The 266,061-nt window shown below is 36.6% G+C and overlaps 2 protein-coding genes and 1 long non-coding RNA gene across 8 annotated transcripts; 2 read left to right on the forward strand and 1 right to left on the reverse strand.

Annotated features, from left to right (window-relative positions):
* The first annotated feature begins 46,278 nt into the window (after positions 1 to 46,278).
* LOC149778569 (uncharacterized) lies at positions 46,279 to 127,984 on the forward strand. The gene is made up of 5 exons (XM_089938504.1): positions 46,279 to 46,369; positions 48,873 to 49,145; positions 114,915 to 114,983; positions 117,021 to 117,120; positions 126,672 to 127,984. Exons 2-5 carry the CDS (start codon positions 48,983 to 48,985, stop codon positions 126,961 to 126,963), a joined length of 624 nt encoding a protein of 207 aa, XP_089794630.1. The 5' UTR covers positions 46,279 to 46,369; positions 48,873 to 48,982; the 3' UTR covers positions 126,964 to 127,984.
* LOC149778570 (uncharacterized) lies at positions 64,996 to 90,130 on the reverse strand. 6 transcript variants are annotated; one of them, XR_016415527.1, is made up of 9 exons: positions 89,595 to 90,124; positions 88,976 to 89,097; positions 84,941 to 85,055; positions 68,003 to 68,128; positions 67,568 to 67,684; positions 66,519 to 66,715; positions 65,861 to 66,018; positions 65,559 to 65,665; positions 64,996 to 65,106 (listed from the first exon to the last, which is right to left on the reverse strand). It is a non-coding gene; the product is annotated as an uncharacterized LOC149778570 (long non-coding RNA). The 6 variants fall into 6 exon arrangements; XR_016415525.1 differs by having other exon boundaries at positions 67,568 to 67,657; positions 89,595 to 90,123; XR_016415530.1 differs by having other exon boundaries at positions 66,553 to 66,715; positions 67,568 to 67,657; positions 89,595 to 90,122.
* Positions 127,985 to 210,402: 82,418 nt separating the features above from the next.
* On the forward strand, positions 210,403 to 223,044 carry LOC149778571 (uncharacterized). The gene is made up of 4 exons (XM_089938505.1): positions 210,403 to 210,587; positions 212,081 to 212,149; positions 216,094 to 216,190; positions 222,677 to 223,044. The coding sequence occupies exons 1-4, from the start codon at positions 210,425 to 210,427 to the stop codon at positions 222,918 to 222,920; spliced, it is 573 nt and encodes a 190-aa protein (XP_089794631.1). The 5' UTR covers positions 210,403 to 210,424; the 3' UTR covers positions 222,921 to 223,044.
* Positions 223,045 to 266,061: the final 43,017 nt, after the last annotated feature.

The following is a 266,061-nucleotide window of genomic DNA, read 5'->3' on the forward strand; positions in this document are numbered from 1 at the left end:
TGTAATACTCTATAGTAAATCAAATTATCATATTGACGAATCTATTCAACGTCTTTTTTTAATTGCAACATTCCAGGATGGCCGATGCGTAGAAAATTCTCATCAGGAAGCTGACTGTAGAGCAACTCCGCATTGTGTCAACTGCGTAAAAGAGCACCACGCAAATTCCAAGGATTGCGATACCTGGAAACAGGAGAAGGAAATTCAGAGGATAAAGTACACAAATAATATTCCCTATCCAGAAGCCAGAAAACTTGTACAGGCAAAAACAGCCCATCCTTCTCCACTGTAGTGAAGAGCAATCCTAAAACAACGAAGGACGCTCAAACACAAACAGAAGCACCCGATTCAACAACAAGCTCAAACACCCTTCATTACCAATCGCAGAGAAACACGGCAACTACACAAACTACTTTCAGCAATACCCAACCACCGAAATCACCAAAAAAAAAAAGAAAAAATCTCGCGGAAACAGACAACAAAGGGGGTCAGATGACCCCATCAAACTATATAACAGGTTTGGAGACATTGAGAGAATGGATGCAGAAGAATCTGCTCTATGCGCTCAAGGTAGTTCCAGACCTAACAACAAAAAATTAACCCCCGTACTTCCTCCAGAGAAATAACCAAACAAATTCCCTCTGCGAAAGGTCTAACCTAGCTCCACAATCTTTAATTTAAATTTATAATGAAAAACACTATCATACAATGGACTTGTCGAGGACTTAAAGCAAATTGCAATGATATTCTCTTGCTTTTAAACGAACATGATCCTGAGGTACTATGCCTTCAGGAAACATTCTTGAAAGATACGGACAATATCACATTTAAAAATCACTCCCTGTTTAACACCTGCTCTCCAAATGTTGATAGGGCATCAGGAGGAGTTTCTGTTATTGTGAACAACAGAGCTCCTCATAGGTTCATTCATTTAAATACCAATTTACAAGCCATTGCTGTAAGCGTCACTCTATATCGACTGATTACATTTTGCTCTATTTATTTACCACCAAACACTAACCTAGTACCAAACGAACTGGACAATCTTGTTCAACAACTTCCCGCACCCTTTGTTTTACTCGGGGATTTTAATGCCTATAACATCTTATGGGGATCAAATCATATAAGTCACAGAGGTCACAAAGTTGAAGACTTTATTTCTAGACACGATCTGTGTCTACATAATACCAAAACACCTACATATTTACACCCAGGCACGGGTATATACACGAGCATCGATTTGACAATTTGTTCTCCTTCACTGCTTTTGGACTATGAATGGAAGGTCGCTGACGACCTTTACAGCAGCGATCACTTCCCAGTCTCCCTTGTAAATCTTAACTCTACAGTCGATGAAGTAATTCCACAGTGGAATTTAAAGAAGGCCGACTGGGCCAAGTTTGAAACACTCTGTAAAACTAGGCTGAATGAGGATACAGTATTCAATGTTGACGACACCATTCAGCATTTTACATCTATTTTAATAGAGATTGCAGAAGAATCCGTTCCCAAGTCCTCGCCATATTGTAAAAGAACCCAAAAACCTTGGGTCACTAAGGAATGTAAGGAAGCCATTAAACTACGCCGAGAAGCATTAAGGAAATTTAATAATCATCCGACGCCCGAAAACTTAAATATATATCGCATTGCCCGGGCCAAAGCTCGCCGCATAATCAAAGAAAGTAAAAGAGCATCATGGAAGAAGTATGTTTCTTCTTTAAACTCTCGTTCCTCTGTTAAGAAAGTTTGGGACGCTATACGCAAAATAAACGGAAAGAGAAAGCAAAACCCTCTCCGACATCTGACACTGAACAATAACAACTTTAGTTCAAAACGTGACATTGCAAATATTCTTGCTGACATTTTCTCAAAAAATTCCTCATCATCTAATTATTCAGAAGCCTTCCGAAAACTTAAAACTCAAAAAGAAAAGTCACGTTTAAAATTCACATCCAACAACTCGGAAAGTTATAATCAATTGTTCTCACTATCGGAGCTTAGGGAAGCTTTAGATAAGGCCCATGATACATCCGCTGGGCCTGACGAAATACATTACCAGTTTTTGAAACACCTTCCAGAATCATCATTAACATCTCTTTTGAAACTCTTCAATGATTTATGGATTACTGGTAATGTACCAAAAATCTGGAAAGAAGCAACTGTAATACCAGTCCCTAAACCCGGTAATGATAGCGAAGACCCCAACAGCTATCGACCAATTGCACTCACAAGCTGTATGTGCAAAACAATGGAACGAATGATCAATTCTCGGCTTGTCTGGTATTTGGAAACTAACAATTTAATATCTCCTTTCCAAAGTGGCTTTCGATATGGCCGGAGCACCAATGATCATCTGGTTAGACTGGAAACATTTATTCGCGATGCATTTATTAAGAAAGAACATTTAGTAGCGGTTTTCTTTGATTTAGAAAAGGCCTATGACACGACATGGAAGTACGGGATACTAAATGACTTGAACTATCTAGGTCTAAAAGGCCGTCTGCCCTATTTCATATCCAACTTTATCTCCGACAGAGAAATCAAAGTACGAGTGGGCTCTACCCTCTCAGATCTGCACGAGCAAGAGATGGGTGTGCCCCAGGGCAGTATTTTATCTGTGACGCTCTTTAACATCAAAATTAATAGCATCACCAAGTGTTTGACTCCTGGTGTGGATTGCTCGTTATACGTTGATGATTTTCTAATATGTTATCGGTCAAAGCACATGCATACAATTGAAAGACAACTGCAGCAAAATATAAACAAAATTCAAAATTGGGCCAATGCAAACGGTTTCAAATTCTCGAAATCAAAAACGGTATGCATGCATTTATGTCAGTTACGAAAACATTACGAACATCCGAACCTCACGCTGGATGGAACACCTATTCCAGTTGTTGAGGAAACAAAATTTTTAGGTATAATCTTTGACAGAAAACTGACCTTTATTCCACACCTAAAGAACTTAAAAGCTAAATGCTTAAAAGCACTTAACCTACTTAAAGTAGTAGCGCACACTGACTGGGGTGCTGATAGAAAAGTCATCCTAAATTTATACAGAACGTTTATTCGCTCCAAACTAGACTATGGTTGCGTTGTGTATGGTTCAGCCCGAAAGTCATATCTTAAAATGCTTGATCCAATTCATCATCAGGGAATAAGACTGGCTCTGGGAGCATTTAAAACATCCCCGTGTGAAAGCCTTCTAGCTGAGGCGAATGAACCACCGTTATCGCATCGCAGAGAAATGCTTTCTGCACAGTATGCTCTCAAATTAAAATCAAACCCTCTGAATCCTGCTTTTTCGGCTGTTTTTCAACCCAAATATAAAAATTTATATGAAAATAAACCAAACGCCATACCTTCCTTTGGCATTAGAATATCATCCAGCCTTGAGACTACAAATATAGATCTTTCTAAAATTCAGAAAACGTCCATCTCCGAAACACCACCCTGGCTAATTAAACAACCAAAAGTTCTTTTTACGCTACACGATGGGAAAAAATCCGAAACAAACCCTTCTGTCTTCCACAACTCTTACCATGAACTCCTCACCGAATTTAAAAACTATACCATAATTTATACTGATGGATCAAAGGATGAGGAAAAGGCTGCTGCAGCCTTTGCTTGTGGAAATCACACAACGCAAGTTCGCTTACCAAATGGAGCATCAATTTTTACAGCCGAAATCAGAGCAATAGACCTTGCTCTGCAACATATAGAAAAGAAACACATTTTAAACAGTATCATCTTTTCCGACTCTCTATCAGTACTCCAGTCACTACACAATAGAAAACTGGAGAACCCATTATTAAAAAACATACTCTTCAAAAATACCGAGCAGAGTGTCTCCCACAAAATAATATACTGTTGGTTACCTAGCCACATTGGCATTAAAGGTAACGAAAAAGCAGATCGCGCTGCTAAAATGGCACTTACTCAAGAACCATCTGATTTTAAAATACCATATACTGATTTTAAACCTTGTATCAGAAAGTTCTTTCGTCAGAAGTGGCAGGCATCATGGAATGATGCCGTGAAGAACAAACTTCATACAATCAAGCCAACTCTAGGAGAATGGACTCCTTCCTACAGAACCATTCGTAGGGAGGAGATAGTCATCGCAAGAATCCGAATTGGTCATACTTATATCACCCACACCCACATACTAAAAGGTGAAGACCCACCAGAGTGCGTTTCTTGCAATGAACCATTCACTGTCAAGCACTTTATGATAGAGTGCTTTGACCTACAACCAACGCGCGATCGTTATTACATTGTGCATGATATGAAAGAAGTTTTGATACCATAAACATCACTCGTATTATAGAGTTCCTGAAAGCAGTAAATATTTACTCAAAACGCTAACTTTTTTGCTATCACCTTGTGTAGTTTTATGCAATATATATACCGTCCCTTTTTAATACGTTTTCATCCTTTTTCATTAACATACAACATTTACATCCCCCGTTGATCCGGAAGCTTTATTTTGCACCGTTACCATCATACCGTTTTAATTTCAACTATTTGTGTTTTAATATCGCTGGTCGATATGAGACGTAGCATAATATTTAAAAGATTATACATATAGCATTTTGTTTGGCGCTAAATAGCCTTACAGTGCTGATACGCCGTTAAAACTAAAATCAATCAATCTATCAATCAAAACATACATTTGCTATAATGGTAGTATCCCTAAAACTCATAATAAAAGTGGCAATTGCATTAAACGCGGGCATCAATTTGCGGTATATGCAGTTACTAGCGTTGAAAGCCAAGTATTACGAATTACGGCTACGTTAATAAAACATTATCAGTATAATACTAATGGCATAAATTAAGGTATCGATACAAATTCATGTATGGATCGTATACAGCATTTACTCGCATGCTAACATTTTATTATAGTGAACTAGGTCAGAAAAAGAGATATAAACATTAAAAATAGAAATACGACCAATACATTTACAAATTTGCACACATAAACATTGAATCATTTGTTACTAGCTCTGCCACAACACTGGAATACAGCGAGAGGAAATGACAAACGTATAACAACATGCGAATAATGTAGCCATGTTTAACTGTTAAATAACAAAACAATTACAGTCGCATTACACGTCCACATGTACATATCTGCTATTTTCCTAGTTGTTTATGCGCCCAACACCGATACAAATGGCAATAAATGTACTACTTTGCATCATACGTCTTATATGTCTTTATTTTATAAGTTAATACCGGATCTTCCCCCTGCGGGTCCGGGGTTGTAGAATTTGAGAGCATACTGTGCGGAAAGCATTTCTCTTCGATGTGATAACGGTGGTTCGTTCGCTTCAGCTAGAAGGCTTTCACACGGGGATGTTTTAAATGCTCCCAGAGCCAGTCTTATTCCTTGATGATGAATTGGATCAAGCATTTTAAGATATAACTTTCGGTCTAAACCATACACAACGCAACCATAGTCTAGTTTGGAGCGAATAAACGTTCTATATAAATTGAGTATGACTTTTCTATCAACACCCCAGTCAGTGTGCGCTACTACTTTAAGTAGGTCACGTGCTTTTAAGCATTTGGCTTTCAAGTTTTTTCGGTGTGGAATAAAAGTTTGTTTTCTGTCAAAGATAATGCCCAAAATTTTTGTTTCCTGAACAACTGGAATAGGTTTTCCGTCCAGAGTGAGTTTAGGTTCATTTGGTGTCGTCGTAATTGACAGAAATGCATTCATACCGTTTTTGATTTCGAGAATTTGAATCCGTTCGTACTAGCCCAAATTTCAATCTTGTTGATATTTTGCTGTAGTTGTCTTTCAATTGTATGTATGTGCTTTGACCTATAACATATGAGAAAATCTTCAACATATAGTGAGCAATCCACACCAGGAATCAATCACTTGGGGATGTTATTAATTTTGATATTGAAAAGTGTCACAGATAAAATACTGCCCTGGGGCACATCTATCTCTTGCTCGTGCAGATCTGACAGAGTAGAGCCCACTCGTACCTTGAATTCTCTGTCTGAGAGGAAGTTGGATATGAAAGAGGGCAGACGGCCTTTTAGACCTAGATCGTGCAGGTCTTTTAGTATCCCGTACTTCCATGTTGTGGCATAGGCCTTTTCTAAATCAAAGAAAACCGATACTAAATGTTCTTTCTTGATAAATGCATCGCGAATGAATGTTTCTAGTCTAACCAGATGATCGTTGGTGCTCCGTCCATAACGAAAGCCACTTTGGAAACGAGATATTAAATTGTTAGTGTCCAGGTACCATACAAGCCGAGAATTGATCATTCGTTCCATTGTTTTGCACATGCAGCTTGTGAGTGCAATAGGTCGATAGTTGGTAGGATCTTCGCTATCTTTACCTGGTTTGGGAACTGGTATTACTGTTGCTTCTTTCCATATCTTAGGTAGATTACCAGTAATCCATAATTCATTGAAGAGTTTCAAAAGAGATGTTAAAGATGATTCTGGAAGATGTTTTAAAAACTGGTAATGTATTTTGTCAGGCCCAGCGGATGTATCATGGGCCTTGTCTAAAGCCTCCAAAAGTTCTAATAGTGAAAACAATTGGTTTTAACTTTCCGAGTTGTTGGATGTGAATTTTAAACGTGACTTTCCTTTCGGAGTTTTCAATTTTTGAAAGGCTTCGTAATAATTAGATGATGAGGAATTTTTAGAGAATGTATCAGCAAGAACATTTGCTATGTCACGTTTTGAGCTCAAATTGTTATTGTTCAGTTTCAGATGTCGGAAATAATTGTTTTTTCTCTTTCCATTTATTTTGTGGATCGTGTCCCAAACTTTCCTAATTGAGGAACGAGAGTTTACAGAGGAAACATATATCTTCCCTGATGCTCTTTTACTTTCTTTGATTGTGCGGCGAGCTTTGGCCCGGAAAATACGATATTTACTTAAATTCTCGGGCGTGGGATGATTGTTATATTTTTTCAAGGCTTCTCGGCGTTGTCGTATGGCTTCCTCACATTCCTTAGTGAACCAAGGTTTTAGGGTTCTTTTACAGTTTGTTGAGGACTTGGGGATAGATTCTTCTGCAATGTCGGTTAAAATAGATGTAAAATGCTGAATGGGGTCGTTAACATTAAAAACTGTATCCTCATTCAGCCTAGTTTTACAGAGTGTTTCAAACTTGGCCCAGTCGGCCTTTTTTAAATTCCATTGTGGAATTACTTCATCAATTGTAGAGTTAAGATTTACAAGGGAGATTGGGAAGTGATCGCTGCTGTGAAGGTCATCAGCGACCTTCCATTCATAGTCCAAAAGCAGCGAAGGAGAACAAATTGTCAGATCGATGCATGTGTATGTACCCGTGCCTGGGTGTAAATATGTTAGTATCTTGGTGTTATATAGACACAGATCGTGTCTAGAAATAAAGTCTTCAATTTTGTGACCTCTGTCACTTATATGATTTGATCCCCATAAAATGTTATGGACATTAAAATCCCCGAGTAAAATAAATGGCGCAGGAAGCTGTTGAATATGGGTGTCTAATTCGTTTGGAACTAGGTTAATGTTGGTGGTAAGTAAATAGAGCAAAATGTAATCACTCGATGAAGAGTAACGCTTACAGCAATGGCTTGTAAATTTGTGTTTAAAGGGATGACGCTATGAGGAGTTCTGTTGTTCACAATAACAGAGACTCCTCTTGAGGCCCTGTCAACATTCTGTGAGTAAGTGTTAAACAGGGAGTAGTTTTTAAGTGTGATGTTCTCCGTATCTTTCAAAAATGTTTCCTGAAGACGTACTACTGCAGGATCATGATCGTTTAATAGCAGAAGAATATCACTGTAATTTGCTTTAAGTCCTCGACAGTTCCATTGTATGATGGTGTTCTTCATTATCCTTTTAAATTAATGATTGTGGAGCTAGGTTAGACTTTTCGCGGAGGCAATCTGGTTATTTCTCTGGAGGAAGTACGGGGGTGAATTTTTTGTTGTTAGGTCTGGAGCTACCTTGAGCGCATGGAGCAGATTCTTCCGCGTCCATGCTCTCAATGTCTCCAAACCTGTTCTAGAGTTTTATGGGGTCATCTGACCCCCTTTTTTTGCCTGTTTCCATAAGATTTGTTTTTGTGTTTTTGGTGATTTCGGTGGTTGGGTATTTTTGAAAGTAGTCTGTATAGATGCCGTGTTTTTCTGTGCTTTGTTATGGGGGTATTAGGGCTTGGTGTTGAATCGGGTAGAACTGTCCGTGTTTGAGCGTCCTCCGTTGTTTTGGGATTGTTCTTCACTACAGTGGAGAAGGATGAACCATGATGGGCTGTTATGGCCTGTACAAGTTTTCTGGCTTCTGGATAGGTAATATTAGTTGTGTATTTTACCCTCTGAATTAACTTCTCCTGTTTCCAAGTATCACAATCCTTGGAACTGGCGTGGTGTTCCTTTCCACAGTTGACACAATGCGGAGTTGCTCTACAATCAGATTCCTGATGAGAATGGTTTTTGTATCGGCCATATATTTGGCTTTTTAAGCAGCGGTCTTTGAGATGGCCGTATTTTTGACACTTATAGTATCGTAGGGGGTTTGGACTGTATATCTCAACCTTTACTTGCAAGAAGCCAACTATGACCACTTTGGGTACTGTTGGCTTCTTGAAGGTGAGTACAATGGTGTTGGGGTTCTGCAGGTTGTTACTACGTTTAATACGTATTCTACGTTACTGCAGTGACACCTTCGTTTTTCATTCTTTCAATGATATCGGAGCCGCTGACTCCAGCCAAGTCGCGACAACGAATTTCGCCTTTGGATATATTGAGTGTGGTGTGAGCGAATGAGGTCACTGGAATATCGAAGAAAGTTTTCATTTTCTCGATATTTTCTGTCTGACCTCGTCGCTCACACTCCACCAGAAGGCCACCCGATTTCATTTGTTTGACGCTCTTTGGTGTACCAATCGATCCTGTGATTGTTTTCTCGATCACAAACGGAGAGAGTGAGGAAAGCGGTTTTGTGGCATCTTTGGACTGTATGACCATGAAGCGTGGAAATGACTCCATACTACATGGTTCGTCATCAGAGTCAGATAAAGTTTTGGATCGTTTATTTTGATATTTTTTAGAAATATCCATGTTGGCTAAAATAAATGCATCACACGTGCTCCCGCCCACCGTGGAGCCCATTAGGGGACACTTTTCAAGTGCCAGAGATACACTGATGCCATACTCAGTTGATAAAATTACCTTTGATTGACCCGTGAAATCGCCAGTTTCTAGGGTCGGTAAAATTACCTCCCGATTAACCCGTTAAGCCACCGCCTTCTAGGAAGTCTTCTAAGACGTGGGAAAGGGAAAGATAAAGGAACAGACTATAGGGGTAACAGTATAAAGAGAGATACAAGGTGAAAGATAAAAGTGAGAGTAAATAAAGACTTCCTAGGGCTCGGCGTAACCAGCCGATTTGTCGGGACCGGGCCCATCCCGACCACCCGTCTAAGAGAAGTAGAGGCCAAAGTAGTGTATTGCATGGAAAGCCTCTGCTCAACTACCAGGATCTTTTCCTCCCCCGACACGGGACGCGACCCACGGCAAACAGGTTGCCTCTACTTAGTCGCCTTTTACGACACATAGCGAAGCACGTCGGGCCAATTGTACAACCCCGGACCCGCAAGGAGGGGGGGGGGCCTCTGTGTTGCCATAGCAATCCTGCTATCTAGTTCATTAGCAGATCGAAGGCTTCTTGGAAGGCAGATAGAGAGATTTCTTTCGGAAATCTAGACACATAAATGTCCGTGAATTTTTAAAAAAATTAATTTTGTGATTGGGGATGGGGCTGTTACCTTGACTGCCCTCTCACATAATACGATGTTGCCTTTTGGGAGCAGAATCATCTCCTTCTTGGGGCATATTACGAGAATTCCCCGTACTAAATTAGACAGGGTGTCCATATTTTGTGCACTAATGACTCTCCGTAGGGAGGAGGTAGTCATTGCAAGAATCCGAATTGGTCATACTTATATCACCCACTCCAATCTACTAAAAGGTGAAGACCCACCAGACTGCATTTCTTGCAATGAACCATTCACTGTTAAGCACTTTATGATAGAGTGTTTCGACATGCAACCTACGCGCGATCGTTATTACATAGTGCATGACATGAAAGAACGTTTTGATACTATAAACATCACTCGTAAGCAGTAAATATTTACTCTAAACTCTAACTTTTATGCTGTCACCTTGTGCAGTTTTATGCAATATATATACCGTCCCTTTTTAATACCTTTTCATCCTTTTTCATTAACATACAACATTTACATCCCCCGTTGATCGGGAAGCTTTATTTTTCACCGTTACCATCTTACCGTTTTAATTTCAGCTATTTGTGTTTTAATATCGCTGGTCGATATGAGACTTATAATATTTAAAAGATTATACATATAACATTTTGTTTGGCGCTAAATAGTCTTACAGTGCTGATGCGCCGTTAAAAATAAAATCAATCAATCAATCAATCTAATGACTCTCAGCCAGTGCTATTATTATCTCCATAGTGGACGGTATATCTTGCGCTGAGATTTCAGATTAATCTATTTTTTGCGCCCAAGGGTCGCGATAAGCTTTGAAAAGTCGGCACTGTTCTATCTCTTCCTTATCGGTTTTAAATTATTGCTTTAATAAAGCTTCACCATTGATGTTGTTGGTTATGTTTGATGCCATTTTCTAATTGGTTTTATAGCTCTTAAAAGGGATTTGGTAAAAAAAAAATGGGTGAAAAAACACGGCTACAGCTGGTTGTTAAAATGTTGTGTTGTGTGTAATAAAAATATTTGTTGTAAGCGTGTTTGCAGATAGTAGAGAAAATACCTCTCCTTTGATGTAGAGTTGTTTCTTGTGGTCTTCTGTTGCATAAGCTGCTATTCCTAAAATGGTGGGAAGTTGCTCCCACTTGCTTGCTAAGGCGGCATTTTACTGTCCTATACTATTGCCCCATTGATAGACATCACTATGAACTACCTTACTGCAGATATCGTGGAGACTGACTAAAATTGATAAAGATGCCTTAAAAAGATAAACACACCCACACCCACACAAACACACCAATTTTCACGCATCCTCCAAACCCTTTCAATTTCTAGAGCCATATATTTTAATCAATCGTTTTATGATGAAATATTATATCCTGGATGAATGATTATACAATCCAAAATAGTTTTTTCTTATTTTCAACTTCAGAAACTTCAATGAAGTTCATAACATTATTTTTAGAACGGTCGCTAGTCACAACCAATCAAAGTAACAAACGTATGTAAGTTCAACAAATATTTGTTATTGGGCACACAAGCAGTGTATGATTGATTTCAGAGATAGATCAGATTAAATTTTTTTAAATAATATCCTAGTTTCTCTGTTGAAAATACTCTGGTATTATTATTATTATTATTATTATTATTATTATTATTATTATTATTAAATAAAATTTGGAAATCACATGATCTATCATAACAGTTATATAATATATCTTAATTTGATATTCACAGCAACAAAATTCCAGTAAGGCTTTGTTTCACATTGATAATATCTGCAGTTGAGTCAAATTGCATTGCAGATGAAAAGTCTTAGGGGACACACTGGCTGGGAACAAAGTGGCTGATTTGTTCCAGAACAATACTCTGATATCATACATTTACCTTAAATATACCAATATTAAATAATAGAAACCAGAAAGAGTCAACAGTTACAACCATGTTTTAAAACAAAATTCATTCCACCGATTATTATGCTACAGTAATACTCTACTGACCTTTGGGCTGGTACAGTGGGAGTTAAATAACTTCCCCATGGATACAGGGAGGTAGACACAATGCCAAGACTAGGGTGGTATGTCACATTATTTCATCATTTCATTAGTACAAAATCTTGTGAAGTTTTTGTTTGTACTGAAATAGTTAATTGTTCGAAATATATGAAAATGATAAAGAACTAGGTTGTTTCCTTAAATAAGTGACTGAACCTGAAACGTGAAGAATAGAAGAAGGAGCACATGCTGCACTAAGAGGGACTCTGAACTTGAAAAACGAGTTTTAATAAAGAAAAGATGTAAAAATGGCACTGGTAAAGTCAATATCAAGCTCTGTTTAAATTATCAGTCATAAATAGAAAATTATTAACAGAAGAAAAATGCAATCAGGAAATTTTACCAGTTGTAAAAAACAAGTATCAACATATCTTGAGAATTAATTTCAAAAGATATTGAATCAAATTAAAAAAGAAACAAAATTCTAATGATTTGGTAAAACCTAATTGTTTTATTTGTCAGACTGTGTTCTTACTAATGCAATTAAAAGTCATATTTCTTCAGCTGCCATGTATGAAGGCACAAGTTAAAAATAAAGCTTAAAAGCAGATCTTCATTTTGAGACTATTCAGTGCAAGGCCATGAGAGTAAAGTGTATCTAAGAGTAAAGCGCTTTGCCCAAGACCCACAGAAGCGAACTTGTTCAATAACAAGAGGATTTAAACCAACAACCCATGCATTCCTAGTCTACACTCTAACCACCCAGCCAGTACCCAAAGTAATGGGACATGTTAATCCTGTCTATAGTTAGTGCAAAATGAGCTTAAACTAGCATTTTTATGTTCTTTTTGAAAACCATCAACCATTTTGGAAACGAAAAAGTTAAAACTTTTGAGTTTTAATAAATAAAAAATATAATGACAAGTGTAAGAAAACTTATCCATAATTTGAACATGTTCATTCTGCAAAATAATGACCTAGTGTCATAAATAACTGTCACAGCCTTAACATTTGTTCGCATTGAGTCACTCAGAAAGATTTTATTTTTGAAATACCTATCATTATTATTTTTGAAAGGAAACAATGATACATACCATGAACAAATTATATTTCGCCAATTCTCTTTTTTAACAATCAGTAGGTCCAATTGAAAATCGGTAACAACTATTCTGTACCAACTATTCTGACGAGCAAATTAAATTCCTGCCATAATCGGTATTAAATTTGCTACTCAACATGTGTTAACTATGTGACACATCTGATAATTCCATCTGCAACACCAGTTAGAATAGTGTAGAGTATTACATAGTTTTACATGGATTATGTTCAGAAGTGGTTCTTGGTTATTGTAATTTGGTTAAATGCACATGAAACATGTACGTTTGGGATATATTTCATAAATAAATCAGCATCCTCTTGTTTTTGCTTATTTAGAAAAGTATTAGGATGTATATCTAATAAATAGGCAATTTTACTTTAATGGTAAATTTTCAATCACCCTAAGGAGAAACTTGATATTTAACTTATTTTGAAAAATTTCTTTTAAAAAAAAATTGTTTGATAAGATAATGGTAAGACCTATAATCAGTGAGAATAAAATCTTCTTCCCTAAGTTAACATTCAGTCTTCTTTCTCTGATCATTTGCACTTTTTAGGAAATAAGTTATGAAGGATGCAAAAGAGTTCTGAAGTTCACTAAATAGTACATTAGCTGGGTTGTGTGTATTCACAATGCCAGTTAGGTATTGGGAAAAAAATGTTGTACATATTTCTAATCTTTTATTTATAAGTAAACAATTTTGTTATAATACCATCATGATTTTTTCCAATTTCGTTCTTTTAACATTCTGACCAAATCAGGTCCAAAACCAAAATTATTATGCATATTAGAAAAGCTTTAGGAATACCAGGTTGATTTTTTTTGTTGTTGTAAATTTACCTATGAACGAGTTTCCTATGTTCTGTTGATGTTGCTCTGTAATATATATTTTTGGCAAACACAAATATACAATTGTGTCACATTAATAAATAGACGGCAGTGCACTGCGTCAAAATGGACACATAATACACCAAGTTGCCTAAAACTGGACATTCTGGTTGAAAGCATACCAAGAAGAGCAAGAGGGAATATATCATTATTTTTTTTATCTATACTTCTCTAAAATAAAAATGTTTCTAAGATAATGAGAGGTATCATTAAAAAATAAGTATATTTCTGAAATTATGCATAGAGGTGATTTAAGTACTTAATGCGTCAAAACCGCGGAATCTAGGATAAAGTCAACAGCTTCAGAATAAACGTAACGTTTTGCTTTTGTTAATTTTTGTCAATTACAGTTATTGGTGGATTAAAAAAAAATGCCGTGGCATATAATATGGACATAAGTGAACGCATAAACTTATGAAATTGGGAATAAATTAAGTGGTAGCAATTGTATTTCTAATGATAACCACAATCCTCTTATTATTCTCGCAAACTCGAGACCCGTAATAGCTATTTGAAAATAGCCATCACAACCCACTCAATATAGAAATTAATATTGTTCAATACTTTTCAGAGATATAATAATAAATATTATACATGTATATCGGTTGTAAGAAAATTACAACCCCATAGTCAACCACCCACCCATCACCACACAAATAATGGCAGACTGTTAGAAACGTATTACTTCCTCGTGAATCTAATTAAGGTTGCGAGTAACGTTAGCAACCAATGTGAGGTAACTCGGCTTATGGTATTCAATTCAATTCAGTACTGAAAAGATCGTAAATAACAAGAAAAAACGACAATCACTCGTCTTGACGATAAATGTTTGTCAACTATTTAACATTCAGCAGAGGTCATATGCATTTTTTGATCTATATTTGTGCCAAGAGTGCAGAAAAAGATTACGTGCTTCGTGGGCAGATTTCCATCTGCCCACGAAGCTTTCATCTGCCCACGGAGGACAACAAAACAGCCAACAACTAATCTTTAATAATACTATATATATATATATATATATATATATATATATATATATATATATATATATATATATATATATATATATATATATATATATGGGTGGGTGAGTGTGATATATATATATATATATATATGTATATATATATATATGTATATATATATATATATATATATATATATATATATATATATATATATATATATATATATATCTATATATGGGTGGGTGAGTGTGATATATATATATATATATATATATATGTATATATATATATATGTATATATATATATATATATATATATATATATATATATATATATATATATATATATATATATATATATATATATGGGTGGGTGAGTGTGAGAGATAGAAAGTGGGGAGAGGTTCTGATGTAACTTGCTCTAAGATAAAATTTGTTTGACTTACCCTCTCCATTATGCATCATTTACAGAGACCTTTGAAAATGCCACTAAAACGATACAAAAAAGCGTAACGCTACCTTTGTTAAAAAGTACCATGCGGTTAAGCACGTGCTTTCGCTCCGCTAGTTCAAATGTACTCTAAATGCTGTATAGTATAGGATGGACCTAGAAACGTTCTACTCACGTGGTTGGTCAAATGTTTGACAAGAAAGATATTTAATTATTTCCATACTTACATCGTTTTGTCTCTTTGTCTTTCTGTTTAATCTGTTTATTGAATCTGTTTAAGACGATCTTTAGTTAAGTTAGAAAACGGTCAACTAGCACGTTAAGTTAACTTTTATTTCATCTACTGCTGATGTATCTACACAATTGTAGGCGTCGTTTGTTATGAGTAGGCAAAAATAAAACGTTTGATAAGGTGTAGGGATACGTCTGGGGTGTCAGCAGAGAACAAAACATGAATGTGGGTTTGCACATTTTATATACTCCCACCTTGTGTAGACGTAAGAAGAAACCTAATTCGAATGTGGGTGTGTGACACTGCACTATCGCCGTTTACGGTCTAAAAGACTGCGTGGTATAGTAGGCACATGAAAAAGTATGTTAAAAAGTGTCAAATCTGGTAGGTTGCTTATTGAATGTGAGTGCATAGCACATAATAAAATATCAAGAGAATTCACACGTTCCGGGGTATATCAGTCATTCTTTCGCTCACTTCCACTAATTTCCTCCAAAGCAGTGATTCGCTGTCGCCACTTTGCGGGAAGCATTGACATTAAAACTATCAGAATCATGAAGAACGAAGTTGTCATAGCAGTCCGTCGAATCTGTATCAACTTTGATGAAATTTCCAATACACAAACGCCACCGTACTTATCTTTGCAACAGCAACACTACCCAAACTATTAAAAGTTACATTTTTGCAGGTCAAAGTTGAAGTAAATATGTTAGCAAATCCACTTCAATGTTCAAGGGTCAGACGTATGGTAGCCACAAAGACAGATGTGAGACAGATGCGGCGACGTTTGGTATCGGGAACCCGAGTGTAATGCCACCCCCACTTTGTATAAACTATGGCAAAGATCACCATACCGACTCTAACGGAAATTCAAAGGGTCAAACACAGTCCTAATATTTGCTTTCCCGAAGCTGGACATATAGTAGATTCTGAAACCTCCTTACACAGTTCAAGCTTATCAACTATAGTAAAGACGAACCCGAAGATAACGTGTACACAGTCAAACATCTCTACCTGATGCAACAATACCTTTAAATACCCCACATTATTCGTCTAAGGAAAAAACATGCAGACAACATTCAATAATGCCCCAACAACAAAATCACCAAACAACAGAAACGTAACCCTAACCAGCATCTCCGGACCTAGAAAATATTCAACTCCTTACTTCCTTCTAATAAACAGGCATATAAAAGATTTCCCATGCGTAAGTACTAACGTAATTCCTACACCATCTCTACTTTTACTTCATAATGAAGAACACCATTGTGCAATTGAATTGTTCAGAACTTAACACAAGCACCAATGATATTCTTTTGCTTTTAAGTGAACATGATCCCGCAATGCTGTGTTGGCAGGAAACCATTTCAAAATATATAGGTAACATCAAACTTAAAAATTATTCGTATATATATCCACTCAAACATGTGAACAGAGCCTCCGGAGGAGCTTCCATTGTTGTGAACAATACTGCTCCTCGCAATACCAATCCTTTAAAAACATTACAAGCCATTGCTCTAAGCGTTACTCGTCGAGTGATTACAATTTTTTCAATTTGAATACCGCTGAACACCAACTACCATCCTATTGTTTCGACGAACTGTATGTGCAAAACGACGCATTGAATGATGAAATCAAGGCTGTTTGATATTTGTATACTAACATTGTAATATCTAATAATAGAGCTGCTTCCAATATGGCAATAGTGCCAATGATGATCTGGCTAGATTTAAAACTTTCATTTGCAATGTTTTTATCAAGAAATAAAACTTTGTCGCTGTATTTTTCAATTTGTAAAGTACCATGATACAACATATACGTAGGTAATAATGAATTTATTATACGATCTGGGTCAACAAGGTTGTGTGCCCACTTCTATAATGATCTTTCTTCTAAACAGGAAATTCAAGGTATGAGTGTCCTCCACTATCACTCTCTTTCTGTCTGATATGTACGAGCAAGACACGAGTGTGCCCCACAAAGGTATATCTGCTACTCGTTTTAACATCAAAATTAATTACAGTACCAAGTGTTGGGCTCCTTTTCTGGATAACACTCAATATATTGATGGCTGCATAATATGTTATCGATCGAAACACATACAATCGGTTCAGAGACAATTCCAACAAAATATAAACAATATTAAATATTGGGCCACTAAAAATGGCATCAAAATATGAAAATGAAAGAGAGTTATGCATGCATTTCTTTCAGCTACGGAACAACATGACGATCCTAAACTCTCGCTGTATGGGAGCAGTTGTTGAGGAGCAAACATTTTAGAGATTGTCTTTGACAGAAAACTCGTCATCATTACACATAAAGAAACTGAAAGCAAAATGCTTGAAAGCTCTTCGTGAATTGAAAGTAGTAACGCACAACTACTGGCCTTTTGATTGAAAAGCCATTCTTCATATATAAAGGATCTTTATTACATCCAATCTGAGCTAGAACTGTGATTTTCATGGTGCAGCGAGAAATCATGCTTATTGCTTGACCCAATTCACTATCAAGAATTACGGCCCGCTTTAGGAGCAGCTAGGATATCCACAGGTGAAAGCCTTTTGGCTGAAGCGAATGAACTACGAGTTTCTCATCGCAGATGAACATTATCTGTACAGTATGTCCTATAATTAAGATCCATCCCTCTGAACTCAGATTCTGCACCTGTTTTGCAGCCCAAATACATCATTGTACCAAATAAACTAAATGCATCTGCAACTTTTGGCATTAAAATATCTCCTAACCTAAACATTAAAAAATTGACCTTTAAAACATCCAAAGGTATTTTCTCTTTTCTTTCTAGAACATATTTCTGGCTTCTTAAACAAACCAGAGCAGTTTTTACGTTACACGAAGGAAATCAATATGAGACAAAAGCTTCTGTACGAAATTAAGAACTACACAAAAATTTACACTGACGGCTCAAAGGATGAGTAAAAGGATGCTGCTGCTTTCCTTAGTAAAAATCACACACTAAAAGTGAGTTTGCCGAAATCAGGGCAACAGACATTGCCCTGAAATATTTTGAAATCATTTATATCATATATCTTAGACTCTATCATTTTCACCAATTTTCTATCAATACGTCAGTCACTACATAGTAGGAAGCTGGAAAATACTTTTCTGACTCAATTTCTGATCAAACATACCGAGTTGTTTACCTCTCACAAGATTGTATACTGTTGGCTACCCAATGACGTCGGTATTAAAGGTAATAAAAAAACATATCGCGCTACTAACGTAGCCATAGCTCTATACCCAACTAATTTTAAGATAAAATGCAAAATATCCTTATTGGGTAAGTGGCAGGTATCGTGAAATGCTGCTATCAATAGCAAGCTCATGTGATCAAACAACCTTTGCCAAATGGTCTCCATCCGTAGTAATTGCAATAATTCGCCATACATCAACCACTGCTACAAAATAATGAATGAAGACCCAACTGAGTTCGTCTAGTGCAATGAACCCTGTTTCAATCGCAAACCACCCATCGATCGTTACTACAGTTTTCTGCCCATGAAGGAACTTTTTGATACGGAAAATAAATATTTTAAATTTCTTGAAGGAAGTATGCATTAATTCAAAAATATAGAGTCTGTCCAATCATTTTTCCTATGAGCATTTGAAACATTTGTACTGTTTGTACTGTTAATTACCCTAATTAATATACCCTTTTTTGTCTAATCATCTTTAATAAACCCCATTTACACTCCCGTCGATCGGGAACATTATTTATTATCACCATATAATATTTGTATTTTTCTTTACTGCTATCGCTCTTTGGAAATTAATCTTTTTTCATACTCTTTTATTACTTAACCCTTTGGTGGCGCTATATATCCTTACCATGCTCATGCGACGTTAAATACACAATCAATAAAACTGGAGAAATAAAACCTGATTTATTAAGTGGCAGGCGTCTTGGCACAACGCGTTCCATGTGATCAAACCTACCTAAGGCACATGGCCTCCTTCCTCAAAATCATTATTAGGAACTAGGCGCTGATCGCAAGAATTAGAATTCGTCATACTTTTATTGACTGCCCCTATATATTGAAGGGTGATGACCCACCTGGGTTGTGGTGCTATATAGCCTTACAATGTTGATGGGATAAAAAAATACACAATCATTCAATTAATAAACCTTGTATAAAAATCCTTATTAACATAGTGCAGACATCTACAAACGATGATACGAATAACAAGTTCGATGTGATCAAACCTACCTAAAATAAACGCCATACTTCCTAAAGAACCATCTATAGGGACGAGACAGTGATCTCAAGAATTAGAAATCGTCATAGTTCTTATAGTCCACCTACTATGAATTAACGGTTTAAGACCCAGCTGGGTGCGTGTCTCGTAATTAACTCTTCACAATGAAGGACTTTCCGATAAATTGTTTCGATCTCCAATATACACTCGATCGTTGCTGCAATGTTCAGCACAAAAGAACTTTTGAATACAGCCAGTGTGTCGTGTATTTTAATTTTCTTGATGGAAAGGAAAATGGTAACCAACATTTAAACATCTAATCACTTTAATTTATCTTTATTTATCTAATTACCCTTTATACAAACCATTTGTATCACCCGCTGATCGGAAATGTTCATGTATGTTCATAGCATCGACGTTGTGTTTTTACAATTGTATCGCTTCTTGGTAATAAACCATTTTCATACATATCATTTTATTATATAAACATTTTAGTGACGCAATATAGCCTTATATTGAGATGCGCCTTACATTCCACAATATATCGATCCGCCTTCTTTACTCTCTTCAGTCTGTTCTGCTCTGCTTGCTTACAAGACGTTTTACACCGATTAAAATTATTAACATTCTTCCAAGTCAAATATTTGCAATGTTAATATGTGTGGCATACTAATGTTATTAGAAACTAAGTATTTTTTTATCTATATAATTATTTGTGCCGATAATTTAGACAGTGGGGATTTTTTGAGTGGTGTGGGTGTCATTTTTCATTTTGAAGTATAGATGAAACTATATATTCATTTGACTAACGCTAGTATACTTCTGGTATCTAGTGTCATATATAACTGGGAAAATATTTTAAGCGTTTTCGATGCTAGTCGTTCAGGATTCCCGGGATGCGTCCTCCTTGATAATACAAGTGCGGATTCCAGTACTAACATCGCCAAAATCGCTTTCACATGCATTAGATAAGAATAAATTATTTGATAACCAGCATCATCACAATCACATTTTGAAATATCTATCGTCGAATGTGTTTTATCATACTTAATTACTGATATGTTTTTTTTCTCAGTATTTTGATACTTGTATTAATGATACCACGAATAGAAGCGATATGAAGAACTGTAGTCCCCAATATGAAATTCACCAGCTAACTAGCCCCTTAACATCCCCGACATTACATAATTTAGACACTCGCCATCGGTAAAGAAAATGGATTGAGTCCCTCAAGCATATGTGTGAGTGGCTCGTCCTTATATTTATACCTCTCCAGACAACAAAGTAATTTGGATCTTACGCCTAGCCCAAAAGGATCTACAAAATTGCGCAATGATCACGCCGCACAGATTTGCTAATTTACCTGAGCAAGAATCAAATGAACGCATTATTTTACGAATACACAGTTCGTCACGTTTTTCCTATCCATAAACGTAAATAAATAAATGATATGTTTATTACATGCCAATATAATCTTACATGTTTTAACTAGAGTTCGATAAAGCTGCTCAATCCGTCTTTCCGTATCTCACACTTCGATTCGAATACCTTAAGTTTCTTATGACGTTTACACAAGGAGGGGGTATATAAAAAGTGCAAAACCACCTTTGACCATTGTTTTTCAACCCAAATACAAAACTTTATACGAAAATAAAACAAACGCCATACCTTCCTTTGGAATTAGAATATCATCCAGCCTTGACACTACAAATATAGATCTTTCTAAAATTCAGAAAACGTCCATCTCCGAAACACAACCCTGGCTACTTAAACAACCAAAAGTACTTTTTTCGCCATACGATGGAAAAAATTCCAAACAAACCCTTCCGTCTTCCACAATTGTTATCAAAAACTTCTCACCGAATATAAAAACTAAACAAGAATTTATACCGACGGCTCAAAGGATGAGGAAAAGGCTGCTGCAGCCTTCGTTTATGGAAATTACACAACGCAAGCTCGCTTACCAAATGGAACATCAATTTTTTCAGCCGAAATCAGAGCAATAGACCTTGCTTTGCAACATAAAGCAAGCAAACGTATTTTAAACAGTATCATCTTCTCCGACTCACTGTCAGTTCTTCAGTCACTAGACAATAGAAAACTGGAGAATCCATTATTGAAAAACATACTCGTCAAAAATACCGAGATGAGTGTCTCCCACGATTGGTATTAAAGGTAACGAAAAAGCTGATCGCGCTGCTAAAATGGCCCTTACTCTAGAACCATCTGATTTTAAAATACCGTTTACTGATTTTAAACCAAGTATCAGAAAGTCCTTACGGCAGAAGTGGCAGGCATCAGGGAATGATGTTGTAAGTAACAAACTTCATGCAATCAAGCCAACTCTAGGAGAATGGACTACTTCCTACAGAACCATTCGTAGGGAGGAGATAGTCATTGCAAGAATCCGAATTGGTCATACTTATATCACCCACTCCCACATACTAAAAGGTGGAGACCCACCAGAGTGCGTTTCTTGCAATGAACTATTCACTGTCAAGCACTTTATGATAGAGTGTTTTGACCTGCAACCTACGCACAATCGTTATTACATTGTGCATGACATGAAAGAACTTCTGATACTACAAACATCACTCGTATTATAGAGTTCCTGAAAGCCGTAAATATTTACTCTAAACTCTGACTTTTATGCTGTCACCTTGTGCAGTTTTATGCAATACATATACCGTCCCATTTTAATACATTTTCATCTTTTTTATTAACATAGAACATTTACATCTCCCGTTGATCGGGAAGCTTTATTTTGTACCGTTACCATCTTACCGTTTTTAATTTCAACCATTTTTTCTTTTATATCGCTGGTCGATATAGGACCTTTTATCATTTTTTAAAAGATTATACAAATAACATTTTGCTAAATAGCCAAAAGTGCTGATGCGCCGTTAAAAAAATAGAATTAATCAATCAATTTGGATTTTACGCCTAGCCCAAAAGGATCTACAAAATCGCGCAATGATCACGCCGCACAGTCGCTAATTTACCTGAGCAAAAATCAAATGAACGCATTATTTTGCGAATACACAGTTCGTCACGTTTTTCCTATCCATAAACGTAAATAAATAAATGATATGTTTATTACATGCCAGTATAATCTTACATATTTTAACTAGAGTTCGATAAAGCTGCTCAATCCGTCTTTCGGTATCTCACACTTAGATTCGAATTACTTAAGTTTCTTATGACGTTTACACAAGGAGGGGGTATATAAAAAGTGCAAACTTAAAATCGTCTTCAAAAAGTTTCGACAGATGTAGTGGTAAAATTAGTCCATGTCATGGAATGCCAGTTGCTAGACTGGATGATGTAAGACATGAATACAGCATTTTCTTAGCATCGTAATGCATCATCAACGCAGCTTATTTCACCTGTTGTCCAGGTTTGGTTAAAATATCTTGAAATGCTTGAAAGTTAAACAAGGAAGGACAATGTTACTGGCACACAAACGCGTGGGAATAAATATACCGCTTCCCCACTATCATATGCAGGAGAAATATTAACAAACCCCAAACAAAAAGGTACGGAGACGGAAATATCTACATTCCCTTGTAAATATCTTGTACTAGACAAAACGACATATAACAAGTTTGATTAATACGACTTTCGTATTTATAAATCGTACAGACAAGTGAAATACATCATGGGTTTGCTCTAGATATGAAAAAAGAAATAGTGGCCGGATGATAAACAGATAAACGCACGAGACGATTGAAACTATTAATACTGAAAATTTGTGTATTGTTAAAGGAACGATACGACGCTGATAATTTTATATGTATGAACATTTCATAAACGAAACGGTTATGTGAAATTGGACTTGAACCCTGAAACAGAATTGTAGATAATTTATTGATGGAATGACAAAGAGACAAAACATTATAAGAATGAAAATGATCAGATATCTTCCTTTTCAAATGGTTTAACCAACAGAAAGTCAGCAGAGAGTTTCTATTTCGGTCCTATACCGTGCTAAAGTTTAGGGTAGATTTGAACCAGCGGAGCAAGAGAAAGTTCTTAAGCATATGCTGATGTTTAACAGAGATAGCGTTACGCTCTTTCTTTGTGTCGTTTTAGTGGCATTATCAAAGGTCCCTGTAAATTATGCAGACTGGAGAGGGTAATTCAAAATAATTCATCTTAGAGCAAGTTATATCAGAACCTCTCTCTCTCTCTCTCTCATGTAAACACACCCACACTCACACATGCCTTATATAAACACTTTAACTATTCCGAATCGTATTATATCAAATGAAATCTACAACAAAACTAGCAGCAGAAAGGGTGAACAGACCACCTGCTGGAAGGTTCATTTTGGAAATATAAAGTTTCCTACGAAAACATGAAAGCAAAAGGTCAATAACGTCAAACCGAAGCCTCTAACTAAAACCGAGAGTTCCTCTAAATGGTTTAGTTTATTTTCTTACTTTATCTTTGTCGTTTGTGTTTTCAAAATTTTGTTTACCCACCGTGACACTTATTTGTGGTCGCACCCTCACTGCTGCTATAAATGTGTAAGCAATCAAATGATTATTATAGCAATCTCTCAACCAAAGATTTTGTCAAGACTTATACGAAATTGTGATCGAGGATCGTGAAACTTTATTGTTATATATACGTGCGGAGTAGATTGTGCTTTTGAAAATAAGTTTTTTTAACTTAATCACGTTCATATCCCCATTACACCAAGTATGATAAATGTTTTACAGAGTATGTGTATCGGCTCCATTAAACACTACTGAAATATTATAATTATATCTATCACTTTAGGTTTTTGTGTATATCGCTGAGTAACCTAAATCACGTCTGTTTTTTATGTCTACTTCGAGCAAATATCAGACCTGGATTTGATTGTTTGTCCAGCATTACGTCGTCATATACCATGATATTATGAACAAATTAATCGAGGTCATCTACAAATGGAGCTTCAACAATATCTGTGATAAAATCAATAATATCATTATCATCTTCGTCCAACAATTTTGCATTTTCATTAAAATCTTTAAGCACATTGTAGCATCTCTGATCATCTACGGTTGCTGCCACTAACTATAATTTATCCCAAAATTGAGTCATCTCTTTATCAAATTAAGTAATAATTGCGTTTTACCAGACCCATACGGGCCTATTATTATCATTCTGATGGCATTCGGTAATGCTGAAATATGTTTTACTGGTTCTTGCTTTCGTGTCGCTGAGAAATCAATGACGTCCATGTTAAACAAATATAATAAATACTCTGGATTTATATTGTGTTAGATGTAGAGTATCCATTCCTACAAGTGGATTAACAACAATAAAAACAAAAAATAACAAGTGTGCACTTACAGGAAAATGTAAAATGTGGTACAAATACATTTAAATTTATTTCTTCTCGTATGAAAACAGGTGGGGATATCTCTGCTTCATTAGGAAAACTACCAGGTACTCCATCATCTAAATACCCAGGAGAAAAACATCTTCATGGATATAATTATTGCGGTCCTGGAACCCGACCTGATATCAGATTTGACGAGCCAGACCAAACAAGACCTGGAGAGTATCCAATAAAGGTTATTGATCAAGCATGTCATGTTCATGATGTCGCGTATAAAAATCCAGATCTTCAACAACGACATATTGCAGATTTGAAGTTGATTTACTCGTTAAATTCCATAACAAATAAATCTTTTAGATCATCATTAGCTATTTGGATGATAAGAACTGCGATGAAAGGTAAACGTGTGCTAGTGGCTGGTAATTAAAATTATGGAATCGATTTATTATAGCCCAATAGGATTTTGGAGGGGCAGAGCTGCGATTAGTAAACTTGCTGATGCAGCAAATGTTACACGTTCTGCTGTTGCAAAATGGTTAGCACGACAGGCAATATGGCAAATTTTAATTACCACCACCTCAAAAACATTCAGCATGCACATTTTGATGTCAGCACTCCTAATGAAGTTCATCAAGCATATATTTTGTTTTTACCACATGATATTATTAAAACACGTAGACGTCACTCACGTACATACAAATACGGGTTGACTGTCTTTGACGTTGCAAGTAGCTATAAGAAAGCAGTGCCATTATCAGCTGAAACAGGAAATGAAGTTTTTTTCTGCTTTTGAACGAATGTATCAACGAGGCCCTTGCGATGACCACAGTTATTATAGGTTGATCCTGGCAAGGAATTTCTTAGTGCAGTATCATCTTTGATGCAAAAAACATAATGTCAAAATTAACCGAGGACATACCGCAGTTCTTCGTGATCATGCAATTGTTGAACGATTTAATCGAACACATGCTGAACGGTTATTTGGATATCAATATGCGAAGGAAATAATTCAGAAATATATGAGATCTCGCGAATGGGTTGCAAGATTACCAAGTATGATAGATGCGTTAAATAATGAAATAACGACATGGCTTTTCAAAACAACTAGTACTAGGTAGTTTGACTGTAAGATATTTATATGAACCTTGTAAACTTGAATGTGGTTAAAAAACAAAGAGCGACTGATCCTATTTGGTGTATTACGACACATAACATTTCTAGCGCGGTAAGATCCAAGGGTAGACCTACAGAGTAGAAACAACTGCTCCTCAACGTGGATTTGAACGTGAAGAATTATAATAAGTAATTCATGAAGACACACAATTACCACCGCATTCATTTCTGTAAGCTAGCACCTCGACGTCGATTACATTCAAGACAGGTCAGCATTATATTTCCGCTAGTATGACCTAGATTAATATTGATTCTGTTTATGGTAAATTATCTAGGATTATTATTTGAATACTGCCACAACATTACTGTGTTACAGCTCGCACAATAAGTATTCAGTCATTGTTTCAATGTCATGATACATTTTACATCGAGATCAAAGTCGCGCTTTGTTCGTCACACTGTTTATAACTAATTTTTTCTTACTATTCCATCGCTAGTTTCATGAATTTGATTATTATTTTCTGCGAAGTCTATGACAATTCTCCGCAATGAGATATTCTCCTGACTCGAGACACTGCGAGATAAACTAAATTTGACCATTCGATACGATCATCGACGATCCAAACATATGTATCAAAGATGGTTAATTATTGTGACGAATGAATTGTCATTGCGTATCCTAGCGTCCATGGAGTTTTGACCATAGTTAACGCGGTCTCAACAACACTGACAAGAACTAACACAATATAATTTAATACAAGATATTGTTTTTCTGACGATCCTGGTACATCAACGTCGATAGCCTGTCCTCGCGTATCTGCGGGTCGATAACACAATTGTAAGGGTAGATTTTAAAAAATTTTAAAAGTGTACCACGAACTATCTTTCTACTTGCAACTATCAAACCATTTGGTCTCCATACATTGCAAAAGTTGCTAAGAAGAGTTTCTAAAATTATTTCACGCATTGTTTCACATTGAACTTTATTCGGTTGTAGTCTGATTAATTTCTTAAACTCTCTCAATTCTGGATCAATTGCTTTATAATCATCAGTTATTTCTCCATAATAATGTACAAAATTCCTCAGCCATTTACTGGAGACAATCCAACAAAAAAGGCGGTGGTTGACTATGATCGCCATCAAGAAATATGTGTAACGTTTCTAATGAAACTGCATATTTCATCTCAAATAATATTCCTTAGAATGTATTTCTCCTATTCGTTCAGAAGTCCATTTATCTCCCGTCCATCGAAAGAATTTGTGATAAGTGCATGATTTACTATTTCTTTCTCTCATTTCTCTTGCAAGTCTGTGTGTAGGTGTAAATACAATGAATTCCGCGGCCCCGACTTGCATGGTTTCACCAATATAATGCACAGTAGCCATGCAAAGTAGATGAAACAAATACTGGTTCGAAATTTAATTATATCTTGGATATGATTTAACTGTGATCTTTTGTTTAATCAGTGCATACATATATTGCGATATCAATTTGCTTAGGATGTACGCTACCTGCACCAAATTGGGGTTAATGGCTGAATTATTGAACTGTGAATTCTGCAATCACTTTCAGGACACCGATATTATTTGTAACTGATGCCATAGCATGTTTTCATCCATCCTGAATGGTGGTTGGGAACGTCTCATTGTAAAAGAGATAAATTGAAAAGTAGTACCTGAGTAATTAGGCAAACAATTACCGGAATATGTTGTGACATTAAAATTTATAGAAGGCCTTTGTAAAAGCGTGTTATTAAGATTGCTTGACAATAATTGTACTTAAATTCAGCTAGTCAAAGAAACGTCTTGCATGTATTTTCGATTGTTGAGTTATATCCCTTACACCAGTTCGATGCCAACATATTCCAAGTGCACTAATGTGATGGTTACCAATATGTAACTATATTATAATTATCATTATTTTTATCATCATCATCAAACAACTACATTTTAATATTAACAATCACCTCAACAACTGAAAAAGTCATTAAAAGCAAAATTAACTTTATGGTAATCGGCATTAACAGTATAAAAAATATTCGAATAGCTCAGTCTATTGGCATTTACTTCATGCGTAGTGAAGCAGAGACAGTACAATAAGCTACCAAGGTTATAAAAGTACAAAAATGAAGGGCGAGGGTGTCATTTATGACCAGATGGCTTTTATATACATGTGAGATGCATTGGTGTCCAAATTAAAATTAGTTATATGATTATGACCGGGATACTAAGTTCTCCCATTGGCAAATCAACTGTCAACTGTCAAGAACGTGAACTTTCTATGGGTTTTGACGTTGGGCCCACTAAATGCATCTGTATCCATTTATGTCTCTGATCAAGTTAGCTCAATTCCATTTAGTTTCATTTGGCTTTATTGTTGTTCATTTGGTTCTCCATCTAGACACAAGTCTCAATTTAGGTTCCTTGTAGTCTTTTGTGTGCATTTTTGTCTCTACCTGAATCCATTATGATTCTTATATACTAATGTTTTTTTATCCCATCGCCCATTTCCACCAAAACTGGTATTCCAACCAAGATATTCTAACATCTGATGTCAAGTCCCCAGCAAACGAGATGAGAAAAGATAAACAACTCCCTTGCTGAACCTCTGCTGTCTGATATCACAAACGAACAAGCGTGTACGGCATGAATACATGAAAAAGACGGCTGATTTATTTCGTCTACTTTCCATTGTTCGTCTTCGCATCAACAAATATACTCTCAGAAATGGTATTATTTTGCGAGAAAGTGTGATCCACTTATTGTTGACGATCAGTTGACACAATTGTAACATTGTCAACGTTTTTACTTATTTGAAGCCCTTTAAAATGTGTTATCAGTATTTCTTCTTTGTCATCAAACTTCAGTTGAAACAATCAATGCGAAGACGTGCAGTACCTTTGACACTTAAAGGTTATGTCTCTTCTAAACATACATTTGCTATCATGTTAGTATCCCTAAAAAGCCATGATAAAAGTGGCAATCTCATTAAATGCGGGAAACAATTTCCAATATATGCAGCTATAAGCGTTAAAAAGCCACCAACTACGAATTACGGCTACGTTAATACAACATTGCCAGTATAATCCTAACGGCATGAATTAAGGAATCGATACAAATTCATGTATGGATCGTATACAGCATTTACTCGCATGCTAACATTTCATTATAGTGAACAGGGTCATAAAAAGAGATATAAACATTAAAAATAGTAATACGACCAATAAAATTATAAATCTTTACACAAAAACCTTGAATCATTTGTTACTAGCTCTGCCACAACACTGGAATACAGCGAGAGGAAATGACAAACGTATAACAACGTCCGAGTAATGTATACCAATTACAATCGCATTACACGACCACATGTACATATCTGCTATTTTCCTAGTTGTTTATGCGCCCAACACCGATACAGATGGCAATAAGTGTACTACTTTGCATTATACGTCTTACATGTCTTTATTTTATAAATTAATAATTGATCTACAATCATATTCGTATTCTAAAATACCATGACTGATTGATTGATTGATTGATTGATTGATTTTTAACGGCGCATCGGCACTGTTAGGCTATTTAGCGCCAAACAAAGTGTTATTTCTATAATCTTTTAAAACTTATAAAAGGTCCTATATCGACCAGCGATATAAAAGAACAAATGGTAGAAATTAAAAAACGGTAAGATGATAACGGTGCAAAATAAAGCTTCCCGATCAACGGGAGATGTAAAAATGATGAATAGGTATTAAAATGGGACGGCATAAAACTGAGAGTTTAGACCATGACAATAAATCTACAATCATATTTGTATTCTAAAATACCATGACAATAAATCCTTACTTTGCATGTATATATTGAATAAGCAGATATCTTCCTTGTTAAATTTTTTATTTAACATCAAGAGAGCTGAGAGTTTCAGTTTCCGCCCTTTTCCGTGTTGACAGTAGAATACATTTGGCTAGTCGAGATGCAGGCACGTTTTTAAGTTTATGTTGCGGTTTAACAGGGATGGAAACAATTGTTTTCTTTATTCGTTCGGTCCTTAGTGTGGCATTGTCACAAGTCTTTGTAACAAATGCAGAATGGAGAGGGTAAGTAAATGGAGAGGGTAAGTAAACAATGTATCTGTGAGAAAGTAATCGTTTTACCCTCCCTTCTCTCACACAACATAAAGACACTATCACGTGTCTGAATTATTCAATTTCACAGAAAATATGCAACTAACAGGAGTTGAAGGATTAATTATAATCGTGGTTGGAAGATAAAAATAAAAGCAATTTCAGAATGTCTAACATATCACCTTCATAAAACTAAATTTCATTCAAAGTTATTACTTAGCCACAACGTGCTTGAAAAAGGAGTGAAAGACAACTTAGCCATTGCTGATCATCAAGAATAATAATAATAATAAAAATGTTTTTGTTGTATGGTTTAACGCTCTTTTTCAGCACACGATACATGGCGGCCAGTATTAATGGTGGAGGAAGAACCCGGGAAAACCCCGGAAAGAACCACCAACCTACGAGAAGCTACTTGCAAGCTTTCTGACATACCCACATTGGCTGAATCAGAGACTCCAACCCACGCAGACAGAGGTGAAATGGCAGTGATCCGAAACGGAGAGCAAATAATAATAATAATAACAATCTAATATTTAGCATACACTATATTATTATTAATTACTGTTATTATTATTAATATTGACAACATTATTGATGTTGATGCTCTTTTAAAAGAAGATAAGATTTAGTATTGCGCTTTTTAAGACAAACAGTCGACGAGAGTTATGCCTCCTGAGTAAAATAATTTTGATTTAAAGTTCTCAAAGAGACAAAATATAAAAGGCACGAAAATCAAATACAAAGGGGAAAATGGTAATATTCTTAAAATATAAAGTCAGATATTGATATAAACCGTACTCTTTTCTAAACATAGAAGACCTATTACGGGTGACCGTCAAAGCGGGATGCATCGCAGAGCAAATATAATGTATACATGCATCAATGGTCACTTGTGATAGACTAAAGAGAGAATCGAATGTATTCAACATTCCAAAGACAAAAACGTAACTAGAAATAGTGGAGAGGAGAGAGATATATGAAAGCAGTAAATGATAATTGTATTTATCTAGTATTAAGAAGAAAATACCTCGATTTCAATATCTTTCAAGTCCCGTTAAAAGTAAAATATTCCCTGCATAGCTTTCCTCACATCTTTTTAAGCTACGAAATGTTTTGTTGAGACTTTACAACAATTTGTCTGGAATAATAGGACATATCCTTTTCTTCGTTAGTTTTGTTTCCATACCTGATTTCTATCGTTTGCATTATTTAACTCATTGCACCAAAATTGTAATCTGTAGTCTTAGCGTACGTGTGTGCATTTATGTACCCATCTTCAGTAGCATTATATTCAAATATGTCATAATAAAGTAATCACAGATCGGGTTAGAATAAACTACCGATGCATTGTTTAATGAAGAGCTGGGACTATCATATCTGCAGTTGGATATGCCTAAGGTAATAGATATGAACATACTTGGTAATGAACTCTCGCAGTTGGGCCACATCTACCCGCGTGGTTTCGGGTGGGTATGAAAGGAAACTTGCCAATAGTTTCGAGTGAATCAATGATTCTCACCAGGTGTTTTAAGGTTCTTCCTCCATCAGGTATACTGGTCACTTTTTATAGCCTACATTAGTCAACCACGAGGATAAATCACACTGTATAGCGAGTACTATCACACGAGTTGTTTTGTTGTTTCTCTTTCGAATTTGCTGATGGAAAAGTGTCGTTACTGATATTTCAACGTCCCAGTGTGTTACGTTCATCATTCGTCCAGACAGACCCATCTATAGTAAAGTTCTTCAATCGACACTGTTTATAATAGTATTACAAAGCTGAAAGAATTCGGTTGTAGAGCTTGATTCTTGAATACATTGGACAAGTATATTGCTAGTTCACTTATAGGTAGGAGATTGCGATTGAACTTAAAGCGGCTGCATTATTATTTTCTGATAGGTCCATTTTCATTGACATGCTTTCGTATTAAAACGGTCTAGTACATGGCTTCACGATTTACTTTTGTATTTGTCTTCCAGAGGTAGAGAATTTATAATTTTATTCAGGGGCTTCATTCCTGGAAATAGTACGGATTGTGTGGCTATGCCATTCTTACGTTCATGCGTACGTACTGTCAGAAATTTATCTCCTAATTTGATTAGAACCGGTCTCAAGATGTGCTAAATGATATTTCTATCTTTAACCATCCCTTGGGCATATAACTTGGGAGGGTGAGGGTTATATTTTCATTATATATTCTACAAACATGCACAGTAATTAATTGCGGTTGGCTTGTCGAAGTACTGGTCTTTGGCTGTTCAAAACAGCGACCGAAATTCTTGAAAAAAGTTGCATGAGATATTTTTGGTAACTGTAATATCTACTTTTTTGCAATAATTACAGTAAAAAATGTTGCACTGCTACTTAATTGAGTATCAGATAGTGATATTGTTAATAAATTGTTGACATAAACGTATACAATTCTATATTATATCTTCAAACTTTAAACATTAATTTCGGGTTTATGAAGCAAATAAGCTTCAAAGCGTACATTTAAGCGTATATGTCCCCTGTTTTACAGAAGAGATTTAATATAATCACAATTTTTCCCCTTTTCTTCACCGATCCTGCCTTTGTCACTTTTACAATTTTTTCAATGACGTGCCTTGGCAGTTCTCTTTGACGTTGATAGTATTTGTTTGATTAATTATGCGTTATTTTACACTTTGGTATATATTATGTAATTCTTCCCTCAATTTTCAAACGTTTCGTTATGTGAGTTTTTTCCTGTATTTTATAGTTTCCTGAAGTATTTGCTTCAAATATTGTATGTATGTTCGCATGTATGTATGTATGTATGTATGTATGTATGCATGCATGTATGTAGTTATGTATGTATGTATGCATGTATGTAAGGATGGATAGATGGATGTAGATTTGCATGTATGCATATGTATGTATATAGGTAGGTAGGTTGGTTGGTAGGGATCATTATGTGTATGTATGTACTAATGATGTATTGTCACAAGGAGAGGCTCCAATCTCTTAGTTGTTCTTCTTTTCGATCTGTGTTGTTGGGTAATCAAGAGTTGCGCTGGATTGTAGCAATTAATATGTGACAGTCACCATCGCCGCACCCTTGCTTGTGTGTATTAATGTGTGGTATTGCTGAATATAAAAGAGCAACGAATTCCATAGATACTTTCCTGTCTGTAACTATATGATTTTTTCAACTTTACTACCCACTGGTTTGCGGTTGTTCTAGTTGTATCCATAATTCAGATCAATCAATAGGTCTTGCGAGTGTGTTTTCATGATTTTAGGTTTTCATGTTTATGTGTGAGAACATGTGTGTATTACTACTCGTACACAAAGCATCACCTCGCTCGGCATTTATAGTTGTAATTGTACCTATGAATTATCCGAAGAAATAACAAGCTATCCTTTGTTTTATGCATTTGTAAAAGTGGCTTTGTTTGGTAATATGAATATGTGTTTGTGTGTTTATTTGTTTGTTAATTAGGATTTTTGCTTGTTTATCCATAAGAAGCTGCGAACGACCCTCGCCTATTTCACTTCATACTATGTTTTTGTGTATGCTGGTTTCTTTATTTAGTGTGAGATTAAGGCCATGTCAGCTTGAAATGTTTAGCTTTGCGTTTAGTTTTTACTATATTTTAATACAATATTATGACATTTGCTCTTGGATAAATTCCATGTTAGATTCAGAAAGGTAGGATTGCATTTAGACTTGGCGATATCTTTAATATAACATGTCGGCTTATTTTATTTAGTTGCTTTGTTTGGGCATTTGTCTACAACCTTTTGTCTAAGCCGTTGTTATAAATATTATCAATATTTATCTAATTAAATACCCTTCTCTAATATTAATATATTGTCATAATGCCTTTATAATGCTAAACTGCGCTTGTCCCCAAACATTCATATTTTTCAAATGCCGAAATCGTATGCCTCTCAGGCAAAAGTGCCACTAAATATCTCAAACGTTCTACTCCAGCATGACATGTATTTGCTAGAGCGTTTGGATGGTAAGGTTATAATTGTGATACTGCCAGTCTAAATCAGCTGAAGTGGGAAATGACAGGTATAAACTCTGTTTCAGCTAGAAGACTGATATCTAGAGATACGAGAAAGAATGGTCTGTAAATGTGCATAAACTTGTAGAATTTTCATTAATCCCCTGGTGATAGCGATCTTTCAAATATATACGATGCATATAAATTTTTTATTAGGTTCGTGAAGTTTATTTTAAAGCTATCACTACGTTGCTCAAGACAGTGACCAAAAAACCCCTCTAACTTGATATAAAATATGTATTACTGAAATAAAAGCTATCAAAATCTAATTATATTCATTGATTAAAGCCTACCTAGATATTTCTTTGTAAACTTTTAAGATGTATGTAAATGTTCGATCAAGCTCTATATCATTTTTGTCCCATCGTACAGGTTACAGTAACATCTGATTCTTTTGGCATGTGTTTTATGGCGCAGATACATGAATATGTTATTGAACGTTGCGGCAATTTGAGTAATGTGCTTTGTTCAAAGATGAATTTAGGTAGCCATATTGTATTGATCCAATGGTAGGATTTGAAACTACACTATTTGATTAATAGTCCGGCATACCTGAGCCACATCCACTGCTTTCCTCCATTATCAGCCTCTTATAACACACTGACGTATTCTACATCCCCCTGTCTGCAGGGGTTTAATTGTATGGTATATGTATCTATTTCGTATGATTACATTTGTCAAAACAAATTGAAAAGCCAAATCTCATCATTCTTGAATCTCATGATATTGTTTAATATTATATACAATCAATGATAACAAATGACAAAGCAACAGGAAGCAAACTAAAACTAAATAAAGTGCTTATACAGAATGGTACCAAACAATGGGTTTTTCACTCTAGTCAAAGATATTCATTTATTCTTCTGCCTTGTAATCACCCCACATCACTTCAAAGATCTTCCGTAGGATAGCGGAAATATTATATTTCCGAGCATATAAATGCAGTCATTAATACTAACAATTAAAATGTAATCGCGTTGTGAACTTATCACACTTTATCAATATCTAACACAGTTTTCAACCTTTAACCTTCAAAAAGACCAGATAAGAATTATCAAAAAATATTTGTGCAATTGTTTTATGGTATTATTACAAAATTGATAAATGAATCATCTCTCTATGTCTCTCTCTCTCTCTCTCTCTCTCTCTCTCTCTCTCTCTCTCTCTCTATATATATATATATATATATATATATATATATATATATATATATATATATATATATATATATATATATATATATATATATATATATATATAGTTTCTATGAAAGAGGCAATCCCTCGGCGTCAACTGGATGCCCTATTGCAAACGATTAAACGATTTTATGGACTCGGAATTCCATAACTATTGCTGTGAAAGTGTTGTTGATTAATAACTGACCAACCTGACTGTATCTATATAATTTTCTATCCTTCAATTCATCCACCCATCCATCCAGTAATGGGGACAAAGAAATGGGGTTAGGAAACCAATATTCGATGTCAATTTCACACAAATGAAATGCATCCGAGTAAACCACGTTCTTATAATTACATTTTCAATATCTAGACAGAACGAAAAAGCATACAGTATAGAACGCTCACAATATGGCATATTGTTGGTTATCGAAGCAATTTCGGTATTAAAACTAAGGAAAAAGCAGACCGCTCTGTTGAAATAATCTCTGAAAGTATTTGCTTTTAAAATACTAAACACTGATTTTAAACCTTGTATCAAACAATCCGTATTTAATAAGTGTCAGGAATCGTGGAATGATAATACCAATAACAAGCTTCATACGATCAAACCTACCTTCGGCGAATGGCCTCCTTTCCGCAGGTCGCAGGGAAGAGGTGGTCGTTGCAAGAACTATAATTGATTATAACTAAGATCAGCATGAGTGCGTTTCTTACAATGAACCCTTCACCGTGAATTACTTTATTCGGATCTCAAACCAAAACGCGATAGTTATTATAATGCTTAGCACATGAAATATCATTCTGAGACGGTACACATGAAATATCATTCTGAGACGGTAAATGTGAGTAGTATTTTACATTTCTTGAAGAAATTCCACATTTATTCTTAAATATAACTTACGTGCAACCCTATTTGTTGAGTATTTTAATCAACATTTGTATTCTTACTCACCCTAATAATGTTTTGTTTTAATTACGTTTATACGCTCCATTTTCACCTCTTGACCGCGAACCTTCACATATTCTCATTTAATTATGCTTAATAGTTTATCATCTAATTTTTCGTTTCGTTATATATCCTTACAGTACTTGTGAGTCATACAATCCTCAATAAATCAATCATACAATAATGGAGTTCTTATTAATAGGTAACTGTTGTTGAGTTTGTATGTTCGGACAAGTCCCTGCTGTAACGAAGCTGTCGTAGAACATAGTTCAAGCTCGTGTTATATTATAAGAAATAAGACACCCTAAACTTTGAGGATTTGCTTTCTTGTTAATCTATCGCACAAATTTTAACAAAATTCAGAAATTTTAAGCTGAGATGTAAGTTTGTAATTTTTAGTTTGAGTTCAGTTTTGAGCTTGGACACTTTGGTGACTGATTTAGAGATGAATAAAATACACAATCAGTAAACAAAGCACAACTGCATATATGTACATAGTTCACATTATAATTGACTTTTAAGTTACTGCCGATGATCTTCATTTCTCTCAAGAATGTATTAATATTCTACAATCTCTGTTTTTAATATCACGCTTCCCTTACTGAAATAATATTCATATCAGATATTAATGCCATATATAAGGTATTGTCCTATTCTTATGGTTCATTGTACAAAAGCTAATTGATGACAAACGTTATAGATAAAAACAACTTAGTTGCCCTAAACAATATAAACCTGAACATCTCTTGATCTTATTCTTGCTGGTAAAAGTGTGCTATAATAGGTAAATGACTGCGAGGTCATTACATTTTTTATAATTTGACAAGTTTATAAGTATATACACCTACATAGGTGGAAATGAGGAACGAAAATTAATAAGTACAATTCAGAACAATCAGCATCCGAGGATCAAATCATTCAGTTATCCAACATAATAGTTCAAAGAAACTGGAGGAATACAACTCAATTCCCCATTCGCTGGCTGATTTGAGTTCATCTAAGTGACTTCTGGACACAAATATGACATTGTTCTCGAACATTTCAACAGTTGCATAATTATGGAAATCGCTGAGAAACAGCGTCTGGATTTTTTCTCCCATAATTTCAAACAACAATTCGTTTCACGAACCTAATATAAAGAGAACAAAGTGAATTATGAAGAAAAAATATTTTAAATGATCTTACAGATTGATTGATTGATTTGTTTATTTATTTTTTAACGGCACATCAGCACTGTTATGCTATTTAACGCCAAAGAAAATGTTATTTGTATAATCTTTTAAAAAAATTATAAAAGGTCCTATATCGACCAGCGATATAACAGAAGAAATGGTTGAAATTAAAAAGATGGTAACGGTGCAAAATAAAGCTTCCCGATCAACGGCCGATGTTGTTGTGGGGTTTAACAACATTTTGCAGCACATGATAGGCTATGTATGGCGGCCAGTATTAATGGTGGAGGAAGAACCCGGGAAAGCCCCGGGAAGAACGTTAATGAAAAAAAGATGAAAAGGTATTAAAATAGGACGGTATATATATTGCATAAAACTTAACAAGGTGATAGCATACAAGTGAGAGTTTAGAGTAAATATTTACTGCTTTCAGGAACTCTATAATACGAGTGATGTTTATAGTATCAAAAAGTTCTTTCATGTCATGCACAATGTAACAAGGACCGCGGATAGGTTGCAGGTCAAAGCACTCTATCATAGAGTAATTGACAGTGAATGGTTCATTCCAAGAAACGCACTCTGGTGGATCTTCACCTTTTAGTATGTGGGTGTGGGTGATATAAGTATGACCAATTCGGATTCTTGCAATGACTATCTCCTCCCTACGAATGGTTCTGTAGGAAGGAGTCCATTCTCCTAGAGTTGGCTTGATTGCATGAAGTTTGTTATTTACATCATCATTCCATGATGCTTGCCACTTCTGACGTAAGGACTTTCTGATACTAGGTTTAAAATCAGCTTTTTCGTTACCGTTAATGCCAATATGCTTAGGTAACCAACAGTATATTATATCGTGGGAGACACACATCTCGGTATTTTTGAAGAGTATGTTTTTCAATAATGGATTCTCCAGTTTTCTATTGTGTAGTGACTGAAATACTGATAGTGAGTCGGAGAAGATGATACTGTTTAAAATACGTTTGCTTGCTATATGTTGCAGGACAAGGTCTATTGCAATGATTTCGGCTGAAAAAATTGATGTTCCATTTGGTAAGCGAACTTGCGTTGTGTGATTTCCACAAACGAAGGCTACAGCAGCCTTTTCCTCATCCTTTGAGCCGTCGGTATAAATTCTTGTGTAGTTTTTATATTCGATGAGAAGTTCTTGATAACAGTTGTGGAAGATGGAAGGGATTGTCTCAGATTTTTTCCATGGTGTAGCCTAAAAAGTAATTTTGGTTGTTTAAGTAGCCAGGGTGGTGTTTCGGAGACGTTTTCTGAATTGTAGAAAGATCAATTTTTGAACTGTCAAGGCTGGATCACATTCTAATTCCAAAGGAAGGTATGGCGTTTGGTTTGTTTTCGTATAAGGTTTTGTATTTGGGTTGAAAAACAGCCGAAAAAGCAGGATTCTGAGGGTTTGATTTTAATTTGAGAGCATAGTGTGCGAAAATCATTTCTCTAAGGTGCGATAATGGTGGTTCGTTCGCATCGGCTAGTAGGCTTTCACAAGGGGCTGTTTTGAATGCTCCCAGAGCCAGTCTTATTCCCTGATGATGAATTGGATCAAGTATTTTCAAATATGATTTTCTGGCTGAACCATCCACAACGCAACCATAGTCCAGTTTGGACCGTATAAACGTTCTATATAAACTGAGTATGACTTTTCTATCAGCACCCCAGTCAGTGTGCGCTACTACTTTAAGTAGGTCAATTGCTTTTAAGTATTTAGCTTTCAAGTTCTTTAGGTGTGGAATAAAAGTAAGTTTTCTGTCAAAGATAATACCTAAAAACTTCGTTTCCTCAACAACTGGAATAGGTGTTCCGTCCAGCGTGAGGTGAGGTTCATCGTGATGTCTTCGTAACTGACAGAAATGCATGCATACTGTTTTAGACTTCGAGAATTTAAAACCGTTTGCACTGGCCCAATTTTGAATCTTGTTTATATTTTGCTGAAGTTGTCGTTCAATTGTATGCATGTGCTTCGATCGATAACATATGAGAAAATCATCGACATATAGCGAGCAATCCACAACAGGAGTCAAACACTTGGGGATGCTATTAATTTTGATATTGAAAAGTGTCACAGATAAAATACTGTCCTGGGGCACACCCATCTCTTGCTCGTGCAGATCTGAGAGAGTAGAGCCCACTCGTACCTTGAATTCTCTGTCTGAGAGAAAGCTGGATATGAAAGAGGGCAGACGGCTTTTAGACCTAGATCGTGCAGGTCATTTAGTATCCCGTACTTCCATGTCGTGTCATAGGCCTTTTCTAAATCAAAGAAAACCGCTACTAAATGTTCTTTCTTCATAAATGCATCGCGAATGAATGTTTCTAGTCTAACCATATGATCGTTGGTGCTACGGCCATATCGAAAGCCACTTTGCAAAGGATATATTAAATTATTGGTTTCCAGGTACCAGACAAGCCGAGAACTGATCAGTCGTTCCATTGTTTTGCGCACACAACTTGTAAGTGCAACTGGTCGATATCTGTTAGGATCTGCGCTATCTTTACCGGGTTTGGGAACTGGTATTACTGTTGCCTCTTTCCAGATTTTAGGTACATCACCGGTAATCCATAAATCATTGAAGAGTTTCAAAAGAGATGTTAATGATGATTGTGGAAGGTGTTTCAAAAACTGTAATGTATTTCGTCAGGCCCAGCGGATGTATCATGGGCCTTATCTAAAGCCTCCCTAAGCTCCGATAGTGAGAACAATTGATTATAACTTTCCGAGTTGTTGGATGTGAATTTTGAAAGTGACTTTTCTTTTCGAGTTTTAAGTTTTCGGAAGACTTCTGAATAAATAGATGATGATGAATTTTTTGAGAAACTGTCATGAAGAGTATTTGCAATGTCACGTTTTGAACTAAGATTGTTATTGTGTAGTGTCACATGTCGGAGACGGTTTTGTTTTCTCTTTCCGTTTATTTTGTCTATAGTGTCCCAAACGTTCTTAACAGAGGAACGATAGTTTAAAGTGGAAACATATTTCTTCCATGATGCTCTTTTACTTTCTTTGATTGTGCGGCGAGCTTTGGCCCGGACAATGCGATATATATTTAAGTTTTCGGGCGTCGGATGATTATTAATTTTTTTTAATGCTTCTCGGCGTAGTCTAATGGCTTCCTTACATTCTTTAGTGATCCAGGGATTTGGGGTTCTTTTACAATACGGCGAGGACTTGGGAATGGATTCTTCTGCAATCTCTATTAAAATAGATGTAAAATGCTGAATAGGGTCATTTACATTGAAAACTGTATCTGCATTCAGGCTAGTTTTACGGAGTGTTTCAAATTTAGTCGAGTCGTCCTTCTTTATATTCCACTGTGGAATTACGTCATCTATTGTAGAATTAATATTTTCAAGGAATATTGGAAAGTGATCACTGCTGTGAAGGTCATCATCGACCTTCTATTCGTAGTCCAAAAGCAGCGAAGAAGAACAAATTGTCAAATCGATGCACGTGTATGTACCCGTGCCTGGGTGTAAATATGTTGGTGTTTTGGTGTTATATAGACACAGATCGTGTCTAGAAATCAGGTCTTCAACTTTGTGACCTCTGTCACTTATATGATTTGATCCCCATAAAATGTTATGGGCATTAAAATCCCCGAATAAAACAAATGGCGCGGGAAGCTGTTGAACAAGGTCGTCTAATTCGTTTGGTACTTGGTTAGTGTTTGGTGGTAAGTAAATAGAGCAAAATGTAATCACTCGATGAAGAGTGACGCTTACAGCAATGACTTGTAAATTTTTGTTTAAGTGATGACGCTATGAGGGGCTCTGTTGTTTACAATAACAGAGACTCCTCCTGAGGCCCTGTCAATATTTTGAGAGTAGTTGTTAAACGGGGAGTAGTTTTTAAGTGTGATGTTATCCGTATTTTTTAAAAATGTTTCCTGAAGACATAGTACAGCAGGATCATGTTCGTTTAAAAGCAGAAGAATATCATGGTAGTTGGCTTTAAGTCCACTACAGTTCCATTGTAAGATGGTGTTCTTCATTACAACTTTATATTAAAGATTCTGGAGCTAGATTATACCTTTCGCGGAGGCAATCTGTTTGGTTATTTCTCTGGAGGAAGTACGGGGGTGTATTTTTTGTTGCTAGGTCTGGAGCCAACTTGAGGACATGGAGCAGATTCTTCAGCATCCATGTCCTCCAAGGTTCCAAACCTATTGTGCAGCTTTATGGGGTGATCAGACCCCTTTTGCTGCCTATTTGTTTGCAACTTTTTCTTACTGTTTGGTGATCTTGGTGGTGCAGTATTGTTGAATATTGGTTGCGTCGATGTTGAGTTTTTCTGGGGTTTGTAGTGCGGGATGTTCGAGTCGGAATGGGATTCAGGTGGGTTTGTTTGAGTTTGTGCGTCTTTCGTTGCTTTTTAGCTGCTCTTCACTACAGTTGAGAAGGATGGGCCGGGGAGTGATCTAGCTTGAACAAGCTTCCTGGCCTCTGGATAAAGAATGTTGGATGTGTATTTAACCCTTTGGATTTCCTTCTCCTGTTTCCATGTATCGCAATCGTTTGAATTATTATGGTGTTCGTTTCCGCAGTTTACGCAATGTGGACTCGCTTTACACTCGGACTCACGGTGAGAGGGGTCTCCACATCGGCCACATATTTGGCTTCTGGAACAGCGGTCTTCATGATGACCGTATTTTTGACTTTTGTAGCATCGGAGGGGATTGGGTATGTATATCTCAACCTTAGCTTGTAGGAAGCCAGCTTTGACAACTTTAGGTACCGTTGGTTTGTTAAAGGTGAGTATAATGGTGTTGGTGTCCTGCAGATTGTTGTTTCGTTTGATACGAATTCTACGGACTGCAGTGACACCTTCAATTTTCATGCCCTCTACGATTTCTTTGTCGCTGACTCCAGCTAGGTCAGGGCAACGAATGACACCTTTTGATGAATTAAGTGATGTGTGTGCGAAACAAGTTACTGGAATGTCATGAAATATCTTAATTTTTTGGATGTTCTCAGTATGTGCTTTACGTTCGCACTCCACAAGCAGACCACCTGATTTGAGCTTTTTAACGCTTTTGGGTTTGCAGACTAATCCAAGTAGAGTCTTTTCGACTATATGCGGCTTGGGATTTCGTTTCGTCTTTTGCTTGGATGACCATGAAGCGAAGAAAGAATTCCACTCAACACGGTTCATCATCTGAATCAGTTCCAGTTTTGGTTCGTTTGTTTTGATTTGTTTGATTTTTCATCTTGGTTTAGTTAAAATTCAGCACCCGTGTTCCCCACCCACCAAGAAGCCCAACAAGGGGACACTTTTCAAGTGCCAGGGATACACAGATGCCATACTCAGTTGATAAAATTACCTTTGGTTGACCCTGAAGTCGCCAAATTCTAAAGTCGGTAAAATTACCCCCCGATTGACCCGTTAAGCCACCGCCTTCTAGGAAGTCTTCTAAGACTTGGAAAAGGGAAAGATAAAGGAATGTAATATAGGGGCAAATGTGGTATCAAGAGAGACACAATGAGACAGATAAAGAAGGTGAGAGAGTAAATAAAGACTTCCAAGGGCTCGGCGTGACCAGCCGATTTGTCCGAACCGGCCCCATCCTGACCACCCGTCTAGGAGAAGTAGAGGCCAAAGTATTGTATTGCATGGAAAGCCTCTGCTGAACTACCAGGTTCCTTTCCTCCCCCGACACGGGACGCAACCCACGGCAAATAGGTTGCCTCTACTTAGTCGCCTTTTACGACACGTAGCGAGGCACGTCGGGCCAATTCTACAACCCCGGACCCGCAGTGGGGTAAGGTTAATAGAACTGAGGATATATTGTATTTGTTTTACAATGTACATGATATAACATATTCTTCGCATAATACATATCATTAAAATCATTATGACTGAAAGTGAATGCAATTTCTGTTTGCAAACTAATACTTCCACTGCTACGACTACCACTAATATTTTTAATACAACTAATAATAATAATAATAATAATAATAATAATAATAATAATAACAATAATAATAATACTGGGCTCAATTGTTTACACATCTAACACCTTTCCAAGGTTAATGTGCTTTTCGAAAATACTGACACGTCATGGTTGAACTTCGTTTCGTAAAAGAAGCAAATTTCGAGTAAAGTGTACCAACGGTACATTACTCATTTAGATTTAGGGTACATTTCTAAAGATTTGATCCATTTTGCCACCATGGTTTGTCAAATGTGATGGTTTGATGCTTTCTATTAAACATTTCATTTCGCAAATGTGCATGCACACTCTATGTTTAAAAGACGATCTTTTAATTACCGCACGTATGTGCTGAGCATAGTATTATGAATTTCCGGGAAACAATATAAATTTGTGTCAGGTTTTCACAGCTAAGTGCCACAATTTTGAGACGTGAGCTCTGCTGCCAAGGACGGTGGAAAATTGAGAAGAAATTATGCAAATCATGGATGGAAAATATTGTATAGTCTACATTTTCTAGATGCGGAATGAAGTTAGTCAACGATTCCTGGTTCCTTGGATCATGACCTCAACACGAAACTATATAAAATAGCTTGAGTTTGGTTTCAGTTCGTTTCTCTACAATTTGCAAGAATCAGACGAAAACAGCCATTGCTTATTTAAAGGTTCTACGACAGCGTAATGAACCCTTAAGGCCTTGATTATCTATCACGACGACTTTTTCATGAAAGAAATTTTAGTTTATGCACCAAAGTCAAACGTTTAGTTATTAGTACAAATATGTAGTCCACGAGAGAAAAACGCGGTCGAGAATTCAAAAGCTCATTTATGTAATGGAAATGTTTTCGTGAAGGCTGCTCATAACACGATGAATTGAGAAATGTTTGTTTGGACGTTGGACAAAATACCCTTTTATCTGACATCAATGCTCGATCCTGTGGCGAAACAGACTCATCTCTTTCAACAATGAGTATTGTGTTCCCGATGACTAAATCCTTAGCCATGTTTCTTAACGCAGTCTCCGTATCCCAGAAATCCTGTGATCGTAGTAACAGCATGGAAATGATCTTTCTGATAGTAAATGTATATGTACTTTTAATCTGTTACATTAGGTACCCGTAACACGAGTTTTCTGCAAACATGTTATGAGTAATATTTAAGTGTATAACATGGCGCCAGCGCGTTTCAAAGATTTTCCATTTGTAAAATTCTAAGCATGGTCTCTGTGGAAATACCAGTTTGGTCAAAAGAAGTAGCTTATTTCCGTTGTTTGGCTCTTTCAGATCCTCTAATGCTTTCCAACGAACATTGCTTTGCTACTGTACCGTTTTGGTCTGTGCATAAGACAACATGATCGCACGAAATCAACACATCTGGTCTTCATCATCGTCAATCTGGAAATTATTAGTTTTGGTACGGCGCAGTTGATGTACCAATAAAACTTTGCATCACCCTCGTCCTCTTGGAATTAAACATGCCTCACGTGAATAATACCTTGAATTGGTAAATGTAACAAAGCAAACATAAATCTAGGCAATAATATTTTCACTCCTCGTCCTAGGATGCAAAAAAGCACTTCATAATAGTAGGTCTGGCATAATCATAACCAAACGGACAACTAAAATTGAATTGTTTTCTGACTTGATCTTATGGAAGATTTTAACATTACGTTTCCAGTTCTGGGTTAGAGAACATCCAGCATACTAACCTTAGGATGTAATCAAAATTTTCGTTGTCCCACAAGTGTCATTTCTATAATGACGGCTTATGGTTAATTTGCATTGTTCCAATAATCCTCACACATTCGCAGGAAATATATTCGATACCAAACACTCTTCATGTTCCAATATTAACATTTCGCTTCATGTCAAATTACCATAGACCCAAACAACAATTTATGTTTTTTCATATATAGGATTCCCTTAGACCTTAAAGAGTTGCACTAAACTATTGTTTTAAAGTACTTTATGCAATTTTGTTATTTCAGAACCGTTTGCAAAGTTAAAGGAGTTACCTACTTGTCAGAACGTTACTGTGCCATTGATACCTTTATTGGGTAAGTATTGTGTTGTATGACTTCAAATATAGTTATCCGAGGAAGTATAAATATGGCGCCAATTATGTATATTACTGTAAGATAATGATTTCGTGTAAGATTTTAAAGATCAAACATAAACCATTTGAATGTGTGTATCCTTTATTGCATATTGTAAATGTTACTCCATGCAAGTTATAAATGCTTATAGTAAACTTGAAAGATTACGTTTGTAACTTTGTCTTGCCACTTATTTTTCTGTTACTATTGCCGAAACACAAGTCAGAGATACGGGTAGCAAATCCTTATCGTACAAATGAAATGGAAGTATCCAGCAAGTATCATTCTACCAACTGTAAATGATTTTTCTTCTCGAAAAGTATTTAGTGGATACTGATAAATAAACGTGAATCTATATAGGATAACATTTACGTTTTCACACCACGTACATGTTGCATAAAATGTAATCTGATGCGCATAAATTCGAAGTCAATCGCGCTAAAGTCCATTTATCCTGACTACACTTAAATAAAGTCATGCAGAGTATAAAGTATCATCAGCATATGAATGCTAATCTTTACAAGATTCTATTCCTATGGGTTTTTTTGTAGAAAAGATTATATATATGCGCATGCATGTCTGTATATGTGTCTCTTTGTAAGTATGTGTGTAATCATGCTTTTCATAAACATTTTTCACAGGAAGATCGACTTGTTCTTCAAACTTAATGATACGACTTATAAATGTATCACTTTATATATTTTTTCAAAGGTGCACATTATACAAAACGAGACTGAGAAAAAATGATTTTTATTACGAAACATGCTGTGAAGGATGGAACCACAATGGCAACCAGATTTGTAATATCCGTAAGTGAATTTGATTTTCTAAGTCACTAGATGTCTGATTTAAGGGCTAATAAATTATAAATTATTTTTCAAGCTAACCGATCCAGAAAATATGATTTAGTGCCAAGATTAGGATAGTACTTTTCATGTTTTCTAATCTGTCAATACTTTTGAACTTGAATTTCCTTCCAATTTGTGATAGAATTTATATTTATAATATCGAGAACTGTTAAAATATATTGGTTTTGTTCTTGTTGTTAATGAAACAGGAATTACATTTTTGTCTGTATCTAAGTTGCATTAAGTGATACGTTTATGAGAATATCCAAAAGGAGGAACATGTATAGCGCCAGGAAAAAAAAGTAGAGGGGGCCAGGCATTGTTACTGTTGTTCTTGCTTTTGTTGTAGGATTTTGACGCCATTTTTCAGCACTTGATAGGCTATACATGGCGGCCAGTATTAATGATCGAGGAAGAACCCGGGAAAAACCCGGGAAGAACCACCGACCCACGAGAAGCTAATGGCAAGATTTCTCGCATATCCACATCGACCGAATCCGAGACTCGAGCCAACGCAGACAGAGGTGAGATGGCAGTGATCCGTAACGGAGAGCGCTTTAGACCACTCGGCCACTTGGGGCTCCTCCAAGCATTGCAAGGCCTAGCTTGATTGTACAACGAATAGGTTAAAAGCCAACTTTAAAAATCTAAAGTTCATTCCCATTTCGAATGTACATCATTATCTAATGTTCATACTATTGTCATAGTGCCATATATATATATATATATATATATATATATATATATATATATATATATATATATATATATATATATATATATATATATATACATCCGTTAAAGATAAATGGAATGTATTTGTTGGTGTAAAGCAATTTGATATATCAATAGCATTGGTATATCAAATCGTGATCCGTCCATTGCGGATTAATACGTAAATATAAAGATTCTTTCAACATTAGTTTTTTCTCAACAGTAAGCTATCACTTTCATAATCAGTAGAGTTGTAATATAATCACGACCAAAATATTAATAATCTCCGTTTTATAAATTAATCTCTGCTCCCCCCCCCAACCCATATATAAGAAAATAAATACTGGGAAGAATGAAGATGGAGAGAAAAAAGATAACTGAAATTGCACCAAATAACTGAAAAGAAACTAGACTTTGTAACGGTTAGATGTAAACGTTCCATGGGATTTTAACACAGTGTTCAAAATAGCAATGATACAAATTTGCAGTAGCCTGTCCTGACTTATATGGTACATTTATTTGTATGTAGGAATAAATATACTTTAATATATTTAAAGCTCTGATTGTCTTTCTTTCTACACGTTTTATGAAACCTATTGAAATTGATATAAACACATATCATTTAATATTAAATGTGTGCAGGTCGATATACCCTCCTACAAACGTTCTCTATCACTGTTATGGTTGGTAAGGCAGCAGACTGGCAATGAATGAGTGCCTTTACGGTACATCTCTCCAATCACACAACCACATCTCTCTCTCTCTCTCTCTCTCTCTCTCTCTCTCTCTTTCTATGTGGACCTGCATAGAAGAGATCAGCTAAAATCTGTTAGAAAACGAGGTTGTGGATTTTTGCCTTTGTGTTTCTGGATTTATGAATGACAAGAAAATGTACTCACACGAAGGGACGGAAAGTGGAAAATAAAAAACAATCGATTGGCTAGTAGCAATGCTAATTAAGTCATAATAATGCCTTAGATGAATTTCAAAGATATCTAAATGTTTCATTTACTTCTTGCATGTTCCCCGGTTTGCTTAATTGATATTCTCAACTCATTTAAACATTCTAGCCGGTATGTGAAAGCCAACGTGCTCAATGTTGAAGTATTTAACCGTGCTATGTTCGTGGTGCTCTACGTTCTTCATTCAAACCAACTTTGTTATTTAAATCATGAGTGAATATTCTTATTTAATCAGTATCAATGAAAACATAAGTTCAAAAACTTTAAGAAGCAACTTAATAATTTGCAAGGAGATTGCGATTATTCACAAAAGGTTAAGCACTACCTTTTGTAGCGGACACATTGGAAAGTGTCAAGAGGTCATTCATTCCGTCAATACACAGTTGTTTGTAGTCAATATTTACTCCGCTAGAAATCCAACTATGTGATTTCGACTGATATAAATATTATATGGGTATAGTATGTATGCTGTATCATTGATATACCAATTGTATACATTTTCATTAAAAGTGAACTCAGCAAGCCTCGATTCGTTATAATGAACAAATTTTACATGTCGTGGTATATATATATATATATATATATATATATATATATATATATATATATATATATATATATATATATATATATATATATATATATATATATATATATGTATATATATATATATATGTATATAGATATATATGTATATATATATATATATATATATATATATATATATATATATATGCTAGTCAAATTTTTCATATGTACATTCCTGGCTGATGTCTTGTGTTCTTTAGATGGCCCAAACAACATTATCTTCAGCCCAAATGAACCAGTCATTCCTGAATTTGGCTCCTTAAACATCACGTGCATACCTGATTGCAATATATCCTGCTCATTTCAATGGATGAAAATCGGTGTACAAGATATTCTAGAAAAGCTGGTATCGGACTTAACCACATTGCAAATTGTAAACGCTACCAGAAAGGACGCCGGGAATTACTCATGCAGGGCAACTAATCAAGACACCAATAAAACTGTGGTTAAAAGCATCGCACTGAATGTTATCTGTGAGTCTCCAGTTACGATCTTTTCATCTCTATATATACTTTTGTATTCAAAGTATTACTTCATGTCAATATATGCTTCCATTTCGTCGGCATCAGGAAACCGGAATCTAATCAACATGTTCGTACCGCGCCACTGCAATATATTGTAGGCACTGTCAAAAATAATTTCACGCAGGAAATAGATTCATTCCAAGTTAATATCTCAATGTTTGGCAACTGTGAAAATCCTAAGAGATATACCGGTGAAAATGCATTAATTTATACCATATCAAGGTAGACGTACGGTAATGAACTTTATAAAACACATATTTCATGTTTTTTTATAATATTTTTTCTTAATATATGTTTAAGCTATTATCAATGTCCACCCTTTGAATGTAATTTATTTTTCTGAAAGACACCTATATACTTTTGCAACCTTGGAAGAACACCTTGTAAATCACTATTAGAACCATAGTCCATGCATCAATAATTAATTTAATTAGTCACTGTACTTTACGTTTACCTTACTTCACAAGGCAAACATTCAGATTACTAACGAATTTAAAAATTTAAAAAAAATGACAACATATAAATGGAGCGTTTGGTAATAGAAAAGCCAATTACTTGTATAAACGTATCCATTTTCTAACCAAACGGTCTAGAGTATATCCTATATACAGGTAAATGCGAGTATCTGGAATAGCTAGAGCCATATTGTAGCTTGTTTCCTGTAACATATATTCTAAAATAGTGTAATAACGATTCGGATCTCATTTCCAACTGCTATAATATGGGACTTAGAAAACTTCTATTCAGTTGTGATAATATGTTTTTTGTTTCATCTTCAAAACTTTGGTGGTATTGATTTTGAACCTAGATATTAATGTTTGTCTCTTCTTGTTTGACCCCCTGCGGGTCCGGGGTTGTAGAATTGGCCCGACGTGCCTCGCTACGTGTCGTAAAAGGCGACTAAGTAGAGGCAACCTGTTTGCCGTGGGTTGCGTCCCGTGTCGGGGGAGGAAAGGATCCTGAGCAGAGGCTTTCCATGCAATACACTACTTTGGCATCTACTTCTCTTAGACGGATGGTCGGGATGGGCCCGGTTCCGACAAATCGGCTGGTCACGCCGAGCCCCGGGAAGCCTTTAGTTACTCTCTCACCTTCTTTATTTTTCTCCGTGTATCTCTCGATACCACCGTTGCCCCTATAGTCTATTCCTTTATCTTTCCCTTTCCCAAGTCTTAGAAGACTTCCTTGAAGGCGGTGGCTTACGGGGTCAATAAGGGGTTAATTTTACCGACCTTAGAAATTGGTGACTTCAGGGTCACTCAAAGGTAATTTTATCAACTGAGTATGGCATCTGTGTATCCCTGGCACTTGAAAAGTGTCCCCTTGTTGGGCTCCTTGGTGGGTGGGGAGCACGAGTGCTGAATTTTTATTCAAGCCATCATGGATAATAACAAAAGAAATCCAAAATAAACGTACCAAATCTGGATCAGAGTCGGATGATGAGCCATGTAGCGTGGAATCTTTTCCTCGCTTCATGGTAATCCAATCGAAAGACGAGTCTAAACCACTTGCTGCACTATCGCCATTTATAGTCGAAAAGACTATACTTGGATTAGTCGGCAAGGCGAAAAGTGTCAAAAAACTAAAATCAGGCGGCCTACTTGTAGAGTGTGAGCGCAAAGCACATACTGAAAATATCCAAAAAAATTAAGACCTTTCACGATATTCCAGTAACCTGGGGGAACCACTCTACACTTAATACATCAAAAGGCGTCATTCGTTGCCGTGACCTAGCTGGAGTCAGCGACAAACAAATCGTCGAGGGAATGAAAAATGAAGGTGCCACTGCAGTCCGCAGAAATCGTATCAAACGAAACAACAATCTGCAGGATACCAACACTATTATACTCACCTTCAATAAGCCAACAGTACCTAAAATGGTCAAAGTTGGATTCCTACAACTTAAGGTTGAGATATACATACCAAATCCCCATCGATGCTACAAATGTCAAAAATACAGCCATCATGAAGACCGATGCTCTAGAAGCCAAATATGCGGTCGATGCGGCGACCCCTCTCATCGGGAACCAGAGTGCAAAGCCACTCCACATTGCGTCAACTGCGGCAAGGAACACCATGCTATTTCAAAGGAATGCGACACATGGAAACAGGAGAAGGAAATCCAGAGGGTTAAATACACGTCCAACGTCCCCTATCCAGAGGCCAGGAAGCTTGTTCAAGCTAGATCACTCCCCGGCCCATCCTTCTCAACTGTAGTGAAGAGCAACCAAAAAGCAACGAAAGACGCCCAAACTTAAACAAACTCACCTGAATCCCATTCCAACTCGAACATACCGCACTACAAACCCCAGAAAAACTCAACATCGACGCAAACAACATTCAACAATACTCCACCACCAACATCACCAAATAGCAAGAAAAAGTCGCTAACAAATAGGCAGCAAAAGGGGTCTGATGACCCCATAAAGCTGCAAAATAGGTTTGGGGACTTAGAGGATATGGATGGAGAAGAATCTACTCCATGTCCTCAAGGTGGCTCCAGACCTAACAACAAAAATACACCAGCGTACTTCCTCCAGATAAATAACCAAACAGATTGCCTCCGCGAAAGGTCTAACCTAGCTCCAGAATCTTCAATCTAAAGTTGTAATTAAGAACACCATCTTACAATGGAACTGTAGAGGACTTGAAGCCAACTACCGTGATATTCTTCTGCTTTCCAAAGTGGCTTTCGATATGGCCGGAGCACCAGCGATCATCTGGTTAGACTAGAAACATTCATTCGCGATGAATTTATCAAGAAAGAACATTTAGTAAGATTTTCTTTGATTTAGAAAAGGCCTATGACACGACATGGAAGTACGGGATACTAAATGACCTGCACGATCTAGGTCTAAAAGGCCGTCTGCCCTCTTTCATATCCAGCTTTCTCTCAGACAGAGAATTAAAGGTACGAGTGGGCTCTACACTCTCAGATCTGCACGAGCAAGAGATGGCTGTGCCCCAGGGCAGTATTTTATCTGTGACACTTTTCAATATCAAAATTAATCACATCACCAAGTGTTTGACTCCTGGTGTGGAGTGTTCGCTATATGTTGATGATTTTCTCACATGTTATCGGTCGAAGCACATGCATACAATTGAAAGACAACTTCAGCAAAATATAAACAAGATTGGGCCAGTGTAAACGGTTTCAAATTCTCGAAGTCCAAAATAGTATGCATCATTTCTGTTAGTTACGAAGACGTCACGATAAACCTCACCTCACGCTGAACGAAACACCAATTCCAGTTGTTGAGGAAACAAAATTTTTAGGTATTATCTTTGACAGAAGACTGAATTTTATTCCACACCTAAAGAACTTGAAAGCTAAATGCTCAAAAGCACTTGACCTACTTAAAGTAGTATCGCACACTGACTGGGGTGCTGATAGAAAAGTCATACTCAATTTATATAGAACGTTTATACGGTCCAAACTGGACTATGGTTGCGTTGTGGATGGTTCAGCCAGAAAATCATATTTGAAAATGCTTGATCCAATTCATTATCAGGGAATAAGACTGGCTCTGGGAGCATTTAAAACATCCCCGTGTGAAAGCCTACTAGCCGATGCGAACGAACCACCATTATCGCACCTTAGAGAAATGATTTTCGCACACTATGCTCTCAAATTAAAATCAAACCCTCAGAATCCTGCTTTTTCGGCTGTTTTTCAACCCAAATACAAAACCGTATACGAAAATAAACCAAACGCCATACCTTCCTTTGGCATTAGAATATCATCCAGCCTTGACAGTACAAAAATTGATCTTTCTAAAATTCACAAAACGTCAATCTCCGAGACACCACCCTGGCTACTTAAACAACTGAAAGTACTTTTTACGCTACACGATGGAAAAAAATCTGAGACAAACCCTTCCGTCTTCCACAACTGTTATGAAGAACTCCTCACCGAATTTAGAAACTACACAAGAATTTATACCGACGGATCAAAGGATGAGGAAAAGGCTGCTGCAGCCTTTGTTTGTGGAAATCACACAACGCAAGTTCGCTTACCAAATGGAACATCAATTTTTTCAGCCGAAATCAGAGCAATAGACCTTGCTCTGGAACATATAGCAAGCAAACGTATTTTAAACAGTATCATCTTCTCCGACTCACTATCAGTACTTCAGTCACTACACAATAGAAAACTGGAGAATCCATTATTGAAATACATACTGATCAAAAATACCGAGATGAGTGTCTCCCACGATATAATATACTGTTGGTTACCTAGCCATATTGGTATTAAAGGTAACGAAAAAGCTGATCGCGCTGCTAAAATGGCCCTTACTCTAGAACCATCTGATTTTAAAATACCGTATACTGATTTTAAACCTAGTATCAGAAAGTCCTTACGTCAGAAGTGGCAGGCATCATGGAGTGACGCTGTAAATAACAAACTTCATGCAATCAAGCCAACTCTAGGAGAATGGATTCCTTCCTAGAGAATCATTCGTAGGGAGGAGATAACCATTGCAAGAATCCGAATTGGTCATACTCATATCAACCACTCCCACATACTAAAAGGTGAAGACCCACCAGAGTGCATTTCTTGCAATGAACCATTTACTGTCAAGCACTTTATGATAGAGTGCTTTGATCTACACCCTACGCGCGATCGTTATTACATTGTGCATGACATGAAAGAACTTTTTGATACTATAAACATCACTCGTATTATAGAGTTCCTGAAAGCCGTAAATATTTACTCTGAACTCTAACTTTTATGCTATCACCTTGTGCAGTTTTATGCAATATATATACCTTCTCATTTTAATACTTTTGGCATCCTTTTTCATTAACATAGAACATTTACATCTCCCGTTGATCGGGAAGCTTTATTTTGCACCGTTACCATCTTACCGTTTTTAATTTCAACCATTTGTTCTTTTATAGCGCTGGTCGATGTAGGACCTTTTATAATTTTTAAAAAAAGAGTACACAAATATCTCTTTGTTTGGCGCTAAATAGTCTAACAGTGCTGATGCGCCGTTACAAATAAAATCAATCAATCACAATCACAACCTTTGAAATATCATAATGTCTGGCAGGCAATCTCCAGCAACTCGTTGTTTTGAACAGACTCCAAGTCTTCTGGGCAGGATTTGAACGGTGAAGCCTGTTGGTTTGACTTCATATGTCTTCATTGTTTAGTTGGGACAATGCCAAATGAACTTGTAAAGACAATTTTAAAACGTTTCAAAGAAATCCTGTCCGGTCCTCCGCGTCTTATTGCGACTCTATGGTTTAAAAGCAGGTACAAGAAAAGATGTCACACCAACAGTGTAAGTAAAGCTCAAAACACGTATTAATTTTATATAATACAAACTATAAGCTCATAAGACACTTGCAGTATTGTGAGTTAAATTACAAATCGTCTTAATTGTTATATCATTGGTCCGAATGAACAGAATAGTCCAAATGAATCCAAATCGTCTTGAATGTCCTGATATAACAAGGATTGAATATTCTTATGTGTCAAGTGTCAAAGACATTCTGGATTTATATATATATATAATCCAGAATGTCTTTGAATGAGTTCGCAATAACCCCAAGGTAGAGTTTTAGTCCTTAAGTGTAACCTTATAATTCCCATCAATAATTTAAATAAATAATCCCTTTCAAACTGTATCCAAAGACAGCTATAACTTTTGAGAATAGATTCCTAAAGACCGATAAAAACATGAGTGTTCTTACCAAAATCGTTGTATATACATTTCCTACTTGACCGATGACGCACAGACTGTTCTTGAATTCATAAACTGTTAGCAAATCCTAACGGAAAATTAATTATATTATCGACACCTGCTCTACCAGAACATTCAAAGTTCATAAACAAAGTTAGGCGTTGAATTCAAATTTTAATAAACATCTTAAAAACATGACACAGATCAGGTAGGTAAAATCTTCATTGTTACAACCTTCAATCACGGGCACAGTGTAAGTACACAATATTAATTATATAAACATGACAAGATGTAAACACATTTTATATAAGTCTAGTGGGTAGTACAATAGCCCCTTTACTTGAGCGCAAAAGTAATGTAAACACTACTAGACTAATCAATGCAGGTTTTTATTATATCTCACGCATTCCGTCCAGTACTGGAATCAGATCACATATAAAAAATGACCTATCCGACTGGCAGTCGAAACAGTCAAGGCTGATGCATCTGGTCACCCGCTTATGTGCTTTCTAATAATAACAACAACAATGGTTAACATCATCCTCATTATTAGTATAAAGATAATATTATACGTTGAGCCATGCATTCTCATTTTCTACCATTACATTCCAGAATTGCAGTTTAATAATTGTTTTGTTCCCTCTTATATTAGCATAATTTTTATAGATATGAATACTTTCGTTAAGAAGAATGCATATGATCTAATTTCCTTCACACGTTGCACTAGCAATATTTAGTCCAAAGTACGTATTGTTCAAAGTGTGAACAAGAATAATCATCCAGAAACTATTATAAGCGGTCAAATGTTATACAAACTGTCACCCTCCATACAAATAGCTGCATGATGTCGCATATGAGGTCAGGTGTCCATTCATTTATCCAAATCGATATCTAAGCACCATGAGAGAAACGTTCCGCAGAAAACTTGTTTAATAAACTGAGTGATGAAGCTTCTGATGCTTCTATAGCTATACAAAGAGTGTTAATACTTTCCAAACTTTTCCTAAGTATTTGAAATAGCACTATTAGCATTCAGTATGGGTTAGATTTAATATATTAAATGTTTTCGAAGTAAGAAATAATAATAGAAACGTAAATAAGTGAAAGCAGTAGAAAAGAAAAGAAGAAAGTGGAAAGATGTATACGCCAATACGCTTTTGCAGAAGACTTCATATCATACTGGTCGTTGTTAATGTGACTTAAATCAGGTCGATGGAGTTACCTTTGCTGTCATGAGTGGAGAGAGTGTTTGAAATGGTTGCAGTATCACATATAACAGTAGTTATTGCTGCGGAAGCACTGGAAACTTTCTATGCACGGTTTTCATGGTTTTATTTAGCCACATTGTCCCCTTATACAAATAATGAATACTAATTATTATTATTTTTAGTATTATCATTAATATTTTTAAAAAGTATTATTAGTATTATTATAAGTAGTAGTAGTAGTATTTTTTTATAAGACTCGATTCATCTTTAATAATCCAAATATTGGATTACATGAAAGAACACAAAAAAGTCATTCAATATCAGATCAAGGGAGGTTTAAAAGATGGGTCACTTCAAAACTAGTATGGCAATGGGTTTGTCTTTTGTTGTTTTGTTTTAAAACTCCTGTCACACATACTGAGGCAGAAATATATAGGATCAGAGAAGCTGCATTTTAGGTTGTCTGATAGTATGTCCCACGTGACAGTGAAAATGTGTTATTCAATAGTGATGAAAAAGTTGACTCTGTAATACAACGGTACAGAGTTTGTGAGGAACGGATGTACATGCCAATAAGTCAAGTAACTAATGCTTAGTGCAATGAAGAACGCACAAACAGGGTTTTAGCATACAATTGCTTTCATACAGATAAAGTGCAGTTGTGTATACTTGGAATCATTCTTCTACCTTTTCTCATCAGTCACTTGGAATCTACGCAATTGGCTCCATTTTAGCACTTATTATTTAGACTATTATTAATAGTGTCAACACATATGTAAACATCTACTTTTAGATCATATATTTTAATAGAGCCAGTTCACGTACACTTTAATAAAATAACATAAGATATTCTATACAGTTTATAACCCCGAATAAAAAATACAAACATTAATTAAAATCATGTACCAAAAGTTTGAAATAATATAGATATAGATAGCTACGTATATATATATATATATATATATATATATATATATATATATATATATATATATATATATATATATATATATATATATATATATATATATATATATATATATATATATATATACATACATACATATATATATATATATATATATATATATATATATATATATATATATATATATATATATATATATATATATACACGTTTTAGGTGCGTTGTGGGCAGTCATCCCGAAAGTGGGTTTACGGGAAGGACATGATATAGTTTACATTTCAAATCAAAATACATATACATAGGTTGTATTTCTTACATAGTAATTATGTATATGTTGAAAATAAGTATATACACTTATGTTATAGTCCTATTCATGTTTTCGGTTCGTGGGCAGATATATAAATTTCATGGGCAGTTTTGACCTTTAGGTTGAAGATGACAAAGTAACTGCCCAAAAATACGTTCACGAAGAACAAACATATAGCATTCTGCCCGTGAATACGGCCCCGGGAACAATATATAGCGTACTGCCCACGAATACGTTCACAAGTAACAAATATATAGCATGACTTTCCGGTGTGCGCGCGCAAAATGGTTGTCAAGACACGACGATAAACATTAATCTATTAAAGCATCCTTTGCAATGGCCAGCGTACATATAGCGGACGTGAGGTTCGTTTTTCACAGCTTGTTTGAAATAAATGGATGATTATATATCCAGTGTAACAACTTGTCTTGACAGCTTATGGATGCTAATGTTTGACATTTATTGTGAAGATGATTGTTCACTGCTTGTTGATGAATTCGTAGCTTCTGTTAATCGATGTTATAGCTCAATTTAACTGTCATACACTGATATGTTTAAGTCTGCTTGCACAGTTAACTATGCAGAGTTATGGAAATATAACAAATTGGTTTTAATAACTTTCAGAGTTTGTTTTACTATTACTCAATATTTGTTTCAAGTACTATAAAGGCTGTGATAGGTTGGGTGGCTTAGATTACAAATCAGGCCCTTCTCACTTGGGGGGTGGGGGGTGGGTACTGCCCATTATGAATATTACTGGTCCTAGATGTCCAACCTGATATTTATGACATACAGGTTCAACATCTTACTGCCAGCAGAAATGGTGTTCTGTAGTATTTTTCCCAGTCAATAGTTTATGGATATATTATGTCATGTACTATGCTTGTTTAATTCTCTCATCTCAGTTCTGACGTTACCATTGAATGCTATAATGTTCCCAGACATCCGGTATTCTTGGTTATTAAAATTATATATACACACAGATAACTGAAGGTGAGTTCTCATTATTCCCTAACAATTGTAATTAGTGGGGCTGTAGCAATTGATGGTCTGAGAATTCAAGTTAACTGGTTCAAAACTTGGGTAAACAACAAACTGTTTTCTTCCTTTGACAGGCATCATAAAGTTTTGCATCTTTGTCACTCTGATGACTGTGGTACACAAGTTACAGACTTTGCCTTAGAATGAGCCTGATTTTTGATACTTGTTACTGAATGGGGTGGGGTAGGGAAGTAACAACATTATTAAAGGTGGAATGTATGCAAACCATGCTGGAAATAGATATGTGCCAGCAACTGCAACATGTAAGCTTCAATCAATTTGGAAACTATAAGCTTTATCCTGTAAATATTAACAGTTCACACCCTGTATAAAAGATGATTTTGTGTTTGATTAACTGGAACTGTTAATTTATTATGTTAAGGAATTTATTGTTTTAACCCTAGTAAATGTAATATAATTAGGTCAAAAGTTCCAGTTTGTTTATTGTTTCCAGAGTTGATTATTGTAACTTGAAGAACCTGTTTCTAAGTGTTAAATGAAACGAAAGAGATATTGTTTACTCAAGTGATATAAAATAAAAGTTTAAAATGAACTGAAAGAAATATTGTTTATTCAAGTGATACAAGATAAATGTAAAAGTGTATATTCATTAAGAAGTGTATTGTCAATTGCAAATAAATGAAGATTTATCTTATTTTGTTCTTTACTTGTGTACAAAATTATACCTGGATTGGGCAATAATTACTTGGACTCCATTTGGAAAAGAAAAATCTATATGTTCTAAATACCTAATGTTCATATCATAATGCTCTTTTAATGGATGATTATGCTTTTCAGCTGACGTTACCATATTGCCAAGTGAACTAATAGTATGGCTTTCGGTGTGGCCCACTAATCACATTTGTAAATGAATTATGCATACAATAGAGAAATAGCTCTTAAAATATCTTAGGAGTTGAACAATGTGTGTACACAAATAAACATGAAGCAAATCTTTGAACTTGTATGCCACACATGCAAGTGAATTGGTGGTTTTCATATGTAACTTGTGTACTCTTATGGCTTTTGTCTATATTACTTTTAGCCATTTCTATTCACACACCAGAACACAACCTTTTTTGTCTGATTCAGGTACTAATGCAAAACTTATTTCAGCTGTAACTGAAGTATACAGAATTTTTCCTGATACTGAGGCCTACTGTGTAGACAGTATAGCTGTAAGTCATCAAATCAAATGGAAGACAACAGTGTGCAGTTGAAGAAAATGATATATACCCAGTACCATTTAGAGTTATCTTAAAGAAAAGTCACAATGCACACTGATACAAGTAGTTTTAGAAAATGCATTTGTTCCACATACATTTTAACTTAACCCAAAAGTTCAGTCTCTTGCCTAAAATTCAATCAGATGTATGCATTTATTCCATAAAACACAAAGACATAATGAACCAAATCATTTTCATTATTGAGTTAGGTAGTAGGCTATGTTAAAGAGTGCAATCACTTTATCGATTTTTTTTTCCATTACATTTTTATTTATTATAAAATGACATTTCTTAGTGGAGTGCTAGCAACTGTAACTTGAGGAATATTTTGTACATGCTGGCCTAAGTGTCATGAATATACTGTGCTACATTTTGCTTTATTAGGTATAATACTATCATGAGACTTGCTTGATTAAATCCTGAATTTGTCAGCTACACTTACAAGTCCACTGGTAGAATTTAAAATCTGTGACAGTTTGGGAACTTTTTTTGCAGTAACTGCAAATCACTTTGCCTTCACAGTCAATGAATTCAAGCCATTGATAATTGTCAAACCATTGTGACTGAAAATGTGATTGTCTCTTAGTTGTGTCCTATTTGATAATTTTGCTGCCACAGAGTCTGGATTGTGTCTCTGAAGAAATAGTTCATCTAGACTATGTTGCAGTATTACATTTTATATGTTCAATTTAATGAATTTTCTTTCTTTGAATCATTCTTATGTCATAACTTGCGAAAATAGTTTAGTTAACAATATTTATTCAAACAGAAAAGATAACCTCACTTGACAAATCATCCTACTAAAGTGATCATGGCATACACTTTTATCTTTGAAATTCAAATATTGCCCACTCGTTAATTAACATAACTAATATTGCACATTGAAGGTGATCATATGTATCATCAGTTTTAAAAAAATAAAGACATAATACTATCATTTAATCACTGCATACAGGAAACAGACACTTGTGTCTGTAAAATGCCTTTCATTGGATTACTTTGGTTTATTAAAACCAAACAGTGATCCACTCAGGATTTTCTAGGGTAGATACAGAGAATATATTATGGTCATTCAGAATGCTATCAATACATCAGACCAGATTGTTTTTATTATTATTTAGGCAAAATAACTTAGTAAGTCAGATGGCAAACATGAGGATGGTGATAGGTTATGTGGAATTTGCATTGAATCATCTGATCCCAGAAGATTTGATACAATGTCACTGGTTGTGGTAATCATCAAGTGCAGTTGCACGGCACCATAAGACTTATCAAGATACCATAAGCTAGAAAGATGAAGAAAAAGAAAAACGATGACCCAAAGACAAATCCTGCAAACTGTGTGCAAAAACGATTCCACAGATTATAGATGAAAACTTTACTATATTTAGCTTCAAGATATTAATAAATTCGGATTACTTCCTCCAGTCTGCTACAGTAATTCATGCCCATTGCACTCATAAATTGATTATAGTCCTTGCAGTATTTTGTGTGGGCCACAATATTTTAATTGATGCAACTGATGCTCCATTCTTCAGTTCAGTGTTGATTCAAACATAGCAATGTCCCTTTGGGATGTGTGCATAAATAAAGAATGCCTGTCCCTTCATTACCACACTTGTTGAATTTATCGTGTCTCTCTGAAAACTGTACCATGTGAGAAAGAATTTTATAAAGAAACTGGACATAAGTATTGCTAGACATATACTCAGACCTGAGACTTCATAAAAGACTGCTTACTTGTGAGGCATTATTAGTGCTAGGGTTTGAGGTAATAACTTGCTATATGTTTGGTAAGGCAAAATAAGGGGCCTTATGACTTAAATTGAAACTGTGAAAAAACAAAAGGTTCAAATGCAATAAACTTTTGTTTTTCCTCATTTGTTATATTACAGTGCCATGAAAGGTCATTTCTTTTATCTTTTTAATCCCTTGCCAATTTTAAGTCATCATCACTAACCAAGTCTCTAAATCAATTCTTGGCATATTTAGCTAAAATGGTGTCTACTGTTCCATTATATCATTGATTGTTTAGCTTGCTTGTATGGAGCTTAACACCATTTTTCAGGACATCATAGACTTTACATGGCAGCCAACATATTTATTGGAAGAAATCAACACACATAACGCTACTGGCAAGCTTTCCCATATACACACATTGGTTGGACTAGAGAGAGTTGATTAGTGATGTGTATGCCTAGACCATTCTATAATCCAGGGCCCCATGATTGAATACAGCTTAAAGAAATTAACCCTAATTCAATTTCCTTGTTGCATTTAAATCATAACACCCACCATGCAAAGTGACACGTCTCAAGATTTTCAAATTTGTATATGTTTTGCAACTTTTAATTCTGAGTTGATGCATGTGGATGTGGAAATTCAGTTACTGAATACTTAGCTACTTATAGAAGGAGCTCTCACACTGGTAAAAGCATGCAGTTGGGATTTTATTTGCAAGAGGGCAATTAATTGTTCAAAATACTGTTTTAGCTAACTACATATGCGAAGGGTTGATGTATAAAAAAGAGGATCAAGAAATCCTAGCTAGTAAAGATAATTGTATCCAACTTGATAGAAAGTCAGAAGGCCTTTTAATTTTGTACAGCAGTTTCATTAAGGAACCAACTATAATACCATTAGAAGTTTATGAGCAGCAAAAACCACATTTAGGACCAACTAGACATCAAAACCATATGCATAGTTCCATTTACGGCCAACCAGACATCAAATAGGTCATCTAGTGAAAGCACAATGTCAAAATGACCAGCCATCTAGGAGAAGTAGCAAGGAAGGGGTTTTCCAGATGCCCATTAAAACAGCCATATTGGAGGTTAGATTGGCACTATTTTCATTTACGTCCAACTAGACATAAGAAGTCTTTCACTGATATGACGATTCATTCAGGAGAAGTAGTTATAACAAGATTTTCAGGATGGCCACATTGGTGGCCTTATAGGATGTCTGTACAGCACCATAATTCTCATTCAGGACCTGCTAGACATGAACATAAGTATTTTGTACACATGTTGACACGCTGACACAATTATCCATTCAGAAGTAACGATAAAAAGTTTCTTAATATGGCTACTGTGGCAACCACATTGTATGTGTGAGTGGCACCATCTTGTATTTTCTTCCAGATATTTTCACACAAATATCATATTTAAAGATAACATGAATTCATACAAGATCTTGTCGGTTTATTTCATAACAGATTTTTCCCTCATATTAATATAATCTTTTGAAAACATTTATACATTATAGTTCTAGAAATTTTTCATGCTCTCAGAAACTATTAAAATCACAGCAGAAAGTGTTATGTTATATCTTTATTCAGCACTGAAAAATATTTATGAACTCTTAAAGTTTTTTCCCCTATATTAACTTAATTTAATGAAGATGTTCAGACAATAACCTTTCCATTGGATTTATTTTTTCAAACATGGCGTAAAAAGGATGTTATAGTAACCAATTTTTACATTGCCTTCACCATCGCAGAAATCTCTATAATCAATTTCCTAGTAAAGAAAAGCCAAGAAAATAAATGGACAGTTAATATTCACTTCAGGATCACAGACCTCAGGCAAATATGTCATTGTTAAATCAAACATTTTTATTGTGTTTCCTTAGACCTAAATATATATATATACTTGCTGTTACTCTAAACGAAGGCTGGTGATCCAGTTGATAACCTTTTGGGGGTTTTAAGGATGTCTTTAAAATTAAGGCCTTAAAAATGTTGAGATCTTATATTAAAAATGACAATTTGAGCCTTGCAGATTCATGTCCACAGGTGCCCAAATAAAAAAAAAGGGGGGGGGGTGCAAGGGGCAAGCTTGTTGGTGTGTTATAAAATAACTGACTTATCATCGGTGTGCTGACAGGTAATGTGTAATTAAATCACTGTTGTAATATTAATAATGAGCGAGTCTGCACAAAGGAATTTCATACAGCTAAACTAACTCAACAACTAGAGGCAATTAAGAAATATATCCACATTCATGATTCTGTCAAATGGCAGATACAACAGCATCAGGAAGCTCAAGTGGCATTTACAGAAGGTAAAGAGCCGCTATACTTGTTATCTTTTTAGGGATGTGCTTGGATTTTGCCCTCAAGCTGGAGCAGTCATAGGATATATAATAAATCGCCACGGTCGGAATTTATCCCCAAGCTGGGGTAATCGATGGGTAAAGTCTTATCCACAGTCGGGGATTTATTCAAGCTTCAGGTGCAAGTTTTTGTGCATCTCCATGCCCTTGCATAAAACACAGTTACACGTTTTTTTATATAGATATTTTTCAGTTGTAGACAGGAATAATATGTATTTGCGAGTGTTTGAAATGAATGGGTTCATTATGAATTGAGTGGCACTACATTTCAAAAGCAAAATTGGATTGAAATGCAAGAACTGTAGTACGGAATTAGTGTTGGTTCTGGATCATAGAATGGAATTGTGTGTGTGTGATTGGATTTTTAACGTAGCTTGAATAATTTTTCAGTCATATTGCTACGATGTCTGCAGTGTGGCAGTTTATAGTGATGTATAGCACTGGGGCATCATGCTGCAAACATGTAGTATGATGTTGCACCCAGTCACATTATCCTGACACCAGGCCGATCAGTCCTAACACTAACCTCTTAATGCTGAGCGTCTAGCGAGGTAGCTGTTAATACCATTTTTGTAAGTCTTTGGTATGACTTGGCTGGGGTTTGAACCCATGACCTCCCGCTTCTGAGGTGGACGCTCTAACCACTAGGACACCGGAGTGGTCAGAATGGAATTGTAACAATTACAATGGAAGCAATTTGTATTATGCTTGTTGGGGCATTCCTCACTGATGGCTGTCAGTGACATCATCATGGGAATGTGTAACAGCCACATTTTGTAAGAACAAGGTGTAGTTGGTGAACAATACAGACACTTTTCTGCCATTTCCACTGGCATCATCTCATATGATGTTATTTAAAAAAACTTCCTACAACATACTCACAACATATAAAACCTATATGGAAATCTGATGAAAGCTGCTTGTGTTTCTGAAACACATATTCCATACTGGTGGCAAGAATGTCCAAATCTACATTACAAAAATGAAAACATTACCATCCACCTAGGAGTTGCAAATGTATGAAATCCTCTTGTTGGGTAGTTTTACTAACAGGCTTTACAGCAGGGCCTTCCATTAGATTTAAATGTGGCAGGTAAGTTGACAAAGTAGGGTGGGGGGTTGGGGGGACCTACCCCAATGGGGATAATTCATTTTTTTTTTAAAGTAGCATGGTGTAAAGTAAAAGTAGATGGGCTGATAAGGAATCCACTGAATTTACAGACTAAAGGTTCAGACATTTGTTTTTAAGAGAAAAATGAAAGAAGGAAACAATACAACAGATATTTTAATATGACTTTAATGTTTATTTTCTAGATTTAATTAAGATTATGAATCAGAATCAGTCTCCAACTCCACTGTAAAGTTTATCTATTACTTCTTCTGCTCAGGCACCTGCAAATTAAAACAAAATTGTAATGCTTAAATAAAGTCATATCATCTCAGCACTAGTTACATATGCAGAAGTCATGTTAATCAGCATTATAAAAATGTATGAAATTTTCTTCACTGCACTTGTGCTTCCCTTACTATCGTTAAGCCATGATACAAGATAACTTTGCACTTACTTATCATTTCTGGCAAGTGGATGGTGCAATCAATTTGCACAAAGATGAATTTATTTCATCCAAATATTTCATGTGAATAAAAATTCCAAATGGAGGCACTTGTCCGATCAGACAAGATATATGCATATTGTAGTTAGCTGGACTCTAGCTTTGATAGTCCTGGGCAATAGGATAAGCTGGTTTTGTTATCAGTTTAGAAATGCATCCACTTTGCAAATACTATGCTTTAAAAGACGAAACTGAATCCAATATTGATGAAATAAGAGTCATTTGGATTACCTTGTTTTTTATCATTCTGCGTTGGTTGGGTGCATATTTGAGGGTCTCTGATATGGTCTCTTCCATTCCATTTGCCTTTGCTTTGCCATTAGTTTTCAAGCAGGCTTCTGCAAGAGTAATACAATGTTTTAAAAAAGTTTCACAACAAAGGATGCATTGCATTTTTCTAAATGCCAGCAATAATCAATGGAATATTTTTAAAACATGTACTTTGAAATGTGGTCTCAAGTTACTTTATCAATTCATTTAAAAATCTCTGGCAAGTCACATGAAAAACACAATTTAAATCAAGCCATACTTACTTATCAAAACCTGACATATCACAAGCTCTTGAAATGCTTTTTTCCCTTTATGTCCCTTTGGACTATACTCTGGCCAGTCTTTTTGTTTTAAGCTTTTTCATCATCCTGCAGACACTATCCCCAATTGTAAACCTGCCAAGGGAGCTCAAGTAGCATATCTGAAAATAATAATAATAATAATATTACTATTTTTTGATTTTGATATTATTATTAGTAGTAGTATTTCATGATCGATGTGACAAAATATGCTTGTATATAGTTATTTTTTGCCATGGTTTTGCAAGCAAATTTAATTTCTCTAACTTGAAAAAAATTTGATAACATTAACTATGCAACACAATGTACTAATAGCAATTATAAACCAAATTAACCACCGTGAATCTATTAACTTCATAAATGACATTCACTCAAGGATTGAATTAAAGTAGCCACATAATATGTAATAGTGTATATGTAGTAAAATACCTGTTACATGTTCATCTCTAAACATGTTTTGGCCTACATCCGTAAGACAAAACAGCCGACCACTACATGTTCACCCCACCCCCAAAAATAATTATACAGGCACTGCAGAACTTGCATAATGCATATTGAGGTTCACAACAGCAAATAAAGGTTATAACAGTTTTTTTAAATAGAAAATAAAGCCCCAATTTACCATCTTCTTGGAGAGTTTGGGATTCTCCTCCAACCTCTGGCAAAGGCCCTCTAGTTCCTCCACTGAATCACATGGCATTGCAAGAATTTCTTCTCTATATTCTGTGTCTGGGCCTTGTGTATGAACTTGGAGGGCCAGCTGCTCCAACAAATTCTCAATATTTGTGTCCAGTTTCATAAGTACATTGAACTGGAAATCTGTAACAGATTTGTGATGAAATTAGTTTTGAAAGATCAAGATCATTATTATAAACTCCTTAAAAAGATCTGTACAGTGAACATGGGTTTAACAATGAAATATATTTATGGAATGAAATACATGGTTTTTGTACAGTTTATATGAAAACTTTTCCCATAATCCTTTATTTTTTTATTCCCTGGATATGTTGTTTCACTGCTGGTGTCTGTAAAGTCTGCATTCAATGTAGATGGTTTAGGCGTCTGACTTACACAAGACAATGGTATACATCAGAAAGAAAAATAAAAAAAACCAATGGAATGATGAACAGTCGACACATCAATGAAAAACAACTCATTGTTTATTTGCACAAATAAGTCTTGAACAGTATGTTTTATGACCTATAATTTAATTAATTAACATCTCACAATGTTCTGAAATAACAGTATCTAAGCTACAAGAGCTTGTGCTTTCATGTCATAATCTTCCATTTTGCAAACAAATTTTGATGTTGAATCAATGTATATGACCTTAGCATTGAACACTAACATTCAAAATGTCTACAAGATGACAAGACTATTATCAATTGAAGTGACAACAAACCAATGAGTTTTACGTGCATTGAACATAAGCATTTTTAAATGCTACAAAATGTGTTTTTAGTGTATGGCCACAAATTACCCAACATTTTGTCAAACATAAAACAGTTCTACTACCTTAGATGAGAATTAAATTCATAAATACAGTGTATAATTGACCTACTCGTATTTAGAGAGCTGTAAATGAAATAAGAGATTATATAAAAGTCAACACCTGTAGTATTTGTTTCATTATTCTATAATGTACATTTTTTTTCCATCCTCAATACTTACTACTTGCAGAGGAACTGGCAGAGAGAAATCTTTATATTCTCCACTCCAGAGTGGATGGGGATGGTGATGGTGTTGTCCTTCTGGATGCAGCTAAGAGTATAAAGATTATCACTACTCCTTAATTGCAGTAAAAAAGAAACAAAGAAATCAGACTGGATTTTTTGGCATGTAAACAAAATGCATACTGGTTGCAATGACCACTGTATATAAAGCAGTGATACAATATATCACAAAATGCATTCTTTTTTAACAAAACATCTAATCTCATATATACAGCATCATGAGTAAGTAAGTACTCTTAAACACATCTTATTAAACAGACAGAAAAATGATGAAATTTATACATACTTTTGATAAAGAATTTCCAATTGTGGCATGGTATAAAAGCAATTGATAAAACATAAAAAGAGACCAGATAAACTAAATAGAACATACCAGCAGGATAAGAGGAAATCTTGGAGTCTGCAAAATACTCTCCATTTCAGGAGGTTTTGGATGAGATGGCTGACCAGAAAGGTTTCCACTTGAGATTTTCATCTTTTTTCAGTTCTTCATTTTCATCTGAAATGTCAATGAGAACTTGTAAATACTGTATGAGTCCTTGAATACACTGACTCCTTGTGACATACAGGGTTTGCAGAACAATCGCTAGCAATATTCACCACTTTTAAATCCAGCTGGTGAATTTTCACCATGAAATGCATCCGAATGCAGTGAATAATCCTGGATTAAAGACAAAATAGTGTACAGAAATGTGCAATAAATTAGTCAAGCTCCAGACAAAACAAAGATATGATTTATCTCTGATTCATAATGACTTTTCTTGTGCTACACATTTTACCAATGCAAATTACATTGAATTTTGTAAATTAAATGGTACAATTAAGATATGTATGTCAAAAGATTACTAATCTTCAGCTTTCCAATTAATGCTAAACACAAGTATCAAGTCATGTATTTAGTCTCTCACCACCAATAAATGCATTTTTAAGTAATCATCCTAGAGTGCACCAAAGTCATGTGAACTTGATCCAATTCCAACATTACTGCTGCTTGAGTGCTTAGATCCAGTATTGCCTTCACTAACTGATGTTATTAATACCTCTCTCTCATCAGCATAATTTCCATCATTTTTCAAAACTCCCATTGTAAAACCTCTGCTGAAGAAACTAACACTACACCATAAGGATTTAAAGAACTACTGCCCGGTTTCTAATCTCCAATTCATATAAAAAATCTTACAAAAGGTTGTTCAATCCCAGCTTGCATCTTGTCTGAATTCAAACAGTCTTTTTAGCAATGTACAATCTGCATATCGCCCTTGCCACAGGACACAATTTGTGTCTGCAAATAGATTACACTCCAGCCCAGTTGATCTATGTTGTGGTGTTGCACAGGGGTCTGTTCTTGGACCTGTTCTCTACACTCTATACACTCAGCTGCTCTCAAGTGTCATAGATCATCATCCAGTGTCTCACCAGTTGTACACTGATGACACCCAAATATACAAATCTAGCCACCCAACTGAAGTTGATGCTACCATCCAAGGTGTAGAGATGTGCATTTCTGATGTGAAATCATGGATGACTTGTAACAAGCTGCAGATGAATGATGATAAAACTGAGGCCATTCTGATTACAACACAAAGACTTTCTCATTCACGTCCTTTACCTCACACAATAAATATCAGCAACACCAACATTAAATTCACACAATCAGTACAAAACCTAGGTGTTACTCTGGACAGTACTCTCACACTGCACCAACATGTCATGAACATATGCAAGGCTGCATATCTTGAGCTGAGACGCATCAGCTCCATTCTCAGATATCTTTCAGTTGATGCCACTAAAACACTTGTGTGTTCATTAGTACTTTCAAGACTGGACTATGGTAACTCAATTCTGTCTGGTTCATCTTAATATCTACTGCAGAGACTTCAAAAAGTTCAAAACATAGCTGCTTGGATCATACTTAGAGTACCACAATCAGAGCACACCTCCCCGCTGCTCTGTACCCAACACTGGCTATCCATTCGATCCAGAATCAAACACAACATTAGTTCTCTGTGCTACGTTTCACTGACAGACTCTAGTCCAACATACCTATCCGACCTCACCTATGTGTACACACAAGAAAGATACTTACACTCCTCTTCCGACAATCATATACTCATTATTCTCACTATGAAAACAGAGTCACATGGACAGCATTCTTTTGCATACCAGGGCCCAGCAACATGGAATGAATTGCCCACTGAACTTAGACACAAAGACGCAGTGATCCCATTCAAGAGAGCTCTCAAAACTACTTATTCTGACTGCAAAAACAAACTTAATGACTTAATAATGTTAACTACCTTAAATATTCTCAGCATGTTTTTTGTTTTCTAATTTCATGGTGTTTGTTTTTGTAATCATATCATTGTGTATGTTTTTATGTTGTCTAATGTTGCAAAGCGCTTAGAGCTTCTAAAGATTAGGCGCTATACAAAGTCCTCATTATTATTATTATTATATTTAGCTTGGATGAATATTTTTTAAATCAGTGGCCATAACTAAAACAATGGGATTTTGTTTTATGATCATAAAAGTATGTTGGACACCATCCATGATGTACAATGCTGTCTGACATTTCTATGCACCTAAGGTTTCCATCTCAAATATTAAAGCAAAATGCATACCAAATTTGACAGATTGACGAAAATAAAAAAAAGCAATGCTTACCATTTGAAAAGAGGCAATTGTCACTAGAATATTCTATTCAAAATGATATTAATTTTGGACACAGGGGATACCACCCCCATGTTTTCCTGACTCGTGATATGTCGGCCTATTCTGTGCACAGCTTTAAAAGATGTAATGTTTATCCATCGAGCTATAGAAATGAAATACATTTACTGTAGACTGTTTCTGTCAGCAGTTAAGTTGAGTAATTAGGTCAGGTTTATAGCTAGTTTACAAAATTCAATGTAGAATGCCAATAAATGACAAGATATATTTTTGCAAACTAAAGTGATCTTGAAAAAAGATTAGTAAAGTTTAACATTTTATAAAAAATAAGCTATTATGTGGAAGAGAAACAACAATGAAATAGGATGCAATGTGTTTGCGTCTTGTTGATGGGGGAAAATTACTAAAGAATTTAGAAACAGACTATACGCTGGGGAATTTTTTGAGAATTTATGTTCTGGCGACAAGTTTACATATTGGGTAGCAGATGATTTTGCATGTGCGGGACAACTTCTTGCAAAATTGGAAACTTGGATTAAAATGCAGTATTGTTTTAAGGTATACATTACCATATTTTATATAATGTATTGTATGATTCTAAAAGATGCATAGTTAATCGGAATTTCTGGGTTACAGATTCAAGAAGGTCATGGAGTGGGTCTACATGTTGACTAATAAATTACTATTTGATCCCCTAGGTGATATTTCAATTCTAAATTAAAACTAATAATACTTAATGTATAACCAAAAATGCGACAACCTGGTGGAGAGGCGAAAATGGATATAAAAAACTTCCATATAGCCTCAGCAAATTTAAACTGAATAAATAGGGAAAAAATAATTAAACTAAACAACAAGACAAATTATGATATGATTTTCATACAAGAAACACATAATAAGTTGACTAAAGAACTAATAACTTCATATGAGGAAAAATTAAATGGGGTTATAATTGTGAATGATTATAAGGAGATGTAAGGGGAGGGGTAGCTACTTTTATCAAGAATAAAATGGGAGTAACTTGGGAGCAAAAAAACAAGGGAAACTTTTTTGCAGGAAGATTGATACATATTGTGATACAGGACACTCATTTTATAAATGTATAAATACCTGCTAATAAAAACAAAAAGCAACAATTCATTGAAAACCTGTTTAAATATGTAGAAACAATTTCAAAGGCCCCCCTCCAATCTGTGTTGATATTGATGGAAATATTGTGGATCTGATGTGCAATCTTACTGCATGCAAATCTTTCCAGAAAGCACCTATGTACTGTTTAGACACCGGTATTTGGTAACAGCCATATCTAGCGCAAAATTCAAAATGGTCATACGACAGAAGGTTGAGTAGGTACAATGTCATAGCCTCAATGTCTCCACGAAGTAGGGATAGTAATATTTGTGCTAGGGTTGTGCTATTCCATGTCGATTTACAAGTAACCAAACAGGATTTGATTTGGAAATATTTTTCGCAAAAAGATCTCTTCTGCCAATGGTAGCTCAATGGCTGGGAGAAATACTGGCAAGTCAGATATGTATAAAATGTACAGCAATGTGTGCAGATAAAATTGTCAAAAATGTTTGCAGGTTTTAATGAAAGGGCTATATCAGCCTTGAAAGTGCCAGAAATTATCATTATAGATGTGGCTTGAGTCTACATGTTTTCAGTTAACAAAAACAGAGTATCAAAGCTAGTAACTGGCATCCTTGTTAATTTGACTAATAACTATTTTTAATTAACCATTTCAGATTTATAAATATATACTCAATAGTAGTGAAGTGGGATGATATAGCGTCAATGGGACTTACCATTAAAAACCACCCTGGGACGATATAGCGTCAATGGGAAATTTAACATTATGGAAACCCTTGGGACGATATAGCGTCAAGGGGAATTTAACATGGGAATATGGGACTGTTTAGCGTCAAGGAGAATTGAACAGGGTGGGACTGTACAGCGTCAAGGGGAATTTAACATGGGCAAAAAAAAAAAAAAAAAAAAAAATCTTGGGCCTGTTGAGCATCAAGGGGAAATGGAACAGGGTCAGGACCCTATTTTAATAAGGTCCCGACCTGATGGGTCTATGGAAATGGAACAGGCGAATATTGAAACAGGGAGGGGTCTCTATTTTTTATTTTTTTTAAAACAAAAAAAAAAAAGAAAAAAAAAAGGGTAGGCAATGAAAGTCAAGATCTTTTCGAGACCTATGAGTGGCCCTGAAAAGGGCCTTTGGGTTTCTTCTTCTTCTAACTCTTCCACTTCTTCAACCATCTTCTAACTTTTACCAATATTCCTGTCATCTTCTTCTTTATTTCTGACTCAGGCATCCAGTCAGGATGACCTATCACTCGGAATTTCTCCTGTATTCTTATCCAGTTATTGTTGAGTTTCTCAAAGCTTTTTCTTCTCTTTCTATTTTCTTCTTCTTTTCTTTCCTTAGACCACTTTTCTTTGATGTTCTTTACCTCTTCCGTCAGCACTTTCCTCATTACTTCTTCCGTTTTTGTCAACTGGTCGAACCCCCATTTTACGTATCACCACTCCATCCAATACAATACTTTTTCCAGGAAGCACCCGACTTGGATGACATGGTCCAGTGCTTCCTTCAAACTTCCCACTCTGACATAAGGTGGGTCAGTAAATCCTCTTGACTTGTTGACTTCTTCTTCTATCATCCCTGCGATGAGATCTCCGGCCACCTTTAGTCTTTTGACTTGAATAGTTAACAAGTCTTGCCTATTTCCATCACTCCATTCCTTTTCTATTCTTCCTACAACATATTCAACATCCATTATCCAAAAATAGATATCTCTTAATAGATTGAATAATTTTGTCACCTCCATCTTCTTTGTTTATTCCGTGGAATGGTCTGAACGATTGTTGTTGTTGTTGAGTTGAATTATAGTGGCGTGCGCTTCGCATTGAGCATGTACCACTGGTTTATGATGCCACAGGCACCTAACTGATTACTCCTTGGAGGAAGGAATGGAGCCACTTCCTCCAGGCATATCTGTGTTCACAGAACACTAATTGATTGGGCCGTCAGGTCAAGGTACTTTTGTGTACACATCGATCTGATTGTAAGGCCTATGTTTTGTTTGAGTGGGATTGGACCCAGCACACACTCTGTCATTCATTTGCATTGATTAGCGACTAGTGGGATTGGACCCGATCTAGTCCGTATTTTTAATTTATGATGCGTGCACTGCACGTATGTGTTTTGATGTCTGTCCGTCGCAAAGGGCGAAAGTGGTCAGGCTCGGGCGGAGTTGTCTTGCCACAGGTTAGCAGGGTTTTTCCGATCCAGGGTATTTTTGTTCTAAATTTCCGTCTTTGGAATTTTGAATCATAAAAACTCTGTGCTGTTTTTAAGAGAGATAGAGTCTATTGAGGTCGATGTTAGCTTTTAGGTGACAGTATTTGTCGATTGGTTTTGCAGCCTTGTGCTGCTGGCCCTGGATGGAGTTGGTGTTTTTTCCATCTTACTGAGTAATTGTTTTTGGGTCCTAATTATCTAGTTGTAAATTTTGGTTGCAGCCTTGTGCTGCTGGCCCTATAGTCACTGGTTTTTTTTGACTACCTTATACAAGTAATTTTTGGGGTGGTATTCTATATATTTGTTATATTTGCAGCATTGTGCCGCCGGGCCCGATAGTCGTTGGGTTTTTTTGACTACCTTATATGTGTAAGTTTAGGGTCTTAATACGGGGGATCCCTGATGGTCTATTCTTGCGACCACCTTATACGTTCTATTTTGGGACTATATGGTTATACCTAGTATTTGTCTTAGCTGTCACCTATGTAGAAGATAGACTTTTGGAGCTGTTAGTTAGGGTGTTAGGTGAGCATTAAGTTAGGAGAAGTGGAGAAGGTTTGTTTTGTTTTTCCCACCACCCACCCCCTGTATATTTCTTCCTGGTATTTGAACTAGGTGTTTTTTAATTTAATGATATTTGTTTGTAGAGTTTTATCAGTCAGTGGGCTAGTTTTGATAAAATGAGTTTTTCTATTGTTCAGAATTTGGTACTTGTTTTGTGAGTGTATTTATTTTGTAATACTTTTGGCTAGATTCGGATTAGATTCCCTCGTCGATCACACTCGCCTCTCATAAATGGAGAGTTCGGGGAGACCGAATCCTTGTCTTCGCCATTGGTCCAAATTTGATATATATATATTTTATGTAAGTATTTATTAGTGTAATTTAGATAATTTCATTGCTTAGCCGGTTTCGGATTAGATTCTCTCGTCGATCACACGGTCTGAATGACGAATACTGTGGGTTCTTATAGTTAAAGCGCGGACGTGAAGGAAAACATCCCCCTAAGACTAAAATCTTATATTACCAAGATCATCACTTAAAACGTACAATTCACAATCTTCTCCTAAAGCAAAAGTAATCCACATAGTGAGTAATTTCAGACCACTGCCATTCAGGGTAACGTTCAAGAATCTCACTGAACTCTTTTGATGTAAACGGTCTAAAGCGATATAATAGTATGAATGCACCCTTGACCCAGAGAAATCTAACACACTGGTTGACTTTTTTCACTTATCTCTTGTGAATTTCTCGGAATAAAAGTTCTACAGTTATCCATTGAGATTTCACTCTGGCAAGCCCCTGCCAAACTTCCTTGTAAATCTTCTCTTGCAGTTCTTTAGGTAATGATTCAATATCGTTTTTGAAATGAAGTTTAAATACTGGTCTCGATGATGTCCAACATTTGACTCCTAACCAATCTGGTTTCTTCTTTAACGACATGGTAAGTTACTTCAATGTCTCGGTCCCACTAAGGGTAAGTAATGACAATTCGGTGACCAACGAGCATGTTCTAGATAGGCCGAATCTTGTGGTTCCCAGTGGTGAAGTGACACACCGCAACTGAAGCACTTGACTTTATCCCCTTCGTGCAAGTAGAAAAATCTGGCTCTGGCTAATTCTTTGGGGATCGGTCCTCCCAGATGCTTAGGCCATTTTCCTTTGAATGATTGAAGACGATTTTCAAAGTCGCAGTATTCCGACAAACACACAGGGAACGAATATTCGTCTTTCACAGGTTCGTTTCGATGAGGGCTGGGTGACATGGACAGGAGTTTGCTCAATTCTGGATGACATCCGTAGGGGGGTAGACGTGAAGGTGAACATCCACATTTAAAATGAAACCCAGTAAAGTGTCCAAGAGGACGAGCAGCATCGCTTTCGCATCCCTCAGGTTTGACACGCACAGCATCACTTTCCATGAGAGGGGTAGTGAGAACAAAGTTCTCATGATGCTTTACGGCATCGCTAAGGTCACAGCGTACAGCATCGTTCCCATCGCAAGGCTCACAATCACATTCCACTTCAGAAGCCCCAAACTTGAATTGTGCCTTTCTGAACTTGTTTTGTGTTTCTCTGAAAGGATTCATCTTGTTCGCTTGGTCTTGGTAGTCACAATGAACTATCGATCTTGACCATAGCCCCTTTTTATACTAGTCACAATGCAGTCTCAAGCTTGTACATCATTCCTTTTTTATATCTAGTTTTTGAAGGTACTGTCTCTAAGGTACCGTCATAATTGTACCGTAGTGTAATGGGTGGAAAGGCCATAGAAAGGTAAGGGCAGTGCAAAGACCATCGAGTGTGTTCCAGAATAGCTGAACCTTTATAGATACATAGATCCATTCGTAACTTCAGTCCACAAGCGAAACACTGTACTTCGTATCCCAATCCTGACTCAGGTCCCAAGTAGACAAATCCTGTTCTAGCTAAAACATGCGAAGAAGGTAATCCTTCCCTATCCGTAAACTATTTCTGAAATGTGTCCAATCGACGGGCACAATCACAATAGTCAGGTAAGAAGACTGGAAAATGGTAGGGTTTGAACTTGGAGTTCTCATCAGGTTTCTCACTTGATTCTTGCTGTGGCATAGTCATGCTTCTGGTGAGTGGCTATCCACTTACAACCAATGTTTTATACCGACATGTCCATATGGCAATATAAAGTGATTGGGAAGCCGCACTCGCTTCTGATACACGATTTGACAGACTTTTTCCAAGGGTCGACTGACGATGTGGTGAGTGGGTAAACGTACAATCTTGTTCGGTTGATAGGTGGTCACTTTAAAGTGTTCATCTTCTCTAGACTGCAAAGCTTCTTTCAATACCCCAAAGTTCACCACTCGACTGGTACGATAATTCAGAGTCAATCCTTTCACTTTACACTTCGTGTGCACTTCTCCTTGTTTGTCCCGGTATTCGTAGCCGTAATTTTTAAGACCGCCACTGGCGAAACTTAGAATCTTGTCGTCAGAATGCTCGTCTGTCCAGGCTCCTAAACGGTCTCCTTCGATGTTAGGGTGCTGTTGACTCGGGTGATCGATGTAGATGCAACTATCCGTGTCAAAGTACAGGACGCGTTCCCCTAACAGTTCTAAAGCTTCGTACAGTTTTAAGCGAGCATGAGCTGTCACGTAAGCTGCAATGATGACATTTCCAAAAGGATCGGCTTCTACAAAGTCCAGATCTTCTTCATAATTGACTAAGATCAAATCTTCACGAACGACGTCCACGTGTTTGATGAATTTAGTTTTGTTGTGAATCATCTGGAAGTAGCAGGAAGGTTCTGTCAAATATTCTGTCTTGGGTAAACACGGTCGTTGTGCCATTTTACCCCACAAGCAATTTAACATCACTTTGGCAAACGATCGCCTGCCTTTGTTTTTCTCGATGTGATCTAAAGTAATGCCTTCTTGTGCCCAGTATTTCTCTTTGAATGTCTTTTGGTCTTCGGGAGTGTGACACCAGGACGGATAACCACTGGCTTCTTGCTTTAGTTTCAAAAAGGCATCCACGTAGTCTGCCAAAATGCCTTTCTGAGTGGGGTCACCCTTGTTGTATTGTTCTGTCTTGGGAAAGTGACAAATTTCATACACTTCTAACAGTTGGTATCCCATGTCCAGAGCTTTGAACAATTCTACGCTGACCCACGTCCCCGTCAAGGCCCGTTCAGCCTGGGTGTGCTGACAAGGCAGGCCTTGGTTGCACGTTTCAGCACAAGTACGGCACAAAGGAAACATCAGTTTGTCTTGACAATGGTGAGGTAGAACGGGATGGTACAAGTCAGTGGGAGCCAAAACTTTACATTTGATCAAGCCTTCATATTGTCGAATGTTTTTCAAATCGATGTGTTCCGTCAACAATTGTGGGTGCCCTGCAGGAAAGCGACAATATTTGCACACGTAGGGATACAGTGAACACACGTCCAAGTATTTGATTTCTTCTCCTTTCTCTTCGTCGGCTTGGTACAGCAAACTGGTGGCATTGGTCCTTCTTCCGTACAAACTATCCCTCGTGTTCAGGGGGTCCATGAACTGGTAACTTTCCACGAGGTGTTTAAACTCGGGATCGGTTTTCAAACGGTGATGGTACTCGTGTTCCCACATTTCCACCACTTAGTATCCTTCCTGTTCTAACTTTAGGCGTTGCTGACATGTGGCCTGGTACAAGTCTTCCATGGTTCATTGTAAAAACTGATTTTTAGTGCCACGGTCAGGGTAACAGACGGGGCATCAGTGAAATAAGCAACCTTTAAACTCGTACACAATCTTGGGGTTTTCTAAGTCCCAACCATCGACCGAATGCATTCTGATGGTCTTTTCACCCCCTCCGTTGCGGGCATGCTGAATCCATTTGTCTTCCTTGTCGCACAAGTAATGTAACCAGCGTAGGGCTTTGACCGAGTATTGACGTTTGACATAGTTGGTCATTTGAGGACTGATGACAGCCACGGTGTTTTCAGGCATGAATCATTGCCGGTACACTAAGGAACATGCTTTGGCAATGGTGCAAGCTTCTTTGAAAGGATTGACCCCTCCGTGTTCCATGAACAGTTGTCGAAATTTTCCACAGCAACACCGTAAAATGTCCACGTCGGAACGACAATACTTTAGCATTTCTTCCTGAAAGTCGAAAGGGTCAGAGGCGTGAGCCTGGTACCAAGCGTAGAAAGCTTCTCGTTGTTCGGTACGCATGTTGTCAGGGTCGTAATAGTGAGCCTCAGGCAAATGGGGTAGAACGGTGTGTTGATTGGCTTCCGTATTGAAAAAGTGTGGAAAGCACCCTTTAGCCATTTCTGTCATTCCAAACGTTTTAGGCATTCGACTCAAAGGCATGGCTAAGTAACTCATCGAATCTTTAAACTGTACTTGTCCCACTTGCATGAAAATGATTTTGGCTCCATTCAAAGTGACTTTAGGACGTTCGGTGCCATGTTCTGTATAGTATCTGTGAAGAAACTGTCCATCGTATCCGGAGAAATTGTGAGCCATCACTGTGGCATGACGATGACAATCTCCGTAACGTTCGATGTCCTCTTGGATCCACGTCTTGTCGATGGGGTGTAAGACCCATCGAGCGAAATCAGCTAGCGTGTTCGGTCCTCGAAAGATTTTTTCACGTCCTCCAGAAATCTTGCTGCAGTGAAGGCAATGACTGAAAATAGGTTCTTGAATGCACTTCTCGCACGCTCGATGAGCCACGCACAAATTAGGAATGTGAATACCAGTCTCTTGCATGCATTCAAAATTGAAAAAGATGAAATTGCCTTTCTTCTTGTGACCGATCTCTTTCTCTGGTTGGGGTTGGTATTTTTGCACATAGCATTCGTGTTCCAAGTCCACGATGTGGCAGCAAATGTGACATTTTTTCTTTCCTCGACACAGGTGTGCCTTGGCATTATTGGTAAGTATGCCTTGTCCACAGGTAGGGCACAATCTCAGCAGCTGACAAGCACATTTCTTCTGTGAACCTTGCATCTTCAAATGTTGTTGGTAACAGGCAGGGCTGACAAACGTGCGCAGACCAGTTGAACAATGCACTCGTTCTTGTCCTTCGCTCAGACAGGGTGGAGAGGCCAAACATGCTGAGCATTTCAATCCACATCTCGGTGATGAACCCTTCTGCTTTCTCTAACAGTACTTCGGACTTGAAATCTTTAAACTTCACCATGTATTTGTAAGCTGTAGTTCTAAATTTTCTAGAGGGATGCTCTTCCGTCTCTTGAATGGAATAGTACTTTTCACGGTTGACTAAGGGTGGTGAACTTTGTTTAGAGGGTTTGGATTCTGGTTCACTCATGTCCTCTTCAAAATCACTGGCATGAATTTGTGCCAAGACTTCAGCCCTGGTACGAGGCGATAAAGCACGTTTCTGCCTCTTACTTTCTTCTTCTTTCTTCTCAAATGAATTGGATCATTTCATCTTGATAGCAAAAAGTCAAATGACTAAAGTTTAAACACCATGGACTAATTTATAGTCATAGCAGACCAGCGTATATAAAAGGGTATGTGTCTTGTCCTTTCACTCTTCATTTCACTCTCAAACCGAGCACAGCGATGGAAGAGACTACCCAGATCGAACGTTTCATCAGAGCTTTGCGAGGGGTCATCCAAAAATTCTCTTCAGACCAGCCGAGGGACTACTCTCCTTCCTTTCAAGATAAAAGTCAAGATACTTGCTATATCTGTCAGAAGAAAGGGCATTGGTCTTCAGAGTGTCCAGACCGTCAAAAAAGAAAAAAGGGGCTAGAAAAGACAAAAGTCAAGATACCTGTTATTATTGTCAAGAAAAAGGACACAGGTCTCCAGATTGCCCAAAAAAGAAACAAGGAGTCAGAAGAAGAGAGGGATTCTTCAGAGGAAGAAGAGGAAGAAAACAGGTGAAGAAAAAGAAACAGGAGAAGAAAAGAAGAAGAGAAGAAAGTGAGGAGGAATAGGAGGAAAAGACTGTGGTGGTGAAGAAATTCAAAAAACTCAGAGAGTGAACAATGAGACAGAAGAAGTTTATGAACTTTTTAAAGTGCTCTGTTGTGAATTGTGAATTGGATTGTAAATATTTATAAAAGAATAAATTAGGTATTAAAAGGTAAGTGACTTTGGGTTTTGATTTTAAAATAAGAACCTACACTCACACACTCATACACACGTACTACAGAGGTAAAATGTTTTTTTTTTATAGTTTGAATGGATGTTGGCAATTGAAAGTCTATCTCTTTTCGACAGACGTGGGTGGCCCTGAAAAGGGCCTTTTTTGGTGTAGGGGTGAGTTTAAGCAATCAACTTTAACTGCCTTAAGGATTTGCCACGGCCAAGGCCTACTTCTGGACTGCGTAGTGTTGATGATGATGATTTGGTTGAAATCACTAAGGGTGGCACGGGAGGCTTAGTCACAGGGTTAGAGTGTTTAGCTCGGGAAGGTCGTATTCTCTTTGGTCGTAATAAAGAAGTCTGATAACATTTGTTTCAGACTTCTTAACTCCGCTAAAATGTCTAACAGTACCGTGACCATTTGATTTTCACACCCTTGTTTCTTTGCTGCTGCTTCTTCTTCTTCTTGTTTTTTTCTTACCTCTTCTTTTTGCTGCTGTTGCTGTAGGAGAAAAGCTTGTTCCGCTTCCTTTTGCTGTTGTATAAATTTCTCCAATTCTTCTTTCTGTCTCTGTCTAAATTTCTCCACATGTGGTAATGAAGGAGAAGGTGACGAAGGTTCCGGAACAAATTCTTGCGAGGTAAGAAAATCCACAAAATCCCAATTCACCTCTTCTGAAAGTAAGTCCGGTTTCCCTTGGGTAGTCTCCACAGCTGGTGCACCCCAATTTATCATTTTCTGAGTTTCCGTCATGTTGAAAAACTGTCGCATGAATTGACTGCACACAGGTGCTAGCAAATCTATACAGACCACATGACGTCACAGACTGCTCTCTTCGGATTGGATGTGGGCTGACTGAATTTTGTAACGCGTGTTTGGATTGGTCAGTGAACTCCGTTTCAATCCTTCCTCTCCCTATAAATAAGTGTAGTTCACTGCATTCCTTCACCTGTTCTCGGCACCTCAACATGTGGACCAACGTTCAATCTTCTACACTTGTGTCTTCGATGATGTTCAGGACAGACATACCGATGTACGTCCGATCCAAGTGGACAGTTGTCCATAGGACAGATACCAGCCTATGGATACGTAGGATCTATGTGGAGAGGCAAGGATGTCTCAAAAGAGTTTTAGTCTATGGTCCTGCAGTCAGGCGAAGCCTAAGAACAAGAAGAAATCACAGATGCCCTTTATGTTAAGGGCATATTAACATAAACCCAAAGGCCCTTTTCAGGGCCACTCATAGGTCTCGAAAAGATCTTGACTTTCACTGCCTACCCTTTTTTTATTTTTTTTTTTGTTTTAAAAAAAATAAAAAATAGAGACCCCTCCCTGTTTCAATTTTCGCCTGTTCCATTTCCATAGACCCATCAGGTCGGGACCTTATTAAAATAGGGTCCCGACCCTGCTCCATTTCCCCTTGACGCTCAACAGGCCCAAGATTTTTTTTTTTTTTTTGCCCATGTTAAATTCCCCTTGACGCTATACAGTCCCACCCTGTTCAATTCCCCTTGACGCTAAACAGTCCCATATTCCCATGTTAAATTCCCCTTGATGCTGTATCATCCCAGGGGTTTCCACAATGTTAAATTTCCCATTGACGCTATATCGTCCCAGGGTGGTTTTTAATGGTAAGTCCCATTGACGCTATATCGTCCCACTTCACTACTCTCAATGTGTTTATACCAATATTAAGTTTCTGTATGTCACTGTGTTTAAGTTTTGATTTTCTCTGTTTTATTTCACTTGATACAAACACATGCTGACTAATCTTGTCATGTGGTGTATCTCGATCATACTGTAAAAGTGCATAGCTTAACACAGGTTTCGAACTCTTGCTATGAGCAGCAGCAGTAAACATGGCATGTACTACTAGAAATCAACTTTTTTTCTTCTTGGCTATAAAATCATTAGGTACTAATGTGTAAACTATTAAGTTGGTAATTTTTTAAATATAATTATTGTGCAGATTTACTAAATGTACTTTTGCGATACTAAGTCCCATGTTTGTTTAAAGGTTCTAACAAGCTGGGGTTTTTATGCAATATGTCATAAGTATATAAGGTGTTGTGGGCTGCATGTATGAAGACAGCTCAGCAGCTTTCTAACTAATATTGCAATTACTATGAGCTTTTTTAAAAGTTATTTATTTTCTTTAAGTTGTTTCTTACTGTTCTGTATATAGTTTAGAAACTTTAAGCAATATTTTGGACTAGTCCGATAACATAAGACACATCACCCAATATATTTGTTGGGGGGCTGATGGGTCTTACTGCCTAACGAAGGGTGCTGTGTGAAGCGTTTTGATGTCGACTAACAGTGTAATGAAAGTCAAATTTTCAGAAATATCACACACAACTGGTAACCAATAACAATGCATTTCTACAAAGTAAAGTTATAATGTTTTTGTCAGACTTCACTTATCCTGATGTCTTTTCTCTAATAAATTCAAATTCTCACAAAAGAACCAGACCTGTTTTCAAGTTTTGTTGGCCCACATTTCAGTTGGCTGGAAAGCGATGAAAGTCAGGAATGCCAAAATCGGGTTAAGCTGAAACATTATTCTTTAAGGAAACAAATAAAAATATGTTTTGCCTATTGGAACTGTAAGCAATGTTTTGTTTCATTCAAGAAACATATTCCCCACATGAACCTACTTAAACAAACTTTGGCGTACCTCGACTACCGTTGCATTGCAACAAATTCAAATGTATGTCAATGGAACATGAAAATGTGTCCATTTGCTAGTGTCATATTTTCACTCCACCAGGATAAAGACAGCACTGTAAGTATATTAATTACACATAAATTAGTGGAAGAGTGTCGATATAGGCTGCCAAGTGTGTCAGCTATTCCTGAAAGATGGACTACTCATTCCGATGACAATTGACATTGGAACACATATACATGGCCGTTATTTGGGTAGTAAGACATAGCACTAAAACAAAATATTTTGGACTTGTACATTTTTGTTTAAGATTTTATTTAAGCACAAAATATTTATTGATGGAATTTAATGTGCTTTTCTCTATTCTAAATTATATAATTAATATTCATTCCTAACTTATTTTACAAGCAAACTACATATAGTTATATCATTTGTTATAAGAACTTGGCTATATTGTCAAGTGAGTGTTATCTTCACATACCAACACGTTTATTTTGTATGTACTGATTTTCTGTATTTAAGACTCTAATTCCATGCCTGAGAAATTTTTCTTATGCTGCAATACATGATTCAATTTCTTATACAGTATAGGTCCAAAAATGTTCTTAGGGATATAGAATACCCAAGTCATTGTGAGTGCTATCCTTGCTGATTTGATCTTTGCAATACAATTTAATCATTACTTAATCCATGATATGATTGAGGTTTTTTAAACTAGTAATTTTTTTAATTACATTACATTTTTTTGTAATGTAACAAATCCAAATCACACACACACACTTAATCTAGCACTTCACACACATAATTCCAATGTCTTCACAAAAAGCTCAAAATGTCAAAGTCACTGTGAGTGTTATCTTCACTGACATAATATTCTAACTTCAAGTCAACAATAACTTATTAATCTAGCAATCCAGAAAAGCATAATTTAATGACATTTTTCTTTCATAATTTACTAGTTGTCTAAGTCTGAGGTGGGCAAACTATTTTTCAATGTAGCCACAGGTGTGGCGAATGAGAAGTGAAAAACATCATACGATGCCACAACTGAGCCAAACTTACATGGCCAATTTGCCACTTGTGGCAATTGGTGACAAGGTTGCCCACCCTGGGTCTAAGTCAGTGTGACCATTGTCATTACCAGCCTGAAACCCAATTTAATGCCATTTGTATAAATTCATTTCAAATAAATATTATGATATAGTTGAAGTGTAAAGTCAAGCAAGTATTCTGTTTGCAGATTTTACATTTTAGATATTACAGTAAAGTCATATTTTCTCTTGTGTAGTGAACTTTATTGCAACTGGTTCCAAAATAGTAAAACTTATTCAGTTTTCATTCACCAGAATAGGTATTAATACAATCCTGAATTAACTGTATGGTACTAAAATATACCCTGATCTTGTGTGAGATTGTAATATACAGAACTATACCTCAAGACAACAATAATATATTGAATTTATATTATATCAAGACTGTCATGGTTATGAACTCCAACTTTATTCAGGTTTTTTCATAATAAATGATCATCTTGTGTTATGGCTGAAAAGAAATCAGAGTTCATTTTAACTCCATTCTCTCCACATTTGTCAGTTGTTATGAGGCATACTCATCATCAGTGTTATAGTAAAATGTAATCTTATCTGGATCAATCTTGCTGGTGTAATATACGAATGGAGAAAGAATATTATCATCCAGATTAAAATATTTTTTATTCAGACTCTACTGAAAATTTTAGCTGGATATGGGATACGGAGCCTGATGTGTACGAACAAAGCAATGTGTACCATGACCTTTTTAATTTAACATTTTAAACTCCTGCAGAAGAAAGAGATTTTTAGATCCATTAAATTGTATTAACAAAAACATTTCTTCAGTATGATTTTCCTTTACTTAGTAGTGACACAACTCATATTTTAAAGTTGTTGTTTTGTGTTTGGTTTGGCTTTTTATGGTAAAGCAACACAAGTAAGTTATTTAGTGCCAAGGCACTTTAAGTATAGTGCCTTGCCCAAGGACGCACCATGGTAGCTAACCCAGGTTGGTCCGATGGTAGAATTTGAACCTACCTTATTTCACAGGTCCAGAAAGCTAACCACTGAGCAACTACAGCTCCCCATCTTATAGTGGAATGCTGGTATACTTTATGATCAAGAAGGATGGGTTGGGGTATGCATGTTGCATCTGAAAAAAGTGATGGAATTTTTGTTTACATAATATTTTAGTCATACAATATGAATCATTTTCTATAGATTTAAGATGTATCAGATCAAGTTAAGAAAAATTATATATTCTGTTTCCTGGGAATGTACTAAAATTCACTGTTAATGTTTGATTTTTTTGGTAGTAAGCTTACTTGGTATTTTTTTCTTTTTAACTTGAATACCTAATTTGTTAACATCCTGTCCTAAATCTTCATGGTTCTGTCTATAAAGTGACAACTGTTGATACATGTAGGGAAGTTTTTGTTTATATCTTTTGATTTTTGTGGTTCTGGAAGTTGCAGTATTTGTTGTTGTATTATTAACCATTTCAGTAATTTAATGAATGCAGAGTATACTGCTCTATAAATGAAATTTATGGGAAGATAATGTAAAAGTATGTTTCACTGCAAATATAAATTGTTTAAAATAATAATATATCATTTATCATATGACTATTCAATTGTGGTAACTAGTATTCCATCCAATATCTATATATTAAAATATGTCTTTTCATACAGCTGGTGATCATTTAGATACAAGTCCAATTGAACATAATCAAATTATCAGTGCAGGTGTTTTTATTAGTAGTAGTATTGCAAGTATAAGTGTTAGTATTAAGATTTCATATACAGGTATGATAAGTGTATCATAATGTTTAAATGATGCTCCTTGTTACAACATAAAATATGTTCATTGAAACAAATGGTTCACTGGTAAATTGGCAGTAAAGGTCTTCACTGAATTATGTTGCATAAACTATTTTACAATAAAACATATATGATGCATCTCAATTATGATGATGTGGAGGAGGAGGATTAATAATAATGCAGTTTAAGTTATCTTCATCACATAAGTTCTAGCAGATGTGTCATTTTTATGTGGCTCATTATCAGTTTGAAACTGGTCTATGATTCCTGGATCTGGACATATCTGGCCCCCTGCTGTTGTGCTGCTATGGTCTTTACAGTTCATTAGGATATCAGTTACACTTGGTTTACATTTAGAACCCCATGGGATGGAATGCCCAGTTTGAAACTGAGAGAATGGTTAATTATCCATAATATAACTCCTGCAGTTATTATTAGGTTTGATATCAAGGTCTTTCATTAAAAGCTTTTCAACTCATGTTCTGTTCTACCATACAGATAAATAAAGTCAAATTCAAGGCTTTCAGAATTGTCCAGTTTGTTTCATGTGTTGTCAGTTTAATGGGCAGGTAACTAAATGTGCAGCAGACGGACTGTATATTGCCACTGTACCACATAAATATCAGTGCTTAGTCTGCTCTCAGTGGCTGTGGTTTGATTAGTTACAAGTGTCATCACATGTGACTAATTATTAACCAATGTAATGAAACTTATATAATTAGAAGGCTGTATTTAAAAACTCTAAAGATCTTAAATGTGTGCTAGAGGGTAGGGTTAGCAGTTATAATCCCAATTATGTTGTGACGAGCAAAAAGCACTGCACACATTTGAGCTTTTAGTTTGGTTCTGGTAGGGTCAAAACATGCAGGTACATTTTGATCTTTAAAAATTAACATAATTCCCATGTAATACTTTCCAAACCTAAGTATGCAATTGATCTGATAAAAGTTTTGAGATTACTGTTTAGGCTCTGTTCTTACAATACTAGATATACCTGACTACTCCACAGTGAAATGGCCAACTGTTAAGTTATATAAGCCAGATGAGTAATGTTAGCCATTTGTTTAAGTGTTTTCTCATTAATTTCATTTGTGTCACAGAGTTGCATGCAATATTTCTTTCTAGAATAAATTTATTTTATTTTCTAATTGTGTATTTTATGGTCTCACTGGACATTTTATCTGGTGAATTTTCATCCGACAATGACCAATTACAGAAAAATGAGAATAATTTTACACTGAAGATACTAACAAAAACAAACTAATGATTTTTGTAGAAAGCATACATGTGAGATTTTGACTGCAGTAATCAGGTTAATTCCTGATGCAGCTATTGATTTCTATACTGAACCATCACTGCCATCATCTCCTAAATTTTACATTCATTTTTGACAAGAAATAGCTATTTTCAATATTTTTCTGTGACAAGGCAGCTAAAAGAATCAGTATGTGGCTTATGCATGAATAAAGTTCACTAGTACTATAACAAATTAGCATACTTTTTTCATCAACCCTCAACCATCTAGATTTTTTTATATTTGCCTCTGTAGCAGACACACATAAAGGTCAGCAGCTCATTTGCAGATCAAGCATTTGATCTCCAATGCTCATCTAACTGTGACAGGCAGTCACTAACAAGCCAACCTATTTCCATGCCTAACTCAAAGTAAATCTAAACCACATTATAGATTTAGCTTATGTGTGAATTTAGAAATGCTAGGCTTGTGATAATTAGGTTCATGCCTTCTACCTTAAAAATTAGGTGTATGTCAAAATACAAAATTATCCAGTGAGACCTATGATGTTAATTTTAATCCCTATGGGATTTGTGACATAAAAAACCCAAATGCTTTATGTATGAAAAGGTAACTAATGGGGGCAGGATCTGCAGTGAATCAATGGTATGTATGATAGACTCCTGATAAAAATGTTTGTGTTACAATCCTGTTATCAAGTCAACCAGGTTACCTACTGCAATGTACCCTTGCCTTACTCCAATTCCCTCAGTACTCAGTAAACAACTAGTGTTGCTGTACATAACAAAACCAGTCCATACTGATTTTACCTATTTTACTAAATCCTGACAAAAATAATTCTCTAAATAAAGCATGATTAATATGTGAAGGTCTCGCATGTAATCAAACTCTTCCAAGCTTTTAATGATATGAACCGATTTATCAATGTTTATCAAATTTACATGAAAAACTATTTCTTATTTGTTATCAAAAATGTTAGATGTTTTGATCATATAAGCATTTCTGCTACATTAGATCAAAATAATCTTTTTGTCAGAAATAGAGCCCTTATAGTATTTGCAAGGTCAACCAATCAGATGCAGAATTTGAGTTTAATATGAATATTTTTTTTACAAAATTGCTCCTTTGCTATATCTTGATGAGATAAATCTATTTACCAAGTCAGATAAAATTAATGAGAAATAGTTTTAAGAGCAGTAGCAAGAATGGCGAGTGAGATGTAGAACCACCACATTATTTGCATAGAATTTGCTTACAGCCTCAGACATACAAGCAAATAATTAAACAAGTCAGATCTAAATTTGACCATAAACACTGTTGTGCAAGTCGTAAGAAACTCTGCCAATCAGATGCAAGGTCACTTCATTAACATACCTTTATCACACTCATAATAAGCATCATTGTGAAGCTTGACTATAGAAGCCCAATGGCCAAGTATGATCAAACTTGAATCAGCAGTAGTGGTTATAACCTCGTGTATTTGTATGCATCTTCACTTCTTCAATCTAGATCTCATTTATATAAGCATGTATTCTAAATTTAGTAAAAACTGCACTATATGCATAAATACTGCATGCGGTGGTAACATGCTCAGTCAGGTGAAAGATCACTTTATTATTATTAATGGTTAATACTCATCAAACTTCGAGGACAACTTAATGATTTTAGTCTATATTGTGGAAGTATGGCTTTTAGGTTGGTTAAAAGAACTCAACTAATCTTATACATGATCACCTCGTGTATATACTTGGATTTTGCTCATTATTAGATTTATCCAAGATGTTGATTTAAGCCCAAAACCAAGTTTTATATAAACAAATTGATCAGAACTATGGACTCCAAAGTAGCTAATTTCTTACTGTTGAAAGACAGAAGGGATGTGAAATAAATAACACACTCTGGACCATTACATAAACCCACTTAGCCTTTTGACCAGTTGAGATAAAATAGCAACAATAATGTTAATTCAGATTGATAAATTATGTTTTCTCACATTACCTCTAGCCCTTTTCAACATGGATGGTATTTTTCTTCCACATATGTCAGCTCTTAATTAGTGGCCCTTTTCCATCATGAATGTTGTAGGTGAAACTCTCAGAATTAGGCTTTTTAATTTGTATCTGAAAAAGAAAAAAATTATTGGTCTGCATATATCAATGTCACCTTTTCTGTATTAAATTAAAATACCATATGTGTGTGTGTGTGTTCATTTTAGAATTTAAGCATACTTGTCTCCATGTGTTTATTTTACAATTGATGATGATAACACATAACTGGTTCAATTGATAAAATGTTATTTCTGACTTCTTACAACTGCTCATTATATCTGAATTTACATTCAATGTTTGTTTTAATTAACATATTTTGGATAATGGGCAAATTATTTATTTTGTAGTTTATCATTATATCATTTATCAGTAATTTATCATTCAAATATTTAAAATATAGTACCATTATACTGACTTCATATTCTATATGATATCCCAGCAATACATGTTAAGCAGATAAGTGCAAATAAAAATGTTTAGAATGTAAAAGCTACTCCAAGCTCAAAGAAGGTCTGCAAAAGATGATCTCCAACATATTACCAAACAAAAAGCGAAGTTAACGCAGTTACCTTTTTTATGATGTCTCAAACACCAACGGTACTGTACAGCTACGTCTTCTGAGTTTTACCGTCATCTTGTCTTTCAAACCAGAATTAATTTCTTGAGTTCTTACAAAATGAAGAAAATTTTAAATACTATAATTTATGCAGCTTCTTTACATGACATAAGATAAATTATGGCACAGTGTTATGTCTTTCAGCACGACGCAACTTCACATTTGGACGGCGTGCTGTGTGGGCATCCCTGACACAGCAACTGACATGAATCCTTTATTAGCAGACAATAATTCGGAATAAATCCTCCGCAAATCTAACATTCTCGATTTTTCATAGTTCCACTTTTTCACTGTTGCATTTGTTTGATTGTGCTCATGAAGTTCAATGAATCAAGTTCATCTGCTGTCTGAAATCCCGGTTCAGTTGGTATTTTCTTCCGCGCATGATGCCGTGTAAATACAAGTTACGGTCGACATTCAAAGTGGTTTAGGTTAATTTATTATTTTCCTTTATTAAGGTCATTTGCAGAAAGTGTTTCGCTAGGATGAGATAATTTTAAAAAAATATATCAAAAATAAAACTTTCTTTTCCAACTCTAATACTGGATATATTTCAATTTGTGATTGATACTATAAATAAATATTTAAAAAAACATTTTAGCCCGTGGCTTCGGCGCGCCACTCGTTTTTGTGGGTTTTTTAAAATGTTGTTGGTGTTGTTTTGGTTTTTGTGTGTGTATCACACTAAGAAACATACCAGGTATTAGGCCTAACGTAGGAAAAGAAATTATCCTCTATTTGTTACTATTCTTACTGTAAAATGACGCAAAAGTGATCAAATTGCTATTAAGATTTTGTTTTATATAACACTTACCGCTCGTTTTCCTCGAGATAAAGCAGCCACTTCAAAATGATTATAAAATCTGTGACAGATGAAGAATGTGGTTTAAATAATTCGTAATCGCCTGCCTTAAATACTGTAGGGATTTGCTAATGTATTTCATGGCCCTCGTTTGAATAGATAACAACGATCATGTATATCGACCAAAATTTGTATATTCCTGCCCACGATCATGTATTTTGTATTAAACCGTATATTACACAAGCGCTCTGTGGCGAACTCGGCGGGGGGGGGGGGGGCTCTATTATACCCGCTATATCAGCTGAGAAATATATTGAACAGATCAGGCCCCAATACTCTCGCTCTGACAAACATTAAAATAATTATATGCAGAATATCGGTATGTCTCCCTCTTGCCGAAAATGTCAGCACCATATATATTTTGCAAGTAATGTAATGGGTATAGTAACACACACACGCACACACAAACACACTTTTTTTTGGGGGGGGGGCGCCGGAAATATGCCCCCCCCCCATTTCCAAAAAATTAAAAAGTATTTTATGTTTGTGTCTTTCCCCCTCAGGTGTGTTGTATGTTTTATTTAAAACAAAATTTTATATAAAAAAATTTAGTTTGTAGATATTTTGATGGGGTATTTATGTTTCCATAGTGTTATCTAAAGGGTTGTTCGTCCGAGTCTGGTTTCCCTCACCTTGCTCGAAGTTCCTTCCCTTGAAATATTTTGTGACCTTTGCTATATGTCGCCTAGGTCTCAGTGTTTGCTATATGTAATGGTGCTATATTGTATGTATGCTATATTTTCTTTATGTTTGAGACAGCAAGTATAGATCAACTATCTTTCCCAGTTGTATTTCTTCCTTTATGATGTTATATTGTATCTTTTAATTTGTTTTATGGTTTTCTAATTTTGACGATGGAATGGTGTACTATTTAGATTTTGTTTAAAAAAAAAATAATTTCTCATTTTATTATTCGAGTGATAATATGATCGTTCCTCATAATAGGTTTTAAAGATGTTGATAGGTAGGTTACGCTCGATCCAAGGTTCACGCTTCTTTATTCTTTATGTGTTTCTCCTGGGTCGCGTTAGGCTTCCTTCATTTAGTTTATCTGATTATGCTTTATTGAAAGATCCAAACGTATGTATGAGACCACATTATTGTGCAGTGGTCAACCATGCAGTGCGGGAGCTGTATGGATTTTAAGATATAGAAGAAGTTAGTAGGGTTTTAAACTAAGTGTTATACAGTATGTATTTGTGTCTCTGTTTTGTCTGTTTATGTTCTACATGGCGTGTTTTCAAAGACTTTTGATGGGCCTGTCCACTTCGCTTAGCGCCATGTGACTTAGCCCCATGATGTCATCGCTATTTACTTCCCCCTTATATTTTCCCTGTATCCCTTACTATATATGTCTTTAGAATTTTTTTTCATAGAAAGAAAAAAAAAATAAATTACAAAATTCTTTTATTGTTTTCTTTCTTCCTTTCTTCTCTTTTCTCTTTTAAAAAAAAAGTTATATGGGTTTCTTTGAAATATTTGAAATATAATTTGAAATTTTCTTTAAAATGTGGCTCTTGTGGGGTGCGAGGAGGGGGTATGGGTATGGCATCAGCTCGCAATTGCGCTACGCGACCCTTCGGTCTGTCATACCTATTCCTCTCTCCCCCAATTCCAACATAAATTGCGTTATATCAGCCTGACGGTAAGTATCTGTTCGTCGTAAGACGTACTGAGTTCGTATTGTGGTTAATATTCTTATTTTTACGGCGTATCCTATTTAAAAATCTTTATCACCTGTTCACAGGATATCATCGTAGTTACTATATAGTCTATACATTTTTAGAACGATTTTGTTTTCGTAGTCTACATCTATGAATAAAATGTTATTTTTGTTATACTTATATTTTTTTGCAAATTTCCATTATTAACTTTATCCTATTATGTTTAGTTTTTTCACATTGGGCAATCGTATGTAGTTTGGTGAAGTTCGCTGTTTTACATAAAGGGCATTTCGGCATTATCCTGAGCATACGACGTTTGATTGTTTCTTCGTCTGTTAGCCAGGTGTTGTGCAGGTATTTAAAAAATTATACTTTGTGTTTGACAGATCTTATTTTCACCAATTTTTCCAAGTAATTTGTCCAATTTATCCCCCAGTTGTCCTGCTCTAATCTACATTTTATATTTTTGGTTACCTCCTCTCTAATCCAAGCGTCACTTTTACTTATTTCTATTTTCCATAAATCTGTTTTGTCTCTATATTTTAAAATTAGTTCTCTTATATATTTAAATTTGCGTGGCACTTCAATTTTTTATATTAATTTGTTATTTTTGTATATCTCTGGTCGGTTTCTCAAGGTGAAGCCGAACCAGTAGATGTACAGTGCTTCCCACGCTGTAGCCGGGTCTGATTGCAATTTTTTAATCTATTGATTATGTTAGTTAATTATAGTAGTAGGGGGCTCGGCAACCCCAAGCCCCCTTTACTTTTGGCCCTATATAATGTCTCTTTTTTTACATAATGCATTTTATGATTCCATATATAATCTATTATTTCCTTGTCTGTTTTGTTTAAAATAGTATTATCCATATATATGTATTTAATTATGTAGTTAATATTTGAGTATAAATAAGTCTTGGCCACTTGGGCCCGCTCCATGATACGTAATGGCGTCATGGCCAGATTTTCATATTTTCTCTTATTTTGTTGATAATATGTTCATAGTTTTCTACAGCTTCTTTTCTTTTTTACCAAAGTAAACCCTTAGAGCCTTTACCGTGTCTCTCAGTAGGTGTGTGTGTGTGTGTTGGGGGGGGGGGGGGCAATCCAGGGTGGTTGCCCCTCCAGTTAACTATTTTTAAGATTTCGTGCTTGTTGTGGTTTATTTTGGAACCCGACGCTTTACCAAATTTTTCAAATTCTTCTACTAGATGCATATAGCATTTCCCCTCTCTTATAAAGTTGGTGCAATCATATGCATGTTAGAGCATTTTTTATTCTTTTTTAGGTTTGGTATTTGTATGCCTTGCATTCAGGGGCGGATTAAGGCTCACTGGTGCCCTAAGCACTGACAAATCTTGGTGACCCCCTCCTTTCAACGTACACCTGGGAAGATAACCCTAGGGTGTACCATGATCAAGAAACAGAACATTATGATCAATTGGCACTAGTTTTATCAATTTGTTTTTACAAATCTTCATTCGCTTTTTTTTTCTTTTCACCCTTTTCTCAACTTTGTGGTGCCTCCTTTGGCCCTGGTGCCCTAAGCAAGTGCTTAGTCTGCCTAATGGTTAATACGCCCCTGCTTGTATTTCTGGGTTGTTTCTTATCGTGTGACTTAGGATTTCTATTGCCATTACGTATTGTAGCATTGATAGTGGACATCCTTGTCTCACTGATCGTTTTATTTCAAATTATTTCGTGCATTTCCCGTTTAATTGTACACATGAAATTATCCCAGTTTGTAGGATTTTGGTCCATTTCAGAAACTGGGTCTGAAATCAAATTTTTTAAAAACATTCTTTATATAGTTTTGTTTAAATCGGTCGAAAGCTTTCTCCTGGTCGAAGAGTACCATAACACTCATCATACATGTTTCATTTATGTAGTTAATTATAGTTTTAATGTTTAAAATTTTGTTTTGTATATCCCTCCCCCACAAGTTTGATTTACAATAATTATTTTGTTTATCCTATCCGTTACTCTATTTGTTAAAATACTACTTAAAATCTTATAGTCCGTGTTTAAAAGTGATATGGGCCTCCAGTTTTTAATCTCGTCTCTATCCCCTTTCCCTTTGTATATAAGTGTGATAACTCCCTCCCTCATAGATTTGGTCATTTTATTTTTACTTAAAAATATATTGTTATACAAAGCGTTTAAGATCGGGGTCAGTTCACCGTGGAACTTTTGATAGAATTCCACGGTGAGTCCATCGTTCCCTGGCGATTGTTGTGAGTGTAGATATACTTTTTGTGATTTCTTCATCTGAGATGACGTCATCACATTGGTCTCTATGTTCTGTTGATGTCATCTCACAGTCGACATTTTTTAAGTAGCTGTCGAATGTGCTGAAGTATATGTTCTGTGTGGTGTATAGTTCTTTATAATATTGGGAAATATTATTTAGGATATCTTCTTTTACAGTATGGGTTACAATGTTTATTTTGATTTTGTTTAAAATTGTATCACCCCCTTTTCTAAATTCTTCTCGCTTATATATGTTTTTTGCCTCGTTGTAGATCTCTATAAATTTTCCCGCCCTTATTATTCTCCCCTGATTTTCGTCTTCTTCAACGATTATAATTTTGTCTGTCAATCGTTTTTTTTCTCCATCGTCGTTTGTTGTTTTGCTTAGTTCAAATTTGAGTTCGTGTTTGTCTTTTTTCTGTTTTTCCGCCCTCTATTTGAGTACTGAATATATATTCTTTTCATTATGTTTTTCAAAAACATCCCAATCAATTATTATATTAATATTTTCTTCATTTTTGAAGGTTTCAATTTCTTGTTTTATTTTATTATTTGGCCCATATTTTTCTATTATTTTTTTTTTTTTCATTTTTAGGTCAATAGTGAACATGAAATGGTCTGATAGTTTTTGGTTGGTTATTGCAGCATTAATATATATTAATGGATCATAAAAATTCCCGTAAAATTTATAAAACCTGCTAGACTGGTTTTATTTATAGTTAAAGGTAAATTCTCTTCTTAAAATGTTCAGTTTTCTATGAATGTCATGTAAATTGTGTTTATTTAATAAATTTACCATTTCAGTTCGGTATATTTTGTCACTTGTTAGGTCAGCCGTTCTGTCAATTTCGTCCCCTACCCAGTTGAAATCTTCCCCTATGATTAGATTTTCCATCGAATATTGTTGTAGGTAGGTATGTAAGTTTTCTTTAAAATTAGTTTCTTATTTTTATTAGCTGGCATGTACACATTTATAATATGGCAATTCAACATTTTAACATGTAGCAACCGTCCCTTAAAAAATTCCCCCACCTCAAACCTTTACTAGCTTACTGCCTGTTTTATTAAAAAATATTATTGTTGCAACCCACTCTAATATCATTGTTTGTAAAATTGTTGCATATCTTTATTGCGTTAAGTTTGTCTTCTACTAAAATTTTGAATTCTGGCTTAATTCCATAGTGTGTTTCTTGTATCATTATTATCTCAAAGTTTGTTTCTTTGGCTATTTTGTCTGCTTTCGCTTTGTATATCCCCTTGCTGTTGATAGTAGCGATCCGGAAGTTTGTTTCTTCCATTTTTGCTTTACTCCCAGGTGCCGCATCACTTTTAAATATAATTTAATTGTATATATTTCAGTTAAAGTTATTATATTTACACACACACCAGCACGCTCGACAAAGAGCGCTTGAGTAATATACAGTTTGATACATCCTACATGGTAGTGGGCAGGAATATATATATAGGTCGCTATCCTTCTGGACCGAAGTAGTAATATTGTTCCAATGTTACCACTCGACGTCCTCGATTTGTGCTTCATCGTATTTGCAGTCTATACACTTAAAGTTACAATGGAAAAGTGTACATGAACATATTTATACCATAGACAGAGCCTTGAAGTACTACTTATTTCGGTTTAGAAATGTAAATTAAAAAAAAAAAAAAAAAAAAAAATTATAAAAATAAAATAAAAACCCGGCTTGTGATAGTTCATTTCGATACATTTGCACAAGAGCATTTGACGTTCATTTTGATGTCAATATTATTTATATTGACTAAGTGCGATTTGTTTTCAAAGTTACTTTATTGCTGGTAGTGCTTCTGTTTTCAAGTTCGATATATAATAAAACCATGGAGCAGTAGTAATAACACAAATCATGAACAGCAACCATCATCATCATCATCGGGATTATTATTATCGTATATGTTGGTCACAGCTATGATCATTAATAAAAAGCGGTTGAAATATGAACAAGATTCCATCTCTTTAAATAGCAAATACCCTAGTAAAGTGTGTGTGTGTGTAATTTTTTACGTAGCTTTAAAAAAATGCAATCATATCGCTACCATGTCTGCATTGTGACAGTTTATAATGATGTGTAGCAATGTGGCATCATGCCACAAACATACAGCATTTTGTTCCACCCAATCCCATTATCCTGACACCTGTCCGACCAATCCGAACACTAACCTCTTAATGATGGGCGCCAAATGAGGCAGCTGCTAGTACCATTTTTACAAGTCTTTAGTATGATTCGGCCGGGGTTTAAATCCGCGACCTCTCGCATCCAAGGCGGACGCTCTGTAGAGACACTGCACCACCGGAGCGATCGCTTAACAAAGAATGTACGATATTGGTTCCTGTTGTTCTTGACAACTCGACCTGGAGACCTACCTGAGGGAAAATGAAGGCGCATTATAAGGTTATAATATACGAATCCAGAATTTTTTTGATAATTATAATTTTCAAGAAAGTTAGTGCCTGTTAGAATTTGACAAAGTGTGCTTGCAGTAGCGTACTAAGGGGAGGGGGAGTTTACAACATACTTCGATGCTGACACTACTGATTTCAAGCATAAAATTAAAGCTAAACAACAGCATAACATGTTAATATATTTTATTAAGTACGTCTTCATTTGTCTTACCGTGCGCCAAATGCCTTCCTACACGAACATGTTCCACATAGGTAAATAAGTTGTACCAATCGTAAACGACCACCGATTTCGACATATTTGATATCAATTTATAGGTTTCTCATCAGTTTAAATCGATCTATGCCACACACACACACACACACACACACACACAATAAAAAAATATGGCGAAAATGAATAATAAAAAGTTGCTATTTGTGACTCATTGTCGCTTGCGACTTTACCGATCTTCGTATCCTTGATGCTTCCATCCTTGCCGTTTAGGATGGTAGCACATAATTGGATGCTAATACTATAGATTTGAAGCATATACTTAAAGCTGTATAACAGTAAATAATATGTGTATGTATCTTATTAAGTAAGTCTTCATATATATGTTCGTGCGCCCAATGCCTTCCTATACGAACGGTTTCGATATAAACGAATAAGTTATACCAATAGTAAACAAACACCAATTTTGACAAATTTCATATTATTATATAGGTTTCTCATCAGTCTAACTCTATCTGTGCCGATAGACATGTGTTAACATGCAAAATACAAAAAAGTGTACTTTTTACTGAATATTGGGTTCGACTTTACTGATCTTCATATCCTTGCTACGTTCATACAGCGTTCCCGTTCTGCGATGGTCGCACATACTTCCATGCTAATACTATAGATCTGAAGCATAGAATTAAAGCTGTACATAATTATAAAATATGTGTATGTATCTTATTAAGCACGTCTTTATCTGCCTTTCCGTGTGCCTACATCTGACCTATACGAACGTTTTCCATATGGGCGAATAAGTCATACCAATCGCAAACAAAGAACGATTTTAACACGTTTGATATCAGTTGACAAGTTTTTCATGAGTCTAAATAGATCTGTGCCAATATAAATGGGTGAAAATGCAAAATAGAAAAGTTAATATTTTTCACTCAGTATCGCTTGCAACGTTACCGATCATCGATTCCTTGCTACGTCCATCTGCCATTCCCGTTTTGCGATCGTATAACATTTTTACGATGCTAATTCTATAAATCTGAAACATATAATAAAAGCTGCACAACGGTAAATAATATGTGTGTATGCATCTTATGAAGTACGTCTTGATTTGTACGTCCTTGTGTTTAGTGCCTTCCTAACCAAATATTTTCCATATAGGTGAATAAGTCATACCAATCGCAAACAACCAGCGATGTTGACAAGTTTGATATCAATTGATACGTTTCTCATGAGACTAAGTCGATCTCTGCCAACAGACATGTGTGAAAAAGCAAAATAAAAAAGACTGTTCTTTTTACTGAATATCGCGTGCAAAATTACCGATCTTCATATCCTTTGCTACGTGAAACTACCATTGCCGTTTTGCGATTGTACCACATATTTCGATGCTAATACTATAAATTTGAAGAATATAAATAAAGCTGTACATCAGTAAATATTATGTGCGTGAATCTTATTAAGTACGTCTTCATTTGTCTGACTTTTCTCCTAATGTCTTCTATACGATCGTTTAACAAACAGGTGAATAAGTCATTACAATAGTAAATAAACCCCGATTTAGAGAAATTTGATATCAATTGATAGGTTTCTCATCAGTCTAAATCGATCTGTGCCAACAGAAATGTGTGAAAATGTAAAATAAAATAGTTTGTATGTTTGACTCGATATCGGTTGCGACTTTAACGATCTTCATATCCTTGATACGTGTCTCTGCCATTGCAGTTTGCCACGGTACCACATATTTCAATTTTAATATTATAGATCTCAAACATATAAGGAAAGCTATACAACAATATATAATATGTGTATGCATCTTATAAAGTGCATCTTTATGTGTCTGTATGTCCGCCCAATGTCTTTCTCAAAGAACTTTTTCCATACAGGCAAATAAGTCATAATAATAGTTTTAAAACTCCGATGTTGACAAATCTGATATCAATTGATAGGTTTCGCATCAGTCTAAATCGATTTGTGCCATAGAAATGTGTGAAAATGCAAAATAAAAAAGTTGGTATTTTTTACTCAGTTTCGATTTAGACCTTGCCGATCTATATCCTTGATACTTGCTCTACTATTGCCGTTTGCCACGGTACCACATACTTCAACGCTAATACTATAAATTTGAAGCATATAAGGAAAGCTATACAACAGTATATAATACGTGTATCCATCTTATTAAGTAAGTCTTCATGTGTCTGTCCGTGAGCCCAATGCCTTCCTCAAAGAGTATTTTTCATATAGGCAAAAAAGTCATACCAATCATAAACAACCACCGATGTTGACAAATTTGATATCAATTGATAGGTTTCTCTTTAGTCCAAATGGATCTGTGCCAATATAAATGTGTGAAAATGCAAAGTAAAAAGGTTGATATTTTTCACTCGGTGTCACTTGCGACATTACCGATCATCATATCCTACCTACGTGCCCTCTACCCTTGCCGCATTGCGATGGTACCATATAATTCGATGATAAGCATTTGTCTGTTTTGTGCGCCTAGCATTTTACAACACGAACGTTTACCTCAGAGGCGAATAAGTCATACCAATCGTAAGCAAACAAAGATTTTGACAAATTTGATATTAATTGATAGGTTTCTCATCAGTCTAAATCGATCTTATGCCTATAGAAATGTGTGAAAATGCAACCTAGAAAAGTAGGTATATTTTACCCCGTATCCTTTGCGACGTTACCAATCTTCATAAACTGGATACGTACCTCTATCCTTGATCTTTTGCGAAGGCATCGCATACTTCGATGTTTATACCAATGATTTGAAGCATATAATTAAAGCAATACAACAGTAAATATTATGTGTATCTTATTAAGTACGTCTTCATGTGTCTGTCCGTGCGCCAAGATCCGAACGATACATTGTCCATATGGGCGAATAAGTCCTGCCGATCATAAACAACCACGGATGGTGAAAAATTTAATATCAATTAATATTTTGTCCATCAGTCTAAATCGATATTTGCCAATTGAAATGTGTAAAATTGCAAACTAAAAAATTGGTATATGTTTATTCGATATCGATTTCGACTTTGCCTGTCTTCGTGTCCTTGCTACGTGCTTCCACCCTTCCCGTTTTGCGATGATAGCGCATGCTTGGATGATAATACTATAGATTTGAAGCATATAATGAAAGCTGTACAACAGTAAATAATATGTGTGTATGTTTCTTATTAAGTAAGTCTTCATTTGTCTCTCCGTGCGCACAGTGCCTTCCTATCCGAACGTTTTCCATATAGGCGAATAAGTCATAGCAATCGCAAACAACCAGCGATGTTGACAAGTTTGATATCAATTGATAGGTTTCTCATGAGACTAAGTCGATCTGCCAATAGACATGTGTGAAAATGCAAAATCAATCGTTTTGTTCTTTTTACTGAATATTGGATGCGACATTACCGATCTTCATATCCTTGGTACGTGAATCTACCATTGCCGTTTTGCGATCGTACCACATATTTCGTTGCTAATACTATATATTTGAAGCATGTAATTACAGCTGTACAACAGTAAATAATATGTGCATGTATCTTATTAAGTACGTCTTCATTTGTCTGTCCTTTCGCCCTCTCTTCCTATACGATCGTTTTCCATATAGGTGAATAAGTCATAACAATAGTAAATAAACCCGGATTTAGACAAATCTGATATCAGTTGATATTTTCTCATCAGTCTAAATCGATTTGTGCCAACATAAATGTGCGAAAATGCAAAATAAAAAAGTTTGTATTTTTGGCTCGGTATCGGTTGCGACTTTAACCATCTTCATATCCTTGATACGTCCATCAACCATTGCCGTTTGCCACGGTACCACCTACTTCAATGTTAATAGTATAGATTTGAAGCATATAGGGAAAGCTATACAACAGTATATAATATGTGTATGCATCTTATAAAGTACATCTTTATGTGTCTGTATGTCAGCTCAATGTCTTTCTCAATGTGCGTTGTCCATATAAGCAAATAAGTTACAACATTAGTAATTTTTTTAAAAACGCGATTTAGACGAATTTGATATCAATTGATAAGTTTCTCATCAATCTAAATTGCTCTGTGAAATATATAAATGTGTGAAAATGCAAGTAAAAAAGTTGATATTTTTTACTCGGTGTCGCTTGCGATATTACGGATCATCAACGGATCATCATATTCTACCTACGTGCCTCTACCCTTGCCGCTTTGAGATGGTACCATATAGTTCGATGATAATCATTTGAATGTTAGTGCTCCTAGATCTTTACAACACGAACGTTTATCTTAGAGTCGAATAAGTCATACCAATCGTAAGCACACAAAGATTTTGACAAATCTGGTATTATTTGATAGGTTTCTCATCAGTCTAAATTGATCTATGCCTACAGAAATGTGTGAAAATGCAACCTAGAAAAGTTAATATATTTTACCCATTATCCTTTGCGACTTTACTATTACCAATCTTATATTCTTGTTACGTGCCTCTACCATTGATGTTTTGCGATGGTATCACATATCTCGATGCTGATACTAATGATATGAAGCATATACTTAAGCAATAAAACAGTAAAAGTTATGTGTATGTATCTTAAGTACATCTTCATTTCTCTGTCCGTGCGCCTATATCCTTGCAACATGATCGTTTTCTATAAGGCTAAATATGTCATGTTAATCGTAAAAAAAACCCCAAAGATTTGGACATATTTGATATCCATTTATTGGTTTCTCATTAGTCTAAAACGACCCGTGTCAATATAAATGTGTGAAAATGCTACCTTGAAAGTTGCCTTTTTTGTCTCGGTATTGCTTGAGACTTACCGATCTTCATATCTTTGCCACCCGCTTCTACCCTTGCCGTTTTTTGATGGTTTGTATATAATCAAATAAGTCATGCCAATTGTAAAGAACCACCGATGTTAACACATTTGATATCAATTTATAGGTTTCTCATCCTCCAAATCTTTCTGTTTTTAAGAAACGTTTTTCTAATTCAACTAACGGGTCATCACGCTAAAATTATGCTACTGACAAATGTCATCTTAATATCCTACATACTAAACTTAGATAAGCAGGTAGTCTCCTGAATTCCGACCTTTACATGGTGAATTTAGTTAACTCTTTCACGTGTGCATGTGCTTATGATAATGAAGAAGTTGAGCACTTTGTCTATTGCCCCTTACCTAATGCCAAAGATCCCAGCTCTTTCGCTCTACCTTTCAACACACTTCTTGGTTAAGTCTAGATTTATCATTGAAAAGTGACGTGACTACCCAGCTACAATAAGATGTCTTTCTGCTTGTGTGATGACCCGTTAGTTAAATTAGAGAAACGTTTCTTAAAAATAGAAAGATTTGGAGGATTTCGGATAGCATCAGGGAGAGAGTTCTAAAGACGAATCGTATATGGTAAAAGGTCGTGTGAAAATATAAAGTTTGGTAGAGATTGGTGTGATACTTTGAGAGTAACGTAGACGATAATTAGATGCCTCATATCTCCTTTGTGGAAGAAGTTCGCTTAAATAGTTAGGTACTTGAGTATTTATAATCGAATACATAATGCATAATCTCTTCCTTTTCCTTCGTTGTGCAAACCAAAGAGTTTCCGCATAAAGAGACTATCTAGAAGAATTAATGGGTATAGATCTGGAACGATCCGTGCATCTTCCATCTGATTTTCCCCCCTTTATTCTGATCTTTCCGAATCTTCATTAGAGCAATTATCCCAGACTCCAGAAGTATATTCTAAGGTTGGACTTATGAATAGTGTATATAATTTAGCCGAAGTCAACAATTAGTCTGTATTTAGACGGTAGTGTTTTATCTCCTTTCTTATACATCGGTATGTCATACGCTAGCTTGCACTATGTTAGGAACACGCTGGCTGGGAGTGATTTATTTAAAAGTATTTGCAATGGAACATACATTTCTTCAACTATACTTGTACAAGTTTATTACTTATTGGATTGGTTCCAGCGGTTTTGTTTAGGTCAAGACTAGTTATTACATCAATAATTTCTTGTTTATATATAATGATGGCAGAAATAAAAGTTTGATTTCTAACTTCAAAATGCGGTAACTGTTTATCATAATTTTTTAAACGTGTAACATATCAAACTTGCGAGTTCAACAGATCGCACTTCTCCTGATCACTTTTTGCAAATTTAGATGATCATTTCGTACGTTTCAGTGGAAGTAATAGGTTCCATGTCTTTGTAGAATGTACTTGTTATCTCATCATTTTCCAATAAGGTCGAGGATTTGATCCGATGGCAGGGGTTGAACCTGCATCCTTTCGGTCGCAGGTCTGAGACGCAAACCACTGAGCCAATGTGGCTCCTCTTAAGATTAATATACCCATATGATATTTTCCAGTATCATACGTAACTATATGATACGTTTAATAACACCCAATAACTCAGCAAATGCCGGCACGACGACATATGAATTGAAGGTGTAATGACGAATGTAATTTAAAGTCAATTATGTAACCTATTTTTATGCTTTTTATTGAATATCATTTCTGTCATGTGATACACATAACATAATCTTACATTTAAGATTATTTAAAATGAAATTTATGAAATTCATTAAATAGTTTCAATCTTTTGCGACTCTCGTAAAAGATCCTTCATTGTTGTTCATGTAATTTTACATGTCATTATATTCCTTTATTGATTTGCACTTTGGTTACAAAAGAGACAACTTTGTTACAAAAGAGACAACTTTGTTACAAAAGAGACAACTTTTGCAATTTAAAACTTATTTCATCTATACTACACTAGTATAGCTCATGAAATGAAGGCAGTTTACTTGGCCTCTAATTCATCTATAGGGAATGATACCTGCGGGAGACTGCTCTATCTGATCAGTGTGTAACTATGGAAACGGTAATTTAGTGACCTCTTCTCCAGCATCGAGCTTTAGGTTAAGACTGAAATTCGCTGTCTTATGTAATGTTCTGTCTCTGCAGTTTAAAGCTGGGAGAATTATACAAAGAGAAAAGCAAGTAAACCCTTCTGTAAACGGAGCAAACTCGCACTTTTACATTGTAAAACTAATTTCTCTTACAATCATTTATGAATAATTAAAAATTACTGAGTAGTAACTAAGAATATATAAATTCTTTAGATGGAGACCCAAATTTCATTTTTTAAATTATCGTATTTTTTTATGTTTACTTTCCAGATACATTTTAAAAAAATTTCTCAAGAAAATATGAAATCTAACAAAAGATGAACGAAAGTCTTATTATTTTGATTTTTTGTAAAGAGCAAAGAAAGAAAACTATTGATGACATAACCTTTCATCATGACATATACACACTAGCCTCCACAGAAGTACTTTTATGACAGTACGGTTAAAATAGAAATAAATATGCATATCCAGTTGTAAACTTTCCCGATTTATGACTAAACATTTATACTGTGATAGGGTGTTCTTAGTAAGTAAAATGTGTATTATACAATAAATGAATAGGAGGTATTCGATGAATGGACTGCATGCATTTCAGGTGCAGTGGCTACTCAAGATTATTTACTGATGCACAAACTAGTTAGAGTTGTCATACTGGTTGTCATTCCAGGGATACTGACAGTCAGTGATTTCCACCTTGTAAAATCTTTCCTCTAGGGCGGACAATAATAATAGTTTCTGAAGCTGATTTTATTAGCAATGGTTTGCAAAACAACAACAAATATCCTTGTGTTTTATCAACTCATTATGGTTCCGCTGCTTTGATAGAACAAAAAGGAATGCTCTTTATTGTTTTATGAATGTTATGCCCTGTGACAATGGCCAACATTATGCAGGTCACGATCACTTTGGCATAAACTTATTTTATGCATGGCAGTTGGAAACTACGAAAATCTTCTTAAAGGCGAGCTGTATAATCGGCAATTACATTGTTATTCTGAAAGAGTTCTGATAACTAAATAAATAAGTAAATAAATAAAAACACCAACTTTTATCATTAAAAGTTGCCAAGTGTTGTTTATACATTGTACGTGGCGTAATTCGTAAGTTTACTCGGCATCTTTTCAACTCAGTAACGCCTGGTAACGGTCATAATTTTACCTAAATATGTGGGTCCTTTGAGAGCATCGTAAATGTATGGAGGAAAAGAAATTGTCTTTTATGCTCATCTCAAAAGATTTGTTTGTATTTCTGCGAAATAGTCATGCCTAACCAAAGAATAGCAAAGAAAATCCCCCCCCCATTGTAACTACAAAACCTTGAACAAGTGCGAAGTTACCAGTTAATTTTATTGTTTGTTTCTATTTTTCAAGTTGTCTTCGTGTGTGTAAATTGAAAGCTTGTTATTACTAGTCAATATCGTCAATCATATTTGCTCCATTATTCCATGCAGATAAGAAAGGAACTAATTTTGTGTTGAATTTGTGCCCCCACCCCCCACCCCACCCCGGCACGGTACAATAAACAAACACTTGATTGAAAATAAAATAAAAGAAACTAACCTTGCATTGTTATAATGTATTCCTTCTTTTTTCATCATGCGAAATTTAGAGAACAAAATATATCAACGAACTCCGTAAATGTAGCGGATGCCGGCATGCGTATGCATCCTTACTGTGTGTGTATCGCTAATGTCAAATAAAAAAAAATATCGCAAAAGAAACGAAAATATCACCAGATTGCTTGAAGGCGCCTGCCATTCACGCATGTTAAGTTACAAGGTGCAAACGGACCAAGATTGTATTGTATCCAGGTTAACTATACGACGATATCTCGCAAATAAAAAAAAAATCATTATTTTAAAGAACATACAATGTGACTGCAAATGATAATCTTTCGCTAGTATGGGTTACGAAAGTATTATTATTTATTTATTTATTTTTTTTTGGGGGGGGGACGCACCAGACAGATGCACCCCCCACCACAAAAATAAAGTGTTTTCATGTACTCTTGTATACCCCAAGATGTGTGTGCTTGTTTAAAGTTTTAAAAAAGGAATTTTGATCAAACGTTTAGTTTATAATTAGTCCCAGTGTTTTCTAAAGGGTAGTAGTCTGAAACATGGGTCTTATTCCCATTTTCAGATTTCATATCCTTGATTTTTAGTGATCTTTGCCAAGGATTTCCTATGTTCCGTGTATGCTATGTGTATCAATGCTATGGTGTGTGTATGCTACATAGTCTGTGTATAGGGACAGCAATACTATGTCAAATTTGTCCCTGTTGTCTTAATATATATTTTTCTATGGACTTTTCAAATTTATTTGTTTGTCCTGGTATAAATTTAGTTGCTTTTGAATTAATTTCAATTTAGAATTCCGGCGAGATGAACGGTATACTACCAGTTGAAATTAAAATAAAACCTATTGTTTTATGTGAGTGACTATGGTGTGGCGTTTCTCACATTAAAGTCTATTTTCAAAATGAGGCAGGTTGTATTCGAGTCAGGGTCCGCACTTTCTTTATTTATTTGTGTTTCTCCCAATTCGAGTTAGGCCTCCTCTCTAGTATTTCATTTATAATGTAAAAGAAGTAAATATCCAACCCAAAACCCCTTAGGAAGCTTTATACATTTACGGGTTTGGTTTTAGCATGAAAAACATAAGTGACATCTACAAAAATAATAAACTGGTAAAAAGACTAGAAAAACCAAGGACCTTTAGAAGTATAAAGGAACTTTTATGTAAATATAGGGCAAATGAGGAACTTTGGGGAATTGAAACTAAGGAAACATATAATTGGATAAGGGAAAACTTAACCTCTAAAATTAAAAATAAAGTAGAGGAGGAAATATCTCGGTTAATTGGGACAGACCTTGGAGGTACTGGACCAACATCGGCTCTCCAAAAATACAAAGCTTGATATTCAAATATCTACACGACATATGGCTGACTGGTAAAGTGGCACTCCGAAGGAGAATGATACGCATACATGTAAAATATCTCATGTGCAAATGTGCGAACTCCACAAAATATCATGCGATAGCACAGTGCGAGTTTAGGAAACAAGACAGGATACAATTATTATGGAGATATCCAAGAAATAAGAATACAGAAGAAACCAAATTTTATATCAAGACGGCAACTTTAACAAAAATTTAATAGGAAAAATAACAGATTACATAACTAAAACCATGATGGCATGTGACCAAGTCATAAACATAAAAAAAATGAATAGGCCAATTTTTTTGTAATCCTTTCAAATTAATTAGAAAAAAGACCTTCTAGGAAGATTTGTGAATGGGAGGGACGGGGCTGCAAAGGGTGAAAAGAAGGGGAGGGAGATGGGGCAATGGATAGTCTCCCCTTAAAGGGGACCACCACAAAGTGAACCCTTGCCCCCATACCCCCACCCCGGATTGGAATCTGCTGTAGCCGCCACCCTTTTAATTTCTTATAAATTTTCCTAAAAAGCTTCAGTTTCTTTTTATTATCCATTAAAATTAAAATTAAATAATTAAATAGACTTTAATTATATTACGCAACCTATCACAAATCTTAATTATTGGGACAGAGAAACTATATGGGAAAAGTACGAGATAATGACGTCATGGGGCTATGAAAGAGTCGGGGAAAACACCCCATATAGGAAACTTTACATACAAACACGAAAACAAAGGATCTAATAAGTCTCTCTTCTAATTCTATTCGCTCTAAATGTGCAGCTCTCGCACTGCACGGTAAATCCCCACTGTGTGTGTGTGTGTGGGGGGGGGAAGAACAACCATTTTTAGAGATTTTGGCAGAAATCCAATGAATAATTTGAGACGGCCTAACTCTAGGTGGGAGAAATACAAGCAAATAAAAAAGTGTATGGACTCCAACTCGAGTACAGCGGATTTCAATTTACAAATTCAATATGTGAATAATGACACAATATATTTGCACACAGAACACATTAAGGTTTTTTTTTCTTAATTAAATTATAATACACCGTTACTTCGCCAAAATTCCAAAATATATTAAATGAATAAAAATAAACCTTTTCTTGATCCGATTATAAGGTCCTAAGATTACTGGGGAGATTTGGGAAAAAAAAAATGTAGGAAAACCCAACATGGAAGCAAAATATAGCATACACAAACTATAGCATATATACATATAGCACACACGGGATATAGGCGACCTCTAGCCAAGGTCAATCAAGAGTATAGGGAAGGGATTTCAAGTCAGGTGATGGAAAGATGGAAACCTACTCGGAAAAACAACCCTATAGATAAAACTAAGTTTAAAAAAAAATACCCCGTTAAAAATTAGAATTAAATGTTTTTTACCTAAATTCTTTTGCATAATATAAAACATACAACACATGGGGGGGGGAATAAATACACATAAAACACCATAATTTTTTGGAAAAGTGGGGGGGATCTGTCTGGTGCCCCTCACCCCCCACCCACCCCAGTACTTCGTCTTGTGGGGATAAATGTACGTCATTTCCTGCTGGCGTCCTCTATAGGTGGAAAATCGTAGCTAAGTAACAGTGATGTATACTTTTATTTCGAGAAATTAAATTATTTTTTCTGTACACTTGATAGTTTTTTTTTTTGGTTCTTTTTGTTCAAGTATAACTACTTTTAATCATGTTATGCAAATCTGATGCAAAAAGAAAAATGTTGGTGCATGGCCGGTAACTTTTATTCGTCATGGCAACGGAAATTAAATTCCGCGCATGCGCATTTTGTGTGGGAGCACAAAAAACCCCACACAAAAACAAGCAAGTGAATGCAAACATCTACTAAAACAAGCCATTATGTGAGAACTTGGCCTGAAAAGAGCAAATATAGGTACTATAAAATGTTGTCTAGTCTCGGATTTGACAATCCTTATTTTTTTATGCTGATGAAACATTTTTCAGTAGAATTTTTTATCCTACAGTTTAAATGCCTATATTTACTGTTTATAATCATACCTGTTCAAACGTACTGGTCACATATAATAATATCGTCGAAATATTAACTAATACCATGCTGGATTTAAATAGAATGTCTAAATAATCATAAAACTAAAGGTGTAATTGATTATAACCAATATATATTTTTTGCAATAACAAGATAATGAGATCCGAACATTGACCAAACAGTACTTAGAGAAATTCAATATCGATTAGTTCATCCTCAACCTCCAACTGATATACTTTATTGCAAGGGGTAAATGGTACCCTATTGAAATGGAACCGTATTGAAAGACGTGTTAGGATAAAATATACCATTGTTAAAGAATATTCTGACCGACTGAGATCTCAACATCGTACATCATAGCTGAAAACAGTGCAAGCCAGTATACATATTTGCATTATGCTCACGCAAAAAATATTGTATCAACCAAAGGGGTTTCTTGACCGAGCGATGTCAAGCCCTTGCGCGAATCCCGCTACGAGTCATAAGTTTCCCCTGATTCAAAGGAATCCTGTACAACTACTTCTGCAAACTGGAAAGTCCAACGCGTCCATTCTATCAATAATGTTACTCTAATTAATACATGACCACAAATCCCAATTTCCCAATTGAATGTCAAGGTCACAACTGCAAAGCTTCTCTTCGTTAACTTTCCGTAACTTACCACCAGTATTTCACGCCGTGAAACTATACAACTCAACAACCTAATACAGGGAACCGTTTTTACTACGCCACCTTAGGCCATTTAAATCATGATTTTTTTGCTTAATTACGCCTGTAACTTTGTAATATATTTACCACCATAGCAACAATAAATGGCGCCTGCCGAAGGCGGAACAGTCCTTTCCTGTTGATTCCATTGTATAATTTACCAATCTCCAGTCATAAATACTGCACCTGGAGTCACACGATCAATTCACGCAACTAGATTTGAATAGGGACTACTGAGTGACAGGGACACTCATGCGGCTCTGACCTGAATTCACCAAAAGTAAACCATGTCATCTTGAAACTCACTTACACTTCACTCCGTAACGTTTGCCCCTAGTAACTGGCTAATTATTTCGGTCTAAAGACTATAATCCCAGCACCGACTTCCCATATTCAAGAGAGTATATAATGAATCCTTAAAATGGAGAGCTGTAAATAAATGCGCATACTCCAAAATATATTACAATATTATACATACTTTGGAATTTTATTAACTATTTTTGTTTATATATTTTCATTGTACTCGTGAATGGGCAATGTGATTTTGCGTTCTGCCTTGCTTATAAAATGTATTGTCTTTGGTCAACAAAAGTTGATTTAGAGTGGATAAGAAAAGAAGTTTTGTTAAACGATGATGGAATTAAATAAACACTGGGGACAATATCGTACGTTGCATCAAAATGATAACACATAAATCGCAGAGATTAACTGAGATTTTGCTTAACGGTCAATCAGTCCGCACTCGCAGTAGGGAAATAAGTGAATAATGCAAAAGCCGACCATTGTCTGATAATCGACGTACATCTGCCACTGCCATATATTGTAAAAATCCCATTACTACAGGGAAAAAAGAATTAACTACAACTGCTTCTTTGGGGCGTCATGTGTGACCAGTGTATATTAGTATTGTGTTAGAAAAATATTGCGACAAACCAAAGTAAAGAAAACAGTCACTTTTATCAATCAGTCCATATCGTTTTACAAATTATACTGAATAATTGACTTCAGTAGAACTCAGAAGAATGTATTCCTGTAAGCACATCACGATTGCGGTGTTTGTACATTTATATAAAGTGGGATCATTTTACAAGCAAAGTATACATTTAAAAATTAATACTACAAATGAGACAACACATAAGTACATACGGATTATAATCGTGAGATGGCAAAGAATGGTTCATATGTTGAGAGGTAACCAATACACCAACAAAATAAGAGTTCGTAAGAACATCTTATTTCCTTCTAAGATATACTTAGCCATAATGCAAATTGTTTCATAATATGAAACATTTAAACATATTCTGACCATGCTGGAAACAAAAATAGTAAATTTAATTTAGTTTAGAGTAAACTGTAAGTTAGTTCTTTCCTTTTGGCATGGTGTCTGAATAAAAAAGTATATTTCTCAAATTTGCTAACCACTACACTGTCATTATGTAATTAGATACCTAATTGTTGTACCATGGTTGTATACATATATCTATAAATATATATAGTTTTGTGGACATGTACGGTTGAATAATACCATCCCGTGTTTGTGTAGGACAATGCGTACATCACAATCGCACTCATAAATTTGAATCAATACCATCTCATGAATGGTTAGGGGCCGTCCATTTAGTATGTACGCATAGAGGGTGGAGGGGGGTAACCCAAATGCATAGGCTTGCGTATGGAGGTATGCTGATAATAAATGTACGCATTTAAGGGGGGGGGGGGGCGCTGAAACGTCGAAAATAAGTTGTATAATACGTATCCTGTTCGACTTGGTTCAGTAGGCTTTTGCATTTTAGCGGACACAAGACAAACTTGTCCCACCCAGTCACACTATCCTGACAACAGGCCGGCTAATCCGAACACTAACCTCTTAATGATCGGCACCAAAAGTGGCAGCTGCTAGTACCATTTTTTATGTCTTTAGTATGATTCGGCCGGGGTTTGAATACGCGACCACTCGCATCCGAGGCGGACGCTCTATAGACACATTGCACCATCGGAGAAGTCGCTTAGAAAAGAATGTACGATACTGGTTCCTGTTTTTCATGACAACTCGACCTGGAGACCTACCTGATGGAAAATGAAGGCGCATTATAAGGTTATAATATACGAGTCCACAAAATTATTAAAATTATAATTTTCCAGCAAGTTAGTGTCTCTTAGCATTTGACAAAGTCTGCTTGCAGTAGCGTACTAAGGGGAGGGGGGTTACAACATACTTCGATGCTAATACTACTGATTTCAAGCATAAAATTTAAGCTAAACAACAGCATATAACATGTTTACATATATTATTAAGTACGTCTTCATTTGGCTTTCCGTGCGCCAAATGCCTTCCAACACAAACATTTTCCATATAGGTAAATTAGTTGTACCAATCTTAAACAACCATATATTTCGACATATATAATATCAATGTATAGGTTTCTCATCAGTTTAAATCGATCTGTCCCCCAAAAAAGTCGAGAAAATTAATAATAAAAAAGTTGGTATTTATGACTCATTATGGCTTGCGACTTTACCGATCTTCATATCCTTGATATGTGCATCTACCCTTCCCGTTTAGCCATAGTATCACATACTTGGATACTAATACTATAGATTTGAATGATATAACTAAAGATGTACAACATTAAATAATATGTGTATGTATATTATTAAGTACGGTTTCATATGTCTGTTTGTGCACCCGATGCCTTCCTATCCGAACGGTTTCCATATAGGTGAATAATTTATACCAATAGTAAACAAACACAGCTTTTGACAAATTTCATATTAATATATAGGTTCTCATCTACCTACATCGATTTGTGCCAATAGACGTGTGTGAAAATACAAAATAAAAAAGTTCCACTTTTTACGGAATATCGGGTGCGACTTTACCGGTCTTCATATCCTTGCTACTTTAATACACCCTTCCCGTTTTGTGATTGTAGCACATACTTCGATGCTAATATTAGAGATCTGAAGTATAGAATTAAAACTATACAATATTATAAAATGTGTGTATATATTTTAATAAGCACGTCTTTATTTGTCTGTCCGTGCGCCTAGATCCGATCTATACGAAAGTTTTTCATATGGGCGAATAAGTCATAACAATCGCAAAAACAAGGTTTTGACACATTTGATATCAGATGAAAAATTTGATTTTAATTGATATGTTTCTAATCATACTAAATCGATCGGTGCCAATAGACATGTGTGAAAATGCAAAATAGAAGGTTTTGTTCTTTTTACTGAATATCGGGTGCGACTTTACCGATCTTCATATCCTTGCTACGTGAATCTACCATTGCCGTTTTGCGATCGTACTACATATTTCGATGCTATTGCTATATAGCTAAAGCATATAATTAAAGCCGTACAACTGTAAATAGTATGTGTATGTATCTTATTAAGTATGTCTTCCTTTGTCTGTCATTTCGCCTAATGTCTTCCTATACGATCGTTTTCCATACAGGTGAATAACTCATAACAATAGTAAATAAACCCCGATTTTGACAAATTTGATATAAATTGATAGGTTTCGCATCAGTCTAAATCGATCTGTGATAGTAGAAATGTAAGAAAATGCAATATGAAATTTTTGGTATTTTTGACTCTGTATCGGTTGTGAATTTAACGATCTTTATATCCTTGATACGTGCATCAACCATTGCCGTTTGCCTCGGTACCACAAACTTCAATGTTATTAGTATAAATCTGAAGCATACAAGGACAGCTATACAACAGTATATAATATGTGTATGAATCTTATTAAGTACATCTTGATGTGTCTGTATGTCCGCCCAATGTCTTCCAAAGCGAGCGTTTTCCATATTGTGTATTGTTCCATTTCCTATTTTTACACTACCTAATTTTGACCTAGTTTAATAAACACCCATTTCTACAGAGGACACATCTGTCGCAGCCTCGACATTTGTTTTACACATATCAGCATTGAGTCACGCAGACAAAAAGATTTGTCAAAAGTCATATCATTATTATTAATGAAGTGAAACAAGGACACATACGATGAAAAAAATAATACATTTCTCAAATTCACTTTTTTCCAACCAGGAAGTCCTTTTACAATCTTTACCAACTATTCTGACAAGGCAAATACAATTCCTACCATACCAAGCATCCAGTCTGCTACTCAACATGTGTTAGCTATGTGACTCACAGCTGATAACTGCATCTCCAACACTTTTTTAGAATTGTGTTTTGTGTTTTACATGAATATGTCATTACTGATTTTCTGAGGTGGTTCTTGGATATTTTACTTTGGAGTAATGAACATGAAACACACGTTTATGGTATATTTCATAAATAAATCAGCATCCTCTACATTACTGTTAATTTAAATAAAGTACATGTATTACTATTAGGATTTTTCTCTCAAAAATAGGCAATTTTACTTTAATACTAAATTTTCAAACGTCCATTAAACTAATCTTGATATTTAACTTATTTTGACAAATTAATTCTTTCTAACTGTCTTCTGTCTCCTATTATTTGCACTATTAGATAAATAAGTTATGAAGTATGCAAAACAGTTTTGTACCTTAAACAGTACATGTACATTACTAATTAGCATTATTGAAAACTTCTTAGATATCATAATAAATAGTATATATGTAATTATGTATGGTGCTTTTTGGCGACATTGGCAGATTATTCACTCCACATCCTGGTTCCCGGGCAGTTGTGATCTCTCATAATAATAATCACGGGCACAACGGCTCGTTACAAAGAAAATCAACAGATGTGGGTTCTAACCTGTAACAATATTAACATATTATATTGTTACAGGTTAGAACCCCATCCCTTGATTTTCTTTGTAACGACCCCCTGTCATCATGGGCAGTAAATTTGAAACATACTACTTCCGGGTCAATCTATTTTTACCATGTAAGAAATGCTTGTACATAATGGGAGGTAACTCAAGTTGTGCTATTCAATTCAATTCATTAATGAAAAAATGGAAATAAATAGGTAAAAAGGCAATTATTTATTTTGCAGATGAATATTTATCGAATATTTAACATTCAGCAGCGTAAATATGCATTTATTTTATTTATATTTGTGGCAAGAGTGCAGAAAAGGACGACGTGCTTCATGGGCAGATTTCCATCTGCCCACGAAGCTTTCATCTGCCCACGATACCAGTCCGAGGACGACAAAATTGCCCACGACCCACCTTAAATAATAGTATATATATATATATATATATATATATATATATATATATATATATATATATATATATAATGTCATTTACAATGAAAGCAGTATTTGTTTTATTTGTAGACCACAATGATTCCATTAATAATATAAAAGATGTTACGAAGGTACCACACGAGGAACCTCCTATGTCAGGTATCTATATATCTACCGACCTCTTCCTCTATTTCTATCTATCTATCTATCTACCTCTATATATATATATATATAAAGAGAGAGAGAGAGAGAGAGAGAGAGATAGATAGATAGATAGATAGATAGATAGATAGATAGATAGATAGATAGATAGATAGATAAGAGTGTATGTATTCATGTAATTACTATTCGTATATTTATTAGACTTATTTATCGCTCCGACCACGCACAAACACACACACATATTTCGGATCAGTTAGATTTTATACAACTCTAAGAACAGCTTCACAAGCCGGCCTCGTTGATACTATTTTCGAAGAGTACGAAAATGAATGTGTCAAGATTTAAATAATTGCTGCGCCACTCAGTCAAGAGGGTATTTTTTTACAAACGAAATCACTACTAGACCGATCAAATTATGAAGAGAAAAAGCGATCACAAAAAAAAATTGAAATCACTACACATGATACATAACAGCTTGATGATGCTACATTAACTTGATTTCACAAGTTTAATATGAACACATCAATGTAGGCAAACAGTGGTAATGTATTATATTTGGGATCAAATCTGGTTGTATCATACTGTACCATTAAGAGAAAGTTAAGTTGCACGTATACTTATTTCGAGATTTAAAAACAAGAGGAAAAGGAAAAAGGAAACGCTACAATCAAATATGGTAGAAAAGACGTTGATATATAGATTACATTTAAAGCTGCCATTGAGAATTGGCATTGGTAACATTAGAGCTTGGGGCAAATGCAATGCCATAGCAGGAAAGAATAAAGCACCTTTTTGATGTGGGTTAATACACAAGTTTATATTCAGCTTATAATGCAATATTCTTTGAAGATATTTTAAATTATACTTCGTCCATCAGCAATAATTTGCCAAATTAAGAGCCACAATTTACGGGGAATGATGTTTTTGTTTTCAAACTGCAAATGTTAGTCGATTTATGAATCAGCTTTTTTAGAACCAACAACATAGAATGGAAGAAATCGTTCATACGTCAAAAAGTATTCTAGAAGCGTGGAAACATTATGGAACATTTAAATGGACGTTCAAGGCTGTCCTAAAGTTAGCCTGTTGACAATTCTTCTGGCATAATGCATTGCACATCGCTATGATACACCCGGTCGTGTTTGTAACGAAAAGCAAAGAAGTCTGAACAATTTTGGAAATTCATGTAATGCTTTCATGGAGTATGGATTGCAGGCCTTTTCTTTAAATTGTACAAAGGTGGTATATTAGGCAACGCGCTCGACTGGATGTAAGATTACCCACATAACAGAACATAATGTTGTTCAAAAAGATTGCTGGATAAAATTGATAGAAATGCAACCTGGAGAAGAGACCTTATAGTAATATTATGATTAAGGTTCTTAAACAATTTTAGTTTTCCCACAAACGCCTTGATAACTTAAAAATATATTACACGTTAGCGAACATACAAAATGTAGTCTGGCATAATTATTTATGCAATGGGTATATTTTGCATTTAAAAAACCACATTTCTCGAGTATGCAGGCGTAGTGTGGAACAATTGTGCTAAGGAGGAAAGCACCTTCAGAAGAAGTTAACACTGAGACTGCAATTAGCGCAAACTTAGACAACGTGCTAAATAAGATAAAAAATTGTCCCTAAAAAGGATCCAGCGTACTATTGAAGATGGTGGATACGAAGAATGGAGAGAAAATGTGGCTGGCATTTCACAGGAAGTATCTTAGGTTTCCGTATCCTTCTGATATAAATACTTACACATATATTTTCTAGACCGTACCAGTTGTTATATAAACGTTGATAATATCGATACAGCACCAATTAACGTCAATAATAATCTTTGAGCCATTGACTCTTGATACAAAACACGGTTTCTTACAATGCTAATAACTACGGATAGGCCTTTTACTTACATAGTAGAGTTTATCTTGTTTTTGAATAAAACATGAGAAAGTAAACATTGTATTCACAGCATTTAAAAACGCATGTAGTAGGACGCACATTGTTTGTATCTCGGAAGTATCAATGTTGCAGATACAACATCGATGCTGATTCTGACAAGTATCCTGTTAGGCGTAGCTGTAGTTATCACGTGTTTGATCTGTGGAGTATGTGTATATAAGACACGAAATCGGTAAGTACTGCATCCTACCCTTCACAATACGGTGTAAAATTTACATCACGATTGATTGCCACGTTCTTAAGATCAATTATTTTGGTCAAGTACGCCATGCATTATTTGAACAGAGGTCATGCCAACATGACGAATTCCTTGGAGTTCATTTGTCCCGTAGAGATATCATAGCGTTCATTGGCTCAAAAATGAAGAAGAAAAAACTATTACTGACGACCAAGATATTTCAGGAGGCAAAAATAACTTAAATGCGTTCTCATTCTTCAGTTATATTCTAGTTCTGTAAGAGTGGTGAGAAGAAATTTGATGTATTTATAACTTGTTCGTTGAAATTTCTGAGGATATCTTTTTATTCTGAACAGACATCTTGCTGCAATGTTGTGAAATTATTGAAAGACTTGGATATTTAACAATTTCGTTGAATTAGGTGAAACATTCAGGGAGTTAATTGACATTCACCTTTCACTGGATTGTCTTTATATAAACCTTTGTATTAATAGAATAGTGTTTCTTCAGTGGTTATAGCAGATAAGCATATTAGAACCATAATTCGGAATACGTTTGTATCGTTTCCGGAATAATATTAATATTAGTATCTTATTAACATAATACTGTTGTTTGGTTTCTTTGAAAATATCTTGAGTTAGAGTAAATTCATTTACAGCTTTTTTCTGATAATATTGAGCTGACCAATTTCGTGTAATTATTACATCCTAAATTATTCTTTGAATTCATACAATTTTGTAGTGTGAGTGCTTTTTAAATTATTGTTCACTTTTAATTTTAAATTATGACGAAATAAATTTACATTTTGCCCATTTGGTATTGCTGTTGTCTTTTACCTTGTTTTCTGACATAGTTTAAGCCCCATATACGTCATTATATATATATATATATATATATATATATATATATATATATATATATATATATATATATATATATATATATATATATATAATGACGCACTAGGTGCTTAAACTTTCTTGTGGGGCTGTCAAGGGATAATGGTAACTTAACATAGGAATTTTAACATGACCGGGTCTTTAGAAGGACAAAAAGTATTGTGCCATTCCAGTGACAATGGAAAAATACATTACAGGGAAGGTGACGTCACATGACTCGAGATGGGTAACAATGTAGCACGGGGTTGACCTCAATAGGACTAAAGAGAGGAAAAAAACCTAGAACGTTTGGGCAGGACAGAGATAGAGATAACACATACAACAGACAATATTCAAATACTAGCAACTATACAACAGACCAAAATAAATTAGGCATAAAAGCAAATCTTTTCGAGGCATATGAACGGCCCTGAACATGACCTTTGGTTCTGCTTCTTCTTCTTCTCTTTGCTCCAGTTCTTCCACCATTCCATCACTTTGTCAATAATTCCTTTCTTTCTTCTCTTTTTTTTCTTCTCTGGATCCAGTCGGGATGGCCCATTGATCTAAATTTCACCTGCAGCTTCATCCAGTTTGATTTAGTCTGTGAAAGTCCTCTTTTTTCCTTCTGTTTTCTTTGTCCTTTCTTTCGTTAGCCCATCTATCTTGTATCTTCTTCACTTCTTCTTCCAACACTTACCTCATTATTTCTTCTTCTTTTTTTTAGTTCCCCCAAACATAATTTCACAAATGGCCACTCCGTCAAATGCAATGTGTCTTCTATAAAACACCTCACTTTCTTTACATTATCAAGGGCCTCCGTCAAGGTTCCAACTCACATATGTTGGTTGAATGAAGTCTCGTAACTTTTCTACTTCCTCTTCTATCATGCTTTGTACCAGATCCCTGGCTACTTTCCAGCTTGTCACTCGACTTCTCACAAAGTCATTGGTAACTGGATATCTTCATTCCTCTCAAGCCTTTCCACAACATAGGTGGCATCCACCATGAATTACCAACCGTCTTTTAACTTTTTAAATAACTCTATAGCTATCTTCATTTATTTACTGTTGAATGGCGCGAACGATGAACGATTTCACTTTATATGTCAGCACGGACGTGAAGGAAATATCCCTTACACTCTACTATCCACACAAACGTACGCGAGCTCACACACACACACACACACACACATACAATCACATCAGTAACGGATTGATTTTTATAATCACCTTACTCCATATTCACACCATTTGGAAACTTGAATATTGTCTCATGTCTAGAGATTTGGGTATCCCTGGAAAGGGCTTTTTTTAGAACTCTAAATGCACCTGGCTAATGGTGACATCTTCCAGGCCTGGCACAACAGATATAGCAACGACTCCAATCGTACTCCCAATTCACTGTTGAGTTTTTCAATAATTCGCCCACTCCTCGCTAATGTTACTTTTGATGGGGCGAAAGGGTGGTTTGGAAACGACTTTACGTGTCCGATTGGCCACGGGAGGAGAAGTCGGAGGTAGTGGTGGTTATAACGGGATGGCTTTGGTCTTCTTTTTGTTTCACTTCTGGTTTCTGTTCTTTATTTTTCAGTTCTGTCAAAGGAGGAGTGTAAATCATCTTTGTAACCCAAGCTTTCAGTTCCTCTCGTTGGGGAGTGGAGGAAGGGGTCAACAAAGACTCAGCAATCTTACTAGGAATGGAAGCTTCTGACCGTATTTGGAAGACTTTTCGTACCTCTTCGTCCTCAGGCATTCGTGGGGCTGAGTCTGTCTTGACAGCGATGGTGGTGGTGGTTTTGATGGTTATGGACTTTTCATCAAAGCCTTAAAATCTTTCACACTGGGTAGAGCTTTTTCGGCTAAAGCTTTCTGGTGAAAGAGTTGAAGTTGTTGCAAGAGTTGACCGTACATTTGCAATTTTTCTGTTTCGGACAAATCGTTGCGATCAATCAATGACTAAAATTTGTGTTGTAGCTGGGACAGCTCGGTCCAATTCGGTAATCATTGAATATCATTTTTCAAATGGGGTTTAAATACTTTCATCAGTGTTGTCCAACGTTTGACTCCTAGCCAAGCTGGTTTCTTAAACGATATGGTATACCACTTCAACGACTAGGGTCATACTAAAGGTAGTTAGCAACAATTCGGACACCAGTGATCATGTTCCATTTAAAACGAATCTTTCTGCTCCCACTGGTGAAGTGACACACCGCAACTGAAGCACTTGACCTTATCTTCTCCGCCCGAGTAGAAAAAATCAGTTCTGCTAATTCTTCGGGGGTAGGTTCTCATAGATACTTAGGCCATTTTCCTGTGAACGTTTGAAAACGACTTTCAAAGTCGCAGTATTCAGGTAAACGCACAGGGAACGAATGTTCGTCTTGCACAGGTTCGTTTCTATGAGGAGAGGGTGAAATAGATAAGAGTTTGCTCAGTTTTGGATAACATCCGTAGGGTGGTAGCCGCATGGTCTCCCGTGAAGGTTGACATTGACAATGAAAACCAGTAGAGAGTCCACAATAACGAGTGGCATCGCTTTTGCATCCGTCAGCTTTGCACATCATCACTTTCCATGGTAGGTGCAGTGGCAGTAGTAGTAGTAGTTATAGCAAAGTTCCCATCATGTGGTACTGCATCGCAGTGGTCACAACGTACGTTATCACTCTCATAGTAATGCACTGTATCGCACTCCACTTCAGAATCACCAAACATGAACGATTTCTGTTTAAAAGGATTCATCCTTCTCTCTTCCCGTTGGTAGTTACAATGAACTATCAATCTTGGATGTTATCTTTTTATATGATAACCAATATCGACGTGTCCATATGGCAAAGTGATGTGTTTGGGAAGTCGCACTCGCTTGAGGTACACGATTTGATAAAGTTTTTACAAAGGTCTACTGACGATTTAGTGTGTGGGTAAATGTACAATCTTATGCGGTTCGTAGGTGGTCACTCTAGAATGCCCATCCCGTCCAGACTTATTCAATACGCCAAAGTTTACCACTCGACTGGTGTGATAACTGAGAGTCAATCCTTTCACTTTACACTCGGTGTGCACTTCTCCTTGTTTGTTCCGGTATTTGTAGCCGTAATGTTTAGGACCGCCACTAGCAAAAATTAGAATCTTTTCGTCAGGGTGTTACTTTGTCCAGGCTCTTTCGTCAGGGTGACGTTGACCCTGGAGATTGATGTAGATGCAACTGTAATTGTGTCAAAGTATAGGACGCGATCTCCTAACAATTATAAAGCTTCGTACAATTTTAAGAGAGCATGAGTTGTCAGATCAGCCGTAATGATTACATTTCCAAATTCGTCAGCTTCTACAAAGTCCAGTTATTCTTCGTAATTGACTAAGGTCAAGTCCTCACGATTGACGTCCACGTGTTTCATGCATTTGGTTTTGTCGTGAATCATCTGGAAGAACCGGGAACGTTCTGTCAAATATTCTGTCTTGGGGAAACACGGTCGTTGTGCCATTTTGCCCCACAAGCAATTTAGCATGTCTTTGTTTGATTGATGTGGTCTAAAGTGATTCCTTCTTGCTCCCACTATTTCTTTTTTAATTTGAAAATGCCTTTCTGAATCTCGTCACCCTTGTGGTACTATTATGTCTTGGGAATGTGGTAAATTTCGTACACTTCTAACAGTTGGTATCCAATTTTGAGAGCTTTGAACAATTACACGCTAACCCATGTTCCCGTCCAGGAGCGTTCTTCCTGGGTGTGATGGCATGGTTTGTCTTGGTTACACGTTTCGGCACAAGTACGGCACTAGGGGAACATCAGTTTTGCTTGGCAATGGTGAGGTAAAACGGAATGGTACAAGGCTTTGCACTTGATAAAACGTTTTTATTGTCGAATGTTGTCCAGGTCGATGAGTTCCGTCAGCAATTGAGGGTATCCTGCTGGAAAGCGACAATATTTGCACACGTACGGATACAGCGAACACACGTCCAAGTATTTGATTTCTTCTCCTTTCTCCTCGTCGATTTGGTACAAATTAATGCGAAGGTTCGGTGGGTCCACCAACTTGTAACTTTCCACGATGCGTTTAAACTCGGGATCGGTTTTCAAATGTGATCGTACTCGTGTTTCCATATTTCCACCACTTGGTATCCTTGCTGTTCTAACTTCAAGCGCCAGTGACAAGTGGCCTGGAGCAAGTCTTGCATGGTCCGTTGTAAAAACTGATTTTTAGTGTCACGTTCAGGTTATCAGAGGGGACATCCGTGAAATAAGGAACTGTTAAACTCGTACACGATCTTGAGGTTTTCTAAGTCACAACCATCCACTAAATAAGTTCCGATGGTATTTTCGCCTCCTCCGTTGCGGAAATTTTGGATCCGTTTGTCTTCCTTGTCACACAAGTAATGTAGCCAGGGTAGGGCTTTGACCGAGTATTGACGCTTCACAAAGCTGATCGTTTGAGGGTTGAAGACAGCCAGGGTGATGTCTGGCATGAATCATTGGCGGTACACTAAGGAACACGCTTTGGCAATGGTGCAGGCTTCTTTCAAAGGATCGATACCTCTTGTTTCAGGAACAGTTCTGGAAATTTTTCACAGCAACGCCGTAAAATGTCCAGGTTGGAATGACAATAATTTAACATCTCTTCCTGAAAGTCAAAGGGGCCGAGGCGTGAGCCTGGTACCTAGCGCAGAAAGCTTCTGGTTGTTCGGTACGCATGTTTTTGGGGTCGTAGTCGTGAGCCTAAGGCAAATGGGGTAGAACGGCATGTTGAATGGCTTCGGTATTGCAAAAGGCGGATAGTAGCCTTTAGTCATTTCTGAAATTCCAAACGTTTTAGGCATTCGACTCAAAGGCATGGCCAAGTAGCTCATCGAATCTTTACACTATACTTGTCCCGCTTACATGGAAATGACTTTGGTTCCGTTCAAGGTCACTTCAGGACTTTCGGTGCCTTGTTCCGTATAGAATCTCAAAAGAAACTGTCCGTCTTATCCCGAGAAATTGTGAGCCATCACCTTGGCATGACGATGACAGTCGCCGTAACGTTCGATGTCCTCTTGGCTCCACGTTTCCTCGATGGGGTATGAGAGCCATTAGGCGAAATCGGCTAGCTTGTTTGTTCCCCGAAAGATGTTTTCACGCCCTACAGGAATATTGCTGCAATGATGGCAATGCCTAAAGATAGGCTCGTAGATACAAGTCTCGCACGCTCGTTGAGCAAAGCAGGAAATAGGAATGTGAATGATAGTCTCTTGCATGCATTCGAAATCGAAAAAAATGAAATTGCCTTTTTCTGATCATTTTCCTCCTCTTATTTTGAATGGTATTTTTGAATATGGCATTCTTGATCTAAGTCCACGATTTGGTGACAAATGTGACATCGTTTTTTTCCTGAACATACGTGTGTCTTGGAATTATTTATACGTATGCATTGTCCACAGGTAGGGCACAATCCCATGAGTTGACAGGCACTTTTCTGCTGTGAACATTGCATTCTACAAATGTTGTTGGTAACAGGTAGGGCTGAGAAACGTGCGCTGGCAAGCTTGGCAATGCACTCGTTTTTTGTCTTTCGTCCATACAGGGTTGAGGGGCCAAACATTCTGAACATTTCGATCCACAATGTTCGTGTTGCTCTCTATTGTTATAGCCATATTCACATTTCTCACAATAATAGCTGTATACCAGGAATGAGGCGATACTGGTGATGGCATCAAAATGTTCATCGTGATAATAGACATGAATGTATTTTTCGTCTTTGAAATGTTTGCCTCGAATCGATAGAGGTCCGCGCACTTCTTGAGTTTTCACTTTCAATGTCTAGCGTGGAACTAGGACATCTTGTAATTTCTGCATTTCAGGAATACTACAAGGTGTGTCTTTGGATAGCCCCGTTTGCTGTACCAGGAGTTCTGCTTCTCTTCGTAGTTTGGCTTGGTCGGAATTTCGAATGTTCTTCCAGGTTTGTTTTCATTCTACCGTGTCGTTCTTGTTGGCAAAAGTTCGTCCCACCACGATGGCCCTGGTTAAACACATTTTGTATTGAGAGTTGTTAATTCCGTCGAGACTCGTTTTGGTGCTACGAAGTTTGTCGACCAATAACACCTTTTTGTTTCCGGTCCCTTGTGAAAGAGACATGTGGGTCATAAACAGTGTCGCTTTTCCATCGGTGATGTGAAATTTGTCGTTGGATTGTTGCACGTTTTGAATCTTTTCGATGAGATTGGAAGGTGTTAATAAACCCGATCTAAACGGAGGACTTTAAACTGTCGTGATGAATGGAAAGTCTCAAACGATCGTCTTACTTGGCTTGATATTGTCATTTCAGTGTGATTAACAAAGGATCCCACACGACAGAGATAAAGCCATCTGCTATCTCCAACGATACGTCGGGCTTGAAATCTTTAAATTTCACCGCGTACGGGTATGCCATCGTTCTAAATTTTCTAGAAGAGAGCTATTCCCTCTCCCGAATGTGGTAGTACTTTTCAGGGTTTACTAATGGAGGTCAAATTTGGTTGCGTGTAGATTCTCTGGGTCTGGATTCTGGTACACTCATGTCTTCAAAATCACTGGCGTGAATTTGTGCCCCTACTTTCTTTTCCTTTCTCCGTGACATGATGCGATCGTTTCATCTAGACTGCAAAAGGTCACGTGACTACATTTTGAACGCCATGGGTGACTTTATATCCATGTCAAACCATCTTATACATAAAGGGTGTGTCTTCCCTTCCAATATTCATTTCACTCTCAAACCGAGCAGAACGATGGAAGAGCCCACACAGATCGAACTTCTAATCAGAGCTTTGACTAATAAAATTTTCTTCAGACAAGCCGACGGACTAATCCCCCTCCTTTCGAGAAAAAAGTAAAGATACTTGCTATACATGTAAGAAGAAATGGCATTAGACTAGATAGGGTCCAGACCGTCACAAAGGCAAGACAGGTGTCAGAAGAGAAAATATTCAAGATACGTGTTATCATTGTCAAGAGAAAGGACATTGGTCTTCAGAATTCCCTAAGAAACAACAGGAGCAAGAGGATGAGAGGGGTTCTGAACAGGACGAAGAGGTACCCTCCCCAAAGTAAGTTTCAGACACGTACAGAAGCAGAAAAGAGAGAAAAAAAGAGGAGAAAGTGAGGACGAAGCGGAGAATCAACCTGTGAAAGTGAAGAAATTCATACAACAGAGAAAGTGAACAAAGACACAGAATATGTTTATAAACTTTTTAAAGTGTTGTGTTTTGTTGTGAATTGGATTGTAAAATTTGTACCGGAATAGACGAGACGGAAAACGTGTCTCTTGGTTTTGATTTTTAGAATATGGACCTACACTCACGCACTCGTACACCTACATCATGGGCTAAAAAGGGTTTTTGAGTTTTAATTGATTCTGGCAGTTGAAATTCTGTCTCTTTTCGATTGAAGTGGGTAGCCCTGAAAAGGACCGTTGGATATTTGCTTGTCTAAAAAACAAAATCAGGAACGGGACGTAATATGCTTTAACTGCTTTAAGCCTTTGCCACGGCCAAGGCCTACTTCTGGACTGACTCCTGTCAATGATGATTTGGTAGAAATCACTAGGGGTGCTATCGCAGGCGTAGTAACAGGGCTGGGTTGTTTAGCTCGGGAAGGTATTTTACTCTTAGGTCGTAATAAAGTAGTCTGACACATTTGCTTCAGACTCCTTAACTCTGCTAAAATGTCTAAGAGTACCGTTACCGTTTGGCTTTCAATGTTCTCCACCTCTCCTAGACCATGTCTCTTCTCTGCTGCTTCTTCGTGTCGTTTCCTTCTTGTTTCTTATTCTGATGCTGATGAAAGCGAAAAGCTTGTTCTGCTTCTTTCTGCTGTTGTAAAAAATTCTCCATTTCTTCTTTCTGTCTCTGTTCAAAATTAGTTTTTAGTTATTAGTATTTGTATGATGTCTGTTGTATGTGTTATCTCTGTCTCTGTCCCTCCTGAACGTTCTAAGATTTTTTCCCGATCTTTAGTCCTATTGAGGTCAGCCCCTTGCTACATTGTTACCCATCTCCATTCCTGTGACGTCACCTTCCCTGTAATGTATTTTCCGATTGTCCCAAAACAGGCCCAATACTTTTTGTCCCTCAATAGACCCACTCACGTTACAATTCCTATGTTAGAGTCCCAATATCCGAGAGCAGCACAATGTTAAATCCACATTGTCGTCACAGTGCAAGGACCCTGTTTTCAATGGTCAGTCACACTGTCCGTATATATATATATATTGGAAAAATAAATTGGATTGGTGTCAAAATTTAACTGAACTTGTCTTATATTTACAACAATGTTTTAGGTGTAAATAAAACTTAACATAGAAAATGATCACTACCGGAACTGCCCAATCGTCTGTATTTGGATATATTAATATATTTTCCCATTCTGTTGCGCAAATTCTTAAAACTAGTTCTATTCCAGATTTTGCTCCGTTATCATCACTTATACATGCTTAGAAATGAACATGTGAAAATCTCGAACACAATACCGAACGAGAAAAGGAACTTAATGTTAACTTGATTGTTACAAAATAAATCTTAAACCAACATTTACAATTCATTTTTCTCTACAATAGGAGAAGGTGCATGGTCTTTACGAATTTCTCCCGTTATAAGTTTTCTTTCGTTTTTAGTTTGACGCACATTTTAAAATACCATATTTGTATTCGTATTGCAGGCTAAATAACAGCATGAGCACCCGTGGGGAGCATGGTCTACCAGATGCGGACATTGGAATTTGCAACGAGTTTGATATGCTTCCTATCAATATTGATCCGAATACTAACTACTGGACAATAGGAGCAGATAACACCGGGGGTCTCGGAACAGTTATCGACCAGACTGATACTTCAGGAAGCCTTAGCTTGGGATCAAGACCGTGTCATATATACCAAAATGAGATTCAACAGAACCTGGAGGAAGTTCATCGTCTTCAGTCAGATGAAGATGACTACCTCCATGCAATATGAATACATTTTTATTTGTATGGCCATTCAGCTACATAAATTATCAAATGATAAACATATTAGACAGTAATAATTAAACTTGTAAAATTATCTCCAAAATTATCGTAATAAACGCTGGGTATTTCCTATTTACGTCTCTGTTTACAGCTTTGTTAGATTTTAGTTAGCCTTTCTTGTTTATGGAGAGTCCTTCATGCGAATATACTTTTTCAAACCGATTAATTAATCAGTTTTTATGAGTAAACGTCATGTGTAAATTATTCACGAGATCATATGGTAGGATGGAGTAGTTTTGTAAAATGTATCACCAGATTTTCTTAGCATAATGTCTTCGCAGATATTTGAATATAAAGGTATTTATTTAGTCATGTTTTCTAAAAGCAGTTTTTTTGTATTCAGTGTGGGGGTGATTTTGTTGTTTTGTTCATGTACTACCGATGCACGGATTGAACAGGCATACTGACGGGTCGTACAAATGTGAAACATGAAAAACTATGCAAGTATGAACGAATCGTGAATATGTGGCCATTACATGATTAAAGTTTATGTGTCGTGTTTGCGCACTATTGTCTCGCGGTCCATGGAAGCAGAAAAACTATCGACCGCAAACTATGCTCACGAAATGTTGTTTGAATCGCTGGGCAGTGGTGACCCTTGCTTGTTACAACATAGTTTTCGCTGATAACTAATGTAATGAAAGCCAATACTGTTTGATTTGCTGAAGTTTATCGGTATAGCAGAACATAAAAACTGTCACAAAGAAAGATAAGCAAGTATAAATAAATCATGTCATGAGTCCTATTTTTTAATTTTGCTTACACAGTCTTTCATAGGAGTTATTTGAATTTCCAAGTCCTCGAGAAATACAATAATCATCGATATGTATTTTTAATACTAACAATATTAATACAGATTTGATACGTAGCTTTATATAATAAAGTCCACGATAGAAAAAGTATTACGCAAAATATTGAATTGTATCCAACCTTTTTCTGACAAGATGTCATTGTTAAATGCATCTCGTCACTTCATCATACCGTTGCTCATCTGTTAAAATTAATACATTAAAGTTTTACAATTTTCCACAGTCTCCTCCTTTTTCTTCGACCCAAATGAGGATTCCGAAAACAGCTTTCTCAACTAGCTATAGGTTCATCATATCTCTAATTGGCAACCAATAGTACTGTATTTGATTAAATATTTGTACCAGAGTATCTACATTTGCTTTTAAGCCAATGTTTTTATGTTTATCGGTTGATATTTATGTTAACATAAATATATAGATAATTAACAAAGTTACCAAGTGAGGTCAAATACAACTTTATTCCTATGTACTGTTCAGTTCTCTTTCGCTTAAAACCATATCGCTTATTTTAGACTGTTTATTTCATATTTGTCATTAATACGTTACTGTAAAGGATATTAATTGTAAGATATACAATAAAAGTAGAGAAGAACGTGATACGTAGAGTTCGTTTTGGCTTTCGTTGTTTGAAGACTAAAACCTTTTTGTTGAAAGTTTTGAAGGTATATAAACGAAACAAGCAAAACAACGCATTTGTAGTGTCTGTTAATCATTTTTATATATTTCATTATCGGGCCGAGGATTTATTCATTTTTTATTATTCTTTAACATAGAAATTGATAAATCCTACCATCAGAATCATCGTAACAAATTTATCATTATCATAATTTCAAAATTTCCCCCTGTATTTCATTTCATTGGTATAAACCCATATGTCACGTTGATCTGGAGATAGGAAGATCTCGTTAAAAGTGCACTGATCGTACCTAAGTACGATAAACGTAGAACCTGATCTGCCGTTATATAATGCCCAGGTAATTTAGGGTCTACGCTAATCTTGAAATTGTAATTAAACCCATGGGAATGCGCTGAGAGATCATCGTCTACACTGTTAGAAGATTAGCGCACTTTCATTTACGAGCAAGTCTTTTTTATCCTTCAGCATTTAATTTCATCACCGCACGGGTAATTGCAAATTTCATTACAATCTGCGAAAATCCGTATACGCACTTGCAGGACATGTACATCGTTTCCTTCGAATCTTTCATCTATCCGTATTCTACTTCAGTTTTACAATATAACTTTATAGAAATTCCTTTTCTGAAGGTATTTTTAGCGAACATATCTAACTGGAAGATTGAGTAGGTTCCATTTTTAGGCTAAAATTCCACAAGATAACACAGTCGTTTACAAACAAAACTATCCCACTGCATTGTCAATTCCTTTCTACCAAAATTCGGAACCCCCCAACGTCCATCATAAGTCATTGTAGAAAGAAGCTTCATTGTAATAAGGGGTCGAAGACTGAAGGGTATGGTCCGAAGCTGTATTTACGAGTTTCATGACCGAGTTTTGACTCAATGAAATATCAAAAAAAGTATTTAGCTGCAATTGAAATAAATACTCGTACCCATTTTTCATATCTAGTGAAGTTTTATTGCTTAAGCTGCCGTCCCTAGTGCTGATAAAATATAGACTTTCATTCGGTTGTGGTTCCCACCTACATAAAAGAGAGAAACGCACGCAATTGTGCACAACTATATAAATTACGTCCTTATAGCAGACAATAGAGAGATCCATTTACATAGGGTTCCTTTTGTAAAAAAAAAACAGTTGATGGTTTCAATCATTTTGTGTTATTTCCAAATAAAACACCATAAACATTCTTTTTCCAGAGGCCAGAAAGATGGCCCAACCTTCTCAAATGTACTAGAGACCAGCCCAGCTCTGAGATAACCAATGATGCACGTACACAGTTTTCCCAATGCAAACAGAGATTTAAATATCCCAGATTATTTGCCACAAAGACAAATTTTAATAATCCGAAAACACCAAAATTCGAGATTGCAGAAGGGTCCATTTCCAAATCCTCTCCTAACTCTAACAGAACCCATAGACCACGGTTCATTAAGGACTGAAAATAAACCAATAGGCAACGCTTAGAAGTACTCAGACAATTTATAAATCGTACGACGCTCAAAATTTCAAGTAGGTACCGCATAGTCCGGAATAAAGATCCCATAAAAATGGGACGCGATCCGCAAAAAAAACCCACTAAGGTAAGGAACAAATTTTTCGGTTATTTAAAATCAACAACAGAAAATATCAACTACCACCATGATATAGCAAATGTACTTGCAGATAGGTTTTCTTACTATTCATCATCGTATAATTAGTCAGCAGATTTTTGACACCTAAAAAGTCAAAAAGAGCAGATAGGTTTAACATTCACATCAATTTAGAAAGCTATAACCAATCGTTTTTACCTTATGGTTCTTATGGCAGATTTAAGCATGACCCATGATGCATCCACTTAGCCTGAAAAAATATATTACCAGTTCTTGAAACACCTAACGCAACCATCATTAATCTCTCTTTTGGAAATTTTAAATTATTCATGGAACAATGGTAATATGCAAAATATGTGGAAAGAGGCTACAGTAATGCCTGTTCCCAAAGTAGGCAAGGGTAGCACAGATTTTATCAACTACCGCCCTACGGGCTTGGAAAGCTGTGTGCGTAAAACGATAACTTCCAAAGTGTCTTCCGATATGGCCGTAGTACTAATGCTATTTTGGTTAGATTTGAAACTCTTTTGAGGCGATGTTATCAAGAAATGTATCCTAGATTTAGAGAAGGCCTGTACAAGAACATAGAAGTACATAATGAGGAATGGCCTGTACGATCTGGGTCGAAAAGGCCGTCTCCCAGCCTTTATATCAAATTTGGTTCAAACTGAGAAATCAAGATACAAGTGGGCTCCATCCTCTCTGACACGGGCGTGCCCCAGGGCAATATGTTATATGCAACGATTGTCAACATCAAACTTAATAGCATTAACAGGAGTTTACTGTCGGCTTTAGATTGATCCCGATATGTTGATGATTCCTTAATATGTTATAGATCGACACACATGCATTCAGTTGACAGAAAGTTGGACGAAAACATGAAAAAGATTCAAAATTGGGCCACTTTTGACTGTTTAAAGTTCTCCAAATCTCAATCAGTACGCAAATACATCTCTCAGCAAAGAAGACATCATGATGATCCGAAATTCGAGCTAGAAGGAATATCTTTAAAAGTTATTGAGGAAACAAAGTTTTAGGTATTGTCCTTGACAGAAAACTCACTTTTATTCCACTCTTAAAGAATTGGAAATTGAAAGCTCTGGATATTCAAAGCAGTAGTAGCGCACATTGTATGGAGTACTGATGGGAACGTCGCTCTTGATCTATATATAACCTGTATTCACTCCAACTTGAGACACGGTTATGTTGTATATTGTTCAGCCAAACATTCGTACTTATAGTTGCTTGAGTTACATCACCATCAAGCAATACGACTCACTATTTGAAAATCTTTTTGCTGAATCAATATAGCCACATGTATGACATCGTAGATAAAAACTTCTTTACAATATGCCCTCAATGTAAGACCCAACCCTTCGAACCAAGCCTGTATGACTGCATACTGTTGGTTACCCAACCATGTCGTTATTAAAAGTAATGAAAAGCAAACTGCTCTGCTAAATAAAGTAGCTGTATCTGTACATCCATCTGACTTTAAAATGCCACACTGATTGAAAACCTATTGTCAAAAACATCTTTATTTTGTATGTGGTGGTCTTCGTGAAATGAAAATAAATAATTCATCAAACCAACCCTAGGCAATTGGCTTCCTTTCTACAGAACCGGAGGTAGTCATTGCAAGAATTAAAATTGGTCATATTGACATAGCCTGGCCCTACATATTAAAGTGTGAATGACTACCGGAGTGCTTTGCCGTAATGAACACTTTATTTTATCAATGCTTCTTTCGTCCTCCATCCTAACCGCGATCGTTACTACAATAATAACGACATGAACGACTTTTTGAAACGGTGAATATGTCTTGAATTTTAAATTTCATGAAGGAAGTTACCATTTATTAAAGATTTAAACTGTGTGCAATCCTATTTCTTTTGAATATTATGAACAAACATTCTTACTGTTAATGATCCTAAATAAATTTTTGATATGTTAGTGTTTTTTTTTACAAAGAACATTTACATCAATCGGGAACCCTCTTATGTTTTCACCATATCGTCTTTTGCTAGTGTACCTTTACCGCTGTTTGATAATAACATGTATTGATTGTTCAGGTTATCATCTAACCTTTTCAGTTGTGCTTTGTAGCCATACTTTGCTAGCACGCCGAAAATCGTGGAACAATAGAAACGACTAATCAAGCAGTATTTCAAATGCTGTGACAGAAAGTTCTTTATATATAGTAATAATTAAAACTATGTTCTATTGCCATCAAAATGGCATCTCTCATATGTCCGAACAAATGGCCTGAGCGTATCTAAAGTACCCTAATGTAATAATACAGGGATGATGGGCTTTTTTCGAAATAGACAATATCAGCGTCCGAAGCAAAATTAAATTAATTATAAAATATATAAAAGGCAGACTAAAAGGTTGTATGATCTTTTTTCTCCACTTTACCTTTGATGTCTAAGCTAGCATTATTTCGAGAGGTGCACATCTAATAAAAAAGTCCATAATGTTTACTTGATGACGTAAACTACACTTCTTAATCATGTACCAAAATAAATAAATTTAATGGCTATTTTAACAATATCAGTGACATACAAGATCTTTTTTAAATAACTAGAGTGGAGAACGTGGGATAATGTTTTCTTTAAAAATTAGCTTTTTCCACTTTCAATTTCTGCATTTGTTTTTTCTTACTCGCTTCGAATCATTTTCGTTATATTCAGAGGTAACAATATGTTGATTAATGAAATGAAAGCTACATATTTCTCTCTTCCTATTCAGCCATATAGTCACCAGAATATTATGGTGGGACTTGTGTCGCGCCAGACAGATAGGAATGCAGAATAGGTCACAGGGACGTTACACGGCTTGTAGAATTGGTAGGTTAAAATAATAAATAAAGAATGTAAACTTCGTTGACATTTCGAATATATGCTGTTTTCTGAACTTTACAAGAGATTCTACAGTGGCGTGTACTTCCAATCCAATTATTTTGGCCTTCATCATCTCCTTGTTATTCTCTTTTTGTCTGGACCAGATTGATCCAATGTTCTTCCTACTGCGGTTGTTTTCTTGGCTTCTGTCTAATTTACAACGCCTTTTACATAAAGTGATCACATGTCACTTACTAACTGGGAGACAGAGCCGTTTTGAGCCTGATATCTCTCTAAAGAAGGTACAAATGTTTCCTCAACAACTGGAACAGGTGTTAAAACCAGCGTGAGTTTAGGTTCATCATGATGTCTTCGGACGTGACAGAAATTCATACATACCGTTTTAGATTCCGAGAATTTTGAAACCGTCGGTACTAACCCAATTTTGAATCTTGTTTATATTTTCCTGCAGTTGTCTCTTAATCGTATGCATGTGCTTTGATCGATAACATATTAGATAATTGTCAGCGTATAACGAGCAATCCACACCAGGAGCCAAACACTTCGTGATGCTATTGATTTTTGTGTTTAAAAGCGTCACAGACAAAATACTGCCCTGGGACACACATCTCTTACTAATGCAGATCTGAGAGGGTTGAGCCCAATCGTACCTTGAATTCTTTGTCGTGAGAGAAAGTTTGATATGAAACAGGGCAGAAGACCTTTTAGACCCAGATCGTGCAGGTCATTTGTATCCAGTACTTCCATGTAGTGTCATATGCCTTTTCTAAATGAAAGAAAACCGCTACTAAACGTTCCTTCTTGATCAATGCGTCGCGAATGTTTCCAGTCTGACCAGGTGATCCTTGTTGCTACGTCCATAGCGAAAGCCACTTTGGAAAGGAGATATTAAATTATTAGTTTCCAGGTGCCATACAAGCCGAGAATTAATCATTCATTCCATTGTTTTGCACACACAGCTTGTGAGTGCAATTGGTCGATAGCTGTTAGGATCTGCGTTATTTTTACCGGGTTTGGGAACTCGTATTACTGTTGCCTCTTTCCACATTTTTGGTACATTACCAGTAATCCATAAATTATTGAAGAGTTTGATCATTTTATATGTTAAGTTTTATTTACACCTAAAACATTGCTGTAAATATAATACAAATTCCAGAAGTACTGTTAATGAAGGTTCTGGGAGGTGTTTCAAAAACTGGTAATGTATTTCGTTAGGCCCAGTGGATGTATCGTGGGCCTTATTCAGAGATTCCATCAGTTCAAACAGTGTAAACGGTTGATTATAGCTTTCTGTGTTATTCGATGTGAATTTCAACCGTGTCTTTTCTTTTTGAGTTTTTAATCTTCTAAAGGTATCAAATAATTACAGGATGAGGAATTTTTTGAGACGCTATCAGCAAGTATAATAACTGTGTCATGCTTGGAATTTATATTCTTGTTGTTTAGTTTGAGATGTCGAAAGGAATTGTATTTTCCCTTTCCATTTATTCTGCGGATAGTCTCAGATTTTCTTTATAGAGGAACGAGAATTTAGATATGAAACATATATTTTCAATGATGCTCTTTTACTTTCTTTAATCATGCGGCGGACTTTGGCCCGAACAATACGGTACTTAGTTAAATTTTCGGGCGTTGGACGATTATTAAAATTTTTCAGTGCTTCTCGGCATTGTCTAATGGCCTCTTTAAATTCTTTTGTGAACCACGGTTTTGAGGTTCTTTTACTGTTTGGTGAGGACTTGGGAATGGATTCTTCTGCAATGTCAATTAAAACTGAAGTAAAATATTGAAAAGGGTTAATCACTCGATGTAGAGTGACGCTTACAGCAATGGCTTGTATATTTGTATTGATAGGGATGACGCTATGAGGGGCTCTATTGTTCAAAACAACAGAAACTTCACATAAGACCCTATCAACATTTTGCGAGTAGGTGTTAAACAAGTTGTAGTTTTTAAGTCTAATGCTATCCGTTTCTTTCAAGAATGTTTCCTGAAGGCATAGTACTGCACGATCATTTTCGTTTAAAAGGAGGAGAATATCATTGTAATTTGCTTTAAGTCCTCGGCAGTTCCATTGTATGATAGTGTTTTTCATTATAAATTTAAATTGAAGATTGTGGAGCTATGTTAGACATTTCGCGGAGGGAATTTGTTTGCTTTTTTCTCTGGAGGAAGTATGGGGGTGAATTTTTTGTTTGTAGGTCTGGAGCTCTCTTGGGCGCATGGAGAAATTCTTCTGCATTCATGCTCTCAACGTCTCCAAACCTGTTCTAGAGTTTGATGGGGTCATGTGACCCCTTTTGTTGCCTGTTTCCATAAGATTTGTTTTTGTGTTTTTGGTGATTTCGGTGGTTGGGTGTTGTTGAAAGTAGTTTGTGTAGATGCCATGTTTTTCTGTGCTTGGTTAATGGGGGGGTATTAGGGCTTGGTCTTGAATCGGGTGTTTCTGTTTGTGTTTGAGCGTCCTTCGTTGTTTTAGGATTGTTCTTCACTACAGTGGACAAAAATGGGCCAGGATGGGTTGTTATGGCCTGTGGATGTTTTCTGGCGTCTGGATAGGTAATATTAGTTGTGTATTTTACCCTCTGAATTAACTTCTCCTGTTTCCAAGTATCACAATCCTTGGAATTGGCGTGATGTTCCTTTCCACAGTTGACACAATGCGGAGTTGCTCTACAATCAGATTCCTGATGAAAATGGTCTATGTATCGGCCACATATTTGGCATTTTGAGCAGCGGTCTTTCAGATGGCCGTATTTTTGACACCTGTAGTATCGTAGGGGGTTTGGAATGCATATCTCAACCGTCACTTGCAAGAAGCCAACTTTGACCACTTTCGGTACTGTTGGCTTGTTGAAGGTGAGTACAATGGTGTTGGGGTTCTGCAGGTTGTTGTTACGTTTAATACGTATTCTAAGTACTGCAGTGACACCTTTGTGTTTCATTCCTTCAATGATATCGGAGCCGCTGACTCCAGCCAAGTCGCGACAACGAATTACGCCTTTGGATATATTGAGTGTGGTGTGAGCGAATGAGGTCACTGGAATATCGAAGAAAGTTTTCATTTGCTTGATATTTTCTGTCTGACCTCGTCGCTCACACTCCACAGGAAGGCCACCCGATTTCATTTGTTGACGCTCTTTGGTGTACCAATCGATCCTGTGATTGTTTTCTCGATCACAAACGGAGAGTGAGGAAACCGGTTTTGTGGCATCTTTGGACTGTATGAACATGAAGCGTGGAAATGACTCCACACTACATGGTTCTTCATCAGAGTCGGATAGAGTTTTGGATCGTTTATTTTGATTTTTTTTAGAAATATCCATGTTGGCTGAAATAAAATTCAGCACCCATGCTACCCGCCCACCATGGAGCCCAACAAGGGAACACTTTTCAAGTGCCAGAGATACACAGATGCCATACTCAGTTGATAAAATTACCTTTGATTGACCCGTGAAGTCGCCAGTTTCTATGGTCGGTAAAATTACCTCCCGATTAACCCGTTAAGCCACCGCCTTCTAGGACGTCTTCTAACACGTCGGAAAGGGAAAGATAAAGGAATAGACTATAGGGGTAACGGTATCGAGAGATACAAGGAGGAAGATAAAGGTGAGAGTAAATAAAGACTTCCTAGGGCTTGGCGTGACCAGCCGATTTGTTGGGACCGGGCCCATCCCGACCACCCGTCTAAGAGAAGTAGAGGCCAAAGTAGTGTATTGCATGGAAAGCATCTGCTCAACTACCACTGTCCTTTCCTTCCCCGACACGGGACGCAACCCACGGCAAACAGGTTGCCTCTACTTAGTCGCCTTTTACGACACGTAGCGAGGCACGTCGGGCCAATTCTACAACCCCGGACCCGCAGGGGGGCCTCTGTGTTGCCATAGCAATCCTGCTATCTAGTTCATTAGCAGATCCTCTATCCAATTTTCTATCGACTTGAGACTAAGACTTGAACCAGCATGGACAGAGGTGAGATGGCACAGTCGAGGCAAGTGCTTTAGACCATTCGGACACCTGGGGAGCCAGATATTATGTTGGTGCAATCTTTTAAAAACAGGTATCATGAATTAGATCAACACCTATATTTTCCTTGTAATGTGAAATGCAGTCAGATACTTGTGAGATTGGCGTAATATTTATCTTAGGAATTTAACAGTTAGGACACAGATGATTTGTTTAAACATTATGAAGAATAAATCTTACAACTTAATGTTTAAATCTATTGAGGAGATTTGAGCACAATTTCAAATGTATATTGTTATGCTTTCTCAATTAAGTGAATGCCAAAGGCCACTCTTGCTGGACAGCTTGGTTCTCATTTTAGATATATGTATAAGCTAAATGTTACTATCCCAAAACTGTTGCAGTGAAGTGAAAACGTTTGTATTGCCACTCTCGAGTTTGTAATCTTCGGAAGGCTTCTGAATAATTAGATGATGGGTGGAAGGGATTTGAATAGGTCTAATTTTTTTCTTCAAAAAATCCGCCGTATCTCTGAGACAGGACGAGTGTTTAGCGGCTAATGGTGCTAAGAATGAGTCTATATATTCCGAAATACGATATGATTCACTCTCCACATCAGATATTATTGGTCTTCCTGATGGAATTTTAAATGGAATAGACCATGATTCGGGGCTTTTGTGAATTTTAGGTAAAGTATAAATATGCCTTGACCTCAGGTTATCAGCTGGTTTCAGGTAATGGACTTGTTTTTTACTAATGTGCTTGTTGTTTGCCAAATGATGTATGATTTTAGTTATTTGTTTACTTGTATTATGATCAATAGGTTGATCTAATTTCCTGTAATGCTTTGAGTTAGCAAGTTGTCGATCTATTTCCCAAATGTAATCTTATTTTTTATCTAAGACAACCGTTACTGAATCTTTGTCTGCCTTTTTGATAATAATTTCAGAGTCTTTACGAAGTGTTTCAATAGCCGCAAACTCATTAGCCGGAAGTTTAGGTTTTTCTCTTCCCATTTTCATCTTAGAAGCATTCTTATATCTCTCAAATTGATGGTGTAAGGGTTGAGGGTGGTGGGCACTTATTGCTTTTATCTGTAAAAGGGGTCTTAGTCATCGTGTTTTTGGAATGAAAGAATTTAGTGATCATTAATTTTCTTGTGAATTCTTTTACCGGTTGCGTAATTGCGGAGTGATTAATATATTTTGATGCTGGAATGAATTTTAAACCCCTTTCTAAAAGTGATCTCTCAGAAACGGACAGTCTCCTAGACCTTACGTTTACTATATTGCTACCTAATTGTGTTTCCTTGTCCTGGCTGTGCCCTTTTGGATTGGCCTAAACCCCGATGTGTACAGATTGATTTGTTGTACCGACTTATTTGCTATGCTGTTGACTGTTCTGGGGCTCCAACGAATCCCGTCCGACTAAAAAAAACAACCACCCCTGATATTGCTATCTACGATTCTCACACCTTCCCCCGTGAGTCGAATCAAATTTTCGTTAAATTTCCTGACATTGGGCTTCATTTCATCCATGGTGTTGGAAACCGAGATTTGAGCTAGGAAAATCTCCCGAGTCTGGGAATGTTGCTCGAGCTATCGTCACTAAATCCTTTATTTTTTTGCGCCACTACGGTGGTGTTGTCGTTATCCCATTCGTTTATACCTACGTTAATAATTATTTCTTTTGGTTTCTCTTGGTGTTCGTAATTTCTAAAAAAAAAATGAAAATGGCTTATTCTGGCTCCCGGGTACGATTCAATTTGAAGATGTTTGTTACATGTTTAATTTCTGATTCTTGATACGATCGAATCTCCAATTATTACAGTTGATTGGGTTAATCTCGGTAGCTTCCATTCCGCTTTGTCGCCATGGTGTCGAGTAAACCGTGTTATTTTCTGTGGTGATAGACCACGGTGGCATAAGTCTGTAACGGGCAGCACGGCGACAAGTAGCGTGAGCTGCATGGGGATGGTGAGCGGCTTGGGGACTGTGATTGTCGGTTTGGTGACCTATCCCGCCTTGGAGAAGAAATCCTTGATGTTGTCCGAGCATTCATAGCGACCACCCATGGTTTTACAAGACGTGCTGTTGTCGATGTGGCGCCCTTCGGCGTGTTCGGTGTTGTTGAAAAATGCTTCCTAATGCTCGTTTCGTAGGACTTGAGCTCGGTTCTCGATGTTGTTGCTTTTTGGAGTTTACTAGCTGTGCCTTTGGCCTTCAATCCGATTTATGTTGACTGGTGAGTGTCCTGTGTGGGAGTGTCTAAAACATGCAGTGGTTGGAACCGATTATTAAGCTGAATCGGATTGTATACTGCTTTCTGCGGGGTCACTTTTTTCTGATGGATCTTTCCCCGAGGGCTCTTGGGAATCCATTGATTGACGTCCCGTGCATTGCTGGCACCTTTGTTGGTGGCTGCTTTGGGCGGTGTTTGTGAATTCCTAGTGGAGTTGATTTGTTGTCTGGATGGAACACCTATAAAAGACTTCACAATCCGTTGATACTCCTGTATTGTATCCAGGCTCAGTTTATTCCAAATGTTTCGTTTCGCCTAGCCTAGTGCCTGGTTGGATAGGTTCTTGAGGGTAAAATCTGCAAATCCAAGGCCTACTATCGGTATCATCAGTTCGGAGATCCTGGTTTTATAATGATTGGTTAATGCCTCAGCGACCTTTGTAGCCCACATTTTATTCAATCTTTCCCATTCCTGTGCGAGTCCTGGTGTTGGTTGGGCTGGTTTTAAAAAAAATTGTCTAATAGTTTGACCTGCTGTTTCAATCATTTAGTTGCTCAGAATCCGCTTGCTTGGTTTTTCATGATATTATAGTGGTGTAAAATTTGGTAAAAATGTTTTATCCATTGGCTGTTAGGGTTATTGTCACGTTGGCGTACTGGTCCCATCCTGAATTTCCGATTGTTTCCGGGCATCCTGCTATTTTCTTTAGTTTCTTCTTCCTTTTGTTGTTTTGGGTGTTGTATTGGTGGTGTTATCGACATCTATATTGCTGTTTGGTGGAGTTTGTTATTGTGGTGAGTTGTTTCTTCAGGTTCTATTTCTTCTTGCTTGTCAGTAGTTTCTTGCTCTGGTTTCGAGACTGAGTCTTGTTCCTCCCGAGTGCATTATTTCTGGTTGTATGATTTGTGTCTTTGTGTGATTTGCGCTGGCTGCTTGCGCGTATGTTGTTATTGGTTTGTTTGTTCTTCGTTTAGTTCGATTTCTAAATCAAGCTCAAGCTCTTCTAAATCTTGTTGTTTTTTATTTTTGTTAGCACAGCGGCATCTGTAATGACCTACTTTTCCACAGCCGCAACATGGACGTATCATGTGGCAGTTGAGGAACCTTGTTTGAATCGGCAAACCGAAACTTTTGCAGAATTTCGGTATTTTATTTGCGTCCTGATTATTTATCCTTAAAATGATTGTGTCTGTACAGAGACCATGCATTGTTGTGTAGGTGTCGTATTTGATGTTGTATTCCTTGACGACTGTTCGTCTTTCGAAGCCTTCTTGGAAGGCAGATTTCTTCCGGAAATCTAGACACATAAATGTCCGTGAATTTTTAAAAAAAATTAATTTTGTGATTGGGGATGGGGCTGTTACCTTGACTGCCCTCTCACATAATACGATGTTGCTTTTTGGGAGCAGAACCTCCTTCTTCTTGGGGTATATTACGAAAATTCCCCGTCATAAATTGGACAGGGTGTCCATAGTTTGTGCACTAATGACTCTCTGCCAGTGCAATTATCATCTCCATAGTGGACGGTATATCTTGCGCTGGGATTTCAGATAAATCTATTGCTTGCGCCCAAGGGTCGCGATAAGCTTTGAAAAGTCGGCCCTATTCTATCTCTTCCTCATCGGTTTTAAAGTATTGCTTGAATAAAGCTTCACCATTGATGTTGTTGGTTAAGAAAAATTGGGTGAAAAAACACGGCTACAGCTGGTTGTTAAAATGTTGTGTCATGTGTAATAAAACTATTTGTTGTAAGCGTGTTTGCAGATAGTAGAGAAAGTACCTCTCCTTTGATGTAGAGTTGTTTCTTGTGGTCTTCTGTTGCGTAAACTGCTATTCCTAAAATGGTGGGAACTTGCTCCCACTTGCTTGCTAAGGCGGCATTGTTCTGTCCTGTACTACTGCCCCATTGCTACACATCACTATGAACTACCTTACTGCAGATATCGTAGAGATATGACTAAAATCGATAAAGCTGCCTTAAAAAGCCAAACACACCCACACCCACACAAACACACCAATTTTCACGCATCATCCAAACTCTTCCAATTCGTGAGCCATCTATTTTAATCAATCGTTTTATGATGAAATATTATATCCTGGATGAATGATTATACAATCCAACATAGCTTTTTTCTTATTTCCAACTTCAGAAACTTCAATGAAGTTCATAACATTATTTTTAGAACGGTCGCTAGTTACAACCAATCAAAGTAATATAAGTATGTAAGTTCAAAAGATATTTGTTTTTGGCCACACAAGCAGTGTATGATTGATTTAAGAGATAGATCAGATTTCATTTCTTTAAATAATATCCGAGCTTCTCTGTTGAAAATACTCTGATATTATTTTTATTATTATTATTATTATTATTATTATTATTATTATTATTATTATTAAATAAAATTTGGAAATCACATAATATGTCAAAACAGTTATATATCTTTATTTGATATTCACAGCAACAAAATTCCAGTAAGGCTTTGTTTCAAATTGATAATATCTGCAATTGAGTGAAATTGCCTTGCAGATGAAAAGTCTTAGGGGACACACTGTCTGGGAACAAAGTGGCTGATTTGTTCCAGAACAATATCTCTGACATCATATTTTACAAACACGTTAACAACACACAATCACCGGCAAAGCAAAGATTTGGATGACATCGAAATAATGAAAAATGTTGCCAAGTTTTTAACCAGATGAATACATTTACCTTAAATATACCAATATTAAATAATATAAACAAGAAAGAGTCATCAGTGTTACAACCATATTTAAGTTTTTTCATTCCACCGATTATTATGCTACAGTAATACGTCAAATATATCAGACTTTGGTGTTGGTACGGCATATAAGCACAAAAAGATTAGAGTGTCCTGGTACAGCATCATCATCAATCCAGTAACCCAAGAGGTTTTTGGGGCACCACTTGACCTTACAAGTAATTCTCACCATCTTTCCCTGTTCTCTACTGACCTTTGGGCTGGTACAGTGGGAGTTAAATAACTTATCCATGGATACAGGGAGGTAGACAGAACGCATAGACTAGGGTGGTATGTCACATTATTTCATCATTTCATTAGTACAAAATCTTGTGATTTTTTTGTTTGTACTGAAATCGTTAATTGTTCGAAATATATGAAACTGATAAAGAACTAGGTTGTTTCCTTAAATAAGTGACTGAACCTGAAACGTGAAGAATAGAAGAAGGATCACATGCTGCACTAAGAGGGACTCTGAACTTGAAAAACGAGTTTTAATAAAGAAAAGATGTAAAAATGGCACTGGTAAAGTCAATATCAAGCTCTGTTTAAATTATCAGTCATAAATAGAAAATTATTAACAGAACAAAAATGCAATCAGGAAATTTTACCAGTTGTGAAAAACAATTATCAACATATCTTGAGAATTCATTTTAAAAGACATTGAATCAAATTATAAAAAGAAACAAAATTCAAATGATTTGGTAAATCCTAATTGTTTTATTTGTCAGACTGTGTTCTTAGTAATGGAACCAAAAGTCATATTTCGTCAGCTGCCATGTATGAAGGCACAAATTAAAAATAAAGCTTAAAAGCAGATCTTCATTTTGAGACTATTCAGTGCAAGGCCATGAGAGTAAAGTGTATCTGAGAGTAAAGCGCTTTGCCCAAGACCCACAGAAGCGAACTTGTTCAATAGCAAGAGGATTTAAACCAACAACCCATGCATTACTAGTCTGCACTCTAACCACCCAGCCAGTACCCAAAGTAATGGGACATGTTAATCCTGTCTATATTTAGTGCAAAATGAGCTTAAACTAGCATTTTTATGTTCTTTTTGAAAAGCATCATACCATTTTGGAAACAAAAAGTTAAAACTTTTAAGTTTTAGTAAATAAAAAATATAATGACAAGTGTAAGAAAACTTATCCATAATTTGAACATGTTCATTCTCCAAAATAATGACCTAGTGTCATAAATAACTGTCACAGCCTTAACATTTGTTCGCACTGAGTCAGTCAGAAAGATTTTATTTTTGAAATTCCTATCATTATTAGTTTTGAAAGGAAACAATGATACATACCATGAACAAATTATATTTCGCCAATTCTGTTTTTTTTTCCAATCAGTAGGTCCAATTGAAAATCGGTAACAACTATTCTGTACCAACTATTCTGACGAGCAAATTAAATTCCTGCCATAATCGGCATTAAGTTTGCTACTCAACATGTGCTAATTATGTGACACATCTGATAATTCCATCTGCAACACCATTTAGAATGGTGTAGAGTGTTACATAGTTTTACATGGATTATGTTCAGAAGTGGTTCTTGGTTATTTTAATTTGGTTAAATGCACATGAAACATGTACTTTTGTGATATATTTCATAAATAAATCAGCATCCTCTTATTTTTACTTATTTAAAAAAAGTATTAGGATTTATATCTAACAAATAGGCAATTTTACTTTAATGGTAAATTTTCAATCACCCTAATGAGAAACTTGATATTTAACTTATTTTGAAAAATTTATTTTAAAACAATTTGTTTGATAAGATAAGAATTATAATCAATAAGAATAAAACCTTCTTCCGTAAGTTAACATTAAGTCTTCTTTCTCTGATTATTTGCACTTTTAAGGAAATAAGATATGAAGGATGTAAAAGAGTTCTGAAGTTCACTAAATAGTGCATTGACTGGGTTGTGCATATTCACAATGCCAGTTAGGTATTGGAAAAAAATAGTTATACATTAAATCTAATCTTTTATTTATAAGTAAACAATTTTGTTAAAATACCATCATGATTTTTTCCAATTTCGTTCTTTTAACATTTTGACCAAATCAGTTCCAAAACCAAAATTATTATGCATATTGGAAAAGCTTTAGGAATACCAGGTTGATTTTATTGTTGTTGTAAATTTACCTATAAACGAGTTTCCTATGCTCTGTTGATGTTGCTCAGTAATATATATTTTTTGCAAACACAAATATACAGTTGTGTCGCAGTAATAAATAGACGGCAGTGCACTGCGTCAAAATTGGACAACATAGTACACCAAGTTGCCTAAAACTGGACATTCTGGTTGAAAGCATACCAAGAAGAGCAAGAGGGAATATGTCATTATTACTTTTTTTATCTATACTTCTCTAAAATAAAAATGTTTCTAAAATAATGAGAGGTATCATTAAAAAAGAGGTATATTTCTGAAATTATGCATAGAGGTGATTTAAGTACTTAATGCGTCAAAACCGCGGAGTCTAGGATGAAGTCAACAGCTTCAGAATAAACGTAACGTTTTGCTTTTGTTAATTTTTGTCAATTACAGTTATTGGTGGAGTGAAAAAAGGAAATGCCGTGGCATATAATATGGACTTAAGTGAACGCATAAACTTATGAAATTGGGAATAAATTAAGTGGTAGCAATTGTATTTCTAATGATAACCACAATCCTCTTATCATTCTCGCAAACTCGAGACCCGTAATAGTCATTTGAAAATAGCCATCACAAACCACTCAATATAGGAATTAACATTGTTCAATACTTTTTAGAGATATAATAATAAATATTATACATGTATATCGGTTGTAAGAAAATTACAGCCCCATAGTCAACTACCCACCCATCACCACAAAAATAATGGCAGACTGTTAGAAACGTATTATTTCCTCGTGAATCTAATTAAGGTTGCGAGTAACGTTAGCAACCAATGTGAGATAACTTATGGTATTCAATTCAATTAAGTACTGAAAAATCGTAAATAACTAGGAAAAACGACAATCACTCGTGTTGACGATAAATGTTTGTCAACTATTTAACATTCAGCAGAGGTTATATGCATTTTTTAATCGCTATTTGTGCCAAGAGTGCAGAAAAAGATTACGTGCTTCGTGGGCAGATTTCAATCTGCCTGCGAAGCTTTCATCTGCCCACAAGACCGGTCGGAGGACAAAAAAACTGCCCACAACCCACCTTTAATAATACTATATATATATATATATATATATATATATATATATATATATGGGTGGGTGAGTGTGAGAGATAGAGAGTGGGGAGAGGTTCTGATATAACTTGCTCTAAAATAAAATTTGTTTGACTTACCCTCTCCATTCTGCATTATTTACAGAAACCTTTGAAAATGCCACTAAAACGATACAAAAAAGCGTAATGCTACCTTTGTTAAACAGCATCATGCGGTTAAGAACGTGCTTTCACTCCGCTAGTTCAAATGTACTCTAAATTCAGCATGGTATAGGATGGACCTTAAAACGTTCTGCTCATGTTGTTGGTCAAATGTTTGACAAGGAAGATATTTAATTATTTCCATACTTACATCGTTTTGTCTCTTTGTCTTTCTGTTTAATGTTTATTGAATCTGTTTAAGACGATCTTTAGTTAAGTTCGACAACGGTCAAATTAGCACGTTAAGATAACGTATATTTCATCTACTGCGGATGTATCTACACAATTGTAGGCGTCGTTTGTTATGAGTAGACAAAAAAAAAGGTTTGATAAGGTGTAGGGATACGTCTAGGCTGTCTGGCAGAGAACAAAACATGAATGTGGGTTTGCACATTTTATATACTCCCACCTTGCGTAGACGTCAGAAGAAACCTAATTTGAATGTGGGTGTGTGATACTGCACTATCGCCGTTTACGGTCTAAAAGACTGCGTGGTATAGTAGGCACATGAAAAAGTATGTTAAAGTGTCAAATCGGGTAGCTTGCTTATTGAATGTGAGCGCATAGCACATAATAAAATGTCAAGAGAATTCACACGTTCCGGGGTATATCAGTTATTGTTTCGCTCACTTCCACTAATTTTCTCCAAATAAGTGATTCGCTGTCGCGACTTTGTTGGAAGCATTGACACTAAAACTACCAAAAACATGAAGAAACAAGTTATCATAGCAGTCCGTCGAATCTGTATCAATTTTGCTGAAATGTCCAATACACAAACACCACCGTACTTATCTTTGCAACACCAACACTACCCAAACTAGTAAAAGTAACATTTTTGCAGGTCAAAGTTGAGGTAAATATACAGTAGCAAATCCACTTCAATGTTCAAGGGTCAGACGTATGGTAGCCACAAAGACAGATGTGAGACAGATGCGGCGACGTTTGGTATCGGGAACCCGAGTGTAATGCCACACCACTTTGTATAAACTATGGCAAAGATCACCATACCAACTCTAACGCAAATTCAAAGGGTCAAACACAGTCCTAATATTTGCTTTCCCGAAGCTGGACATATAGTAGATTCTAAATATTCCTTACACAGATCAAGCTTATCAGTCAGACAGACAGTATCAAGAAAATAAAAACTTTCTTCGATATTCCAGTGACATCATTCGCTCACACCACACTCAATACATCCAAAGGTGTAACTTGTTGTCGCGACTTTGCTGGAGTCAGCGACACGGATATCATTGAAGGAATGAAAAATGAAGGTGTCATTGCAGTACGCAGAATACGTATTAAACGTAATAACAAACTACAGGACACCAACACCATTGTACTCACCTTCAAGAAGCCAACAGTACCCAAAGGGGTCAAAGTTCGTTTCTTACAAATGAAGGTTGAGACATACATTCCAAACCCCCTTCGATGTTATATGTGTCAGAAATACAGACACCACGAAGACCGCTGCTCAAAAAGCCAAATATGTGGCCGATGCGGAGACCATTCTCATAAGGAATCTGATTGTAGAGCAACTCTGCATTGTGTCAACTGTGGAAAAGAGCACCACGCCAATTCCAAGGATTGTGATACTTGGAAACAGGAGAAGGAAATACAGAGGGGAAAATATACAGCAAATATTCCCTATCCAGAAGCCAGAAAACTTGTTCAGGCCAAAACAGCCCATCCTGGCCCATCCTTCTCCACTGTAGTGAAGAACAATCCTAAAACAACGAAGGACGCTCAAACACAAACAGAAACACCCGATTCAACACCAAGCTCAAACACCCATCATTACCAAGCACAGAAAAATACGGCATCTCCACAAACTACTTTCAATACCCAACCACCGAAATCACCTAAAAACAAAAACAAATCTCATGGAAACAGGCAACAAAAGGGGTGAGATGACCCCATCAAACTCTAAAACAGGTTTGGAGACATTGAGAGCATGGATGCAGAAGAAACTGCTCCATGCGCCCAAGGGAGCTCCAGACCTACAAACAAAAAATTCACCCCCGTACTTCCTCCAGAGAAATAACCAAACAAATTCCCTCTGCGAAAGGTCTAACCTAGCTCCACAATCTTTCATTTAAATTTATAATGAAAAACACTATCATACAATGGAATTGTCGAGGACTTAAAGCAAATTACAATGATATTCTCCTACTTGTAAACGAACATGATCCTGTGGTACTATGCCTTCAAGAAACATTCTTGAAAGATACGGACAACATCACATTTAAAATCTACTCCCTGTTTAACACCTGCTCTCCAAATGTTGATAAGGCCTCAGGAGGAGGTTCTGTTATTGTGAACAACAGAGCCCCTCATAGCGTCATCCATTTAAACACAAATTTACAAGCCATTGCTGTAAGCGTCACTCTTCATTAAGTGATTACATTTTGCTCTATTTACTTACCACCAAACACTAACCTAGTACGAAACGAATTAGACAACCTTGTTGAACAGCTTCCCGCTCCATTTGTTTTACTCGGGGGCTTTAATGCCCATAACATTTTATAGGGATCAAATTATATAAGTGACAGAGGTCACAAAGCCGAAGACTTTATTTCTAGACACGATCTGTGTCTATATAACACCAAAAAACACCGACATATTTACACTCAGGAACGGGTACATACACGTGCAAGGGATTGACAATTTGTTCTCCTTCGCTGCTTTTGGACTACGAATGTAACGTCGCTGATGACCTTCACAACAGTGATCACTTTCCAATATTCCTTGAAAATATTAACTCTACAATTGATGACGTAATTCAATAATGCAATATAAAGAAGGCCGACTGGACTAAATTTGAAACACTCTGTAAAACTAGGCTGAATGTACATACAGTTTTCAATGTTAATGACCCTATTCAACATTTTACATCTATTTTAATAGAGATTGCAGAAGAATACATTCGTCAGAAGTGGCAGGCATCATGGAATGATGCCGTGTTTAACAAACTTCATGCAATCAAGCCAACTCTAGGAGAATGGACTCCTTCCTACAGAACCGTGCGTAGGGAGGAGGTAGTCATTGCAAGAATCCGAATTGGTCATACTTATATCACCCACTCCCAGATACTAAAAGGTGAAGACCCACCAGATTGCATTTCTTGCAATGAACCATTCACTGTTAAGCACTTTATGATAGAATGTTTTGACATGCAACCTACGCGCAATCATTATTACATTGTGCATGACATGAAAGAACTTTTTGATACTATAAACATTATTATAGAGTTCCTGAAAGCAGCAAATATTTACTCTATACTCTAACTTTTATGCTATCACCTTGTGCAGTTTTATGAATTATATATACCGTCCCATTTTAATACCTTTTCATCATTTTTCATTAACTTAGAACATGTACATCCCACGTTGATCGGGAAGCTTTATTTTGCACCGTTACCATCTTACCGTTTTAATTCCAACCATTTGTTCTTTTATATCGCTGGTCGATATAGGACCTTTTATAATTTTCAAAAGATTATACAAATAACATTTTGTTTGGCGCCAAGTAGCCTAACAGTGCTGATGCGCCGCAAAAATAAAATCAACCAATCAATCAATCAATCAGAAGAATCCATTCCGAACTCCTCGCCGAATTGTAAAAGAACCCAAAAACCTTGGGTCACTAAGGAACGAAAGGAAGCCATTAGACTACGCAGAGAAGCATTGAAAAAATTTAATAATCATCCGACGCCCGAAAACTTAAATATATATCGTATTGTCCGGGCCAAAGCTCGCCGCACAATCAAAGAAAGCAAAAGAGCTTCATGGAAGAAATATGTTTCCTCTTTAAATTCTCGTTCCTCTGTTAAGAAAGTTTGGAACACTATACGCAGAATAAACTGAAAAAGAAAACAAACCCCTCTCCGACATCTGACACTGAACAATAACAACTTTAGTTCAAAACGTGACATTGCAAATGCTCTTGCTGACAGTTTCTCCAAAAATTCATCATCATCTAATTATTCAGAAGCCTTTCGTAAACTTAAAACTCTAAAAGAAAAGTCACGTTTAAAATTCGCATCCAACAACTCGGAAAGTTATAATCAACTATTCTCACTATCGGAGCTTAGCGAGGCTTTAGATAAGGCCCATGATACATTTGCTGGGCCTCACGAAATGCATTACCAGTTTTTGAAACACCTTCCAGAATCATCATTAACATTTCCTTTGAAACTCTTCAATGATTTATGGATTACTGGTAACACCAATGATCATCTAGTTAGACTGGAAACATTTATTCGCGATGCATTTATTAAGAAAGAACATTTAGTAGCAGTTTTCTTTGATTTAGAAAAGGCCTATGACACGACATGGAAGTACGGGATACTAAATGACCTGCACGATCTAGGTCTAAAAGGCCGTCTGCCCTCTTTCATATCCAACTTCCTCTCAGACAGAGAATTCAAGGTACGAGTGGGCTCTACTGTCTCAGATCTGCACGAATAAGAAATGGGTGTGCCCCAGGGCAGTATCTTATCTGTGACACTTTTCAATATCAAAATTAACAGGATCAACAAGTGTTTGATTCCTGGTGTGGATTGCTCGCTAAATGTTGATGATTTTCTCATATGTTATCGATCGAAGCACAGGCATACAATTGAACGACAACTTCAGCAGAATATAAACAAGATTCAAAATTGGGCCAGTGCAAACGGTTTTAAATTCTCGAAGTCCAAACAGTATGCATGCATTTCTGTCAGTTACGAAGATATCACGATGAACCTCACCTCACGCTGAACGGAACACCTATTCCAGTTGTTGAGGAAACAATATTTTTCGGTATTATCTTTGACAGAAAACTGACTTTTATTCCACACCTAAAGAACTTGAAAGCTAAATGCTTGAAAGCAATTGACCTACTCAAAGTAGTAGCGGACACTGACTGGGGTGCTGATAGAAAAGTCATACTCAATTGATATAGAACGTTTATACGGTCCAAACTGGACTATGGTTGCGTTGTGTATGGTTCAGCCAGAAAATCATATTTGAAAATGCTTAATCCAATTCATCATCAGGGAGTAAGACTGGCTCTGGGTGCATTTAAAACATCCCCTTGTGAAAGCCTACTAGCTGAAGCGAATGAACCACCGTTATCGCATCGTATAGAAATGCTTTCCGCACAGTATGCTCTCAAATTAAAATCAAACCCTCTGAATCCTACTTTTTCGGCTGTTTTTCAACCCAAATACAAAACCTTATACGAAAACAAACCAAACGCCATACCTTCCTTTGGCATTAGAATATCATCCAACCTTGACAGTTCAAAAATTGATCTTTCTACAATTCAGAAAACGTCCATCTCCGAAACACCACCCTGGCTAATTAAACAACCAAAAGTACTTTTTACGCTACACGATGGAAAAAAATCGGAGACAAACTCTTCCGTCTTCCACAACTATTATCAAGAACTTCTCACCGAATATAAAAACTACACAAGAATTTATACCGACGGATCAAAGGATGAGGAAAAGGCTGCTGCAGCCTTTGTTTGTGGAAATCACACAACGCAAGTTCGCTTACCAAATGGAACATCAATTGTTTCAGCCGAAATCAGAGCAATAGACCTTGCTCTGCAACATATAGAAAAGAAACATATTTTAAACAGTATCATCTTCTCCGACTCGCTATCAGTACTCCAGTCACTACACAATATAAAACTGGAGAACCCATTATTGAAAAACATACTCGTCAAAAATACCGAGCTGAGTGTCTCCCACAATATAATATACTGTTGGTTACCTAGCCATATTGGTATTAAAGGTAACGAGAAAGCAGATCGCGCTGCTAAATTGGCCCTTTCTCAAGAAACATCTGATTTTAAAATACCGTATACTGATATAAACCTTGTATCAGAAAGTTCTATCGTCAGAAGTGGCAGGCATCATGGAATGATATGATGCCGTGAATAACAAACTTCATGCAATCAAGCCAACTCTAGGAGAATGGACTCCTTCCTACAGAACCATGCGTAGAGAGGAGGTAGTCATTGCAAGAATCCGAATTGGTCATACTTATATCACCCACTCCAATCTACTAAAAGGTGAAGACCCACCAGAGTGAAGTTCTTGCAATGAACCATTCACTGTCAAGCACTTTATGATAGAGTGTTTTGATCTGCAAAATACGCGCGATCGTTATTACATAGTCCATGACATGAAAGAACTTTTTGATACTATAAACATCACTCGTATTATAGAGTTCCTGAAAGCAGTAAATAGTTACTCTAAACTCTAACTTTTATGCCCTTACCTTGTGCAGTTTTATGCAATATATATACCGTCCCTTTTTAATACCTTTTCATCATTTTTCATTAACATAGAACATTTACATCCCCCGTTGATCGGGAAGCTTTATTTTTCACCGTTACCATCTTACCGTTTTAATTTCAACTATTTGTGTTTTAATATCGCTGGTCGATATGAGACTTATCATAATTTTTAAAAGATTATACCTATAACATTTTGTTTGGCGCTAAATAGCCTTACAGTGCTGATGCGCCGTTAAAACTAAAATCAATCAGTCAATCAACCGCTTTAGGAGCAACTAGGATATCCACAGGTGAAAGCCTTTTGGCTGAAGCGAATGAACTACGAGTTTCTCATCGCAGATGAACATTATCTGTACATTATGTTCTATAATTAAGATCCATCCCTCTGAACCCAGATACTGCACCTGTTTTGCAGCCCAAATACACCATTATACCAAATAAACTAAATGCATCTGCAACTTTTGGCATTAAAATATCTCCTAACCTAAACATTAAAAAATTGACCTTTTAAACATCCAAAGGTATTTTCTCTTTTCTTTCTGTAACATATTTCTGGCTTCTTAAACAAACCAGAGCAGTTTTTACGTTACACGAAGGAAATCAATATGAGACAAAAGCTTCTGTACGAAATTAAGAACTACACAAAAATTTACACTGACGGCTCAAAGGATGAGTAAAAGGATGCTTCTGCTTTCCTTAGTAAAAATCACACACTAAAAGTGAGTTTGCCGAAATCAGGGCAACAGACATTGCCCTGAAATATTTTGAAATCATTTATATCATATATCTTAGACTCTATCATTTTCACCAATTTGCTATCAATACGTCAGTCACTACATAATAGGAACTTGGAAAATACTTTTCTGACTCAAGTTCTCATCAAACATACCGAGTTGTTTACCTCTCACAAGATTGTATACTGTTGGCTACCCAATGATGTCAGTATTAAAGGTAATAAAAAATATCGCGCTACTATACCCAACTGATTTTAAGATAAAATGCAAAATATCCTTATTAGGTAAGTGGCAGGTATCGTGAAATGCTGCTATCAATAATAAGCTCATGTGATCAAACAACCTTTGCCAAATGGTCTCCATCCGTAGTAATTGCAATAATTCACCATACATCAACCACTGCTACAAAATAATGAATGAAGACCCAACTGAGCTCGTCTAGTACAATGAACCAACCCTGTGAGGCACCTCACGATAGATTGTTTCAATCGTAAACCACCCATCGATCGTTAATACAATGTTCTGCCCATGAAGGAACTTTTTGATACGGAAAATAAATATTTTAAATTTCTTGAAGGAAGTATGCATTCATTCAAAAATATAGTTTCTGTCCAATCATTTTTCCTATGAGAATTTTAAACATTTGTACTGTTATTTACCCTAATTAATGTACCATTTTTTCTCTAATCATCTTTAATAACCCCCATTTACATCCCCGTTGATCAGGAACATTTATTTATAATCACCATATAATATTTGTATTTTTCTTTACTGCTATCGCTCTTTGGAAATTAATCTTTTTTCGTACTCTTTTACTACTTAACCCTTTGTTGGTGCTATATATCCTTACCATGATGATGTGAAGTTAAATACACAATCAATAAAACTGGAGAAATAAAACCTGATTTATTAAGTGGCAGACGTCTTGGCACAACGCGTTCCATGTGATCAAACCTACCTAAGGCGCATGGCCTTCTTCCTAAATATCATTCTTAGGAACTAGGTGCTGATCGCAAGAATTAGAATTCGTCATACTTTTATTGACTGCCCCTATATATTGAAGGGTGATGACCCACCTGGGTTGTGGTGCTATATAGCCTTACAATGTTGATGGGATAAAAAAAAATACACAATCATTCAATCAATAAACCTTGTATAAAAATCCTTATTTACATAGTGGCAGACATCTACAAACGATGATATGAAGAACAAGTTCCATGTGATCAAACCTACCTAAAATGAATGCCATCCTTCCTAAAGAACCATCCATAGGGACGAGACAGTGATGTCAAGAATTAGAAATCGTCATACTTCTTATAGACCACCCACTATGCATTAACGGTTTAAGACCCACCTGATTGCGTGTCTCGTAATTAACTCTTCACAATGAAGGACTTTCCGATAGATTGTTTCGATCTCCAATATACACTCGATCGTTACTGCAATGTTCAGCACATAAAAGAACTTTTGAATACAGCCAATGCCTCGTGTATTTTAAATTTCTTGATGGAAAGGAAAATATACTGTAAAATATAGCATGTGTCAGCCCTATTTGCAATGAGTGGCTGTAACCAACATTTAAATATCTAATCACTTCAAATATCTAATCGCTGATAATTTTATGTGTATGCACATTTCATAAACGAAACGGTTGTGTGAAATTGGACTTGAACCCTGAAACAGAATTGTAGATAATTTATTGATGGAATGACAAAGAGACAAAACATTATAAGAATGAAAATGATCAGATATCTTCCTTTTCAAATGGTTTAACCAACAGAAAGTCAGCAGAGAGTTTCTATTTCGGCCCTATACCGTGCTAAAGTTTAGGGTAGATTTGAACCAGCGGAGCAAGAGAAAGTTCTTAAGCATATGATGATGTTTAACAGAGATAGCGTTACTCTCTTTCTTTGTGTCGTTTTAGTGGCATTATCAAAGGTCCCTGTAAATTATGCAGACTGGAGAGGGTAAGTCAAAATAATTCATCTTAGAGCAAGTTATATCAGAACCTCTCTCTTTCTCATGTAAACACACCCACACTCACACATGCCTTATATAAACACTTTAACTATTCTGAATCGTATTATATCAAATGAAATCTACAACAAAACTAGCAGCAGAAAGGGTGAACAGACCACTTGCTGGAAGGTTCATTTTGGAAATATAAAGTTTCCTACGAAAACATGAAAGTAAAAGGTCAATAACGTCAAACCGAAGCCTTTAACTAAAACCGAGAGTTCCTCTAAATGGTTTAGTTTATTTTCTTACTTTATCTTTGTCGTTTGTGTTTTCAAAATTTTGTTTACCCACCGTGACACTTATTTGTGGTCGCACCCTCTCTGCTGCTATAAATGTGTAAGCAATTAAATGATTATTATGCCAATCTCTCAACCAAAGATTTTGTCAAGACTTATACGAAATTGTGATCGAGGATCGTGAAACTTTATTGTTATATATACGTGCGGAGTAGATTGTACTTTTGAAAATAAGTTTTATAACTTAATCACGTTCGTATCCCCACTACACCAAGTATGATAAATGTTTTACAGAGTATGTGTATCGGCTCCATTAAACACTACTGAAATATTATAATTATATCTGATCACTTTAGGTTTTTGTGTATATCGCTGAGTAACCTAAATCACGTCTGTTTTTTATGTCTACTTCGAGCAAATATCAGACCTGGATTTGATTGTTTGTCCAGCATTACGTCGTCATATACCATGATATTATTAAATCAATCGAGGTCATCTACAAATGGAGCTTCAACAATATCGGTGATAAAATCAATAATATCATTACCATCTTCGTCCAACAATTTTGCATTTTCATTAAAATCTTTAAGCACATTGTAGCATCTCTGATCATCTACGGATGCTGCCACTAACTATAATTTATCCCAAAATTGAGACATCTCTTTATCAAATTAAGTAATAATTGCGTTTAACCAGACCCATACGGGCCTATTATTATCATTCTGATGGCATTCGGTAATGCTGAAATATGTTGTACTGCTTCTTGCTTTCGTGTCGCTGAGAAATCAATGACGTCCATGTTATACAATTATAATAAATGCTCTGGATTTATACTGTGTTAGATGTAGAGTATCCATTCCTACAAGTGGATTAACAACAATAAAAACAAAAAATAAAAAGTGTGCACTTACAGGAAAATGTAAAATGTAGTACAAATACATTTAAATTTATTTCTTCTCGTATGAAAACAGGTGGGGATATCGCTGCTTCATTAGGAAAACTACCAGGTACTCCATCTTCTAAATAACCAGGAGAAACACATCTTCATGGATATAATTATTGCGGTCCTGGAACCCGACCTGATATCAGATTTGACGAGCCAGACCAAACAAGACCTGGAGAGTATCCAATAAATGCAATTGATCAAGCATGTCATGTTCATGATGTCGCGTATAAAAATCCAGATCTTCAACAACGACATATTGCAGATTTGAAGTTGATTTACTCGTTAAATTCCATAACAAATAAATCTTTTAGAGCATCATTAGCTATTTGGTTGATAAGAACTGCGATGAAAGGTAAACGTGTGCTAGTGGCTGGCAATTAAAATTATGGAATCGATTTATTATAGCCCAATAGGATTTTGGAGGGGCAGAGCTGCGATTAGTAAACTTGCTGATGCAACAAATGTTACACGTTCTGTTGTTGCAAAATGGTTAGCACGACAGGCAATATGGCAAATTTTAATTACCACCACCTCAAAAAAATTCAGCATGCACATTTTGATGTCAGCACTCCTAATGAAGTTCATCAAGCATATATTTTGTTTTTACCACATGATATTATTAAAACACGTAGACGTCACTCACGTACATACAAATACGGGTTGACTGTCTTTGACGTTGCAAGTAGCTATAAGAAGCAGTGCCGTCATCAACTGAAACAGGAACTGAAGTTTTTTCTGCTTTTGAACGAATGTATCACCGAGGCCCTTGCGATGACCACAGTTATTATAGGTTGATCCTGGCAAGGAATTTCTTAGTGCAGTATCATCTTTGATGCAAAAAACATAATGTCAAAATTAGCCGAGGACATACCGCAATTCTTCGTGATCATGCAATTGTTGAACGATTTAATCGAACACATGCTGAACGGTTATTTGGATATCAATATGCGAAGGAAATAATTCAGAAATATATAAGATCTCGCGAATGGATTGCAAGATTACCAAGTATGATAGATGCGTTAAATAATGAAATAACGACATGGCTTTTCAAAACAACTAGTACTAGGTAGTTTGACTGTAAGATATTTATATGAACCTTGTAAACTTGAATGTGGTAAAAAAAAGAGCGACTGATCCTATTTGGTTGATTGATTGATTGTTTGTTTTTTAACGGCGCATCAGCACTTTTAGGCTATTTAGCGCCAAACAAAGTGTTACTTGTATAATCTTTTAAAACTTATAAAAGGTTCTATATCGACCAGCGATATAAAAGAACAAATGGTTGAAATTAAAAACGGTAAGATGGTAACGGTGCAAAATAAAGCTTCCCGATCAACGGGAGATGAAAAAAAGATGAATAGGTATTAAAATGGGACGGTATATATATTGCATAAAACTGCACAAGGTGATAGCATAAAAGTCAGAGTTTAGAGTAAATATTTACGGCTTTCAAGAACTCGATAATACGAGTGATGTTTATATTATCAAAAAGTTTTTTCATGTCATGCACAACGTAATAACGATCGCGCGTAGGTTGTAGGTCAAAGCACTCTATCATAAAGTGCTTGACAGTGAATGGTTCATTGCAAGAAACGCACTCTGGTGGGTCTTCACCTTTTAGTATGTGGGTGTGGGTGATATAAGTATGACCAATTCGGATTCTTGCAATGACTACCTCCTCCCTACGAATGGTTCTATAGGAAGGAGTCCATTCTCCTAGAGTTGGTTTGATTGCATGAAGTTTGTTATTTACAGCATCATTCCATGATGCCTGCCACTTCTGACGTAAGAACTTTCTGATACAAGGTTTAAAATCAGTATATGGTATTTTAAAATCAGATGGTTCTTGAGAAAGGGCCATTTTAGCAGCGCGATCTGCTTTTCCGTTACCTTTAATACCAATGTGGCTAGGTAACCAACAGTATATTATATTGTGGGAGACACTCAGCTCGGTATTTTTTAAGAGTATGTTTTTCAATAATGGGTTCTCCAGTTTTCTATTGTGTAGTGACTGGAGTACTGATAGCGAGTCGGAGAAGATGATACTGTTTAAAATACAGTTCTTTTCTATATGTTGCAGAGCAAGGTCTATTGCTCTGATTTCGGCTGTAAAAATTGATGTTCCATTTGGTAAGCGAACTTGCGTTGTGTGATTTCCACAATCAAAGGCTGCAGCAGCCTTTTCCTCATCCTTTGATCCATCAGTGTAAATTCTGGTGTAGTTTTTAAATTCGGTGAGGAGTTCATGGTAAGAGTTGTGGAAGATAGAAGGGTTTGTTTCGGATTTTTTTCCATCGTGTAGCGTAAAACGTACTTTTGGTTGTTTAATTAGCCAGGGTGGTGTTTCAGAGATCGATGTTTTCTGAATTTTTGAAAGATCTATATTTGTAGTGTCAAGGCTGGATGATATTCTAATGCCAAAGGAAGGTATGGCGTTTGGTTTATTTTCGTATAAAGTTTTGTATTTGGGTTGAAAAACAGCCGAAAAAGCAGGATTCAGAGGGTTTGATTTTAATTTGAGAGCATACTGTGCGGAAAGCATTTCTCTACGATGCGATAACGGTGGTTCATTCGCCTCAGCTAGAAGGCTTTCACACGGGGATGTTTTAAATGCTCCCAGAGCCAGTCTCATTCCCTGATGATGAATTGTATCAAGCATTTTAAGATATGATTTTCTGGCAGAACCATACACAACGCAACCATAGTCTAGTTTGGAGCGAATAAACGTTCTATATAAATTCAGGATGACTTTTCTATCAGCACCCCAGTCAGTGTGCGCTACTACTTTAAGTAGGTCAAGTGCTTTTAAGCATTTGGCTTTCAAGTTTTTTAGGTGTGGAATAAAAGTCAGTTTTCTGTCAAAGATAATACCCAAAAATTTTGTTTCCTCAACAACTGGAATAGGTGTTCCGTCCAGCGTGAGTTTAGGTTCATCGTGGTGTCGTCGTAATTGACAGAAATGCATACATACCGTTTTTGATTTCGAGAATTTGAAACCGTTCGTACTAGCCCAATTTTGAATCTTGTTGATATTTTGCTGTAGTTGTCTTTCAATTGTATGCATGTGCTTTGACCGATAACATATGAGAAAATCATCAACATATAGTGAGCAATCCACACCAGGAGTCAAACACTTGGTGATGTTATTAATTTTGATATTGAAAAGTGTCACAGATAAAATACTGCCCTGGGGCACACCCATCTCTTGCTCGTGCAAATCTGAGAGAGTAGAGCCCACTCGTACCTTGAATTCTCTGTCGGAGAGGAAGTTGGATATGAAAGAGGGCAGACGGCCTTTTAGACCTAGATCGTGCAGGTCTTTTAGTATCCCGTACTTCCATGTTGTGTCATAGGCCTTTTCTAAATCAAAGAAAACCGCTACTAAATGTTCTTTCTTGATAAATGCATCGCGAATGAATGTTTCTAGTCTAACCAGATGATCGTTGGTGCTCCGTCCATAACGAAAGCCACTTTGGAAAGGAGATATTAAATTGTTAGTTTCCAGGTACCATACAAGCCGAGAATTGATCATTCGTTCCATTGTTTTGCATATGCAGCTTGTAAGTGCAATAGGTCGATAGTTGGTAGGATCTTCGCTATCTTTACCGGGTTTGGGAACTGGTATTACTGTTGCTTCTTTCCATATTTTAGGTAGGTTACCAGTAATCCATAAATCATTGAAGAGTTTTAAAAGAGATGTAAAAGATGATTCTGGAAGATGTTTTAAAAACTGGTAATGTATTTTGTCAGGCCCAGCGGAAGTATCATGGGCCTTGTCTAAAGCCACCATAAGTTCTGATAGTGAAAACAGCTGGTTGTAGCTTTCCGAGTTGTTGGATGTGAATTTTAAACGTGACTTTTCTTTTTGAGTTTTCAATTTTTGGAAGGCTTCAGAATAATTAGATGATGACGAATTTTTAGAGAATGTATCAGCAAGAACATTTGCTATGTCACGTTTTGAGCTAAGATTGTTATTGTTCACTTTTAGATGTCGGAAAGAATTGTGTTTTCTCTTTCCGTTTATTTTGCGGATCGTGTCCCAAACTTTCTTAATTGAGGAACGAGAGTTTAAAGAGGAAACATATTTCATCCATGATGCTCGTTTACTTTCTTTGATTGTGCGGCGAGCTTTGGCCCGGAGAATACGATATTTACTTAAATTCTCGGGCGTCGGATGATTGTTAAATTTTTTCAAGGCTTCTCGACGTTGCCGTATGGCTTCCTTACATTCCTTAGTGAGCCAAGGTTTTAGGGTTCTTTTACAGTTTGGTGAGGACTTGGGGATAGATTCTTCTGCAATGTCGGTTAAAATAGATGTAAAATGCTGAATGGGGTCGTTAACATTGAAAACTGTATCCTCATTCAGCCTGGTTTTACAGAGTGTTTCGAATTTGGCCCAGTCGGCCTTCTTTAAATTCCATTGTGGAATTACTTCATCAATTGTAGAGTTATGATTTACAAGGGAGATTGGGAAGTGATCGCTGCTGTGAAGGTCATCAGCGACCTTCCATTCATAGTCCAAAAGCAGCGAAGGAGAACAAATTGTCAAATCGATGCATGTGTATGTACCCGTGCCTGGGTGTAAATATGTAGGTGTTTTGGTATTATATAGACACAGATCGTGTCTAGAAATAAAGTCTTCAACTTTGTGACCTCTGTCACTTACATGATTCGATCCCCATAAAATGTTATGGGCATTAAAATCCCTGAATAAAACAAAGGGTGCGGGAAGCTGTTGAACAAGATTATCGAGTTCGTTTGGTACTAGGTTAGTGTTTGGTGGTAAATAAATAGAGCAAAATGTAATCACTCTATGTAGAGTGACGCTTATAGCAATGGCTTGTAAATTGGTGTTTAAAGGAATGAAACTATGAGGAGCTCTGTTGTTCACAATAACAGAAACTCCTCCTGACGCCCTGTCAACATTTGGAGAGCAGGTGTTAAACAGGGAGTAGTTTTTAAATGTGATATTGTCTGTATCTTTCAAGAAGGTTTCTTGAAGGCATAGTACCGCAGGATCATGTTCGTTTAAAAGCAGGAGAAGATCATTGTAATTTGCTTTAAGTCCTCGACAATTCCATTGTATGATAGTGTTTTTCATTATAAATTTAAATTAAAGATTGTGGAGCTAGGTTAGACCTTTCGCAGACGGAATTTGTTTTGTTATTTCTCTGGAGGAAGTACGGGGGTGAATTTTTTGTTTGTAGGTCTGGAGTTCCCTTGTGCGCATGGAGTAGATTCTTCTGCATCCATGCTCTCGATGTCTCCAAACCTGTTATAAAGTTTGATGGGGTCATCTGACCCCTTTTGTTGCCTGTTTCCGTGAGATTTTTTATTCTTTGGTGATTTAGGTTGTTGGGTATTATTAAATGTAGTCTGAGTAGATGCCGTGTTTTTCTGTGCTTGGTAATGGGGGGTGTTTGAATTTGGTGTTGAATCGGGTGCTTCTGTTTGTGTTTGAGCGTCCTTCGTTGTTTTAGGATTGCTCTTCACTACAGTGGAGAAGGATGGGCCAGGATGGGCTGTTTTTGCCTGTACAATTTTTCTGGCTTCTGGATAGGGAATATTATTTGTGTATTTTACCCTCTGAATTTCCTTCTCCTGTTTCCAGGTATGGCAATCCTTGGAATTTGCGTGGTGCTCTTTTCCGCAGTTGACACAATGCGGAGTTGCTCTACAATCAGATTCCTGATGAGCATTGTCTCCGCATCGGCCACATATTTGGCTCTTGGAGCAGCGGTCTTCGTGATGGCCGTATTTTTGACACTTATAACACCGAAGGGGGTTGGGAATGTAAATCTCTACCTTTACTTGCAAAAAGCCAACTTTCACCACTTTGGGTACAGTTGGCCTGTTGAAGGTGAGTACAATGGTGTTGGTGTCCTGCAGATTGTTATTACGTTTAATACGTATTCGTCGGACTGCAGTGACACCTTCATCTTTCATTCCTTCGATGATGTCAGCGTCGGTGACTCCAGCCAAGTCACGGCAGCGAATCACGCCTTTGGACGTATTCAGTGTGGTGTGAGCGAATGAGGTTACTGGGATATCAAAGAACGTTTTCATTTTCCTGATATTGTCTGATTGACCTCGTCGCTCACACTCAATAAGAAGACAACCCGATTTCAACTTTTTAACACTTTTAGGTGTGCCAATCGATCCTGTGATAGTCTTTTCGATGACAAATGGAGATAGTGCGGCAAGCGGTTTCGTGGCATCTTTTGACTGTATGACCATGAAGCGTGGAAATGACTCCACACTACATGGTTCATCGTCAGACTCTGATAAGGGTTTCGATCTTTTATTTTGATTTTTTTTGGAATTATCCATGATGGCTAGATTAAAAATTCAGCACCCGTGCTCCCCACCCACCAAGGAGCCCAACAAGGGGACACTTTTCAAGTGTCAGGGATACACAGATGCCATACTCAGTTGATAAAATTACCTTTGAATGACCCTGAAGTCGCCAATTTCTAAGGTCGGTAAAATTACCCCCCGATTGACCCGTTAAGCCACCGCCTTCTAGGAAGCCTTCTAAGACTTGGAAAAGGGAAATATAAAGGAAAAGAATATAGGGGCAACGGTGGTATCAAGAGAGATACAAGGAGAGAGAGAAAGAAGGTGAGAAAGTTAATAAAGACCTCCTAGGGCTCGGCGTGACCAGCCGATTTGTCGGAACCGGGCCCATCCCGACCACCCGTCTAAGAGAAGTAGAGGCCAAAGTAGTGTATTGCAGGGAAAGCCACTGCTCAACTACCAGGATCCTTTCCTCCCCCGACACGGGACGCAACCCACGGCAAACAGGTTGCCTCTACTTAGTCGCCTTTTACGACACGTAGCGAGGCACGTCGGGCCAATTCTACAACCCCGGACCCGCAGGGGGACCTATTTGGTGTATTACGACACATAACATTTCTAGCGTGGTAAGATCCAAGGGTAGACCTACAGACTAGATTCAACTGTTCCTCAACGTGGATTTGAACGTGAAGAATTATAACAAGTAATTCATGAAGACACACAATTACCACCGCATTCATTTCTGTAAACTAGCACCTCGACGTCGATTACATTCAAGACAGGTCAGCATTATATTTCCGCGTGTATGACCTAGACTAATATTGATTCTTTTTACGGTAAATTATCTAGGATTATTATTTGAATACTGCTACAACATTACTGTGTTACAGCTCGCACAATAAGTATTCAGTTATTGTTTCAATGTCATGATACATTTTACATCGAGATCGAAGTCGCGCTTTTTTTTTGTTGGTCACACTGTTTATAACTAATTTTTTCTTACTATTCCATCGCTAGTTTCATGAATTTGATTATTATTTTCTGCGAAGTCTATGACAATTCTCCACAATGAGATATTCTCCTGACTTGAGACACTGCGAGATCAACTAAATTTGACCATTCGATACGATCATCGACGATCCAAACATATGTATCAAAGATGGTTAATTATTGTGATGAATGAATTGTCATTGCGTATCCTAGCGTCCATGGAGTTTTGACCATAGTTAACGCGGTCTCAACAACACTGACAAGAACTAACACAATATAATTTAATACAAGATATTGTGGGTTTTTTTTGACGATCCTGGTATATCAACGTTGATAGCCTGTCCTCTCGTATCTGTGGTTCGATAACACAATGGTAAGGGTAGATTTTAAAAAATTGTAAAAGTGTACCACGAACTATCTTTCTACTTGCAACTATCAAATCATTTGGTCTCCATACATTGCAAAAGTTGCTAAGAGGAGTTTCTAAAATTATTTCACGCATTGTTTCACATAGCCATGCAAAGTAGATGAAACCAATACTGGTTCGAAATTTAATTATATCTTGGATATGATTTAACTGTGATCTTTTGTTTAATCAGTGCATACATATATTGCGATATGAATTTACTTAGGATGTACGCTACCTGCACCAAATGGGGGTTAATGGCTGAATTATTGAACTGTGAATTCTGCAATCACTTTCAGGACACCGATATTATTTGTAACTGATGCCATAGCATGGTTGGGAACGTCTCATTGTAAAAGAGATAAATTGAAAAGCAGTACCTGAGTAATTAGGCAAACAATTACCGGAATATATTGTGACTTTAAAATTTATAGAAGGCCTTTGTAAAAGCGTGTTATTAAGATTGCTTGACAATAATTGTACTTAAATTCAGCTAGTCAAAGAAACGTCTTGCATGTATTTTCGATTGTTGAGTTATATCCCTTACACCAGTTCGGTGCCAACATATTCCAAGTGCACTAATGTGATGGTTACCAATATGTAACTATATTATAATTATCATTATTTTTATCATCATCATCAAACAACTACATTTTAATATTAACAATCACCTCAACAACTGAAAAAGTCATTAAAAGCAAAATTAACTTTATGGTAATCGGCATTAACAGTATAAAAAATATTCGAATAGCTCAATCTATTGGCATTTATTTCATGCGTAGTGAAGCAGAGACAGTACGATAAACTACCAAGGTTATAAAAGTACAAAAATGAAGGGCGAGGGTGTCATTTATGACCAGATGGCTTTTATATACATGTGAGATGCATTGGTGTCCAAATTAAAATTAGTTATATAATTATGACCGGGATACTAAGTTCTCCCATGGGCAAATCAACTGTCAACTGTCAAAAACGTGAACTTTCTATGGGTTTTGACGTTGGGCCCACTAAATGCATCTGTATCCATTTATGTCTCTGATCAAGTTAGCTCAATTCCATTTAGTTTCATTTGGCTTTATTGTTGTTCATTTGGTTCTCCATCTAGATACAAGTCTCAATTTAGGTTCCTTGTAGTCTTTTGTGTGCATTTTTGTCTCTACCTGAATCCATTATGATTCTTATATAATAATGTTTTTTTCATCCCATCGCCCATCTCCACCAAAACTGGTATTCCAACCAAGATATTCTAACATCTGATATCAAGACCCCAGCAAACGAGATGAGAAAAGATAACAAATCCCTTGCTGAACCTCTACTGTCTGATATCACAAACGAACAAGCGTGTACGGCATGAATACATGAAAAAGACGGCTGATTTATTTCGTCTACTTTCCATTGTTCGTCTTCGCATCAACAAATATACTCTCAGAAATGGTATTATTTTGCGAGAAAGTGTGATCCACTTATTGTTGACGATCAGTTGACTAAAATTGTAACATTGTCAACGTTTGGACTTATTTTGAAGCCCTTTAAAATGTGTTATCAGTATTTCTTCTTGGTCATCAAACTTCAGTTGAAACAATCAATGCGAAGACGTGCAGTACCTTTGACACTTAAAGGTTATGTCTCTTCGAAACATACATTTGCTATCATGTTAGTATCCCTAAAAAGCCATGATAAAAGTGGCAATCTCATTAAACGCGGGAAACAATTTCCAGTATATGCAGCTACTAGCGTTAAAAAGCCACCAACTACGAATTACGGCTACGTTAATACAACATTGCCAGTATAATCCTAATGGCATGAATTAAGGAATCGATACAAATTCATGTATGGATCGTATACAGCATGCTAACATTTCATTATAGTGAACAGGGTCATAAAAAGAGATTTAAAAATTAAAAATAGTAATACGACCAATAAAATTACAAATCTTTACACAAAAACCTTGAATCATTTGTTACTAGCTCTGCCACAACACTGGAATACAGCGAGAGGAAATGACAAACCTATAACAACATCCGAGTAATGTATAACAATTACAATCGCATTACACGACCACATGTACATATCTGCTATTTTCCTAGTTGTTTATGCGCCCAACACCGATACAGATGGCAATAAGTGTACTACTTTGCATTATACGTCTTACATGTCTTTATTTTATAAATTAATAATTGATCTACAATCATATTTGTATTGTAAAATACCATGACAATAAATCCTTACTTTGCATGTATATATTGAATAAGCAGATATCTTCCTTGTTAAATTTTCTATTTAACATCAAGAGAGCGGAGAGTTTCAGTTTCCGCCCTTTTCCGTGTTGACAGTAGAATACATTTGGCTAGTCGAGATGCAGGCACGTTTTTAAATTTATGTTGCGGTTTAACAGGGATGGAAACAATTGTTTTCTTTATTCGTTCTGTCCTTAGTGTGGCATTGTCACAAGTCTTTGTAACGAATGCAGAATGGAGAGGGTAAGTAAACAATGTATCTGTAAGAAAGTAATCGTTTTACCCTCCCTTTCTCTCACACAACATAAAGACACTATCACGTGTCTGAATTATTCAATTTCACAGAAAATATGCAGCTAACAGGAGCTGAAGGATTGATTATAATCGTGGTTGGAAGATAAAAATAAAAGCAATTTCAGAATGTCTAACATATCACCTTCATAAAACTAAATTTCATTCAAAGTTATTACTTAGCCACAACGTGCTTGAAAAAGGAGTGAAAGACAACTTAGCCATTGCTGATCATCAAGAATAATAATAATAATAAAAATGTTTTTGTTGTATGGTTTAACGCTCTTTTTCAGCACACGATACATGGCGGCCAGTATTAATGGTGGAGGAAGAACCCGGGAAAACCCCGGAAAGAACCACCAACCTACGAGAAGCTACTGGCAAGCTTTCTGACATACCCACATTGGCTGAATAGAGAATCCAACCCACGCAGACAGAGGTGAGATGGCAGTGATCCGTAACGGAGAGCAAATAATAATAATAATAATAACAATCTAATATTTATCATACAACTTATTATTATTAATTACTGTTATTATTGTTAATATTGTCAACATTATTGATGTTGATGTTCTTTTAAAAGAAGATTTAGTATTGCTCTTTTTAAGACAAATAGTCGACGAGAGTTATGCCTCCTGAGTAAAATAATTTTGATTTAAAGTTCTTAGAGAGACAAAATATAAAAGGCACGAAAATCAAATACAAAGGGGAAAATGGTAATATTCTTAAAATATAAAGTCAAATATTGATATAAACCGTACTCTTTTCTAAACATAGAAGACCTAGTACGGGTGACCGTCAAAGCGGGATGCATCGCAGAGCAAATATAATGTATACATGCATCAATGGTCACTTGTGATAGACTAAAGAGAGAATCGAATGTATTCAACATTCCAAAGACAAAAACGTAACTAGAAATAGTGGAGAGGAGAGAGATATATGAAAGCAGTAAATGATAATTGTATTTATCTAGTATTAAGAAGAAAATACCTCGATTTCAATATCTTTCAAGTCCCGTTAAAAGTAAAATATTCCCTGCATAGCTTTCCTCACATCTTTTTAAGCTACGAAATGTTTTGTTGAGACTTTACAACAATTTGTCTGGAATAATAGGACATATCCTTTTCTTCGTTAGTTTTGTTTCCATACCTGATTTCTATCGTTTGCATTATTTAACTCATTGCACCAAAATTGTAATCTGAAGTCTTAGCGTACGTGTATATATGTATGTACCCATCTTCAGTAGCATTATATTCAAATATGTCATAATAAAGTAATCACAGATCGGGTTAGAATAAACTACCGATGCATTGTTTAATGAAGAACTGGGACTATCATATCTGCAGTTGGATATGCCTAAGGTAATATATATGAACATACTTGGTAATGAACTCTCGCAGTTGGGCCACATCTACCCGCGTGGTTTCGAGTGGGTATGAAAGGAAACTTGCCAATAGTTTCGAGTGAATCAGTGGTTCTCACCAGGTGTTTTAAGGTTCTTCCTCCATCAGGTATACTGGTCACTTTTTATAGCCTACATTAGTCAACCACGAGGATAAATCACACTGTGTAGCGAGTACTATCACACGAGTTGTTTTGTTGTTTCTCTTTCGAATTTGCTGATGGAAAAGTGTCGTTACTGATATTTCAACGTCCCAGTGTGTTACGTTCATCATTCGTCCAGACAGACCCATCTATAGTAAAGTTCTTCAATCGACACTGTTTATAATAGTATTACAAAGCTGAAAGAATTCGGTTGTAGAGCTTGATTCTTGAATACATTGGACAAGTATATTGCTAGTTCACTTATAGGTAGGAGATTGCGATTGAACTTAAAGCGGCTGCATTATTATTTTCTGATAGGTCCATTTTCATTGACATGCTTTCGTATTAAAACGGTCTAGTACATGGCTTCACGATTTACTTTTGTATTTGTCTTCCAGAGGTAGAGAATTTATAATTTTATTCAGGGGCTTCATTCCTGGAAATAGTACGGATTGTGTGGCTATGCCATTCTTACGTTCATGCGTACGTACTGTCAGAAATTTATCTCCTAATTTGATTAGAACCGGTCTCAAGATGTGCTAAATGATATTTCTATCTTTAACCATCCCTTGGGCATATAACTTGGGAGGGTGAGAGTTATATTTTCATTATATATTCTACAAACATGCACAGTAATTAATTGCGGTTGGCTTGTCGAAGTACTGGTCTTTGGCTGTTCAAAACAGCGACCGAAATTCTTGAAAAAAGTTGCATGAGATATTTTTGGGAACTGTAATATCTACTTTTTTGCAATAATTACAGTAAAAAATGTTGCACTGGTACTTAATTGAGTATCAGATAGTGCTATTGTTTATAAATTGTTGACATAAACGTATACAATTCTATATTATATCTTCAAACTTTAAACATTAATTTCGGGTTTATGAAGCAAATAAGCTTCAATGCATACATTTAAGCGTATATGTCCCCCGTTTTACAGAAGAGATTTAATATAATCACAATTTTTCCACTTTTCTTCACCGATCCTTCCTTTGTCACTTTTACAATTTTTTCAATGACGTGCCTTGGCAGTTCTCTTTGACGTTGGTAGTATTTGTTTGATTAGTTATGCGTTATTTTACACTTTGGTATATATTATCTAATTCTTCCCTCAATTTTCAAACGTTTCGTTATGTGAGTTTTTTCCTGTATTTTATAGTTTTCTTAAGTATTTGCTTCAAATATTGTATGTATGTTCGCATGTATGTATGTATGTATGTATGTATGTATGTATGTATGTATGCATGCATGTATGTAGTTATGTATGTATGTATGCATGTATGTAAGGATGGATAGATGGATGTAGATTTGCATGTATGCATATGTATGTATATAGGTAGGTAGGTTGGTTGGTAGGGATCATTATGTGTATGTATGTACTAATGATGTATTGTCACAAGGAGAGGCTCCAATCTCTTAGTTGTTCTTCTTTTCGATCGTGTGTTGTTGGGTAATCAAGAGTTGCGCTGGATTGTAGCAATTAATATGTGACAGTCACCATCGCCGCACCCTTGCTTGTGTGTATTAATGTGTGGTATTGCTGAATATGAAAGAGCAACGAATTCCATAGATACTTTCCTGTCTGTAACTATATGATTTTTTCAACTTTACTACCCACTGGTTTGCGGTTGTTCTAGTTGTATCCATAATTCAGTTCAATCAGTAGGTCTTGCGAGTGTGTTTTCATGATTTTAGGTTTTCATGTTTGTGGGTGAGAACATGTGTGTATTACTACTCGTACACAAAGCATCACCTCGCTCGGCATTTATAGCTGTAATTGTACCTATGAATTATCCGAAGAAATAACAAGCTATCCTTTGTTTTATGCATTTGTAAAAGTGGCTTTGTTTGGTAATATGAATATGTGTTTGTGTGTTTGTTTGTTAATTGGGATTTTTGCTTGTTTATCCATAAGAAGCTCCGAACCACCCTCCCCTATTTCACTTCATACTATGTTTTTGTGTATGCTGGTTTCTTTATTTAGTGTGAGATTAAGGCCATGCCAGCTTGAAATGTTTAGCTTTGCGTTTAGTTTTTACTATATTTTAATACAATATTATGACATTTGCTCTTGAATAAATTCCATGTTAGATTCAGAAAGGTAGCATTGCATTTAGACCTGGCGATATCTTTAATATAACATGTCGGCTTATTTTATTTAGTTGCTTTGTTTGGGCATTTGTCTACAACTTTTTGTCTAAGCCGTTGTTATAAATATTATCAATATTTATCTAATTAAATACCCTTCTCTAATATTAATATATTGTCATAATGCCTTTATAATGCTAAACTGCGCTTGTCCCCAAACATTCATATTTTTCAAATGCCGAAATCGTATGCCTCTCAGGCAAAAGTGCCACTAAATATCTCAAACGTTCTACTCCAGCATGACATGTATTTGCTAGAGCGTTTGGATGGTAAGGTTATAATTGTAATGCTGCCAGTCTAAATCAGCTTAAGTGGGAAATGACAGGTATAAACTCTGTTTCAGCTAGGAGACTGATATCTAGAGATACGAGAAAGAATGGTCTGTAAATGTGCATAAACTTGTAGAATTTTCATTAATCCCCTGGTGATAGCGATCTTTCAAATATATACGATGCATATAAATTTTGTATTAGGTTCGTGAAGTTTATTTTAAAGCTATCACTACGTTGCTCAAGACAGTGACAAAAAAAAACTCTAACTTGATATGAAATATATATTACTGAAATAAAAGCTATCAAAATCTAATTATATTCATTGATTAAAGCCTACCTAGATATTTCTTTGTAAACTCCTAAGATATATGTAAATGTTCGATCAAGCTCTATATCATTTTCGTCCCATCGTACAGGTTACAGTAATATCTGATTCTTTTAGCATGTGTTTTATGGCGCAGATACATGAATATGTTATTGAACGTTGCGGCAATTTGAGTAATGTGCTTTGTTCAAAGATGACTTTAGGTAGCCATATTGTATTGATCCAATGGTAGGATTTGAAACTACACTATTTGATTAATAGTCCGGCATACCTGAGCCACATCCACTGCTTTCCTCCATTATCAGCCTCTTATAACACACTGACGTATTCTACATCCCCCTGTCTGCAGGGGTTTAATTGTATGGTATATGTATCTATTTCGTATGATTAAATTTGTCAAAACAAATTGAAAAGCCAAATCTCATCATTCTTAAATCTCATGATATTGTTTAATATTATATACAATCAATGATAACAAATGACAAAGCAACAGGAAGCAAACTAAAACTAAATAAAGTGCTTATACAGAATGGTACCAAACAATGGGTTTTTCACTCTAGTCAAAGATTTTCATTTATTTTTCTGCCTTGTAATCACCCCACATCACTTCAAAGATCTCCCGTAGGATAGCGGAAATATTATATTTCCGAGCATATAAATGCAGTCATTAGTACTAACAATTAAAATGTAATCGCGTTGTGAACTTATCACACTTTATCAATATCTAACACAGTTTTCAACCTTTAACCTTCAACAAGACCAGATAAGAATTATCAAAAAACATTTGTGCAATTGTTTTATGGTATTATTACAAAATTGATAAATGAATCATCTCTCTCTCTCTCTCTCTCTATAAATATATATAAATATATATATATATATATATATATATATATATATATATATATATATATATATATATATATATATATATATAGTTTCTAAGAAAGAGGCAATCCCTCGGCGTCAACTGGATGCCCTATTGCAAACGATTACACGATTTATGGACTCTGAATTCCATAACTATTGCTGTGAAAGTGTTGTTGATTAATAACTGACCAACCTGACTGTATCTATATAATTTTCTATCCTTCAATTCATCCACCCATCCATCCAGTAATGGGGACAAAGAAATGGGGTTAGGAAACCAATATTTGATGTCAATTTCACACAAATGAAATGCATTCGAGTAAACCACATTCTTATAATTAAATTTTCAATATCTAGACAGAACGACAAAGCATACAGTATAGAATGCTCACAATATGGCATATTGTTGGTTATCGAAGCAATTTCGTTATTAAAACTAAGGAAAAAGCAGATCGCTCTGTTGAAATAATCTCTGAAAGTATTTGCTTTTAAAATACTAAACACTGATTTTAACCCTTGTATCAAACAATCCGTATTTAATAAGTGTCAGGAATCGTGGAATGATAATACCAATAACAAGCTTCATACGATCAAACCTACTTTCGGCGAATGGCCTCCTTTCCGCAGGTCGCTGGGAAGAGGTGGTCGTTGCAAGAACTATAATTGATTAAAACCCAAGATCAGCATGAGTGCGCTTCTTACAATGAACCCTTCACCGTGAATTACTTTATTCGGATCTCAAACCAAAACGCGATAGTTATTATAATGCTTAGCACATGAAATATCATTCTGAGACGGTAAATGTGAGTAGTATTTTACATTTCTTGAGGAAATTCCACATTTATTCTTAAATATAACTTACGTGCAACCCTATTTGTTGAGTATTTTAATCAACATTTGTATTCTTACTCACCCTAATAATGTTTTGTTTTAATTACGTTTATACGCTCCATTTTCACCTCTTCCCGCGCGAACCTTCACATATTCTCATTTAATTATGCTTAATAGTTTATCATCTAATTTTTCTCTTCGTTATATATCCTTACAGTACTTGTGAATCATACAATCCTCAATAAATCAATCATACAATAATGGAGTTCTTATTAATAGGTAACTGTTGTTGAGCTTGTATGTTCGGACAAGTCCCTGCTGTAACGAAGCCGTCGTAGAACATAGTTCAAGCTCGTGTTATATTATAAGAAATAAGACACCCTAAACTTTGAGGATTTGCTTTCTTGTTAATCTATCGCACAAATTTTAACAAAATTCAGAAATTTTAAGCTGAGATGTAAGTTTGTTATTTTTAGTTTGAGTTCAGTTTTGAGCTCGGACACTTTGGTGACTGATTTAGAGATGAATAAAATACACAATCAGTAAACAAAGCACAACTGCATATATGTACATGGTTCACATTATAATTGACTTTTAAGTTACTGCCGATGATCTTCATTTCTCTCAAGAATGTATTAATATTCTACAATCTCTGTTTTTAATATCACGCTTCCCTTACTGAAATAATATTCATATCAGATATTAATGCCATATATAAGGTATTGTCCTATTCTTATGGTTCATTGTACAAAAGCTAATTGATGACAAACGTTATAGATAAAAACAACTTAGTTGCCCTAAGCAATATAAACCTGAACATCTCTTGATTTTATTCTTGTTGGTAAAAGTGTGCTATAATAGGTAAATGACTGCGAGGTCATTACATTTTTTCTAATTTGACAAGTTTATAAGTATATACACCTACATAGGTGGAAATGAGGAACGAAAATTAATAAGTACAATTTAGAACGATCAGCATCCGAGGATCAAATCATTCAGTTATCCAACAGAATAGTTCAAAGAAACTGAAGGAATACAACTCAATTCCCCATTCGCTGGCTGATTTAAGTTCATCTAAGTGACTTCTGGACACAAATATGACATTGTTCTCGAACATTTCAACAGTTGCATAATTATGGAAATCGCTGAGAAACAGCGTCTGGATTTCTTCTCCCATAATTTCAAACAACAATTCGTTTCACGAACCTAATATAAAGAGAACAAAGTGAATTATGAAGAAAAAATATTTTAAATGATCTTACAGATTGATTGATTGATTTGTTTATTTATTTTTTAACGGCACATCAGCTCTGTTATGCTATTTATCCCCAAAGAAAATGTTATTTGTATAATCTTTTTAAAAAAATTATAAAAGATCCTATATCGACCAGCGATATAACAGAAGAAATGGTTGAAATTAAAAAGATGGTAACGGTACAAAATAAAGCTTACCGATCAACGGCCGATGTTGTTGTGGGGTTTAACAACATTTTGCAGCACATGATAGGCTATGTATGGCGGCAAGTATTAATGGTGGAGGAAGAACCCGGGAAAGCCCCGGGAAGAACGTTAATGAAAAAAGATGAAAAGGTATTAAAATAGGACGGTATATATATTGCATAAAACTTAACAAGGTGATAGCATACAAGTCAGAGTTTAGAGTAAATATTTACTGCTTTCAGGAACTCTATAGTACGAGTGATGTTTATAGTATCAAAAAGTTCATTCATGTCATGCACAATGTAACAAGGACCGCGGATAGGTTGCAGGTCAAAGCACTATATCATAAAGTAATTGACAGTGAATGGTTCATTCCAAGAAACGCACTCTGGTGGATCTTCACCTTTTAGTATGTGGGTGTGGGTGATATAAGTATGACCAATTCGGATTCTTGCAATGACTATCACCTCCCTACGAATGGTTCTGTAGGAAGGAGTCCATTCTCCTAGAGTTGGCTTGATTGCATGACGTTTGTTATTTACAGCATCATTCCATGATGCCGGCCACTTCTGACGTAAGGACATTCTGATACTAGGTTTAAAATCAGCTTTTTCGTTACCGTTAATACCAATATGCTTAGGTAACCAACAGTATATTATATCGTGAGAGACTGATTGATTGATTGATTGATTGATTGATTGATTTTTAACGGCGCATCGGCACTGTTAGGCTATTTAGCGCCAAACAAAGTATTATTTCTATAATCTTTTTAAACTTATAAAAGGTCCTATATCGACCAGCGATATAAAAGAACAAATGGTTGAAATTAAAAAACGGTAAGATGAAAACGGTGCAAAATAAAGCTTCCCGATCAACGGGAGATGTAAAAATGATGAATAGGTATTAAAATGGGACGGTATATATATTGCATAAAACTGCACAAGGTGATAGCATAAAAGTCAGAGTTTAGAGTAAATATTTACGGCTTTCAAGAACTCTATAATACGAGTGAGGTTTATATTATCAAAAAGTTCTTTCATGTCATGCACAATGTAATAACGATCGCGCGTAGGTTGTAGGTCAAAGCACTCTATCATAAAGTGCTTGACAGTGAATGGTTCATTGCAAGAAACGCACTCTGGTGGGTCTTCACCTTTTAGTATGTGGGTGTGGGTGATATAAGTATGACCAATTCGGATTCTTGCAATGACTACCTCCTCCCTACGAATGGTTCTGTAGGAAGGAGTCCATTCTTCTAGAGTTGGTTTGATTGCGTGAAGTTTGTTATTTACAGCATCATTCCATGATGCCTGCCACTTCTGACGTAAGAACTTTCTGATACAAGGTTTAAAATCAGAATATGGTATTTTAAAATTAGATGGTTCTTGAGAAAGGGCCATTTTAGCAGCGCGATCTGCTTTCTCGTTACCTTTAATACCAATGTGGCTAGGTAACCAACGGTATATTATATTGTGGGAGACACTCAGCTCGGTATTTTTTACAGGTATGTTTTTCAATAATGGGTTCTCCAGTTTTCTACTGTGTAGTGACTGGAGTACTGATAGCGAGTCGGAGAAGATGATACTGTTTAAAATACGGTTCTTTTCTATATGTTGCAGAGCAAGGTCTATTGCACTGATTTCGGCTGTAAAAACTGATGCTCCATTTGGTAAGCGAACTTGGGTTGTGTGATTTCCACAATCAAAGGCTGCAGCAGCCTTTTCCTCATCCTTTGATCCATCAGTGTAAATTCTGGTGTAGTTTTTAAATTCGGTGAGGAGTTCATGGTAAGAGTTGTGGAAGATAGAAGGGTTTGTTTCGGACTTTTTGCCATCGTGTAGCGTAAAACATACTTTTGGTTGTTTAATTAGCCAGGGTGGTCTTTCGGAGATGGATGTTTTCTAAATTTTAGAAAGATCTATATTTGTAGTGTCAAGGCTGGATGATATTCTAATGCCAAAGGAAGGTATGGCGTTTGGTTTATTTTCGTATAAAGTTTTGTATTTGGGTTGAAAAACAGCCGAAAAAGCAGGATTCAGAGGGTTTGATTTTAATTTGAGAGCATACTGTGCGGAAAGCATTTCTCTACGATGCGATAACGGTGGTTCATTCGCCTCAGCTAGAAGGCTTTCACACGGGGATGTTTTAAATGCTCCCAGAGCCAGTCTTATTCCCTGATGATGAATTGGATCAAGCATTTTAAGATACGATTTTCTGGCTGAACCATACACAACGCAACCATAGTCTAGTTTGGAGCGAATAAACGTTCTGTATAAATTTAGGATGACTTTTCTATCAGCACCCCAGTCAGTGTGTTCTACTACTTTAAGTAGGTTAAGTGCTTTTAAGCATTTAGCTTTTAAGTTCTTTAGGTGTGGAATAAAGGTCAGTTTTCTGTCAAAGATTATACCTAAAAATTTGGTTTCCTCAACAACTGGAATAGGTGTTCCGTCCAGCGTGAGGTGAGGTTCTTCATGATGTTTTCGTAACTGACAGAAATGCATGCATACCGTTTTTGATTTCGAGAATTTGAAACCGTTTGCATTGGCCCAATTTTGAATTTTGTTTATATTTTGCTGGAGTTGTCTTTCAATTGTATGCATGTGCTTTGACCGATAACATATTAGAAAATCATCAACGTATAACGAGCAATCCACACCAGGAGTCAAACACTTGGTGATGCTATTAATTTTGATGTTAAAGAGTGTCACAGATAAAATACTGCCCTGGGGCACACCCATCTCTTGCTCGTGCACATCTGAGAGGGTAGAGCCCACTCGTACTTTGAATTCTCTGTCGGAGAGAAAGTTGGATATGAAAGAGGGCAGTGGCCTTTTAGACCTAGATCGTGCAGGTCATTTAGTATCTCGTACTTCCATGTCGTGTCATAGGCCTTTTCTAAATCAAAGAAAACCGCTACTAAGTGTTCTTTCTTGATAAATGCATCTCGAATAAATGTTTCTAGTCTAACCAGATGATCGTTGGTGCTCCGGCCATATCGAAAGCCACTTTGGAAACGAGATATCAAATTATTAGTTTCCAAGTACCAGACAAGCCGAGAATTGATGATTCGTTCCATTGTTTTGCACACACAGCTTGTGAGTGCAATTGGTCGATAGCTGTTAGGATATGCGCTATCTTTACCGGGTTTGGGAACTGGTATTACTGTTGCCTCTTTCCAGATTTTAGGTACATTACCAGTAATCCATAAATTGTTGAAAATTTCTAGAAGGGCTGTTAATGAAGGTTCTGGGAGGTGTTTCAAAAACTGGTAATGTATTTCGTCAGGCCCAGTGGATGTATCGTGGGACTTATTCAGAGATTCCTTCAGCTCATACATTGTAAACGGTTGATTATAACTTTCTGAGTTATTCGATGTGAATTTCAAACGTGTCTTTTCTTTGTGAGTTTTTAACCTTCTGAATGCTTCTGAGTAATTAGAGGATGAGGAATTTTTTGAGAAGCTATCAGCAAGTATGTTAACAATGTCATGTTTGGAATTGATATTCTTGTTGTTTACTTTGAGATGTCGAAAGGAATTGTATTTTCTATTTCCATTGATTTTGCGGATCGTGTCCCAAACTTTCTTTATAGAGGAACGAGAGTTTAGAGTTGAAACATATTTTTTCCATGATGTTCTTTTACTTTGTTTAATCGTGCGGCGAGCATTGGCCCGAACAATACGGTACTTAGTTAAATTTTCGGGTGTTGGACGATTATTAAAATTTTTCAGTGCTTCTCGGCGTTGTCTAATGGCCTCTTTACATTCCTTTGTGAACCATGGTTTTGAGAGTTTTTTACCATTTGGTGAGGACTTGGGAATGGATTCTTCTGCATTGTCGATTAAAACAGAAGTAAAATATTGAAAAGGGTTATTGTCGTTTAAGACAGTATCCCTATTAAGTCTAGTTGTACAAAGTGTTTCAAATTTGGCCCAGTCGGCCTTCTTTAAATTCCAATGTGGAACTGCTTCGTCAATTGTAACGTTGGTATTGTTAAGAGAGATTGGAAAGTGATCACTGCTGTGAAGGTCATCAGCGACCTTCCATTCATAGTCCAAAAGCAGCGATGGGGTACAAATTGTCAAATCAATACACGTGTATGTACCAGTTCCTGGGTGTAAATATGTCGGTGATTTGGTATTATATAGACACAAATCGTGTCTGGAAATGAAGTCTTCTATTTTGTGACCTCTGTCACTTATGTGATTTGAACCCCATAAAATGTTATGGGCATTAAAATCACCGAGTAGAATAAAGGGTGCGGGGAGTTGTTGAACAAGGTCGTCTAATTCATTTGTTACTAAATTGGTGTTTGGTGGTATGTAGATAGAACAAAAGGTAATCACCCGATGCAGAGTGACGCTCACAGCATTGGCTTGTAAATTTGTGTTTAGAGGGATGACGCTATGAGGGGCTCTGTTGTTCACAATAACAGAAACTCCTCCTGAGGCTCTGTCAACATTATGAGAGTAGTTGTTAAACAGGGAGTAGTTTTTAAGTGTGATGTTATCTGTATCTTTCAAAAATGTTTCCTGAAGACATAGTACTGCAGGATCACGTTCGTTTAAGAGCAAAAGAATATCATTGTAGTTCGCTTTAAGTCCTCTACAGTTCCATTGTATGATGGTGTTCTTCATTACAAGTTTATATTGAAGATTCTGGAGCTAGGTTAGACCTTTCGCGGAGGCAATGTCTTTGGTTATTTATCTGGAGGAAGTACGGGGGTGAATTTTTTGTTGTTAGGTCTGGAGCCACCTTGAGGACATGGAGCAGATTCTTCCGCATCCATATCCTCAAAGTCTCCAAACCTATTGTGCAGTTTTATTGGGTCATCAGACCCTTTTTGCTGCCTATTTGCTGTCGACTTTTTCTTACTGTTTGGTGATTATCAAAATCACCATCAAGGTGGAGGATTGTTGAACGTTGTTTGCGTCGATGTTGAGTTTTTTGGGGGTTTGTAATGCGATATGTTCGAGACGGAAGGGGATTCAGGTGGGTCTGTTTGGGTTTGGGCGTCTTTCGTTGCTTTTTGATTGCTCTTTACTATGGTTGAGAAGGATGGGCCGGGGAGTGATGTTCTAGTTTGTACAAGCTTCCTGGCCTCTGGATACGGGATGTTGGATGTGTATTTGATCCTTTGGATTTCCTTCTCCTGTTTCCATATATCGCAATCTTTTGAATTTGCATGGTGTTCCTTGCCGCACTTGACGCAATGCGGAGTGGCTTTGCACTCGGATTCCCGATGAGAAGGGTCTCCACATCGTCCACATACTTGGTTTCTGGAACAGCGGTCTTCATGATGACCGTATTTTTGACATTTGTAGCATCGGAGGGGATTTGGTATGTATACCTCAACCCTAACTTGTAAGAACCCAACTTTGACAACTTTAGGTACCGTTGGTCTGTTGAAGGTGAGTATAATGGTGTTGGTGTCTTGCAGATCGTTGTTTCGTTTGATACGAATCCTACGAACTGCAGTGACACCTTCACTTTTCATCCCTTCTACGATGTCTATGTCGCTGACTCCAGCCAAGTCACGGCAACGAATGACGCCTTTTGATGTATTTAGAGATGTGTGTGCGAAACAAGTCACTGGGATGTCATGAAATACCTTAATTTTTTGAATGTTCTCAGTGTGTGCTTTACGTTCGCACTCCACAAGCAGACCACCTGATTTAATCTTTTTAACGCTTTTTGCTTTGCCGACTAATCCAAGTATAGTCTTATCGATTATAAATGGCGATAGTGCGGCTAGGGGTTTGGTTTCATCTTTTGATTTGGTGACCATGAAGCGAGGAAACGATTCCACACTACATGGTTCATCATCTGAGTCAGTTCCCGTTTTGGTACGCTTATTTTGATTTTTTTGATTTTCCATTTTGGCTAGAATAAAAATTCAGCAACCGTGCTCCCCACCCACCAAGGAGCCCAACAAGGGGGCACTTTTCAAGTGCCAGGGATACACAGATGCCATACTCAGTTGATAAAATTACCTTTGGTTGACCCTGAAGTCGACAATTTCTAAGGTCGGTAAAATTACCCCCCGATTGACCCGTTAAGCCACCGCCTTCTAGGAAGTCTTCTAAGACTTGGAAAAGGGAAAGATAAAGGAAGAGAATTTAGGGGCAACGGTGGTATCAAGAGAGATACAAGGAGACAGATAAAGAAGGTGAGAGAGTAAATAAAGACCTCCTAGGGCTCGGCGTGACCAGCCGATTTGTCGGAACCGGGCCCATCCCGACCACCCGTCTAAGAGAAGTAGAGGCCAAAGTAGTGTGTTGCAGGGAAAGCCTCTGCTCAACTACCAGGATCCTTTCCTCCTCCGACACGGGACGCAACCCACGGCAAACAGGTTGCCTCTACTTAGTCGCCTTTTACGACACGTAGCGAGGCACGTCGGGCCAATTCTACAACCCCGGACCCGCAGGGGGGATCGTGGGAGACACACATCTCGGTATTTTTGAAGAGCATGTTTTTCAATAATGGATTCTCCAGTTTTCTATTGTGTAGTGACTGAAATACTGATAGTGAGTCGGAGAAGATGATACTGTTTAAAATACGTTTGCTTGCTATATGTTGCAGGGCAAGGTCTATTGCACTGATTTCGGCTGAAAAAATTGATGTTCCATTTGGTAAGCGAACTTGCGTTGTGTGATTTCCACAAACGAAGGCTACAGCAGCCTTTTCCTCATCCTTTGAGCCGTCGGTATAAATTCTTGTGTAGTTTTTATATTCGATGAGAAGTTCTTGATAACAGTTGTGGAAGATGGAAGGGATTGTCTCAGATTTTTTCCATGGTGTAGCCTAAAAAGTAATTTTGGTTGTTTAAGTAGCCAGGGTGGTGTTTCGGAGACGTTTTCTGAATTGTAGAAAGGTCACTTTTTGAACTGTCAAGGCTGGATCATATTCTAATTCCAAAGGAAGGTATGGCGTTTGGTTTGTTTTCTTATAAGGTTTTGTATTTGGGTTGAAAGACAGCCGAAAAAGCAGGATTCTGAGGGTTTGATTTTAATTTGAGAGTATAATGTCCGGAAAGCATTTCTCTACGGTGCGATAATGATGGTTCATTCGCTTCAGCTACTAGGCTTTCACAAGGGGATGTTTTAAATGCTCCCAGAGCCAGTCTTATTCCCTGATGATGAATTGGATCAAGTATTTTCAAATATGATTTTCTGGTTGAACCATCCACAACGCAACCATAGTCCAGTTTGGACCGTATAAACATTCTATATAAACTGAGTATGACTTTTCTATCAGCACCCCAGTCAGTGTGCGCTACTACTTTAAGAAGGTCAATTGCTTTTAAGTATTTAGCTTTCAAGTTCTTTAGGTGTGGAATAAAAGTAAGTTTTGTCAAAGATAATACCTAAAAACTTCCTTTCCTCAACAACTGGAATAGGTGTTCCGTCCAGCGTGAGGTGAGGTTCATCATGATGTCTTCGTAACTGACAGAAATGCATGCATACTGTTTTGGACTTCGAGAATTTAAAACCGTTTGCACTGGCCCAATTTTGAATCTTGTTTATATTTTGCTGAAGTTGTCGTTCAATTGTATGCATGTGCTTCGATCGATAACATATGAGAAAATCATCGACATATAGAGAGCAATCCACACCAGGAGTCAAACACTTGGTGATGCTATTAATTTTGATATTGAAAAGTGTCACAGATAAAATACTGCCCTGGGGCACACCCATCTCTTGCTCGTGCAGATCTGAGAGAGTAGAGCCCACTCGTACTTTGAATTCTCTGTCTGAGAGAAAATTGGATATGAAAGAGGGCAGACGGCGTTTTAGACCTAGATCGTGCAGGTCATTTAGTATTCCGTACTTCCATGTCGTGTCATAGGCCTTTTCTAAATCAAAGAAAACCGCTACTAAGTGTTCTTTCTTGATAAATGCATCGCGAATGAATGTTTCTAGTCTAACCATATGATCGTTGGTGCTACGGCCATATCGAAAGCCACTTTGCAAAGGAGATCTTAAATTATTGATTTCCAAGTACCAGACAAGCCGAGAATTGATCATTCGTTCCATTGTTTTGCGCACACAACTTGTAAGTGCAACTGGTCGATATCTGTTAGGATCTGCGCTATCTTTACCGGGTTTGGGAACTGGTTGATTGATTGATTGATTGATTGTTTTTTAATGGCACATCAGCACTGTTAGGTTATTTAGCGCCAAACAAAGTGTTATTTGTATAATCTTTTAAAACTTATAAAAGGTCCTATATCGACCAGCGATATAAAAGAACAAATGGTTGAAATTAAAAACGGTAAGATGGTAACGGTGCAAAATAAAGTTTCCCGATCAACGGGAGACGTAAAAATGATGAATAGGTATTAAGATGGGACGGTATATATATTGCATAAAACTGCACAAGGTGATAGCATAAAAGTCAGAGTTTAGAGTAAATATTTACGGCTTTCAAGAACTCTATAATACGAGTGAGGTTTATATTATCAAAAAGTTCTTTCATGTCATGCACAATGTAATAACGATCGCGCGTAGGGTGTAGATCAAAACACTCTATCATAAAGTGCTTGACAGTGAATGGTTCATTGCAAGAAACGCACTCTGGTGGGTCTTCACCTTTTAGTATGTGGGTGTGGGTGATATAAGTATGACCAATTCGGATTCTTGCAATGACTACCTCCTCCCTACGAATGGTTCTGTAGGAAGGAGTCCATTCTCCTAGAGTTGGTTTGATTGCGTGAAGTTTGTTATTTACAGCATCATTCCATGATGCCTGCCACTTCTGACGTAAGAACTTTCTGATACAAGGTTTAAAATCAGAATATGGTATATTTAAATCAGATGGTTCTTGAGAAAGGGCCATTTTAGCAGCGCGATCTGCTTTTTCGTTACCTTTAATACCAATGTGGCTAGGTAACCAACAGTATATTATATTGTGGGAGACACTCAGCTCGGTATTTTTTACGAGTATGTTTTTCAATAATGGGTTCTCCAGTTTTCTATTGTGTAGTGACTGGAGTACTGATAGCGAGTCGGAGAAGATGATACTGTTTAAAATACGGTTCTTTTCTATATGTTGCAGAGCAAGGTCTATTGCTCTGATTTCGGCTGTAAAAACTGATGCTCCATTTGGTAAGCGAACTTGGGTTGTGTGATTTCCACAATCAAAGGCTGCAGCAGCCTTTTCCTCATCCTTTGATCCATCAGTGTAAATTCTGGTGTAGTTTTTAAATTCGGTGAGGAGTTCATGGTAAGAGTTGTGGAAGATAGAAGGGTTTGTTTCGGACTTTTTGCCATCGTGTAGCGTAAAACATACCTTTGGTTGTTTAATTAGCCAGGGTGGTCTTTCGGAGATGGATGTTTTCTAAATTTTGAAAGATCTATATTTGTAGTGTCAAGGCTGGATGATATTCTAATGCCAAAGGAAGGTATGGCGTTTGGTTTATTTTCGTATAAAGTTTTGTATTTGGGTTGAAAAACAGCCGAAAAAGCAGGATTCAGATGGTTTGATTTTAATTTGAGAGCATACTGTGCGGAAAGCATTTCTCTACGATGCGATAACGGTGGTTCATTCGCCTCAGCTAGAAGGCTTTCACACGGGGATGTTTTAAATGCTCCCAGAGCCAGTCTTATTCCCTGATGATGAATTGGATCAAGCATTTTAAGATACGATTTTCTGGCAGAACCATACACAACGCAACCATAGTCTAGTTTGGAGCGAATAAACGTTCTGTATAAATTTAGGATGACTTTTCTATCAGCACCCCAGTCAGTGTGTTCTACTACTTTAAGTAGGTTAAGTGCTTTTAAGCATTTAGCTTTTCAGTTCTTAAGGTGTGGAATAAAGGTCAGTTTTCTGTCAAAGATTATACCTAAAAATTTGGTTTCCTCAACAACTGGAATAGGTGTTCCATCCAGTGTGAGATTCGGTTCATCGTGATGTTTTCGTAACTGACAGGAATGCATGTATACCGTTTTTGATTTCGAGAATTTGAAACCGTTTGCACTGGCCCAATTTTGAATTTTGTTTATATTTTGCTGCAGTTGTCTTTCAATTGTATGCATGTGCTTTGACCGATAACATATTAGAAAATCATCAACGTATAAGGAACAATCAACACCAGGAGTCAAACACTTGGTGATGCTATTAATTTTGATGTTAAAGAGCGTCACAGATAAAATACTGCCCTGGGGCACACCCATCTCTTGCTCGTGCACATCTGAGAGGGTAGAGCCCACTCGTACTTTGAATTCTCTGTCGGAGAGAAAGTTGGATATGAAAGAGGGCAGACGGCCTTTTAGACCTAGATCGTTCAGGTCATTTAGTATCCCGTACTTCCATGTCGTGTCATAGACCTTTTCTAAATCAAAGAAAACCGCTACTAAATGTTCTTTCTTAATAAATGCATCGCCAATAAATGTTTCCAGTCTAACCAGATGATCATTGGTGCTCCGGCCATATCGAAAGCCACTTTGGAAAGGAGATATTAAATTGTTAGTTTCCAAATACCAGACAAGCCGAGAATTGATCATTCGTTCCATTGTTTTGCACACACAGCTTGTGAGTGCAATTGGTCGATAGCTGTTGGGGTCTTCGCTATCTTTACCGGGTTTGGGGACTGGTATTACAGTTGCTTCTTTCCAGATTTTTGGTACATTACCAGTAATCCATAAATCATTGAATAGTTTCAAAAGAGATGTTAATGATGATTCTGGAAGGTGTTTCAGAAACTGGTAATGTATCTCGTCAGGCCCAGCGGATGTATCATGGGCCTTATCTAAAGCCTCCCTAAGCTCCGATAGTGAGAACAATTGATTATAACTTTCCGAGTTGTTGGATGTGAATTTTAAACGTGACTTTTCTTTTTGAGTTTTAAGTTTTCGGAAGGCTTCTGAATAATTAGATGATGAGGAATTTTTTGAGAAACTGTCAGCAAGAATATTTGCAATGTCACGTTTTGAACTAAAGTTGTTATTGTTCAGTGTCAGATGTCGGAGAGGGTTTTGCTTTCTCTTTCCGTTTATTTTGCGCATAGTGTCCCAAACTTTTTTAACAGAGGAACGAGAGTTTAAAGAAGAAAGATACTTCTTCCATGATGCTCTTTAACTTTCTTTGATTATGCGGCGAGCTTTGGCCCGGCCAATGCGATATATATTTAAGTTTTCGGGCGTCGGTTGATTATTAAATTTCCTTAATGCTTCTCGGCGTAGTTTAATGGCTTCCTTACATTCCTTAGTGACCCAGGGTTTTGGGGTTCTTTTACAATATGGCGAGGACCTGGGAACGGATTCTTCTGCAATCTCTATTAAAATAGATGTAAAATGCTGAATGGGGTCGTCAACATTGAAAACTGTATCCTCATTCAGCCTAGTTTTACAGAGTGTTTCAAACTTGGCCCAGTCGGCCTTCTTTAAATTCCATTGTGGAATTACTTCATTGACGGTAGAGTTAAGATTTACAAGAAAGATTGGGAAGTGATCGCTGCTGTGAAGGTCATCAGCGACCTTCCATTCATAGTCCAAAAGCAGCGAAGGAGAACAAATTGTCAAATCGATGCATGTGTATGTACCCGTGCCTGGGTGTAAATATGTAGGTGTTTTGGTATTATATAGACACAGATCGTGTCTAGAAATAAGGTCTTCAACTTTGTGACCTCTGTCACTTATATGATTTGATCCCCATAAAATGTTATGGGCATTAAAATCCCCGAGTAAAACAAATGGTGTGGGAAGCTGTTGAACAAGGTCGTCTAATTCGTTTGGTACTAGGTTAGTGTTTGGTGGTAAGTAAATAGAGCAAGATGTAATCACTCGATGTAGAGTGACGCTTACAGCAATGGCTTGTAAATTGGTGTTTAAATGAATGAAGCTATGAGGAGCTCTGTTGTTCACAATAACAGAAACTCCTCCTGATGCCCTATCAACATTTGGAGAGCAGGTGTTAAACAGGGAGTAGTTTTTAAATGTGATATTGTCCGTACCTTTCAAGAATGTTTCTTGAAAGCATAGTTCCGCAGGATCATGTTCGTTTAAAAGCAGGAGAATATCATTGTAATTTGCTTTAAGTCCTCGACAATTCCATTGTGTGATAGTGTTTTTCATTATAAATTTAAATGAAAGATTGGGGAGCTAGGTTAGACCTTTCGCAGCGGGAATTTGTTTCCTTATTTCTCTGCAGGAAGTACGGGGGTGAATTTTTTGTTTGTAGGTCTGGAGTTCCCTTGTGCGCATGGAGCAGATTCTTCTGCATCCATGCTCTCGATGTCTCCAAACCTGTTATAAAGTTTAATGGGGTCATCTGACCCCTTTTGTTGCCTGTTTCCATGAGATTTATTTTTGTTTTTTGGTGATTTAGGTTGTTGGGTATTGCTGAATGTAGTTTGTGTAGATGCCGTGTTTCTTTGTGATTGGTAATGAGGGGTGTTTGAGCTTGGTGTTGAATCGGGTGCTTCTGTTTGTGTTTGAGCGTCCTTCGTTGTTTTAGGATTGCTCTTCACTACAGTGGAGAAGGATGGGCCAGGATGGGCTGTTTTCGCCTGAACAAGTTTTATGGCTTCTGGATAGGGAATATTATTTGTGTATTGTACCCTCTGAATTTCCTTCTCCTGTTTCCAGGTGTCGCAATCCTTGGAATTTGCATGGTGCTCTTTACCACAGTTGACACAATGCGGAGTTGCTCTACAGTCAGCTTCCTGATGAGAATTTTCTCCGCATCGGCCACATATTTGGGTTTTAGAGCAGCGGTCTTCGTGATGGCCGTAGTTTTGACACTCATAACATCGAAGGGGGTTTGGAATGTAGATGTCAACCTTCACTTGCAAGAAGCCAACTTTGACCACTTTGGGTACAGTTGGCTTGTTGAAGGTGAGTACAATGGTGTTGGTGTCCTGCACGTTATTATTACGTTTGATACGTATTCGACGGACTGCAGTGACACCTTCACTTTTCATTCCTTCAATGATATCTGCGTCGGTGACTCCAGCCAAGTCACGACAGCGAATCACGCCTTTGGACGTATTCAGTGTGGTGTGAGCGAATGTGAACACTGGAATATCGAAGAAAGTTTTTATCTTCTTGATATTGTCTGTCTGACCTCGTCGCTCACATTCCACGAGAAGGCAACCCGATTTCATTTTTTTGACACTCTTTGGGGTACCAATCAAACCTGTAATTGTTTTCTCGATCACAAACGGAGAGAGTGAAGCAAGGGATTTTGCGGCATCTTTAGATTGTATTACCATGAAGCGTGGAAATGATTCCACACTACATGGTTCGTCGTCCGAGTCAGATAAAGTTTTCGTACGTTTATTTTGATGTTTTTTTGGAAATATCCATTTTGGCTAGATTAAAATTTCAGCACCCGTGCTCCCCACCCGCCAAGGAGCCCAACAAGGGGACACTTTTCAAGTGTCAGGGATACACAGATGCCATACTCAGTTGATAAAATTACCATTGATTGACCTTTAAGTCGCCAATTTCTAAGGTCGGTAAAATTACCCCCCGATTGACCCGTTAAGCCACCGCCTTCTAGAAAGTCTTGTAAGACTTGGAGAAGGGAAAGATAAAGGACTAGAATACAGGGGCAACGATGGTATCAAGAGACATACAAGGAGAAAGATAAAGGAGGTGAGAGAGTAAATAAAGACTTCCTAGGGCTCGGCATGACCATCCGATTTGTCGGAACCGGGCCCATCCCGACCACCCGTCTAAGAGAAGTAGAGGCCAAAGTAGTGTATTGCAGGGAAAGCCTCAGCTCAACTACCAGGATCCTTTCCTCCCCCGACACGGGACGCAACCCACGGCAAACAGGTTGCCTCTACTTAGTCACCTTTTACGACACGTAGCGAGGCACGTCTGGCCAATTCTACAACCCCGGACCCGCAGGGGGATGCATGTGCTTTGACCGAGAGAAAGCTGGATATGAAAGAGGGCAGACGGCCTTTTAGACCTAGATCGTGCAGGTCATTTAGTATCCCGTACTTCCATGTCGTGTCATAGGCCTTTTCTGAATCAAAGAAAACCGCTACTAAATGTTCTTTCTTAATAAATGCATCGCCAATAAATGTTTCCAGTCTAACCAGATGATCATTGGTGCTCCGGCCATATCGAAAGCCACTTTGGAAAGGAGATATTAAATTGTTAGTTTCCAAATACCAGACAAGCCAAGAATTGATCATTCGTTCCATTGTTTTGCACACACAGCTTGTGAGTGCAATTAGTCGATAGCTGTTGGGGTCTTCGCTATCTTTACCGGGTTTGGGGACTGGTATTACAGTTGCTTCTTTCCAGATTTTTGGTACATTACCAGTAATCCATAAATCATTGAATAGTTTCAAAAGAGATGTTAATGATGATTCTGGAAGGTGTTTCAGAAACTGGTAATGTATCTAATCAGGCCCAGCGGAAGTATCATGGGCCTTATCTAAAGCCTCCCTGAGCTCCGATAGTGAGAACAATTGATTATAACTTTCCGAGTTGTTGGATGTGAATTTTAAACGTGACTTTTCTTTTTGAGTTTTAAGTTTTCGGAAGGCTTCTGAATAATTAGATGATGAGGAATTTTTTGAGAAACTGTCAGCAAGAATATTTGCAATGTCACGTTTTGAACTAAAGTTGTTATTGTTCCGTGTCAGATGTCGGAGAGGATTTTGCTTTCTCTTTCCGTTTATTTTGCGTATAGTGTCCCAAACTTTCATAACAGAGGAACGAGAGTTTAAAGAAGAAACGTACTTCTTCCATGATGCTCTTTTACTTTCTTTGATTATGCGGCGAGCTTTGGCCCGGGCAATGCGATATATATTTAAGTTTTCGGGCGTCGGATGATTATTATTTTTTTTAATCCTTCTCGGCGTAGTCTAATGGCTTCCTTACATTCCTTAGTGATCCAGGGATTTTGGGTTCTTTTACAATACGGCGAGGACTTGGGAATGGATTCTTCTGCAATCTCTATTAAAATAGATGTAAAATGCTGAATAGGGTCATTTACATTGAAAACTTTATCTGCATTCAGCCTAGTTTTACGGAGTGTTTCAAATTTAGTCAAGTCGTCCTTCTTTATATTCCACTGTGGAATTACGTCATCTATTGTAGAATTAATATTTTCAAGGAATATTGGAAAGTGATCACTGCTGTGAAGGTCATCATCGATCTTCTATTCGTAGTCCAAAAGCAACTAAGGAGAACAAATTGTCAAATCGATGCACGTGTATGTTCCCGTGCCTGGGTGTAAATATGTTGGTGTTTTGGTGTTATATAGACACAGATCGTGTCTAGAAATAAGGTCTTCAACTTTGTGACCTCTGTCACTTATATGATTCGATCCCCATAAAATGTTATGGGCATTAAAATCCCCGAGTAAAACAAATGGAGCGGGAAGGTGTTGAACAAGGTCGTCTAATTCGTTTGGTACTTGGTTAGTGTTTGGTGGTAGGTAAATAGAGCAAAATGTAATCACTCGATGAAGAGTGACGCTTACAGCAATGACTTGTAAATTTTTGTTTAAGGGATGACGCTATGAGGGGCTCTGTTGTTTACAATAAAAGAGACTCCTCCTGAGGCCCTGTCAATATTTTGATAGTAGTTGTTAAACAGGGAGTAGTTTTTAAGTGTGATGTTATCCGTATTTTTCAAAAATGTTTCCTGAAGACATAGTACAGCAGGATCATGTTCGTTTAAAAGCAGAAGAATATCATGGTAGTTGGCTTTAAGTCCACTACAGTTCCATTGTAAGATGGTGTTCTTCATTACAACTTTATATTAAAGATTCTGGAGCTAGGTTAGACCTTTCGCGGAGGCAATCTGTTTGGTTATTTCTCTGGAGGAAGTACGGGGGTGTATCTTTTGTTGTGAGGTCTGGAGCCACCTTGAGGACATGGAGCAGATTCTTCTGCATCCATGTCCTCCAAGTCTCCAAACCTATTGTGCAGCTTTATGGGGTGATCAGACCCCTTTTGCTGCCTATTTGTTTGCAACTTTTTCTTACTGTTTGTGATCTTGGTGGTGCAGTTTTGTTGAATATTGGTTGCGTCGATGTTGAGTTTTTCTGGGGTTTGTAGTGCGGGATGTTCGAGTCGGAATGGGATTCAGGTGAGTTTGTTTGAGTTTGTGCGTCTTTCGTTGCTTTTTGGCTGCTCTTCACTACAGTTGAGAAGGATGGGCCGGGGAGTGATCTAGCTTGAACAAGCTTCCTGGCCTCTGGATAAAGAATGTTGGATGTGTATTTAACCCTTTGGATTTCCTTCTCCTGTTTCCATGTATCGCAATCGTTTGAATTAGTATGGTGTTCGTTTCCGCAGTTTACGCAATGTGGACTCGCTTTACACTCGGACTCCCGGTGAGAGGGGTCTCCACATCGGCCACATATTTGGCTTCTGGAGCATCGGTCTTCATGATGACCGTATTTTTTACTTTTGTAGCATCGGAGGAGATTGGGTATGTATATCTCAACCTTAGCTTGTAGGAAGCCAGCTTTGACAACTTTAGGTACCGTTGGTTTGTTAAAGGTGAGTATAATGGTGTTGGTTTCCTGCAGATTGTTGTTTCGTTTGACACGAATTCTACGGACTGCAGTGACAACTTCAATTTTCATGCCCTCTACGATTTCTTTGTCGCTGACTCCAGCTAGGTCACGGCAACGAATGACACCTTTTGATGTATTAAGTGATGTGTGTGCGAAACAAGTTACTGGAATGTCATGAAATATCTTAATATTTTGGATGTTCTCAGTATGCGCTTTACGTTCGCACTCCACAAGCAGACCACCTGATTTGAGCTTTTTAACGCTTTTGGGTTTGCAGACTAATCCAAGTAGAGTCTTTTCGACTATATGCGCCTTGGGATTTCGTTTCGTCTTTTGCTTGGGTGACCATGAAGCGAGGAAAGAATTCCACACAACACGGTTCATCATCTGAATCAGTTCCAGTTTTGGTTCGTTTGTTTTGATTTGTTTGATTTTTCATCTTGGCTTAGTTAAAATTCAGCACCCGTGTTCCCCACCCACCAAGAAGCCCAACAAGGGGACACTTTTCAAGTGCCAGGGATACACAGATGCCATACTCAGTTGATAAAATTACCTTTGGTTGACCCTGAAGTCGCCAATTTCTAAGGTCGGTAAAATTACCCCCCGATTGACCCGTTAAGCCACCGCCTTCTAGGAAGTCTTCTAAGACTTGGAAAAGGGAAAGATAAAGGAATGTAATGTAGGGGCAACGGTGGTATCAAGAGAGACACAATGAGACAGATAAAGAAGGTGAGAGAGTAAATAAAGACTTCCTAGGGCTCGGCGTGACCATCCGATTTGTCGGAACCGGGCCCATCCCGACCACCCGTCTAGGAGAAGTAGAGGCCAAAGTATTGTATTGCATGGAAAGCATCTGCTCAACTACCAGGTTCCTTTCCTCCCCCGACACGGGATGCAACCCACGGCAAACAGGTTGCCTCTACTTAGTCGCCTTTTACGACACGTAGCGAGGCACGTCGGGCCAATTCTACAACCCCAGACCCGCAGTGGGGTAAGGTTAATAGAACTGAGGATATATTGTATTTGTTTTACAATGTACATGATATAACATATTCTTCGCATAATACATATCATTAAAATCATTATGACTGAAAGTGAATGCAATTTCTGTTTGCAAACTAATACTTCCACTGCTACGACTACCACTAATATTTTTAATAATAATAATAATAATAATAATAATAATAATAATAATACTGGGCTCAATTGTTTACACATCTAACACCTTTCCAAGGTTAATGTGCATTTCGAAAATACTGACACGTCATGGTTGAACTTCGTTTCGTAAAAGAAGCAAATTTCGGGTAAAGTGTACCAACGGTACATTACTCATTTAGATTTAGGGTACATTTCTAAAGATTTGGTCCATTTTGCCACCATGGTTTGTCAAATGTGATGGTTTGATGCTTTCTATTAAACATTTCATTTCGCAAATGTGCATGCACACTCTATGTTTAAAAGACGATCTTTTAATTACCGCACGTATGTGCTGAGCATAGTATTATGACTTTCCGGGAAACAATATAAATTTGTGTCAGGTTATCACAGCTAAGTGCCACAATTTTGAGACGTGAGCTCTGCTGCCAAGCACGGTGGAAAATTGAGAAGAAATTATGCAAATCATGGATGGAAAATATTGTATAGTCTACATTTTCTAGATGCGGAATGAAGTTAGTCAACGATTTCTCGTTCCTTGGATCATGACCTCAACACGAAACTATATAAAATAGCTTGAGTTTGGTTTCAGTTCGTTTCTCTACAATTTGCAAGAATCAGACGAAAACAGCCATTGCTTATTTAAAGGTTCTACGACAGCGTAATGAACCCTTAAGGCCTTGATTATCTATCACGACGACTTTTTCATGAAAGAAATTTTAGTTTATGCACCAAAGTCAAACGTTTAGTTGTTAGTACAAATATGTAGTCCACGAGAGAAAAACGTGGTCGAGAATTCAAAAGCTCATTTATGTAATGGAAATGTTTTCGTGAAGGCTGCTCATAACACGATGAATTGAGAAATGTTTGTTTGGACGTTGGACAAAATACCCTTTCATCTGACATCAATGCTCGATCCTGTGGCGAAACAGACTCATCTCTTTCAACAATGAGTATTGTGTTCCCGATGACTAAATCCTTAGCCATGTTTCTTAACGCAGTCTCCGTATCCCAGAAATCCTGTGATCGTAGTAACAGCATGGAAATGATCTTTCTGATAGTAAATGTGTATGTACTTTCAATCTGTTACATTAGGTACCCGAAACACGAGTTTTCTGCAAACATGTTATGAGTAATATTTAAGTGTATAACATGGCGCCAGCGCGTTTCAAAGATTTTCCATTTGTAAAATTCTAAGCATGGTCTCTGTGGAAATACCAGTTTGGTCAAAAGAAGTAGCTTATTTCCGTTGTTTGGCTCTTTCAGATCCTCTAATGCTTTCCAACGAACATTGCTTTGCTACTGTACCGTTTTGGTCTGTGCATAAGACAACATGATCGCACGAAATCAACACATCTGGTCTTCATCATCGTCAATCTGGAAATTATTAGTTTTGGTACGGCGCAGTTGATGTACCAATAAAACTTTGCATCACCCTCGTCCTCTTGGAATTAAACATGCCTCACGTGAATAATACCTTGAATTGGTAAATGTAACAAAGCAAACATAAATCTAGGCAATAATATTTTCACTCCTCGTCCTAGGATGCAAAAAAGCACTTCATAATAGTAGGTCTGGCATAATCATAACCAAACGGACAACTAAAATTGAATTGTTTTCTGACTTGATCTTATGGAAGATTTTAACATTACGTTTCCAGTTCTGGGTTAGAGAACATCCAGCATACTAACCTTAGGATGTAATCAAAATTTTCGTTGTCCCACAAGTGTCATTTCTATAATGACGGCTTATGGTTAATTTGCATTGTTCCAATAATCCTCACACATTCGCAGGAAATATATTCGATACCAAACACTCTTCATGTTCCAATATTAACATTTCGCTTCATGTCAAATTACCATAGACCCAAACAACAATTTATGTTTTTTCATATATAGGATTCCCTTAGACCTTAAAGAGTTGCACTAAACTATTGTTTTAAAGTACTTTATGCACTTTTGTTATTTCAGAACCGTTTGCAAAGTTAAAAGAGTTACCTACTTGTCAGAACGTTACTGTGCCATTGATACCTTTATTGGGTAAGTATTGTGTTCTATGACTTCAAATATAGTTATCCGAGGAAGTATAAATATGGCGCCAATTATGTATATTACTGTAAGATAATGATTTCGTGTAAGATTTTAAAGATCAAACATAAACCATTTGAATGTGTGCATCCTTTATTACATATTGTAAATGTTACTCCATGCAAGTTATAAATGCTTATAGTAAACTTGAAAGATTACGTTTGTAACTTTGTCTTGCCACTCATTTTTCTGTTACTATTGCCGAAACACAAGTCAGAGATACGGGTAACAAATCCTTATCGTACAAATGAAATGGAAGTATCCAGCAAGTATCATTCTAATCACTGTAAATGATTTTTCTTCTCGAAAAGTGTTTAGTGGATACTGAAAAATAAACGTGAATCTATATAGGATAACATTTACGTTTTCACACCACGTTACATGTTGCATAAAATGTAATCTGATTGCGCATAAATTCGAAGTCAATCGCGCTAAAGTCCATTTATCCTGACTACACTTAAATAAAGTCATGCAAAGTATAAAGTATCATGAGCATATGAATGCTAATCTTTACAAGATTCTATTCCTATGGGTTTTTTTCTAGAAAAGATTATATATACATATATATATATATATATATATATATATATATATATATATATATATATATATATATATATATATATATATATATATATATATATATATATATATATATATATATATATATATATATATATATATATATATATATATGCATGCATGTCTGTATATGTGTCTCTTTGTAAGTATGTGTGTAATCATGCTTTTCATAAACAGTTTTCATAGGAAGATCGACTTGTTCTTCAAACTTAATGATACGACTTATAAATATATCACTTTATATCACATGTATTTTTTCAAAGGTGCACAATATACAAAACGAGACTGAGAAAAAATGATTTTTATTACGAAACATGCTGTAGAGGATGGAACCACAATGGCAACCAGATTTGTAATATCCGTAAGTGAATTTGATTTTCTAAGTCACTAGATGTGAGTCTGATTTAAGGGCTAATAAATTATAAATTATTTTTCAAGCTAACCGACCCAGAAAATATGATTTAGTGCCAAGATTAGGATAGTAATTTTCATGTTTTCTAATCTGTCAATAATTTTGAACTTGAATTTCCTTCCAATTTGTGATAGAATTTATATTTATAATATCGAGAACTGTTAAAATATATTCGTTTTGCTCTTGTTGTTAATGAAACAGGAATTACATTTTTGTCTGTATCTAATTTGCATTAAGTGATACGTTTATGAGAATGTCCAAATGGGAGGAACATGTATAGCGTCAGAAAGAAAAGTAGAGGGGGCCAGGCATTGTTACTGTTGTTGTTGTTGTTGTTGTTGTCGGATTTTGACGCCATTTTTCAGCACTTGATAGGCTATATATGGTGGCCAGTATTAATGATCGAGGAAGAATCCGGGAAAAACCCGGGAAGATTGATTGATTGATTGATTGATTGATTTTTAACGGCGCATCAGCACTGTTAGGCTATTTAGCGCCAAACAAAGTGTTATTTGTATAATCTTTTAAAACTTATAAAAGGTCCTTTATCGACCAGCGATATAAAAGAGCAAATGGTTGAAATTAAAAACGGTAAGATGGTAACGGTGCAAAATAAAGCTTCCCGATCAAGGGGAGATGTAAAAATGATGAATAGGTATCAAAATGGGACGGTATATATATTGCATAAAACTGCACAAGGTGATAGCATAAAAGTCAGAGTTTAGAGTAAATATTTACGGCTTTCAGGAACTCTATAATACGAGTGATGTTTATAGTATCAAAAAGTTCTTTCATATCATGCACAATTTAATAACGATCGCGCGTTGGTTGTAGGTCACATCACTCTATCATAAAGTGCTTGACAGTGAATGGTTCATTGCAAGAAACACACTCTGGTGGGTCTTCACCTTTTAGTATGTGGGTGTGGGTGATATAAGTATGACCAATTCGGATTCTTGCAATGGCTATCTCCTCCCTACGAATGGTTCTGTACGATGGAGTCCATTCTCCTAGAGTTGGCTTGATTGCATGAAGTTTGTTATTCACGGCATCATTCCATGATGCCTGCCACTTAAGACGATTGATTGATTGATTGATTGATTGATTATTTTTTAACGGCGCATCAGCACTTTTAGGCTATTTAGCGCCAAACAAATTGTTATTAGTATAATCTTTTAAAACTTATAAAAGGTCCTATATCGACCAGCGATATAAAAGAACAAGTGGTTGAAATTAAAAACGGTAAGATGGTAACGTTGCAAAATAAAGCTTCCCGATCAACGGGAGATGTAAAAAAGATGAATAGGTATTAAAATGGGACGGTATATATATTGCATAAAACTGCATAAGGTGATAGCATAAAAGTCAGAGTTTAAAGTAAATATTTACGGCTTTCAGGAACTCTATAATACGAGTGATGTTTATATTATCAAAAAGTTCTTTCATGTCATGCACAATGTAATAACGATCGCGCGTAGGTTGTAGGTCAAAGCACTCTATCATAAAGTGCTTGACAGTGAATGGTTCATTGCAAGAAACGCACTCTGGTGGGTCTTCACCTTTTAGTATGTGGGTGTGGGTGATGTAAGTATGACCAATTCGGATTCTTGCAATGACTACCTCCTCCCTACGAATGGTTCTGTAGGAAGGAGTCCATTCTCCTAGAGTTGGTTTGATTGCGTGAAGTTTGTTATTTACAGCATCATTCCATGATGCCTGCCACTTCTGACGTAAGAACTTTCTGATACAAGGTTTAAAATCAGTATATGGTATTTTAAAATCAGATGGTTCTTGAGAAAGGGCCATTTTAGCAGCGCGATCTGCTTTTTCGTTACCTTTAATACCAATGTGGCTAGGTAACCAACAGTATATTATATTGTGGGAGACACTCAGCTCGGTATTTTTAACGAGTATGTTTTTCAATAATGGGTTCTCCAGTTTTCTATTGTGTAGCGACTGGAGTACTGATAGCGAGTCGGAGAAGATGATACTGTTTAAAATACGGTTCTTTTCTATATGTTGCAGAGCGAGGTCTATTGCTCTGATTTCGGCTGTAAAAATTGATGCTCCATTTGGTAAGCGAACTTGCGTTGTGTGATTTCCACAAACAAAGGCTGCAGCAGCCTTTTCCTCATCCTTTGATCCATCAGTGTAAATTCTGGTATAGTTTTCAAATTCGGTGAGGAGTTCATGGTAAGAGTTGTGGAAGATAGAAGGGTTTGTTTCGGACTTTTTGCTATCGTGTAGCGTAAAACGTACTTTTGGTTGTTTAATTAGCCAGGGTGGTCTTTCGGAGATGGATGTTTCCTGAATTTTTGAAAGATCTATATTTGCAGTGTCAAGGCTGGATGATATTCTAATGCCAAAGGAAGGTATGGCGTTTGGTTTATTTTCGTATAAAGTTTTGTATTTGGGTTGAAAAACAGCCGAAAAAGCAGGATTCAGAGGGTTTGATTTTAATTTGAGAGCATACTGTGCGGAAAGCATTTCTCTACGATGCGATAACGGTGGTTCATTCGCCTCAGCTAGAAGGCTTTCACACGGGGATGTTTTAAATGCTCCCAGAGCCAGTCTTATTCCCTGATGATGAATTGGATCAAGCATTTTAAGATACGATTTTCTGGCAGAATCATACACAACGCAACCATAGTCTAGTTTGGAGCGAATAAACGTTCTGTATAAATTTAGGATGACTTTTCTATCAGCACCCCAGTCAGTGTGCGCTACTACTTTAAGTAGGTTAAGTGCTTTTAAGCATCTAGCTTTTAAGTTCTTTAGGTGTGGAATAAAGGTCAGTTTTCTGTCAAAGATTATACCTAAAAATTTGGTTTCCTCAACAACTGGAATAGGTGTTCCATCCAGTGTGAGGTTCGGTTCGTCGTGATGTTTTCGTAACTGACAGAAATGCATGCATACCGTTTTTGATTTCGAGAATTTGAAACCGTTTGCATTGGCCCAATTTTGAATTTTGTTTATATTTTGCTGCAGTTGTCTTTCAATTGTATGCATGTGCTTTGACCGATAACATATTAGAAAATCATCAACGTATAACGAACAATCCACACCAGGAGTCAAACATTTGGTGATGCTATTAATTTTGATGTTAAAGAGCGTCACAGATAAAATACTGCCCTGGGGCACACCCATCTCTTGCTCGTGCAGATCTGAGAGGGTAGAGCCCACTCGTACTTTGAATTCTCTGTCGGAGAGAAAGTTGGATATGAAAGAGGGCAGACGGCCTTTTAGACCTAGATCGTTCAGGTCATTTAGTATCCCGTACTTCCATGTCGTGTCATAGGCCTTTTCTAAATCAAAGAAAACCGCTACTAAATGTTCTTTCTTAATAAATGCATCGCGAATGAATGTTTCTAGTCTAACCAGATGATCATTGGTGCTCCGGCCATATCGAAAGCCACTTTGGAAAGGAGATATTAAATTGTTAGTTTCCAAATACCAGACAAGCCGAGAATTGATCATTCGTTCCATTGTTTTGCACACACAGCTTGTGAGTGCAATTGGTCGATAGCTGTTGGGGTCTTCGCTATCTTTACCGGGTTTGGGGACTGGTATTACAGTTGCTTCTTTCCAGATTTGTGGCACATTACCAGTAATCCATAAATCATTGAAGAGTTTCAAAAGAGATGTTAATGATGATTCTGGAAGATGTTTCAGAAACTGGTAATGTATCTCGTCAGGCCCAGCGGATGTATCATGGGCCTTATCTAAAGCCTCCCTAAGCTCCGATAGTGAGAACAATTGATTATAACTTTCCGAGTTGTTGGATGTGAATTTTAAACGTGACTTTTCTTTTTGAGTTTTAAGTTTTTGGAAGGCTTCTGAATAATTAGATGATGAGGAATTTTTCGAGAAACTGTCAGCAAGAATATTTGCAATGTCACGTTTTGAACTAAAGTTGTTATTGTTCAGTGTCAGATGTCGGAGAGGGTTTTGCTTTCTCTTTCCGTTTATTTTGCGTATAGTGTCCCAAACTTTTTTAACAGAGGAACGAGAGTTTAAAGAAGAAACATACTTCTTCCATGATGCTCTTTTACTTTCTTTGATTATGCGGCGAGCTTTGGCCCGGGCAATGCGATATATATTTAAGTTTTCGGGCGTCGGTTGATTATTAAATTTCCTTAATGCTTCTCGGCGTAGTTTAATGGCTTCCTTACATTCATTAGTGACCCAAGGCTTTTGGGTTCTTTTACAATATGGCGAGGACTTGGGAACGGATTCTTCTGCAATCTCTATTAAAATAGATGTAAAATGCTGAATGGGGTCGTCAACATTGAAAACTGTATCCTCATTCAGCCTAGTTTTACAGAGTGTTTCAAACTTGGCCCAGTCGGCCTTCTTTAAATTCCAATGTGGAATTACTTCATCGCCTGTAGAGTTCAGATTTACAAGAAAGATTGGGAAGTGATCGCTGCTGTGAAGGTCATCAGCGACCTTCCATTCATAGTCCAAAAGCAGAGAAGGAGAACAAATTGTCAAATCGATGCATGTGTATGTACCCGTGCCTGGGTGTAAATATGTAGGTGTTTTGGTATTATATAGACACAGATCGTGTCTAGAAATAAAGTCTTCAACTTTGTGACCTCTGTCACTTATATGATTTGATCCCCATAAAATGTTATGGGCATTAAAATTCCCGAGTAAAACAAAGGGTGCGGGAAGCTGTTGAACAAGATTGTCCAGTTCGTTTGGTACTAGGTTAGTGTTTGGTGGTAAATAAATAGAGCAAAATGTAATCACTCGATGTAGAGTGACGCTTACAGCAATGGCTTGTAAATTGGTGTTTAAATGAATGAAGCTATGAGGAGCACTGTTGTTTACAATAACAGAAACTCCTCCTGATGCCCTATCAACATTTGGAGAGCAGGTGTTAAACAGGGAGTAGTTTTTAAATGTGATATTGTCTGTATCTTTCAAGAATGTTTCTTGAAGGCATAGTACCGCAGGATCATGTTCGTTTAAAAGCAGGAGAATATCATTGTAATTTGCTTTAAGTCCTCGACAATTCCATTGTATGATAGTGTTTTTCATTATAAATTTAAATTAAAGATTGTGGAGCTAGGTTAGACCTTTCGCAGACGGAATTTGTTTTGTTATTTCTCTGGAGGAAGTACGGGGGTGAATTTTTTGTTTGTAGGTCTGGAGTTCCCTTGTGCGCATGGAGCAGATTCTTCTGCATCCATGCTCTCGATGTCTCCAAACCTGTTATAAAGTTTGATGGGGTCATCTGACCCCTTTTGTTGCCTGTTTCCGTGAGATTTTTTATTATTTGGTGATTTAGGTTGTTGGGTATTATTAAATGTAGTCTGAGTAGATGCCGTGTTTTTCTGTGCTTGGTAATGGGGGGTGTTTGAATTTGGTGTTGAATCGGGTGCTTCTGTTTGTGTTTGAGCGTCCTTCGTTGTTTTAGGATTGCTCTTCACTACTGTGGAGAAGGATGGGCCAGGATGGGCTGTTTTTGCCTGTACAATTTTTCTGGCTTCTGGATAGGGAATATTATTTGTGTATTTTACCCTCTGAATTTCCTTCTCCTGTTTCCAGGTATCGCAATCCTTGGAATTTGCGTGGTGCTCTTTTCCGCAGTTGACACAATGCGGAGTTGCTCTACAATCAGATTCCTGATGAGCATTGTCTCCGCATCGGCCACATATTTGGCTCTTGGAGCAGCGGTCTTCGTGATGGCCGTATTTTTGACACTTATAACACCGAAAGGGGTTGGGAATGTAAATCTCTACCTTTACTTGCAAAAAGCCAACTTTCACCACTTTGGGCACAGTTGGCCTGTTGAAGGTGAGTGCAATGGTGTTGGTGTCCTGCAGATTGTTATTACGTTTAATACGTATTCGTCGGACTGCAGTGACACCTTCATCTTTCATTCCTTCGATGATGTCAGCGTCGGTGACTCCAGCCAAGTCACGGCAGCGAATCACGCCTTTGGACGTATTCAGTGTGGTGTGAGCGAATGAGGTTACTGGGATATCAAAGAACGTTTTCATTTTCCTGATATTGTCTGATTGACCTCGTCGCTCACACTCAATAAGAAGACAACCCGATTTCAACTTTTTAACACTTTTAGGTGTGCCAATCGATCCTGTGATAGTCTTTTCGATGACAAATGGAGATAGTGCGGCAATCGGTTTCGTGGCATCTTTTGACTGTATGACCATGAAGCGTGGAAATGACTCCACACTACATGGTTCATCGTCAGACTCTGATAAGGGTTTCGATCTTTTATTTTGATTTTTTTGGGAATTATCCATGATGGCTAGATTAAAAATTCAGCACCCGTGCTCCCCACCCAATAAGGAGCCCAACAAGGGGACACTTTTCAAGTGTCAGGGATACACAGATGCCATACTCAGTTGATAAAATTACCTTTGAATGACCCTGAAGTCGCCAATTTCTAAGGTCGGTAAAATTACCCCCCGATTGACCCGTTAAGCCACCGCCTTCTAGGAAGCCTTCTAAGACTTGGAAAAGTGAAATATAAAGGAAAAGAATATACGGGCAACGGTGGTATCAAGAGAGATACAAGGAGACAGAGAAAGAAGGTGAGAAAGTTAATAAAGACCTCCTAGGGCGCGGCGTGACCAGCCGATTTGTCGGAACCGGGCCCATCCCGACCACCCGTCTAAGAGAAGTAGAGGCCAAAGTAGTGTATTGCAGGGAACTGCTCAACTACCAGGATCCTTTCCTCCCCCGACACGGGACGCAACCCACGGCAAACAGGTTGCCTCTACTTAGTCGCCTTTTACGACACGTAGCGAGGCACGTCGGGCCAATTCTACAACCCCGGACCCGCAGGGGGGGCCACTTAAGACGAAAGAACTTTCTGATACAAGGTTTAAAATCAGTATATGTTATTTTAAAATCAGATGGTTCTTGAGTAAGTGCCATTTTAGCAGCGCGATCTGCTTTTTCGTTACCTTTAATGCACATGTGGCTAGGTAACCAAAAGTATATCACTTTGTGGGAGACACTCAGCTCGGTATTTTTGAAGAGTATGTTTTTTAATAATGGGTTCTCCAGTTTTCTATTGTGTCGTGACTGGAGTACTGATAGAGAGTCGGAGAAGATGATACTGTTTAAAATGTGTTTCTTTTCTATATGTTGCAGAGCAAGGTCTATTGCTCTAATTTCGGCTGTACAAATTGATGCTCCATTTGGTAAGCGAACTTGCGTTGTGTGATTTCCACAAACAAAGGCTGCAGCAGCCTTTTCCTCATCCTTTGATCCATCAGTATAAATTCTGGTGTAGTTTTTAAATTCGGTGAGGAGTTCATGCTAAGAGTTGTGGAAGACAGAAGGGTTTGTTTCGGATTTTTTCCCATCGTGTAGCGTAAAAAGAACTTTTGGTTGTTTAATTAGCCAGGGTGGTGTTTCGGAGATGGACGTTTTCTGAATTTTTGAAAGGTCTATATTTGTAGTCTCTAGGCTGGATGATATTCTAATGAAAAAGGAAGGTATGGCATTTGGTTTATTTTCATGTAAAGCTTTGTATTTGGGTTGAAAAACAGCCGAAAAAGCAGGATTCAGAGGGTTTGATTTTAATTTCAGAGCATACTGTGCGGGAAAGCATTTCTCTAAGATGCGATAACGGTGGTTCATTCGCCTCAGCTAGAAGGCTTTCACACGGGGATGTTTTAAATGCTCCCAGAGCCAGTCTTATTCCCTGATGATGAATTGGATCAAGCATTCTAAGATACGATTTTCTGGCTGAACCATACACAACGCAACCATAGTCAGTTTGTAGCGAATAAACGTTCTGCATAAATTTAGGATGACCTTTCTATCAGCACCCCAGTCAGTGTGCGCTACTACTTTAAGTAGTTTAAGTGCTTTTAAGCATTTACCTTTTAAGTTCTTTAGGTGTGGAATAAAGATCAGTTTTCTGTCAAAGATTATACCTAAAAATTTGGTTTCCTCAACAACTGGCATAGGTGTTCCATCCAGCGTGAGGTTCGGTTCATCGTGATGTTTTCGTAACTGACAGAAATGCATGCATACCGTTTTTGATTTCGAGAATTTGAAACCGTTTACATTGGCCCAATTTTGAATTTTGTTTATATTTTGCTGCAGTTGTCTTTCAATTGTATGCATGTGCTTTGACCGATAACATATTAGAAAATTATCAACGTATAACGAGCAATCCACACCAGGAGTCAAACACTTGGTGATGCTATTAATTTTGATGTTAAAGAGCGTCACAGATAAAATACTGCCCTGGGGCACACCCATCTCTTGTTAGTGCAGATCTGAGAGGGCAGAGCACACTCGTACTTTGAATTCTCTGTCGGAGAGAAAGTTGGATATGAAAGAGGGCAGACGGCCTTTTAGACCTAGATCGTGCAGGTCATTTAGTATCCCGTACTTCCATGTCGTGTCATAGGCCTTTTCTAAATCAAAGAAAACCGCTACTAAATGTTCTTTCTTAATAAATGCATCGCGAATGAATGTTGCCAGTCTAACCAGATGATCATTGGTGCTCCGGTCATATCGAAAGCCACTTTGATAAGGAGATATTAAATTGTTAGTTTCCAAATACCAGACAAGCCTAGAATTGATCATTCGTTCCATTGTTTTGCACACACAGCTTGTGAGTGCAATTGGTCGATAGCTGTTGGGGTCTTCGCTATCTTTACCGGGTTTGGGGACTGGTATTACTGTTGCTTCTTTCCAGATTTGTGGCACATTACCAGTAATCCATAAATCATTGAATAGTTTCAAAAGAGATGTTAAAGATGATTCTGGAAGGTGTTTTAAAAACTGGTAATGTATTTCGTCAGGCCCAGCGGATGTATCATGGGCCTTATCTAAAGCCTCCCTAAGCTCCGATAGTGAGAACAATTGATTATAACTTTCCGAGTTGTTGGATGCGAATTTTAAACGTGACTTTTCTTTTTGAGTTTTAAGTTTTCGGAAGGCTTCTGAATAATTATATGAGGAATTTTTTGAGAAACTGTCAGCAAGAATATTTGCTATGTCACGTTTTGAACTAAAGTTGGTATTGTTCAGTGTCAGATGTCGGAGAGGGTTTTGTTTTCTCTTTCCACTTATTTTGCGTATAGTGTCCCAAACTTTCTTAACAGAGGAACGACAGTTTAAAGAGGAAGCATATTTCTTCCATGATGCTCGTTTACTTTCTTTCATTGTGCGGCGAGCTTTGGCCCGGAGGATACGATATTTACTTAAATTCTCGGGCGTCGGATGATTGTTAAATTTTTTCAAGTCTTCTCGACGTTGCCGTATGGCTTCCTTACATTCCTTAGTGAGCCAAGGTTTTAGGGTTCTTTTACAGTTTGTTGAGGACTTGGGGATAGATTCTTCTGCAATGTCGGTTAAAATAGATGTAAAATGCTGAATGGGATCGTTAACATTGAAAACTGTATCCTCATTCAGCCTAGTTTTACAGAGTGTTTCGAACTTGGCCCAGTCGGCCTTCTTTAAATTCCATTGTGGAATTACTTCATCAATTGTAGAGTTATGATTTACAAGGAAGATTGGGAAGTGATCGCTGCTGTGAAGGTCATCAGCGACCTTCCATTCATAGTCCAAAAGCAGCGAAGGAGAACAAATTGTCAAATCGATGCATGTGTATGTACCCGTGCCTGAGTGTAAATATGTAGGTGTTTTGGTATTATATAGACGCAGATCGTGTCTAGAAATAAAGTCTTCAACTTTGTGACCTCTGTCACTTATATGATTCGATCCCCATAAAATGTTATGGGCATTAAAATCCCCGAGTAAAATAAATGGCGCGGGAAGCTGTTGAACAAGGTCGTCTAATTCTTTTGGTACTAGGTTAGTGTTTGGTGGTAAGTAAATAGAGCAAAATGTAATCACTCGATGTAGAGTTACGCTTACAGCAATGGCTTGTAAATTTGTGTTTAAAGGTATGACGCTATGAGGGGCTCTGTTGTTCACAATAACAGAGACTCCTCCTGAGGCCCTGTCAACATTTTGAGAGTAGTTGTTAAACAGGGAGTAGTTTTTAAGCGTGATGTTATCTGTATTTTTCAAAAATGTTTCCTGAAGACATAATACTGCAAAATCATGTTCATTTAAAAGCAGAAGAATATCATGGTAGTTGGTTTTAAGTCCTCTACAGTTCCATTGTAAAATGGTGTTCTTCATTACAACTTTATATTGAAGATTCTGGAGCTAGGTTAGACCTTTCGCGGAGGCAATCTGTTTGGTTATTTCTCTGGAGGAAGTACGGGGGTGTATCTTTTGTTGTTAGGTCTGGAGCTACCTTGAGTACATGGAGCAGATTCTTCTGCATCCATGTCCTCCAAGTCTCCAAACCTATTGTGCAGCTTCATGGGGTCATCAGACCCCTTTTGCTGCCTATTTGTTTGTGACTTTTTCTGGCTATTTGGTGATCTTGGTGGTGGAGTATTACTGAGTGTCGTTTGTGTCGATGTTGAGTTTTTCTGGGGTTTGTAGTGCGGGATGTTCGAGTCGGAATGGGATTCAGGTGGGTTTGTTTGAGTTTGAGCGTCTTTCATTGCTTTTTGGCTGCTCTTCACTACAGTTGAGAAGGATGGGCCGGGGAGTGATCTAGCTTGAACAAGCTTCCTGGCCTCTGGATAGGGGATGTTGGACGTGTATTTAATCCTCTGGATTTCCTTCTCCTGTTTCCATGTATCGCAGTCCTTTGAACTAGCATGGTGTTCTTTTCCGCAGTTGACGCAATGCGGAGTGGCTTTGCACTCTGATTCCCGATGGGAGGGATCGCCGCATCGGCCGCATATTTGACTTCTAGAGCATCTCTCTTCATGATGACCGTATTTTTGACATTTGCAACATCGGAGGGGATTTGGTATGTATACCTCAACCCTAACTAGTAGGAATCCATCCTTGACCACTTTAGGTACTGTTGGCTTATTAAAGGTGAGTATAATAGTGTTGGTGTCCTGCAGATTGTTGTTTCGTTTGATACGAATTCTGCGGACTGCAGTGACGCCTTCATTTTTCATATCCTAGACGATTTCTTTGTCGGTGACTCCTGCTAGGTCACGGCAACGAATGACGCCTTTTGATGTGTTAAGTGTAGAGTGGGCGAAAAAGGTTACTGAAATATCTTGAAAGGTCTTAATTTTTAGGATATTTTCAGTGTGTGCTTTGCGTTTACACTCTACAAGTAGGCCGCCTGATTTTAGGTTTTTTACACTTTTCGGCTTGCCAGCTAATCCAAGTATAGTCTTTTCGACTATAAATGGCGATAGTGCAGCAAGTGGTTTAGCCTCGTCTTTCGATTGGATGACCATGAAGCGAGGAAAGGATTCCACACTATATGGCTCATCATCCGACTCTGATCCTGTTTTGGTACGTTTGTGTTGGTTTTTTTTTTAATTATCCATGATGGCTTGAATAAAATTTCAGCACCCGTGCTCCCCACCCACCAAGGAGCCCAACAAGGGGACACTTTTCAAGTGTCAGGGATACACAGATGCCATACTCAGTTGATAAAATTACCTTTGATTGACCCTGAAGTCGCCAATTTCTAAGGTCGGTAAAATTACCTCCCGATTGACCCGTTAAGCCACCGCCTTCTAGGAAGTCTTCTAAGACTTGGAAAAGGGAAAGATAAAGGAATAGAATATAGGGGCAACGGTGGTATCAAGAGAGATACAAGGAGAAAGATAAAGGAGGTGAGAGAGTAAATAAAGACTTCCTAGGGCTCGGCGTGACCATCCGATTTGTCGGAACCGGGCCCATCCCGACCACCCGTCTAAGAGAAGTAGAGGCCAAAGTAGTGTATTGCAGGGAAAGCATCTACTCAACTACCAGGATCCTTTCCTCCCCCGACACGGGACGCAACCCACGGCAAACAGGTTGCCTCTACTTAGTCGCCTTTTACGACACGTAGCGAGGCACGTCGGGCCAATTCTACTACCCCGGACTCACAGGGGGTCTTTCGATTGGATGACCATGAAGCGAGGAAAGGATTCCACACTACATGGCTCATCATCCGACTCTGATCCTGTTTTGGTACGTTTGTGTTGGTTTTTTTTTTTTTGAATTATCCATGATGGCTTGAATAAAATTACAGGACCCGTGCTCCCCACCCACCAAGGAGCCCAACAAGGGGACACTTTTCAAGTGCCAGGGATACACAGATGCCATACTGAGTTGATAAAATTACCTTTGATTGACCTTGAAGTCGCCAATTTCTAAGGTCGGTAAAATTACCCCCCTAATGACCCGTTAAGCCACCGCCTTCAAGGAAGTCTTCTAAGACTTGGAAAAGGAAAAGATAGGGGAATAGAATATAGGGGCAACGGTGGTATCAAGAGAGATACAAGGAGAAAGATAAAAAGGTGAGAAAGTTAATAAAGACCTCCTAGGGCGCGGCGTGACCAGCCGATTTGTCGGAACCGGGCCCATCCCGACCACCTGTCTAAGAGAAGTAGAGGCCAAAGTAGTGTATTGCAGGGAAAGCCTCTGCTCAACTACCAGGAACCCTATCCTCCCCCGACACGGGACGCAACCCACGGCAAACACGTTGCCTCTACTTAGTCGCCTTTTACGACACGTAGCGAGGCACGTCGGGCAAATTCTACAACTCCGGACCCGTAGGGGGAAACCGGGGAAGAACCACCGACCCACGAGAAGCTAATGGCAAGATTTTTCGCATACCCACATCGACCGAATCCGATTGATTGTTTTTTTTTTTAACGGCGCATCAGCACTTTTAGGCTATTTAGCGCCAAACAAAGTGTTATTTGTATAATCTTTTAAAACTGATAAAAGGTCCTATATCGACCAGCGATATAAAAGAACAAATGGTTGAAATTAAAAACGGTAAGATGGTAACGGTGCAAAATAAAGCTTCCCGATCAACGGGAGATGTAAAAAAGATGAATAGGTATTAAAATGGGACGGTACGTATATTGCATAAAACAGCATAAGGTGATAACATAAAAGTCAGAGTTTAAAGTAAATATTTACGGCTTTCAAGAACTCTATAATACGAGTGAAGTTTATATTATCAAAAAGTTCTTTCATGTCATGCACAATGTAATAACGATCGCGCGTAGGTTGTAGGTCAAAGCACTCTATCATAAAGTGCTTGACAGTGAATGGTTCATTGCAAGAAACGCACTCTGGTGGGTCTTCACCTTTTAGTGTGTGGGTGTGGGTGATATAAGTATGACCAATTCGGATTCTTGCAATGACTACCTCCTCCCTACGAATGGTTCTGTAGGAAGGAGTCCATTCTCCTAGAGTTGGTTTGATTGCGTGAAGTTTGTTATTTACAGCATCATTCCATGATGCCGGCCACTTCTGACGTAAGAACTTTCTGATACAAGGTTTAAAATCAGTATATGGTATTTTAAAATCAGATGGTTCTTGAGAAAGGGCCATTTTAGCAGCGCGATCTGCTTTTTCGTTACCTTTAATACCAGTGTGGCTAGGTAACCAACAGTATATTATATTGTGGGAGACACTCAGCTCGGTACTTTTTACGAGTATGTTTTTCAATAATGGGTTCTCCAGTTTTCTATTGTGTAGCGACTGGAGTACTGATAGCGAGTCGGAGAAGATGATACTGTTTAAAATACGGTTCTTTTCTATATGTTGCAGAGCAAGGTCTATTGCTCTCATTTCGGCTGTAAAAATTGATGCTCCATTTGGTAAGCGAACTTGCGTTGTGTGATTTCCACAAACAAAGGCTGCAGCAGCCTGTTCCTCATCCTTTGATCCATCAGTGTAAATTCTGGTGTAGTTTTTAAATTCGGTGAGGAGTTCATGGTAAGAGTTGTGGAAGATAGAAGGGTTTGTTTCGGACTTTTTCCCATCGTGTAGCGTAAAACGTACTTTTGGTTGTTTAATTAGCCAGGGTGGTGTTTCGGAGATGAATGTTTTCTGAATTTTAGAAAGATCTATATTTGTAGTGTCAAGGCTGGATGATATTCTAATGCCAAAGGAAGGTATGGCGTTTGGTTTATTTTCGTATAAAGTTTTGTATTTGGGTTGAAAAACAGCCGAAAAAGCAGGATTCAGAGGGTTTGATTTTAATTTCAGAGCATACTGTGCGGAAAGCATTTCTCTACGATGCGATAACGGTGGTTCATTCGCCTCAGCTAGAAGGCTTTCACACGGGGATGTTTTAAATGCTCCCAGAGCCAGTCTTATTCCCTGATGATGAATTGTATCAAGCATTTTAAGATACGATTTTCTGGCAGAACCATACACAACGCAACCATAGTCTAGTTTGGAGCGAATAAACGTTCTGTATAAATTTAGGATGACTTTTCTATCAGCACCCCAGTCAGTGTGCGCTACTACATTAAGTAGGTTAAGTGCTTTTAAGCATTTAGCTTTTAAGTTCTTTAGGTGTGGAATAAAGGTCAGTTTTCTGTCAAAGATTATACCTAAAAATTTGGTTTCCTCAACAACTGGAATAGGTGTTCCATCCAGTGTGAGGTTCGGTCGACCGAATCCGAGACTCGAGCCAACGCAGACAGAGGTGAGATGGCAGTGATCCGTAACGGAGAGCGCTTTAGACCACTCGGCCACTCGGGGCTCCTCCACGCATTGCAAGGCCTAGCTTGATTGTACAACGAATAGGTTAAAAGTCAACTTTAAAAATCTAAAGTTCATTCCCATTTCGAATGTACATCATTATCCAATGTTCATACTATTGTCATAGTGCCATATATATATATATATATATATATATATATATATATATATATATATATATATATATATATATATATATATATATATATATATATATATATATATATATATATATATATATATATATATATATACATCCGTTAAAGGTAAATGGAATGTATTTGTTGGTGTAAAGCAATTTGATATATCATTAGCATTGGTATATCAAATCGTGATCCTTCCATTGCGGATTAATACGTAAATATAAAGATTCTTTCAACATTAGTTTTTTCTCAACAGTAAGCTATCACTTTCATAATCAGTAGAGTTGTACTATAATAACGACCAAAATATTAATAATCTCCGTTTTTTAAATTAATCTCTGCTCCCCCCCCCCCAACCCATATATAAGAAAATAATTACTGGGAAGAATGAAGATGGAGAGAAAAAAGATAACTGAAATTGCACCAAATTACTGAAAAGAAACTAGACTTTGTAACGGTTAGATGTAAACGTTCCATGGGATTTTATCACAGTGTTCAAAATAGCAATGATACAAATTTGCAGTAGTCTGTCCTGACTTATATGGTACATTTATTTGTATGTAGGAATAAATATACTTTAATATATTTAAAGCTCTGTCTTTCTTTCTACACGTTTTATAAAACCTATTGAAGTTGATATAAACACATATCATTTAATATTAAATGTGTGCAGGTCGATATACCCTCCTACAAACGTTCTCTATCACTGTTATGGTTGGTAAGGCAGCAGACTGGCAATGAATGAGTGCCTTTACGGTACATCTCTCCAATCACACAACCACATCTCTCTCTCTATCTCTCTCTCTCTGTCTCTCTCTATGTGGACCTGCATAGAAGAGACCAGCTAAAATCTGTTAGAAAACGAGGCTGGTGGATTTTTGCCTTTGTGTTTCTGGATTTATGAATGACAAGAAAATGTACTCACACGAAGGGACGGAAAGTGGAAAATTAAAAACAATCGATTGGCTAGTAGCAATGCTAATTAAGTCATAATAATGCCTTAGATGAATTTCAAAGACATCTAAATGTTTCATTTACTTCTTGCATGTTCCCCGGTTTGCTTAATTGATATTCTCAACTCATTTAAACATTCTAGCCGGTATGTGAGAGCCAACGTGCTCAGTGTTGAAGAATTTAACCGTGCTATGTTCGTGGTGCTCTACGTTCTTCATTCAAACCAACTTTGATATTTAAAGCATGTGTGAATATTCTTATTTAATCAGTATCAATGAAAACATAAGTTCAAAAACTTTAAGAAGCAACTTAATAATTTGCAAGGAGATTGCGATTATTTACAAAAGGTTAAGTACTACCTTTTGTAGCGGACACATTGGAAAGTGTCAAGAGGTCATTCATTCCGTCAATACACAGTTGTTTGTAGTCAATATTTACTGCGCTAGAATTCCAACTATGTGATTTCTACAGATATAAATAATATATAGGTATCGTATGTATGCTTATCATTGATATACCAATTGTATACATTTTCACTGAAAGTAAACTCAGCAAGCCTCGATTCTTCATAATGAACAAGTTTTACATGTGGCATATATATATATATATATATATATATATATATGTATATATATATATATATATATATATATATATATATATATATATATATATATATATATATATATATATATATATATATATATATATATATATATATGCTGGTCAAATTTTTCATATGTACATTCCTTGGCTGATATATTATGTTCTTTAGATGGCCCAAACAACATTATCTTCAGCCCAAATGAACCAATCATTGCTGAATTTGGCTCCTTAAACATCACGTGCATACCTGACTGCAATATATCCTGCTCATTTCAATGGATGAAAATCGGTGTACAAGATATTCCAGAAAAGCCGGTATCGAACTTAACCACATTGCAAATTGCAAACGCTACCAGAAAGGACGCCGGGAATTACTCATGCAGGGCAACTAATAAAGACACCAATAAAACTGTGGTTAAAAGCATCGCACTGAACGTTATCTGTGAGTCTCCAGTTACGATCTTTTCAATTCTATGTATACTTTTTTATTCAAAGTATTTCTTCATGTCAATATAAGCTTCCATTTCATCTGCATCATCAAACCAGAATGTAATCAACAAGTGCGTACCTCGCAACTGCAATATTTTAACAGTATCTTGTAGGCAGTGTCAAAAATAATGTCACTCAGCAAATATATTCATTCCAAGTTAATGTCTCAATGTTTTGGAACCCTTGACAATCCTAAGAGATATACGGGAAAAATGCATTCATTTCTACTATATAAAAGTAGACGTACTGTAATAAACTCAATAAAACATATTTCAGAATGTCTGCTTAATAACTGTTCTTAATATATGTTTAAGCTAATATCAATGTCCACCCTTTTAATGCAATTATTTTCTGAAAGACACGTATACTTTTTGCAACCTTGGATGAACACCTTGTAAATCACTATTAGAACTATAGTGCATGCATCAGTAATTAATATAATTAGTGAGTGTACTTTACCTTTACCTTACTTCACAAGGCAAACATTCTATAACTACGGAATTTAAAACTGTAAAAGATAACATAAAAATGGACTATTTGGTAATAGAAAAGCCAATTACTTGTATAAACGTATCCATCCTGTAACAAAAAAGTCAAGATGATCGATTAATTGATTGATTGATTGATTGATTGATTGATTTTTAACGGCGCATCAGCACTGTTAGGCTATTTAGCGCCAAACAAAGTGTTATTTGTATAATCTTTTAAAACTTATAAAAGGTCCTATATCGACCAGCGATATAAAAGAAAAATGGTTGAAATTAAAAACGGTAAGATGGTAACGGTGCAAAATAAAGCTTCCCGATCAACGGGAGATGTAAAATAGATGAATAGGTATTAAAATGGGACGGTATATATATTGCATAAAACTGCACAAGGTGATAGCATAAAAGTCAGAGTTTAAAGTAAATATTTACGGCTTTCAGGAACTCTATAATACGAGTGATGTTTATAGTATCAAAAAGTTCTTTCATGTCATGCACAATGTAATAACGATCGCGCGTAGGTTGTAGGTCAAAGCACTCTATCATAAAGTGCTTAACAGTGAATGGTTCATTGCAAGAAACGCACTCTGGTGGGTCTTCACCTTTTAGTATGTGGGTGTGGGTGATACAAGTATGACCAATTCGGATCCTTGCAATGATTATCTCCTCCCTACGAATGGTTCTGTAGGAAGGAGTCCATTCCAAGATGATCGACGATATACAGCTAAATGCGATCATTTGAAATAGCTAGATATTAAAGCGATAAGTCTTTTCGTCATACTTTCACTTTATTTCAAAACGAAGACATTAAAGTCTGTGTGTGTGTGTGTGTGTGAAGGAGGGGGGATGATATCACCCCGCACACTTTATTGGCCAAAAGCCATAAGGTTTATTATTGTTGAATCTGACATTTCTTTCTTTTAAACGTTTTCAACAAAAGCACTATTTGCTTCTCTTCTAGACCACAACCATTCCAGAGTTAACAGTTCAAATGAGACGAAGCTTCCAGTCGAAAGAACTCCTCGATCAGGTAGTATATATAATATCAAGATACACAACATTTTACAGATAACATTTGGCAAAGATAGAATTTAAAGTTCAAGAAAGATGTATGTTAGGTTTTACTCTATTGCTTTGCATAAACACATATAAATCGCTGAAAGCAAACTAATACCCAAATGTACATGACCAAATACTTAGAAATCTCATAGAATCATAAAGAGTAAAGATCATTACATTCCCAAAAATAAGACTTGGTAGCCGACCTGGGCTGATTAGATATTAATATAATAACTAAATTCTATCAATCTCGAGTCCAATAAGCTATCCGCTGTGTCACCCTGCTTCTGCCATTGTTGTGTGCCTCATGATATCGTGATTACTATTTCGTTTACCATCGTAACATTTTACCTTTCAACATTGGTACAGAGTATTTAGCGCTTTTGATTTTAATACTTCCTCAGCCGCCCTAAACCGGCTCATCTTCCTCCTCTGAGCTGCTTTTTAGTTCCCAGCAGAATGAACTCGCACAAAGTGAATGGTGATGTCATCCCATAAGCATGTGGCCTTTTTCTATTCTGTTACCAATGATGACATCAGAGCAATGCATATTAACCATGCCATGTAACCAATAGTAAACCCAGATAATTCGTACCTACTGGATTGATGGGTGATGGCTTCCACTAATATACTCAATGATGCCTGCTGACTACATACATATATCCTCGACTTTTATTTAAGTTACTACCAGTACTTGACTTTATGTTGACATTATAGTGTACTGATGCCAAAATAGCTCTGATCAAGTAACTAGTAATAGACAACATTACACTTTTGTCTTCCATGATTACTGTTTAATGTAAACACCGGCATAGTACGCATTCTTTGTTTATTACGTATATTATAGTCAAATGTCTTTTATAAATATCTTTCTAGAAAAGGTGGGACGCAATATGATGCACTCTTTATGATGTGCCAAAATTACACTTTATCATTTTGTGTTCACTTTATTTTCTTCTTAGCCTCTCTGGACTTTTAAACAATTTCAAAATATCATGGAGTTTGGCTGGTCTTGTACTGTATATTATCCGGTATATATAATGGATTCTGATATAATAATTAATCGATGTTTCTAGTTATCTGAAAGATATATATTTTAGTTTTAGCTCTAAGCTGGATACTATAAATTTAACTCTAAGAACTTCCAATATGTTTACAGTTATGATTTTCATGAAACCATTTAGTCTGAATATAACAATCCAAGATTTTAATCACTTTTAGTGGAGCGGTTGCACTATAGAAAACAGTTTTTTTATGTAAATGTTATAATTATCGAAATAAATGATAGACAAAATACATATGTATGTAAGAATAACATACTCTGGACATAAAAACATTATTTGATGCTTGGAACCCCAGTGTCTATTTCTAATGTTGATGATCGGTTTGTTGTCTCTAGTAAGTAATACTAGTTCAAATCATCGTTTAATATTACATAAATTAAACAAAAACGGAACTATACTTTCGTGTTCATATGTCTGATTGTCACATACAAATGTTGAATATAATGTCACATGTTTCAATAAAATAAATATTCCAAGAAGTAATAGTGATTTTAACATGGTCTTTTCGGGGGATCGTAATAACATGCACTTTTAAACTGAAAACACTTCAGGACTTACATTTACTAATGAGTAGGTTGTTTTAGAAGAAGTTATAATTTACGCAGCATTATACTTAAAGCTATCAGTTAACACCATACAAATGTCATTTTGCAGAGCTAAGTGCTTGCTCATAACATACAAAGGTCCAGATCATTGAATTGTCTGAGGCAGACAGTACAATTTTCGTTTGAGTTCAATGTTTTTTTTTTCTTATCTTGAGATCATTGCTTCTTTCAAATACTATAATTGATAAAATATAAAATTTTGTTGCTATAAATCAGAACAGGATATTGGTCTCCGGTCTTACACAGGTAAAACGCCCCAACGGGAATCTTCTGGTAGCTTTTTCACATATTCACACTGGCTGGTCCCGAGACAAGAACCCATGGTAACAGAAGTGAGATCTGAGTGATCGGTAAATGCGAGACCTTTAGACCACTCGAACCCCCACCCCTCGAAAAAAGTTATAATGAATAATCAGGATTAATATACCAAAACATTTCTACTTCAGAACAGTGTTAGCATAAAAATACAAATACAAATAATAAATAGGATTTTAAGCATTCACCAGTTATACGGGCCGCCATGCATGCACACTCTTGCGCTGAGAAAAGGCGTTCAACTAAAACAAACAAAAACAAAACAATGTCTTTGGGCTTGACGTGTATTAGTTACAAAGGACCGTTTCTAAATAAAATTCTACAATCTTCCATAATAGCTGAAGTACGATATATTCTCTTCCGGAGGTACGAACCATATTACGTTTTTACTGTACATGTTAGTGTCTGTGTTTTGGATTTTTAAAGTAGCTTTAAACAAATTTGAGACACAGCTGTTAACTGTAGTACTTTTTTGTTTCGTCGGTAAGTATTGAAATTCCTTAGTAAGCTTTTTAATAATATCATTATAGTAACATCATGCTTTCACGTTTATAATATAATTATTCAAAAACATTGTCTCTATTATCCTTTAATCATATGTTTGATATGTGTTATCTGGTGGCCAAGTGGACTTTTTGATGGATATTTGGGTGAATCTAACATTTGAACAAATTTTCGTTGACAGTTAAATGTCGTTTTAACTATATACAAGTGCCTGTTAATGTTTCATGGATTCGTATTCTTTTGTAAGACTGCAAATTATAAGATGTTTAGGAGTGCAGTTGCTTTCCATTTGAAATTTACGTAATTTTTCATATCCACTAATGTATTTCTTGTTTGCTGAGTAAGCGTTTAACTGGCTATACTTGATAATTACATTGACTGGATTTGGGCAACCAACACCAAGCTACATAACATAGTATATCAATAGTACATTGTATACCTCAGTGTCAACACTCTCTACTTTTATCAGCAAGATCTATACTTCAGCACAATGTCTTTTATATTGTGTCACCTATTGCATAATCAGGAGAATCACACTTCAGTTACTGTTTATTTATTAAAACTTATACAACAATCGTACATATAGTAAATTTATCTACTATAAGGTATGGATAATTTAAATTTGGACGGTGTTAAGTTTTCTTTCGAGCTGCTATATTTCGGTTTCGTTTATCTCGAGATCGTTTTTTCTTTTTTTATAAATAATATTATTAATATGTAGATTGCAAACAAACGTATGTAAAAAATCTAGGCATAACCGTTCTTAGCTTGAATGTACTCCAGACTTATGGAAGCTAATATTAATCTTTCCAATTTTAATTATTGTTGGATGACCAGCGCAATAACATTAATGTTCACTTTGAATCCGGCATAAGATCATTCCGATTATATTTCCGTATTCATCTTCAATGCTGCTTACTAAGAATCCTTTTACCTATGTCAGCTCTTATTAAACGTATTTTCCTTTACTTTGGCATATGCATATAAAAGTTTGAAAGCATGCAATATATGTATTTACTACAAAAGCAGCCGACGCTGTTTATTGAAACATTTACTTTTAAATAGTTTTTAGTATTTTCTCTGATATGTTCAATCAACTAAACAAAATGTAATGTATCGTTTACAAAGTTAATACATATTAGAGACATTTACATAAGCGATACGCTTTTTTACAGTCTCAACCCGCTCATTCATTTAGATCTCAAAGATACATCAATAATCATTGTGTTACAAAGTCTTGAAATCTGTCACATAGAATTAATACTGGTTTTCGTCACCTTGAAAATCGCACGACACAACTGCAGAAAAACATTTTCTTGCCGGTACAAAATGTATGTCTGTTAACTTAGCATTTACTTTATTTCTTATTGCCTTTATTAGGCGCACACAATTTGGCTTTTTTCAAGTATCTACATTTAATGTTACAGACACAGTATGGATATCAATTTTAACTGTCTTGGCTGGCATAGCTGTTTTTCTTGCGTCATTGATCTGTGGATTCGTTGCTTATGAATCAGGAAAATGGTGAGTTTTGAACACTTTTCATGTTTATAAACACAATACATGCAAATGTGTATTCATATTAGGTCATCACAATCGCATATTTGACCATGAAAATAACACTTATAGAGGTATTAAGGATTAAAGGGTAACATTACATTTCAAGAAAGAGACATCGTACGAAGTAGGTACTAAATATTTGAGCATCTAACCTTCGCTGCAGATTAGTTCAAACGACACCTTCTGACGAGTTGAGCAACATGGTTGGAAATGTCCTAATGGGTATCTCTTCAAATCGAGCACAAAAAATTAGAATCTGAGTGAGCTACACATTGCAAGTAGTTGGCTCGATCAAATTTTATTTGACAGCACTGAATAAACATTGATTGATTATTTTTAACGACGCGTCAGCACTGTAAGGCTATTTAGAGCCAAACAAAATGCTATTTGTATAATCTTTTTTAAAAATTATAAAATGTCTCATATCGACCAGCGATATAAAAAACATAGTTGAAATTAAAACGGTAAGACGGTAACGGTGCAAAATAAAGCTTCCCGTTCAACAGGGGATGTAATTATTCTAAGTTAATGAAAAATCATGAAAAGGTATTAAAATGGGACGGTATATATATTGCATAAAACTGCACAAGGTGGTAGCATAAAAGTTAGAGTTTAGATTGATTGATTGTTTGTTTGTTTTTTTTAACGGCGCATCAGCACTTTTAGGCTATTTAGCGCCAAACAAAGTGTTGCTTGTATAATCTTTTAAAACTTATAAAAGGTTCTATATCGACCAGCGATATAAAAGAACAAATGGTTCAAATTAAAAACGGTAAGATGGTAACGGTGCAAAATAAAGCTTCCCGATCAACGGGAGATGTAAAAAAGATGAATAGGTATTAAAATGGGACGGTATGTATATTGCATAAAACTGCACAAGGTGATAGCATAAAAGTCAGAGTTTAGAGTAAATATTTACGGCTTTCAAGAACTCGATAATACGAGTGATGTTTATATTATCAAAAAGTTCTTTCATGTCATGCACAACGTAATAACGATCGCGCGTAGGTTGTAGGTCAAAGCACTCTATCATAACGTGCTTGACAGTGAATGGTTCATTGCAAGAAACGCACTCTCGTGGGTCTTCACCTTTTAGTATGTGGGACAGGGGGTGATGTAAGTATGACCAATTCGGATTCTTGCAATGACTATCTCCTCCCTACGAAGAGTTCTGTAGGAAGGAGTCCATTCTCCTAGAGTTGGTTTGATTGCATGAAGTTTGTTATTCAATGCATCACTCCATGATGCCGGCCACTTCTGACGAAAGAACTTTCTGATATAAGGTTTAAAATCAGTATACGGTATTTTAAAATCAGATGGTTCTTGAGTAAGGCCATTTTAGCAGCGCGATCTGCTTTTTCGTTACCTTTAATACCAATGTGGCTAGGTAACCAACAGTATATTACATTGTGGGAGACATTCAGTTCGGTATATTTGACGAGCATGTTTTTCAATAATGGGTTCTCCAGTTTTCTATTGTGTAGTGACTGGAGTACTGATAGCGAGTCGGAGAAGATGATACTGTTTAAAATATGTTTCTTTTCTATATGTTGCAGAACAAGGTCTATTGCTCTGATTTCGGATGTAAAAACTGATGCTCCATTTGGTAAGCGATCTTGCGTTGTGTGATTTCCACAAACGAAGGCTGCAGCAGCCTTTTCCTCATCCTTTGATCCATCAGTGTAAATTCTGGTGTAGTTTTTAAATTCGGTGAAGAGTTCATGGTAAGAGTTGTGGAAGACAAGGGTTTGTTTCGGATTTTTTTTCCATCCTGTAGCGTAAAACGTTCTTTTGGTTGTTTAATTAGCCAGGGTGGTGTTTCGGAGATGGACGTTTTCTGAATTTTAGAAAGATCTATATTTGTAGTGTCAAGGCTGGACGATATTCTAATGCCAAAGGAAGGTATGGCGTTTGGCTTATTTTCGTATAAACTTTTGTATTTGGGTTGGAAAACCGCCGAAAGAGCAGGATTCAGTAGGTTTCATTTTAATTTGAGAGCATACTGTGCGGAAAGCAGTTCTCTACGATGCGATAACGGTGGTTCGTTCGCCTCAGCTAGAAGGATTTCACACGGGGATGTTTTAAATGCTCCCAGAGCCAGTCTTATTCCCTGATGATGAATTGGATCAACCATTTTAAGATATGACTTTCGGGCTGAGCCATACACAACGCAACCATAGTCTACTTTGGAGCGAATAAACGTTCTATATAAATTCAGGGTGACTTTTCAATCAGCATCCCAGTCAGTGTGCGCTACTACTTTAAGTAGGTCAAGTGCTTTTAAGCATTTGGCTTTCAAGTTTTTTAGGTGTGGAATAAAAGTCAGTTTTCTGTCAAAGATAATACCTAAAAAATTTGTTTCCTGAACAACTGGAATAGGTATTCCGTCCACCGTGAGTTTAGGTTCATTGTGGTGTCGTTGTAATTGACAGAAATGCATACATACCGTTTTTGATTTCGAGCATTTGAAGCCGTTCGTACTAGCCCAATTTTGATTCTTGTTGATATTTTGCTGTAGTTGTCTTTCAATTGTATGCATGGGCTTTGACCGATAACATATGAGAAAATCATCAACATATAGTGAGCAATCCACACCAGGAGTCAAACACTTGGTGATGTTATTAATTTTGATATTAAAAAGTGTCACAGATAAAATACTGCCCTGGGGCACACCCATCTCTTGCTCGTGCAAATCTGAGAGGGTAGAGCCCACTCGTACCTTGAATTCTCTGTCTTAGAGGAAGTTGGATATGAAAGAGGCAGACGGCCTTTTAGACCTAGATCGTGCAGGTCGTTTAGTATCCCGTACTTCCATGTTGTGTCATAGGCCTTTTCTAAATCAAAGAAAACCGCTACTAAATGTGCTTTCTTGATAAATGCATCGCGAATGAATGTTTCTAGTCTAACCAGATGATCGTTGGTGCTCCGTCCATAACGAAAGCAACTTTGGAAAGGAGATATTAAATTGTTAGTTTCCAGGTATACAACAAGCCGAGAATTGATCATTCGTTCCATTGTTTTGCACATGCAGCTTGTGAGTGCAATAGGTCGATAGTTGGTAGGATCTTCGCTATCTTTACCGGGTTTGGGAACTGGTATTACTGTTGCTTCTTTCCATATCTTACGTAGAATACCAGTAATCCATAAATCATTGAAGAGTTTCAAAAGAGATGTTAAAGATGATTCTGGAAGATGTTTTAAAAACTGGTAATGTATTTCGTCAGGCCCAACGGAAGTATCATGGGCCTTGTCTAAAGCCTCCGTAAGATCTGATAGTGAAACCCAAATACAAAAGTTTATACGAAAATAAACCAAACGCCATACCTTCCTTTGGCATTAGAATATCATCCAGCCTTGACACTACAAATATAGACATTTCTAAAATTCAGAAAACGTCCATCTCCGAAACACCACCCTGGCTAATTAAACAACCAAAAGTACGTTTTACGCTACACGATGGAAAAAAATCCGAAACAAACCCTTCTATCTTCCACAATTCTTACCATGAACTCCTCGCCGAATTTAAAAACTACACCAGAATTTACACTGATGGATCAAAGGATGAGGAAAAGGCTGCTGCAGTATGCATGGTATGGAAATCACACAACGCAAGATCGCTTACCAAATGGAGCATCAATTTTTACATCCGAAATCAGAGCAATAGACCTTGCTCTGCAACATATAGAAAAGAACAGTATTTTAAAAGTATCATCTTCTCCGACTCGCTATCAGTACTCCAGTCACTACACAATAGAAAACTGGAGAACCCATTATTGAAAAACATACTCGTCAAAAATACCTACGCGCGATTGTTATTACATAGTGCATGACATGAAAGAACGTTTTGATACTATAAACATCACTCGTAAGCAGTAAATATTTACTCTAAACTCTGACTTTTATGCTATCACCTTGTGCAGTTTTATGCAATAAATGTTCCGTCCCATTTTAATACCTTTTCATCGTTTTTCATTAACATAGAACATTTACATCTCCCGTTGATCGGGAAGCTTTAATTTACACCGTTACCATCTTACCGTTTATAATTTCAACCAATTCTTCTTTTATATCGCTGGTCGATATAGGACCTTTATAATTTTTAAAAAAATATACAAATTGCATTTTCTTTGGCGCTAAATAGCCTAACAGTGCTGATGCGCCGTTAAAAAATCAATCAATTATCACTTTGTACTAAGTTGTACTAAGAAAAAAGAATAAACGCTTTTTTTATTAATGTACTTTTGAGAACGCTTAAACAATAATATTATACACCTTCAGCTTCTGCACTATAGTTGCATAAAGGACTATCTATAAGGTTATTGTCACGCTGATCGTTTCAAAATTCGCTACATTGGTTTATGTTGCTAGTGTTAATAATGGGCTATTTGTTATCACCAGAAAGATAATAAGAAGGATTGCCCTTACTTATTGAGATAATACCCCTTTACTAAAAAAAAAGTTGCGTTTTGTCACTTTCAGGTAAGGTATTCCATCTGAGAATAAAAGAGTTAAAGAAAGATTTGATTTGTTGTTTCAAGTCTAGAATTTAATCTAGTGAAGTTAAGTCGACTACCTGAATTGTATGTTGGTATTTTTCCAACAACGGTTGGAGAGGTTTTTTGTGAATGGTATGCATTTATTTCTTTCTGTGAATGCTGCATTCTTTGTAGAATATTTCGTTTGTATACACTTCTAAGCCTCTATTGGATTTTGTTTCTAATCGCTATCTTTTTGAATCTGATTCTCTTTCCGTGAATTTCCTAAAAGACATATTTATACCAAGCTTTATCATCATCTTGACAAGATTTTAGTCCTGTAGGAATGCATCTGTACGTCATATATAATACGGCGGATGTAGATAGATTTGTTGCATGGATGACATTTGAGTACTGAAGAAAATGTATCAAGTCTAAATTTGTACTGCATACTGCTTCAAAGCCACATATTCAATCAAAAACTAGAGTTTTAGCTGTATTATATTTTGTTATTCGATAAGTTTTTTTGGTGATCACTTACTGATGTGTCAGAATAAAAACAACCTCTCAAAATAAGAATTTTTGTATTAAGTGATACACAAATGGGTCGAGGGAAGATTACTCTGGTAGGTTTGATTTTAATGCAAAAACAACCTCACAAAAAAAGAATTTATGTATTAAGTGATACAAAAAAGGGTCGAGGGAAAAATAATCTCGTAGGTTTGCTTGTAATTTTGTATCTTTAGTATTATAATATCAATAAGTTTTTAACATTGGAATTTAACAAGTGCTCATTTGAGTCACCAAGAATCATTAAGTTTCAGAAATACGAACTGCTCTTTCTAAGAAAAAGTCTGAACAGTGGAGAATCTGTTATATCACATGCACCTGTAAAGAAAGAAAGTGCGTCATCCGTTCTTGCCTAGAAATATGATTTTATACCGTTTGTATAAGATGGATTGAAACTGGACCGACCTAGGTTCAGTCTATCATTGCATGCCAGTAATACAAGCAAAATACAAAAATAATGTAAACTATCACTAATCTAAAGAGTAGAGTCGATACCTTTAGAAATAATGAAGCATAGATGACTTGAGAAAAAAACAATAGTCATTGAATCTCAAAAAGCCTTAAAATACAATGACGAGAAATTTGATTTTTTTTTTTTTGCAAGCATGCCTGTGATAGATTTTCAGCTTACGAGTTACAAGATTTGCAGCTATAATATCGTCATGTTGTAAAATTTCGTTTCGACGCACTTCAAGTTTGAACAGGAAAAATGAAAAAACCGTTCATACATTCAGTGTGAAACAAAAACACCACCCATATGATTGCATGATTGAAGATAACATTGAAAAGAGTGCAAAGGGTTCATTCCAATTTTAGAGTTATTTGGGTTTCGTTTTGTCAAATGGGTATGCCTTGGTCTTTAATAATTAAAAACAAACGACTGAACGAATAATAATAAATAAAGACGCAAGAAAGAGCAAGAATAGTTGTTGCTATGATTATCGAAACACGAATTATTGTACCAATAATGCGGTAACGTAATATTTACATTAACATCTAAGTAAATTAGTCGAAAAATATCATAATGACGTTGTTATTGTCAAGGCAGCTCAGCATTGAAAATGGTCTCCTTTTTATGGCAAAGTTAACTGTTTCTAGATGAATCTTAAATGTGTTCTTTTCGTTGCGTATATTATAAAATGAACTCGATTTTTATTTTTTATCAATGTTAGTTTGTGTTTACTCAACCGTTTATCGATGAAACCTTATATTACAAACTCGATCAATAAACGACTTCACTCAGACTTGCAAAGAAAATGTGAAACCAGCATTTAGAACTTAATAATGACCTCAACCATTAATGCATGAATATGTTAATTTATTTATAATAAAATTTAATATTTTATGACATACGAAAAATGTCTTTGTTTTATTTTTAAAATCTTAGGTGTTATTCGCATTGTAGGTATTATAAGCGAAATGGCAGCATCGAAACCACTGCCGAAGTTGGTCCATTGTGTTTCAATCCTGGTAATAGCATGGACTCTGCACGGGAACGTATAAATTCAGATCCACATACTAACTACTCGACAGGAGAAGATAGCGGAGAAGGTCGCCATACAAGAATCTACTACACCGGTGCTTCCAGATGCTCCATTTTAAGATCCAGCTCATGCCCAATCAACCATATTAGGACTTCAAACATGTAGGAACAGTGCAAGATAATATGAAGATACATATGTTAATGTAACATAAATACAGTTTGGATTATGTAACATTTCAACTACATGAAATTCTCCATCACCAATATGTTGCAGTTCTACACAACAAATATAAAACCAGTAAACTTACCTGCAAGAAGAATGACGTATTGATGACCAAGTCTCGTAATCTGCCCACGAGCATTTCTTTTATGTCTTATTTGCTTATTTAACTATTTTCAGGAGCTTATCTAATTGATTGATGCTTGATTGATTGATTGATTGATTTTTTTACGGCGCATCAGCACTGCTAGGCTATTTAGTGCCAAAAACAAAGGTTATTTGTATAATCTTTTAAAAATTATAAAACGTCCTATATCGACCAGCGATATAAAAGAACAAATGGTTGAAATTAAAAACGGTAAGATGGTAACGGTACAAAATAAAGCTTCCCGATCAACGGGAGATGGAAATGTTCTATGTTAATGAAAAACGATTGATTGATTGATTGATTGATTGTTTATTTAACGGCGCATCAGCACTTTTAGGCTATTTAGCGCCAAACAAAGTGTTATTTGTATAATCTTTTAAAACTTATAAAAGGTCCTATATCGACCAGCGATATAAAAGAACAAATGGTTGAAATTAAAAACAGTAAGATGGTAACGGTGCAAAATAAAGCTTCCCGATCAACGGGAGATGTGAAAAAGATGAATAGGTATTAAAATGGGACGGTACATATATTGCATAAAACTGCACAAGGTGATAGCATAAAAGTCAGAGTTTAGAGTAAATATTTACAGCTTTCAAGAACTCTATAATACGAGTGATGTTTATATTATCAAAAAGTTCTTTCATGTCATGCACAATGTAATAACGATCGCGCGTAGGTTGTAGGTCAAAGCACTCTATCATAAAGTGCTTGACAGTGAATGGTTCATTGCAAGAAACGCACTCTGGTGGGTCTTCACCTTTTAGTATGTGGCTGTGGGTGATATAAGTATGACCAATTCGGATTCTTGCAATGACTACCTCCTCCCTACGAATGGTTCTGTAGGAAGGAGTCCATTCTCCTAGAGTTGGTTTGATTGCGTGAAGTTTGTTATTTACAGCATCATTCCATGATGCCTGCCACTTCTGACGTAAGAACTTTCTGATACAAGGTTTAAAATCAGTATATGGTATTTTAAAATGAGATGGTTCTTGAGAAAGGGCCATTTTAGCAGCGCGATCTGCTTTTTCGTTACCTTTAATACCAATGTGGCTAGGTAACCAACAGTATATTATATTGTGGGAGACACTCAGCTCGGTATTTTTTACGAGTATGTTTTTCAATAATGGGTTCTCCAGTTTTCTATTGTGTAGTGACTGAAGTACTGATAGCGAGTCGGAGAAGATGATACAGTTTGAAATACGATTCTTTTCTATATGTTGCAGAGCAAGGTCTATTGCTCTGATTTCGGCTGTAAAAATTGATGCTCCATTTGGTAAGCGAACTTGCGTTGTGTGATTTCCACAAACAAAGGCTGCAGCAGCCTTTTCCTCATCCTTTGATCCATCAGTGTAAATTCTCGTGTAGTTTTTAAATTCGGTGAGGAGTTCATGGTAAGAGTTGTGGAAGATAGAAGGGTTTGTTTCGGATTGTTTTCCATCGTGAAGCGTAAAACGTACTTTTGGTTGTTCAATTAGCCAGGGTGGTGTTTCGGAGATGGATGTTTTCTGAATTTTTGAAAGATCTATATTTGTAGTGTCAAGGCTGGATGATATTCTAATGCCAAAGGAAGGTATGGCGTTTGGTTTATTTTCGTATAAAGTTTTGTATTTGGGTTGAAAAACAGCCGAAAAAGCAGGATTCAGAGGGTTTGATTTTAATTTGAGAGCATACTGTGCTGAAAGCATTTCTCTACGATGCGATAACGGTGGTTCATTCGCCTCAGCTAGAAGGCTTTCACACGGGGATGTTTTAAATGCTCCCAGAGCCAGTCTTATTCCCTGATGATGAATTGGATCAAGCATTTTAAGATACGATTTTCTGGCAGAACCATACACAACGCAACCATAGTCTAGTTTGGAGCGAATAAACGTTCTATATAAATTCAGGATGACTTTTCTATCAGCACCCCAGTCAGTGTGTGCTACTACTTTAAGTAGGTCAAGTGCTTTTAAGCATTTGGCTTTCAAGTTTTTTAGGTGTGGAATAAAGGTCAGTTTTCTGTCAAAGATAATACCCAAAAATTTTGTTTCCTCAACAACTGGAATAGGTGTTCCGTCCAGCGTGAGTTTAGGTTCATCGTGGTGTCGTCGTAATTGACAGAAATGCATACATACAGTTTTTGATTTCGAGAATTTGAAACCGTTCGTACTAGACCAATTTTGAATCTTGTTGATATTTTGCTGTAGTTGTCTTTCAATTGTATGCATGTGCTTTGACCGATAACATATGAGAAAATCATCAACATATAGTGAGCAATCCACACCAGGAGTCAAACACTTGGTGATGTTATTAATTTTGATATTGAAAAGTGTCACAGATAAAATACTGCCCTGGGGCACACCCATCTCTTGCTCGTGCAAATCTGAGAGAGTACAGCCCACTCGTACCTTGAATTCTCTGTCGGAGAGGAAGTTGGATATGAAAGAGGGCAGACGGCCTTTTAGACCTAGATCGTGCAGGTCTTTTAGTATCCCGTACTTCCATGTTGTGTCATAGGCCTTTTCTAAATCAAAGAAAACCGCTACTAAATGTGCTTTCTTGATAAATGCATCGCGAATGAATGTTTCTAGTCTAACCAGATGATCGTTGGTGCTCCGTCCATAACGAAAGCCACTTTGGAAAGGAGATATTAAATTGTTAGTTTCCACGTACCATACAAGCCGAGAATTGATCATTCGTTCCATTGTTTTGCACATGCAGCTTGTGAGTGCAATAGGTCGATAGTTGGTAGGATCTTCACTATCTTTACCGGGTTTGGGAAATGGTATTACTGTTGCTTCTTTCCATATTTTAGGTAGGTTACCAGTAATCCATAAATCATTGAAGAGTTTTAAAAGAGATGTTAAAGATGATTCTGGAAGATGTTTTAAAAACTGGTAATGTATTTTGTCAGGCCCAGCGGAAGTATCATGGGCCTTGTCTAAAGCCTCCATAAGTTCTGATAGTGAAAACAGCTGGTTGTAGCTTTCCGAGTTGTTGGATGTGAATTTTAAACCTGACTTTTCTTTTTGAGTTTTCAATTTTTGGAAGGCTTCGGAATAATTAGATGATGACGAATTTTTAGAGAATGTATCAGCAAGAACATTTGCTATGTCACGTTTTGAGCTAAGATTGTTATTGTTCACTTTTAGATGTCGGAAAGAATTGTGTTTTCTCTTTCCGTTTATTTTTCGGATCGTGTCCCAAACTTTCTTAATTGAGGAACGAGAGTTTAAAGAGGAAACATATTTCATCCATGATGCTCGTTTACTTTCTTTGATTGTGCGGCGAGCTTTGGCCCGGAGAATACGATATTTACTTAAATTCTCGGGCGTCGGATGATTGTTAAATTTTTTCAAGGCTTCTCGGCGTTGCCGTATGGCTTCCTTACATTCCTTAGTGAGCCAAGGTTTTAGGGTTCTTTTACAGTTTGCTGAGGACTTGGGGATAGATTCTTCTGCAATGTCGGTTAAAATAGATGTAAAATGCTGAATGAGGTCGTTAACATTGAAAACTGTATCCTCATTCAGCCTGGTTTTACAGAGTGTTTCGAATTTGGCCCAGTCGGCCTTCTTTAAATTCCATTGTGGAATTACTTCATCAATTGTAGAGTTATGATTTACAAGGGAGATTGGGAAGTGATCGCTGCTGTGAAGGTCATCAGCGACCTTCCATTCATAGTCCAAAAGCAGCGAAGGAGAACAAATTGTCAAATCGATGCTTGTGTATGTACCCGTGCCTGGGTGTAAATATGTAGGTGTTTTGGTATTATATAGACACAGATCGTGTCTAGAAATAAAGTCTTCAACTTTGTGACCTCTGTCACTTACATGATTCGATCCCCATAAAATGTTATGGGCATTAAAATCCCCGAGTAAAACAAAGGGTGCGGGAAGCTGTTGAACAAGATTATCGAGTTCGTTTGGTACTAGGTTAGTGTTTGGTGGTAAATAAATAGAGCAAAATGTAATCACTCGATGTAGAGTGACGCTTACAGCAATGGCTTGTAAATTGGTGTTTAAAGTAATGAGACTATGAGGAGCTCTGTTGTTCACAATAACAGAAACTCCTCCTGATGCCCTGTCAACATTTGGAGAGCAGGTGTTAAACAGGGAGTAGTTTTTAAATGTGATATTGTCTGTATCTTTCAAGAAGGTTTCTTGAAGGCATAGTACCGCAGGATCATGTTCGTTTAAAAGCAGGAGAATATCATTGTAATTTGCTTTAAGTCCTCGACAATTCCATTGTATGATAGTGTTTTTCATTATAAATTTAAATTAAAGATTGTGGAGCTAGGTTAGACCTTTCGCAGACGGAATTTGTTTTGTTATTTCTCTGGAGGAAGTACGGGGGTGAATTTTTTGTTTGTAGGTCTGGAGTTCCCTTGGGCGCATGGAGCAGATTCTTCTGCATCCATGCTCTCGATGTCTCCAAACCTGTTATAAAGTTTGATGGGGTCATCTGACCCCTTTTGTTGCCTGTTTCCGTGAGATTTTTTATTCTTTGGTGATTTAGGTTGTTGGGTATTATTAAATGTAGTCTGAGTAGATGCCGTGTTTTTCTGTGCTTGGTAATGGGGGGTGTTTGAATTTGGTGTTGAATCGGGTGCTTCTGTTTGTGTTTGAGCGTCCTTCGTTGTTTTAGGATTGCTCTTCACTACAGTGGAGAAGGATGGGCCAGGATGGGCTGTTTTTGCCTGTACAATTTTTCTGGCTTCTGGATAGGGAATATTATTTGTGTATTTTACCCTCTGAATTTCCTTCTCCTGTTTCCAGGTATCGCAATCCTTGGAATTTGCGTGGTGCTCTTTTCCGCAGTTGACACAATGCGGAGTTGCTCTACAATCAGATTCCTGATGAGCATTGTCTCCGCATCGGCCACATATTTGGCTCTTGGAGCAGCGGTCTTCGTGATGGCCGTATTTTTGACACTTATAACACCGAAGGGGGTTGGGAATGTAAATCTCTACCTTTACTTGCAAAAAGCCAACTTTCACCACTTTGGGTACAGTTGGCCTGTTGAAGGTGAGTACAATGGTGTTGGTGTCCTGCAGATTGTTATTACGTTTAATACGTATTCGTCGGACTGCAGTGACACCTTCATCTTTCATTCCTTCGATGATGTCAGCGTCGGTGACTCCAGCCAAGTCACGGCAGCGAATCACGCCTTTGGACGTATTCAGTGTGGTGTGAGCGAATGAGGTTACTGGGATATCAAAGAACGTTTTCATTTTCCTGATATTGTCTGATTGACCTCGTCGCTCACACTCAATAAGAAGACAACCCGATTTCAACTTTTTAACACTTTTAGGTGTGCCAATCGATCCTGTGATAGTCTTTTCGATGACAAATGGAGATAGTGCGGCAAGCGGTTTCGTGGCATCTTTTGACTGTATGACCGTGAAGCGTGGAAATGACTCCACACTACATGGTTCATCGTCAGACTCTGATAAGGGTTTCGATCTTTTATTTTGATTTTTTTTGGAATTATCCATGATGGCTAGATTAAAAATTCAGCACCCGTGCTCCCCACCCACCAAGGAGCCCAACAAGGGGACACTTTTCAAGTGTCAGGGATACACAGATGCCATACTCAGTTGATAAAATTACCTTTGAATGACCCTGAAGTCGCCAATTTCTAAGGTCGGTAAAATTACCCCCCGATTGACCCGTTAAGCCACCGCCTTCTAGGAAGCCTTCTAAGACTTTGAAAAGTGAAATATAAAGGAAAAGAATATAGGGGCAACGGTGGTATCAAGAGAGATACAAGGAGAGAGAGAAAGAAGGTGAGAAAGTTAATAAAGACCTCCTAGGGCTCGGCGTGACCAGCCGATTTGTCGGAACCGGGCCCATCCCGACCACCCGTCTAAGAGAAGTAGAGGCCAAAGTAGTGTATTGCAGGGAACTGCTCAACTACCAGGATCCTTTCCTCCCCCGACACGGGACGCAACCCACGGCAAACAGGTTGCCTCTACTTAGTCGCCTTTTACGACACGTAGCGAGGCACGTCGGGCCAATTCTACAACCCCGGACCCGCAGGGGGAAATGAAAAACGATGAAAAGGTATTAAAATGGGACGGTATATATATATTGCATAGAACTGCACAAGGTGATAGCATAAAAGTCAGAGTTTAGAGTAAATATTTACGGCTTTCAGGAACTCTATAATACGAGTGATTTTTATAGTATCAAAAAGTTCTTTCATGTCATGCACAATGTAATAACGATTGCGCGTAGGTTGCAGGTCAAAGCACCCTATCATAAAGTGCTTGACAGTGAAAGGTTCATTGCAAGAAACGCACTCTGGTGGGTCTTCACCTTTTAGTATGTGGGTGTGGGTGATATAAGTATGACCAATTCGGATTCTTGCAATGACTACCTCCTCCCTACGAATGGTTCTGTATGAAGGAGTCCATTCTCCTAGGGTTGGCTTGATTACATGAAGTCTGTTATTCACGGCATCATTCCATGATGCCTGCCACTTCTGACGAAAGAACTTTCTGATACAAGGTTTAAAATCAGTATACGGTATTTTAAAATCAGATGGTTCTTGAGTAAGGGCCATTTTAGCAGCGAGATCTGCTTTTTCGTTACCTTTAATACCAATGTGGCTAGGTAACCAACAGTATATTATATGGTGGGAGACACTCAGCTCGGTATTTTTGACGAGTATGTTTTTCAATAATGATTTCTCCAGTTTTCTATTGTGTAGTGACTGGAGTACTGATAACGAATCGGAGAAGATGATACAGTTTAAAATATGGTTCCTTTCTATATGTTGCAGAGCAAGGTCTATTGCTCTCATTTCGGCTGTAAAAATTGATGCTCCATTTGGTAAGCGATCTTGCGTTGTGTGATTTCCACAAACAAAGGCTGCAGCAGCCTTTTCCTCATCCTTTGATCCATCAGTGTAAATTCTGGTGTAGTTTTTAAATTCGGTGAGGAGTTCATGGTAAGAGCTGTGGAAGATAGAACGGTTTGTTTCGGATTTTTCTCCATCGTGTAGCGTTAAACGTACTTTTGGTTGTTTAATTAGCCAGGGTGGTGTTTCGGAGATGGACGTTTTCTGAATTTTAGAAAGATCAATTTTTGTGCTGTCAAGGCTGGATGATATTCTAATGCCAAAGGAAGGTATGGCGTTTGGTTTATTTTCGTATAAGGTTTTGTGTTTGGGTTGAAAAACAGCCGAAAAAGCAGGGTTCAGAGGGTTTGATTTTAATTTGAGAGCATACTGTGCTGAAAGCACTTCTCTACGATGCGATAACGGTGGTTCGTTCGCTTCAACTAGCAGGCTTTCACACGGGGATGTTTTAAATGCTCCCAGAGCCAGTCTTATTCCCTGATGATGAATTGGATCAAGCATTTTAAGATACGACTTTCTGGCTGAACCATACACAACGCAACCATAGTCCAGTTTGGAGCGAATAAACGTTCTGTATAAATTTAGGATGACTTTTCTATCAGCACCCCAGTCAGTGTGCGCTACTACTTTAAGTAGATTAAGTGCTTTTAAGCATTTAGCTTTTAAGTTCTTTATGTGTGGAATAAAGGTCAGTTTTCTGTCAAAGATTATACCTAAAAATTTGGTTTCCTCAACAACTGGAATAGGTGTTCCATCCAGTGTGAGGTTCGGTTCATCGTGATGTTTTCGTAACTGACAGAAATGCATGCATACCGTTTTTGATTTCGAGAATTTGAAACCGTTTGCATTGGCCCAATTTTGAATTTTGTTTATATTTTGCTGCAGTTGTCTTTCAATTGTATGCATGTGCTTTGACCGATAACATATTAGAAAAGCATCAACGTATAACTAGCAATCCACACCAGGAGTCAAACACTTGGTGATGCTATTAATTTTGATGTTAAAGAGCTTCACAGATAAAATACTGCCCTGAGGCACACCCATCTCTTGCTCGTGTAGATCTGAGAGGGTAGAGCCCACTCGTACTTTGAATTCTCTGTCGGAGAGAAAGTTGGATATGAAAGAGGGCAGACGACCTTTTAGACCTAGATCGTTCAGGTCATTTAGTATCCCGTACTTCCATGTCGTGTCATAGGCCTTTTCTAAATCAAAGAAAACCGCTACTAAATGTTCTTTCTTAATAAATGCATCGCGAATGAATGTTTCTAGTCTAACCAGATGATCATTGGTGCTCCGGCCATATCGAAAGCCACTTTGGAAAGGAGATATTAAATTGTTAGTTTCCAAATACCAGACAAGCCGAGAACTGATCATTCGTTCCATTGTTTTGCACACACAGCTTGTGAGTGCAATTGGTCGATAGCTGTTGGGGTCTTGGCTATCTTTACCGGGTTTGGGGACTGGTATTACAGTTGCTTCTTTCCAGATTTTTGGTACATTACTAGTAATCCATAAATCATTGAAGAGTTTCAAAAGAGATGTTAATGATGATTCTGGAAGGTGTTTCAGAAACTGGTAATGTATCTCGTCAGGCCCAGCGGATGTATCATGGGCCTTATCTAAAGCCTCCCTAAGCTCCGATAGTGAGAACAATTGATTATAACTTTCCGAGTTGTTGGATGTGAATTTTAAACGTGACTTTTCTTTTTGAGTTTTAAGTTTTCGGAAGGCTTCTGAATAATTAGATGATGAGGAATTTTTCGAGAAACTGTCAGCAAGAATATTTGCAATGTCACGTTTTGAACTAAAGTTGTTATTGTTCAGTGTCAGATGTCGGAGAGGGTTTTGCTTTCTCTTTCCGTTTATTTTGCGTATAGTGTCCCAAACTTTTTTAACAGAGGAACGAGAGTTTAAAGAAGAAACATACTTCTTCCATGATGCTCTTTTACTTTCTTTGATTATGCGGCGAGCTTTGGCCCGGGTAATGCGATATATATTTAAGTTTTCGGGCGTCGGTTGATTATTAAATTTCCTTAATGCTTCTCGGGGTAGTTTAATGGCTTCCTTACATTCCTTAGTGACCCAAGGTTTTTTGGTTCTTTTACAATATGGCGAGGACTTGGGAACGGATTCTTCTGCAATGTCGGTTAAAATAGATGTAAAATGCTGAATGGTGTCGTCAACATTGAAAACTGTATCCTCATTCAGCCTAGTTTTACAGAGTGTTTCAAACTTGGCCCAGTCGGCCTTCTTTAAATTCCAATGTGGAATTACTTCATCGCCTGTAGAGTTAAGATTTACAAGAAAGATTGGGAAGTGATCGCTGCTGTGAAGGTCATCAGCGACCTTCCATTCATAGTCCAAAAGCAGAGAAGGAGAACAAATTGTCAAATCGATGCTTGTGTATGTACCCGTGCCTGGGTGTAAATATGTAGGTGTTTTGGTATTATATAGACACAGATCGTGTCTAGAAATAAAGTCTTCAACTTTGTGACCTCTGTCACTTATATGATTTGATCCCCATAAAATGTTATGGGCATTAAAATCCCCGAGTAAAACAAAGGGTGCGGGAAGCTGTTGAACAAGATTGTCGAGTTCGTTTGGTACTAGGTTAGTGTTTGGTGGTAAATAAATAGAGCAAAATGTAATCACTCGATGTAGAGTGACGCTTACAGCAATGGCTTGTAAATTGGTGTTTAAATGAATGAAGCTATGAGGAGCTCTGTTGTTTACAATAACAGAAACTCCTCCTGATGCCCTATCAACATTTGGAGAGCAGGTGTTAAACAGGGAGTAGTTTTTAAATGTGATATTGTCTGTATCTTTCAAGAATGTTTCTTGAAGGCATAGTACCGCAGGATCATGTTCGTTTAAAAGCAGGAGAATATCATTGTAATTTGCTTTAAGTCCTCGACAATTCCATTGTATGATAGTGTTTTTCATTATAAATTTAAATTAAAGATTGTGGAGCTAGGTTAGACCTTTCGCAGACGGAATTTGTTTTGTTATTTCTCTGGAGGAAGTACGGGGGTGAATTTTTTGTTTGTAGGTCTGGAGTTCCCTTGTGCGCATGGAGCAGATTCTTCTGCATCCATGCTCTCGATGTCTCCAAACCTGTTATAAAGTTTGATGGGGTCATCTGACCCCTTTTGTTGCCTGTTTCCGTGAGATTTTTTATTCTTTGGTGATTTAGGTTGTTGGGTATTATTAAATGTAGTCTGAGTAGATGCCGTGTTTTTCTGTGTTTGGTAATGGGGGGTGTTTGAATTTGGTGTTGAATCGGGTGCTTCTGTTTGTGTTTGAGCGTCCTTCGTTGTTTTAGGATTGCTCTTCACTACAGTGGAGAAGGATGGATTGAAACTGGACCGACCTAGGTTCAGTCTATCATTGCATGCCAGTAATACAAGCAAAATACAAAAATAATGTAAACTATCACTAATCTAAAGAGTAGAGTCGATACCTTTAGAAATAATGAAGCATAGATGACTTGAGAAAAAAACAATATTCATTGAATCTCAAAAAGCCTTAAAATACAATGACGAGAAATTTGAAGATTTTGTTGTTTTGTTTTTTTTTGCAAGCATGCCTGTGATAGATTTTCAACTTACGAGTTACAAGATTTGCAGCTATAATATCGTCATGTTGTAAAATTTCGTTTCGACGCACTTCAAGTTTGAACAGGAAAAATGAAAAAACCGTTCATACATTCAGTGTGAAACAAAAACACCACCCATATGATTGCATGATTGAAGATAACATTGAAAAGAGTGCAAAGGGTTCATTCCAATTTTAGAGTTATTTGGGTTTCGTTTTGTCAAATGGGTATGCCTTGGTCTTTAATAATTAAAAACAAACGACTGAACGAATAATAATAAATAAAGACGCAAGAAAGAGCAAGAACAGTTGTTGCTATGATTATCGAAACACGAATTATTGTACCAATAATGCGGTAACGTAATATTTACATTAACATCTAAGTAAATTAGTCGAAAAATATCATAATGACGTTGTTATTGTCAAGGCAGCTCAGCATTGAAAATGGTCTCCTTTTTATGGCAAAGTTAACTGTTTCTAGATGAATCTTAAATGTGTTCTTTTCGTTGCGTATATTATAAAATGAACTCGATTTTTATTTTTTATCAATGTTAGTTTGTGTTTACTCAACCGTTTATCGATGAAACCTTATATTACAAACTCGATCAATAAACGACTTCACTCAGACTTGCAAAGAAAATGTGAAACCAGCATTTAGAACTTAATAATGACCTCAACCATTAATGCATGAATATGTTAATTTATTTATAATAAAATTTAATATTTTATGACATACGAAAAATGTCTTTGTTTTATTTTTAAAATCTTAGGTGTTATTCGCATTGTAGGTATTATAAGCGAAATGGCAGCATCGAAACCACTGCCGAAGTTGGTCCATTGTGTTTCAATCCTGTTAATAGCATGGACTCTGCACGGGAACGTATAAATACAGATCCACATACTAACTACTCGACAGGAGAAGATAGCGGAGAAGGTCGCCATACAAGAATCTACTACACCGGTGCTTCCAGATGCTCCATTTTAAGATCCAGCTCATGCCCAATCAACCATATTAGGACTTCAAACATGTAGGAACAGTGCAAGATAATATGAAGATACATATGTTAATGTAACATAAATACAGTTTGGATTATGTAACATTTCAACTACATGAAATTCTCAATCACCAATATGTTGCAGTTCTACACAACAAATATAAAACCAGTAAACTTACCTGCAAGAAGAATGACGTATTGATGACCAAGTCTCGTAATCTGCCCACGAGCATTTCTTTTATGTCTTATTTGCTTATTTAACTATTTTAAGGAGCTTATCGAATTGATTGATGCTTGATTGATTGATTGATTGATTTTTTTACGGCGCATCAGCACTGCTAGGCTATTTAGCGCCAAAAACAAAGGTTATTTGTATAATCTTTTAAAAATTATAAAACGTCCTATATCGGCCAGCGATATAAAAGAACAAATGGTTGAAATTAAAATCGGTAAGATGGTAACGGTGCAAAATAAAGCTTCCCGATTAACGGGAGATGGAAATGTTCTATGTTAATGAAAAACGATGAAAAGGTATTAAAATGGGACGGTATATATATATTGCATAAAACTGCACAAGGTGATAGCATAAAAGTCAGTGTTTAGAGTAAATATTTACGGCTTTCAGGAACTCTATAATACGAGTGATGTTTATAGTATCAAAAAGTTCTTTCATGTCATGCACAATGTAATAACGATCGCGCGTAGGTTGCAGGTCAAAGCACTCTATCATAAAGTGCTTGACAGTGAAAGGTTCATTGCAAGAAACGCACTCTGGTGGGTCTTCACCTTTTAGTATGTGGGTGTGGGTGATATAAGTATGACCAATTCGGATTCTTGCAATGACTACCTCCTCCCTACGAATGGTTCTGTATGAAGGAGTCCATTCTCCTAGGGTTGGCTTGATTGCATGAAGTCTGTTATTCACAGCATCATTCCATGATGCCTGCCACTTCTGACGAAAGAACTTTCTGATACAAGGTTTAAAATCAGTATACGGCATTTTAAAATCAGATGGTTCTTGAGTAAGGGCCATTTTAGCAGCGCGATCTGCTTTTTCGTTACCTTTAATACCAATGTGGCTAGGTAACCAACAGTATATTATATGGTGGGAGACACTCAGCTCGGTATATTTGACGAGTATGTTTTTCAATAATGATTTCTCCAGTTTTCTATTGTGTAGTGACTGGAGTACTGATAGCGAATCGGAGAAGATGATACAGTTTAAAATATGGTTCCTTTCTATATGTTGCAGAGCAAGGTCTATTGCTCTCATTTCGGCTGTAAAAATTGATGTTCCATTTGGTAAGCGATCTTGCGTTGTGTGATTTCCACAAACAAAGGCTGCAGCAGCCTTTTCCTCATCCTTTGATCCATTAGTGTCAATTCTGGTGTAGTTTTTAAATTCGGTGAGGAGTTCATGGTAAGAGCTGTGGAAGATAGAAGGGTTTGTTTCGGATTTTTTTTCCATCGTGTAGCGTAAAACGTACTTTTGGTTGTTTAATTAGCCAGGGTGGTGTTTCGGAGATGGACGTTTTCTGAATTTTAGAAAGATCAATTTTTGTGCTGTCAAGGCTGGATGATATTCTAATGCCAAAGGAAGGTATGGCGTTTGGTTTATTTTCGTATAAGGTTTTGTATTTGGGTTGAAAAACAGCCGAAAAAGCAGGGTTGAGAGGGTTTCATTTTAATTTGAGAGCATACTGTGCGGAAAGCACTTCTCTACGATGCGATAACGGTGGTTCGTTCGCTTCAACTAGCAGGCTTTCACACGGGGATGTTTTAAATGCTCCCAGAGCCAGTCTTATTCCCTGATGATGAATTGGATCAAGCATTTTAAGATACGACTTTCTGGCTGAACCATACACAACGCAACCATAGTCCATTTTGGAGCGAACAAACGTTCTGTATAAATTTAGGATGACTTTTCTATCAGCACCCCAGTCAGTGTGCTCTACTACTTTAATTAGGTTAAGTGCTTTTAAGCATTTAGCTTTTAAGTTCTTTAGGTGTGGAATAAAGGTCAGTTTTCTGTCAAAGATTATACCTAAAAATTTGGTTTCCTCAACAACTGGAATAGGTGTTCCATCCAGCGTGAGATTCGGTTCATCGTGATGTTTTCGTAACTGACAGAAATGCATGCATACCGTTTTTGATTTCGAGAATTTGAAACCGTTTTTATTGGCCCAATTTTGAATTTTGTTTATATTTTGCTGCAGTTGTCTTTCAATTGTATGCATGTGCTTTGACCGATAACATATTAGAAAATCATCAACGTATAACGAGCAATCCACACCAGGAGTCAAACACTTGGTGATGCTATTAATTTTGATGTTAAAGAGCTTCACAGATAAAATACTGCCCTGAGGCACACCCATCTCTTGCTCGTGTAGATCTGAGAGGGTAGAGCCCACTCGTACTTTGAATTCTCTGTCGGAGAGAAAGTTGGATATGAAAGAGGGCAGACGACCTTTTAGACCTAGATCGTTCAGGTCATTTAGTATCCCGTACTTCCATGTTGTGTCATAGGCCTTTTCTAAATCAAAGAAAACCGCTACTAAATGTTCTTTCTTAATAAATGCATCGCGAATAAATGTTTCCAATGTAACCAGATGATCATTGGTGCTACCGCCATATCGAAAGCCACTTTGGAAAGGAGATATTAAATTGTTAGTTTCCAAATACCAGACAAGCCGAGAATTGATCATTCGTTTCTGATTGAAATGTCTTACAGCTTGATTTTTGTTATGCATTATACTTGTCATATAAGTCATTACTCATTCGTTTGTGATCAACTTCATGAAGCATCCATCGTGGATTGGAGATGCACAATTTTTAGAGCTACAGAAAAAACGCTAAGTAAGCTATGTTTTAAATAAATGTGGGTATAATGTGCTTGTTACTTATGCTAACATAGTGTGTCATTGGAGATTTCAATATTTAAGTCTTATAAAATGATACATAATCATACATACTAACTAATACACGTACGTGTTTATCATATAATAATCTTGAGCTCTTTTATTAATACAGTATAATTCCTGAAAGTGTTCAACTTAATAAACTGCTGTTTGTTCTTCATTTTCTAGCCAGATGTTATGTTCAAATACTTTTTAAGTTTTCAATCAGTTTCATCAGATAAATTCAATAGACTCATCTCGCATCGTCTTTGATAATGTCCTTCCTTTCATGCTAATAAAATTAGTAATCTGACAAGTTCTGTCTTACCTCATAGGTTATTCACCTCTTTATCAATACATACTTGTTTATTCGTTTTAGTTGGCATGTACATAGTTTGGCATTTTCGTTAATTTCTTATAGTATATAGATAATGCATAATTTGCACTAACATTACTAAAGACTTATCACTAAGGACTGTTTTTTGACCTTTTGAAAAGTCTTATCCTTCTTGTTAGGAGGTTTATTTCCTCATAATATACCATTTATAAGTCCAAAACACGTATTTCAATTTAAATGATATCCTTAGAATTGTATTCACATTCATCAAGAGATGTGCAGGCTTCATTTCATTGTGTATGTGGCTTGTGCAGCTACTAACAAAGTTTAACTGGATTTACCGGTATATTAAAATTTACGTTCTCCTCTTTAAATCGTACGCGTATTCGATGTATTTTGTGAAAGTGATGCACATCCAAGTTAGTTCGTAGATGAGCAAACAGTGTTATGGGTCAATACATTTTGTTCCTTCAACAGTTAATTACGCTTCTATGAGGGTGTGATACATCTATTCTGTGTCTTAGTTACCCCTTTACCCAATGCACAATTCAGCTGCTCGAAGTCTTTACCAAAACGATATCGCTTAAGTGTATGTTGAAGTCTGAAAGAAATATGTATTACTCACAGTCATGTGTAAAAAAAAAATTATATCTCTTCATGGGCAAGCATACCTAAGTTTGCTGACGGTGGTGGCAAAAGTTCTTGCTATTGGAGTTAACATTTACATAACTCGATTTTACTAACAAATCTGTACATGTTCTTTTTGCATGATATTGAGAGACATCCAAATTACACCGCATTAAATTATCCCAGAAATAAACTTTATTGGGATAAAAGGCTAAAATTGAAGTACATGGTGCTACTTAGACTGCATCAGGTATCAAGAAAGCCATGTGTATTTACCATCTTAGTTTTTTAGTTGTAATTGATTAGTATGCCAGTACTCACTTATAGTAATTTGTAATTCTTTAGTCATCTCTTGTAGCTGACCCAACTAAGACTTTTTTCATTTCGGCCATGGCCTAAACAAAAGATAAAAGCGCACAAATGTTTGCAAAACTGCATGCAAGACCTCTTGTAGGCAGACAAGACCGACTCTGATGTTTTGAGAGTTTTTTAAAAAAATTCACAAAAGATATTCAGAGTAAAATGTTTTTGAAACATAACTTGCCGCAGAGCATGGGTTCCTAGAAGTGACATATTAGACAAATCCAATTACATTTAGATTTTCAGGTTAGATTTTTGATTACCTAAAACCAAATTAATATACGATTTGTACGCTTAAAATTTCCCAAACAAAATTAATGTTGAGATTCCACAAAATCTTTAACATTTAAAAATGTCGTGATAGGTCTTGTCTGTAATTTAAACATTCAACGCTTTAAACTAAATTTCTAAATTCAGCCTAGTTTGAACAATAACATGTAAAATGTACAAATGCATTATAATGATATGCTAAATAACAGAACTGCAAGTAAAATTGTTATCGTTAAAATTATGAGAATGATTAGCTTTTGCAGTTCGCAGCAGAAAAGTATTCTTGCTTCTATATAAACTGCTGGTCAAGCACATACCCACGTGAATCAAGATGTTATTTAACACTTCGAAATTAATCATTTGTTACTGCTACGGGATTGAAATATTCTCAGGCTAAGTTTATTGGTCATTTTTGCACAATAGGAAGACGTTTCTTAAACTCGTTCTTCTTGAGTCAAGTATTGCATTTGTTATTCTTTTGTAGCAGTATATCAATAATTCTCTAATGTGATATAATCATAAAAGAAAACGATTTAATTTATGTACTTTTCGTTTGCATATTTTCCAGAGGTAAACATGTTATATTGGAGGCCAACTATATAAAATGTATAATCTATGTAGCAACTTTTCACTTCCGAAATGTTTTGGTACATAGTCACTAGTTTAAAATCCCAAGGACAACAAAAAGTTTAGAATGCGACACTTTTCTGTTTTTGTCTGTGAATCCAATTATTTCCTGAATTTGTTTAAATATGGATTCAGCTGAATAATATTTACACCAGTGATTCGTGCATTGACTATTAGTGGCCGTAACTTAGCGTTTTTGTTCAAAATACTATTTTATTAGTTCTCAACTATGTTGGTAAATACAAGACGTTAATCGACAGGAATATCTTGAAATTATTTTATACAAAACACAATTACTCTAAGAAAATGACCTTAATCGACATTCATCGAATATTGTGTGTTACTGAATTGTTTGCATCACATTTAATATTGACATCAAACGTTAAGACAAAACCTACCTGGTACAGTTACAACAGTTTGTCCTAAACAAGATATTACATCTTGCAACTGTTCTTCCGGCTCTATACTTCTTGTAGTGTCTGTAACGCAATAGTTTATTGGATTAAGATGATTAACACCATGTTGTACGTTTTCCTGATTGTGAGGATTTATATATTTTAGATATGTATGCATCATATTTATTTAGTTAAATATTACGATTTATAAAAAAGACATCATGTCAGTTTTCCTGGCTATGAAGATTAATATATTTTCCATATGTGATCATCATATTGTTTTAGTTAGATTTTACGATTTATAACACAGCTTGTTCCTTGCAATTATAGCGAAGCGCAGTCCGTTCACTCCTTCAATTATTTTATAGCCAAAATAAACTCGTTCGACCAATGTAATGGCAACAACGTGATGCCCTTCAGTTATCTGCTAATCAGATAGTTGTGACAACAATTACTAACTCTTGATTGATTGGGTATTACAAAAATAACAACATCGTCAACATTAACAGAAGAATTAAAATCAAATGTTTTATCAAAATTATTTATATACCGACCGACCGACTATTACTCTTTTAATCTGTCGTACACGTAACCAAGTGCCCTTGTTATATACTCGCTGAGTTTCTTCCTATTCTAATTTACAAATTTGTTGTGGCTTCATCTTTTTTGTTATAATTCATTTGGATTAAATAGCTAAAATAAAAAATGTATTCATCGAAAATATTCCGCTGATTCGTTATGTTGTACCACTAGCTAATGAGAGTACATATATTATAGACCATTCTCAGAATGTATTCATGTATTCATGTGACCCTATGTCAACGAATCCAAAACGAGGCTAAGATAGGCACCAGGTTCATTTTACCTCAGAACCATGGCTGCTACAGTTGATACCGGCAACGGAAAAAATCATGACAATTATTGTTGTGTTCCGTTGTGCAATGGGAATGCTAGAATTCACATAGATTTCAGGTTCCACCATATTGCATCAGTGAAGAAGATGGAGCTTCTTAGAAAATGGATTGTTGCAATACGTCGTGATCAGGGGCCGAAATTTAAGGCAAGAAACTGGATGATTGTTGGTGTTTTTATATTTTCTTGCAACTGAATGATGTAAGAAAGAGACATCCAAACGCAAGATAGATTCTGTCGATGAAGCAAATGATTGTAAATATGTGTGTCTTATAACGACTGGTTTCTAAAAATGTTACCCCTAGACTAGTCCCATTCTACATAACGGGGTCAGCGAAAGCTGGGCGTACCTTGACGCAGCGCATTTATATAAGAAATTATGAATTTACGTAGGAGTAGTAAATACAGAAAATGTGAACTTTATTATCTCGTAAAAAAACATAGAAAGTAGAATGTAAATGACCACGATAGAGAAGAGAGATAGCACCAGTACAATGAAAATGATGAGAGTACAAGATGAATGAAATTACGAGAGAGAGAGAGAGAGAGAGAAAAGAGAGAGAGAGTGGATAAGAATTAATGAAACTGTTGATAAAACATATTGATATGTGTAAACGTAAGGGAAAACGCACGATTAAATCACTAGCCATTGACATTATATCACTGTAATAAGTTAATGTCAGAGAATCCCCCACAAAGGGAAGCACACACATATATATGTATATATGTTATGTATATATGTGTATATATACATATATATATATATATATATATATATATATATATATATATATATATATATATATATATATATATATATATATATATATATATATATATATATATATATATATATATAGATATATATATATATATCGGTGTGTGTGTGTGATTTTCACCCCCTTTTGTCTTCATATTCTGGCATTTATATTTACTAGTGACATAATTTCAACGGCCTTTGCTGAAATAACTTTTTTTTTTACATCTAATTACTGCAATTAACTCATGGCTTATTTTTTTCTTTTGTTAGATTGTCATAAATACAGTTGTCTGTTCTAGACATTTTAAGCAACAGGACTATAGATGGACACCCAAGAGACGTTGCTTAAAACGAGATGCTATTCCATCAATTTTTACTTGGGCAACTGAAGGAAAAGCAAGAAAACCACATGCAGTGAGACAACCAATACAGAGAGAGTGGATAACAACATTTTGGAAGAATTTGAGATTCAGAAACAAAATTCATGCTTTAAATTGTTTCATTTCTATATCGTTGACTTGTATTTTGTGGGCTGTAGAGAAAAAGGACACTCAAGATACGACGTACAACAACTCACGTTTAAGAGAATTGACATATCCCTCACTGTAATACTTGAATCCTTTCGTCATCTGTTCATTCCCTGAACTGCTGGAGACACCCGTAATGAAATTCTCAACGAATGTAAAAGAAATATCTGGCACACAGCTCAGATCGTTACTCGATGTACAGTAGGACGCCATATTTTTTCTCCATCTGCCTATCTTAACCTCGTTTTCGCGATACATTAATATTCATGAGGATCTTATCAATGGTCTATACTGCTCATATTTCAAAACAAAGGTCTAAAAGTCATAAATATTATCTCGGCAACAATGACGTATACCCGCATACTAAATTAAAATGCTTTTTATTCTTTTGTTACAATTTGTTTACCTGAATGTTCAGGGAAACAGATTTTAAGTTAGTAATTGCCAATAATCAAACATTAATTTCTTTTTCATTGTTCGAAAAGTAGGTATGTAATACGGTTCAATATAGTCTACTGACATAACATTCTTTAGATCCATAGCAGTTTATAGGATCAAAACAAGTAACTCCTAAAAAGCTATACACTTTAAGGTATTTTAGGATTATAAGCGATATCCATATTAAATATAGATAATGTAGTCTGTACGTTAATTTTTCAAAGATTTTCTAAGAAAATCAATTCGTTCAATCAACACCAAAGTTGCATATTTATCTGATTATTTTATTTTTCTCTGTTTTGCAATTATCTTTCGTCCTATATAATACTTCCTTTAATTTTGTTTTCGATTAAGTTACTTTCTCTTATGCAATGATTAGCTTGTGTCAAATTCTTATTAGTTTACACATTCCATGTTCTAATATATTTCAATTTAGTGTCCTGTATAGTCTTAACTATTTGGCCGTCTACATCAACTTTTATAAATACTGTCTGGAAAATGCACCATTGATTTGGTTGGTTGTCATAGATATATAACAGCTAGTGTGATTCATGTTTACTTCACTTATTTGTGAATTATCTAGTTCCGTTAACTGATCCCTGAGTATTGAAAGGTTAAATAGCTAGAATTCTTTAGACATATTATATGTCGGGTTACTGCAAATCATGTCGTTGTCGGGTTAGTGTAAATTATCTCATCATTCATTGTCAGAGTTTAAATGATGAAACTATCAAATCTATTGGGTTATCTTTTCAGATTCATCGATGATGAGGTAAAGTTTAAATACTTAACCAATATTCAAATTTAAGCTGACAACTCACAATGCAAGTAAATATTGATTATAAGTGGGATCACAGATTACAGTTGCGAACTCATTGTCCCTGTAGCTGTTTATCCCAATATTTTGTACTTTACATAGTGCAGAATAATTACGAATATAACAGTGACTATAATCTCCTAAGCTGATATATGCATGAATCATTCTGACGACGTAATTTGATAACAATTTTCGTGTATATGATATACTCTGACATTGCGGAAGTCTATTAAAATGACCATTAAATTTTAAAGCAGTGAAAATTGGACAGAAACTTGGTTCACACACAAATCTTGGTTACTAATACTACTAATTTAATTTGCCTCCTGGGCGGCTCAGTTACTTAATGAACTATACAATAGGCAATTGTTCATTGTGTAAATACAATTTATTTGTTTTCCGTTGTGGCTAAAAAGCCTCACAAGACAGCTCATTTAAAATACATTTGAAAAAAGATAAATTCACTTCTAACTTATGGATGAAAATTGATACAATTATGATATAGACTTCATATCTCTTATTTTGATTGAGCACAAAGTATGTTGATCATATGAAGAACGATAAAAACTGTATCCGATACAATCAGGAGAATAGTGTAATAAATTGATTATATCCACGGACTCAGATTTAAGCTATTTTTTTATATAGTCCTCACCTTTGATATCCAGTAATGAACTTGCCATTGTGTCCAAATCCTAATAAATCCTATGTTAATATAAAATATCTCCAAAGATAAACTCAGAGTAATCACAATGTCATAGGTTATATTTCACTGTTTTGAGAGGCTGGGCTGCAAACAAAAAGTACGTACCGTGGGTCACATATTTTACTTCTTAACCGCCAAGAATGCCTCATTACTTAGGGTACACTGTCGCAAAATGTACACAGAGAACCACACACTAATACCTATATTTTAAAGAATAAAAGATCTCCTATAATTCAGTCCAAAGCATTAATAAATCTAAGGAATGCATAAAAAACGCAGTGAGATGATAAAATGCACAAAATAGGCTAGGACTACATTTATTATCATGTCCCTACAGCAGTGTTGTCTCTTATAGGGAATTCATTATAAATTTTATATCGCACGACTTGATACTGTTGTGTACTTGTCTTATAAATTAGAACTATCATTCGTAAGGAAAAGAGACTGCTTTTTCGCATTTTCTAAGACGTTGCATGTTCCACCTTAATTTAATGGATTTTATTTCTTTGAAAAATTAGTTTAAAGTCGCCCACAGTTGCTCTGATGTTATCTGTTGCGTGGCCTGTCCCTATCCAACTATTGCTCATTGTATGACGTATATGTTAACATTCTGACATGACAACTGAAAACATGTTTCATGTTTTCAAGGACAGCTACAGTTATGCAAATAAATATTGGACACACTGGATCCTCCTAAACTGCAACACAGGTAGATATATTGCTGCTGTCGAAGTGCCAATACATTTTATATATATGGTGTATACGGAGCTCTAGACAGAGACAGTACCTTTGTTGTCTGGCAGCTGCATTCTCTGAGTGGACGGACACACTGGTTCTCATCCATCACCTAATCTCTCACGTCTGCCTCCAAGAAGGAATTATTCTTGGCATATCCCGGCACACCGCTTCAGCTGGCGGGCCAAACGACCTTAAGGGGGTGATGTTAACACTGCATCACTAGGTGTATGATGTTCTACAGGGAAGTCACCGGATAGGGTGGAAGGTCTCTACAGATCAACGGCCAAGTGTTCGGGCTCAAGGCACACCATGCGTATTAGTGGATTGCGGCTGTGGCCGGCGAGCTATGGATCGAAATAGCAGGGAAGGGTCATCTCTTCAGTCATGGCTGGCCATCTGCCTAGGAGTGGGAAACTCCGATATAAAACCTACGGCATGCGGACCTCGCTGTCACCGTCCTCGCTTGCTGGGCCATGACAGATCAAACCCAGGTTTAAAGGGTGTGGACAGTTTGTGCAGACTGCACTCCACCTATAAGCTCCATTGCGCAGGCATGAAGGAACTGTCTACTGTCTAATGTTTACGTTCGACTCTATCAAGCCCTGCAGCGATGGGAAAGGGGCGAAAATGGCAGGTGAAAGATGTCATTGGAAGCCGCAGTCCCAATCCTGAATGCAGGCGACTCGGGTCCTTGGCCATCTGGTGTTGATCCAGAGACGACAGCATCATCCGGCAGCAGCCTGAGTGCCCAAGCAGCCTTTTCTCGGGACAACACTGCTTGCTTCTGCAAACCTCACAATAAATCATTGGATTCACCACTAAGAATAACAAAGACTGGTTTGACGAAAACAACCAAGAAAACCAAGAACTGGCTGCCAAAAAGAGATCAGCGTACCAAGCCCATCTCGCACACCCATTCTGTCCACAGAAGAAAGCAGCCTTCCGCCTTATCTGCAGCTTCCTCCAGTGAAGTCTCCGAGACAAACAAAATGAATGGTGAACAAAACTTGCAGAAAACCCCCAGCTATATGCTGACATTGGTGACTACAAGGGGTTCTATGAAACGCTAAAATCAGTGTGTGGTCATTCCTTCCAAATACAGAGCCCCTACGGTGTTCAGATGGCCAAGAGCTACTCACTGGCAGGTAATCTATCCTGAACCGCTGGTCAGAGCACTTCCACACCCTCTTCAGCACTAGCCGTACAGTCCAGGACGCAGCTATTGATCGCATCCCACAACATCCGCCTAAGATGGAACTTGATGAGGCACCCACACTGCAAGAGACTGTAAAAGCAATAGAACAACTGGAGACAGGAAAGGCTGCAGGAAAATATGGAAGAGAGGAGGTCTAGCATTGCACACCAAACTCCACGAGTTCTTCCTTTGCTGCTGTGAGCGAGGGAAACTTCAGCAAGACCACCGAGATGCAGTCATCATCACCTTGTACAAAAACAAGGGGAAAAAGTCTGACTGCTCAAAGTACGTGGTGGGATAACTCTGCTCTCCATTGCAGGCAACATCCTTGCTAGAGTGTTGCTAAACAGACTGGTGCCGCCCATTGCAGAATAAAATGCTCCAGAGAGTCACTGTAGCTTCAACTTACATGGTGTTCGTCCTGAATCAGATCCAGGAAAAATGCCGAGAACAAAACAAAGGACTGTATATCACAGTTGTGGACCTGATTAAGTCATTTGATACGGTGAACAGAACTGGACTGTGGAAAACCCTTGAAAAGCTAGGATGTCCTCCAAAATTCCTTACCATGGTCATCCAACTACATGAAGACCAGCTTCATCAGGTCAGAAACAATAACGAACTGTCACAGACCTTCCCCATTGCAAATGGCGTTTAACAGTGCTGCGTTTTAGCTTCCACATTGTTCTCAATCTTCTTTAGCATAATGCTCCAAAAAGCAACAAAAGACCTTGATGACGAAGATGGCATCTATATCCTATTTCGGACTGATGGCAACCTCTTCAACTTAAGGCGACTTCATGCCAACACCAAGACCTTGGAAAAACTGATTAGATAACTTCCCTTCGCAGACGACGCCGCCCTTGCTGCCCACACGGAAGCTACATTAAAGCGCTTAACATATTGATTTGCAGAAGCTTGCCAGCTCTTTGGTCTTGAGGTCAACCTGAAGAAAACTGAGGTACTTCACCAGCCTGCTCCCAAGGAAGAGTACCGACCACAAAGAATCTTCACTGATCAAACAGAGCTGAACGTAGTCCACCAGTTAACCTACCTGGGCTGTGTGATATTCTCTGATGCTAAGATCTACAACGAAATAGACAACAGACTGGCCAAGGAAAAAAGCGCCTCGGCAGACTCTTTAAATGAGTCTGGCACAACGGCAGTCTCAAGGGAGATAAATAGACCAGCTTTTACAGAGCTCTCGTACTGGCCATCCTCCTGTATGGCGCCGAATCCAGGGTCACCTACATCAGCCACCTGCGCCTCCTTGATCGCTTCCATCATGCCTCTGCACCATCCTCAACATCCAATGGAGTGACTTCGTCACCAACAATGAAGTCCTCAAAGAAGCAGGGATTCCCAGCGTTGAGGTCACGCTCATGAAGATACAGCTTCGCTGGGCAGGGCACGTGTCCAGGACGGAGGATCATTACCTGCCAAACATCGCACTGTATGGTAAGCTGTCAACTGGCCACCGTCATAGACGGGCACCTCGAAAGAGATATAAAGACACCTTGAAAAAGACCATCACCGCCTGTGACATCGATCACCGCCAATGGGAATCCCAAGCTGCTGACCGTGAAAGCTGGCGTCATACAGTTCACCAGGACGCCGAAACCTTTGAACAAAACAGACGGGCCATCTTGGATGGAAAACGATGGCGAAGAAAAACCGGGAACTATCCGCAGCACCCACCATAACCCAGACATTCCCCATTCCCCTGCAGCCTCTGTCGACGGACGTGCCTGTCACGTATAAGTCTCGTCAGCCACCAGACATGGACATGCTTCCTAATCTTCGCATTTTTTCCTCGTTTCTATTTGAATGCGAGTCAAGAGTGTTAAAGAATCTGAAAGGGACGTGACGATAGCCTTAATGATTGTTAACATTTTGTGGACTTTCATCTGGTTTCATAAGCAAGGACAACAATTCTCACATAATTGTAAGATATTTCTGCTTTCAATTAAATCACTGCCCTATATAGTTTAACCTTATTGAAGCCATGTTTTACTGTAAACCATTGAATACTTCTTCCTAATCAAAAGCCTCAAATCAGTGCATACGCTTGTATAATTAGTATAGGACATGTCATCTTGTCGATATAATGCAAGAACACCCACAGCTTTAAGGGCTGTTCTTCATGGTCACAATTTACATCTAAGGTCTATAGTGGCATGCGATGCAAAAGGCTATGGACATTCGAAGTGTCTGTGCAGTGTTTTGGTAAAGGAATTGTAAAATTAGTGTCTATGACTCAGATGAAAAGCCTTTGCCTTGCACGACATTGAACAAAATATGGTATACGTGTATTTACATCAGTCAACATCTACATATATGCTACGCTCCAGTATCATCTATCTGGAATTTTGGGCTAATGTGTGAAACTTGAACAATACTGATTGTTCTGTATTAATAAGTTGTGACCTCCCTAAACCATGTGTGCTGTATCGTTCCTGTACTACTATGGACAATATTATCTAATAATCGTTTTGTATTGTACTAGATAAGAATAAATTAACCAGCATAATCCAGTTCTGATCTATCCATCGTAGAAAATGTTTTAGTACTTGATTACTGTTATTAATCATGCTACTTACAAGGAATTAAAGATAGATCAAAACCCACCGAACCGAATCTGAGATTCGCATAGCGATGTTAGATGATCTGGTAACAAAGATGAATTGAGTCCCTCCGACATACTCCTGAGTGAATCATCCGTATACCCACTTATGCCTGCCTCTCTCTACCGCAAGGAAGGTAGTATCATATAACTGGGCTAGAGGGATCTATAATAAAATCGAAATCCCGGGGATACCACCGCAACAACGGTCCCTACTCTACCAGGAAACCAACTGACAAATCATGAAAAGTGTTGAGAATATACAGCGGTCATAGTTATACAAATGTATTTGCATGAAAACTAATTAACTGATAAGATTTGTAAATACATAGCAGGTAAAGTATAATGGGTTAAAGTACCGTACTAGGTTTGACTCTCCATGTACTAGAGTGTTGTTCAACTGAATTAAACATCGTCTTAAACATAATGAATAGTAGATGAATTTAGTGAAACAAATTAGTCCAATTCCATACATACCAGGCCATAGACTGATATACTTTTACCATTGAAATGGTAAATGACCAGTATTAGTGCAAACTAAACCAAACTAGATTCGATATCACATATCATCAGGCGTTACTCATTCTTAAATCAGTGCTTCATTTGTATCATGAATGTATTTAGGATGCATGTTACTGTCACCAGAGAGGTGGTAAAGATACAAAAGTGCTGCAGTGATGCATTTGAAAGGGCGCAGTCATTGCTAATACTCCAATTTGCTTGGTAGTTGTTGCTTCTGCATATTCTGTATTTATCCCTCTTGATGGGTATTTGCGAACTTCATAATATAATAGAGATAAACTCCACAACAGTACCAGAGTAATTAATCAAGTAATTTGGATACAATGCTGGGACTTTAATCATCTACTGAAGGCCTTTATAAAGAAGTGTTTAAAGGATTGCTTCTCAGTAGCTGTGCCTAGATTTAACAAGTAAAACCAACCTTTTGCATATATCTTAGAGGTTCTCAAGTTATATCTTTAAGACCAAAATTAGTGTGTCTGCCATAATAAAAGTATAAATCCATGGGAAATTCCTTCCAATCTACTTCACTTTTGTTACAAGCGATTATAAAGAGATCATTCTGGTGCCAGAACTAACATGTATGGCATGCCCACGCAAAGAGAGAGAGAAAGATGATGAAATACTAAGATACATCATCTAACCAACATTTTAGACTAGAGTTGTATATGGGCTGCACACCAGACGCCAGTAGGAAATGTGTAGGGAAGGCTCCAGAGACATACTTCTGACTGGAGCAATCGTTTACCAATATATCGCACCTACTGCAACGTACGTAGAGCATAGAACATGTGCCAGATGAATACTTCATCCATACCAGTGGTTTTTCCAAGAGGATCGCTTAAAATGGTTCCTTCTAAATAACTTCCATGCAGTATGTGTACAACAGTATGTTAGTAGAAACATCATGTGATTTCATGTACTATTTCGATAGACAATACGTCACGTTATTTACGTAAAGCTGAATCCTCCGGCCGTCTCATGTTCTTAACATTGACCAGATTGATTCTGATTCTGATAGTCTATATTAATCGTCGCCATTCGATTATTCTGATAAGATTGAAAGGAAGTACTGCAGTGTTACATTAATCCCCATATTACAAAACTTGTAAATTATCGAAGCGAATTCATCAGTAGTTAGCACTATAATGATAAACAAGATTCTCTTCTACTAAGAACGCAATACAGATATTTAGATCCATGTACAATTATTTGAAGAAGAAAAAAAAACAATACTTCGGCTCTGCAGGAGGATTAAATTTATAAGACAAAAAGACCTCCTAAAAAGAATACAATTGTGGTATCCGTAATTCTGCTTTCAATAAGTTTTAAACGGTAAAGAATCAGTGGAAGAACATGTTGATCTGGCGATCGGATTAAGTAACTTAACATTATAACATGACGGAAAATCATTCGGACTTGAAATCAAGTAATTGAAATCTACTAAAGTTTGTCCGTGATATACTCTTATAAAATGGTCCCTAATTAATAGTTAGCTGACTTTCTGACTATGTAAAGGACATATTATTTAAAAGCAAACCAAACTGAATAGGCATATTATTTCTCAATATGTAAAGCAATGCCATTGTATTTCCAATAATTCTCTATGTAGAAGAAGTTTTTATCTTCCTTCATCTATTTTGTCAAGATAGGTAATTAAAATTTTCATTGCGAACAACCAGGAACGAAACAAAGACATTCCTAATCTTGGCCCAATTCAAAGACAGTACCCGTTTGTAAAGCATTGGGTAACGGGTAACCTTAGTCGCCTTATCATTAATGACAAGATTCTGCTGCCTTCAGTCACACTGGTAACAAACATTAGTCTTAAATGATTATAAGTGAATAATGTAACTATTGTTATGAATATGTAGAACGTAATACGGCGATTTGATAATAATCATGAGCAATAACATCATCTTCTTATAATCATCATAACCACCATTATTACAACACCATTATTACAACCATCATCATCATCATCAACAACAACTCTACTTATAAAGACATATGGTGGACAATGTAAGAAAACCGGGTAAGGCGGCTTGTTTCCAATGTTGGTTGGTGCTTTGTCTTCTATTAATCCCTCACCTATCAGATCTTAGAAATTTGTTTCTGATTCAAAATGAGATCCGAAATAGGTAAGATTTTAATCTTTGAACAGATCCATTTACATAACTATATAGTATGTTTCTTTGAAGAATACAGGTCGACTTAAATTATATCTTTGGTGTCAGAACACCCACTCTAAAATATATAGTTTCTAAGCTTTTATTAATCAAACCAAAAGGCAGTCAGCAACCGATATAATTACATCATTACAACCATCATAATCATCAACAACTGCTCTACTTATAAAGCCATAATGTGGAAAATGTAAGAAAACCATGCAAGGCTGCATGTTTTCAATGATGGATGGTGATTTATCTTCTATCGATCTCCTACATGTCAGATGATAGGAATTTAGGTCTGATTCAAAATATGTAGCATTTTTATCTTTAGTCAGCTTCATTTGCATAACTATTTATTATGTTTCTTTGAAGCAATTCTGAATGATAAAGGATGACTTAAATTATCTCTTGGGTGTCATAATACCCACTGCTAAAATATATAGTTTCTAAGGCTTTTTAAGCAAACCCGAAGGTAGTCAGATAATGATATAATTACACTGTGTCTACACTGAAAATCTCAATGTATGCTTGTCGAAATGAAATATTGACTTAAACTGGTGGTTTCCGGATGTGAAAGTTTTTCAACACTTGAAAATATACGTTATTCTATGATATATGTTGTACACTCGACGCAAGTAATCTAATGTATATGAGATCTATTGATTTCCGATTAAGATTAGATCTGAATTGTTCCAATATCTCTCTCATCTAACAACAAGCAAGTTTTAATTTTACTTCTACGAGTTCATTGCCTATTCAATGGGAACAACAAAATTCACTTGGATCCATTTATTTCCCAGATCACGTCCTTTAAATTCAATTTAGGTCAGTTTAGTTCTTTTGGTTTCTATTTGGGTATCTTTCTGAACCTCCGTGTCAGTTAAAGTTTATTAGGAATTCATTCATGTCTCTCTTCCGCTGGGTCCATTGACGTCCGTTTGGATATGACTGGGTTCATTCGAGTGAATCGCCACGCTCTTCACAAACGTTGGTATTCCAACTCTGAACCTCCAATATGTGTCATGAAATCAAACGCAAGAGAGATAAAGAAGACAAAACAAATCCATTTATGAAGTTCTTCTATATGATGTAAAAGGGAGGATAAGTTATGCAACGTGAACACAAGAAGAATAGGACCAGTATATTTTGCCTACTCTGTGCGGTTCTTTACAGCAACAAATGTCCACTCCAATTCTTTTGTTAAATAAATAAATAAATAAATAAATAAATAAATATATATATATATCCCTTCCCAGTATCACATATTGGAGGAAATTTTCTAAATAATAAAACCAAAGTAACTAAGAGGAAGACGAAATCATTTACAAACACCGCTTCTTCTAAAGTTCTGTTATGAGACAGAACAACATTTCCGAAATTTGATATGACGGATATTTGTATTTACAGGTGCATATAAATGATAGACAACACTACGTTGTCCTCTAGAATAAATGGTGTCTGGTTGATAAACAAAAAAGTAGCTAATGATATTGAAACTTCAGATTTTTGTATAGCAACTATACATCTACATTAGTATTTATTTTGTATGTACCAAATTCGTAGAGAAAACTGTTTAATAACTTTACTTTGGAGTTATACTCAGGAAATGTTACTGTTGGCTGAATGACTGAAGGAAAGAATACATGTATGAATATTAAAATATTGAAACTCAAGAATTGTAAATTGCAAAAGATGAATCTATGTCACAAGGCACTGATCAGTATTGAATCGTTTTTAAGTTAACTACGACGACTCAAGATAGGATAGTAGTTGAGTGGACAGACAATCAGAAAAATAAAGTTTATCATGATTGACAATGATGAGATTTGAATAACTAAAAGCAAAAGTTGGATAGATCGATCAACATACAAACAGATAAGAAATTATAAATGTTAAAGCAAAAGAATAGCAAAAGGTGTTTAACAAGTGTCATAAAGATATCTTAAAGGTCTTAGATTTTCGACAGTGAATAGAACAAAGTGTAGATAATTGACAGACAAAACGATGAAAAGAAACTTGAACAATCTTGAAACGTAATACTAGTGAATAGTTCAAGGAACTTGTGGAACATTATTGTACCCGGTGTACAAATATTTTAAGGTGAAACAGTGAACGATGTATCGACAGACAACGCGATAGCTACATCCACCCGTATTATAAACCGAATGGGAAGGGGCTCGTTTGAATGGATTGGGTAGATAACAAGTATATGCCAAGAATTATAATGAAAGTTCTGGAATGCCAATAATGATGCTTTATCTTTCGGAATTATCATTTATTCCAACACGTACCATTGTCGCTAGGGCAGAGGAGAAAGAAAACATATACAGGCAATGAAAGAACAATTATTATTATTATTATTATTATTATTATTATTATTAGTAGTAGTAGTAGTAGTAGTAGTAGTATTAACAGGGCAAAATAAGAGATGTTATAATTATTATAGGATCAACAGCGTCATACAGATTTGATGGTACTGGTTCGCATATATTTGAAATGTTCGGTACATTGAATACTTACTCATTCCTTAATACTTTTATATCCATAATTTCTTGATTATTGATAGTGGTACATTATGTAATTCAGGAACGGAAAGTGTTGTTGAAAAGATACTGTAAAGAATTACAATTACAAATATTGTATTTTCTCGTAAAGAATTAAACTAAATATTTTCTTTTCTTTTTCATGCCTTGGCAATTATTCCTTTATACGTCGTTTCCGGCAGAATAAGATCACAAAGATCTCATCAATATTATTCTTGTAAGTTTCTTATACGGCAGATAACACGGCATGACAGAATGCTATAAATTGCAAATATTGGTAATTTATTGATCTGGTGTCTGGTAGTTTACTTAGTGAATTACAGTGAATCCAGTATTATTGTTCGGTCGTATCATTATAGATCCGTTGAACATGATGTTATCGGCAGTAATATTTAGTTACTTCTAATACATTCGCTGTTTTGAATACATTCATTGATATATGAAATAAGTTCATGAAATGTTAAGGAATTTGTTTCAAAATGCAAAAACGGACACAAATAGGCATATCTCTCATATCTATATTATTAATTCAAGTCCTGCCTTTGTCTAATCGTTCCTTTCTTTAGCTCATGTTTATTCATTATTTCTCTACAAAACAAAAACCGATTGAGTAAACTCCATTCTGGGACAAATTTAATGAGAAGCTGCGTTTGCAATAAGTTTAATTTTGTTTCTCTTAATTACTCATACATTTGTATCAAGCGTATTACATCAGTCATATACGCTAACGATTATCGTGAACTGAGCAAAGAAGACACAAAACATTTCATCCATATGAGAGTGAATGTCCATAACTTATAAGTGTTTAACATGTATATGGAAATGTATTATTAAAAACCGACGTTTCATTTTGTTTTCTTAAGTCTACTTTATTCTCTTTTATAAAAAGGTTAGGGTTAGAAAAAAATTAATACATTCATATTCCAGTTCATATCGAAATATTATTTTTTATTTTTATACGTTTTTGTTTAACTGTCTTGATCATATGTACGTCTCCTAACGATTCCAAGGCAAGTTTGCTTGTTACCTTCGTCATCACATAGATTATGTAGCCTTCCAGTAGTGACTAGCATTGACATAAAGATCTGAAACTGGACAAAACCCGAGTAACTTTGTCCGTTTTACCTATAAGCTATCTTATTTTTCGAATGCAATTTAGAAGCAGATTAAAAGGACGAGAAGAAGGAGATGTATCAATATATCAACAGAAAAAACTCTTCCCTGGACTAACACCATCAGTAACTCCACCACAGCATATGGTACTATGACCCTGTAATTTCCATACTTTTATACCCTGGAGCAATCGGTTGTTAATGTGAAGTTAATAGTCCTTTAATTTTTTTTTTATTTCTGCAATACTTTTTGTTAAGCAGAAATATTTCCTTTTAGATTTATATATAATATTCATTTTCTTTACAATAGTAATGGGCACTTGCAGACAATAATCAAAATTACAGTTTCATCATTTTAAGCATGCATGTATGTATGTATATATGTACGTATGCATGTATGTATGTATGTATGTATGTATGTATGTATGTATGTATGTATGTATGTATGTATGTATGTATTATGTAGGTATGTATGTATTTATCTATGTATGTATGTATGTAGGTATGTATGTAGGTATGTATGCATGTATGTATAGTTTAACATTACATCATCATAACACATGATATTATTCAGCCAAAGATCTTTGTAGACGTAACAAAATGTTGGAATATTTCATCCTGGCTAGTTCATTGCGGTCCAGCTTCACAATTGTCTTCTTGGCGATGGCACGGTCCAAGTTTTCCATGATTGGCGCCAATCGGAGTAGTTGTGCTGTCCCACAAAGCAATTGTGGATATCAGTCCGAAACACGTGCCGGGCACAGTATCATCGTTAGTGCCAAGGATATGAAATCTAACATTAAGCTGATGGTTTTGGTCTATGGCGTTTGGGTTACGATTAACGACGATGGTGTTCAGAGCTCCCTTCATACAAAACGAAAGGAGGTTGCGAAACAGATATTGAGAAGACATGATAGCTGTTCAGTTCGGTGCAATTGAAAGACACGTGTCCTTTATATAATAGGTGAATATAATCAACTGCCAGTACAAGAACAATAGCAAAACAATGCTGGCGGTGAAAGTGAACTTTGACATTGAAATGACCGTCTGTGGTGGTTATGAAGACTATCGACCAGATACAAACGATCCAAAATTTATTAGATAAGTTCATGTGAGAGTAGTGCTCCTGACAGAATTTACTTCTTGGGCCAGCGCCAGTCAGGCGCCAGCTCTGTATAGGCAAGAAAATGTATTCACAATGACGCTGAAATAAAGCTAGGCCGAATTTGATTCGTATTGTAACCAAAATTTGTCGTTTAAATTTCCCGAAATCAATCTATCTGGAAAATGTACGGCAAACCAAGACTGCGTCCTCTCAGCAAAGTGGTGGTCAAAACGTGATTCTCACTATGGTTCAATTAACTCACGTAAGTTCTTATCCCCACTGGCACTATAAGGCAAGATGGGGCTGAATTCACCCGAGCGAGAGGCATCAAGTCAGATAGTTTGCAGCAGAAAGAAATCTTTCAGCAGCTGAAGAAGAGATCCCGTCCGATATAATCAGGTTGTCTGTCTATGAGTTACTCTCTGACGCACAATAACATGAAACAGCGCTTGATGAAGCAGCATCACAGGAACCTGACAATCTATCGATGCGAGAGGTCCTCGATAGGAACAAGGAACTGCAGACGTACCGCTGTGTTCTTTTGATTACTCTGACTAAACTATGGAGTTCGTAAGGGTCCCAGCCACACCGGAAAAAATGCTGGATGAAACGCAAGATGAAACTGAGCGGCAAAAGATACAAGTCCACATTACAGATCATAAGATAACCAGCTAATGATCTCCAACGATTTACTATGGGATCTTTGCATCCAAACTACCGGTTTTCGGGAGGTCACCAGCAAAACTCTACTCATGAATACAGCCCTTGCAGAGCAACTGAAAACATTTTTTTGTGTGAGAGGGGTTTTATAATGAGCACGATTGTACTTGGAGGAGCATTGCCATATCCACGCACAAGTGCTGGCTTTGTTTATGCTAGCTGGGTATGTGTCTCTAGAATTGTAGCTATGCACGGAGTCAATAGACAATTCGACAAAACATGGTACTCTTTACCATTCACGATGGGTGTTACAAGTTAAATAAAGTCATAAAAGTAATGCAAGTAGTTTGCCTGGTATATATGCAAACTACATAGCATTGACTGGGTTGGTCTCCATCACGCTTACTCTCTTTGATCATTATCAGCAATGCGCCCGGCAACATCCCTGAATTCAACTACCCTGGCTGGGGGCAAGAACCTACCTCCCGTACGGTATAAAATCCATCAGCGTTTATTAACGTGCTGCGGCTTTATGTTCAGATATACCTAATATTACAACTGGTAATATTTCTGTCAGAGAAAAACAGCACTTGACTGCAGAATGTTCATTTCGGCGGCTACTCCTTTGGCGAGACGCTTACCATCTCTTATGGAATACCACGTTGGTGTAAACTGTACGATGGTAGCATCCATAAACTCTTGAAAAACAATCACTGGTTATCATGCTGGCGTATGCCATTGCCAGTTAAATAGGATAAGGATACGACTAACAGACAATACGTTTGCCTGTTCGTGGCAGTTTTAAACTTTTGGCATGTAAATGCCTACGAGGTCATTTTCCGTTTCATGTTGCCCAAGCTGGCGGAGTTCCCGGGGAGGAAGTTTTCCTTATAACAACGAATTTCACCAACTAAAAGCCAGTGTACTGAGAGGCGGACAGAATCACTTTAATCGGTGATCTTATGGCAATAAGTGCGTCGAGTTTGTATCGGTGGGATTCAACGCAAGACTTTAAATATGTTTGTTGTTTTAAAGACAGAAACGACAACAACAACATCACCGTTCTGGGCGCCGGTTTCACGTCCTTAATCATCATTGGAGTTGCGGTGACATAGCATATGTATGATATCAAAAATACTGAATGTTATCGCGAAGTATAGACTTTAAGTTCCGCGAGACAATGTCATTTCAGACGATGAGCTTAAGCTCATCCCTGATGAGGCTGACAAGTATATTGTCATACAAACGGGATCCCGGTGGCATCACAAAAGGTGCACACTTCTTAAGTGGGACAACTGATCTGATAGTCAGCAGAAGAGCAAAAGCTAGCGATGAGTTCAAAACAAGTCAAGCTGGATATTAATTCTTGAAAAAGTATTCTTATTCAGGGGTTATTTGCAGAGCACCACCATAAGATACATTGTGCTCGTCTTAACTTACCGCTCCGCGATGCGCGAAATATGTTTGGACGCCAATATCTGTTAAGGTGCCAGTTTTGTGTGCAGCTTAATTTGCATCATAGGGTTACCAGATAAGTTTTGGGCTCACTTACATTCTTCGCAGCGGTGCTCTGCGGCCTCTCTGACTTTCTGCCAATCGATCAGCATGGGATCATCAGCACCGAACAGAAAATTCTTCTTCAGTGATTTCTCAATCAGCATGACACGGAACACGAATTGTACCAAACCAAAACTGCCGCTCATAGCCCACTCTCTCGAATAGCTGTATTTCATCGTCTCGCTATGATAAGCCAGCATTACCAGGTTCTATTACCGCTATTATGCTGTCCATCCCTCTCACAAAGCCACCGATGACTCCCGCTCGTATGGCTCGTAGCTTATCACTAGCTGGTACACTATAAGCAGTAAATATTCACGTATGCTGACTAATTGCAGTATACAGAGTGCTATAGTAATTTCAGCGCCGTTCATCAGAACCAACGGCAGGAACCCATCAGTAAAGTGGCACCAAAGATGTAGGGTACCACTAGTATTTTGGAATCTTTTATAAATAGAAACAACCCGCTCGCTGAAACATGCCAAACAATAGCGGTTTTCTTTCCGATACAATTTTTACAGCGTCTAACGTAGTATATAATACATAAAATATTGTTATGGATTGTGATTTGGATTGCTGGAAAAATAACTTGATGTTATGTTAGTACTAGTACATGTAGTGGAATTTGTGGAGGTGTGGTCGCCTTCAATAATGTAGCTGTATTGGTACCTTTCCTAAATAAAATATTATATAAAAATTGCATTTCGTTGCAGATCATTCGCAGAGAGTTACACAACTGTCTACGAATATTTTACCTTAGATCTTGCACTTGTTCGGATGTATATTCTATATCCTGCCACAATTATCTTGTCATGAAGAGACCACTTTACAAATGGTTAACTGAAGCCATGGGATAAGCAGTCGCTTGAATTTACCATTACAGCTTGTATTCCCGACAGATTTGGTAAATTATAACGTATTGCAGATTTGACGTATAATAGTCACTTTATTGTTTAACATAGTTATATTGAAGTAGAGAGTTAGACGCAGTGTGTATTGAAAGGGCTTATAGTGATAATGATAAATATGTGTTCCTTTTTAATACTGTAGTTATTGATCGGATGAATATATTCCGTTATTACTTCATTGATCTGATATTTAGAGCTATTATTTGTAGTACACCAGCCAGTTTGGTTTAATTTTAGCTAACACATGGTTGGCAATGTAGGTGTTGACAGAGCAAGCTGGTTGACAACATGGCTGACAACAGGTGGCAGTCGAGAGCCATAAACGGGATAAGGACAATATAGTTTGCAACAGTTTGTCATATTCGTCAGCAATGCAACACAGTTGGCAACAGAACAACATAGTTGGTAACATAGTCACCTGATTGGAGTGTGGAACAGCCACATAATTTGGTTCAAAGCTTGAACATTCTATTTAGAATATTACATTAGAGTTTTGGATAATTCATATGATTACATGAACAACACGCACCTTTTTTTAGTAAAACCATTTTCACGTTATGATGATTATAAAACTACACGTGTTGTATATGCAAACGTCAATATTCTGTGAAAATCTCTATATATGGGAGTGTCTAGCTCCAGCGTTTTGTTATTGTTATGTTTTGTAAGGTAAAGTATATTACGGTATAAGTACATTACACTTTATCCCAAATTTAAGTCTTATTTGTGTTATTGATTGCTTGCATTTTCTTTCATTATCATTTTCATTTGATTGTTGCATTATTATCATTCTTCAGTATTTAAAGATTTTCCTTCACTAAACAAAGTGTTCGGTGCTTCACTTAACCCATATCCTTTTGTTTTCAATCACGTGACAATGGATTACACCTCTTCAATGCGTTACTTCCTAGCACCTTTCTTTATAAGAATATGAAAACGAATTAGTTCATTGCAATAACCAAACCTGCAAAAAAATCCTTGTTCTGTTGAGATTTCTAAAATCTATTATCCCCTCCCCCCATCTCATCCACCAACTGAGTTTATTCATTTAATTTTACCTAAAGATTTACTGCTTCTGGCACACGCCCGCCTTCTTATAAAAGATACTGTTGGTATAATATATCTAGATTTTAAGCGGCCTTTTCATTCTTGTTTGTACTTGAGGCTTGAACGCGACTATTCTTCTGATGGTGGCGAGAACATATAAAAACTAAGCCAAAAGCTATTTACTATAAGTCCTTTAACTGTGAATGGCACGGAGGGATAACTGTTTTTAGACAATAAACAAAAGCAGTCTTAACGGTTTTACCGGGTGGTGGAGTACCTCTATTTCTTAACTCCCATTCATCCACCCCTTCCTTTGGAAATAGGAATCGTTTGATCATGCCAACGGGTTTGAAAGAGATCTGGAATGTAAATTAAGTTGCGAATGCGCCATCAATTGTACCACAAAAATAACTGCCTGCGTATCTGCTAATCGAACCCAAACCTGTTGAGTCTCATCCTAGTTCTGGAGGACATTATGACACGTGGTCTCTAAGGTACGCCGTTCACCCTTCCTTTCCAGCACTTCCATTACTAGCTTAAATTACATTTTAGCCTTCATTTGTATTTTTCACAACTTATCGTTTTCCTCCTTGTCACATCATTGTTAGCAAAGCCCTGTTTCTGACCAAGTGCTATTATAGCACCATTACATTATTATGACAGACTCGACGCCTATATATCTTCTGACATATCTTTCCTTCAAACGAAAGTAATTCTCCTACTGGCGAAACTTAATTGATCAATCTACAATTTGGTCCGGCTTCGTGTGTCGTCCTTTGCTGGCTGAGCAAACATCCCGTTAATCATATGGTCCACTTTTGCAGGTGGCATTGCTAGCACGCATGTTACAACACTCCTCAACGTGCGAACTGGATTTGGAATAGACAACATTCCTCAACGTGCGAACGGGATTGGAGATTCTGGGAACACTCTAAGGCTTTATCCCTCATAAAGTCCCACCACCATCACCACCACCATGTACTTCTAGCGTTAATACGGATATGTGTACGAAACACAATACAGTCCAATTTCTTCTCTTATCATTTCCTATAGGAAGAGATGGAGAACAAAGACACTCCGTCATTATCTAGTGCTGTACAATCCGTCTCGGTAAGACCCATATCCCCCAAAATATATTATTAACATTGTCATGTATTATAATTGCCATTAAAATATATCTCGATTTGCGTTCTGATTCGAAGGGAACTTGTACGTTTTGTTGTATATGGCAATCATATTCATTTCAGTCTAGGGGAGATAAACATTCAGTGATGTTTATTAGGTCTCACCATGGTGAAAGTTACCCATACACATGTTAAACACCTAAAATGTCTTCCGATGAGCTCACAAAAACGACACTGGAACTTAGACATCTAGATGACCCATTCGACCAATTTTTGGACCCATGGCAAGATATAAATTTAATTTAGATATATGTTTATAGTCATCGCTTAATGTGGCCCAATTATGTAGCAATAACAAGCATTATACAACTGCAAAGTGTCATCAAGCAAAACAAGTTATGCTTGCACCTACACAAGGTCGTGAAAATAGTTGATATAATGTTACATTTCAACAGTAAAGCATGATAAGAAACGACCTGACTCTCGAGTCGTCCAATGTAGTGTCACTGATGTATTGATATCTAAAACTTGTATCACACTTGAATGGTACTGAAAAATTGCCTGTGTCATGTTCAGCATGGATAATCCTGCACACCATTATATCTGCCCAGGATTCGAATTTTACTGTTGAAAGTGTCTTTCCTGTTTTAATTGCCAACACCCAGTACCAGAAATGAAACATGTTTTTGTTTTAAAATTGTCAATTACGAGTAATAAGAGCACATTTTGTTCATTTATTCCCTAGACTTGTTGTTTTATCACATGTTACCAAGGACTTTAAAATTGATCTGTATTGATAAATGCCACTGTAAATGCCACTCTCTCTCTATCTCCTATTGCATATGGTACGGTGGTTTATTATATGGGTACACTGCTAGATCTTATTACATGATCCCAATTTTTTCATTGGACGAAATATATGACAATTAAAATCTATCTCATGTGATTTAGGAAATTGACACGTCATACATTAGAAATAAGAAAGGCTTGAACCATCGCATATATGTGCTATTGTTGTTGCTCTTTAAATAGAGTCTACAAACATACTCATTATTCGCCTGAAAGGATACTTGTTAAACGCCATATAACCTTCTACTGTACAAACATTTCCACAGTAAATTCCCCATAACTGAATTATCTTCAAAACATATTCCTCTCAAAGTGGCTTCTCACTGTTTGATCTAGCCTAAATCAGACGATATAAAACAAGCATCTTCAAATTAAAATACCGTAGATGGACAATTACTGAAGCTTGTTTAAGAATGTTAATATCAGTAATGTAAAGGTTGATATTTACCGTGTACAGAGGGTAGTAATCCGTCCTTTTCATCTTAAAACTTATTAAAGTTCGTCACTCAATTTGTGACGCAATGAGCTGCTTCTAGTGTTGAAATTCCGCTACCAACCAGCGTAACTATCTTAGATTATATTCCTGGTCAGGTATTCGGACATGTATGTTAACTTTTTTTCTTAACTCGACATTAATCTGATGCTGATGAATCCAGCATCCAGGAAGATAATCAAGCGTAACGGATAACCCAGTTATTGGTAATGTTGGAAAGTTTAGACTGTGCTTGTTTAACTAACGCAATGTGTGATACCTGCTCGTTATGAGTCAGGAGACCCAGTCTACCAAAATAAAATTACAGGATATTTCATTATCACAATCTGCTAAAACAAGCCCACGTTATCACTAGTTCCACATCAATATATATGTCAACTGAAAATGCGATAGTATAAGTTAATGTGAAAAGAGATATTTTTTTGTTCTTACTTGTTCTTAAATTGTAAATATCTTTTAGTCCGCGTAAAATTGCTTACAAACGCAAACAGTTCATTGAGATGTTATATACATATATGGTTTTTCGTGGATGATTATATGCGTTATTTATTAAAATTATTGGCTAAAAAACTCTACCTGTGAATTGTAGTATTATAAAAATTGGTAAAATGATACATACATACCCACCTGTTGGTTCTATCTGTAAATATAGATGAAAAACAATAGAAGAATCTGAAATATGTTGGAAAACAAAATATAAACTGTAACACGAATAAATTATTTTATCTTGAGATGTTCTTATTGCTTTTACTGAAAAAACAACTCTAAGATAAGGAAAATCACCAGTCTGTGATAGAGTCGCAGAATGTCTACCCAAATCCACGTAAGAGATCAGAATATAAACGTTATTGAAACTAAAAGGGCTTCACTCCAAAGATTATCTATGAAAACACAATAGCTTCTTGTTCCCACACGAGTATAAAGGGTAAGTTACAGGGGGGCAGGGGCCAGTTTTTATGTACAAATTTAATGCCGCAATCAGCGACCTAGTAAAAAAAATCTTAAAATATCAAATACACAAGTGAGGTAAAAAAGATCCATATTTTTAGATACCTATATTAAAACCAAGTATGAGAATATTATCCACTTGACCAAAGAAGTCAATAACAGTTCATCGCAAAAGAAGTTTATGTACCCAACCCCCAAATTTCTACCTGTACTTTTCATGTCCGGAGGTCATTTTTGACACCATGTGATGCAAACATTGCAAACACAAGCCATTTTCCTAAATGATATTTCCGCAAAACAGTGGGTACTAAACAGGCTGATGCAATTTAAAATAGGTGTCATCCAAGCCGCTCTTGAGATATTCTTCTTGAATCAAAATCACGTGTTTACTGCTATGGGAGGCAAGCTTTTCTTCCTAGCCGACTACTGGTATTTCACTATCAACATACTGGACAGTAACTATGGAAGGTGTAGATGCCTGACATCAGTTTCAAGAACAACACAAGCGTAAAACGCCCAGTTCATAAATATATCCATATCTTTAAGTAGTAAACAACAATAGCTGAAAAGGTCACACCATAGCCTTAAGTTAAAAAGTTTAGCAGTGGCCAATTTCCGAAACTATACTCTGCCATCTTACGAATTTGGCTGAAAATGGTTTATGTCAAAAGTTGTGTACATATCACATCTTTAGATATTATCTAGTAAAATGGTATAAAGGAAAGATGTTTGTGTGCAAAGCTAAAAGTATTACGCTTTTAGAAAAGTGATTACTTTGCGGCAACAAGCACTGCATTATTTAATTGTGAGTTATGACTGACTGCATTTCTTTAAAGATTTCAAATTGGTTGCAACCTACAATGCTTTTGATCATTCTCTACCACCAAAGCATCATGCCAGAATCTAAATTGCTTTACCATGTTTCATGAATGTCAAGAAGAGATTAGGAAGTTATACATTTTAGGAGTGAATGACAGAAATCCTATGTTAGTTGTAAGTAGCAAAAGTGAAACGTTTCTATAAACTCTTCTAGCAAACTTAAAGAAATCATACATTTAAGTAAATACTGTGCTTTAGAAGTACTTTTAGACTGATATAAAGCAAGCAGTTCCTAACATTTCCTTATCATTCTGGATATACTAATAGCAGTTGTGCGGATGTGTGTTTGGGAGGGGGTAATCAGAACAACAGTCATCTAATCTGGAGAGATCTAAGTTTAATCAATTAACATTAAACCATGCTGGAATATTGATATACTGATGTGAGGGATCCTGTTAAACTTACAAAGTAACATATAAAAAAATTCATTGATACATAGCCACTGAAATCTACCACACATATAGAATTACTCAAAACAATTTAACATAGAAATTTCTTCTCAGACACCAATTCACTTACAACTGACTTTAATGATTTCTGGAGCTTACAAAATCATAGCAAATAATAAGATAATGTATATAACAAATATTTACAGTGGATAATTCATTTCAAGGTAAAAAGCATTTCACCTGCTTGGCTTTTAATAAGCACGTACCATAAAACAACTCCTGCGGAAGATAAAGCTGTCCGTCAAAGTCACTCGCTTGTGCACTTAGATCAGAATGAGTATCTGGATGAGATTGAAGCTATTGTTTCTTTCAGCATGACTAACCGATTAATCGTAATCTTTTACAGTGCAAACTGAGACCTGCAAAAAAGAAACAAATGATATTGATGTACTTTAACATTAAGTGAAATCATAATAATTTCAGAGAATCCTTATGCGTATTGTCCAATGCATGAAACTGCCACTTAATTTTAAGCTTTTTCCCTTTTGTAATCTGAACCTAGAAAGTTCAAGATATATACATAACACTGAAACATTTCCTATTATCACCCAAGTGTGAGATATGAATATCTTATGTCAACTTCAGAGGCGGGTCATGAAGGTAGAAACTATGTCGGTGTACTAAAATTTTCATTCTTCTCACCAAAATATAGCAAGCAATATGCCATATGCATGACTATTTCTAAGACCGCTCTGCCGGTGACATTAAACATTCACAACAGTATGTTTATGTGTGATGAATCTGAAATCTATCTGCTAATGTGGAGTTAATTTACTTTTAAGAATGTATGTTGACATGTTATGTAATTGTTTCTGTGCCTGTATTGAAATGTAAATAATATTCATAACACTAAGGGTTGCAAACTTTGACAACTACTAAAAGTGCAAGACAATACATTATGGTCATCATTT

The sequence above is a fragment of the Sinohyriopsis cumingii genome, chromosome 17, assembly GCF_028554795.1.
Source record: "Sinohyriopsis cumingii isolate HCF-2022 chromosome 17, ASM2855479v2, whole genome shotgun sequence".
Classification (NCBI taxonomy): domain Eukaryota; kingdom Metazoa; phylum Mollusca; class Bivalvia; order Unionida; family Unionidae; genus Sinohyriopsis; species Sinohyriopsis cumingii.

What these genes read in the sequence shown, in the direction of transcription:
- LOC149778569 (XM_089938504.1), top strand. Translation starts at nt 48,983, where the DNA reads ATGAAAATCGGTGTACAAGATATTCTAGAAAAGCTGGTATCGGACTTA. An exon ending in CATCGCACTGAATGTTATCT is followed by an intron (nt 49,146 to 114,914) that starts GTGAGTCTCCAG and finishes TTTTATTTGTAG; the next exon opens with ACCACAATGATTCCATTAAT. An exon ending in GTATATAAGACACGAAATCG is followed by an intron (nt 117,121 to 126,671) that starts GTAAGTACTGCA and finishes TTCGTATTGCAG; the next exon opens with GCTAAATAACAGCATGAGCA.
- LOC149778571 (XM_089938505.1), top strand. Translation starts at nt 210,425, where the DNA reads ATGAAAATCGGTGTACAAGATATTCCAGAAAAGCCGGTATCGAACTTA. An exon ending in CATCGCACTGAACGTTATCT is followed by an intron (nt 210,588 to 212,080) that starts GTGAGTCTCCAG and finishes CTTCTCTTCTAG; the next exon opens with ACCACAACCATTCCAGAGTT. An exon ending in GCTTATGAATCAGGAAAATG is followed by an intron (nt 216,191 to 222,676) that starts GTGAGTTTTGAA and finishes TTCGCATTGTAG; the next exon opens with GTATTATAAGCGAAATGGCA.